The sequence below is a fragment of the Chiloscyllium punctatum genome, chromosome 2, assembly GCF_047496795.1.
Source record: "Chiloscyllium punctatum isolate Juve2018m chromosome 2, sChiPun1.3, whole genome shotgun sequence".
NCBI lineage: Eukaryota > Metazoa > Chordata > Chondrichthyes > Orectolobiformes > Hemiscylliidae > Chiloscyllium > Chiloscyllium punctatum.
The window spans coordinates 72,630,374-72,918,731 of NC_092740.1; the positions used below are offsets into that span (position 1 = coordinate 72,630,374).

At 40.5% G+C, this 288,358-nt stretch overlaps 1 protein-coding gene across 2 annotated transcripts; it reads left to right on the top strand.

Moving 5' to 3' along the window:
• The first annotated feature begins 1,552 nt into the window (after positions 1 to 1,552).
• On the top strand, positions 1,553 to 235,206 carry kcnn2 (potassium calcium-activated channel subfamily N member 2). 2 transcript variants are annotated; one of them, XM_072583977.1, is made up of 9 exons: positions 1,553 to 1,774; positions 83,864 to 85,158; positions 85,442 to 85,537; positions 113,577 to 113,995; positions 171,645 to 171,786; positions 185,124 to 185,234; positions 186,362 to 186,489; positions 217,565 to 217,634; positions 233,943 to 235,206. In XM_072583977.1, exons 2-9 carry the CDS (start codon positions 84,277 to 84,279, stop codon positions 234,228 to 234,230), a joined length of 2,136 nt encoding a protein of 711 aa, XP_072440078.1. In that variant the 5' UTR covers positions 1,553 to 1,774; positions 83,864 to 84,276; the 3' UTR covers positions 234,231 to 235,206. The 2 variants fall into 2 exon arrangements, with proteins under 2 accessions (XP_072440078.1, XP_072440087.1); XM_072583986.1 differs by lacking the exon at positions 233,943 to 235,206 and having other exon boundaries at positions 217,511 to 217,613.
• The last annotated feature ends 53,152 nt before the right edge of the window (positions 235,207 to 288,358 follow it).

Sequence of the window (288,358 nt, forward strand, 5' to 3'; positions counted from 1 at the left end):
CAATTGATGCCAGTAAATTATCTTCAATCCCATGTGCTTCAGTATTGTCCACGAGCCTATTTTGTGGGACCTTACGAAAAGCCCTTTTGAAAATCAAGTACATCCACTGGTTTTCCCATATCTATTCCGATAGTTACACCCTCAAAACCTCCAGCAGATTAGTTCAGCATGATTTCCCTTTCATATGCTGATTTTGTCCAGTCCTGTTAATGCTTTTCAAATGTTCAGTTATCATGTCCCATATAACAGACTCTTGTATTTCCACAATACTGATGTTAGGTTAATTGATCTATCATTTCCACCCCTTCCCCTCCTAAGTAGTGAGGTTGCACTTGTCATTCTCCAGTTTGTAAAAACTGCTCCAGTCTATAGAATTTTAGAAGATGATTACAATGGATCCAATATTTCCAGGCCACTTCCTTTAGCACTGTGGATGTAGATTATTCAATGATATCAGGCCCCTGTGATTTGTCAATCTCTATCCCCATTAATTTCTCCAGCACCACTTGTTTTTGAACTAATACTGATTTCCTTCAATTCCTCCCATTATCATTTCCTCATCTATCTTTAATAAACGTCTCTTCACATGTTTATACAAACTCTTACAATCAGGTTTATATTCTCCCTTTGTTTACTCACATACTTTATTTTCCCCCTTGATCATTCATTTGAATGTTTTGCCAAATTCTAAGATGCTCCCAATCCTTCGGCTTGTTGCTTGTTCTGGCAATATGATACATCTCCACTTTGGATTTACTACTAAGTATTTTCTTTTGTAAGCCATAGTTTAGCGAACTTTTGTTTTTTACTTTTACGTCAGACAGGAATAAATAATTGTTGTAATTCATGCATATGTTCCTTCAGCATTTGACTTGCATATTCACTGCCAACCCCTTTAGTAAGGTTCCCCAAACTATCATTGCCAACTCATACCTCATAGTTCCTTTTATTTATATTCAGGGCCCTAGTTTGAAACATGTTTTCACGGAGACGAAGGTTTCTAACGATGAACTTCTCCGTTTACTGTTTGATGTTTATGTTTTGTAAAGCAGCACTCGGTAAGCTAACTAACAGCTGATACTTTGGAAGCACAGGGGCTGAGGAATATTTCTCTGGATGAGAGAAACCTTGTCAAACACAGCGCTTCCACACGGATCTCCCATGGGAAATGCATGCAGTTTTCCCTCCTATCTGCGGTCTACAATTCACTCAAACGCGTTTGTATTTCCTTAACATTCGAGATGAAACTCAGATCTTTAAATATTATAACGGCAGGGTTTATTTTGGTGATTTAAGTCGAGGTTAATGTTGATGAAGTTTCGAGCTTTCCCTATTTGTGCTGTGGAAGCTGCAGACCTCCTGTATCTGAGGGGGTGCGGGGGGCAAGGTGTGAGAGACAGATGGAGAGTTCGAGTTCCCGGGCAGTGACTGCGGCAGCTCCCTGAGGTGTGCCCTCTCTCACTCTCAGTGCTTGAAGCCAATCGCTAGTGCCTGGGCAGTTACCTCCGAGCGGCACATCCTTCAGAAGCTGTGATCTCTCTGGGACGTCTCTGAGCTGACTCACCGTCCTCTAATTGAACGCGAACTTTGGGTGGAATCGGATCATCCCTATGGGTTAGTGTGCAGGCAACAGCTGTGGAATAGACAGCCACGGACTCACAGTGTGTGTGTTCGCGGCTACAGAGCGGAGTTCCTGGTGCTCGCTGCAGCAGGAGCTGGGAGAGACTTCACTCCGGAGTCTGGGCTAACATTAACCTGGGGACACCCACTGCAGGTAAGACCATGTCACCAACACTTTGCCATAACTTCCAGCCTCCACTTCTTGAGGAGCACTCTGACAGACATGATCCTGGCGCAGAATTCCCATCAAATTATCTCTCTCTCTCACGTACACATCCCGGCAGGAAAGGGGTTTTTTTAAAAATCAAGAACCATTTATAGACTTTAGAAGCGACCCATTAACAGTGGAGTGTCTGACAATGGTAAAGAAGTTCCCAGTCGATAGTGGGGTCTTTATTTTTCTTAATTGTGTGAATTAGCAGCTGGAAGATGGAGCCTCCAGTTCCTCCTAACCCTGACTGGAGTGACTGCTCCATGGAGAGGGGTTTGTACCGAAACCATCTGGACACCGCCGGTTTCAGGCAGTTCCCAAGCACACGTTCGCCTGAGATAACATTTCGTCAGTTTATGGACCGTTTGTACAATACATAGCAACACCTTGCCCAATGTCATCAGCTTCAAGCCTATGCCTCAGTTTTCCCATCACTCCGTCTCTTTCTCCGCAAAGTGTGAAGTGAATTCAGGTCGGAAGGCACCATGAGTTCGCATTTCTGTAGAACGGAAAGCCCCACACATGTGGCCATTGTGAAAATGCATGCAGTAGGATATTTTCAACTATTTAAAATTAGAACTTTGTGCTATTGACATGGCAAACGTTAATACATTCTGAATGTATTAATCGATAAGATATACAATAGTTGACAGGATGGGTTGTGTCTTGTCAATTGTCCGGAGGCCTCAGACTTTTTACATTTATTATTTTGGTCACTCTATTTTAATGCTTGTTTTAGTATCTTCAGTGAAGGCTCTTGTCTGCATTTACTGGGTATATGTATAGCCTTGGATAGACATAGCAATGATCCATTTTCAGTTTTTTGGGTTTATCTGGAGTAGATTTAACTTCAAACTTTATAACTTTGTTATTCACTACCCATCTGACAGGTACCTAATAATCCAATGCAGTCTGCTGTGTGCATGATTGATCAATCCTTGTCAGAAGTCTATCAACAGTTAACGGTGGGCAGGCAAGGAAGTGGAGTTGAATCCACAGTCAGATCAGCCATGACGGTATTGAATGAAAGAACAGGCTCAATGGGCCGATTGGCCTAATGCTGCATCTAATTCATTATAAACTTATATTTATTCAGGCTCCGGTCTAGGTGCCAAGGCAAATGCAGAATAAATATTGAAGAAAATTATCATTAAAGTATTCTGAGGATTTGAAACTTAGATGTGACTGATTAAAGTTTAAAGAGTACAGATGCTTCTGTCGGGATTCTCTAAGCATGAATCTCTTGAAGGCTAGAAATGGATATATGAGCTTGTACACACAGAGGTTTCACAGGGGAGAATATTTCAACAGGAATGCCAAACAAGATAAACAAGAACACTGATTCAAATTAGAATTGTTTGGAGAGGAATTGAGTGCAACTGAGTTTGAGAGATGCAGGTACAGTGGTAATGTTACTGGATGAGTAATCCAGAATGGTCAACTAATATTCTGGGATTGTAGGTTCAATCCCAACAATGCAGGTGGTGAAATTTGAATTCGCTGAAAATCTGGAAGAAGGAAAAAGCTAGCCTAATGGTGACCAGTAACCATTGCTTAAAAAGTCTTCTAGTTCACTAATTCGCTTTAGGAAAGGAAATCCTAAAGTGAATTAGTAATTCTTGTGTGATCTAGTTGTGACTCCAGACCTGTAGCAATGTGATTGATTTAGGGTAATGAAGGATAGACAATAAATGCCAACCAAGCTAATGATATCCACATCCCATGAATGAATGCAAAAAAAAAACACCCGTTGTTATCCAGTCAGATAATGCAATGCAATCAACTCTTTGGGCATTTCCAAATTGTTGCATGATACTTAAAAAAGCAATGTGCCCCTTTTCCAAGATTTAATAATCCTTCCTGGCCTTTTCAAATAAACAGTGTTGTTATTTATCCAAAGGTGTTTCACTGCAATTGTTCACAATTATACACATGGCTCTGTTTGCATGGATTTTGCATTTATAAGTTTGTCAGCTATTATTCTGTTGCCTCTTTGGATGTTGTCTGCGGCTCATTTAGGTGCACTTTTCTTTTTGAGTCTCAAGGATGTGCGATTCTGGGTCCCTTCCAGAGACTAACAGTACAAAAGTCCAGTTTTTTATTCACTCATGGGATGTAGGCACTGCTGGTTGAGCCAGCATATCTTATTCGTTATCCAATGTCCTTCAGAAGTTGGTGCTGAACTGCCTTCCTGAACTGCTGCAGTCCATTTGGAGTAGGCAGGCCCACAATGCCACTGAGGAGGAACTTTCAGGAGTTTGTCCCAGTGACACTGAGGAACAGTTATAGATATTTCCAAGTCAGGATGGTGAGTGGCTTGGTGGGGAACTTGCAGGTGGTAGTGTTCCTGTGCATCTGCTGTCCTTGTCCTTCAACCTAATAGTGGTCATGGGTTTGAAAGTAACAAAGGAGCCTTGGTGAATTTCTTCTATGCATCATGTAGATGGTACACAATGCTGCTTTTGAACATCAGTGGTGGAGTGACTGAATGTTTGTGGATGTGATGCCAATCAAGCAGGCTGCTTTGTACTGAATAGTGTCAAGCTTTTCAAGTGTTGTTAGAACTTCCCCCATCCAGGCAAGTATGGAGCATTCCATCACACTCCTGACATGTATCCTGTAGATGGTGGACAGGTTTTGGGAGTCAGAAGGTGAGTTAGTCACTGCTGGATTCCTAGCCTCTGACTTGCTCTTATCGTAACGCCACTTATGTGACTAGACCGGTTCTGGTCAGGGTTTGAAACTGTAAATTTCAAAAATTTAATAATTGTTCAGGGATTGAAAGAACGCGGAATCAGTGGAGCCCCAGCATAGAGTGTACTCTCAGAGGTTCCGTTTTTCTGGATGAGATGTCAATGTTAGGCACCATCTGCCTTCGTATGCAGCCATAAAAGATCCAATTATATGGTTTCAAAGAAGAGAACGAGTCATAGTCATACTGCATGGAAACAGACCCTTCAGCCCAACTCATCCATGCCATCCAGATATCCTAAACTGATCCAGTCCCATAAGCCAGCATTTGGTCCATATCCTTTTTAACCCTTCCTATTCATGTACCCATCCAGATGCCTTTCAAATGATATTATACACAGCTGTATTACCTCCTCTGGCAGCTCATTCCTTACATGCATCACCGTCAGGTCCCTTTCCCCTCTCACCCTAAACCTGTGCCATCCAGTTTTGGACACCCTTATCCCGGGGAAAAGACTGTGGATATTCATTTTATCGATGCCCCTCATGATTTTTTCAACTTCTATAAGGTCACACTCAGCCTCCTAAGCTACACATAAAAACACCGAGCCTATCAAATCTCTCCTTAAAACTAATCCTTCAAGTCTGGATTATATCATTATAAGTCTTTTTTTGTACCTTTTCCAGTTTAATACCACCCATATAGTAGGGTGACCAGAATTGTACACTATTTCAAATGTGTCTTGTTCAGCTGTAACATGACAATTCAACTCCAGTACTTAATACTCTGACCAATGAAGACAAGCATGCCAAATGCCTCCTTGATGATCTGGCAGGACTTATTCCTTAATGCAACACAAGCAGACTATCTGGCTGTTATTGCATTCCAATTTTGTAATATTTCAGTGTTCAAATTTGCAGCTACTTTACCTGTGTTGCAACAGTTACTTCAACAGTACTTCATTATAAAACACTTTGGGGATATGCTGTAGTCATGAAAGGTGTTATAAAAGTGCAGGTCTTGCATCTTTGAACAGATGTTTTAAAGAAAGAAACTGTATGATAGCAGTGGCTAATATTCTGGATGATAATATTCTGGATAGACCTTCAAGGCATTTGCTTGTAAATCAGAACAGCTTCTTTTAATATTCAGTTTACAGTAGACAAGCTTTCTTCTGTAAGCCAGTGGCATGAATTTAGGATTAGTTCCTTCCTGTTTTAATGTGTTTTTACCTATTTGCATCATTTTCCCAGTTTCTATTAGCAAAAGCATTCACAAATGAAACCAACTCAATTCATTAAAAGTTTGGTCCAAACTTCTTGTGAGCTCTAAAATTGGCAGTGAGCATCGCAAGGACAATTAAAGAAAAAATATTTGCAATAATCAGAAAGTGCTGGAAAAACTCAGCAGGTCAGGCAGCATCTGTGGACAGAGAAACAGAGTTACCTTTCGAATCTGATACGACTCTTCTTCAACATTTCATAAGGGTTTTGAGAAAGAGTCATATCAGACTCAAAATATTAACTGTTTCTCTCTACACACATGCTGTCAGGCCTGCTGAGTTTCTCCAGCATTTTTGGTGTTTACTTCTGTTCTCCATCACCTGCATTAATTTGTTTAAAAAAAATAAATTATTTGGAACTCTTTTTGAATTCAAGTGCGGTGATGCTATGTTAAGTTTTGCAAGGAATTAAATTTCAATAAATAAAAATGAATAAAAGGAAGTGGATGATAAAACACAATGAACTATGGATGTTGGAGATCTGAAATAAACAAAAAGTGAAATTGCTGGAGAAAATTAGCAGGTCTGGCTGCATCTATGGAGAGAAAACAGAGTCCATTGTGTCCACAACAATCAGCAATTACTATCTAATCCCATCTTCCTGCTTTTGGCTCGTAGACCTTGGGGTAATGGCAACATACTGCTTAAATGTTGCAAGAGTTTCAGGCAATGAGTTTCAGATTCCTGCCACCCTCTGTGAGAAAAGGAATCTCTTTGATTCTCCTCTTAGCCTCCTACCTGCTTATTGACTCTCGACTAATAGAGAAAGTGCTTTCCCATCCACACTGCTATGCTGTTCCTAAGTGTTTTCATCTCTATTAGGTTTCCGCTCAACTGTAAGTGTTTTGAGCAAAACAATTCCAGCTTATTCAAACTTTCCTCAATTCCTGACACTCTCCAGTCGAGGCAGCATCCTGGTAAATCTCCTGTGTACCTTCTTAGTACAATCACATCTTTCCTATGATGTGTTGACCAGAGCTGCATGCAGGGCTCTAGTTGTAGCCTAAACAGCATTTTATGTAATTCCACCAAACCTTCTTGCCTTGTATATCCCATGTGCCTTGTTGACGACCTCATCTATTTACTCTGCTATCTTTATCTGTCTGCAGATATACATGTCTGCCATGAGGAACCTGACAAAAAGCCTTGCTGAAGTCCATGTAAATCACATCACATTTGTCAAAAACAATCTTTCATGAATAAATCCACGCTGACTACCCTGATTAATCTGTGTTTTTCCAAGTGCAGATCTATTCTGTGTCTCAGAATTCCTTCCAGTGACTTCACCACCACTGAGATCAGACTGAATGGCTACGAATTTACTGGTCAATCCCTTCCTCCCATATTTAAAATTGGACAATGTCAACAGCCTTCCAGTTGTTTGGCACTTAGCCTGAAAATTATTCTCAGACCTTTGATATCTCCTCCCTTGCCTCTTCAATAGTCTGTGATGCACTTCATCTGGGCCTATGGCTGTATCCACTTTTGAGGCTACCAACCTGTTAAAGCCTCTTCTTGCTCTATATTAATTTCATGTAATATTTCACAGTCCTACCCTGATATCTTTATTGTGTTGTCCTTTTCCACCGTGAAAATTGATGCAAAGTATTCCTTGAGAATTGTGCCCATATTTTCCAAGTCTACACGCACAACCTCAACGTTCCCTAATGGGCTCTACTCTTTTTCTAGTTATTCTCTTGTCCTTTATATATTTTTTAAAAATCCTTTGGGCTTGCTCACCTTTAAGCTCATTATCTCCAACAGCAGATGTTTGCACCCAATGTTTCCTTTTCAGCAGTCTAACAAAAAATGACTTTATCTTCCATTGCTACAGCTAAACTTGGAATGTCTCTTTAACTTAAATGAAAATTCTAAGAAGTTTCACAAAATATGGGATCACTCATGTGAAACTTTGAGGATGTGAAATTTGTCTTCAATGATTACCCAAAATGAGTTGAATCAATCTTTGGAAATTGTGATCGAGTTTAAAATTGGCTGTCAATCTGTTAGTCTCCAATTTAGCTAACTGCTGAAGAAAACCCTTCTCCCAAGGATATGCAGAATAAATTCCTGTTAAAGATTACCACTTAGTTCCTTTCTAAATTAATTAATTAGATTCCAGCATGTTAAAAAATAGCAATGAAAAGAAGAAGTATGATTATAAGTATATTCCTCTGAAGTCATGAGAATATCAACAATTAGTATCAGACCATTCAAATTTAGTGTTAATTGGACATAAATGATTTTGATAAATTAATTTCGGAATCAGGTAGAAATTTCACAACTTTCTCTAATTTGCTTTCTTTGAAGTTCCAAATGCATTCGCGTGAGCCCACAAGAGACAACTGAACATGAACTATTGTCATCTTAAAAGGCAGAATGACACTTACACATCCTACATTTTCCAATTAGGTATGAAAACTAAATTAGTGACTTAATAAATTTGCCAAAATATTTATTGCCTCCATTTGTATTTCAACATGGTTTCAACAAAACAAGGAACTATGTCGTGAAACAAATAACTAGATTTTATGTGCTATTAAAGGGCTTCATGTCATACATAAACTAGGTGGATAAAATATTCTGAATTTTAACAATTCAAACCAAATTGAGGAAACATTAATTACATCTAAATTGGTAGAAATGATTAGTCCTCTGCCAATTCACTGGAAATGGAAGATTTACATTTACACAGAACCTTATGATGGCTCTTAAAAATGTTTCCAAGTGCTTCTTAAATAATGGATATCCTGCAACTGGGGAGCTGCAGAAAGACTAAGATCAGCAGCAGGGATAAAAAACAGCACAGAGAAAATGAGTTCAGCTTGAGAAGCAGTGGGAAAGAATAAGAGCAGTAGCAGGGATAAAAACAATGCAGAGGCAGTAAGATCATGGCAAGCAGGACTAAGATAAGGGTGTGTGATTAAGGGCAACAACACGTTAGTTAATGTGTTAGCTCATGGTCTCTGTAAGACTGCTTGGTCATGAATTATTTCAGTTGTTACTGTCATTGGACAAAAACAATGCTTCCCAGGACCATGTGGTCATCAGTGCGCAGTGGCTACTTCACATTTATATAAAATATACACAGCCCTCTTCAACCCCCTCAAAATGAAATTCAGGACCTGGTACATCAACACCGTCATAAACACCCCAGCAGAGACAGAGTTAACATAACATGGGAACTCCAGCATCATGATATTGGCATTGTTATCCTGAGTGAGTCATGGTGGGCAGGAAAATGTCAACTCAAAGATCCACGTAGCAGTTAAACCTTCTTCTAGTTGGCTAAATCTGAGGAAAATCGTTGACTCAATGGGAATGACTTCACCATAAAAAACTAATTAGCTCATGGTATTGGCCCCCATTGATTATGTCAACACTCAAGGAGGGTCCACAAGAATGTTTGTATCACCCACACCATGACCGAAGTTGACAACTCCTGGCCTGACCATGACCTCATCTCATTGACTATCTCCATCAGCCTGGCCCTGATAGGCCAGCAGCAGAAATGCCGCTGCAGAAGAGTCAATGGACTTAGGAACCCTGCAGAGAAAGATCGACTCAGTCATGCCTTCACTCCCTTTGGTATAAATTTTAAGAAGTTGAGGTTCCAGCAGAGACCCCTGTGGGAGCCCACTTGTTACATTGTGCCAATCAGACAAAGGCCTATTTTTCTATCCATTGCTAGTATGTTACCTGCTACGCCATGTGCTTCTACTTGGTATAATAAACTTATGCAGCACCTTGCCAAGTGCCTTCTAGAAATCCAAGTACAAGTTGTGGCTTGACAAACCTGCTGGAATTAAAGGGGAGCTAGTGGATGTGATTTCCTTCAAATTTCAGAAGGTTATTGATAATTTCCCACATAAGAGCACACAAAATAAGTTGGAAGCCATGTTCTGAGATGGATTGAAGGCTGGCTGCCAAAGGAAACAAAGAGAAGGAATAAATGTGTCTTTTTCTGAGTGGCAGGCAGTGACCAGTGGAGTACCACAGAGATCAAGGTTTGGATCCCAGCTATTCACAACATACATTCGTGGTTCCGATGAGAAAACTATGTGTCATATCACTAATGTAGGGGACACAAAACTGGTTGGGACAGTAAATTGTACGGAGTATACAGAGAAGCTTCAGCACAATATTAACAAGTTACATAAGTGGGCAAATACATGGCAGAGGCAGTATAATCTGGATAAATGTGAGTTTATCCACTTTGGTAGCAAAATCCAGCAGGCAGATTATTATCTGAACAGTGATAGATTGGGAAAGTGTGATGAGGCCTGTGCGTCCTTATACACCAGACACTGAACGTAAGCATGTAGGAGTAGTAAGAGTTAAGAAAGCTATGGAATGATGACCTAAATAGTAAGCAGGGATTGATGAGGGCATTAGAGTATTGTGGGCAGTTTAGTCTCCTTTCCTGAGGAAGGATGTTCGATTGACTGGTTCCTGGGATGGAGAGACTGATATATGAAGTGGATCAATTATGATTATATTCACGGAGTTTAGAAGAATGGGGAGTGAGAAAGTTCTTAGAGCCTACAAAATACTAACAAGATTAGACACATGAAGGATGTTCTCAATAACTGGGGAGCCCAGAACCAGGGGTCTCTGTCTTAGGATAAGAGGTAGGCTTTTTAGTGAGGAGGAATGTCTTCACCTGGAGAATGGTAAAGCTGTGGAATTCTCAGCAACAGGAAAATGTTGAGGCCATAACATTGAAGACTTCCAAGAAAGAAGTAAACTTCGTTCTTAGGACTAAGGGAATCAGTTGGTTTTGGGGAGACAATGGGAACAGAGTACTGAGTTAGATGATTATCCATGATCATGTTAAATAGTGGAACAGGCTGAAAGGCCTGAATGGTCTACTTCTGCTCCGATATTCTATGTTTCTACAAAATATCAACCGGCTCCCCTTTTTTCCACAGCATATGTTATACTTTCAAAAAAACTTCAATAAATTGATTAAGCTGATCGCACTTTCAAAACACAATGGTGACTCTTCTATAATTACCATGAATTATTTTGAAGTATCCTGCCAAAAATGCCTTAATAATCAATTCTAATACTTCATTGATATTTCCTCATTCAGGACAAATCAACAAGCATCCTATCCATTACCTAGAACATTTATTCCCTTCATTACAGACACATAATTGCAACAGTGTGTGCCATATAGAAGACTCAATGCTGCAGCTCACCGAGTCTCCCTTAACAACACACCATTGATCCCACAAACTCCACAATACCAAGGTGGATAAGAGCAGTAACTGCATGAGGACACTGCCACCTGCAACATTCCAACCAATTCAACACACTACAGTAACATTTACTACTGTTGAGTCAAAAACCAAGAGCTCATTTTCTATGAGGGTGCATTCACCATCTTGACTCCAGTGGCTCAAGAAGGTCTTCTCACATCCCACTTCCCACCAACACCTTCAGAAAAGATATTAGGGATAGGCAACATGCTAGTCTTCCAGTGAGAATCAAACTATGAAAAAATAAAATCCCTGTTTATGAGCTGTCTTGAATTTTTGTTGATTCTGTTACATTTTCCTTTTTGTAGACAAGAGGTTAGGTAGCATACCAGACACCAAATCCCCATGCTAAATTTAGCATCTGCTTGGGGAATGTTCAGACTAACTCAATGTTTCATTGTAACAGCTGCTTGTTACTTTGTACCTATGTGCAGGGACAGGGAGCATGGAGTTTGAAATGACTTTAACCTGTGGTCATCTCAGTTTTAATGTCTGCTGGGTTCTCAGTTCTGGTTGAGCACATGTCTTCACAAATTTTGAAATGAAATGCCTAAGTTTCAGTTTGCCTGGCTTTAGGTTTGGAATTGTGGTCCAATCTTGAGCTCAGATTTAAATATATATATGGTTTATGTTTTGATTTAATGCTACAGCATTTATTGAGGCTCTCAGTTGAACGACATTTACTAATCACTCCTAAGCATTATTTTCTAAATCTCTATATTAATAGTTAGGAATTATGTCCTATCTATTTTGTCAGAACTTGTATTTTTACCTGTTTGCTATTGTGTTTTCTTGTATAACATTGGGCAAACTGTAGCTTTGCTTTCAAACAGCGCTCAAATAATAAACACCATGAAATCATTTGAAATGTTATCTTTTACCAGTCGAGTTGCTTTTGACAGAGATGGTGATTTATGTTTATTATGGAAGTCTTTTCCATCAGCATTTCAAAAAGCATTCACATGATGCATAATGATTTCCCTCTAATCTCTTTTTGCTGGCTGATTGTCTTGTATCAAGAATTTTACATTTCAAAGGCCTGATAATAATTCTGCAATGCAATTTTAACTGGTGCTGCTCCATTTTAGCTGGGAAACATGCTAAAAGTATTTATTTTTAATATTTCAGACAAAGCAGTCTGATCACTACATATTCTTCATGCATATGGAGTAGTTATTGCATAAAGGCATATAGAGGGATACAGTAAAAACAATCACTGAACTAAGTAATTGCCCTTCATAGCCTTTTCAGTTATGCAGTTCTTGTTTTGTTTTAAAACTAACTGTTCAAAGTCAGCGTTTCCTTGATCTGTATCTTCAGTTCACTTTATACGTTAACTCCATACTCAAGCAGATATACTTCCATTCTTTCTTAACATCTCACATTTTTGGAAATATTTCACATGTCAAGTGTTCAATATCATAATTTGGAAGCAATAAATTTCAACTTTTAATTGTAACACGTGAATCAAATTACTCCATAAAAAACAGATGTATCTTTCAGCATGTGCTGGAGTGTACTTGCTCTTTGACTAGTTTGAGCGTGTGTAATAGATTAGGGAGGAAAAGCATCAACTTGATTGAAAATTTTTCACTGAGCCTGTATATAGAGTTACGCCTGGGGGATGGTGAGATAACTTAAAGACTTGATCTGCTCCTGGTCCTCTACCAAGAAGAACTATAGGAATAAAGCCTTCAATGGATTGAAATGTACTGGGTAGAGAGAAATTATCATTATTGTTGGAATGAAGGATATTCCGTGGGCTTCGCACAGAACCCTGTATTTATTCAGCACAGCCTGTGGAGTTCATAGCCAAGATTGTTGTTGTTGGCTATCCTTTGATTCAAAGATGATAACTACTCAGAGTTGTGAGTTTCTACCATGAGTTTTAATGTGACTGAACAGTCGTATTCCCAATTTCATAAGCATTTGGGGCAGCATCTCCCATATGTCAGTAGGGCCCAGAGTGCAGGATTTTCTTCTTTATCTTTCCTTTCCTGTCACTGCTGTGCATCATCATTAAAACATTGTGACTTAAGGAGTGATGTAGCTTGATAGACAAATTGTAGCCATTTTGAATAATTGGTCACTGTGCATCACAGAGAGCTTAGAGTGTCTATGAAGCATATTGTTTGGCTTATCTTAGAATACTTAAGAGTTGAGAGAAGAAGACGTGGTGGGTGGAGACCTTTTACAGCTGTCCAAATATTGTGACCAATTTATAGAAGTAGGTTTTGCTAGAACTTGGCTTGAATACTTGCAGAGCTGGTCTCAAGTAAGACACATAGCATTTACTAAGATATTCTTCCCATTGAATCTAGAGAATGCGATGGAGACATCATTTATGCAATTTCTCTAAATCGCTTATAGATCACGGCAACATAGACCAGCTCACACTGTCGTACAGCAATGTGGTGATGATAATTTCTCTTTGCTGAACTTTGAACTTTGTGTGAACAGTTTTGAAGGTGATGGCATGGTAGTAATGTCACTAGAGCAGAACACCAGAGACCCAGGCTAATAATCCCCCATGGCAGCTGATGGAATTTAGATTCAATTATGAAATTTGGAATTGATACATCTGGAAACTAGTCTAATGCTGATAATGATATCATTCTCAATTGTTGCTAAAAGTCCATCTGATTCATCAATGCCATTTATGGGAGGAAATCTGCCATCCGTACCTGGCCTATTCATGACTCCAGCCCAGCATCAATGTGGTTGAATTTTAAGTTAATGGCCAAGCTAGAGACTCAGTCACTTTAAACCAATGGAAAGTCCTATGAAAGTTATGGCCACTTGGCATCAACATAGGTGCCAGAAACAACAATGACTAACCATGACCTGAATACCTTTGGTTGGTATGGTGTGTGCAGAATTACTAACGTTTGGGGGTTTGTCTAAAAGTGGGAGACTAGTGACATACTAATACTCATAACCTTACAAAGAATATCCCAGATACCACCATCACCATCTGAGTATGTCCTGCCTCACTGGCAAGGCAGAATCACCAGAAATGGTGGCACAGTTGTCCTGGGGGAATCTCAACATAGACTCTGAACCTCATGAAGGCATATGGTATCAGGTTAAAGATGGGTGAGAAAACCTCCTGCTTATTACCATTCTTACTTCTCACCTAACCCCTCTTCAGCTGATGGATCAGAGTACCCATCCATGTTGAACACCAATTACCTGTGATGTGGAGGTACCGGTTTTGGACTGGGGTGGACAAAGTTAATAGTCACACAACATCAAGTTATAGTCCAACAGATTTATTCAGAAGAACTAGCTTTCAAAGCGCTGCTCCTTCATCAGGTAACTACCAATTACCTGAACTTTGGTAGAGTATCTATCTTGTGGAACCAAAGTCCTGTCCTCACAATGAAGATACTCTCCCTTGTGTTGTGTGATATTATACTCATGCTAAATAGGATAGATTTTAAACAGATCTAGCATTGAGTTTCCAGCCTTGGACACCTGTAACCATGTCTCTGTAATAATTATCAAATAACATTCATTTATTTCTCTTTATGTAGCTAAATCATTTATCTTGGTTGCATGTATTCAGATTAAGAGCCTTAAGTTTTGACTTTTGAACCATTATTAATCTCTCTCATTCTCGTTTCTGCTGCACTATTCTGCATATATTTCCTACCCTTCCTGTTTCACTTCAATAACTCTGCTCTCTTGTATCTTTTTGAATTTTAAACTTCCCTTCAATTGCTGATTAGTTTTAAACTCCATCTAAAGCCCAAATTATGTGATTTGCCAAGACACAGGTGCCAACATTGTTCAAATGAAGCTATCCCAATAGAAGAGCTCTCTATTTCCTTAGTGTAGGGCCAGTACTCTATAATGGGAACTTTTTTCTCCCACACCAACCTTTGAGCCATGTAATTACCTCTCCAATCCTATTTATCCTATACCAATTTGCACATGGTTCAGATAGCAATCCAGAAGTTATTACTTTTGTGGCTCTGCTTTTAGTTTAGCACCAAGCTGTTCACAATCACTCAGCAGAACTTATTTCTAAGTCTTATTTGTGTCATTGGTACCTATATGGACCGCAAGTGGATCCTTTCCCTCTTACTCCAAGTTCCTTTCCAGACCAGAAGAAATATCCTGAATGTTGGAATCAAGTAGACAACACAACCTTCAGGACTCTTTGAGTGATCAGTCTAAATTCCATGAACTCTGCTATCCCCTATTAGTGTTACATAGGATCATAGAATCCCTACAGTGTGGAAACAGGCTATTTGACCCAGCAAGTCCACACTGATCTTCTGGAGAGTAACCCACTCAGACGCATTCCCCTACCTAATTACTCTACATTTACCCCAACTAATGCACCTAACCACACATTCCTGAATGCAGTGGACAATTTAGCATGGCCAATTCACCTAATCTTTGGATTATGGAAGGAAGCCGGAGCACCGGAGGAAACCCACACAGACATGGGGAGTGTCGAAGAAATTAGCCCAATAAAGTAGAGACCACATAAACCAGATTGGGTGAAATTGACATGCGGTTTATTACAAGTGATATCGCTAGAAGAGAAATTGACTAGGCTGACACAGAACTGAGAGTCTATACAGATAGATCAAGGGTTCTCTTCCTCGAGCTGAGGATGAAGCCAGGTTTTAGAGGAATCATATACAATAAGGGTAATTAAAATGGGGAAAGATACAATGTATTTGGAAATGGAGTAATCTAGTTACAATGATGATAATTGAAAAACAGTTATCGGAAGAATGTCCTGATTGTCGGTACAATGTAGCATCCTGACAGTAACAATGAATTCTTGATGGGATTAGGAGATTCCAGCTCTCTTTGCAGATAGGTGAGAATGTCTCTTTTGAAGCTGTAAGGTGCTTCCATTGTTCCTGTCCTGGGAGCGAGGTCCTTTAGTGCCTCTCCTTTGTATGACCTGTCTGACCTGTCTGACCTGTCCTTTGTGTGGCTTTGGTACTGCTGTGTTATCAGACTGTCCTCTGGGGCAGCTGTGTTGACCGGGTCCAGGAAGCTTATTATTAGTACATTTTGGGAATTGTAATCCCTTGTCTGCGAATGACTATAGTTCTGTCTGGTTTCACTTGTCAGCCTGTTTGGTCAATGCTGAGACATTCTGGTATAGTTTGGTCGAGTTTGATTTCCTATGTTCTGTATAGGCATACTGTGGGTACGCAGGGTGGCAGATCTTTTCCCACAGGGAGAATGTACAAGTTTCACACAGACAGTCATCCGAGACTGGAATCGAACTTGGGTCCCTGGTGCTGTGAGGCAGCAGTGCTAACCCCTGACCCACCATGCTGCCCTGAGCCACCGTGCTCTATGTTACGCTTGTCTTTTCTTCGCCTACTTGAATGGTGCTGTGCTCCACAATGCTATCATTAGTTTGTTTGTCTGCTTGCAGTCTGTGCCCTTATTCACAGTGGGAGTGAGAACCATTTGGATAAGGACACTGGCTGAAACTCTCTAAACTTATATTCTGGATCCCTCTATCAGCGTCATGAGCAGTCACCTTTTTCTGGTCTGAACATAGACTAATTTGGTGTAATTAATCTAAGTGGTATGACTGTCTCCTGAAACACAGTGGTAAATTACCTCTCCCCACTGATGTATCACAGTAACTGCATTTCAGACTCCAATTCATCAACTCTGAGCCAAAGTTTCTCAAGCAGTTAATACTTACTGAAAGTATGATCATTGTAGATCGTACTGGCATCCACCAGCTCTTATATACTACAGCAGCAACAAATCACCTGCTCAGCCATCTCTATTCCATTCACCTTATTAATTTGGTTGTTAAATATTTAAATGGTGGATATTGTGACTGTATTCTTCAGCTGTAATATGTCTCCTAATTTAAAGCAATTTCCCAAACAATAGACATAAAATTAATACCCTCAGATCACCTGTTTTCCTGTGATGTTATGCTTTTGGCTTTTACTGGAACAAACAAGTTAAAGGGGGTCTCTCGCACCATCACTGCTTGACACACAGATCTAATCTTCTTGTTTTGAGGCCGTTGACCTGCTCACTGACACTTTTTAAGAAATTTGCTGAGTCTGCTTTCCCTCCTGCTCTTCATGAAACTGCTGCCACTGCACTCTCTTATATTATTCAAGGGTATAGGCTCCTCCTCTCTCCTGCTCAGTCTGCTTCACAGCAATACTGACTATCTGAACATTGTTCCCAGTCATTAAGGATGGACAATAAGTGATGGCTTAATTAACAACATCCATGAATGAATTAAAAACCTCATGCAGGTGATCCAGTGTTGGCTCTCTTTGTTAACAATGACCTATTGAGAGAGATGGCTGCCAGGTTATGGGGAATACTCAACATATTTAGGAGGGAGATTACTTTTCTGACCATGTATAGGTTGATAGACTATTAGGTAATCCGAGGTTATTTTGCGATACAGGTGGATTGAGAAATTCAGGTTGGTCTTGGCCTCCAAGCAGGAGTCAGGATGTGGGGAAGAAAATCAATCAGGATATAGAAAAAGCATGTAAGGAATGCACTCTTACAGTAATAGGTTGATAGACTCAGATTCTTGTTTACAGAATTGAAGAGGTACCAATGGCTTCCAAATCTAATGTACAATGAGCAATAACATTGCAGTCAACCACAAACGATAGATCTTGGAAATTAAAGAATCTTCCATTGATAAGATATTTAATTCTGATACCACAGGGCAGTACATGGTGTACATTCTCTGAACCACTTACTTACAGTAGCTGAGGAAATCCTTCCAGAGATACACTGTGGCTTTAGAACCTTCCAGAATCATTGACAAGTTAAGTAACCACTTTTAGGGGATTGGAAATTGTAGAGGTTGATCACAAAGCTATGATTGACCTCAGTAAGAATTTGGAAAGTGTCTGTTTCGGATCTCCTTTCCAAGAAAGTTGCCATAATCAAGAAGCAGTTATAGGATTGTGATAAAGCTTCATGGATATACAAATCATTGAAGCACACTTTGTGATTTACTGAGTCAAAGGCTTGATTCAGGTGAATGAATGCAATGGAGAGTCTGTGGTGCCATTCCCAACATTTTTGTTTAGAATTTGTCTGGCAACAAAGGCCATGTTGGAAGTTCTTCTGGAAGGTTCTGGAGGGATATCTCTGGAGGGATTTCCTCAGTGACCTCCAGTAAGAGGTTCAGAGACTGTGGACCAGGTACTACCCTGTGATGGACAAGAAAGACAAGCTTCAGTAGCTTCTGCAGCAGAAGTGGTCTGCTTTCCCATAGATAGTTACAGAACTTAAGTGTTGCTGAAAGCAAGAGTCCTGCTATTGCAGCTTTTTTGTCTTGCACTTTTCAGGACAGTATCCCCAATATTCCCAAATATCAAATGGAACAACTTATACTGTTTGAGAAGAGAATGATGACTGGTTGACAAGCGATCAACAGTTTGATTGGTTGAGGCATTGCCATGGAGAAATCATCAGGAAAAAGAGTCCCAGTTAGGACCTACTGGAATAGCGTTTCATAAATTGAGCCCTGCCATTCCCAGCATCATACCGGATGTTAAATTTTTAAGATACACGCAATACTCCAATTTAACTGACTTTCAGATCAAGGTTGATATAAAATACGGACCACGTTTTATTGTAAGTCATTAAACTATAGCTACAAGTAAACAAATGGAAACCATTGGCATAAGTCACGATTAACTAAGACTCTGATCAACTCTTAAATTCCCCCATTAACTTACACAATTTAGGGAAATAAATTACTGGCAGAGGTAGAAAAAAAATTGGAAAATCAGTTCAGTTTCCCTAATCCAATTTTGAGACATTCCTACTTTGATGAGTTAGGCCCTTGGTGTTCGGTTGTCTTTGTTTGGATGCTTTCATTGGTTTGTAAGAAACACAATAGCTGAGAAGATAAGCGATGAGAATGATGCAGAAACTGCAGAGGTATGTGGATGTGTTAAATGAGTGGGCAGAAAGTTGGCAGATGAAATATAATGTGGGAAAATGAGAGATTATGCACTTTGGAAGGAAAAATAGAGATGAATGTTACTTAAATGGAGAGAGACTGCAGAAGGTTACAGAACAAAGAGATGGGGGAGTCTTCATCAATAAATCCCAACAGCCTAGGATCCTAGTTGATAAGGAAGACAAATGGAATGTTTTTTTTTCTTCCCCCACAGGAAATGGTATATAAAATGAAAAGATGTTGTTTAAAAAAACTATAGAAAACACTGATAAAACTGTAAATGGTTTTTGGCCTCTTAACCTTGGAAAGATATACTGGCATTGGAGGCAGTCCTGAGAATGCTAACGAGGCTGAAACCAGGTGTAGAGGAACTGTTTTATGAGGACAGTTTGAGTCGGTTGGGTCTGCACTCATTGAAATTTAGAAGAATGAGAGGTGATTTTACTGAAACATCTGAGATTCTTAGAGTCAGTACTTACATTGTCTCCCCTTGTGGAAGGGTCTGAGACCAGAGGGATTTCTTAAGGGATCACTCATTTAATATAGAAATAAGAAGAAATTTCTTCTCTGAGAACATAGTGAATTTGTAGAATTCTTTACCACAGAGATCTGTTGAGGTTGGGTCATTAAGTACATTCATGGCTGAGATAGATAGATTTTTAATCACTCTGGGAATGAAGGGTTATAAGGAAAAGGCAGAAAAGTGTTGAGAATTGTCCAATCAGCCATGACCTCATTGACTAGTGAAGCAGACTTGATAGGTTGAAAAACTTACTCCTCCTCCTACATCTTATGATCTTATTATAGGTTTACCGAGTGACTGATTCACCTAGAAAATGTGTTTTATTTATCAATCAGGGAAGTCACAACTCAGAATTAGAAAAGTAACCAGTTTTCTTCAAATCTTAACAGAAGTTTTTTTAACTGCAGAAAACAAGCAGCTTCTGCTAGAGAGAACAACAGCACACACTTCTGTATCTTTCTCTCTCTTCTAGTTCCAATATGTTCAGTTAGCTGAGAACCAATCAGTTTGACTGGTAAACAAGTCCTTGGCTCCTGATTGCACATTTGTAAGACCCATAGCCACTAAAACAGAGTTCACAATAGGTACCAAATTTGTTGCTGTGAAATTATGCAGCCATCTTGTTAAATCCCTGCTTTTAAAAATAGATCTTTCTCCTAGGAGTTCAGTTTTTAACGACACAAAAATTAAGAAGACATAGTTCTTACATTCCATAAACTTTGTTTAATAGAACATTTGCAAAGCCTGTAAATTTGCTTTTATCTGGATCCCTTCCCTAATCTGGATGGGGAGAAGGGTGTATTAAATCTGACAAAAATGTGAGTGCTTCAATGAGCCAGGTTCAGCCCCTGATTTCTGTGCTTCATTGAAATGTATTATATTGTGTAAGTACATTCCCTTTCGGAGAGCCATTTTGTCAATCAAAATTTGGTAATTGCTCAATTAGAGCAACATTTGAAATTGCTTTTAAATTTCCCCTGCTTCCTGAAACTTGCCAGGCAAAACACAAACACAATGGCAACAGAGGGAACTGAATCAAATTTATGGATATATACATATTCAGTTTTCGTAACTACTTTCTTACCTGATTGGACAAGGATCAGCATGACAAATTCCAGCAGCAGCACTCTTAAAAGTCTTGGGAGACCTGCAGCTGGGCAGTAGGATAATTAGCAGCAGAAAGGGGGAGCAGCAATGGGATAGAGTTTGCATGTGTCACCATCTGTATCACAGGGTAGGGACAGAGGGTGAGTTTCCTTGGCATATCTGACTAGCACTGTTTCAGGAAACTCAGGCTGTCCTGACAGATTTATGCAGCCTCCTTGAGATAACCTACTCTCTTTTGGACATAGGGTCATGAGTTAATCAGAGCTACCAAAGTGACTTCAACTTTCTAGCCTCTGGACGTTTTCAACATTCTGTCGGAGACAGATCCAGGATCTCCCAGTCAGTAGCCCACAAGTGCATTAGACAGATGATGGGTAAGTTGTTTGCCAGGGTTAACAAAAATGTGAGTTTTGCCTGCAATTATACCAATCAGAATGATTAGTTGAAACAGATGTTTTTGCATTTACTTGCATTTCTCAAAAGTTAGAATGTCATGAACTGTATATGTTGCAATCTGGGCATCTCCAGATCAACTAGAAATACTTATCAAAGGGGCTTTGATTCGATTATTACACAGATGGCATGGAACTGATAAGATTTTAATTTCAGTCGTGGGATGTGGGCATCTCTGGCTAGCCCAGCATTTAGTGCCCAAACCCTGTTGCCCTTGAGAAATTGGTGGTGAGCTGCCTGCTTGAACCATTGAAGGTAGGCCCATAATGAGAATTCATCTGTGATGGAAATACCATTGAATGTCAAGGGGCAGTGGTTAGATTGTCTCTTATTGGTGATGGTCATAGCCCGGCATTTGTGTGGCATGAATGTTACTTGCCACTTGTCAACCCAAGCCTGGATATTGTCTAGAAATTGCTGCATTTGGTCACAAAGTGCTTCAGTTTCTGAGGAGTTGTGTAACTGTACTGAAAGAATGTGGCTAGGAGAACGACAAATTCGGCAGCGTGTCTTCAGTACTATTGCTAGAATGTTGTCAAGTCAGATAGATTTTGCAGTATCCAGTGTCTCCAGCTGTTTCTTGATATTACACGGAGTCAATCAAGTTGGCTGAACACTGGTAACTATGATGCTGGGGACCATCAGAGGTGGCCAAGATGGATCACCCAGTCAGCACTTTGGGCTGAAGATTACTGTGAATGCTTCAGCCTTATCTTTTGCACTGATTTGTTGCGGAAAGGGCTGTTTATATGGTGAGTCCAATTTCTGGTTAAGGGTGACACCTAAGATGTTAGTAAGTGGGGGGATTCAGTGATGGTAATGCTATTGAATGTCAAGGGATCGTGGTTAGATTGTCACTTATTGAAAGTAGTGATTGTCTGGATTTGTGTAGCAGAAATGTTATTTGCCAGTTGTCAGCCCAAGCTTAATATTGTCTAAATCTTGTTATATTTGAATATGACATCGTCAGTATCTGAGGAGTCTTGAACATTGCGAACATCTCCACTTCTGACCTAATGATGAGCAGCTGCAGAAGGTTAGGCTGGACATTACTCTGAGGAGCTCTTGTAGAGATGTCCTGGAGCGCAGCTGAGACCTCCAACAACCACATTTTTCTTTTTGTTAAACATGACTCCATCTGGCAGAGAGATTTCTCCCTAATTCCCATTGACTCATCTTGCTAGGGCTCCTTACTGCCACATGCAAGGTCAAATGCAGCCTTCATGTCAATGGCAATCATTCTCACCACATCTCTGAATTTCAGCACTTTTGTCTCTGTTTGAATGGTCTGTAATGAGGTCAGGAGTTGAGTGGCCCTGGCAGAACCCAAATTTAGTGTCACTGAGCAGGTTATTGCTGAGCAGGTGCTGCACTGTTGAGTTTTTAAAATTAAATTAGATTACCTACAAGTATGGAAACAGGCCTTTTGGCCCAACAACGACACCTTCCATTCTTTGCCGATGATCGAGAGTAGACTGATGGGTAATTGGTCGGACTGAATTTGTCATGCTTTTTGTGTATAAGATATACTTGGACAATATTCCACATTGTTGGGTAGATGACAGTGTTGTAGCTGTCCTGGGACAGATTGAGTAGAGGTGTGTGTGAGTTGCCAAGCACAAGTCTTCAGTCCTATTATCAGAATGCTGTCATGTTCCAAAGAATCTCTGTATGTCTGTGGATGTATACAAGACCCTCAGGGATAAGTCATAATGCTTTTGGAGTTCCAAGTTCACTGACAGTCAGTTTTGAAACGTGGATGCTGGGAAATAAGTGATACCAACTTCAAAGTTGGCTGGTGGCACCCTCAGAAAAACAACCAATGAATTCTAACAACAATATAATGAATGCCATTTGATACGTTGATTAACAAGCCATCAATAGCTGGAGGTGTACTGCAGGTGTCTGAGCAAGTACCTTCAGAACTCACCAGCCAGAATGATTGAGATGTGTTGCATTCTACCATGTGTTGGACAGCAGTAAGTTTTAGATCTACAGAAGGAACAAGGATCAGAGCTCAAGTCTTCTTTGGATAATCCCAAGACTGTTACATATCCTGAGACTGCCCATGTACTTGAAGCACATCTTCAGTATGCTCATTGCTTGTTGAATGAAACATTCATAATATCACTTCTGGGCCCCTTTTTAGGGTTTCTGATAGGTCTCATCATCCATGTTTTAAGTTCCAAGAGTTGTACGCAGTTCAGAGAAGGTTCACTAGAAAGATCCCCAGTACAGAATAATTGTCTTAAAAGCAAAGATTAAACAGCTTGGGACTTTACTCTTTGCAGTTTATAACAATGAGAGGTGATCTCATTGAAACATATAGGATTCTTAAGGGGCTTGAAAGGATTAATGCGTCTTTCCCTGTCTTGTCTTCAGCACTCTCAGTTGTGGTCGCATTTTTGCCATTCTTTCAAATGCAAATTCCAGGAAATCTCGGAAACTCAGGTATCTAAATTTAAATTGCAAAGCCCAAATCAACATCATTCTAACTGCACAATAAGTTTATCACAATCAATAGTTTTCATCGCTTGAGGTAGTTGCTCACTTGTAACCTAATGCTGGAATGGCATGTAGAAGTCAGTAGGTTACACCTGACATTGAAATGCACTCAGCTTGTTCCATGATTTTACCCAAACCTTTATTAATACCTCCCCTCCAGTTTTGCCTTACATTTCTTCACTCACCTGCTAGGCTTTTCATTTAGATTGCTAGTAACCTCTGCGACTGCATTACCCCTTTAAGCAGAGGTTGAGTTTTTATTCTGCAGCTGAACCTGACCTCTTTCCTCTTTGCTCTCTACTCCAATTTTTTCCCCACCCCCAGACTTTGCTAGCTATTTGGAGTCCTTTCTGTGCCTATGTCATGTCTCCACAAGGATTTTCCAAACCTTGACCATATATGACATGTGTGCTGTACATATGGAACCTGGATGCCTCTGAATTAGTACTGCCGCACAATTCAACATCAGTTCAGGATCAGTTTATGCCTTGTCCAAACTCTGATGGTACTCTAGCAGCAACAGAAATTCTCTATAACTGGTTGTACTTTTCCAAAATTTATTAAGATGCTTATTTTGTTCCTTGCCTTTGATGGTTCTGAATTATTAATGAGGTAGGAACAATATGTGAAGTCAGAACAAACCCTTTGGGGGATTTTAACTGCATAATCTCTTGACTTCTTAGAGTTGAATGAAAAAATTATATTTCCAACTTTGGTTCATTGCTCAGTAGTAATTAATTTATAACAATGGATATGCTTTCATATAATTTCATTAACTGAAGTGAAGAATTGTTAGAGCTTTAATGTCATGACTAATTATGAAAAGAAGCCTTGAATATTATTTGGAAATCAGATCAAGAGGTAAAACAATTAGAGAGATACGAACATTATAGCTGATCATTATCCTCCTCTATGATTAAGACATACTGTAGGCCACTATGACATTTAGTGTGAATGCATACTAGCTACATATTTGTTTAATAATGCTATTTTTAGATCAAAGATATAGAATCCAGTTCTTTGAAGACTTTTCACAGCAAATATTAAATGAAATGAATATTATACAATGCAGATCAGAATCCTACTCAAAAGAATAAAACAAATTATGTGAGTACTATTATGTTTCAAACATATGGAGCCAGTTACTCCCACACTAACAGCAACACATTCAAACTATTAATACAACAGGTTGGATACCAATGGTGTCACTGTTGTAATTTAATTTTAGTGTTTTGATGATGGTTCTGAAATTTTTGAGTTGATTCTCAGATTTATAAAGTAATTTGAATTCCCTCTGCTCTCCGATTGTATTAGTGTCTCATTTAGCATTCAGAATATATCATTCCCCTTGTAGTATGTTCAAAATGAAATATTCAATATCAATAAAATGTACAAACTAAACTGAGAAACACAAGGTGCATTGAAACAATGCAAGTGGGAGCTTTTGAAATTGACGATTTTTGAATATTTGAGTACTGGCTATACTATCAACAGATAACTTTTTGAACATTTTTAAAAGTAGCATTTATGTTTTAAATCCGTTTGTAAAAGTACCTTTGTTTATTCCTTCCTAAGAATTCTTGATGTGTGTTTATTAGGTTACCAACAAAACTGAACAATTATTAAGACTAATGCTGGATAAACAATAAAGAGTTCATCACATCCATCATATTTAGTTTGTAGGATAAATCTTAACAATGTGGAGAAAAGTAAGATAAATTCTATGAATCCACTCTTCCATTAGTTTGGTTAAAGTTTGAACATGCCATCGATCTTCTCATAAGCACAAAACAAGTACTCGTTTTGCAAAATAACAAAGGGTTAATATCACCAAAGATGCTTAGAGTAGAATTTTAAACCCTCGGTCTGTTGGCTTTCGGGTTTGGTGAGTCTGTAATTTGAGGTTCAAAATTCCAACTAGTATACTTCAGTTTTAATGGAGATGGGTGAATCTTTGTGCACATAACTCACTCTGAAGAGGTAGACTACTGATTAGAATATTTAAATAAGATAGCTTAGAAAAGACTTTCACCGTATAGAGTCCAGAGATATACAGCACGGAAATAGGCCGTTTGGTCCAACTCATCCATAATGATCAGTTAACCTCAATAAATCAAGGCCCATTTGATAGCATTTGGCCCATTTCCCTCTAAATCCTTGTAGCAGGTCCACCACTTCCTCTGGAAGCTCATTCCACACAAGCACCCCCCTCTTAGTGAAAATCCTGCCACTCAGATCCCTTTTAATTTTTTCCCCTCTTACCTTAAATTACATTAGATTAGATTACTTACAGTGTGGAAACAGGCCCTTCAGCCCAACAAGTCCACACCGACCTGCCGAAGCGCAACCCACCCATACATTTACCCCTTCACCTAACACTACGGGCAATTTAGCATAGCCGATTCACCTGACCTGCACATCTTTGGACTGTGGGAGGAAACCCATGCAGACACGGGGAGAATGGGCAAGCTCCGCACAGGCAGCCGCCTGAGGTGGGAATTGAACCCGGGTGAGGTAGCAGTGCTAACCACTGTGCCACCATGCCGCCCACAAAATCTATGCTCTCTAGTTTTGGTCTCCCCTACCCTGGGGGAAAGACCTTGATTATTCACCCTATCCATTCCCCTCATGATTTTATAAACTTTTATAACTTCACCCCTTAGCCTCCGATATTCTAAGGAAAATAGCCCCAGCCTATTCAGTTTCTCCCTATAGCTCAAACCCTCCAATCCGGGCAATATCCTTGTAAATCTTTTCAAATACCTTTCAACATGTTTCCTATGGCAGGAAAACCAGATTTGAATGTAGTATTCCAAAAGCTGCAACATGACCTCTCAACTCCTACATTCAGTGCACTGACCAATGAAGGCAAGTATGCTAAACACCTTCTTTATTAGCCTGTCTTCCTGCAACTCCACTTTCAAGGAACTATGAATCTGCACTCCAAGGTCTCTTTGTTCAGCAAAACTACCCAGCGCCTCCCCATTAAGTGTATAAGTTCTGACCTGATTTGCCTTTCCAAAATGTAGCATCTCACATTTATCTAAATTAAATTCCATTTGCCACTCTTTGGCACATCGGCCCATCTAGTCAATGTCCCTTTGTACTCTGAGGTAACCTTCTTCATTGTTCACTATACCACCAATTTTCATGTCATCTGCAAATTTACTAACAATACCTCCGATATTCACATCCAAATTATTTCTATAACTGCAGTTTGAATTTAACAGCCTAGGTTTCTGGATGTTTAGGCAAGTTACCAATAAAATAAATGTGGGATTAATTTAGAAATCACATAAATGTTCATAAAAGTAAGCACATTTCACTTGTACAGAGCATAGGCAGGACCACATCTCAACTGTGTCTCCACACTTAAGGAAGGAGTTAAATGCATTGGAAAAAGTTCAGAGGGGGTTTAGAAGATTGATACCCAGTATGAGCAGGTTGTTTTATGAGGACTTCCACTGGAGTTTGGAAGAGTAAGGATAACATGATTAAACTATACAAGATGATTAACAGTCTTGAGACAATAGATAGGGAAAGGATGTTTCCTCTTATGGATGAGTCTAGAACTAAGATTCACCGTTTAAAAATTAGGGTTGAGACTGAGAAAATGTTACAATTCTAGTAGCAGGAGTACACTAGAATTCGAGCTGCACTAGTCCATGAGCTATACCAAAAGTGGAAATGTCTTATGTCATCACCAAGAACTTAATTTAGATAAATGTGAGATGCTACATTTTGGAAAGGCAAATCAGGTCAGAACTTACACATTTCATGATGAGGTGCTGGGGGTAGTATTGCTGAACAAAGAGACCTTGGAGTTTCTGTTTATTACTAATAACTAAGACAAGCGACTTTTACCAGATTTGTTCACTAAACTAAAAAAGTCATGTTTAAAGGCAAAATGCATTCTGACAATAAGTTGTGAAAATGGTTATCAACTAAATACTATACAGGATTAAACTGTATCCTCCTTTATTTCAAACATACACCCATCCAGGGAGGACAAAATGACAGATCTGTATAGATATTAATGGTGAGAGATAAGTGGGCAAAAAAGGAATAATGCATCCATAGGATGGGGATTTGATTGCAGAAGACAGACTTAACTGACTTCTCACAGTTTCTTTGATTTCTTTTCAATGATTGCTGTCAATAGCAAGGTGTTGGAGAATGATCAGACCAGATTTCAGGTTCAGCTAGGAACCCTTATATTTGAAATATTCAGGATTCACAAATGCATAATTGAGAAAGAGAGAGAGAGCTTCTTTCCTTACAAACCTTTCCAACAATTGCTAAATCTAGGCATATACTGAAAATAAGTCTCAGCCCAAAGCCTATTATTTGGTAATGAATTATACAGATATTTGGAGGTTTTTTTCCAAGTCTGCCCAACCATTAAAATAATAAAACCCATATTTTATCTCATTTAGATGTTATATTGAAAATTTTCATTATTTAAATATTCAGGTGATGGTTTGTCCATACAGACTAAATTATTGAGAAAATTAGCCCTTGAGCAAAACTTTCTTATTATTACTGGTTATGTAAAGAGACCAGAATGTGATGGGACCATTAAAGGGTTATGTAGGAAACATTCACATAGATTACTGTGGGGAGATGAAGGTTTGAAGTGTCTAAATTGATCAGTTTTAATTTCTATAGGTTTTGTTCAGCTTCTGTTATGCCAATTAGACACTAAAGTCATGAATGTTAAGCTAGGTATGGATAATATCCTGACTAAGATAGTAGAGGTCTCAAACCATATTGTGTTGCTGGCCGAAACAGAAGTTACCCAAGTAAAAGCAAAACCTTGTTGCTGGAGATCTGAAATACCAGCTGTAAGTGCTGGAGAGACAGCAGGTCTGGTAGCATCTGAGGGGAGAGAAACCCAGTTAAAGTTTTGAGTCTAATATGACTTCTTCAGAAGAAGGATCTCTTTTAAAAGAGAGTCACACTCAATTTGAAATGTTATCTTTGTTATTCTCTCCATTAATGCCGCCAGACCTGTTGCGCTTCTCCAGCACTTTCAAATTTTATTTTAGAATTTACCACAGTTGTTTAAAGAAAAAAAAGCTTGCTATTTGAGTCCATTGTTTGCATATTTAATAGCTTACTGAAATCTGACTGAGATTATTCCTGAAAGCTGGATAGATGTTGTATTAACATTCAAAAAGGACACCTAGTCACAGCAGGAAGTGATATGTTCATTTTTCTAATGTCGGTTATGAATAAATTGCTGGAAGGAGAAATAGAGGAGTTTTTATGTGTTTCAGAACATCTGAATTCTTGAGAAATACAACACGGAAATACCAGTCTACATGGGTCATTTTGAAAGATTCATCCCTATGGAATAATTACTGCACTAACTTTTAAATCTATGGATTTATTCAGCTGCAGCATTTAATGTGAAGAGTTAGCATTTTCCATCCCTAGATATATTTTCTAAATAGGCAATGCTCCTCATATCCATGTTTTGCTTCTATCCACGATCATCTTAGTGATGCTTTACCTGCACAAGAGGTAGATTATGATTATATTACAATTATTTGGACAAAGCTAATTTTTTTTTAAATTTTACCAAACCGAATGAGCAGCTTTCTGTTCTTGAGGAGCCTGTAATGTTCTGAAAATTTCCTGTGTTGATATTGTCTACCCACAGACTCAATAACTTACCCTTTTACGTCTAATAAATTGTCAACATGTATTGACAAAATGAATAAAACATCCACTTGTTCTGTTTTCCGTCTTCTCAATCCCTTCAGAAACCTCAGTAAATGATATGCAAATATTCAAATAGTGCTGCCTTCTCTTGTCATGCAAGATTGGCTGTGATGTCTTTTACATTTACTGCTCTACACAGTCAATGGCAGGACCCTGGGGAGTGTTGCTGAACCAAGAAATGTAGGGTGCAGGTGCATAGTTTTCTGAAAGTGGAATCACAGGTTGAAAGGGTGTTTGGCATGCTTTCCTTTATTGGTCAGTGCATTGAACATAGGAGTTGGGATGTCATGTTGCAGCTGTTGAGGACATTGGTGAGACCACTTGTTGGTTACAGCATTCAGTTCTGGTCTCCCTGCTACGGGAAAGATGTGGTTAAACTTGAAAGGGTTTGGAAAAGGCTTATAAGGATGTTGCAGGGATTGGAAGGTTTGGCATGGATTTAGAAGGTTTTATAATGAGAGGCTGAATACGCTGGGTTTTTTCCCTGGAGCACCGGAGGCTGAGGGATGACTTTATAAAGGTTTATAAAAATCACGAGGAACATGGATAGGGTGAATAGCCAAGGTCTTTTTCCCAGGGTAGGTGAGTCCAAAACTGGAGGGCATAGGTTCAGGGTGAGAGGGGAAAGATTTAAAAGGGATCTGAGTGGCAGCTTTTACATTCAGAGGGTGGTGCATGTATGGAATGAGCTGGCAGAGGGAGTGGTGGAGGCTGGTACAATTATGGTATTTGAAAAGCATCTGGGTATGTATATGAATATAAAACATTTACAGGATGCTAGCAATTGGAATTGGATCAGTTTAGGATATCTAAGCAGCACGGACGAGTTGGACTGAAGGACCTGTTTCCATGCTGTATAACTTTATGACTTTATGACAAAAGTCACTTATTTTAAAACAAAAATATTTATTTCAGGACACAAATAAAGCTTGTGAACTGGAGTACTGTGCCAGATATTTTACCATTAATATTCTTGTGAAATGTCAGGAGGTATTATGCAGAAGAACATAGGTATTAAAAGGCAGGACAGAAGATTAAATGCAAGAAGCTTAAGTTAGGTAACATTAAGTTCGGATTTTAAAAATCGATTGTTGAAGCAAGATGCTTTGAGGGAGGTAGGTAATTCCAAAATTTTGAAGTCTTCGAACATAATGAAATAGAATATGAATGTTGCAGCTGTACAAACCTCTGGTGCGGCTACACTCGAGAGTTCTGGTCGCCATTTTATAGGAAGCGTGTGGAAGTATTGGAAAGGGTGCAGAGGAGATTTACCAGGATGTTGCCTGGTAGGGAGGGAAGGTCTTATGAGGAAATGCTGAGGGACTTCAGGCTTTTTCGTTAGAAAGAAGAAGGTTGAGAGGTGACTTAATAGAGACATATAAGATGATCAGAGGATTAGATAGGGTGGACGATGAGAGCCTTTTTGTCGGATGGTGATGGCTAGCATGAGGGGGCATCATTTTAAATTGAGGGTGATAAATATAGGACAGTGGTCAGAGATAGTTTCTTTATTCAGAGAGTAGTAATGGTGTGGAACACCCTGCTGCAACGGTAGTAGACTTGCCAACTTTAAGGACATTTAAATGATTACATGATAAACATGTGGATGACAATGGAATAGTGTAGGTTAGATGGGCTTCAGATTGGTTTCACAAGTCAGTGCAACATTGAAGGCCAAAGAGCCTGTACTGCACTGTAATGTTCTGTCTTCTAATTAATGGTAAATAGAGGTTAAAAATGTTCCAAATTTGCTTGATGTTTCAGGTACTATTGAGACCATTCTCAGCTATACATTCAGCTGCCCAGACATCTTACTCAGAAAATTTCATCTTAAACGCCTTCACTTATCATCATCTTAGAATTATTATGCTACAGAAGAAAGCCATGCAACCCATTGTGTCTGCACTGGCATTGTGCCTCCATGTTAAAACCTGTCCATTTGATCAAGCCTTTGGTTATCCCTTCTAATATTCTCTCCTTTACCGTGGTGTCTGTTTTCTGGCTGTTTGAAGGACCATAGGATATACATATAGATTAAACATGCCAGATAAATGTAAGATCTCAAAATTAATGCAAAGATGGTCAAAGCAAGGTATTGCAATTTACCTTTAAACTTGATCTAACAACCATCAGCATTTAACAAAGTAGGGCGGCACGGTGGCACAGTGGTTAGCACTGCTGCCTCACAGCGCCAGAGACCTGGGTTCAATTCCCAACTCAGGCGACTGACTGTGTGGAGTTTGCACATTCTCCCCGTGTCTGCGTGGGTTTCCTCCGGGTGCTCCGGTTTCCTCCCACAGACCCAAGATGTGCAGGTCAGGTGAATTGGCCATGCTAAATTGCCCGTAGTGTTAGGTAAGGGGTAGATGTAGGGGTATGGGTGGGTTATGCTTCAGCGGGTCGGTGTGGACTTGTTGGGCCGAAGGGCCTGTTTCCACACTGTAAGTAAACTAAACTAAAGTACAGCATAAACATGTAATATAATTGCCAAGTTAGTGTTTTGTAATTAGATAACTTATAATTGTTTATAATAATTAATTGTTATTTCTTATATAATAATGTATAATTTCTTATAATTGCTTTTGGTGGAACTTTTTGGCAAAGGGGAGGTAATGGCCTAAAGGTATTATCACTTGACAATTAACTGTGAGACCCAGGTATGTTCTGGGGGCCTGGGTTCCACGGCTGGTGGAATTTGAATTCAATAAAATTCTTGAATTAGAAGTTTAATAATAACCACAAATCCATTGTGAATTGATGGAAAAGTACCCATCTGGTTCACTAATGTCCTTTAGGAAGGAAACTGCCATCCTTACCCGGTCTGGCCTACATATGACTCCAGATCCACAGCAATGGGGTTGACTCTTACCTGCCCCCATGAGCATTTAGTGATGATCAATAAATGGCTGGCCTAGCCAGCATTGCCCCCATCCTATAGATAAATATATATTTGAAGATAACAATAATGTTTCACTTACAAATAAAATGTGAAATAGCAAATGTGAATGCAATAGCATTCAGGAATTACACATGTGATTTTTCAAACACAGAGCAAACAGATTCCTGGATAAAAAATGGTAACATGAGATTTCTTTCCTGTGCTTACGTTAAATTGCTGCTTTTTATTCAGCTATTTATGGATCAAATTGTGGACTGTTGAGTCACACATGGAAACATGTCTAAAATTCAATTGCCATTTCTGGTCCAGGGGTCATGATCTGCAACCTGCCTTCATCTGCCTAATACTGGAGATAGGTGGCACTTAAAATGTTGTCCTGCCATTTCCTAAGGGTTACATCTCTGCTGCATTGCTAGCTACCTCTACACTCAGTGGGAAGCTGTGCAACATTGGCAAAGATCGTGTTGTGTAGCTAGATTTATAACAGTAAAGGCAATCTGTCAGAAAACTGTGCTTGAATTGCTGGATGCTGTTGCTAAGAATTGTTGCTCAAGCTGTAAACCAAGAAAATAGAACAGGACAAAGAGGGAGCACAATGATCAAAAATATTAGTGGTGGAGGTGAACAGGAATGAGACACTATGTTTCCTTCAGGAAGAGGTGAGGCATGTCAGGATCACAATCAGGAGGAGTTGGGAATGGACGGCATTGGTGATTAATGTCTGGGTTTTGGAATGCAGTACAAGGGTGGGGGTCATTACAGGAGAAAGTGAGGATTGCAGATGCTGGAGATCAGAGCTGAAAATGTGTTGCTGGAAAAGCGCAGCAGGTCAGGCAGCATCCAAGGAACAGGAAAATCGATGTTTCGGGCATAAGCCCTTCTTCCGGAAGCCCTTCTTCCTGAAGAAGGGCTTCCTGAAGAAGGGCTTATGCCCGAAACATCGATTTTCCTGTTCCTTGGATGCTGCCTGACCTGCTGTGCTTTTCCAGCAACACATTTTCAGTTGGGGTCATTACAAGTGATTTCAAAATTGTAATGATCCACATAAGAGGAGCATACCCTTGGCCTGCATGCTGTAAGGTGGTGAGTCGAAAAGTGTGATGTTGGAACAAACACAGCAGGTTAGGCAGCAACTGAGGAGTAGGAGAGTCAACATTTCAGGCATAGGCCCTTCAGATGTCCAGAGGTGAGGTTATTTGCTGTAGAATTCTGAGCCTCCAACCTGCTTTTATAGTCATAGTACTTACATGATTAGTTCAATTTTTATTTTTGCTCAACAATAATCCCAAGATGGTTGATGGTGGGTACATTAAAGATTAGATTAGATTCCCTAGAGTGTGGAAACAGGCCCTTCAGCCTAACAAGTCCACACCGACCCTCCAAAGAGTAACCCACCCAGACCCATTTCCCTCTGACTAAAGCTCCTAACACTATGTGCAATTTAGAGTAGCCAATTCAGCTAACTGATGCATCTTTGGACTGTGGGAGGAAACCAGAGCACCCAGAAAAACCCACGCAGACACGCGGAGAATGTGCAAGCTCCATACAGACAGTCACCCAAGGCTGGAATCGAACCTGGGTCCCTGGTGCTGTGAGGCAGCAGTGCTAGCCACTGAGCCACTGTGCCGCCCGAAAGATGATAATATTGTTGAATGTGAAAAGCTAATAGTTAGATTCTCCTTTATTGGAGTTGGCCATTCCCTGACACTTGTGTGGTATGAATGCTACACCTCAATTAACGGTCCCAGAATTAATGTTCTCCAGATCTTAGTGGATTGTCCAATTTTTGATGAGTTGTATCAGGGAAATATTTCAAGCATTAGTGAATATCCCAGTTCTGAACTTATGATGGAAAAAAATTCATTAAAGAAGGACTTGAAGATGGTTGGGCCTGGAGCACAACTATAACAAACTCTCTTCAGCATGCCTTGGGGCTGAAATGATTGGCTTCCAACAATCACAAGTACTTTCTTTAGTGTTAAGTATGACTTGACCAACAGAGTTTTCTCGTATCCTCATTGATTTAAGTTTTGCCAGGGCTCTTTGATGCACAATCAATCAAATGCTCCTTTGATGTTGAGGAAAGTCATATCTCCTCACCCTTGTGTTTAGCTCTTTTGCCCATGTTTGAACCAAAAACTCTGTGGCCCAAATAAAGAGACCGATACAGAGTATTAGTTGTTGCGTAAACGCTGTTTGATAACATTCGTAACAATGCCTTACTTTACTTCGCTGAAGATCAACAATACAGTTCACTGCTTTTCTCTACTTATCTCATGAAATATGTACTTGCCATAGAGGGACCACAGTAAACCAGACTAATCACTGGGATGCCAGAATTGACTTCGGAGAAGACATCGAAGAAACTGAGTCTGTATTCTCTAGAATTTTAAAAAATGAAAGTTGAGCTCATTAAAATTTACAAAATTCTCACAGGGACATGGATAGGATGTTTTCCCTGGCTTATGAGTTTAGAATCAGGGAGCACAGTTTTAGAATGAGGGACAAACCATTTAAGCCTGTGTTGAGGAATTTCTTGGCATTTCAGGTATTTAAGATCCGGGGGGAGGCTGAGGTAGATAATTGACTCAGCTCTTCTGGCTGAGGATTGTTAGAAACACTTCAGCCTTTGTTTTCCTGCTGGTTTCCCCAGGATTAAAGATGATGATATTTGTGGAATCTCATCCTGTTAGTTGTTTTATTGCCCACCATCATTTATGATTGGATGTGATGTAGTGGAGAGCTTTGATCTGATATGTCGATTATGTTATATAATTAAATTAGGGTTAATTGGAGGGCTAATATTTATGTAATGGCCCGAGTGATCTCCTTATGCAATTCCTCCTGATTCCAGAAATGGTGAGCAGGCATTGTTATAGAATTTGCAAAATTTTCTGCCCTAAAACTAAGCATCAATACTTAAATCTTCACCTTTTAGTTCTCAGTGTGAGTAGGAGAAAATGAGCAAATGTACAACCTACCAAGGTAAAGATTTATACAGTCTCAGGTCCCAACTTCAATCAGTTTGAATACAGATCGTGATGTTAGAAGTCTTCCCAGTGTAGTGAGTATACATTGCTGCAACTAATCTATGCTTGGCTGCATGGAATAAGGAGAAAGTGAGGACTGCAGATGCTGGAGATCAGAGCTGAAAATGTGTTGCTGGAAAAGCGCAGCAGGTCAGGCAGCATCGAAGGAGCAGGAGAATCGACGTTTCGGGCATGAGCCCTTCTTCATGGAATAAGGGTCTGATTTACCTGTGATGTACTCCCACACATTGGAAGCTACTGCCCTGACATGTAGCGGAGACTTTTAATCTGCAAAGTGCAGTTGGGGTGGGAGTTGGGCGGGGGCAAGGATTTAAACTTCAAAAATGCCACTGAGTAGGGGGGTCACTGGCAGATCTCTGTGAACTTTAATATTTAACTTGGGCTCATTTCTAAACATGTGGAAAATATCTTTGAAGTAAGTAGACACAACGTAAATATGTTTCACTATAATTGACAGAAGATCAAACCCTAAATTTAATTGTCAACACCGGCTTAGCAAAGGAGGACACATGAAAGTCCAGTGACCAGGACCCATAGTCCAGGGTTCTAGAGCACCCTCTGTGCTCAGCTCAGGGACTAGGTATGTGTCAGGGTTTCAGACCCTCTTCCTGACTGTCAGCATGCGGTTCCTGCTCTGTGTGAAACATACCTGAGTCAATATGTTGAAAGTACAGCAAGGCGTGATGGAACTATAATGTTCAACAGATTGGAAAGCTTTTAAAAGCTGAATCATAAACTTATTTCCATCAAACTGTTGATCACTCAATTTCCCTTGCAGGTTCTCATTCTAGTTGATATTGTTCACAATTTTGTTTCTTTAGGTGTCATCTCTCCTTCACAACTGCCATTATGACTCAAGAAACAATGCTGTGACTCTATTATCCTTGCAAACTCCTGCTCCATCTCTCACTCTCCTTTCTTTTCTCCAAAGTCCTTGAAAATGTTATTGCCTTTCATGGTTGATGTCAAATGTAGTTCCTGTAAACACTTCTTGACATTCATTACATTCAAAGTGCAATGTATGTTGGTTATTGTTTAGTATTCTTAGCCCCCTTCACATTTATTTTCTGAAGAGACAATTGAATTTGTCTAAAGTTTTAGCTTCCTCAGTAATAGCACACACATTAAAGTAAGCATGACAGCTGCTATTTAAGAGCAAGCTGATGCTACCACTCAATCCTACAAATTGTAGTACAGATTTTGTAAACAGTTCTCATAAATTAATTTGGCTTGCTTGTGAAAACAGAACAAGAGTTTTAGCTGCTGTTACCCTTTCTGTTTATAAAATTGCAATATACTTGTCCTGCATTTCAAAGCCATTTCAATTTGTTTCCTTAGAGTAGGAACACTACAAAATATTGAAGTTCCAATTATAAAATGACGATAACAATCTAATTAGAATGTGCCATGGTCAGCTGCTGGACTTAATAAATGTCTGTATAAATGAGTGTTTGCAATTCAGTCCATGCTGGATCTAAGCCTGGGAGATGTTTACATGAATCACACCCTGTGACAAAGTCTCCATGTTATTATATATAGCAAAGTGATTTTTTGTTTGTGCAGCTCTCCAATTAAAATAACTATGCGGGGTTATGTTGCTTAGCAATTGCAGAGGTTCCAATTAAGATCAAGATTTTTTAGTTTCTATAAATTGCTTCTCCAAGCAACTCAGCAAGGTCATCTTGAATTCACAGAAGAAAGAAGTACATTTATTGAGTTTGTATTGCTTTTGTCTGGTGATTTTCAATTTGATGTCAGGGAAACATTTGAAGATCTACTTAGAGGCCTTTAATGTGTCCTCTGAATTCTAATCCATTCATTTCCTAAGGTGTATATGAAAGGATTGTATTGTCCAGATCAGGCCTCATTGTGTTGTCTCTTTCTTCTCCCATGAATTAGCAATCATATATACAGTAGTAACAATAAAACCCTGGAGAAAGCTTTTCAAGGAGTCTAACTCTGAAATGAGAATAATAGCAAAAGTTGTATGGTATGTACAGCACAGCAATCACTTATGGTAGCAACATCATCAAAAAGGATATCAACAACTTTCAGGTTGTAAACCCTTTTATCCAGAGTGGAATCCTGTGGCCATAATGAACAGTGCCAAATATTTAGCCAAGTTGATAAGAAACACTGGTATAAACATAGAGAAGGTCACACAAGTTGCTCCAAGTAAAAGGTGTTTAAGCAATTTTTCAAGGATATAATTCCACTATGTTCACACGTATTTTCACAAGACCTGAATAAATCTGTACCTACAAAGTAAGCAAGTACTATTAACAGTTTCCTGTTCACATTTTGCACAAATTGGTGCCAAAGTTTCATTTATTGAATATGTACTATGCAGAAAAATACTGGACCACTTTGAGGAGAGAGGCATTCAAATCTAGACATAGCCTCACTTGCTGCCAATATATTTAAACCTCCAAAGATTTGAATCTGAAAGTGCAACAGCTTAGAAATTATGTTTTACTAATCCTATTCGTCACGAACTGGGAAGCAAATGTAATTGAATCATGTTTGCATTATCAATATTTTGTGCTTTGTGCACTTATTTTGTGCATCATAGCACATTCAAACTTCACTCTTGTATGGTGTGCTACTTAGTGAGTTTTAGCAAAGAACATTTCAGTGCAGGTTTATAATTTATGAATAATACATTATTTTAAACTCTGAATATTTCTTCGCTGAGGACTGATCGTTCATCCTCAGTGAGGGGGAGGTCTGGAGGGATGGTGAAAACTCGGCAGGGCTGGGAGCTGGGATCTGGTGTGGGTTTGGAGCTGGGAGTGGGAGTGGAACCTGTAACTGGAGTGGGTGTGATGGTGGGGGGAATGGGGGTGGAGCCATGAGCAGGGGTGGTGTTCCCCTCAGGGTTCTGCGGGGTGGGGATGATGACAGTGGGATCTGTGGGGGACGTGTCAGCAGAATGCAGGTGAGTGGCGTTGGTGGGGGTGGAAGCGGTGGCAAACACGGCAGTAGGGGCTGAGGTTAGACAGGTTAGTACGTTAAGTAGGCATCTACAAAGAAGGACTCAGTTCAGGAAGAGGATAAACAATCACTTATACCCCCAGCGAGGTTCCCATTGACCAGAAACTGAACTGGATCGGTCATATGTATAACTGTGTCTGGAAGGATAGGTCAGAAGCTGGAAATTTTATGCTAAGTAATGCACCTTCTTACTCACAAAAGTCTAACCTTCATCTACAAGGCACAGGTCCAGAGTGTGATGGAGTACTCACCTCTTACCTGAATGAATATAGTTTCATGAACTAGAAGCTCCCAATTGTACATGCCATCGAAGTGGATTGCAACCTCATTTATCACCTGAAACATTCACTGCCTCCATGGCTGGTACACAGTGACATCAGCAACATGATGCATTGCAGCAACTTGCCAATGGTCCTTTCAAATTCGTAACCATTCCTATCTAGAAGAGCAAAATCAGTGGACATATAAGGGCACTCTCTTCCGTAAGCTCCCCTCCAAGCCACACACTATCCCTTGTTCTTATGGCAAAATCCTGGGTCTCATTTTCTAATATCTAGACTGCATAGACTACATTGGTTCAAGAAGTTGACTATCACCTTCTCAAGGCAGTTATTGATGGTCAATAAATTCAGGCCTTACAAATGATGCTTGTATCCATGAACACATAAACTTTTCCCAATTATTATTCCGGTGAAACTGCTCTGCATAGGTCCCCCATTGAGTTCATGTTTTGACACCCAAAACTGAATCCAACACTCTGGAAGAAATCTAACCAGAGTTCTACATAGCTGTAACATAACCTCCACTCCATATTACTGCCATCTTGAGACTTGACTTTTTGTCATCCAATGTGCCCAATGTACATGCTGCATTCTATGATAGATTTACATTTCAAATCCTTTGAGACTGAATATATAACATTGAATGCAGAAACCATGATTTATCACATTTGAATTTCCCCATCTTGATTTGTGATGTTTTTCCTGCATTCTTATATGGGATATGGGTGTTGCTGACTGGGTCAACATTGATTGCCGATCTATGATGTTCGTAAGAAAGTTGTGGTGTGCTACCTTCTTAAACTACTGGAGTCCTGATATAGCAGAAGTAGTTCCAGGATTGGATCCCAGGACAGTGAAGGAACAATATAATTCCAAGTCAGGATGATATGTGGCTTGAAGGGGAATTTGTTATTGGACTGAGTTGCAATTAGATCATACAGTTTACCATTTTGTTAAATCCTTGATTCACTGTTGGCTATAGTTTTTTTTCTCTTTTTACCTTCCTGATTAATTCTTAAACCTCAGCAGTAAAATCAATCAATCGGTTATCAAACTGTTCTGTGTTTGTTTTCTGTTTCCATGGATATCTGTTTCCTGATAATGGCTGCTGCTTTGGCATGTAATTATTAGCCTATAGTTCTTGCCATTTATTGATTTGTCTTGTCTGTCTTCAGTGGACTCCATAACCATTTTTGTTCCATCAGAAGATTGATCCCTAACTGTATACCTACCTATTTTTTCATAATGGTGAGTGGCCTCAAAATTTGATCAGGGTATGGTACTGCACACTTAGCATTATGATAGTTGATATTCAAGGACCATCAACAAACTGAATTCCAGCACACAATTTTCATTTATAACCACAGTGTTTAACATTCGTCAGAATGGGACACTACAGCAGTGCATTGTAAGGGTTTGGTGGGTGTATTTCACAGTCAAATTAAGGCTTCAGGGTACGCATAAATCTGAGTTCATGGGTTTTCCGTTTTTGCTTTTACCTTGTTGCATGAGTTCTATGCTTAGATCTGCCCTGCATGCCAGCATTTATATGTGGTACATTATTGTTGTTGTGACTTGTTTTATAAAGGTTTAAAGGTCTGAAAGGGTTAACGCTGAGGAGTGCATTAAGCACTGTCAGATATGATGATGGCACATGGATTCTGATGAGAGGATAGATTTGAGGATAGATACTCCTTTTACTCAATGGAGTAAAATCCATCATTTGAGTTCTCCTTCATTGTCACTGTAACAATATCCCTTATACCAATGTCTCCTGTATCTTGCTGACATCATGCAATACACTACATCTTATTTAAGAGAGGAGCCTCTTCTCATTAGTTTACTTTTAGGGTAAGCAGATACTGGAGATACCTTCCAAGAAAGAGAGCAAAATGTGTGGTTGTAACAGATCTACCCGATGGATCTCGTGCTTTGATGAGCTGTGGTAAGGAAGAAAGCATATGTAAATTTAAACTTAGAGACATAAGGTAGAATATTATAGGGGTTTGGGCGACATGGGTTATGTGAGATATATGGCAGAATCAGGTAACAAGTGCGGTGAGGCTCATCATGATTTTGGGAACAACGTAAGCCTTCTTTTATCACAAGCAGCATGTAGTTAGTAGTGAGATGCCTACTGTCAGTCAATATTGCTTATTGTAGGCCTTGTGAATGACACAACTCTCATCCTTGAATATTCAGCTTCACTAAATACCAAATTTGCCAAACAAGCCCGGCATCAGGAAAACTCACCAAAGAAACCAAAATGAGCACTGTGGATTCAACTCGCTGTTCGGTCTGGTCAACCTCTATGTTGGAAACTGAGCACCAACGTCTGGGTAAGCTCCATGGGCACCAGTCATATGCACATCTCAACCATTGGCTGATGTGCCAACCTCCTCCAAGACTTCCGTTTCCCCTGCCTCAACGCCTCATCTTCACCATGGATATCCAATCCCTCTGCACCTCCATCCGCCATGACCAGGGCCTCCAAGACCTCGGTTTTTTCCTCTCCAGACGTCCCCAACAGTACCCTTCCACTGACACTCTCATTCGTTTGGCCGAACTGGTCCTCACCCTTAACAATTTCTCCTTTGAATCCTCCCACTTCCTCCAGACCAAAGGGGTAGCCATGGGCACACATATGGGCCCCAGCTATGCCTGTTTCTTTGTTGGCTATGTAGAGCAGTTGATCTTCCATAATTACACCGGCACCACTCCCCACCTCTTCCTCCGCTACATTGATGACTGCATTGGCGCCACCTCGTGCTCCCACAAGGAGGTTGAGCAATTCATCAACTTCACCAACACATTCCACCCTGACCTTAAATTTACCTGGATCATCTCTGACACCTCCCTCCCCTTCCTGGACCTCTCCACCTCCATTAATGATGACCGACTTGACACTGACACTTTGTACAAACCCACCGACTCCCACAGCTACCTGGATTGCACCTCTTCCCACCCTACCTCTTGCAAAAATGCCATCCCGTATTCCCAATTCCTCCGCCTCTGCCGGATCTGCTCCCAGGAGGACCAGTTCCACCACAGAACACACCAGATGGCCTCCTTCTTTAGAGACCGCAATTTCCCTTCCTACGTAGTTAAAGATGCCCTCCAACGCATCTCGTCTACATCCCACACCTCCGCCCTCAGACCGCACCCCTCCAACCGTAACAAGGACAGAACGCCCCTGGTGCTCACCTTCCACCCTACCAACCTTCGCTTAAACCAAATCATCTGCCGACATTACCGCCACCTCCAAACAGACCCCACCACCAGGAATATATTTCCCTCCCCACCCCTTTCCACCTTCTGCAAAGACCGTTCCCTCCGTGACTACCTGGTCAGGTCCATGCCCCCTACAACCCACCCTCCCATCCTGGCACTTTCCCCTGCCACCGCAGGAACTGTAAAACCTGTGCCCACACCTTCTCCCTCACCTCTATCCAAGGCCCTACAGGAGCCTTCCACATCCATCAAAGTTTTACTTGCACATCCACTAATATCATTTATTGTATCCGTTGCTCCCGATGCGGTCTCCTCTACATTGGGGAGACTGGGCGCCTCCTAGCAGAGCGCTTTAGGGAACATCTCCGGGACATCCGCACCAATCAACCACACCGCCCCGTGGCCCAACATTTCAACTTCCCCTCCCACTCTGCCGAGGACATGGAGGTCCTGGGCCTCCTTCACCGCCGCTCCCTCACCACCAGACGCCTGGAGGAAGAACGCCTCATCTTCCGCCTCAGAACACTTCAACCCCAGGGCATCAATGTGGACTTCAACAGTTTCCTCATTTCCCCTTCCCCCACCTCATCCTAGTTCCAAACTTCCAGCTCAGCACTGTCCCCATGACTTGTCTGGACTTGTCCTACCTGCCTAACTCCTTTTCCACCTATCCACTCCACCCTCTCTTCCCTGACCTATCACCTTCATCCCCTCCCCCACTCTCCCATTGTACTCTCTGCTACTTTCTCCCCACCCCCACCGTCCTCTAGCTTATCTCTCCACGCTTCATGCTCACTGCCTTTATTCCTGATGAAGGGCTTTTGCCCGAAACATTAATTTCAAAGCTCCTTGGATGCTGCCTGAACTGCTGTGCTCTTCCAGCACCACTAATCCAGAATCTGGTTTCCAGCATCTGCAGTCATTGTTTTTACCTTTTTATCCCTGTATCCAGTCTGTCTCGCCCTCTCAGAATGTAATACCTTTCAATGAGATGGCTTGTTGTTATTCTAAACTTCAATGAACGCCGGCCCAGTTGATCCCATTTCTCCTTATATAGCAAACTGCCATCCCCTGAATCAGTCTACTGAAGCTTTACTGCACTCCCACTAAAGTGATTGGTCAGTCAAGCAAGATTCTGTAAATGTACCTTTAATGTTGAGTCAGGACCAATGTGAATTCTTTTCCTGCTCCTCTGTTAATAATATAAACTTGCTGGCTTGTAATGTCTTCCATTCAATTTTCTTCTTCTTTCCCCAGACTTCCTTATGGCTAGTTCGGTGACATGGTAAGACAAAAATGAAATCATATATTCTAATGAGCTCTCAGAATGATTTTAAGAACATTCCCATGGGTCCTCCTGGACAATGACTTTACAACTATTATTGTCACCTTGGAATTTAAGCACCAAAATATGTAACTTATTTTCATCAAGTTCTACTGTGCAGATGCATCTTTCACCTTGACCATTCAGTGGGGTCGTTCGTTTTTATTGACACTAGTGCTAGTTTCTGGACATTGACCAACTTTGCCACTTGCTTATATTCCCAATGGAGGCTTAACCTTAAAAAGTTTTTGGCCCAAACCAAATATAGGACTCAGTTTTCCAAGCATAACATAGGCAATGACAAGACAATTGGGGAAATGTGGTGAGAATGTGAAACAGATTATCAATGGTAAGAAAAGTCCAATTTTCCACTTGTTTTTAAATGGCTAGAACCTTGCTAGTGAGCAGTGAGGAGACTTTGTATGAATTGACATTTCATTATTACCTACCTTATTTGTATGAGGGTGGCTGCTTTCCCAGGTAGCAGAGAGAAACTAGGTAGTGCCAATTTATGACTTGGAAGGCAGAGTGGTTTCCTGACAGTTAGTGTTTTTTCCGGGTTGGTAAGCATTCCGCAAAATCTCAAGACATGCTCCATGAGCAGCAACTACTTGCAACCTCTGTCCATAGAGGATGCCATTGGTAAAGTACCAGCCTCACCCCACTATCATGGCACATTCCAGGTTAACCTATGTATGAAACAACGGTTTCATGATAGGCAGAACTCAGAGTACTCAAACAACCCATGCTTCTGCAACTTAAAATATAATGGCTAACATTAAATGTGATTATGTGATTGGATAGCACTTGTGAGACAATTCTGGATGTGCTAAGAATTACACTAACAACTAATTTAAGCTTATGTTTGGTAGAAGCTACACACATCCATTCTTAGGTACATGCCCTCTTCAGGCAAAAAGGAAATGTATAACCATTGCATCTGTTTTGAACTAAACAGAACCACAGGGAAGAATCATAATCCCATACTTCTCCATGTTAATGCTGTATTCAGACCTTCCACCCCACCAACCTCTGCATAACTCATATCATCCACCGACATTTCTGCCACCTTCAAATGGACCCCACCACCAGAGATATATTTCCCACCCCACTCCTTTCCACCTTCCGCAAAGACTTTTCCCTCCGCGACTACCTGGTCAGGTCGTCCCCACCCTACAACCCAGCAACCCCTCTTGGCACCTTCCCCTGTCACTGCAGGAATTGCAAAACCTGCGCCCACACCTCCCCTCTCCCCTCTGTCCAAGGCCCCAGAGGAGCCTTCCACATCCATCAAAGTTTCAACTGCACTTCTACACGTCACTTATTGTATTCGTTGCTCCCAATGTGGTATCCTCTACATTGGGGAGAGTGGATGCCTTTTTGCAGAGCGCATCAGAGAACATCTCCAGGATACCTGCACCAATCAACCCCACCGCCTTGTGACAAAACACTTCAACTCCCCCTCCCACTCTGCCGAGGACATGCAAGTCCTGGGCCTCCTCCATCACCGCTCTCTCACCAACTGATGCCTGAAGGAAGAATGCCTCATCTTCCGCCTCGGCACCCTCCAACCCCAGGGCATCAACATGGACTTCACCAGTTTCCTCATTTCCCCTCCCCCCACCTTACCCCAGTTCCAACCTTCCAGCTCAGCACCGTCCTCATGACCTGTCCCACCTGTCAATCTTCATTCGCACCTATCTGTTCCACCCTCCTCTCCAACCTATCACCTTTAGCCCACCTCCATCTACCTCTTGCACTTTCAGCTACCCTCTCCCCAGCCCAACCCCCCCCCCCCCCCTCCCATTTATCTCTCCACTCCTGAGACTCCCAGCCTCATTCCTAATGAAGGGCTTTTGCTCTTGCTCCTCGGATGCTGTCTGATCTGTTGTGCTTTGCCAGCACCACTCCAATCTTGACTCTAATCTCCAACATCTGCAGTACCAACCTGCGCCTGGATCCAGATTTGACTTCCTAATCAATGATAATTTTTTCTCATACAAAATACATAGTTGCTCCCTTTATAAGGTGGTATTTAGCATCTGTCTGGGTAAGCAATGAGAAAAGGCTTTGACAGCATGTCACATTTTTCAACATTAAAGAAAAAGAAAATAACCAAAATAACAGAAACCAGTAGAAGCACAAATTTTATTGTCATTTAGTTTGGTGCAATGGTAAAAATGGGAACGAAATGTGTTGTATGTTAATAAGAGATTATTATTGAAAAGTCTGATCTTAATTTGCAATTTTGGGGCTAGTTCATTTTTACCATGGTTTAAACTTGCCAGAGACCTGAAGGTGCCTTCAAAGGCTGATCTTCACAGAGCAGTGTATAAACACTCCTTGCACCAGCCCATTGAAGGTGTGGATTGCTGTGTCTGATGCACTGCAGAAGGTTTCAGGATATTCAGGGTCTTGGATATGCACTGGTGAGTATGTAGTAATCCGTCTGAATAAGTATGACACTTGTTCATGGTAAGGAGTTACGTGTGGAGTCCTTTCACCTGATAGGAAGGGGCACTCTCACTCTTACCACCTGTCATAGATGTACTGGTAGGATACACAGATTGATAATCAACTTGTTTGGTCATGTCAAGGCACACCTTATCAAGCCATGAAGTTCTGAGGAGGGACTTAAATGGAGAGCTTCTGGCCTAGAGCTAAGGATGTTACCAGTATCCTCAAAACTTTCTAGGAGAAGTTCCAGAGAAAAGGGATGTCCTGCATCTTCTTAAGGGGCAGGATTGATGGTGAATGGAATCATCTCAGAGAATTTCTAGAATGAATATTGAATGAAATAACTGTTGACAAAGTCTTGATAAAATGTCCCAGAAAATCTCCTGATGTGGCTCAGAAAGCATCTGTGAAATTCCAGCAGGAAATGACATTGAAAATTGACCATAGATTTAATTGCAGCATAAGACACCAAAATGCTGGGCAGACTCCTTAATCAAAATTTGTGAGAAGATTTGTAGCTCGGGTGCTCGTTGTTATGGTTCTGTTCACCGAGCTGGGAATTTGTGTTGCAGACATTTCGTCCCCTGTCTAGGTGACATCCTCAGTGCTTGGGAGCCTCCTGTGAAGGGCTTCTGTGATGTTTCCTCCGGCATTTACCACTATAAACTCTCTTAACTCTCTTACCAAGATATCGTGTGCGAAACATGTGCTAAAATAGTGTTGCAATTAATTGGCCATCTTAGAGCTATTTCAAGCAATATGTTTTGAAACATAATTGCCACTACCCCACATCTCTGCCCCATCCCCAACGGCCCTGTGTCATTTGACACAAGTATTAATACCACTGATATTTTGGTTTAAAAGTATTTATGTTATGAAAGAACTATAACAGTGGTTATAGATTTATATAAGAGATACAGGAAGGTAAAATATTTAACTATGAATTCACTGATGTTTATGAAGGAACCTAACGGAAATGTGAACCTTTCCCAATGAAGTTGGAAAGATTGCAAAGTCTTATAAAAGCTTGTTATCGGTGAAAATAGAATTTAATAAACGAAGGATCCCCATGAAAAATTGTTCCCTTGTCAACATGAAATTATTAAGTAGCAAATGTCATATATTCATTATTTTTATAGCAACTTTTTAATTTCCTATGAAAAAATTGTCCTTATAATTTTAAAGTATAGGTTGTTCAGCTTTAATGAGCATTTCATTCATGTGAATTTGCTATAACACGATTGACGATTTGGGGACACTGTTTCTAAAGTGTGAAGATTTAAAGCATATATTGGTTATATATTAGTTTAAACGATGCTGCGATTATCTGATTTTCTTTTAACATGGGATTGCACGAGAGTGAAACTACCGAGTTAGAGCAGAACTGACTGTAATTCTCATGATCAAATTCAACTCATATTATACCCATAGTCAGCATGGCTTTGTGCGTGTGAAATTATGTCTCATAAACTTGATTGAGTTTTTTGAAGAGGTAACAAAGAGAATTGATGAGGGCAGAGTGGTGGATGTGATATATATGGACTTTAGTAATGCATTCGACAAGGTTCCACATGGGAGACTGGTGATCAAGGTTAGATCTCATGGAATACAGGGAGAACTAGCCATTTAGATACAGAACTGGCTAGAAGGTAGAAGACAGAGGGTGGTGGAGGGTTGTTTTTCAGACTGGAGGCCTGTGACCACTGGAGTGCCACAAGGATCGGTGCTGGGTCCACTGCTTTTCATTATTTATATGAATGATTTGGATGTGAACATCGGAGGTATAATTAGTAAGTTTGCAAATGACACCAAAATTGGAGATGTAGTGGGCAGCGAAGAAGGTTACCTCAGATTACAATGGGATCTTGATCAGATGGGCCAATGGACTGAGATATGGCAAACGGAGTTTAACTCAGATAAATGCAAAGTGCTGCATGTTGGAAAAGCAAATCAAAGCAGGACGTATACACTAATTGGTAAGGTCTGGGAAGTGTTGCTGAATAAAGAGAGCATGGAGTGCAGGTTCATAGTTCATTGAAAGTAGAGTCATATGTCGATAAGATAGTGAAGAAGGCATTTCGTATGCTTTCCTTTATTGGTTAGAGCATTGAGTATAGGAGATGGGAGGTCATGTTGTGGCTGTACAGAACATTGGAATATTGTGTGCAATTCTCGTCTCTTTCCTATCGGAAGGATGTTGTGAAACTTGAAATGGTTCAGAAAAGCGAGGATTTACAAGGATGTTGCCAGGGTTGGAAGATTTGAGCTATAGGGAGAGGCTGAATAGGCTGTTTTCCCTGGAGCGTCAGAGATTGAGGGATGACCTTATAGAGGTTTATAAAATCATGAGGGGCATCGATAGGATAAATAGACAAGGTCACTTCCCTCGGGTGGGGCAGTCTAGAACTAGAGGGTTTAGGGTGAGAGGGGAAAGATATAAAAGGGACCTAAGGGCGACCTTTTCATGCAGAAGGTGGTGCATGTATGGGATGAGCTGCCAGAGGAAGTGGTGGAGGTTGGTAAAATTACAGCATTTAAAAGGCATCTGGATGAGTACATGAATAAGAAGATTTAGAGTGATAGGGGCCAAGTGCTGGCAAATGGGACTAGATTAGGTTACGATATCTGGTAAGCATGGATGAGTTGGACCGAAAGGTCTGTTTCCGTGCTGTACATCTGTAAGACTTTATGACTCTGTTGCTGGGAGTGTTTGGATTTTTCACATTTTATACATAATACTTTTATAATCTACAACATTTGCATAAACACATAAACTGCAAACATTGGTTCAAATCAGTACAAGCTGAGGGAGTTCAGAAAAACATGTTAAAGATCTAATGTTAAAAACATGCAGCCATTAGGTACTGTATTTATTTATGATATTTAATGAATTCATATTATAATAAATGTACATGGGTGGATATCACATACAGATACCCACAGTATCTCTCATCCCTGGGAGAATTAGCTGCACTAACTTCTCCAAAACCTGTGTGAAGAGAATTGAGACATATTGGCTCATATTGATGCTACCATATAGGAAGTACATTTTTATTTATTTAGCTGTTAAAATATATCACTATCCAAAACAAATTTAAATGCTCCAATAAATATAAATCTTGTGCATTAAATCTGCACACTAAATAGTCTTGCTGACTTGCAAGAGTTATATTTACCCTGCAAAATTAGTGAACTCTTCAATTAACTACCCCAATGATACCTTAGAATACATAGACATTGACAAGTCTTAAGCAGTTATGCAGCTATTTGGAGAAGCATGTATGTATGATTCCCATTGCCTTTAAAAACTCTGCTTTTGCAATAAAAATAAAAACAATGTAAATTTGACTTGCTCTTATAAGAAATGCCCATGAAAAATTACCTGTTCTGATCAATAAAATAATGTAACAATAAAAACTAGTTAGTATTAAAATCTCTTTGAAATTTAACAGAAAAGCAACTGAGAGGCAGCTATTCATTTAAGTGCAGTACTACAGCATGAAAATTTGCAGTGATGGTGACTTAAAGAAAATCTAGGAGGTTATTGATTCTTGGGCTATCAGATAAATTGGCTTACACAGAGGATGAAACCTCGCACTTTATTTGTTTTGTTTAGTTCAACTTAACATTGGATAAACATGTTGTCTTACTGGTGAGTTCATCCTTAAATGTTGAATAAGACTACATACGCATATCTATTCCAATATCATGGTTCATTTATCCAGTGAGTAGATTAGGTGTGGAGATCAATAAAATTCCAGTTTTAATCCTTGAATTGTGAGCTGGCTAAATTCAACTGGCATGTAAGCATTACCTGTATAATAGTCATTCTTTGTTTTTGCATTAGGGAGGGAAAATTACAATTCAGTGACTTCTGCTGAAAGTGTGTGGAAATTGGATGAGAACCACCTTGGCTGTTATGTTGTCACTAATCTGTTGCCATTGATTTTGTATACGGTTTACACAAGGAAACGACAATTTAGACAAGTTAAAGATATAAAAGAGACCTAAGGAGCAACTTTTTCACGCAGAGGGTGGTACGTGTATGGAATGAACTGCCAGAGGAAGTGGTGGAGGCTGGTACAATGGGAACATTTGAAAGGCATTTGAATGGGTATATGAATAGGAAGGGTTTGGAGGGATATGGACCGGGTGCTGGCAGGTGGGACCAGATTGGGATTGGGATATCTGGTCGGCATTGACGAGTTGGACTGAAGGGTCTGTTTCCATGCTGTACATCTCTATGACTCTATAATAGTAGAACTGTACTGAAAACAAAAGTTGCTGGAGATCACAGCAAGTCAGGCAGCATTCATGGAGAGAAAGCAAACTAACATTTTGAGTTTAGATGATGGAGAGTCATGCTGCCTTACTGCTGTGATCTCTAGCATTTTTATTTCAGAACAGATTTCAGAATCTGCAGTAATTTGCTCCTACAGTAGTAGAACTGTGCTTCAATAAAGGAATATGCAGTTTCATGAGAATAAAAGAGACAATTGTCTTGAGAAACTAATGCAATTTGTGAAATTTGAATATTATATTTGATTAAAGGGAAATACACCAAGTGTAAAGGTTCTGCTTGGGTAAGTAGCTAACATACTGTACTTCTTCTGAATATTATAATATTCAAATTGTGCTTCCACAAATAATTGTCTGCTCTAATTAATCTTTATTTAATTTCATTAATTTGATTTCATTAATTTGTTTATAACAATTTTATTAATGATTACTTAAACTAGATAATGGAAAATGTGATTTCATGCTATTTCAATTTACCAGATTTAGCATGACATTACTTAATGAGTGGGATATTAGTTTATTTAAAACAAGTTAATATTTCTATTCAAAGTATATATCAATTTCAAACTTTAAATCCTAGCCATGATTTTTAAAATTTCCTTGCGAGACCTGGATGCCACTTGCTGGTTTCACATTTATTGTCTGTCCGCAGTTGCTCTGGACAAGATGTAATGAATAGCTTTCTTGAGGCACTGCAGTCCATGTGCTTTAGGATAGGGCCATAATACCTTTGGAATGAGGATTCTGGGATCTTGATCCAATGACACCGAAGGAACAGAGTTATATTTACACATCACAGTGGTGAGTAATTTGAAAGGGAACTTTTAGGTGGCAATATTCTAATGTGACTGCCACTCTTGTCCTTTTAGATGGAAGTGGCCATGCATTTGGTGCTGCTTAAGAACATGGATTTTCGTGAGTTTTTTGATGAATTTCTGCAGTGCATCTTTTACATAACACACAAAGGAGTAGATGCTTGTGGATGTGGTACCAATCAAGTGGGCAGCTTTGTTCTCGGTGGTTTCAAGTTTCTTGAGTGTTGTTGGAGCTGCACCCATCCATGTAACTGGGGAGCATTCCATCACACTCCTGACTTGTGCCTTGACAATGGTGAACAGGCTTGGGAAGTCAGGAGATGAGTTACTTGTTGCAATACTCTTGGCCTCTGACCAACTGTTTTAACTACTGTAATGTTTGGTTAGACAGTTCAGATTCTGGTCAATGGTGACCCCCAAGATGTTAATAGTGGGGGTTTCAGTGATAGTAACACTACTGAATGTCAAGGGGCAGCGGTTAAATTGTCTTTTTGGAGATGACCATTGCTGTTCCTCGCATTGCTCTCCTGCACTCTTCACAGAACTTGATGACAATGGCAAAGTGGAAGATATGCCAGACCATGAAGTTGCAGACTGTGTTGGTATACAGTTCGGCTGCTTCTGATGGCCCAGAGACCCTCATGGAAAACCAGTCTTAAGTTGCTAAATCTGTTCATAGTCTGCCTCATTTAGCATAATGATTGTACCACATGTTATCAGTGCGAATATGGGACTTTGTCTCCACGAAGACTGTGATGTGTTCACTCCTACCGATACTGTCATGGGCCAGATGCATTTGCAGCTGGCAGATTGGTAAGGATGTGGTCAAGTGTTCTTTTCCCTCTTGTCAGTTCCCTCACAATCTATTGCAGACCCAGTCTAGCAGGCATGTCCTTTAGGACCTAACCAGCTCAATCAATTGTGCTGCTGCCGAACCACTCTTGACACGGACATTGAAATATCCCACTCAGAGTACATTCCATGCCCTTGCCATCCTCAATGCTTCCTGTAAGTGTTGTTCAACATTGAGGAGCACGGATTCTTCAGTCAAGGGAGAATGCTATATTTTAATTAGCTGGAGATTTCCTTGCCCCTGTTTGACCTGATGCCTTGATACTTCATGGGTTCTGGAGTCAATATTGAGGATTCTAAGTACATTTCCTTCCAGATTTTATATTATTATGTTGGCACATCTTTTGGGTCTATCCTGCTGTTGGAATGGAACATTGCCAGGGATGGTGATGGTGATGGTGGTGATGCCTGGGACATTGTCTGTAAGAAATAATTCTGTGTTAAAAAAAATGAAGAGTCAATTGTATTTAGTGGATTGCTGTGTGGAACTCAGTGTATGTCTGTGCTTTATTGAAAAGACTACAGCAGATGTGTCTGACCTTGTGTAACTGTTTCTTGGTAGCCTAGGAGATTGATGAGATTAGCCTTATTGCATTTCAGCAAATGTTAGCCACAGATTGAATCATCTCCTTCCAACCGTCAGTAAGCCTGTGTGGTGATTGATTTCACTGACATCGGTGTTGCCATATAGACAAGTTGTAAGGGGATTTCTTTGGCTGGCTTCATTGAACATTAACTCATTTTATTTTTTTTTCAGAACACGATAGATGAATACAGGTCTCCACTGAGTCATCCCATAAGCACAAATTTACAAATTTTAGCAGGGCACATCATTGAATTCTGTTCATTACTTGTGAAAAGATCAGACCCAATATGTAAAATTTTTCATAACTGCTATATTATAATAGGATCGCTTCACTTCACCAGTGTGAAAATTTGTCAATTATCCAATAAAGGAGAGGCCAATTCTACTTTATATAAAGTGCATAAATTCTAATTTTGCAAGCTTCTACATCACCAGCTGAGCCTTGCAAGAACTCAATGAACTTTGTGTAACCGGCCTTGCAGACACCTTCACAGTGGGCCACATTTCCAATGAAGTAAAGTGGCTTCAGAGAAGTTGCAATTCCATCAATTGACCCACCCATAAACTGCAGTATTCATAATCAAGGGAAGATTAAGAATAAGCTGGACAATATTATAATATTATCCGCTGCATACATTTTCACACAGATATGCTAAAGAAAGATGGCACAACCAGAGTGTGTTTGGACTGAAGACATCTAAATCTTACCATAAAAAAAAAGATGCCCACAGAAATCCAATATTCGAAGAACTGTTTCCCAAATTCATGGGATCTAAATTCTTTTATAAGCTATGTGCCAAGCACAGGCATTAGTCATTTCACTTTGCAAAGAAATCTCAAAAATTTATCCTTACAGAGACTATCTTTTGTCTATTTCTCAGTCAGGAACTGTTCCGGCACATGTGGATAAACTTACTGAAAGTATTCCTAGATATAGATGCATTGATATTGTTACTGCAGTAAGGTAAAAACAATGACTGCAGATGCTGAAAACCAAATACTGGATTAGTGGTGCTGGTAGAGCACAGCAGTTCAGGCAGCATCCAACGAGCAGCGAAATCGACGTTTCGGGCAAAAGCCCTTCATCAGGAATAAAGGCAGTGAGCCTGAAGTGTGGAGAGATAAGCTAGAGGAGGGTGGGGGTGGGGAGAAAGTAGCATAGAGTACAATGGGTGAGTGGGGGAGGAGATGAAGGTGATAAGTCAGGGAGGAGAGGGTGGAGTGGATAGGTGGAAAAGAAGATAGGCAGGTCGGACAAGTCCGGACAAGTCAAGGAGACAGTTACTGAGCTGGAAGTTTGAAACTAGGATGAGGTGGGGGAAGGGGAAATGAGGAAGCTGTTGAAGTCCACATTGATGCCCTGGGGTTGAAGTGTTCTGAGGCGGAAGATGAGGCGTTCTTCCTCCAGGCGTCTGGTGGTGAGGGAGCGGCGGTGAAGGAGGCCCAGGACCTCCATGTCCTTGGCAGAGTGGGAGGGGGAGTTGAAATGTTGGGCCACGGGGCGGTTTGGTTGATTGGTGCGGGTGTCTCAGAGATGTTCCCTAAAGCGCTCTGCTAGGAGGCGCCCAGTCTCCCCAATGTAGAGGAGACCGCATCGGGAGCAACGGATACAGTAAATGATATTAGTGGATGTGCAGGTGAAACATTGATGGATGTGGAAGGCTCCTGTAGGGTCTTGGATAGAGGTGAGGGAGGAGGTGTGGGCACAGGTTTTACAGTTCCTGCGGTGGCAGGGGAAAGTGCCAGAATGGGAGGGTGGGTTGTAGGGGGGTGTGGACCTGACCAGGTAGTCACGGAGGGAACGGTCTTTGCGGAAGGCGGAAAGGGGTGGGAGGGAAATATATCCCTGGTGGTGGGGTCTTTTTGGAGGTGGCGGAAATGTCGGCGGATGATTTGGTTGATGCGAAGGTTTGTAGGGTGGAAGGTGAGCACCAGGGGCGTTCTGTCCTTGTTACGGTTGGAGGGGTGGGGTCTGAGGGCGGAGGTGCGGGATGTGGACGAGATGCATTGGAGGGCATCTTTAACCACGTGGGAAGGGAAATTGCGGTCTCTAAAGAAGGAGGCCATCTGGTGTGTTCTATGGTGGAACTGGTCCTCCTGGGAGCAGATACGGCGGAGGCGGAGAAATTGGGAATACGGGATGGCATTTTTGCAAGAGATAGGGTGGGAAGTGGTGTAATCCAGGTAGCTATGGGAGTCGGTGGGTTTGTAAAAAATGTCAGTGTCAAGTCGGTCGTCACTAATGGAGATGGAGAGGTCCAGGAAGGGGAGCGAGGTGTCAGAGATGGTCCAGGTAAATTTAAGGTCAGGGTGGAATGTGTTGGTGAAGTTGATGAATTGCTCAACCTCCTCGCGGGAGCATGAGGTGGCGCCAATGCAGTCATCAATGTAGCGGAGGAAGAGGTGGGGAGTGGTGCCGGTGTAATTACGGAAGATCAACTGTTCTACATAGCCAACAAAGAGACAGGCATAGCTGGGGCCCATATGTGTGCCCATGGCTACGCCTTTGGTCTGGAGGAAGTGGGAGGATTCAAAGGAGAAATTGTTAAGGGTGAGGACCAGTTCGGCCAAACGAATGAGAGTGTCAGTGGAAGGGTACTGTTGGGGATGTCTGGAGAGGAAAAAACGGAGTGCTTGGAGGCCCTGGTCATGGCGAATGGAGGTGTAGAGGGATTGGATATCCATGGTGAAGATAAGGCGTTGGGGGCCGGGGAAACGGAAGTGTTGGAGGAGGTGGAGGGCGTGGGTGGTGTCTCGAACGTATGTGGGGAGTTCCTGGACTAGAGGGGATAGGACAGTGTCAAGGTAGGTAGAGATGAGTTCAGTGGGGCAGGAGCATGCTGAGACAATGGGTCGGCCAGGGTGGTCAGGCTTGTGAATCTTGGGAAGGAGGTAGAACCAGCCAGTGTGGGGTTCCCGGACTATGGGGTTGGAAGCTGTGGGTGGGTGATCTCCTGAGGTGATGAGGTTCTGTATGGTCTGGGAGATGATGGTTTGGTGATGGAGGGTGGGGTCATAGTCGAGGGAGCAGTAGGAAGAGGTGTCCTCGAGTTGGCGTTTGGCTTCAGCGGTGTAGAGGTTAGTGCGCCAGACTACCACTGCGCCCCCTTTAGCCGCTGGCTTGCAGTGACAGGCAAAGCCAATGAAGAGCTAAATTGAAATTTTTACTTGCTGATCGGAGGCAGCTCAACATGAAGGATTTGCCTTTAACAGGAAGAAGTTCCAGGTGGGTCAGATCAATCATTTTCAAATCTACCTATTCAGATTAGATTTGATTCCCTACAGTATGGAAACAGGCCCTTCAGCCCAAGTCCACACTGAACCTCTGAAGAGTAACCCACCCAGACTCATTCCCCTACCCTATAATTACCCCTGACTAATGCACCTAATACTATGGGCAATTTAGCATGGCCAGTTCACCTGACCCGCACATTTTTGGATTGTGGGAAGAAACTGGAGCACCTGGAGAAAACCCACACAGACATGAGAATGTGCAAACTCCACACAGACAATCACCTGAGGTGGGAATCAAACCCGGGTTCATGGTGCTGTGAGGCAGCAGTGCTAACCACTGAGCCATTGTGCTGCCCAAGGTTATAGGATTCAGGTGGGTGCAGGACTGGCAACACTCACTGCATACCTCTGGGTGCTGCCATTCAATAGAGCTGGAAGCTTCTAATTAGCTAGAACATTTTGCTTGGCAGTATGACCTAATGCTGATCTATTAAGTGCTTCCACTATGAAGTAGACAAAGACTTCCACACAATCCGTTGTCTCCACAAAAGTTCCACTCAGTGACTGAGTCTGTGTGGATGAACCTTGACCTCTGATACCTTTCTCAGTATCAGACTTGGGAGCTTTATTTAGAATAGATTATACACAACTGCAACCCACACTGCTTAACTTCATTCTAACATGCAGCTTTCATCAACTGGTAAGGTCATGCTGCATTTTTTTTGTCTGAAAATAACAAATTATGGGCAAGGTTTTCCAACAAGAACAGATTGCTATTCCATCTCTTCTTTTTCCAAAAGAATGCCACTCTGCATTTCTAACAGGAGAATGCGACCATTTCTCCTTCAGAAATGTGAACTGTACGTCCATTTTGACATAGTACAGCACTACTGGGGTAAGGCACACCATGTTCCCTTCACACAGCAGCAAGCTGAAATTTAAAAGTTGAGACAGCCCCTTTTGTTAGCTGCTGTCAAATGTTAAGCACAAAGTTAAGGTGCCAGATGGGTGGGATGCCAGGTAGAGGATTGCAGCCAGTTTGGATCTGGAGTGCAAAAAAGAGGTGCTAGACCCCAGGGCAGGTGAAGGCAGATTGAGTCCAGAGTGAGGTAAGTGAAGAACAGTAAACGGGTCTGGGCAGGTGTAATTGCCACTGTACAAAGTAAATTTGGGTCAGTTTGATAGTTTGACTTCTAAGTAACTGTATTTATTTTTTATTCATTCATGGGATGTGGATGTCACTGGCTAGGCCAGCATTTATTGCCCGTCCCTAATTGCCAAGAGGGCTGTCAACAGTGAACTATATTGCTGTGGGTCTGCAGTCATGTGGAGGCCAGATCAGGTACAGCTGGCAGTTTGCTTCCATTAGTGAACCAGGTGGGTTTTTCCAGCAATTGACAACAATTTCATGGTCATTATTAGATTCTTAATTCCAGATTTTTGTTTTTTTATTGAACTCAAATTCCACCATCTGCCATGATAAGATTCGAACCCATGTCTCCAGAATATTACCTGGGTCTCTGGTTTAACAGTCCAGCAATAACGCCACTAGACCATTGCCTCCCCAGCAATGTAACTTTTCCTGCATATTTACTAAGTATTTACTCAATTTCATCTGGACACTCCAAATTCTCAAATTTAGTGGGAGATTTTTGGATGGTTCCAGGCATAGAGGAATTGCCCAGAGAATTTTCAATTTGGAGATAGTGAGAACAGCTAAATCTTCAATTTCCCAGGCAATTCCTTTGGAGTCTGCTATGATGAGGATTTGTAGGGCTCCTACGTGCAACTGCCCTCAGTACTAGATGAACGACTATCTGGCCATCAGAAAGTCTGGATTTGTATACTCTGCTTGATATATTGCTGTTGGGAGTCTTTTACATGCAGAATTTCTGCCAATTGCAATGGCAAAAAAGTGCATCAGAATCTTTTAAATTAAAGACAGTGTGGTCAGAAAATCCAGTTTGCAGCAATATTAGTGCAATTATTCACACTGAGTTTAATGGTATTCTTTTCTTCCTAATCAGCAAATCTAGCATGATGCCACAAACAGTCGTCCTACTGCATTTCAGTAAAGATATTATTGACCATTATTACTGTATGTTGTTCAAATTCAATCATGGATAGGCCATAATTGCAGCTTTGAACATTTTTGTTGTCTTTGACATTAATACTTTCTTCTCTGTCAGTTTTCTCATCCTCACTTCAGTGGATTGAGCAATAAAATTTCATTAGATTGGTCCATGCTTTTGGGCAAACTAATATAATGGTTCAGCGGCTCTTCTGTAGAATGGCTGACCAGCAAACTCTCTTATTCTTAACACCTACAATGGGGTATGAAAAATAAAGAAAATTAACCAAAGGAGAACAAAGTGATGAGAGAGGCCCTTAGGGGCATTGTAATTCCAATCAAAGTTTTAAAGAAAACTTAGAAAATCTTAAATCAAAATGTCATTTGTGGGAGAAATAAGGCACATTTACACAATGTTTTTGTAAAAAAAAATTCAAGTTCATTAAGCAAAAAATAAACCAGCCCATTAGAGGTTGGAAAGCACACAGTAGATTCAATGAACTTGTTATTGATGGGGGAAAGATTGTACCCTAGCCCCCACCTAGTGCCATTCTGTCATGAAAGCCAATAGACACTAGCCATGGAAACCTGGGCACAGACATTGCCACAACAGAGGAGCAGGCAATTGGGAATTATAACTCCCATCCCATCAGGTATATCAGAAGGATTTACATGATGTGACTATCAATAGATCTGTTTGGCTACTGTTGGTCAGCAACGAGTGCTAACATGGGGATCAAACTCAGAGCTTCTGTTCCAGAGGTAGAGATGTTATCAGTGCCCCTAATCTTACACTAAAGTTCTCCTAAGTAAATGCAGCTTGAATCCAATGTCAAGGCCTGGCTGAGAGAAGTGAGTCTGACTGTCCTTTGTTTCAGTCAGTTTTAGCCATCATACTGGATTTACACTTCACATTTAGCATTAATGCAAAGTAATTTTGATGTTATATTGATAAACATGTCTGGCATTTTTTAGTTACATTGTGTTGTTTCATTATTGCTGGAGTTGGAATGCTTCTTAATCAGGTTTTCCTGAAGGCTGGAAACAGACTGGCTTTGGTTGTTCTGTGCAGCCATATCAATGTTCTGGCACAATCATATCAAATAACCACTGAAAATTCATTAAGAATGGAACCTTTATTAACTGAATGTGAAATAGTATACCGTGCAAGTGAATACCGATTTGACTGTAAACTTTCCTTTGAAAAATGCATTGAAAAGTTGAATTCCATGGCATTAAAATAGTGGATATTGTTGAAACACTGCCTTACTAAAGAGGAGTAAATAATTGAAATATTTGGACCGAGACTAGTCTGGGTCTGGAGCTTTGAGCAGAAATAAGTAGGAATCTTATGGGTATATGTTATCCAGGTCAAGTGAAGGATTATAACATGACTTTTTTTTTGCTTTTCGAATTGCTTTCCTCTTCTGCTCCTACCCACTAAACCTGGATGGCTGAAGACATCAATAAGTATTTTTAGTGTACATTAAAAAGAAAGACAAAAACAAGTATGGCATCTACTAAAGTGCAGCCTCTTGGAGTTTTACAGGCTTCCAGATTGAATTTTCCAGCTGTTGCTGGTGCTGCAAAAATCTCACATGATGCTGAAACAGCTTAATTTTTTCACGCTCAGTCCTGCTAGTGTTTCCCTCCAAGGTGTTGCCACAGGCTCTTTAAAATCTACTTCCTCAGCAGCAGCAGGGAGCTTGACTGGCACTGCTGCTCTCTGAATTAAAGTCAATGTAGTTTAACAACAGAACCAGGCAAGGTCAAAATCTCACCTCCACTAAAAGAAAGTAAATTTGCCTGCAGCAAAATAATATTCCGGAAAGTGTTACAACTGACATTTCTAAAGGCGCATGTTTTGGGGGCAAAATTGCTTAGTCTCTGAAAATAAGGATGATATAATAACATTTGTGTAAATCATGATAAAACCACAAAATGTCAGAAATAATCCATTTGGCCCATCAATTCTGCTCCACCATTCAATAACATCATGATTGATCTGATAATCTGCACGTGCACTTTTCTAATTTATCCCCATAACCATTGATACCTCTATAATTAAAAATCTATCTCAGCCTTCAATATACTTAACCACCCAGTTTCAACAGTTCTCTGCTGTAAAGAATTTCACAAATTCACTGTCCTCTTAGAGAAGAAAATTCCTCATCTTTGCCTTAAATGGGCGAGCCCTTGCTCTGAGATTAGGGGGTGTTTTAGTTTAGATTAGGTTCCCTACAGTGTGGAAACAGGCCCTTCGGCCCAACAAGTCTACACCGACTCTAATTGCTCTCAAAGCAAAACAACATCTCAGCACCTGCCTTGTCAAGCCTCCTAACAATCTTAAATGTTTCAATAAAATGGCCCCTCATTTTTGTAAAGTCCAATGAGTACAAGCCTAACCTATTCAACCTCTCCTCCAAAGAAAATCCCTTCACACCCAGAATCAAGCTAGTCAACCTGCTCTGAACTGCCTTCAATATCAATATATATTTTCTTAGATAAGGGGACTGAAACTATTCACAGTATTCTAGTGACCTGGTTAGTGTCTTGTATAATTTTAGCGAGACCTCCCTAATTTTTTCTTCTATCCCTTTGAAATAAAGGTGACATTCCATTTACTGTCACTATTATCCACTGAGCTTGGCCGCCAGCTCTTTGTGATTCATGCACAAAGACCTTCAAATCTGTTTGTTCTGTAGCTCCCTGCAGTCATTCTCCATTTAAATAATATTCACCTTTTTTTTGCTGAAGTGCGTAACTTCCATATTTTCCCATAGTATATTCTATCTAGTATAATTAATCTGTCTCTGTTCCTCTGTACATGTTTGTGTCATCCTCACCACTTGTCTTCTCACCTATTTTTATGTCATCTGCAAACTTGGCTATCATACATTATTTCCATCAACCAAATCATGAATATGTATTGTAAATAGTTGTGGCCTAAGAACCAACCCCTGTAGCACTTCATTAGTTACAATTTTCCATCCTGAAGATACCTCCTATTCCAACTCTTCTTAAAAATTAGTTAGCCAATCCTCTATCCATGCTAATATACTACTTCTGATATTGGATTCTTTACTTATTAACTATCTGTACGTGTGATACCTCATCAAAAGCCTTTTGGAAATCCAAATACATCACATCTACTGGTTCATCTTTATCTATTCTGCTTGTTACTTTCTCAAAGAACTTCCGTAGATCTGTCCAACATGATTTTCCCTTCATGAAACCATGCTCACTCTGGTCATAGTATGTATTTCTCAATGTATTTGACTATGTTTAGGCTGTGGAAGATGTGGCTCCAAACAAAATTACACATGCAACGATGTCCAACAGTGGGAAATTAATTCTATAAATGTGGCTAATTCTATAAGTGGGACACTTCAGAAAACATAAATAAGTTAACAGCGCCTCCATCAGCTCAGAAACAAAGAAAGGGTACAAAGAGAAGAAAGATTTCTCTGGATAGAAATAATATAATAAGGAAAAGTTCAAGATGTTAATGATGCCAACATCTTTCAGGGAAAGACAACATTGCTAGCAACCAGCATAGAGAGGCAAAACATATTTTGGACCGTCAACTTGAAAGTATAATATTTGAAACAGAATTGAAACTCATCACAGGAATGGCTGTTTTAATACTGACAGGCAGCTTGCTACAGTTGAAGTCTGAAAGTCTTCCGAAAAAGAAAGCTTCACCCTCCAAGATGCACACTTATTCAGGTGTGTGGGAAAATCACCAGGAAGGTTAGTCACAGAAGAAATGTCAGTGAAACAATACACAGATCGAGGAATCAGAATGCCTACAGTTGGGCAAAAATACCATATTATTTCCTAGTTTGGTTATAATACTTAAGAATAGAGATGGGAGAAAAACTTTGAAAAACCTTCCAAAATTTCAAAGGATTAAGCAACTTCAAGTGGGACTACCATACCACTCTTCAAAACATTGCTAAACCAATGTTTGGCAATCTGTACACTGCTAAGAAAAATTACATATCCTTTTATGAGAACAGTAAAATCTCAGTAAGATAGCATGATTAAAGGCAAGGTCTTATCACAGTAGCAGAATTGACACACTGGCTTTCAGGGCTGGTAACTATCCTCAACTATTCTCTCTCAGTTTGACAAAAGACAAAGCAGGGTTTTCAGAAAACCGGCTACCAACTGTGGTTTCTGGTAAATATTTTTAATATTGATAGTTACACTTATTACACGATTCGAAGGTATCGCCTCAATTATATACCATTTGGGATTTGGAATCCAGAGATCTCCCAAAACGTAATATCTTGATTCCTGGAATGGAAACATGGAAAGGAAACTTGGAACAGTTTAATGCCTAGACAAGAACCAATAGTATTCTAGAGAGGAGAAGCCATCTGTTCTATGATAACATAGGGCATGATAAATCAAAGAAAGAACATGATCAATAATCAGGGACATAGAATCATAGAGTTATAGAGTCAGATAGCACCAAAACAGACCCTTTGGTTTGACCAGTCCATGCTGACCATAATCCCAAACTAAACTAGTCCCATGTGCCTGAGCTTGGCCCATATCCCTCTAAACATTTCTTATTCATATACTTATCCAAATGTCTTTTAAATATTGTTACTGTACCCACATTCATCACTTCCTCTGGAAGTTCATTCCATAAAAGAACCAGTCTCTGTGCAAAAGCGTTGTCCCTCATTTTTTAAAAAGCTTTTTCCCCTCACTTTAAAAATATGCCCTCTGAAACTCCCCCACTCTGAGAAAAAGACGTCTGCCATTCACCTTATCTATACCCCTCATGATTTTATAAACCTCTATAAGGTCATCCCTCAACCCCTTAAACTCCAGTGAAAGAAGTTCCAGCCTATTCAACCTGTAGAATTCAAATCTTACATTAAATGAGAAATGCTAAATCTGCAAAGTGATGATTACATTTCTAGGACATATTTTCCGAACAAGACATCACAGTGAACAAAGAATGACAAGAGTCAGTGAATTTCTAATACCAGAGTGAGAAAATGGTGTACAGAACTTCCTGGGCATGGAGAAGCAAGTTAGAAAGTTTATCCCAACTTAGCCCCTAAGTGAGCTTTTGTCCAAAAAACAAGCCATGACATTGGAGTCAGGAGCAGAGTGCAGCCTATGAAAGAATCAACCAGGTGTTACTTTCTATTGCTGTTTTAGTACAATTCAGTCCATGCTTATTCATTGGAATGCTTACAGGTTCATCAACTACATGACAAGGAGTAGTCTGTTTTCAAATGCAAACTGAAAAAATGCAAAAAGATCTTTTTTATATTTTGTGTTTTCACAGACCCTGAAAAGAGGTTCACAATCATAGAGAGTTAAGCATTAACAATTAAATAGGAAATGAAAGGTTCAGAGACTGTCTCATGGGACTGAAATTTCACTTCAAAATAGATGACAAATTTTAGAAATGTTATTAAGTTCAAAAGACATCTTAAAAATCCATCAGTATGTGAAAAGATTCAGGCTTAAACTGATGTGATAGGACTGTGGTAGAGTTTACATTCCAGACAGGGTACATGTAATGACAGATACATTCTTGAGAGCAGTAGCGGATCAGGAGCAAATAGATCTTATTCTTGAAGTAGAAATAAAGTCATATCATCTGGCAATAACCAGTACTTTACTGGCAATTGAAGTTGTGCTCAGACAAATTCACACAGCTTAATGATTTGACAAGATATGTGCAAAGGTAGAGACAAAAAAAAACGTGGAGAGGCTGGAATCCAACAAAGAGACCTTGGAGTGCAGGTTCATAGCTCCTTGAAAGTGGAGTCGCAGGTAGGTAGGATAGTGAAGAAGGCGTTTGGTATACTTTCCTTTATTGGTCAGAGTATTGAGTACAAGAGTCGGGAGGTCATGTTGCGACTGTACAGGACATTGGTTAGGCCACTGTTGGAATATTGCGTGCAATTCTGGTCTCCTTCCTATCGGAAAGATGTTGTGAAACTTGAAAGGGTTCAGAAAAGATTTAAAGGATGTTACCAGGGTTGGAGGATTTGAGCTGTAGGGAGAGGCTGAACAGGCTGGGGCTGTTCTCCCTGGAGCGTCGGAGGCTGAGGGGTGACCTTATAGAGGTTTACAAAATTATGAGGGGCATGGATAGGGTAAATAGACAAAGTCTTTTCCCTGGGGTCGGGGAGTCCAGAACTAGAGGGCATAGGTTTAGGGTGAGAGGGGAAAGATATAAAAGAGACCTAAGGGGCAATGTTTTCAAACAGAGGGTGGTACGTGTTTGGAATGAGCTGCCAGAGGAAGTGGTGGAGGCTGGTACAATTGCAATATTTAAGAGGCATTTGGATGGGTGTATGAATAGGAAGGGTTTGGAGGGATATGGGCCAGTTGCTGGAAGGTGGGACTGGGTTGGGATATCTGGTCTACATGGATGGGTTGGACTGAAGGGTCTGTTTCCATGCTGTACATCTCTATGACTCTATAGCCATCAGGTGATGGAGAAGTTACTGTTTTGGGTGTAACTATTCTCCAGGACTGAGGGTGAGTGTAAGGACAGCTGCAGATAATAGGAAGGGGGATGCTGCTGGGGAAGGGTTATGGCTGGGGAGAGGGGTGAGATAAAGATAGGTGAACACAGTTCGAGGGTACAGCCTGGTTGGTCGTTGGGATGATTGAATCTGGTTGGTAGCTGAAAGGAAGGGTTGGTCAGAGGAATGGAAGGGAGGGGGAGGGAATAGGAAGGGAGGTTATTTGAAATTGGAGAACTCAATGTTTGGTCCTTGGGCTGTAGGCTGCTCATGCAGAAGAAGAGATGTTGTTATACCGGGCTGTGGTAAGGCCACACCTGGAATAGTGCATGCAGTTTAGGTCTCCTTTTCTGAGGAAGGATGTTCTTGCTCTCGAGGGGGTGCAGCGAAGGTTTGCCAGGCTGATTCTGGCGATGGTGGGACTGACCTATGAGGAGAGATTGACTAGGCTGGGAGTGTTTTCGCTGGAATTCAGACGAGTGAGGAGGGATCTCATATAGACTTATAAAATTCGAACAGGAATAGATAAAGTAGATTCAGGAAGGATGTTACCAATGGTGGGTGCATCCAGAACCAGGGGTCACAGTCTGAGGATTCGGGGTGGACAATTTAGGATGGAGATGAGGAGACATTTTTTCACCCAAGGAGTGGTGGGCCTGTGGAATTCATTACCAAGGGAAGCTGTTGATGCCAAAACATTGAATGTATTCAAGAGGTGGATAGATAAAGCACTTGGGGTGAATGGGTTCAAAGGTTAAGGGGAGAAAGCAGGATTAGGCTATTGACTTGGATGATCAGCTATGATCGTGATGAATGGTGGAGCAGGCTCGAAGGGCTGAATGGCCTCCTCCTGCTCCTATCTTCTGTGTTTCTATGTATGGCAGGAACGTAAAGGGAAAATAAAATCACCCAGAGGGTTATGGTTATCTGGAAATCACTGCCAAAAAGGGTGGTCGAGATAAGATCAATCACAGCATTTGTATTATACATCAGGTGAACATATAAAATGCCATAGTATACAAGGCTACAAGCCAAAGCTGGGAAATGGAATTAGAGTTGATGGATGTTTGATGTTTGGCATTGATGCAATGTCTTGAAAAGCCTCTTTCTGTGCTGCAAAAACTCTATGACTCTGGGAACTGTTGTCAATGATAAACACTAAAGTTATTTTACAAATCATTGAAAAGTTTTACAAAATTACCAAGGTTGGAAGAGCAATAGAGACAAGTAATTAATTTAGTGACATGACAGAAGGATATTTTTAACTGTTGATGATAGGAACCAGGTGAATTAAATAAGTCAAGGTGACAGACCGGGATGACTAAACAAATATGCACCTATTTTGGATTGAAAGGAAAAAGTGTGATAATGAAATTGAAAGGAGAAAGTGTTAGAAAATGAGTAGAAGTTAGGTATCTGTGAAAAAACAAAAAAGGTCCTGTGAGGCAATAGTGCTGGTCACTGAGCAACCATGCAGCTCAGATGCTTGCCTGTTGCTATAACTTTGGCTGAATGCAATTATTTGCCATTTGTGCTGGATTCTGTCAAAGTTCAAGACCTCTCATACAAATGAAAGTTGCTGTGGTAATAGCTGATTCTATGTAGCTTACCTGCAGGCCGATTCTATAAGCTTATAAAAAGGAAGAGGGTTGTGAAAGTAAACATGGGCCACCTTGAAGCTGAGCTGGTAAAAACGAAATGGGAATAAAGAAATGACAGAGATGGCAAACAAGTATTTTGTTTTTTTATTTCTTTCTGAGCTCACATCAGAAGACACAAAAGACATGCCAGAAGTAGTGGAATGAAAGTGAGGAAATTAAATGAATTATTATCAGTGATGAAAATGTACTGGAGAAATTAATGGTGTTCAAACATTAACAAATTCCTTGGATCTGATGGCCTACATTCGAGAGCTCCAGCTGCAGACATAATAGATGCACTGAGAATGATCTGCCAGAATTTCATAAAGTCTGGAATAATCCCTGTGGATTGGAAGACAGAACATATGACAGTGCTATTTACAAAAAGAGGAAAGAGAGGTCGGAGAGTGACGGATTGGTTGGCATGAAATCAATCATTCAAAAACGATGAACTTTGTCATTGAAGAAGTAGTAATATAGTGTTTAGAAAATTGTAATATGCTTAGGCAGAGTCAATATAGCTATTAGTTTTTTTTCCAGTTGTAACTGATAGGGTAGATGAAATGAAATAAATCTGTGTAGTGTTTTAAAATATTCAATTGTTGCACAAAAAAGGTTATTTGTAATATATTAGCACAGGTAAGGAATTGGTGAAAGGACAGAAAACAGAATAAACAGGTCATTTTCAGATTGGCTGGATGTTAGCATGCTGAAAGGCTCGGTGTTAGTCCTTCAGTCTGTCTACACAATTTGTATTAATCAGTTAGATGAAGGGGCCAAGTGTAATGTATCCAGTTAAATGATGATACCAAGTTAACTGACAACCATCTCAGTGAAAAGGTTTCTCCTCATCTCCCTTCTGTTATGATTTTTGAATCTATGACATACAGTTATTGACCTATTTGCCAGAGGGAGCAATAATGTACTTTTGATTTCCTCTGTATACTCTCAGTATCTCAATAAACTTAATGAGGTCACCTTCTAGCTTTATATGTTCCAAGAAAACTGTCCTACATTTTCCAATCTCTGCTCATAATTGAAGACTTTCAACTTGCTAACATCCTGGTAAAACTCTCTTGCATCATTTCTAATGCCTTTACATCTCTCATGAAATGTAATGCCAGAACTGTTTGCAATATCAGTGATTTGTAAATGCTCAATATGACCTTCTTGTTTATATATTCTATTCCTCTACTTATAACAACCTTAACATTGCCATGCTGGCTTTAATTATTTGTATATGGACACAAGGTGGTCTCTCGTCTACACTTTTCAAAACCTTGTCATTTATAGTATACTGTCTTTCTACCTCGGTCTTCCAAAATGCCACACTTCACATTTTTCTGAACTGAATTCCATTTATCATGTTCCTGGTCATTTGGCCATCCTATCTTTATCACCTTGAATCCTTTTAATTTTAAAAAAAAATCTGTTCCTTTTTTATTACCTATAAACATTAGAATGCTGCTCCCAAGACACAACTCTATAAAATAATAGAACCAAATGACCCTTGGGGAACAATATCCAGTTAACTCAACCTTTGCAATTTCAACCTGTGCTTCTTTGAACAACTTCAGATGTATTATCACTGGATCAGGTAACTTATCAATCTTCATGACTCTTAATTTATTTCATTATATCTGCATTATCTGTTATTACCTTATCCATAGCTTACCTCTTCTCTTTTAGTATTACCTTCACATTACCTGCTCCACTTGTGAAGATAGAAACAAAGATGGTCCTTAAATACTTCTGTAAAGTCCCCCACCTCCGAATGAAAATTTCCCTTTAACTCCTTCTTTTCCCCTGGTAAATTTTTATATGTTCATAAAGTGTTTTAGGGCTGGATTCAATGTTGTTTGTTACTCTTTTCTCATAATCTCTTCCAGTTTCCTGTATTCACTTTTCCCCCCCAATTTTCTTATGCATTCCATTAACCTCCTGGTTATTAATTGAATCTAATGAAAACCACAATTGGCATTGGTTGTGACTGGCATATGTAAACCATGTCTTCTTCATTTCTCAACCAATTGCAGCCTTTATGTGAGTGTGCACAGCATTTTCTTTCCAATGCCACTGATGATCATCTGGCTGGTCGGCACTGCATTCATTTGGTTTCATTCTTCTGTACTTCATTGGAGAACATTACCAGCAAAGGTCTCTCTTGCCCCTGGTGTCTCCCATTGATTTAAACTTGATATCTCAAATTTTTCATCTACATGCTGCATTTTGACAAGATAAACACTTTCTTATCTAATAATTTCCAGAATATGTCTAAATAACGAAACCAATAATCACTTGAACATTTCATTGTGGTCACATTTAAAAGGTTATTTAATGAAAGTGTTTAAATTATCCAAGTTTTATCCCATGTCCCTTAATACTCTTTTATATCAATATATTTTAAAATTATCAAAGTTCATTTGGTAATATCTCTAGGGAAAGATCCAGCAGCATTGGTGGCCTTACAGCGACGCAGCCCTGCTACTGGAAATAATAGGTGACTATGCCATTCCTGACTTCAGTTCCTTCTAGGCTTAGTTAAGGTATAAAGTAAAGTCATCATTGTCCCACTTCCTTATTAGAAAGAAACTATTGATTGTGGTTTAATCTGAGGGTCACTATGCCTCAGGTAAGGCTTAGAAAGCGAAACCTTCATGATGAACTCAGCCAATGTGGAAATTGTCCCTACTAATAAAGCTCAGGATAATGTACACTTCATTAATTGCTCTCTCTTCTTGTCCTGCCATGTGCACACATGCCTCTCTGTTCATGAACCCCTTCAGAATGGAACCCTGATTTTGTGTTGTCTTCTCATGCCCTTTCTGCCAAAATGCATCACCCCACACTTCTCTGCATTGAATTTCAGCCCTCATCCATTTGCCTGCTTGTCATAGAGTCATAGAGATGTACAGCATGGAAACAGACCCTTCAGTCCAAACCATTCACGCCGTCCAGATATCCCAACCCAATCTACTCCCACCTGCCAGCACCCGGCCCATATCCCCCCAAACCCTTCCTATGCACATACCCATCCAAATGCCTCTTAAATGTTGCAATTATACCAGCCTCCACCACTTCCACTGGCAGCTCATTCCATACACGTAGCACCCTCTGTGTGAAAAAGTTGCCCCTTAGGTCTCTTTTATATCTTTCCCTTCTCACCCTAAACATTTGCCCTTTAGTTCTAGACTACCTGACCCCAGGGAAAATACTTTGTCTATTTACCCTATCCGTGCTCCTCATCATTTTGTAAACCTCTATAAGGTCACCCCTCAGTCTCCGACACTCCAGGGAAAACAGCCCCAGCCTGTTCAGCTTCTCCCTGTAGCTCAAATCCTCCAACCCTGGCAACATCCTTGTAAATCTTTTCTGAACCCTTTTAAGTTTCACAACATCTTTCCGACAGGAATGAGACTAGAATTGATTGCAATATTCCAACAGTGGCCTAACCAATGTCCTGTACAGCCGCAACATTACTCCCAACTCCTGTACTCAATACTCTGACCAATAAAGGAAAGCATACCAAACGCCTTCTTCACAATCCTATCTACCCGTGACTCTACTTTCAAGGAGCTAGGAACCTGCACTCCAAGGTCTCTTTGTTCAGCAACACTCCCTAGGACCTTACCATTAATTGTATAAGTTCTGCTAAGATTTGCTTTCCCAAAATGCAGCACGTTTTGGAGTTCTCCACTGTCATCTTCACAATTCCAATGCTTTAAAGTTTTGTATTATTCGCAAACATTGAAATTGTTACCTGTGCAACAAGATCTAAATCATTAACGTATATTTCAAGAAAAGCAAATGTCTCAGTACTGACGCTTGGGGCATAACTACAAATCTTTCTTCAGACTGAAAAATATCCATTGATCATGACTCTGTGTTTCTATCACTCAACCTATTTAGTCTCCATGTTTCTACTGTCCCTTTTATTCCATGACCTATAACTTTTCTCATGAAACTGTGGCATGGCACCGCAAACAATTTCTGAAAGTCCACATATACCACATCAGCAGACACTGAACAACCCTTCTGTTACCGTTCCAGAAAACTTCTACAAGTGAAATAAACGTGATTTTTACTTTAGAAATCCTTGCTGACTCATCCTAATTAATCTACTTTTTTCCATATGTCTACAAATTCTAATCTGCATAATTGTTTCTAGGAGTTTCCACATTTTCTTTTGTACCAATGCAGATTAGCTCTGTTACGCACAAGGAGAGCTTCTTCCAGCTCAATGTCCTCACCCCTCTCTTTGGAAGACAGCTCCTGTTCCTCTGGCTCCTCAGCATCTATCATTGAATCCCTACATACAATCCCTACCTCCAGTCAACGCCGACCCTCCGAAGAGCATCCCACCCAGACCCAATGCCCTACCGATAACCCTGCATTTCCAATGGCTAATCTATCTATCATGCATATCCCTGAACACACGGCAATTTAATGTGGGCAATCCACCTAACCTGCACATCTTTGGACTGCTGAGAGAAAACAGGAGCATCCAATGGAAACCCGTGCAAACCTGGTGAGAATGTGCAAACTCCACGTAGACAGTCACCTGAGGACAGACCAGAACCCAGGACACTGGCGCTGTGAGGCAGCAGTGCTAACTACAGAGCCACCGTGTCGCCTCATTTCCTGCACCAATTGTGCTGAGCACATTACACCAGAATTGTGTGGCACATTCTGTATGAACTATATTTGAAGGCCACCCTCCAGACCTCTCTAAGTTGTGGAACTATATCTTCAGCAGCCCTATTGTCGGCTTCGACATGGTCCGATGCAGCATGTGCACCAATGTGAAAGTGTCGTGCCAACTGAGTAACCAACATATTACAACAAACAAGGCTATGCCAATCCCCTTCCCGTCCAAGGTCTGCATCAACCATAAAACTCATCATTGAATTGAGTACACTCCACCAACATACATATAAGAGAAATGATGAAACAATAATGTCCTCTTCTCATTAGTTACACGTGTGATGGGATGATTTTGGTCAGCATTCATCTCTTTTTAAGGCACAGCCACTAGCTCATGCATCACTGAGATGGCAACAATATATTTGTAAACACCAGTGGCCTGGTGCGATTTGCATTTCACCAGATTTGTCACATAATAATGTTCACTCTGCAGCAATGCAAATGGGCGAAGAAACGATTGCAAATGAAATATAGCTACAGTGTACAAATACATGCCCCAAGTATTTGCTTCTTCACCTTCCTGTGATGGAGTACACTTCATGTAGCTGGATTAGTGAAACTCAATTTGACACAATTCAGGAGAAAACAGCTGATAGGCACCACATTCACCATCTTGAACATTCACTCTGTCTGATGTCAATGCAGAGTGATGGCAGCACAATCTACACGATACACTGTAGCAACTTGGTAAAGTATCTGTGTAACCTCTAACTTTTAACAAGTAGGTGAAGAAGGACAGAAATCACATGTGAATACATCACCTGCCAGTTTCCTTCCAATTCAAATACTATCCCGACTTGTAAAGTCTTTGAATGGTTTCAGCAGATACCATCTTGCTGATTGTAACTGAGCTGACTCTCTGCAATACCAACCCTGCTTGTCCCATTCCTTCATGTTTCCCCATAGCTCCATATTGTTTTCTCTTTAGATAAATTTTTAATGCTCTTTTGAAAGCTATAATTCAATATGTCTCCACAACATCCTTAGGTAGTGCTTTCTAGATTCTAACCATTGACTTCTGACAAAGGGGGCACTTCCTCCTGATGCACTCTATTGAAACTTATGATCCTGAACGGTTCTAATAAATTACCTTGAAACCTGTTCTTTACAATGGAGATGATGCAGCTATTCTCTTCTCTACATGTGTGACTGAAATTCCTCATCCCTGGAGTGATTTTTGTAACTTTTCTACACCTACTCTAAAGCCATGCATCCTTCCTGATGTCTGGTGACCAGAATCAAATTTGGAACTGTGTCACTATTGTTTCACTGTCACTCGGTCACCCCATGCCTCTTTTCCAAATGTTAAAAGTGACACAATACTGGCTTATAGTCCAATAGGTTTATTTGGAAGCACCAGCTTTCGAAGCACTGCTCCTTCATCAAGTAGCTGTGGAACAGATTGATAAGACTCAAAATTTATAGCAAATGATAACAGTGTCATGCAATTGAAATGATATATTGAACAGATCTAGATTGCCGTTAAGTCTTTCAGCTTTTAGAATGGGTTGCAGGTTTCAGTTCATTAATGTGTAAACTTCAGAACTTCTTTTAAGTCACATTCTCGAGATAATCTAAGGTTTTATAAAAAAAAGGTGACAACTCAGCTCAGACAATGCAGTAACGGTGTGAGGTTAGTCTGTATTCCAATCTTGAGCCAGACTGGTTCTATTTCCAAAGTTGGAATTTATAAAATGTCACATGGCTTGACTGCCTGAATTGACTGCCTGCAGATTGTATGCATTTTGGGAAAAATAGAATGTGTCTTAAACGCAATTGTGTGAATGCAAATTCACCCCATAGACTAATGTGTGTGTGTGTGTGTGTGCATGAGAGAGAGACTGTGTGTGTGTGCGTGTGCGTGTGAGTGCACACGAGAGTGTATGTTTGCATGTGTGTGTGCTTGGTAGGGTGTGTCCATGTGTGTGATGGAGTATAAGCCTGTGAGAGGGTGTGTGCGTGGATGTGACTGTGGTGTGTGTGTGTGTTTGAAAGCATGTGTATGAGAGAGGGTCTGTGTAGTGTATGAGTATGTAAGAGTGTGTGTGCATGTGTGTGTGCAGGTATAATGTAGTGGGGTCACCTGTAGTGTGACATTGGTGAAATCAAGCATACGTTACGACAATGGATGAATGGACACCACGCAACAATCAGGGATGTTTCCTCCCAGTCAGGGAATACTTCAGCAGTCTGGGACTTTCGCCTTCAAATCTTTGGGTGACCATCCTCCAAGGTGAACTTCAGGATACGCAACAATGCAGAGTGGCCGAGCAGAGGCTAAAAGCCAAGTTTGGTACCCAAGAGCATGGCCTCAACTGGGACCTTGTGTTCATGTCAGACTACAGGTGACCCATTACATTATACCCTCACATACACACACATACACACTCTTACATACCCACACACTCACACATACCCTCATAAAAACGCTCTCTCTCATACACACATACACCCCCTATGCTCATACCCATGTACACACCCTCTCACAGGCTTATACTTCATCACACTCATGCACACACTCTACCAAGCACGCACACATGTAAACACACACTCTCTCAAATGCACTCATACTCACATGCACACGCTCACACACTCTCTCTCTCATGCATGGACACACACACATATTAGTCTATGGAGTGAATTTGTATTTGCAGAATTGTATTTGCAGACACATTCTATTTTCTCAAAAAACATACAATCTGTGGGCAGTCAATGCGGGTAGTCAATCCATGTAACATTTTATGAATTCCTACTTTGGAAATAGAACCAGTCTGACTCAAGATTGGGTTACAGACAGATTCAAACCTCACACCGTTAATGCATTGTTTGCACTGAGATGTCACCTTTTTTTTATGAAAACCTTAAGTTATCTCAAGAATGCAACTTAAAAGGAGTTCTGAGGTTTATATATTAATGAACCAAAACCTGCAACCCATTCTAAAAGATGAAAGACTTAACAGCAATCTAGGTTTGTTCAATGTATCATTTCAGTTGCATGACATTGTAATGCTTTGCTATTAATTCTGTGTCTGATGATCACGTCCTACAGCTACCTGATGAAGGAGCAGTGCTCTAAAAGGTAGTGCTTCCAAATAAACCTATTGGACTATAATCTGGTGTTGTGGGATTTTTAACTTTGTCCACCTCAGTCCAACACTGGCACCTCCACATCACATCTTTTCCCAATAGCAGTGTGCTTGTACCTACAGTACATGGACTGCAGTAGTTCAAGAAGGCAGCTCCCCACAACCTTCTCAAATAAGTGGGGATGGGCAATTGATGCTCACTCTGTAGCAATACACACATCACGAGTGATTCTTGTTAAAAGTTCTTTGGAAGGAGATGGTCTGAAACTATTTGTTTATTTCCTAATGCCCCTTCTCACAACTCCCATTCCCTTCATCCCACACTGTCAAGATGCAAATAGTGTAAGCATGTACCTTATGCTTCTGATCCCCTAACCTTCCTTAACCAAGACCCCACCCTTTACATTTCTCCTACAGATCAAAAGGAAATGCAATAGGCAGCAGCAACTGGAGGAGGGGGAAACAACTTCCAGTAAAGAAACATTGCCAGTGGATTCTCACACACAATGATTAGTTCAGAGCCTGACACTGAAAGAACTTTACAGTATAGCTTAGAGGTGGGATGTACAGAAGATGAGTCACTGGGCCTAAGTGGTGTGCAGCCAGGAAAGGAGCGAAGGTCGGTGCCAGCTTGGCAGAGGGCAATGCCACACTTGAATTCTGCTGCAGCAGACTCAGATGAAGACTGTATGAATAGCCTACAGGTAAAAGCTGATATACACACAGTTGCTTGATGTAATAACAAGCCTGCTATAAGGTCTGCATGGCATTGCCGGGGAGCCATGTGGGAATCAACACCAATCTGGCACATAGCTATGTGTAGACTTTGTACTCATCCATTCCAGCTTTAAAGTGATAGCCATTTTTAGCAGTAAGCATGCAGAGACCTGTGGTGGAGTTTCTGCTCATCTATGTCTGAGCTTCCATTGCAGTAACCATCCTAACACCCAAGTGCTGTTCAACAACCTCAGACAGCTGCTGTCTCAGTTACAGTTATGAGTTCTTAAAGAGTTTATAGAATTTCCCTCCAGCGGACTTCGACACAATAATAAGATACCTGAGGCATCTCCTCGAGAGAAGTATCTGTATAATGCATGAACCCCTATCTCTCAGTATGACAGCATCTATCCACCCATTATTTCCACTCCTGCAATTCACTTGCAGTTGCCTCTCAGCCAGTCACCGCAGACTGCTTCCCCCTTTATAGAAATGATGCAGTCATAATCCTGACTTTTGAGGGTCAGAATTACTTGAAAATCTGAGCAGTATCCACCAGTCATGCTCGAACCTTTGGGATACCATTACATAGGTGAGCTAGGACAGGGAAGTAGAAGACAGGATCTGAAGGAATGCACAAGTTGACCATTAGCAAGGGCTAATGGATGGTTGAATTGATAATGTTGGTACAGAATGTGATGGGTGCTTCAGAATTTATTTCAGAATTTTTATCCAGGTGACATTATGAAAGAAACAGAGGTGAAACATGGGTTGGTCAGTGAATGGAGAGTTGTGGTTGCATTCATGTACCACAATCACTTGAGCCAGTTACAATCAACCTGATCAGAAAGAGGTTCTGCTGTGCTGTCTACTACCCATTCCCCACATCCCAGGATCTGTCATGACAGAGGTTGCTTTCAGCACAGTCAATCTACTTTCACCAGCTCATAACCCTCATCAGCAGCTGCTATAAGTTCTGAAGCAGAGTCAGTGGCCTCAAAATATTAACTCTGTTTTATGTCCACAGAGACTACCAGACCTGATGAGTTTCTCCAGCAATTTATACTTTTGTGCATTTCAGATGTTCAGCATCCATAGTTCTTTGATTTATTTTGCTGTTTCCATCCTGCCTATGAAGCATAAAAAATTCTTACAGCACTCAACAAGGTAGATGAAAGATGGGAAACAGAGGATTCAGCTATTGAGGACTGAGATAGGGAACAAACGTCTTCACTCAGGAGGTGATGAATCTTTCAAATTCTATGCTCCAGGGACATGTAGATGTTCTGTCATTCAGTAAATTTCAGACAAAGCTTGTTAGATTTCCAGATATTAACAATATCAAGGGGCAAAGAGGGAGTGTGGGAAAATGGTGCGGAGCCAGAAGGTTCACTATGATCTTGTTGAAAGGCAGACCAGGCTCAAGGAACCAAATGGTCTATTCCTGCTTCTCTATGCTGTGTTCCTCCTTGTCTTCCTCTTCATTCCCACCTGGTTACCATATTCTTTGTGGCAAGGGCTCTGTCCTCAGGTGAGACTAAGATTAATTTTGAGATGCACTCTGCAGAGTACAGCATCTTCTTCTGATTAATCCAGACAGTAACATTTCTTTAAGCAGGACAGTTGTGTACTTGAACACATTTTATGTGGTTGTTCAATTTCCACTTCAGTAAAATTGTATTGAGCATTGAAGCAGAATCCACATGGTGTTATGAGTTGACTCGGCAATTTTTTTGGGTGGTTAACTTTCTTGCCTTACCATTTGGTGGAGAATGTTTCCCCACTGATTACAGCTGTGCAGCCAAAAATGTTCCATTAAATCTGACTGGCTGGCAACATTGTTGTCCCAGCAGCTCCTGTGTCAGCAATCGAGAATGCAGACAGTCCCTAGATTCTTAGTCCCAGCATCCAGAGCCAGGTAAATATGAGGGTAGTTGCTCCCATGGAGGGAAGGGAGATAAGGCCCAGAGCATCGGATATCTTCATGATGAGATAGGTGCAGAAGTTACTTCCAATGAGGGTATCTGTTGGTTGGGGCACTAATGTATAAGGACCGTCCTTATACATTAGTGGGATAAATGTCCCAAATCTTTGCCCAGGCTCAAATAGGTTCCATCTTCTTCACCCTTAAACTCCTCCTGCTAGCCTCAGAATTGAGTGGGAAGTAGCCCTTAAGTGGACTACTTAGTGGACTATTTAATGGGCTACTTAAGGACCTGAACTGAGTCAAGGGCAAGCAGACTGCACTGGATCTTGCCTGGCTAATGTAAAATTATAGTGAAATAAGAGGTGAGTGGGAAGTGATGGAAATGTCACTCAGGAAATATTATAGGCCTCCCTCAGGTACAATCCCACTGATGGGAAGCAGTAAGACTTTGCCCTGTGTTTTACTGGTGAGATAAATCCATTTTAAGGAAAACATTTTTCTGATTGAGATATTCTGTTTGTCAGGTCAGCCTTGGAAATGGAGCAGTTTCCAATTTCAGGCACCCAGTGTCACTCCAAGCATAGCTCCATCAGGTATAAATTTTAGGGTAGATTTTGCAAATTTTTATCAGTGGCCAAGGTTTTCAGTGTTGGAGACTTGGGCATAAATCAGATACAGAACTTGATTGATTCACTCTACTCCCTTTTCCATGATACACAACCAAAGCGGTTAGTGGCAAAATGATGTTGGTTAGAATTTCATTAAGTTTGAAAGTATTCATGATCACAGTATGTATATTACTCGTGTAAAATATCCATTAGGAATCCTAATAATTCACCAATTCAGATAGACTCATTAAATGGAAATCATTACTTGTTTATATTAAAATGTGCATGTGCCTCAAATGACATTGTAACTGGCTCATAAGCCATAGGACAAAAATATTTGTTTCCTCACATACTGGTTCCTCTCAAATTTGAGGAAAGAGCAATGTTCCAAATCGAGTTTCAGTTGAGTAACCTTCTTGCACAATATTTTGTTAATAAGAGTGCAGACAAGCGTGAGGTGCTGTCCAAGGTGCTGAACCTACCAATATCAAGAAAGCAATTTCATTAAATAAAATTGTTCATTACTCTAAATTTAGACTTGTTGAGGGAAAAGTAGTACGATTTGTTTCTTTATTTCCTTGTAACAGGTGAGTGTCACCAGCAAGGGCAGAATTCTTTCCAATCCTAATTGTCCTTAAGAAGGACAGCCACCTTCTTGATGTTATTTAGATGTAGTCTCGATGCAACATTATTCTTTGGGTGATACAAGATGTGGTTTGAAAGATATCTTTGACAAGTTGCTGGAGTAAATCTCATCTGGCCCAACATGGAAGCTCAAAGATTTATTTGATGGCAGCAGTTATATAAATGTTAAACATTTCAACAACAATTTATTATGGGTGTAAGTCCTTTGCATCATTATGTTGTAGGTTTTCTTACTGGATTGTGCTACTCTAACTTACCTGCATCATATTTAATCAAATAAATCATTCATGGAAATTACTGTTCAAATGTTAACAGTGAAATGCTGCAGTGCAATTACTTACGTACAAGTCTTGACATCAGGCTAATTATGGCATTATAGATTCCATGAGAATTTGTGAGAACTCTCCACTGGTTGGAGTCATAGCTAGCAAAAGAAGCAGTTTAACGTCAGCCTTTTCAGCTTCAGGACATCTTTGTAGGAGCTCCTCAGGGAGTGTCTTCAGCTGCTTCATCAATGACCTTTCCCCTATCACAAGGTCAGAAGTGGCAATGTTCACTGATGATTGCACAATACTTAGCTTTATGGATGGAAGGCTCATTTTCAGATATTTCATCACCATACTAGGTAACATCATCAATGAGTCTTTGATGAAGCACTGGTGTTAGTGACCCATTTTCTATTTATGGGTTTAGGTACCCTTGGGTTGGCGATGTCAGTTCCTGTGGTGATGCCATTTCCTGTTATTTTTCTCAGAGGGTGTAGATGGGATCCAAGTTGACATGTTTGTTGATAGAGATCTGGTTGGAATGCCATGCTTCTAGGAATTCCTGTGTGTTTCTGTTTGGCTTGTCCGAGGATGGATGTGTTGTTCCAGTCAAAGTGGTGTCCTTCCTCATCTGTATGTAAGGGGTCCCCAATATCAGGGTTCTTAGCAGAGGTAGTAATACAGAGACTCAAATAAACAGCTCTGCCAACCATCCAACCTAAACTTTGGGTCCACTATGTGGATGACACCTTTGTCATTACTAACTGAAACAAATTAGCAGAAACCTTCAAGACCATCAATAATACCCTTCACAAAAGAGGAGGAAAACAACAACAAACTGCCATTCCAAGATGTCACGGTACAGCAAACAGCCAATGGGGAACTTTAAAACAGTGACAACATGAAAACAACACATATGGACCAAATACTGAACTACAGAAGCAATAATCCCAAAATCCACAAACAAAGCTGCATTAGAACATTCCTTCAACAAGTGACCACACACTGCAGCACAGAGGAACTACGAAGAGTGGAGAAAAATCACCTATACAGTATTCAAAAAGAACAGGTACCCAATGAACACAGTCCGCCAATTTTTCAGCAACAAACCCAAACAAGCAGACAAAATGTGTCCAGAAAGCCTAGCCACTCTCCCCTACATCAAAGACATCTCAGAAATGACTGTCAGACTACTCAGACCTCTTGGTATCATGGTAGCCCATGAACCCACTAACACACTAAACAGCAACTAATGAACTTGAAAGACCCCATACAGACAACAAGCAAAACTAATGTCATTTACAAAAAACCTTGCAAGAACTGTAACAAACACTACACTGGACAAACAGCAGAAAACTAGCAGCCAGGATACATGAACATCAACTAGCCACAAAAAGACATGACCCATTCTTACTAATATCTTTACATACAGATGAGGAAGGACACCACTTTGACTGGGAAAACACACCCATTCTAGGACAAACTAAACAGAGACATGCATGTGAATGCCTAGAAGCATGGCATTTCAACTGTAACTCTATCAACAAGCACATCTACCACCCTCTGAGAAAAACAACAGGAAATGACATCACCACAGGAACTGACATCACCACAGGAAATGACATTGCCAACGCAAGTGTACCTAAACACATAAATTGAAAGCAGGTCACTAACACCAGTGCTTCACCAGAGGCTCACTGATGATGTTACCTAGTATGGTGACGAAATGACTGAATATGAACCGTCCAGCTCAGTGAGCAAACCTACATTCAGGACCTCGACCTGAGTTATAACTTTTCAAAACTCACTTAGCACTATTTGCAACTCCTCTGATACTGATGCAATCCATATTCATATGCAGTAAGACCTTGACAACCGAACTGGTTCTGAAGAAAAGCCGTACTCGACTCAAAACTTTAACTCTGTTTCTCTCTTCACAGATACTGCCAGACCTGAGTTTCTCCAGCATTCTGTGCTTGTTTCAGAATTCCAGCATCCACAGCATTTTGCTTTTATATAAATGCTCAGTTTCCACGATAAAAGGTTAAAGTAAAAAGAAATGTTGCCATTTTAAATTAACCCACAAAACATTTTGAATCTTGATCAGAAATAGTGCCATGCATAAAATTAATTTCCCTCTTTGAGTTAGCAGCTCATTTGTTCTCTCTGCATTTTTTCCTAACATATGCCATTTTCACATTTCAATCTTGTGAACACATTTTGGCATTTACATGGCACTCCCAAAACGCCTTGTTTTTTTTTCAATTGCATATGCCATCTGAATGCTTGGATGTGTAATTCATCCCTGCTATGATGGGTTGTTTAACTGTTAGGGCATAAAATGGGCATTCTGTGTGCTTCATTTATCATTTCCCCCCAATTCTTTCCTCCCATTAAAACTCATTTGATCATGCTTTTGTTGATCTGAATTGTCAACTCCAATGTATACTGTGATATACAAATGAATTGAAGCTACCAAAATTATGTGTAGTAGAATTACATCTTGCTACTCAAAGAAAATCTTGATGTTGAATATATTTGCATGTGTGAAGCTATATTAGTTAAAATTGTACCATTAGCAGTAAATAAATGTCACTCACCATTCATTACAATCATGGCTGCCTGCAGATTGTTAAATGTACTAACTATTGTAATTAGAAAGCCACTTCAATGCAATACCCCCTGTAACAGATATCCGATCTCTGTTAATTAGGCAAGCAAAGTGTGCTTCATCAACTGATCAGATTGAAACCTTATTGAGGCAAGCTGAATTTAAGCTAGGAATTTGTAATTAGAACACATAATTAAATGTAAAGTATTGTACAGAATGTAAACTAAAAACAAAGAGGTTAAAGAAATGAATATTAAACTAAAATAGCAAATACAAAGACAAAAAAAGTTAAAATGGAATATTTTAAAGATTGAGACTTCACCTTGCAAATTCTCACTTCCAGGGATGTTGTTTGATAATAATTAAGATTCATCAGACATTACAAATTACATATCACCTCAATAGATAACCCTTAACCTTTTCTCCAAAAGTAAAACATTGAAGATGTTGAGAAAAACTGAAATAAAACAGAGATCAAGCAGCACCAGTGGAGGGAGAGCAAAAACGTTCTAACGTTTAAAATAAAGAGATTTCAATGGATAGAAAACATTATGTCAACTGGCACAAAAGGAGCCATTGGGGACTGGTGGGCACCACAGGGCTGCTTGTGTCCTCACCCCAGTCGCGACCTCTTGGTTACAGTGTCCCACCAGGAGCTTTATAACATGAAACAATTATTGATGAACTAGATATTGTGAATACGGAAGGAAGGAGAGGAAGGGATAGTAAACGGAGAAGGTCCGTAATAGAATGGAAAACAGGAACGTTTTAACCCATCTCCCCAGCCCTTGTCCCAAACGCCGCCGGAGTCGGCAGAAATATTTGGGCACAGTTGTAGCCTTCGGATTTGACTCTTTCGGAATCTACAAAGGCCTTTCTCTTTCTCCTTCCTACAATGGCTCACATCCACATCTGGCGGTGAGGCTGTTAATGTTTTAGTGCTGGGGGAACTCCTATTCCAGATGGTCACCTACCTTCCTGAGTTAGACGGAAAAGCCATCTGACCACTAATCCACAACCTCCTTGAAAATTGGGTCGGTAGGCGGTCATGTGCGGGGTGGAGAGCCAAACATGAGGGAGTCCTAACTCCAAAATGTAAATTCAATTTTTGTGGGATTAATTTATTCATAGTGAATGACCCAGATTTCCCTCTCATCTGTTCTCAGGAATGAAACATTGTTATTCATCACAAGTGTTTAGAATATTTGAGTAAATCAGCATGTATAACATCCTGTAAATATTTCCCATACCATAAATTAGATAGGAAACAACCTGGGCTATGTTACACACAACTTAGGTTATGTTTATATGATGACCTGCCACTGTTTATCAAAATACTCAATGGTTGTGTCCTGCATGATGTACAACGTTTTTGCCTTTTCCACGTTCAGTTTGGCGTTTCCCTTGTTTCATTTTATCAACAAGAGATCATGAAGGACCGAAACAGGCAAGTGCCTGCTGCTTGGTAAACGCTTTTGGCTAAAAGTGAAATACAACTTCTAGCACAGTGAGGGTCTTCTGCTACTCTCTCTCCCCTTGGGGCTTTGTTTGTCCTATTCCATCATAAAAAAAACATAATTGTTTTCATCTGTTCCCAATAGAAGGGAATACTATAGTTTTCTACAATATCGTAAAGTGTACATATACTGTTCATAGCTATTTTCCAATTCTTACTTTCAATTCATGATTGCACTCTCTAGATATATTGGATTTTTAAAAATCCTGTCAATAATTCTGGTAGGAATAATAAGACCAAAAATGAGATTGTCCACGCGAAAATTTAAGTAGGGAGGATTCGCTTTGAAACAAAAACCAAAATGATTGATTAGAGGCTGATGCCTCTGCTGAACCACACTTCATAGACCTGTAGCGCCACTCATTCACACCCTGATACCTTACCCGAGGTGAAAACAAAAATCCCAAACTCATTAGGATTTGCTGCACTGACTCGCCCTATGTCTTTGCCCCATTTTCCAGAGAACACTCCTTTCAAATGACATTTCCGCATTGTTTTTTTTTCCCGGAATTTAGCGCCTACGTTTCTTAAAACGAACCTCCAGTTGCAATGTTGAAAATAAAACATTGTCCGTCATGTTGAGGCACAGGGTTTCTTATCATACAAAGAAAATCCTTGTTTACTTTTTGGTTTTAAAACTTGAAACTATCGCCGATGGCTCAGTCCATAGAATGTTCTTGTGGAGTCTGACGCCATCTAGTGCTCAAAGTAAGCCATTTGACCCAGTAATGCTCAGTGATCCGGACGTTACGGTAGAAGCCACCAGCCACAATGTAGATACTTGACACCATTAGCAGGTATTGCACTCTTTAAACATTTAGTGGCAGTAACAAAAAAGGGGCGCGAGAAAGAGCTTGTGCTAATCACTTGATCTGTTCACGGAAACCGATTCATAAGGTTTTTGGACATATGAACACTTACATAAGTAGTTTGCACCTTTACGCGACGCGCAGAACAGATCGTGTTATTTCAAAACACAGAAATAGGAGCACATATAAACCAACTAAAATTGTGAATGATGCTAAAACCAGAAAGACCTTTGAAAGTAACAACACATCTCATCAATGGTGCTCCATCACAACACAAAACAATTCACAAATAAATTAACTTCTTGCACCTCACTTCAACATCCATTTGAAAGGTTGGTTAAGAATGAACACTTATGCTAATTTATAAACTCATCACATAGATCAGATTGTCTCCCTTAAATAATTAAACAGAAAATAATGTTTAGTCGACTTCTAATGAGTACAATATAATTTATTTTACAAGGCTGCGATGTTTTAGGTCAATCTGAGATCCATTACCGCATCTGCGGATCCGGCATATCACCGTGTTTCCTGCTGAAATTCAATGTCACTCACTACAAAGCCTGAGAAAAACTAACAGCTACATCCTCACTGGAAACACTTTCTTAGCAATCTGTTCAGACATATGATCTCCTAGCTCAGAGACAGGGACAATGTCACTGCACCACAAACTCCCCTGGAGCAGTTCAAGAAATCGGATACAGTTGGAGAATCCAATTAGCAGTTGAAACTTATCAGGTCTCAGGATTTTTATTTTTTGCTAAGTCTCTTCCAAAACCCTGTTGTCGGCGATAAAACTGCACATCTTTCCTGTCATTATTCGTTCAGCGTGGAGACCAGACACGGTGAACCCAGTATAAGATGGGAATTGGCAATTATCTTTCCATTGTGAAACCAATCAATCTGCAAAGCGTGTTATGGTGCAGTACATCTTATTTTTATCTTTTAGATATTTCATACAAAACCCAAACAGATTTCGAACCATCAGAAGTAATGTCAAAATAGGAATTTTGTTTGGTGCGGTGCATGGACATTAACTTATACAGTCCATGATTTCCCATTAGCTTCCAGTTAGACATCAAACTCTACATTAAATGTGCGGAGGGCAAATAATCCACTGATAGTGTTTGACTTAGATCTGTGTTTGCAAACAAAAACGTAGCTATTGTGCTACTTTTTAATGCTTAAAACAGCTGACATACAACATTGATACAATTCAAAGAAACCCCAGTCGAAGCACTCATTCATAGTCTGGCGCCTCGCCCAATTTTAAAGTGAGACCTTTTCAGCGCAAGGGAACTTTACTCATTTCATGCGATAGACCGGAATAATTTGTAGTTTTTATGTAGCATTTTTATTGCCCCGGTTATTTCATCCAGATCCGTTGTTCTCTGCAGGAATCAGCAATATTGCCCGCAGGAGAAAGGGCAGGGTGTTGGATACAGTTGTTCAACAGACTCTCCTCTCCTGTGGACCATCACGCATGAGCTGTTGAGGATGATGCATTTTCCCGACCTGGCCCGACCACCAGCCCGCACCGTGACAATTTTGCAGAGAAGACTTCCCTGGATCCCCTCGCAAGCGAGACCGAGTCATTTTCTGTTCTGAAAGACTATAAAGAGATTTTTGCTGATTGCTTAGATTGAACTTTGATGATGTTATTTATTGAGGTTCAGCCCATCACCCAGGAGTTGCACTCAATAGCTGAATGAATGAATGAATGAATGAATGAAGTGACTCCCGGGCCCACAGTGTGAGACTGACCAGCCTCCTCCCGCCGGCGCGCTCCTTTTCTCCTGCACATTACGTCATGCCCATTGTTGTGGTCCGCCCGACCAATCGGACGCGCCGCCTGGATTCGACGGGAGCCGGCCGGGGCCACTCTTGGCGCCAGGATTTCCCGTGCGCAGGCGGCCCAGCCCGTTCCTGCGGCTTTAACAGCTCGGACATGGAAACCCCACTGCAGTTGCACGGTGTGATCCAGGAGCAGCAGCACCACCACCACGACTGGATCAGATGTAACTGTCCGCATGTTCCTGTTCCCCCTCCTCCACCTTCTGCTGCTGCTGCCACCGCCGCTGGCGAGAACCTGTTCCTCCGGAATTCCTCCCCTCTCACTTTCAGGACCAGTTCTCCCCTCTCCTCCTCCTCTTCCAGACAAGGCAGTCAGCTGAACGGCAGTGAGTCCTCCGCCAGTCATGCCAGCTCTTCGAGGCAGGCTCCCCTCCACCAGCACTGTCGGCAGCCCAGTCCCAGCAGCAATCGCAGGGAGAGCAATCCCTTCACCGAAATAGCCATGAGCAGCTGCAGGTACAACGGCGGGGTCATGCGGCCGCTCAGCAACCTGAGTTCGTCCAGGAGGAACCTGCGCGAACTGGACTCGGAGTCGCAACCTCTTCAGCCCATCTTCACCACAGTAGCCCCGGAGATCGTGGTGTCCAAGCCGGAACAGAACAATTCCACAACGGTCGTTTCCTACGGGGGGAGCGGCAGTGGTGGGGCAGGAGGAAACGGTGGGAATAACAGCAAATCGAGCAAAAAGAAAAACAATAATATCGGTTACAAACTGGGACATAGACGAGCTTTGTTTGAGAAAAGAAAGCGATTGAGCGACTATGCCTTGATCTTTGGTATGTTTGGGATAGTAGTGATGGTCATTGAGACTGAACTTGCGTGGGGGGCTTATCAGAAGGTAAGCAAATCTACACCAAGTCGCATGTACACTGGCGATTTCGAGAGTCTTTTTGATTTCCGAATGTGTATCAGGCAGTTGCAACTTGTATTTGGCCATCTGCCTCACTTCTTTGGTAGTAATGAACGATTTGACTCTACCCAGTTAAAAGTTAATGTGATGTTTTTAAAACTTGACGTAGTGGTATGTACACTTCTGTTATGCATATAAATCGCATCTTTGCTTCAAGTTCACTTTTCCCACAAAATTTCATCCAAACTCAAGAAATGTCTCTCTATTTCAGGGCTCGCTGTACTCATTAGCTCTGAAATGCCTTATTAGCCTTTCGACGATTATATTGCTTGGTTTGATCATTGTATACCACGCGCGGGAAATTCAGGTAATTATATTTTATTTATCTTTCACCTAGTTATTTTTAAGTGTCGTGGATTGTTGTGTGGGACAGCCACTTGGGTAAAAAAAAGTCAAATTGCGTAGCAGTACACTCCAATACATAACTGAGCGCAACTTAAAACAATGCACTCGGCAGGAACATTATCGAAAATCGAGAAATGTGGGAATTTTTACAAAATACAGGCACGCTTCCTTTTGTTAAATAGCAGTATTGAAAACGCATGCAACTTTTGCTGTTGTTTAGTGAACATTTTATAAGTTTCCTTTGGCTGACAATGTTTTCTGTATTTGTTCGTGGTATATGGGTGGCTCGGCAGCATTTATTGCTTATCCCCTGGGCTAGGTGGTAAGCAGCCGCCGCCTTGAACCACTGCAGTCCATGAATGCTGTTAGGGAGAGAGTTCCAGGATTTTGACTCAGCGACAGTGGTGATGAGGTTCTAAGTCAGGATGGTGTGTGACTTGGAGAGAAACTTGCGAGTGGTGGTCTTCACAAGCGACGGCTGCAACTCCTGCCCTTCTAGGTTTTATATACATCTATTTACGAGAATTAAAACCATCTTTAAAAGTTAAGAAACGGAAAGCTGATCATTTTGGATTGTGATCGGTGTTTCTCAAAGCCTCTAACAGTTCTAGCACTAAAACAATTCCATGAGAACAGAAACCAACTAGAATTGAAGCTGGGCAGTTGTAATGATAATTACAAAAGTAACAATATCATAGGTACATAACGAGCTGTTTAGGTATAACCAGTGTCTAGTGTTAGAAGGAATTGTGCCAAGAATACACATCATACTTCCCGTTTTCTAAAATAACAGCACTCATGCATTTCGCTTATTTTGGGGAGTTATTGGGGTGTTTTTTTCATTCTTCTTGTTGAAGTGCCTTATCATTTAAATAATTGGCAATAGTCTAACGGTACCTGGGCTCATTTAATTAAACAAAGGAACGCGGCCGACTGATCAAATGTTCTGTTTACATGATGCTTTAATTCACGGAAGACTTTTTGTTGAAAGTATTTCAGAATTATTTATCTAAACTTTTCAGAGGTGTGTGTGTGAATGTTGAAGGCGTTGCCTTGTCTCCAACTGGCGATGTTTTCTGTCGAGAGTAAATTTTGTACGAAGTGTAACGAAGCAGTTTAGCTGAGCAATACTTTCTTCAAAGTGGGGCTTTGCATCTGAACCTTCCCAGCTTGCTGTTGTATTTAATGCATTGGCTGCTAAAGTATCGTGCAAAATACATGATCACCTGGCTCGTGCTTCAGTACAAAGAGGAAGTCATACCTGACTAGAAACGGAAACTCTGCTGCTCTCCCTACAGGTGCTGCCAGACCTGTGGAGTTTCTCTAGCAATTTCTGTTTTTAATTAATGACATCCCTTTGAACACGCAACCATTTCCAAACGAAAACCTCCAAGTGTTTTTTTTAGCGTGTATATAAAATGGAACGCGTTGTAAGCAGGTTTTACAAGGCAAACTGGGACCATGTGGATTTCTGCATTAATAACTTGCACAGTTGAGATTTTGAATAACATTGCAACAGCTATGCTGTCGCATTGAGAATGTAGAGGTAAGGAGAGAAAATGTAAGAGGTACCAATGACTTTGGGCAATAAGGCGAACATGAAAGAGAATATCGAACAGTGAAACTAGCCCAGGCACGGATAAGGTTATCATAGGATAGACCGATGTTAGTTATGGGTATGGATTCAAAGTTCGTGTTCAGCTGGAGATTGCTTTGAGTGGAGCTAGTTAAATAACGTTGCCTTTTGTTTGGAATTGGGGTGGAGGCTGTTAGAAACATCTAAAAGTGTAAGAAATGATAAGTTGAATGAAGCTGAATGGGATAATGAGGTGGAGCGCAGCTCTCGACCTTGGCATCGACTTCAACCAAACTGTTTAGTGGTGGAATGATGCACATTTCTCATGGGCTCCTTTGAGTTCTTGAAAAGGAAGTGGATGAAGACCGGCTGGTTACTGTGCTTGTGGAGTGTTAAGGTGCACTAGTTGCCTTAATAAACCAGGGGCCACTGAAGCTGTTGTTGCTGTGTGCTCTCATGGTTCACATGATTCACTTACCATCCAGTGTATTTCTCCCGGGATTAGTGTCACTGAGACAAGCGGCCGCACACAGCGCAGCCAGTGCCCAGGGAGAGGGGAGCCGGGCGCCCAGCGACGCACCAGCAGCAGTGTTTCTGCCGAGAAGCGCTAGCAATATATATCGCTGCAAGCAAGCGGCACTGTGGAGACATTTATAGGAGTGGTGGGGAAAATAAAATCCAAAATATTGAGGCTTGAAATCTGAAATAAAAAGGAAAGTATTTGATAGCGTCTCTGGAGATAGAAACGGTGAACGTTTTAGGAGTCTGATCTTGCATTCGAACTAATAGAGGTTGGGAGCTTGATGAACGCTTGCCGAGCTGAAACGTTAATTTCCACTTCCCTATCTGCTGCCTGGCTTATCAACCACGAACATAGAGAGGACTTGTCTAACTAGATATCAACGTAGACCAAATCGCTCTTCCTGTTGGTGTCCAACTGTAATGTTACTTCCAGCAAACCTTACCCACTTTTGGCGAGGGTTTGGTGGCACAGTGGTAATATTCCTATTTTAGGACCCGGAGGTCGGGGTTCACGTCCTACCTGCCCCAGATATGAGCGGTAACGTGTACGGTCAGTGATGAACTGAGTAGGAGACCTGTTATTAAGTTGGTAACACACGGATACCAATTCTAAGTCCAACAACTTGGTGTAGAAACAGACAAAAGCAGAAATTGCTGGAGAAAACCAACAGGTCTGGCAGCATCTGTGGAGTGAGAAACAGAGTAAATGTTTCCAGCCAGGTGAACCCATTAGATAAATAACTTCTATGAAGTCTTGATAGGACTTTGAGATTGAAATGTTTCTTGCTGGTTCCATGCAGATTCCAAAAACGTTCAGATATCAGGTTGGATCATGTCCAAGTCTCCTCTCTCACTAACCTCAGTCTTCTGTATTCATAAAGAAGTTTAAATAACTGAAGAGCTTTAATTGTGATCCAGACCCCCTTGAAACATTCAAACCTGATCAGGATAAATGTTAATGCTTGGCAATTTAGTTCTTCATTCTGTTTAGAACATTAATATTTGAACACCAAGCTTTGCTCAGATTTTGAGGGATTGGTTTGACATTATTATTTGCAAATGAAACAAAACTGAGTTAATTAGAAATTTGCTTTTCACTTTTTTTATGTTCACTCAGCCCCAGCATCCACTGGAGCTTGATCGTTCCTTGATCTTACTCCTTGTGATACTTTATAAGGTAGCCTTCTTTATAAATGTCATTTTATTACAAGTGTCACACAAAGGAAATTTTCTGGATCAGTTGCTTCCACTGTTAAATTATTTAGATGAAATCTATAGGATGACAGAGATAAGTAAAAGTGGTTCAGAACTAATCATTGATTATAAAAGTGACATGCTGTTTAATGTAATTTTATGTTGGAGGACCTTACAGTATGAACATTTAAATATCAAATTGCTAGCTGACCTAATTTTAAGCTGCTTTGACAGTTTTAAAAAAAAGTTGCTGAAGCATTTGTTTATAGTCCAGATTCATTCAACACTTTGAGCTATATATATAAGATTGGATTTTGTTTTGAGAACTGGGGCGAATGATCAACCAGATTCATTTGAAAGGGAAATCTGGTCAATACTAACTGATGATGTGGAAGTGCACATGTTGGACTGGCAATACTCACAGAGACATTCACAGGCTAAAGAATAGTGGATTGAAAATGAAAACTTCATCCTCTCTTCTTCTCAAAAGCTCCATCCCCTACATTAATTGCTTTAATTAACCTTTCCATTCAATGATACCTGACTTACTCAGATATAGAACACATGCTGCATGGACATAATTTAATGTGTGTTTAAAAAAAACCTTAGGTTCCCATTATGTCCATAGTAGTTCTATTGTAGTATATTGCTTGACTATCTATGTTACAAGAATGATGGCACTTCAAATTACTTAATTGACTACTTGAATATATCCTCAAATTGTAAAAGGAGTTACAAGTTTCTTCTTTAACTGCCTTCATAATACATTAATTGGATAACTAAGCCATACAGACCATAACATTCTTAGGTTCAATACCTGATCTGCACTGGATGAGCTAATCGCAGAACAGGAAGAATGTTGCATGGAGCCTTGGACTCTGGGTTAAGGACAGGGACTTGGATTTATCTGATCTCTGCATGTAGAGGCCTGAGGCTAAAAGCATGATTATGGGCATCTGTTTCTATTTCCTGTTTTAAGCAGCTTGTTGTCACTTACTGTCATTGCTCACAACTCAATAATAATTGTTTGGCTGTTGTTCCAATGGGCATGAGGACTCTCTATCTGAACAAGGAACTGGCAGCTATGGCAGTTAAGATGATGAGACTACGCCTGAATGGAGGTCTGCAGAAAATAGAACCAGTGTATTCATGCCATTCACAACCAGAGCATTGAATCAGTGTGGTGGCATTGAATGTCAAATGTTGTATAATTCCAAAGTGTCAGAGCCAACTAGATTTTGCAGCAATGTTTAGATTTTTCTTTCAGTTGGTAGTAATGAACTTCAAATTATTTGAGAATGCTGCTTAGATTTCAGAAAATCAGGCCGAGATTTGCAGGTTAGGTACATACTTGGCCAGATTTTCCTAATATAATTTGAGATGTGTCAATTTTTAAAGGAGCCAGAGGTTGTACTGTACAGTTAGCAGCTCACAACTTATTGAATGATTACAATAACACTGACAGCGTAGAGTCAGTCATTGTCTGTGATGCTTCGAGTGCTCTGCTGTGCTTTCAAATAGGTTTCATGTAGTGCCCTTTTACAACAGCACCAACAAATTGGTTTTCAAGTCAGAATTATATATTAGAATGGGCGATTGCGCTCGACCACAGAGCAAGTGATACCGATTGCTCACGTTCCTTACAGCAATAATTGCTGTTTCCCGCTTTCAAATTTGAGAGGAAGGCTTGTTAGACATCTTTCAGCAAGATGTGGAGGTGTCGGTGTTGGACTGGGGTGGACAAAGTTAAAAATCACACAACACCTGGTTATAGTCCCACAGGTTTAATCGGAAGCACAGGCGTTGGGAGCGCTGCTCTCCCAAAGCTAGTGTTTCCAAATAAACCTGTTGGTGTTGTGTGATTTCTAACCTTTCAGCATGTCCTTTCTGATGGAATTCTGATTATCCAGGACATTTAACTTTATCATTGGGGCAATTGACAATACGCCAACGATGATAAGTCCATCCAAAGATAATGACGTATATTTCCACATGACCTTGACTGTGAAAGGGCTATTTGATCGAAAAGGAACGGTGACATCATGCGCCAGAGTTTCTTGTTTCCCCTCCCTCGAATAAATCCATTTCAAGATTTGCACCTACCTCCAGTTTTCAGTCAGCCAGTGTAAGGCTAGGCGTTGGGAACGGTCCACGTTCAATAGATACCACCCATTTCAGCTGGGGTTGGAGAAAAGTAGCCGGGCAGGACAGGGAGCGGCAGGGAGAGCTGCTGGTCATTGCTGAAACAAACCGCAATTCATAAGGCTCCCCATTGACAGGACACCTCCCTTTCTTATTCAAGTGTGTAAAGTCAATGGAAGAAATCTACAAGAAAGCACTTTGGATGACCTTGCCGTGTGGTAGACAGGTCATCGTTTAAAAAAAGGAAAAGGATTACAACTACCACGACACAAAGCTGAAGAAATAAGAAAAATCTCATTCTTCAACTGAACCAAATTGTTGATGTTTAGTTCTTAGCATAGGAGCGTGTCAATGAGCTCTCACATTCTATCCATGCTCAATATGAAAAGGTGAAGTGATACTCTTTAATATTTTGGATGTTTAACAAGCTCCATCCGGAATCTTTGTCAGCGTGAGGGTAGTTTGTTGACAGACATGTTAATAAATTCTCTCCGCTCAGTGTGTTGAATTTGGAGCATGTTTGAAGTTGACTGGGCGCATGCTTTATTCCGCAGTGTGTGGGCGGAGGGAGTTGGCGGCTGAAGACTTGTTTTTGTTCTGTTGCCAAAGGAAAGGGGGAAAAAGAAATCGTTTTGCCTCCAGAGAATGGTATCTAGGCGCATTGATAATTACCTTGCAATATAAATACTTTAATCTCATTGTGAAATACTGGGGAGCACTGTGCAGTGGTGAGCGCAAGCGCTTCTCTGGTTGCAGTTTTAATTTTATAAATTTGGTTTGAAAGCGGTAGCTGCAGAATCACGTCTTAGTTACCGACACCAAGCTTCGAGTGTCTAGCAAGAAACGGAAGTTGCCCACCAGGGGCGAAAGTCTTCACCAGCAGGCACAGAGAACTCCAATCTTCTCCTCACAGCACTGCAGTTTGCAAAGCGCACTGATCGAGTTTCGGAAGTTTTTTCAGGAAATTTAAAAAGATTTCTGCGTTTTTGCATCTGATTTAACACCGGAAACTCCAACGCTTCAATCCCCATATCCCGCTTTGTGCAGGATGGCTTAACCGTGGGATCTCAGCTACAGGATCTAACTGTAAAGTTGCAGTTTAATATCCAAGTGGGAGCCTAATTTGCAATGACAACATCTACAACTGTACCCTTTTTAACGGTTATTGATTTTCTGAAGGGAACTTCAACATTTTACCTCAGAAATCATGGCTCCTTCCTTGTGGTCAAGCATTGCATCGTCATGATTGCATTTAATCCCATTTGGAGATGTACTGAACAAAATTGCTCCAAGTGCTTAATATGATAAACGTACTCTAAAGCTGTTTCAGAGTCCAACATGTTTATTTGGTATTTTGTCACATCTCTTTTCACGTAATGCTATACTTCAGGAAGTAATTTTACAATAATCTTTGGGTTTAATCAGTCATCTTATCAGATCAGGTTACAAGTAATTGTGTTTGTGCTCTATTATTTCAGCAGCTCAGATTGGGTACCCATCAGATTGTGGTTATGATTTTAATGGAATTCCTTGTCTTTGTTTCTCCTTCCTTTAAAATCATAAATCTAGTTGTAGAATGTATCAAATTTCTTCATTTTGAATCAGAATATAAATAAAGATTTGCTTCAGTGCATAACTGATAATGTATTTTCGAGGTTGTAATATATAACTGAAAAATGGGAAATGTTGCCAAATCTTTTCATCTTCCACTCATCAGGACAAATATGCAAGAATGCCAAATTCTAAGTGAAGTGCATGTCCCCGCCTCCAGAATGACCTATAGTCAACAATGCTTGTCTGACACACACGCTCAAATGACTTCTGCAATATCAAGTTGAATTTTTACAGCACTAGGAATTGCACCATTTTAGGCAACAGATCTTCACGCATACTCATCTGTCTATATTCATTTGCTTAGAATTTGCACAGTTATGGGGCTTAACAATCCACGTATGTGCAGGATGGCTTAACTGTAGAAATGTCCACCTGTCACCTTTTCTTTTACTGCATCATCCAAAATACACACGTGACACAGATTTATTACTATCTTGTCCATTGCTAGATGTTTACAGACATCTATTTGATTGCAATCAGACATTTTAAAGTACAAGAAGGAAGACATCTGGTTGCTGTTATAAATTATAACCTAAATCAAAGTGCCAGAGAGCAGATTCAGAGTATTAGTAATATATTGGTGCCATAAGGTTTAGACTTTATTACATCTTACTCAAACAGTTTTATGATAAAACCAACATTTCAATGCAATGTTCCCAGTGTGTGCTAAATTTTCAATCTGAGCACACCATGAATACGAGTGAGATCACTGTGAATGTTCTAGATGAGCTACTGCCTGCAGCAACTTCCTGTATCAGCGACAGACATACTACAGTGTGTCATAGAGGTGTACAGCAACAAAACAGGCTCTTCATCCCAACTCATCCATGCCAATCAAGTTCCTAAACGAGTGCCATTTGCCTGTGTTCAGCACCTATCCCTCTAAACTGCTCCTCTCCATGTACCTGTTCAAATTTCTTTTAAATATTGTAATTGTATCCACCTTTACCACTTCCTCTGGCAGCTAGTTCCATATATACCACTCTGTGTGAAAAAGTTGCCCCTCAGGTCTCTTTTAAATACTTTCCTTCTCACCATAAAACTATGCCCTCTAGTTTTGGACTCCCCAACCCTGGTCAAAAGACATTGGCTATTCATCTTATGTGTGTCTCTTGTGATTTTTATAAACCTCTATAAGGTCACCCCTCACTCTTCTGAGTCAGAGCCCTTTTAAAAAGGAAATCAGATTCCATTTTTGCAATTCCCAGCCCCAGCTTTAGAACAACTCATGGTCTCATACTTCAGAGTTGTCATAAACTATAGTCCGCATGGAGAACCCTTTGAAAAACAAGTTCAAAAGGTACTCCTCATGCCAACCCCTTTCCATGGCCACTCAGGCCCTCATGTCAGGCTTTGTGTGTCCGCATATTCCACCATGGTTATTCATTTAGCCGATGCTATTACTGTGCCCCTCCATCCATGCTTCCTCCCCATTTTCATGCTTCCCATGCCATACTGAGACCCTTTATTCACCTCCCCATGGCTTCTTATTCTTTTCCATGCCAGACTGTCACTAAACATGGCTTTCATTGATAATATAATGTACACAGCAATTAACAATATTGTAACATGTAGGATGTGCATATGATGGTGCTCTAAGTTGGTTCACTTATATTTGTTTTAGTCTGGTGGAAACTTTTAACCACAGCCCAGTAAAAGTGTCAATCATCCAGACATATTAAACTATTAATAGGGGAACTAGTAGCACATGAAAGCTCTAAACCTGTGTAAATAAATATTGTGACATTAGTAGCAGTGATCAGGGAGTGAGAACTGTCATCAAGGAAGATCTCAGGTGTTTCAACTGAGTAACATATGTCTAGGCTCTCCACCAAATGGTTTGCTTTATTATAGCTGGAACAAAGTCCAGCAGCATGGAAGTGAGCCTTAAAAGGCCTGCCTCCTCACCCAGCAGCCTCTGTGGCCCTCAGACATTTTCCCAGATTGGCTGGCTGGACTGCAGTCCACACACAATATCCCAGCCCGCCCGCCACAACAATTAAAATCCCAACCTTGCAGGACCTTACTTCCAAGATGGGTGGATCATACCAGTAATTTTACCAATTCTTAGCCTTCCTTGGGGATGAAAATGCCTTTCAACCTGCAGGTGATAGGAAGCCTGGGAGGCAGTGGGGATAATGTGATTTTTCACTCACATGTGTGGTGCTCCACCTAGCAATGGCTTTGGCCACAAATGAGCCAGTTTGGGACACAGCCATTTTATTCTTGAGGAGAAAAGAGTGCTAGATGACTGAGGTGCTGCCAGGGAGAAAACTTGCCAACCAGTCTGCATCTTCTTGTAGCATAATTTGTTATGATCATTCAGAAATTGATATTCTTGCATTTGTCCTGATGAGTAGAAGAGAATAAGCTTCAGGAACACCTCTCTTCCAGCAATATTCACATTCAAGTGACTTTTTATAATGCCTAAGAAGAGTCTGTTTTTAAAATTTATATATAAAGTATTCAAAAATCACATGGTGGGCAGATTAATTCATTTCTACCAGTGTTAGCTGAAAACTATTTTCAAGATAACATACCACACTGTAGTACAGCACTGTATATCTGCACAGACCACATGTTTAAATACTGGTGAAGGGCTTTGAAATCACAAGCTGTAGACTCAGACTGTTACTATTTAGCCAAGGCTGCTATGATTGTACTAGAGCAAATCCAATAGTTGGCTAGGTACTCCAATGTTAATGTACACTCTCAGGCCAACATATCCCACAAGCAAGATGCAGACGCCAATCAATTGTACTGGGCAGGTCACATCACCTGCATGCTTGACACAAAGCTTCCAAATCAAGCTCTTTACTTGTATCATCATAGCAAGCGGTTACCAGGTGTGTAGGGAAAGCACTTCATGAATGCCCTCCAAGTCTCCCTGAAAATATATAATATTCCTACTAACTCTTGCCCAAGACCACCCATACTGGAGAAGAAGCATCTGTAAAGTTGCCAATCATCTAAGGCATCACTGACAGCCCTGGTTGGAAGCCTAGAGTGAACAGTGGAAAGAACATGCAAAAACCTGAGCATTCTGCCCATCCTTTTCAAACACCACCTGTGTCAGATGTTAAGATCCAACATTGGATTGACTCTTTAGGGAAATAGGAGAAAGTGAGGACTGCAGATGCTGGAGAGTCAGAGTCGAAAAGTGTGGAACTCCTGATGAACGATCAGGTTTCATCCCAGGAGCAGGACAGTCTATGTTTTGGGCATAAGGAGTTCATCAGGAGTTCCACACTTTTTGACTCTGACTCTCCATCATCTGCAGTCCTCACTTTCTCCTATTTCCCTAACGAGTCAATCCAATTTCCTTTTGAACCATTTCATAGGGTGGCATGGTGGGCTCAGTGGTTAGCTCTGCTGCCTCACAACACCAGAGACCCGAGTTCAATTCCTCCCTCGGGCAACTGTCCATGTGAAGTTTGCACATTCTCCCAAGTCTGCGTGGGTTTGCTCCGGTTTCCTCCCACAGTCCAAAGATGTGCAGGTCAGGTGAATTGGCCATGCTAAATTGCCCGTAGTGTTAGGTGCATTAGTCGGGGGGAATGGGTCTGGGTGGGTTGTTCTCCGGAGGGTTGGTGTGGTCTTGTTGAGCCGAAGGGCTTATTTCCACACTGTAGGGAATCTAATCTAATCTATTTTCTACCCAACTTAAAGAAGGCAAGCATGTTCTATGTAATTATCACTCACCAATTAAAAACATATTTATCTCCTTAACACCTTTCCCCAACTCCCTTTATTCCTATAGCTCTTGCTCAAAAACTGAAATCTGTGTCTTCTAGTTCTTGTACCGTTGGATAATGGCAACAGGCTCGCTTTGTCTATCCTATATCTTGTATATCTCCAATAAAGCTCCTCTTAAATCATCTTCGCTCTAAGCATTACATCCGTTTGAATTTCTGTTAGAGCTGAAATCTCCCATTCCTGGGAGAAATCTGGTAAATCTCTTTGTGCTGTTAATCAGGTTTCTTCTGTTTCATGAAATTGTTCAGAAAAGATCTAATAACTGTTCACAATTTTGAAAAATATGTGAAGATTAATGGTGTACAATGACTTTTTGTGGGTCATTTGGATATTAGGAAAGAAAAGACTAAGATATGAAAGCATTTTTATTGGCAAGGATTACGTAAAAATATTTTCAAAATGTATCCAATATGCCATATATGTCAGAAAATGCAAAATACCAATTCTCAATTAAACCTATACCTTTAATTCCAATACCAGCTTTTGAAGAATCATTGAGGAGGATTTTAATAGATTGTGTAGGACTTCTGCCTAAAACCAGGAGTTGGAGCCAGTAACATCTAACAATAATAGATGTTCCTACAAGAATATTGCCAGGGTTGGAGGATTTGATTAGATTAGATTGCTTACAGTATAGAAACAGGCCCTTTGGCCCAACAAGTCCACACCGACCCTCTGAAGAGCAACCCATCCCCCTACATTTACCCCTTCACATAACACTGCAGGCAATTTAGCCTGGCCAATTCACCTAACCTGCACATTTTTGGACTGTGGGAGGAAACCGGAGGAAACCCACACAGACAAAGGGGGAATGTGCAAACTCCACACAGGCAGTTGCCTGAAGCAGGAATTGAACCCGAGTCTCTGGTGCTGTGAGGCAGCAGTGCTAACCACTGTGCCACCGTGCCGCCCATGAGCTATAGGGTGTGATTGAACAGGCTGGGGCTGTTTTCCCTGGAGCGTCAGAGGCTGAGGAGTGATCTTATAGAGGTTTACAAAATTATGAGGGGCATGGATAGGGTAAATAGACAAAGTATTTTCCCTGCGGTTGGGGCATCCAGAACTAGAGGGCATAGGTTTAGGGTAAGAGGGGAAAGATATAAAAAAGACCTAAGGGGCAACGTTTTCACATAGAGGGTGGTATGGGTATGGACTGAGCTGCCAGAGGAAGTGGTGGAGGCTGGTACAATTGCAACATTTAAGAGGCATTTGGATGGGTATATGAATAGGAAGGGTTTGGAGGGATATGGGCCGGGTGCTGGCAGGTGGGACTAGATTGGGTTGGGATATTTGGTCGGCATGGACGGGTTGGACCGAAGGGTCTGTTTCCATGCTGTCCACCTCTCTGACTCTATGACTCTAAGTGCCTTTAGGTAAGGTTACTGGAAAAGTTAGTTCTTTTTTTTAAAGATGTGAATTACTCAAAGAAATATCACTAAATTAATGCTCAAAGTTTATGTCACAAATATTTAATGAAATGAAGACTAGTTTAGAGGAATTAAACAATTCCTGTCTCCTGTGTTTCACCCATTATCTCAAAGTGCAATATAAATAAAACATTCAGTTGTGAAAATTGTGATTAGGGCTCATTGTCAAGAATGTTCCAGTAATTGGGATAAGGGACTTAGTATAGACAGAGGTGAAGGTCTGAGTGGTCTGGCAGATTTAGAAGTAGATAAATATCTAGGGCCAGATGAAATGTATCCTTGGTTGTTGACTGAGGGAAGGGAAGAAACAGGCGCACTTACAAAAATTTACAGGTTTTCTCTGGCCACAGAAGAGGAATGGAAAGACCAGGGCACAGCCAGTGTGGTCCCATTATTCAAGAAGGGATAAACCAGGAAACTAGGCCAGACTGTCTAATCTCAGGAGTGGAGAAACTATTGGAAATAGTTCTGTGGGATAGAACTAATCTGCATTTGGAGAGGCAGGGATTAATCAAGACCAATCAACATGGATTTGTTAAGGGGATGTCATGTTTGATGGACCTGATTGAATTTTTCAAAGAGGTGACTAGGAGTATTGTTGAGGACAATTATTTTAATGTAGTCTACTTTGACTTCATCAAGGCTTTTGATAAGGTTCCACATGGAGCTAATAGCAAAGGTAAGAGACCATGGGATCTAAGGACATTTGGCAAATTTGATACAGTGTTGGCTAAGTGGCATCACTCTCTGCTCCTGCCAAGGTTGTGTTTGTGTGACTGGAGGTCTGTGTTCAGTGAGGTTCCATGGGGGGTCAGTGTTGGGGTCCTTGCTGCTTGTTCTTAATATAAATGACTTAGACTTGAATGTGAGAAGGTTGATCAGTAAATTTGCAGATATTGCAGTAATTTGTGGGGCAGTAAATAGTAAGGAGAAGATTATAGGAGCTTATAGACAGGCTGGTCAGATGGACTGATCAGTGGCAACTGAAATTCAATCTGGATAAGAATGACATGGAGCACTTTTATGGGACAAATAGGGAAAGGGAATGCAAGCTGAACAGTAGAACCCTGGGAAGCGGAGAAGATCAGAGAGTCCTTGTTGTCCATATACACTATTTCTTTTAAATTATCACGACAAGCGGATAAAGTGGTTAAGAAAACATATGGTATTTTTGCACTTATTAGCTGAAACATAGAGTTTAAGGACAGGGAAGTTATGCAAGAACTGTACAAAATATTGGTTAGGCTGCAGCTCGAGTATCCTGGAATCTACAATATTGGAGGAATATAACAGCACTGGAGAGGATACAGAGGAGATTTCCCAGGATATTGCCGTGGCTGGAGAGTTTCTGTTATTAAGAGAGGTTGGATAAACTGGGGAAGGATCACTCGACCCAAAACGTTAACTTAGATTTCTCAGATACTGCCAGACTTGCTGAGGTTTTCCAGCAATTTCTACTTTTGGATAAACTGGGGTTGTTTTCCTTGGAGTTGAGAGTGTGTTGCTGGAAAAGCACACCAGGTCAGGCAGCATCTGAGGAGCAGGAGAGTTGACGTTTTGGGCCAGAGCCCTTCATCAAGAGCTGATTCCTAATGAAGGGCTCTGGCCCGAAATGTCGATTTCCTGCTCCTCAGATGCTGCCTGACCTGCTGTGCTTTTGCAGCAACACATTCACAACTTTGATCTCCAGCAACTGCAGACCTCAGTGTCTCCTTGTTTTCCTTGGAGTACGGGGTACTGAGAGGGGAACATGGTTGAAATGTATAATATTATGAGGGGTGCAAATATACGATGCAGGAAGAGATTTTTCCCCTTGATGGAGGAACCAATGACCAGGAGGCAGAGATTTAAGGTTGGGGTGGGGGGGGGGGGGGAGGGGGGGAGGGGGGGGAGAGGGGTGGGGGGGGGGGCGTTGGCAGAAAGATGAGAAGAGATGTGAGGAAAAGCATTTTCACTCAGCAGATGGTGGCAATCCTCAACTCGGGGCCTCTAAGGGTAGTAGAGGCAGAAACCCATATAACATTTAAGTATTTAGTGATGCCGGGGGATACAAGACTATGGCCAAGGGCTGGAAAATGTGATTAAAATAGTTAAGGGAGTTGTTTGTAACCTGTGCAGATTGGATGGGCTGAAGTGTCTTTCTCTGTAGCTCTCTATGACTCTGTCATCGATGTACTAAAGAAAGAATTGTGAGGACAGACCAGAGTATGATCAAAATGACAAATGTTCCACATACCCTACATAAAGACACAGGCATAACTGGAACCCACGGGGGTCCCCGTGGCCACATCTTTGACCAGAAGGAAGTGACAGACCTTAAAGGAGAAGTTGCACAAAATGAGCACAAGCTCACTCAGGCGGGGGAGGGTGCTTGGTGGAAGGGGATGGTTCCGTCTGTCTTTTGATGAAGAAGCAGACAGTCAACAGATCATCCTGATGGGGATGGACATGTAAAGGGATGGCATGTCCCCGGTGAAGCAAAAGCAGCACCTGGAAATTTTGAAACTGACGTAAAATGCCAGAAGAATGTAAGTGGGAAGGGACTGGACAAGATAAGGAAAAAATGTTGAGCCAGGGTAGGAAGAAATACGATAGGAACAGACAGAAACAAAGCGTCTGCCTGGGCAGTCCTGTTTGTGAATTTTGGGAAGCAAGTAAAAGTAGGCTATGCAGGATTGTGGGACTCGAAGCTGGGAAGCTGTGGGAGGGAGCTCTCCAGGACAGATGAGGTTAGTGACAGTTGTGGACACAATTGCTTGGTGTACAATGGTGGGGTCATGGTTCAGGGGTGGTAAGAGGAGGTGTCTGAGACTTAATGTAGAGGTTATCACACCAGACAACAGCACCACCCTTGCTGGCAGGTTAATTGCAAAGTCAGGGTTGGGCACTAAACAAAACATAACAAAGAACTGCTGGAAATATGAAATGCAAATAGAAATTGCTGGAGAAAATCAGCAGGTCTGAGTTCTGTTCTGAAGAAAGGTGACTGGATCAGAAACATTAACTCTGCTTTCTCTCCACAGATGCTGCCACACCTGCTGAGTGTTTCCAGCAATTTCTGTTTGTGTTTCAGGGTTGGATCTGAGAACACTGAGTGCAGTCAGTTCAAAGGGAGGTAGGTTAGAATGGGTGAGGGGAACAGAGAAATTCAGGCAACCAATGTCATGTTGATAGTTTCCAAGGTTAGATACTTTTTGGAGGAATCAAAGATTATTGGAGTGAATGGCAGTGTGGAATTTGAAATAAAATCACACCATCCCTGATCTTATTGCATGATGAAGCAGGCTGGAAGGGCTGACAGAAGCATATTTGCTTGTATTTGATTTATATGTGAAATGTCTTTGCTACTTCAGCAAAAATGCTAACATGGATTAATATCTTTATTAAATCAGACAAAATAATTTCATATCAATATGTTTACAAGTTAGTTGTAAAATAATACTGCATTTTACATCCATTAGCTCTTTAAATGTAAGCTAGATTCATACACATTCAAGATCATTATGCAATTAGTTCTTCAATATGGATTGCTTATCAAATATTCTGTTTCATTTTATGTAAGCAGAAGCTAATTTTTGTTCCACTGTCCATTTCTTTGGTATTTGCTTTTGGTATTTGCATCTGTGTGAGACATTGACAGTCACTGTAATTGAATCATTCAATGTTTACAATGAGCTGTCGGATGGAAACAGATTAACTGAATACTGACTTTCAAATGGAATGACACATTGTTACAGAGCAGAAGGGGGCCAGTTGGCCCATCATGTTTGTACTGACTCTCAATTGCTTTCAGCCTGTGTCATTATCCTTGTTCTTTTCACAAGGGTGAATTCTAACATTCCATAGGTTCTTGAATGATTCCTGCAGATTGGAAGATAGCAAATGCATTCCACTATTCAAGAAGGGAGCAATGTGAAAGCAAAGGTTTCTTTACCTCTGATCAGTAGTTGGGGAAGATGCTGGAATATGTTATAAGGGATCAGATAAATAGGTTCTTGGATGATAGTAATAATTCTGAGAAAGTACCCACTGAAAGCTGGTTAGAAAATTAAAGCACATGGAATAGAAGATATGAAAGCTTCTGGTATTGATTAATGATTGACAAACAGACAAAAAAAAGGGTGGGTCATTCTTGCATTGGCAAACTGTAATTGATGAGGTATTGCAAGGTTCAGTATATGCTTACAGTATGTATAAATGTTTTGGAGATGGGGACCAATGCAGTATTTCTAAATTTTCACAAGTCACAAAGGTACGTAGGCTTGCATGTTGTGATAAAGATGTAAAGCAACTTCAGGAGGATTGGATCAGACTTAGTGAATGGGCAAGTGAAAAATGTGAGGTTATCCAACTTAGAAGAAACAGTTTTCAGGTAATTTTTTTAATGGAAAGAGTTTGGAACATGTAGATGCACAAAGAGACCAAGGTGTTTGTGTTGATAAATCACTGAAGGCTGACATGCAGATGTAGCAAACTGTTGGAATGTTCCCCTTTACTGCGAGAGGATGGTCAGGAGTAATGAAACTTTTGTCCAATTGAATTAGTTAGACCGCACATGGAGTACTGTGCATCTTTGGTCTCTTTGTCTCAGAAAAGATGTTGCCACAGTCGGAGTGTAATAAATGTTCACCCGACCTGTTCCTGGATGGCAGGACTGTTCTATGAAGAAAGATTGGGGAAACTGGATGAGTGTTCTCTTGAGTTTTGAAGAATGAAAAGTGATCTGATTGAAACTTGTAACATACTTAAAGCAAAAACAGAAGTTGCTAGAGAAACTCAGCAGGTCTGGCAGCATCTGTGGAGAGAAAGCAGAGTTAACATTTTGGATCCAGTAACCCTTCCATGGAACATTCTGTAGAAGGGTCACTGGATCCAAAATGTTAACTGCTTTCTCTCCACTGATGTTGCCAGACCTGCTGAGACTGTCCAGAAAGTCTTGATTTTGTTTCCGCTTTCTCACCTCCGCAGTTCTTTGCTTTAAAATACTTAAAGGGATAAGCAGGTAAGCTGTTTCCCTGGTTGGATGGTCTGAAATCAGAGTGCAAAATTTAACAAAAGGAAGATGTCACTTAGGTCTGAGATGCAGATCAGATTTTCTTGAGAACTGACACAGTTATCAATTTTCAATTTCTTTTGATAAAAGGGCAGATAGTTTCACTTTTTCAATATTGATGTCCTGGACTTCCCTCAATCTGTAGTCAGATAATCATGGCAGCTTTTTAGGCCAATATTTGTTTTTTTTTGAAACCATTTTAGCCTGTGAAATGTCTGGTATCGTAATCAAATGATGGACAGTAAAATCTGATAGCCTTTATTTACCACTATCATAACAAATATCTTTAAAGTTTTTATTAATTTCTCCTTTTATATGACACAATCTTCATTTTAATAATTAGAAAATGAAAGGTGATTAGAACATTTTATTTTCTAGCTTGCTTTTTCTGAGAATTTTTTTCCCCTGGATGAGGGAGTCCAGAACTAGAGGGCATAGGTTTATGGTGAGAGGGGAAAGATTTGACAGGGACCTAAGAGGCAACGTTTTCATGCAGAGGGTGGTGCATGTGTGGAATGTGCTGTCAGCGTAAGTGATAGAGGCTGGTGCAATTACAACATTTATTTGGCATCTGAGTGGGCATATGAATAGGAAGGATTTAGAGGGATACGGGCCAAATGCTGGCAGATGGGAAATCTGGGGCACGGATGAGTTGGACCGAGTTTCCATGCTGTACATCTCTATGACTCTGTGCTTGGTTTCTTGATGACATAATTGTTTTTGGATGGCCAGAGATCCCTATACCTTGTGACAGAATCGGGCTTTATTTGGAACGATTCAACCCATGCCACAGAAATTGCCAAATGTTTGTGGGCTGCTTTTTGAGGTCAGCAGCAAATGTTGGCTGTTACTATTAATCCAGGACATGTAGCCAATTAAATGCTGCCATTGTAAATGCAAGTTATCAAATTACAGACTTCCTACTTTAAAAAAAATCAAACAATATGTATGATTAGTGTTTTTCAATATAACAATCTCGTTTTTTTGTGAATTATTCTTTTCTCTTTAATGAGGTAGAGAACATATTGATTGCAGACTCATTTGTCCATGCCAGTTTTATTTGGTGTTAAAAACTGCAATAATGGCCAAAAATGATCTCCTGTGTCATTCATTTTGAGACAACACTCACAAAAATTCTCAAAATAACTACAAGAGCAGAAATACCTGGATTAGACTCTTACATTTTGGCAGTATGCAAAATCCAAGTGGCGATCTTTCTGTTGTGTCATATGCTGCAACGGTCTGTAGAATAAGGGCAAAGTTAGGTAAATTGTTTCAGAGCATGTTTAGTCACTGTTTATAGAAAATAAATTTGATGAAAATAGAGTGTACCATTCTTGAAGTTGATAGCATTTGTGTTTTAATTAAGCAGAGTTTGTTGTTAATTTTGTTAAGCAATTCTGTAATCAATCAACCAGGAGGTTTGCTGCTAGTCTGGCAGGTGTGTCGATTTGAATCAGTTCCGGACAGAAGATACCATGGTAGTAGCGTCTTGTGGCACCTTATTATTATCCCTGCTTCTGGACCAGAAGGTCTGGATTTGCGTCTCATCTGCCTCAGAGCTGAGTAATAGCATGTGAGAGTAAGTTACTTAAAACAAGACAGAACATAATAGTTATAGAGGAAAAAGGCAATATGACCATGACAAGTGGTGAATACAGTCAGAGGATAGATGGCATGAATGACCAGTCTTTTATCTTTTTTTCTCTCAATTTCTTGATGCCATGCTCCTTCTCAAAATCTTCTGAACTACTGGGGTGCATTAGATAAATGCCAGCAAGTTAATCTGTTTTTCATTATTTACTGCCCTATAGCATTAAAAAGATCCCTTTGTCCTTTATTTTTTAAAGCAGGGATGGAGCTGTTATGTTGATAGGAGTTAATTTTCCTGTAAATGTTCCCTTTTTAATGCAAGGTATCCAATAGTATATTGTGTTCTTTGTTTCAACAATGTAGTTAAAGCCTGCTCTTACATTATTTTCCACCTTCCATGGATCTCTCAATCCATTGAATGCTATGATGTGGAGGTGTCGGTGGTGGACTGGGGTGGACAAAGTTAAAAATTACATAACACCTGGTTTTAGCCCAACAAGTTTATTTTGAAGCATAAGCCTTAGGAATTTTTAACTTAATCCTTTGTACCCAATCTTTCTTAAGAAACCATTGTGTTACATTCCCTGGACTCTTTCCTTATATTGTTCTGTAGTATTTCTGACTATCAATATCCTAAATTCCTTCAGCACCATCCTTGACCACATTTGTGCTTATTTCCCTGTTAAGATCTCCTCCAGCCTATGGTGGAGGATAGCCATTACGAATAGTTTAACTATACTAATTTGCTGTAAGATCATTGAATCACAGGGTGATTCATTAATTAACTTCTATTCCAGTTCCACACACTAATTGACTTTCTAATTCCAGCAAATATCTTAATTACAGGATGTTGACTGAAAATCCGAGCACAGCTTCGCTGTAAGGTTCTTTATTCATACATTTACCCAGCCATGACCCCTTTTGTCAATAGTAAGATAATCATTCCAGCAGTTTAGTGCTGGAGAAGTTAAAATTAAGCTATTTTCAGTGTAGTGAAACTAATAGCACTAACCTAATCCTTAACCTATTCCAAGCTTTAATATAATCATCTAGTTACAGGCATTTTTCACAATTCTGACAATAGTTTTGGCATATTTGATATACCCCTTGAACTAAACTTTGCAATGATATATTGCTATTCTTGGGATTACAGGAGGAGCAGAAATGCTTACTACTTTGGGTTAATATGTATCTACAACTGAAAATAAGCTGGCATTGTTCCATAATATGTGATGTGGAAGATTAAGCATGCTTTCATGTAGATATTCTACTGTCACTTCAATAACTTTACATTTACACGTGCAGATAGTATCTAGAGCTTAATACATTCTTGAGGGAATATTGAAAAATTCGATCAGACTAAAAGGGACAAAATCCAAAGCAGAGTCGTGATGGCATAGCAAAACAAGAGACATGTGGTATCTGCTTAGCAGCTGTATTGAGGATTGATTTTTGAGAACTTCATTTGTTAGGATTCCCAACAAACAACACAGACCAGGAACTATCAGTTATTAATATTGTTTCTATGATGGATCATAGTTGTGTTGAGATTACAACAGGATCATATGTTATACAGTAAAAAAAATCTTCAACATATTTCTGCATCACAATACATGATTGAAACAATAATTCATTCTTAAAGTGCACATTTGTCTGTTTTAAGTGACCATAAATTTACTTTTTATTGTTTATTATTTTACGACGTTATCAAGAGAAATTAATACAAATTTTAAAATACCATCTCTTTTTATGGTTCTGACTAGCTTTCTTTGTGGGTAAAGATTCAAGAACTGTCTGCCTGTTGCACAATGTATTTTCAGCTAAATCAACAAATTCAAGTTCTTTGTGCACCAACAGCCACTCCATCAGTTAATATATGGTCCAGAGAGATTCAAGCTCATTGATCTTAATGTGTGCATTTTAATTGATGTTGATAACTCTTTGAAATTAATCTGATTTTGTTACCTAGCTGTCCAGACTACCAGTAAGTGAAATTCCTTTGTTTGTGGATGTACATATTTTGATTTGATTTCTTCCAATATGTGATATAAATCAATTTTGTTTAAAGCCATTACACATGTTTGGGAGAACAGAATCATGTTGAAACACTCCAGTTGTTTCTCCTCAATGATACATTTGATTTTAGTTTAGAAAGTACCAAATTCAGTGAAGCATAATCTGTCAGTAGTATACTCTGTCAGTATTTGTAAAGGCAAGTGAAAGGTTTGCATATGATCCTTGGTCAGAATAATCTGACTGATTAATGTTATGGTTACAAATCTTTTGCCTCCTTTGCCAATCTGCAGGATAAAGCAACACCCCCCTCTCCACCATCCTGCACCTCCAGCTTCCTGTTGGCAAAGTGGACAGCTAACTTACCTTTTTTGGGCCATAATGTGGTAGAGTACCATATTATAAAGGCCAATTCCTGGCTTGCGGCATTTGAAATGGGTACAGCTGTGTTTAAATATGGTGCTGGTGGCATGAACATGACAAATTCCTGTCACGCTATTCCATGACACTGCTGTTGTGGAAATGCATAATTAGTCAGATGAAGAGCAGAAGACATTATGTGAAAAGTCGCTATGAGCCATTGTGGCTCAAGCATCATAAATCTTGCTCATAAAAGTGTTAACTCAAAATGGAAAAATCCAGTCCACGTTTTCTTGTCACTGAATTGAGCTGATGGAGATTTGTGTCTTTCTTCAGTTTAGTTCTTCTAAGAACTGTGTCGTGTGTAATCTATAGACAACTTGAGATACTCTTGATAATATAGTCAATGTGTTGTTGCAAAATATCTGTTTGATGGACCATCCTAATGGTAATGTGAGGAAACAATATCTATTGATAGTTGTCTGCTCTCAGAATTCAAGGGAAAGAAGTGGGAATCTATATTTTACTTGGCATTGGTCTTTGGGGAAAGATGCTTGGCATCTGAGGACGTCGAATTAAGCTAAACGTAGAGTAGGAAAACTATGTGGACATCATTTATCACATTGATCAGTCTCCTCGGATCTAAACATACACACTGTCATCTTTCTTCAAAACACTCAAATCAATATTTTGCTTGACTTTGTGGATGATGTAGTTTCGTGCCATTCAATCCAATTTCAGTCTGAGCTTCTTACAAATATGAATTCAGCACGTAAGAAGAGGGTTGACTCTGGGTTGGGTATCCTCTTTCAGATTTAACACTGCATCGCCTTTTAATGTTGTGAGTAGTATTGAACCACATGGGATAAAGGTTAGCCAGGTGATGGATAGGTGGTCTGGAATCTTAGATGTTATCATTGACAGGTTTATTACCTCATGGATCTTCTAATATTTAAGTCTGAACGTACTGATGGAGCAATGATAGAAGGTTCATTTGTTTCAACAGTGTTAAAGGATTCAGTGTCCATCCCAAGAATACTTATTGATTTTTAAGATAATAACAACACCTGGGATGTCAGACCCATTGTAAGCAGTGAGCTAAGTTCATGCAGACTGCCCCATACTCTGCTAATTCTGAGTGCATCCTGTTTAAGATGCATGAAGGGATGAAATTTGCATAAGCACCCATGTCAATCTTGTCACACAGTTCATATTACCCATTCCTTTTAGGAAACATTACTTGAATGGAGGTAAAGACTTCAGCTTTTCAGAGGATGTCCCTGTGGTGTGTCAGGTTGACCACATGTGCTGTTTAATTGGAGACTTCAACATTGTGGCTACCTCTTTAATGTTATGGTTATCTTTTCATGCCTTGGGTGGGATTTTGGAAACATCGGTAATGCTGGGTAACTTTCTGCAGGAGGCAAAGAGTAGGAACGTAGAGTAGGAAAACTATGTGGACATCATTTATCACATTGATCAGTGAGTTGGCTGAATATTTGCTTCGGCCTTTTCATTTGTAAATGTCAGTAACATCAGTATAGTTTGGAGTGCGAACTGATCTATTAATGAAAATTAGTAAATAGTTAATGAGCATTGGGATTTAGTTGCTGAGATCACGATTCCAATTAATTGCTCAGCCAATTTACTTAGGAGATTACATTGCATAACTAATCAATTTCCTACTCCTGAGATATTGCCATAGTTCTCTAATGTTTAGTTGTTATTAAACATTGCGAACCACTTCTAAGACTTTTAAAAATATTATTTGTTTTCTGATGTATTATTATTGATCATGAAACAATTTCCTTTTCCTGTATGATCCTGTTGCTTTACTGCTAATAGTAAATCGTTTGTCCAGTCTAAGAATTTACAGTGATTTCCTTCGTCATGTGATTTTAAGTTGATGAAATGGTGCTTGGATTAAGGAAAGGAGCCATACTCCATGAAGGATTGCAGTCACCTTCCTGTATTAGAGAGAGTCAATTGATTGTGTATAGTTTCAAGGTTAACCAGTCCAAAAATATAAGGTGAAAGTAAGAACACAGGCATCCATGAACGACCACAGTGGTATGAGGATTGAAACTGTGTTGTTGGCTTTACTTCAGTACAGGGACAGAAATAAACCAGACTCCTGGATGTGGAAGTACAGTAGTGAACATATTAAAGTTTAGTCCAGGATCAAAGTCTGAAGAAATGATATTGTGTCTTTAATTAATAAGTTCTATTAAGTATATAGCATTTCTAATTTGTTTAAAGCCTTGTGAAAGGGTATACCTATCATAGAGTAAGTACAACAAAGGTTCACGAGAGTTTTCCCTAGTGTAGTGGCAGGGTGGATTTTCTTATGAGGTGTAATTCAGGAGACTTGGCCAATATTCTGTGCAGTGGGCAGTGATTTCATTTAAGTGTACAGAATGATAGTGCTCAACAGTGTAGATACAGGAGAAATATTTCTCCGAGCTGGGGTGTTTAGGACTGGGAACACAGTCTCAGAAAGGGGACTGAATGAAGAGGAATTTCTTCATTTATGGTGGTGAACATTTGAAATTATTGACTCAGAGGACTATGGAGTCTCTGCAATTGAGAATGTTCATGATGGAGACTGAGTGATTTCTACATATTGAACATATCAACAGATATGAGGCTAGTGCAGGAAAATGACACGGGAGTAGATCAGCTGTGATTTAGTTTAATAACAGAGGAGGCTTGAAGATCCTATTTCCGATGTTCCTAATGGCTGCCAGGGGATGGATATTTCTTTTGTCAAGGTGATAATTCAAAATGATAATAAAACATTGGCATTTTAAATCCTCGATAAAATAATTGTAACCAAACCCTTGCTAGACTTGAAGGTATTTATTTGAACAGGAGTGATCAGAAACAGAAAGAGAACAGAAAGTACATTTTACAACTTCCAGAGCCCCTTTTCAGTGTGGCCTGATTTTAACTCGGTGATGTGCATTTAAGTGACGTTTTGTGACACAGTCTAATGCCAGAAAGTGCTGGGAGCTCTGGTGTTCAAGTTTTTTCAAATGACAGAATACAATGGAATTTCTTTGTTATCACCACAGCCCCAGTCCCTGCTCCCCCCAGAACTATCAACAGTGCATTGCCGTCACATTCACTAGGAAGTGTTCTTCGCACTGTTACAAATGAGAAGAAAACCTTTTATTTGGTCTTTATTAGGAATCAATCAGAACTATTCTGAATTTCCAATTGTTTGTCTTCATTTTAGTTGATACTGAATCCCTAGCTCTGAATTTTGTTTGGGGAATTTATCCTTTCTTCTAGACAGAGCCTTCATTTCAACTGATGGGGCCTTTTGTTTTGCAATTCGTTGTCTTCAAGGGGTTGAAGGATGTGGAAGAGGTCCACAGGTATGATCAGATACTAGTGCTCCCATATTGGAGGAGGGCTTAATAAATTCGCCCTCATCCAATGTATAGCCAACATCAGTGGGCTGGACATTTCTGAGGAGTTTTGTCTTTGTCAAATATGATCTATCAGGGAGACAGGATTGAAATCATGTCGATTGACTCCACGTATGCCAACGGATTGGGATGATTATTTAATCTGGCCAAGTGTGTCTGGCATCACTCTGGGTCAATCCGAAGGCCAGATGCATGGTAAAATTTCTCCAGAAATACCTGACCAATGGCAAGGTGAGTGGAGGCTCCCTCATCATTGAAAGGTTATTGTTATGTTAATGTCATATGCAACTGACCATGGTGTTTCCAATGTGCTTCCATCCAGGCTCTGAAGGAAATCCATTGGAATGCCATGTATATGAGGGCATTTCTTAAAGCCCCCATGTTAAGTCTCATCCTTACCTTATAGTCTGGTGAATTTTTGATTTGAAATTGTGATCACAGAGATGTGAATCCTCATAGCATCGCATTGACAGAATGTTTACAAACTTCAGTTATTATTTGTTATTGGTATATGGACACCACTGACAAGGTCAGCATTTATTGCCCTTCGCAAATTGCCCTTGAACTGCAAAGGCCATTGCAGAGGGGTAATTCAGAGTCAACTACATTTCTGAGAGTTTGGAGACATATGTAGGTCAGATTGGGCGAGGAATGCGATTTCTTTCTCTCAAGGGTGTAACTGGATCAGGTGGGTATTCATAATAATCATTACATGTTTGCCATGAGGTTAACATGTTTTAGATCCTGATTTTTTAAAATCAAATTCCTCTTTCTCTATTTGCCATGGTATGATTCGAACCCACGATCCCAGAACATTAACAAAGGCCACCTGGATGGCTGTTGCCACTGCACCATCACCTCCCAGACTTCCATTAACCTGCATCTTAATGGCCTGCATTTTCATCCCCAAAGAAGGGTGAGAAATGGTAAAATTACTAGTTTGATCCATCCACCTTGGAAAAAGGTTCCTGCAAGGTTGAGATTTTAATTGTTGTGGAGGGTGGGATGGCATATCTTGTGTGGACTGCAGTCCACCAGCCAACCTGGGAAAATGTCTGAGGGCCACAGGGGGTGCTGGGTGAGGAGACAGGCCTTTTTAAAGGCCCACTCCATGCTGTCAGACTTTGCTGCAGCTGCAATAAGGCAAAACATTTAGTGGAGAGCCTAGACACCTATTGCACTATTGCAGCACCTGAGATTATCCTTAATGGCTGTTCTTGCTCCTTGATCACTGCTGTTAATGTCACAATGTTTATTTACACAGATTCAGAGCTTTCATGTGCTAGTAGTTTCCACCAAAGATGGTTTATTGTATCTGGATGATTGACCTGAACCACTCCACAGCCTTAAAAGGCACTCCCAAATATCAGAAATCCGAGAAATAAGGTTGGGGGAATTGGAACCTGAATGCCATTTCTAAAGGGGCCCTGACTCAGGAGGCTGAAGGGTGACCTTTATAAAATCACAAGTGGCATAGATAAGATGAATAGCCACAGTCTCTTCCCCTGGGTAGCGGAGTACAGGTTTAAGGTGAGAAAGGGGAAAGGCTTAAAAGAGACCTGAGAGGCCACCTTTTCACACAGAGAGTGGTGCCTATACGGAATGAGCTGCTAGAGGCAGGTGCAGTTTCAGCATTTAAAAGACATCGGACAGGTATCTGGATAGGAAAGGTTTGGAAGGATATGGGCCAAGCGTAGACAAATGGGACTAGTTTAGAAACCTGGTCAGCATGGATGAGTTGGACTGAAGGGCCTGTTTCCATTCTGTTATACCTCTATGAATCTATGACTCAGTGAAAATCCAGGCTGAAAAGCAAAACAAGACAATGAAAATGATACCACTTCTTCTGTATGCTTCTCACTACCTTAATTGCCTCATCCAAGCCATCAAATCTTAAGCAAAGAGCACAGTCATTTCACCCGTCTCTTTGGTCTGGCTCTTTCAATCAAGCAGCCAATTAAGGAGAGCAGAGGAGCAAACTTTGTCACAGTGTTAATTCAGGTAAACCAGAAGAATTATGAAACATTGAATTTAGGATGCATACTGTCTTAAAGTTTGATTAGATTACTTACAGTGTGGCAACAGGCCCTTTGGCCCAACAAGTCCACACTGACCCTCCAAAGAGCAACCCACCCAGACCCATTCCCCTACCACTACGGGCAATTTAGCATGGCCAATTCACCTAATCTGCACATCTTTGGATTGTGGGAGGAAACCCATGCAGACACGGGGAAAATGTGCAAACTCCACACAGACAGTTGCACAAGGCAGGAACTGAACCTGGGTCTCTGGCACTGTGAGGCAGCAGTGCTAACCACTGTGCCACCCTTTTTACAGCATAAAGTTTATGTTTGAACTTTGCCCAATTGTTGAACTATACACTTGACAAAAGTACTAAATATTGTGTATGTGAAAATGCTTTGTTTTAATTTACTTTATATTAGCAATATCAGAATTACTGAGATTGGAAACTCAGCAAGATAAATAATTGCTGGAAAAGCTCAGCAGGTCTGGCAACATCTGTGGAGACAAACTAGAGTTAATGTTTCGGGTTGTGTAACCCTTCCTTAGACCTTATGGTAGCTAGGAAAATGTGGTTTATGTGCAGGAGATGGAGTGAGGAGGGGGTAAGGAGTAAATGTTAGGTGGCGATAGAGCCCAAAGAGAGAGAAGAACAATTGCAGAGTTGATAAAAACAACTTCTGCTCTCTTAATAAAAATCAAAAGAATTTTGGATGCTGTAAATCAAAATAATTTCTGTCCACAGTTCTTTCAGTTTTTAAGATAAATAATTTACCATTCTTAATAGAAAATGAGACGCCAAGTGTCCTCAACTCCAAAGTTACAACCATTAAAGAAAGTTCATTTAAATGCTGTCTTTACCTTAAACATTAAACTTGCAGAGAATTTAAGTTTTGAAAAACAGTTTATTCAGGAGTTCTACAGATGAGAGGACTAGTTAATTGTCTGTCTGTTGATTGTTCTGGAATAATAATTTCGTAGTTGAGAATTAGTAACATCTCATTTATAAATGATTGCCTTTTGATTTGTCCCAAATTTAAAAATGAAAACACAGTGAAGGTCTTTCATGATTGTGTATAAAAGGCAGCATTGAATACATATGTAACCCCATGTTTCTTTCCGTTATGGTCTTATCTGACAAAAAAAGCAGACAAATGAAATAATGTTTCAAAGATATTTGAGTATCTCAAGGTACAGTATTGTCTATACTGTTCTTTAATGATGTTTTACTTGGCAGTTTCTGCTCTTGAAGTGAATATTTGCCAGTTTAATAAAACTATACTATTTCCTTACAGTTATTCATGGTAGACAATGGCGCAGATGACTGGAGAATAGCCATGACTTATGAGCGGATTTTTTTCATCTGTTTGGAAATACTGGTATGTGCTATTCACCCAATACCTGGAAACTATACATTCACATGGACAGCACGCCTTGCCTTTTCATATACAACATCTACAGCAATAGCAGATGTGGATATAATCTTATCAATACCAATGTTTCTTAGACTTTACCTAATTGCCAGAGTAATGCTGTTGCATAGCAAACTTTTTACGGATGCTTCTTCAAGAAGTATTGGAGCACTGAATAAAATAAACTTCAATACCCGTTTCGTAATGAAGACTTTAATGACAATATGTCCAGGAACAGTATTGCTGGTTTTCAGTATTTCGTTGTGGATAATTGCAGCATGGACTGTCCGAGCTTGTGAAAGGTAAGCTGTTACTGTTAATCAGTTTATTCAATGGTTAAACATGAGAGAATTATAGTTTTGTTCCAAATATTGTAATATTTTAGCAATCAAACTTTTTGGATGGATTTTTGCTACCAAAGTAGGTAGCTCAACACATGATCTATACTGACTCAGCAGACCTGTCATCATATGAATTGTTCTCTTGGACTCCATTTTCGCTCTTTGGAAATGGTGGTGGTAAAGAGAGGGGGTTGATTAACTTTGCTGGAAAATAGACAGCCTTCTATTCAGACCCCACATCAAAAACACCTTCTCCTTTAAACATGTTCTTTAGTTGTCAGTCAAATTGTGAACTTAGAACTGCATTATGCCTTTTGAAACTCAGCCTAATATTCATAATGATAACTCTTTGGAAATATTAACACAGACCTCTATTGTAACAGCATAAACAGATTTTTTTTGTCTAAACTTTACATAATAGCCTATTAGCAACTCAGCAGAATTTTTTCAATCCTCACTAACAGTTTTAATTTTTACTTTTTAAGGTTGATGTAATTAAAAAACAGCTTCAGATTGTGACAGTTAAACAGACATTGCCCACCTTTATGTGCACTTACATTACAGCATCAATTTATGACTCCTGTTTGAATTGAACTCCAAGTTTAAATATCCCTGCTGAATTTGGGTTTCCTGAGAGTTTGAATAATGTCCATGCTCTTCACCCACTTTGGGCATGTTGAGAGTGAGGGTGGAATGTTTGAGACCTGTTCCACTAGTGGCTTTTGGGATCCATGGTGTCTTTCTGACCCTACAACACTCTAATCCTTTGCATGCTTGTAGTGTATATTACAACCTCTTAATAGATTTATTTATTATTGTTGTGGCCTTATTTATTTTGTTTTGTGAATTAGTTTTGTTAATTTTCTCTATTTGTTAAAGATTCAAGACAAATATTAACAGAATAAGCAGATACATTTGTGCCATAGTTTTGTGCAAAAGGTTTACTGATCAGAAGTGTACATGTTTAATTCATCTGATATATCATTCATCCTGCAATGCTTAAGTAGATTCTGTGTAATTGCACCTTACCTGTGATACTAAACAGAACAAACAATTTACATTTCAACAACACTCCCCAGCCACAAAAATGGATACCAAACAGGAATGAAAGAGTAGAGAATTTAATGATGAAGAAAACAAGATAAACAGCAAGGTTTTTGGAGACTTCTTGGGATGAACATGGCATTAATGTTTGGGAAGGAGTGTTTCGAAGAGCATTGTGACTCAAAATGGGTCATGGGGACAGAGGAAATGAGGAGTAATCTTTTCCCTGAAGGGTAATGTGCACACAATAAAACAAGATTGAAGGTGAGCTTTATGGAAAGAGCCGAAAGGTCATGAAAGGGTATAAAAGATGTTAAAGTCAATTTGCTGGCACAGAGATTGCCAATGGGAGCTGGTCATATTGTGAAATGAAAATAATTGGGGATGCCGGCTGCAGCAATTTGAATGCATTCCAGTTCATTCAGAATGGCAAGGAGACTGAAGAAATTGGGCATGGAGATGGACAGTGGAAAACAGGTTGGTTCATAGCCGGAGAAGGTCAAAGGAGACAACAGTTTAACTGGAATGATTGAAACAGTTCCAACCAGTATGTGAAATCAGTTTGGAAAGAGGTGATGCAGATTGCTGAGCAGTTGTGACTTCTGCTGGTTGGAGATTGGTCAACACTGGTCATGACCAAGAGGCCATTGTCAATTCGAAATGGTCAGCACCAGCTGAACCTTCCCACCAAAACAAACATTGTCACTGTTTCTTTCTTTCTCCAGATTGAATACAAGTTATATAAAAGAGAATCAGAAAATCGGCACCTAATGAATTAAGGCCTTGTGTATCAGCGGTATGGGGGCAACCCTGACAATCTAAATTTGAAACCAAAATATACACAAATTGCCAGTGGAGATTTCAAACTTGATTAGGAAATTGCAACATAATTTAATTTAAAATAATTAAATGGAATTCGATTAATAAATCTAAAATGAAAAGTTAGTCTAATGGTGACTGAAACAATTTTGACTGGTATAAAAAAATGGCTCATTTAAAAATAACCTTTTAGCGAAGGTAAATCTATTGTCCCCACTTAGTCTGGTTTACATCTGAATCCAGACCCACGACAATGACTTTAACTCTTGAAAGTCCTTTAAAGTATGGCTAGCAAGCCCCTCAAATAATTTCTACTTTCAACAAAGTCTGACGAAAGGAATGGAATCCAATGGACCACCTGGCATTGATCGAGGCACTGGAAATTACGTTGTCACCCATAGCTTTATTGACCCTGCAAAATCCTGTTTACTAGCATTTGGGAGCTTGAAATTGGGGGCATTCTCCCATGGACTAGTCAATCAACAGGCTCACATTATATGCAAGGTATGATTCTAGGGAACGACTATGTCCCATGGACCACCATCACCATCCCAGGATATTTTCTGTCCCATTAGTCAGGCAGATCCAGTAGTGGCGGTGTTATATAGCAGTGGTACACAGTTGGGAGATATTCCTCTTTCATGTTGAAGACAACATGGAGTTAGCTTAGCGGGTGACAAGAGCATGGAATGCACTCTGGGTGGGGGACAACAACGTTTATTCATAAGTGGCTTGCAACAACATTACTGACCAAGGTGGCCAAGTCTGAAAGGATATAGCTGCTGGACTGGATCTCTGACAGGAGGCACAAGAAAATATATACTTGACCTCGACCAATGATACAGTTGCCCATGAGTGTATGGATACCAGACAGTCCTTCTACAGATGAAGTCCCACATCTACATTGAAGATATCCTCCATCATGTTGTGTGGCACTATCACAATAACGAATGAATACATTTTGAATTGATGTAACAACTCAAGACTGGCCATCCATAATGTTCTGCAAGCCACTTGTTTTGCAGCCTATCTAACATATTTTCAGCATGCACTCCCTCCATCACAGATGCATTGGGAGCAACAGTGCATACATATCATCGACAAAATGTTTTGCAACAGCTCACCAAGGCTCCTTGAGATAACATCTTCCAACCTTGTGACCTCTGCCATCCAGACGGACATGGGGAGCAGATACATGGGAACTCCGCTACCTGCAAGATCCCCTCAAAGCTGTAAACCATGCTGACTTGTAATCTATCACTGTCAGTGTGTCAAAATCCTGGAACTGCCTCCCCAACAGCATTATGGCTGTACTTACAGCACACAGACTGCATTACTTGAGGAGAAAGCTTACCACAACCATCTTCTCATGGGCATTTAGGGATGCGTGATAAATGCCGGTCTAGTAACTGAATAATAAATAGTGATCTAAATCATATAAGTAAACACCTCCACCACAAAATTTGCATGCAGCCCAGTTCAACTGCAGGTCATGTTGGTTCTTGTTGGGAACTTCTTTTTTATTATTGGATACACAGACTTTTCTTTATCTCCTTCTGTCATATTCTCTGCACTTAGACCATGAGTTCAGAGATGCTGGCTGAAGCATGCTGGTGCATCGAGAGAAGGAAATGTTCCACTGAATTTGTCCCGCAAAGCAATGCAGATGCTTAAACAAAAATACAGAACAATCTCAATCACGAGTAATTCAGTAAAGCAGAAGCAAAGCCTTCTCCTCAGTTGCCTGTACCTCACCTGAAATTTCTCCATCTATTTCTGCAAAGAAATTACAATAAAAATAAATAAAGTTTCTTACTGCACCCAGCAATGACATGCCTGCAGAGCTTTGTGGACTTTTGATTGTAGGCTGAAATCTCTTTGCCCAGCTGCAGGAGCACTCACACTGGATTCAGCTGGTTTCTTGCAGGACTGGATTCAAACTGTGTTGAGTGCGATTTGCAGCTCTCACATTCAGCACACAGGAGAGTTCAGTCCTCTAATTTCTAGATATAGTGGAGGGGTCATGAATAGTCACCACAACAACAGCCTGCCATAATGTTCCTGGTATAGGAACTGAGAGTCTCAACAGCCATCTTTGTTGCCCGCAGCAGTCAGTGTCTGAAACAAAGGTTAAGAGTAAAAACCTTTTAATTGGGCCCAGTGCTGTCACTGCTTGCCCAAATCCTGCTTTCACCCCCCCACTCCCCACCTCTCTGTTTGCCCTACCCCTCAGGTCTGTGCCTGCACCTTGCTCTTGGTCTCTCCAGCTCCAGCCTGGGAAATGGTATTTAATTTTTGTTTTGAAACTCAGCTTGCTTTCAAACAACACATCAATGATTCACATCTCATAGTCTGTGGGGACACACAAAAAAAATCTTGCACTGCACTTTTCAATAGGTTGATAGCATATGCAAAGAGCCCTCAGTTGTTTATTGATGTGCAATTAGTTTATTCAAGACTAGTTTAAAAATAATTGAAACACTGTTTTCTCATTGCAATAATAAGTTGTCAGTTCCTGTTTCTTATGGGAAAATCCCATTAGGTTTATTTATTACAGACAGATCTTTTTCAGCAATTCCAAGCAATTGCTGATAAACCAAGTAATCCTTATCTCTTATACCACCCTCCAAGTCCCACTTGTTCTTCAGTTTGCTGCCTGAGGGCAGGTCCAATCCAGAGCACCTTGACCCCTACCATAGCAAGGAGGCAGGTTCTGAGTGGACCTCCACTGGAACAAGTATCAAACCCTGTGTTGTTCGCAACAACTTGATCCACTGGCGGTCTGGAGAATTACTTCCCCATCCCAATTCTCCAGGTTGCTGTGGCAATGTATATTTGCCCATAGGGCTATGGATAATTTTAGATGAGACTCCAATTTCTTTCTATTGTATGGCAAACTAGAAATCTCTCTCAATTCTTCCCTACTCCAATGGTTGGCAAAGTAGGGTTTAGGAATTGATTCTCAATTAGATTAGATTACTTACAGTGTGGAAACAGGCCCTTCAGCCCATCAAGTCCACACCGTGCCACCCAAATCTGTTTGGCTACATTATTAATCCATCTTCTTTGGCCATAAAATCTTGGAGTGGGACCTCAGAGCTTTTGGCTCTGAGGTGAAGCTGCACCACAGGATCAGAATCTAAAGTAGTAAGCTATGATAAAAAGCTATGATAAAAAACCTGTTCATTGTGTTAAGTTTTTTTGAATGAGGTCAAAAACACGTTTTCAACTTTAGAAAGTTTTCTTATCATAGCAATGTGGTACTTTCCTGGATGATCATTGGTACTTTATAAGGTTTTTCACCTATACTGTGTGTTGCTCTGGGTAAGGGTTGTTTAAGGTAGTTCTCTGGCACCAATCCTCCTTTGTCTTTGCTTTATCTAGGGCCTATCTAATGATTGGTGGCTGAGGGTACATCACGGTAAAGTGTCTGTATAAGAGGCATTGTACTGTGAAGAATTATTACATGATAGGTGTTCATAAACTACCTTTGGTCAGGCATAATTGCAAGGAATTTACAAATTTACAAATGTGGTTATTCTAAAATCTGGAGTAGAGCACTTTCTCCACCCACAGCCTGCGTGTGGCACCAATGAAATATGGAGATATAGTGGAGATCAAAGTATGACCTTGACACAGTCTGTTAGAGCAAACACAGCAAGTTTATTGCATTCTAATCAGTCCCTGCTGAGCTTCCAGCCTCATTCTACCTGATTTAGAAGTTTGTACAGCTTCTTTACTGTTACTCAGTCCAACTCGTCTGGACATTTCATCCACTGCACACATGACATAACCTATCATACTGATCACACTCACCCATAGCCACACCCCCAGATCCCATGCAAACCGTGATCAGACCATGCTCTTCTAGATGCTGAGCACCAGGATTTCTAGCAGCAGTATTGCAATGTTCCATTGAGATTGGACCTGCCAATGTTCATTCTAACTTTACCTTGAAAATGTAACCTTTACTGTTTAACCCAAACAAATGATCAGTCAAACAATGCTTTTTTCACACCTGCACACAAAGCTATCTTGCAACCCTTATGTTTCCAGTGTCTGGTGTGGCACGCCTGCCCATGTTAGAGCTAATGTAACCTGAACCTTTATCCTTTCAGTGTCATTACCTTCTACAATGACCTATATTTTAACAGCAGGATGACATGTGTTCCATATTTTAATCAATCAGTCTTTACGAAGCAAAATATTCTCTAAATTAGAAAAACAACTTGAATTTATATCATGTCTTTACCAGAGTGTTCTGATGTGCTTCACAGAAGCAAAAGCGAGCTGGTACTGAGCTGCATAATGAGATATTGGACAGAAACCTGAGGTTTTTGTGGGCAAATTCAGATTAGGAAGGTTGGCAAGATTGTTTCGCAAGTCGAAGTGGAAAGACTGTTTTAGATCTCCCTGCCACCGTGCCATGTTGCTAGCAGATAGAAAGGTGGCAGATACCCACCTATCTGCTTGGAAACCCACTGAACCACTAATTAAGGCCTTTTTCCAATCTCCATTAGCATTTTGGCAGTGGTGAGGAGGAGCCTTTCACTCTATGTACAGAGATGGCTGGTTAAACACTGGTGGCTGGGCTCTGAACAGGGGTATTTCTTTTTGGACTCTCTCTGGTACATAAAAGATACCTTAGTGCAATGGTTGTCCCATGACTTTAATGTCACTTCCATCAGTGATTAACCATGACACATAGGAACAGAATTAGGCCATTCAGCCCATTGAGTTTGCTCCATTATTCCACCATGGCTGATACGTTTCTCAACCCCATTCTCCTACCTTCTTCCGCTGATCCCTTTACCAATCAAGAACCTGTCTATCTCTGTATTAAATACACTCAATGACTTGGCCTCTACAGCCTTATGTGGCAATGGATTCCACAGATTCACCACCCTCTGGCTGAAGAAATTCCTTCTCATTTTGTTTCTAAAGAGTTGTGCCTTCACTCTGAGGCTGTCCCCTCCATCTTTACCAACTCCTCACCATGGCCTATTTCCCTGAATAAGCCAGAACCTATTTTACTTGGCTTTGAGAGTGGATTAGGAGAAAGTGAGGACTGCCGATGCTGGAGGTCAGAGTTGAAAAGGATGGCACTGGAAAAGGACAGCAGGTCAGGCAGCAGCCGAGGAGCAGGAGAATCGATGTTTCGGGCAAAAGCCCTTCATCAGGAATGGGATGAAGGGCTTATGCCCGAAACATCAATTCTTCTGCTCTTTGGATGCTGCCTGATTTGATCTGCTTTTCTAGCACAACACCTTTTGACTTTCAAATTGCACGTCATGCTCGTTCTTCGGATGCTGTTCCAACAATAGCGACTTCTCGTGCTGCCATGGAGGTTGCTGAGTCACTGAATGTTTCCTTTTCAGGGAGATCTGACATCTCTAATGAGATGTGACTTTTCTGCACCTAATTGGCTGTTGCCCATAAAATGCAGCCCAATATCCTGGCCTTTGCCGAATCTATTGGCCCTGATGGCAAAACCCCTGCCACCTCCAGAAAAGTTCTGGAAATTAGATCCATCCATCTGATGCTTGTTCAAAAGGTTTGGAATTTCTTAAAGGAGGGTGGAGAGTAGGAGAAGGGACAGAGAGGGAAATCCAGAACTTGAACCTGCACTGTCAAATGTGTAATTTTTTCAAATGAGACATTATGGGCAGCATGGAGTCTCAGTGGTTAGCACTGCTGCCTCACAGCGCCAGGGACCTGGGTTCGATTCCAAACTTGGATGACTGTGTGTGGAGTTTGCAAATTCTCCCAGTGTCTGTGTAGGTTTCCTCCCACAGTCCAAAGATGTGCAGGTTAGGTGAATTGGTTATGCTAAACTGCCCGAAGTGTTCAGGGATGTGTAGGTTAGGTGCATTAGTCAGGGGTAAATATAGGATAATAGGGTAGGGGAATGGTTCTGGATGGGTTACTCTTTGGAGGGTCGGTGTGGACTTGTTGGACTAAAGGGCCTGTTTCCACACTATAGGGATTCCATGAAAACCTTAGTACATTCAATCAAAGCTTCATCTGCCAATCTGGCTGGCTGGAGCAGATGCCTCTTATTGTGAAGTAAATTTGAGAAGTTCTCCCCAGTGTCCCAGCTAATACTTATTCCCTCAATCAATATCACAAAAACAACTGACCTGGTTATTGTCAAATTGCTGTTTGTGGGACATGTTATGTACAAATCGGTTGCTGCACTTCATACATCTCAATATTGGCTGCACTGCATAAATATTTCGCTAGCTGTAAAACTGTTTGAAACAGGTTGGTTCTGAAAAGCAGAAATGCAAGTCTTTGTTTTTTTTTAAATAAAAACAGACCTTGACCAAACATCCTTCTCATTTACATATATTTGAAAGAAAAATATTTGTGTGGTTATTCACTTGTCACTTTTTTCTCTCCTGAATCCTTCTCATTTAGATTAAATAGTTGAATACTGCCATTGCTGGTATTTCAATACTATTAGCAAATAACTATAATCTAGTAAAAGACTATCTGGCTACAAACGAGTTACAGGAGACTATAAAATGGTACTTAATTTGCAATAAATATGTCTTTGAGTTTCCAAGTAGACATGAATAATAACTTTGAAAAGAAATGCTGTTCTTCAAAATGAAAAGAGAACTTGTGTTTTATAAATGGTTGTTTACTTTCTGTAAAATACTCCACATGAGTGATTTCTTTCCACTGAATCGAATGCCAAATTTAGAAGTACCTTTCCATCATAATAAATAACATGCAGCCATAACTGATGCACAATTAAACTTGTCTCCCAGCAGTACAGCTTCTGCAACAGAATCATTCAATCTTGAAGTTAAACGGTTGTTGGTGCACCCATTTTCTTAATATTAATCCCACTCATATTACTGTTTAGGTATATGTCTGTGCAGTTGGCTTTCAGTATGATCCTTATTATTCATGCAGCATATTAATAAAGACCTTCAGCAATCTGTGATCTATTGAATAGGTGGTAACCCTGTATTAAATGTAATTTGCTTGAATTTCAAATTTATTAGAATGGAGCTGAAGGATTGTTGAAGTATTTTTGTTTTTAGTTTAGTTTGCGATTACTGTGATTTTAGATATAATTCTTTGTGTTTCAATTGTTTTTGACCTAATGTTTGACATACCTTTGACTTGTATTAGTTTGAAAATTGTCAACTTGCTGAGAATATTAACTACCTTGATGTTCTCAGTATTAGAGAAGCTAACTCTATAGTGTAAAGACTAAACTCTATAGTGTAACTCTATAGTGTCTTTTTGTATATTTGATTGTGGACTTAAAAGACAATGAACTGGTTTAAAAACATAAGAATTATTGGAAGGATTGCAGCACTTCTTAAAAGTAAATAATCTGACTCTCATTGTAAGTGCTGTTTTCATAGCTGCTGTTGAAGTGGTAATGGAAGCTTAATTTTCAGACACTCTGGAGTCAAGGGTGTGTATGAATGGTGGTCTGGCTGGCAACAATTAGCTGACTGGTCTGTGGACTACTGGCCAGTTATCAATGACAATGCCGACTGCCTGCCAACAAGTATATGATTGGCTTCTAGGTAGCTGAACAGCTTGGGGGTGTGAATGGGATCATCAGAAGCAAGGGAATCCATGAAACAGTAGGAGCTGTCTGTTTTCTCTGTCGTAAAGATCTTCTCAAGCCTGAAGATAGCCCCGTTTACTTCCTCTTTTAAAATTGCTGTAAGCTGTAACTTTGAATTGATAAATCAAATAACTTTCGAAATGTGAGCCAATCCCTCAGTCCCTCCTGCAAACAAGTGAAACTACCTGGAGAAGGAAGATTGAGGAGCAGTATTCTGATCAGCACAATCATCATCTTGGCAAACTTTGTGAACAGCGACCACTGAACTGCTGTACCAGTCTTCCCCTGCACCCATAACACCCATGTTTTGTTTTTCTGTCTATCTGCACATATGTAGAGAGGGATATGTGGAGAGGGAGTTTATGAAGGGACTAGAGTTTTAGGTTGGATGGTTACTAATTGTTTACCTGTAGCTCAAATCTATTCATTTATAATAAATAGTATTGCTTATTAAATACAGAGATGTATTCCATGCTTTCTGTTAGCCTGGGTCTAAAAGTTAAGCAAATTGGGGAAGTTTGTATGCTTTCATAAAATCATTGATTTTTGTAGTGACCTGGTGAATAGTGAGGCTTGATTTACAGCATGCTACCCTAGTGAGACTTGACAATAAATAATAAATAATTGCAAACATTCTGCAAGAATGTTGCCAGGACTGGAGGGGTTGCTGAATCGGCTGGGGATTTTTTTCTCAGGGGCTGAGGCTGAGGGGGTGACCTTAAAGAGGCTTCTAAAATCATGAAGGGCATGGAGAGGATGAGTAGCCTAGGGTGGGTGAGTTCAAAACTAGAGGGCATAGGTTTAAGGTGAGGGGAGAAAGATTTAAGTAGGACCTGTGAGGTAACTTTATTATGCAGTGGGTGGTGCATTTATGGAACGAGCTGCCAGAGGAAGGAGAGGAGGTAGGTACAGTTACAACTTTTAAAGGGCATCTGGGTAGGGTATATGAGTAGGAAGGGTTTAGAGGGATATGGGCCAAGTGCTGGCAAATGGGACTAAGTCAGATTGGGAATGTTTGATTGGCATGGACGAGTTGGGCCAACAAGTCTGTTTCCATGCTGTATGGCTGTATGACTTTATAAGGTATAAAGCTCACTAATACAGGACCTGCCTCTCCCCATAGCAACATTTACCAAAATACAATTATTTCATCAAAACCTTAATAATATTCCTGAGTTTCTAACATTTATTTTCCATGTCTCTGAGTGGGAAGTGTCTTTGTCAAACAGTAGTGGACTTTATGGACGAGTAGGAATTTCCTGTTCATCATTTTCATTGTTTGTCTGAATCAATTAGGGCACATCAGGATGGGTTTCATGAAGTTCAGGGTTGTCAGAATTTTAACTTTCATTATGTGATTCTAAGTAGTAGTCCAGACTTGCAAAGTAAAAATAAATGTTGGAAATATACAGTGGTTCTGGCAACACCGTTGGAGAGAGAAACTGAGTTAATTTTTCAGGTCTGTAATCTTTGATCAAAACTGGGCAAAAAGTCAGAAATGTGGCGTGTTTTGGGCAAATAAGGGAGAGGGAATCTTGGTCAAAAGACCTAAACGGAATGTCTGTGATGGGATCGAAAGTAAGAATAAATAATAAAGGATTCACTTTGTACGGCCAAAGTGAGCGGTCGGGGACTCCTCAGTCACTCCCAAAAATCCCTCCCTTTAACATAATACCTTTTTCTGCAAGTACAGCTGATGTATGATCATTTTTTTTACCTTTCCCTCTTGTCACCAACCAAGGCCTGAGTGAGACAGCAATGACTACATTCTTCCTTCAGTTTAGTGCACTGTGTGCAACACTCTACATGGAGGAGATCAAAGGTGATGGGTGATGGTTTTTTAGAACTTCTCCATTCAGTCTGTAAGCGTGATCCCAAGCTTCCTATTATCTGCCATGTTAATTCTCCACCTTGCTTCCATACTGACATTTCTGTAATATTTTGATGAAATTAAACCCTTGCTTAAATGACAGCATCTAGTAGTTGAAGGGAGTTTCTCAAAATGGAGAAAGGTGACCAGTGGTGTTCCACAGGGGTCAGGATTGGGGCCACTGTTGTTTGTAATATACATAAATGATCTAGAAGAGGGCACTGTTGGTATGATCAGCAAGTTTGCAGATGACGCAAAGATTGGTGGAGCAGCAGAAAGCATAAGGGACTGTCAGAGAATACAGGAGGATATAGATATACTGGAGAGTTGGGTGGAAAAGTGGCAGATGGCTTTCAATCCAGGCAAATGTGAGGTGATGCCTTTAGGCAAGTCTAATTCTAGAGCGAATTATACAATGAATGGAAGAGCCTTAGGAAAAGTTGATGGGCAGAGAGATCTGGGAGTGCAGGTCCATTGTACCCTGAAGGTTGCTGCACAGGTGGATAGAGTGGTCAAGGAGGCATATAGTATGCTTGCCTTCATTGGACAGGGCATTGAGTATAAGAGCTGGCAGGTCTTGTTAAAATTGTACCAGACATTGGTTCGGCTGCATTTAGAATATTGTGTACAGTTCTGGTCGCCACATTACCAAAAGGATATGGACGCTTTGGAGAGGGTGCAGATAAGGTTTACGAGGATGTTGCCTGGTATGGAAGGTGCTAGCTATGAAGAGAGGTTGAGTAGGTTAGGCTTATTTTCATTAGACAAAAGGAGATTATGAGGGGACCTGATTGAGGTTTACAAAATCATGAAGGGTATAGACAGAGTGGATAAAGACAAGCTTTTTCCCAGGGTGAAGGATTCAATAACGAGAGGTCACGCTTTCAAGGTGAGAGATGGAAAGTTTAAGGGGGATACACGTGACAAGTACTTCACATAGAGGGTGGTGGGTGTTTGGAACGCATTGCCAGCAGAGGTGGTAGAGGCAGGCACAGTAGATTCATTTAAGATCCATCTGGACAGATGCATGAGTAGGTGGGGAGCAGAGGGATGCAAACGCTTAGGAATTGACCGACAAGTTTAGACAATACATTTGGATCGGCTCAGGCTTGGAGGGCCAAAGGGCCTGTTCCTGGGCTGTAAATTTTCTTTGTTCTTTATCTTATCTCCCATTTGACATCTATCGCTTTCCAGACTCCACACATGGAGTTCACTAATTTCAGGTGCAATCTTTGCTCCTTTTGCTTTCCTTTCCAAAGTTGTTATTTGGGTTTTCCCTGCTATTTCTAGCTTCCTTTTTTGCTTTTGGATGATAGCAACTCCTGGTTCTGCTGTTCCCAATTATCGAGTCACTTCCTTTGTTTCTTGTTGCATTCTCACTCCCATCAGCCTTGCTCAATCACCCTTTTCTCATTTGACCAGCTCTACCTTCCTGCCCATAGGCCTTTTCTTTTGTTCTTCTTAACCCTTTCCAATTAACTGAGTTAAACTTGTGAAATTCCTGTATTTTCCCAGTTCTGTTAAAATGTTTTATACAGATTCTGCCAGACCTCCTGAACAATTTCTAACTATTCCTATTTTGACTTCACATTTATGGAATCTGCATTATTTTCCTTTTGGGTGAGTCACATTTTTACATAATGAGCCTTGATTTCAAAATTTACTTAAATTTAGTTGGTATTATCTTATAAAATTTGATAAGCTAGAAGCAAAATACTGGGAATGTTGAGGATCTGAAATAAAAACAGTGCTGCAGACACTGAAGAATTTGAACTGTTAGGTTTCAACAACACAGTGATGGGTTTGAACAGAGGACATGTCACATTCTAAACAATGATATGCTCCAGGCAAAAGAAAGATATGCCTAAACCAACAAATCACTACTGAAATTACTATAAAACAAATGTTTGTGTAATAAAATTATCACATGGCCTCAAACTTGCTATTGATTGCATCAAGAGTATGATTGCTGTTTGTAAAGTTTATTTAAGTAAAAAACATGGATTCATGTCAAAATTAATGAGTTGTGAGTTTCATGTTGAGATTTTGATCATACAATGACCCTTATCTTTAATTAATATTGTTTTCATCTTTGTTACAGTGTGTATATGATTTGATGAACTAGAAAACAAGGAATCTGCCTGTCCTTTTTATAGATTTTTACTGTCCTTTCTACTGTCATCTATTGTTAGCAGTGATAAACATGAGCAATGTAGGTTGACTCAGTTTCCAGTTTTCTCCTTTTCCCTCTTTGGAAATGTCTGACTGTCACCGAGTGTTCCTCCAGCAATGAGTGGTTTACATTAGTAACAAGCTAATGGGGAATAGTGTCTCTCATAATGCTTTAATGTATAAACATCCTGCTCAGTTCAGCCATCTCCATTCTTGATATGACGGATTACTTCATATCTGTTGTGTGTGTGCCAAAGCTTTGCAGCTGTGGTTGACAGGATGATTAAAGCATCACAAGGAAGAGTATCAAATCACAGCTGATGAAGACAGACAAAAGGAACTTGCATTTGGTAGTGCCTTTCATATCATTTATGATGTTCCAAACACTTCCAGCTGTTTATTTTCATTGTGGTCATGGCTACCTTGTGGTAAATGTTGAAAGCACTTTACACAGAGGAAGTGAAGTAAGACAAAAGTCTCCGATAACAACAGAATAAGTGGACAGAATCTTATTGATAATGTTGGTTGAATCGTAAATATTAGCTAGGACACTTTGAAAGTTCCTCTGTTCTTTTCGTGTCAGCATGAGAAGAAGAAAAGTTGGTCACAGTGAGGGAGAAACAAATTCAGACAGGGAAAGAAATCAATGCTCAACAGAGACTATCATATTAGAACAGCAATTCTTGAAGTGCAATTTATTTCTCAAGAAAATGTTATATTAAAAGCCTTTAGCCTTTATGAAGATTTTAGGTTGGATCTTTTTGAAAGAACTTGGAAGCATGAGTAAGGAAATGTTCTGACTTTACAAACCCATCTCCTTTTAAGGAGAATGAAACCATTTGTCACGCACTTCCAAATTACACTGCAATCTCACTCATAATAACGGACTCTGAAATCTCACCAATGACCAAGGACAGGCTAACCGACCTATAATTTCCTCACTCCTGCCTCCCTCCCTCCCTCCCTCCCTTTTTAACTGGGGCTGTTACATCTGCCATTTTCCAATCCTGTAGGATCTCCCCTGACTCCAGTGATCCCTGAAATATCATCACCAATGGTTCCATAATTTCCTCAGATATCCCCTTCAGAACCATAGGATGTGGTCCATCTGGTCTGTGTGATGTATTCACCTTCAGACCTTTGAATTTGTTGATCTTTTAATCCCATCAATTTCTCCCATGCCATTCCCCTACTAATACTAAAGTTACTCTATTTCTATCTCTCTCTCTCTCTCTCTCTCTCTCTCTCTCGGTCTTTCTGTCTCTCTCTCTCAATAGACCCTGTGTTCACCAAACTTTCTGGGACATTATTTCTATCCTCCTTTGTGAAGACTGAACGAAAATATGGATTTAATTGAACTGTCATTATCAAAGATAGAGAGACAGAGTTGATTCTGAAACTAGCAACTTGAATCTAATAGAGGCAACTACAAGGGTATGAGACAAGAGCTGACTATGATAAATTGGGGAGAATTACTTAAAGGGATGACAGTGGATTCACGATGAAAAACACTTAAAGAATGCATGAAGGAACTGCAACTATTGTTCATTCCTATCAAATGGTAAAGTAAAATCGGAAAGATTGCCTGGCCGTAGCCCACAGGGGAAATTAAGGATAGTATTAGATCTGAGGAAGAGGCCTACAAATTGGTCAAAAAGAGCAGCAAAACTGAGGATTGGGTGCAGTTTAAATTTCAGGAAGAGCTGGAATAGGTCTAATTAAGAGTGGAAAATAGATGATGAGAATAAACTTACAGGGAACATTACCAACTAATTGTTTGTAAAAGGTATGTGAAGAGTAAAAATTAGTGAAGGCAAATGTAGATCCTTTACAATCAGAGACAGGGGAAGATATAATAGGGAACAAGAAGATGGTAGACCAATTAAATAGATGTTTTAGTACTGTCTTCACAAAGGAAGAAACAAATAATGTCCTATAACTGTTGGGGAATACATGATTTAGTGGAGTGGGAGGAATTGAAAGAAGTCAGTATTGATAGGGAAATAGTGTTGGAGGCATTGATGGGAGTAAAAGGCTGTCAAATTCCCAGAGCCCAATTAATTTACATCCCAGAATACTTAAGAAAGTTCTGTTCGAAATGCTGGAAACATTGCTGGTTATCTTTCAAGATTCTCTAGAGTCTAGAACATTTCCTGCAGATTGTAGAATAACTAATGTAACACCATTATTTTAAAAGAGGAGGTAGAGAGAAAACTGAATTATAGACCAGTTAGCCTGACACCAGTAGTCGAGAAAATACTAGATTTCATTACAAAGGATTTAAGAGCAAAGCACTTAGAAAACATCGAGAGGATTGGACAAAGTTAGCGTGGATTTATGAAAGGAATATCATGCTTGACAATTCTATTGGAATCTTTATGGCTATAATGAGTAGATAAGGGGGAGCCTGTGGATGTGATTTACTTGGACTTTCAGAAGCTATTTGATAAGATCGTAAATAAAGAATAGGATGCACTATTAAAGCATGTGGTATGTACTAGTATGTTGGAAGTATGTACTGATGTCAATAAAGGACTAACTGGCAGATGGGAAATGGAGTGGGAATGAATGGGTCACTTTGAGTGGCAGCCAGTGACATATGAGTTCCCTTAGGGATCAGTGCTTGCACCCTAGCTATTCACAATATATATTAAAGATTTAGATGAGGTTTGTAGACAATACAAAGCTAGTTGGGAGGGTGAACTATGAGGAGGATGCAGAGGTGTTTCTGTGTGAATGGGACAAGTTTAGTGAGTGGGCAAAAACATGCCACAGGAAGTATAATGTGATTAAATGTAAAGTTATCAACTTTGGGAGCAGAAATAGGAAGTCATATTATTACCTGAGTGGTGATAGATTGGGAAAGGGGGATGTGCAACAACTGCTAGTGCCCTTCAATCCAGTCACTGAAAATAAACATGCAAGTACGGCAAGCAGTGAAGAAGGCAAATGGTTTCTGGACATTCATTGTGAGAGAATTGAAGTATAGAAGCAAGGATGTCTGGCTGAAGTTTGACGGTGCTTTGATGAGTCCATAACTGGAATATTGTGTGCAGTTTTGATCTCTTTATCTGAGGAAGGGTGTTTTGACTCTTGAGAGAATTCAAAAAAGGATTACCAGACTGAGAGCTGAGATAGGGCTGATGTATGAAGAAAGTGGGGCAGTGGCACTTGGTAAATTGTTCCTTGAGGGGTGGGGGCTTTCTGGTATTCCATGCTGCAAAGATTCTGTACAATAAATCTGAACAATAAAAAGGCGATAAAGAAATGGCTCTGAAGAAAAAAATAATCTTTACAGTTTATTTGCAATTTCTGTTAGAAATATGATATTTAATAGTATTAATGGCTATTGCTTTGTACATTAAAATAAATGGGTTTAAGCTAGACAGAACACTGTTCATCATATTCATTCCAGATGATTTTAGATGGAGATATTGATGTAATGCATGTTCTGTAATTCCTCTGAAATTGTGTCTTCATAGGTTTTAGTTTGAAAAGATAAAAAAAAAAGCATAAAAAGAATTAATTTGAACATCCCTCAGCACTTAACTGTGGTTTACAATAAAGCAAAACTGATGCTCGGTATCTGAGGTCTCTATCTAATTCATTAACGTTAGATACTCCCATGACATGGACACACTGCATTATTTATCTTCTCACCAGGATAAACACTTTTATCTTTTTACCTCACTTTGAAACAGGAACGCTATCTGTGACTGAAATCATGGGATTGCTTTCACTTATCTGTCTCTAACTGGCTTTCCTAACTTTCCATATTTGACTTGTAATTTGTCACTTCCGCACAACTCAGAATTTGCTAATTTTCTTAACTACAAAATTGAGACTTTAACAGGAAACTTGATGGAAATTCCTTCTGGATTGTGCATGTCGGCAGAAGACTCAAGAGCAAACTTAAATTAGGGCTTGTGGGATTTCATTAACACTATTTGGGTAAGCAGTTGGAGCCAATTGCATTTATAAAGGCAAGTCCCCCCACCCCCCTATTTTATTGAGATGAATGGCTGCTTGTCTTGTCAGCAGTGCATCTGCAAGGGGCTTAATGCCTTTTTGTGTGGTCACTCTGGATGCTGGAGAAATGGCTTATCACACATTAAATCAAATGTCTTTCAAATGCCCTTGGAATGAATAGCTGTAGGAGAAAGTGAGGACTGCAGATGCTGGAGATCAGAGCTGAAAAATGTGTTGCTGGAAAAGCGCAGCAGGTCAGGCAGCATCCAAGGAGCAGGAGAATCGACGTTTCGGGCGTAAGCCCTTCTTCAGGAATGAGGAGGGTGTGCCAAGCAGGCTAAGATAAAAGGTAGGGAGGAGGGACTTGGGGGAGGGACGTTGGGAATACGATAGGTGGAAGGAGGTTAAGGGGAGAGTGATAGGCCGGAGGTGGGGTGGGGGCGGAGAGGTCGGAAAGAAGATTGCAGGTCAAGAAGGTGGTGCTGAGTCCGAGAGTTGGGACTGAGATAAGGTGGGGGGAGGGGAAATGGGAAAGCTGGAGAAATCTGCATTCATCCCTTGTGGTTGGAGGGTTCCTAGGCGGAAAATGAGGCGCTCTTCCTCCAGGCGTCATGTTGCCATGGTCTGGCGATGGAGGAGGCCAAGGACCTGCATGTTCTTGGCGGAGTGGGAGGGGGAGTTAAAGTGTTCAGCCACGGGGTGGTTGGGATGGTTGGTGCGAGTGTCCCAGAGATGTTCTCTGAAACGTTCCGCAAGTAGGTGGCCTGTCTCTCCAAAGTAGAGGAATGAATAGATGTAGTCTATAAAATTAACCCTTGCTATTCTCATTTAACACAAATAAATGTGACTCAAATAAATTCAATTTCTATATCAATATTGTTCTTTTTCAGAGTAAATGATACTTTAAAGTTCTTGAATGGCTGATGCTAACACAACTATGCACATTGACACATTTATAATCAATAGCTTTATTTTTCCTTGTAGAATTGGTTGCATGTGGTGTTATTCTTGTCCTAAATAATTCAAAAGCCTGCTACCTACTACCTATTATGAAATCATAAATCTCATATGTAGTTGGGCTCCCTTTAAACTAGCCACTGTTGAAGAGTTGAAAGGAAAACCGGAGATCTGAAAGATCAAGGAAATGCTGCAAATGCACAGCACATCTGAAGAAAAAAATAAACCAACATTTTAGTCATAGGACAATCCAGAAAAAGAACCTAACATTCTCAAGCATAGACAGATTTCTATGGTCACTAATTTCCTAAAGCATTGTATGTTTGTTGCTTGTTTTCAGTGATTCCAGAAATTGGTTCTTTTGGAATGATTATGAATTTTTGACGAAGTATGGTAAACCTATCTGAAGTCCGGTATTGACATATCCTTCCTTCCTCCAGAGTTGGAGTTCCAGCTGTAGCCACCATTCTCTTCTAGCGCTTTGTGACTACAGAGCTGTCAGTGAATCAGATTGGCCAGAAGCTGTAAAGACCAAAACATCTTGGCTCTGAAGGGTAGTAGTCCCCCTCAGAGTCAATTAAAACCAGTCCCAATGTATTAGTATGGCCAGGCAGCCAGACTTCACATGAGCATGGCGCTGATTGAATTGTAGCTCAGGGTTATCCATTCTGCCTACAACATCTATTCTTTTGCTTTTTAAAGAATTTCGCAATTGGGCATTATATAGTATAACTTCTCTGGACCATTTGGCTTCAAGCTCTTAAGAGATAATTGTCTCTATGCCATTTATTTATACAGCTGTTTGGGTTTTGTATCAAATTTTTGAACGTATATATTACTTTTTAATTAACCTGTTCAGAAATGTTATTATATACCTCTGGTGTAGATGAGACTTGAACCCAGGCCTCCTGGTCAAGCTGTAGGGATACAACTACTACATGACATGAGGCCATAGATATATCTAGTTAACCTTCTCAGATTATTGGTCAGAACTTTGACTATAGGAGTTGGGAGGTTATGTAGCAGCTGTGCAGGACATTGGTTCGGTCACTTTTGGAATATTGCATGCAACTCTGGTCTTCCTATCAAAAGGATGTTGTGAAACTTTAAAGAGTTCTGAAAAGATTTACAAGGATCTTGCCAGGAATGGAGGATTTGAACTATAGGGAGAGGCTGAATAGGCTGGGGCTGATTTCTCTAGAGCATCGGAGGCTGAGAGGTGACCTCATACAGGTTTATAAAATCACGAGGGCATAGATAGGGTAAATAGACAAGGTATTTTCCCTGTGGTGGGTGAGTCCAGAACTAGATGCCATAGGATTAGGGTGAGGGGGAAAGACTTAAAAAGGGACCTAAGTGGCATATTTTTCACACAAAGAATGATGCGTTATTGGAATAAGCTGCCAGAGGAAGTGGTGGAGGCTGGTACAATTACAACATTTAAAAGGCATCTGGATGGATATGAATAGGAGGGGCTTAGAGGGATATGGGTCAAGTGCTAGCAAATGGGGTTAGATTAGGTTGGGATATCTGGTTGGCATGGATAGGTTGAACCAAAGGATCTGTTTCCTAGCTGTATAGCTCTATGTCTCTATGTTATTACACACCTCTGGAAGAGATAGGACTTGAACCCAGGCCTTCTGTCTCAGAGCTAGGGGCACTACCAGTGCAACAGAAGAGCCCCTATGACCACTTGGTTCATGTTTCCCCCAATCAGGTTTATTTCAGATGTTTCCAGCTGTTCTATATGTTGAGACTACTAGGAAGACCGGCAGCTTGAGGAAAGAACGTCCTGTCTTTCATATTAGGTTCCATTTATATATTAAATGTATTACAATCAGGAATTTTGTTTATCCTTTTAAAATGCTGCAGAAATATCTGAATGCAGTTCCAAATTTCCCCAAAGCTATAATACAAGAGTGTGCGCTTAGAAGGGTAACCCAAAAGAAGTGGCATTCAACTCCCTTTTCTGACCCCCAGTAGCGCATTCAGAATTTTTGAACCATTATATTCTATTCTTGTGAATCATGGTGAGTGCTACTTAAAACAGAATAATTCAGCAGCTTCAAGGAAATAAAATATACATAATGCATAAAAGTTGTGGAATTGAATAAAGGCACAGAACATCAGGTTAACAAAACTGAAGAATTCGGTTTTATAAGGAAAGACATTATATAAGCAGCTATAATACAAATGCAGGTAGTTTTGGGATAACTTATTTCAGCAGCACGATTTGCCTAAAATGTCACAGAAGAATTAGGGAGCAGTATTTTGGAGAATACTTACCTCCGTTAGCAACAGCGTGATTTCAGCGGGAATTGGTTTAGGTGCTTTGGTCTGTGTATGTGCCGATGTCTCCATTGTCAGAGCAGCTTTGTTACATTTTATAAATGTACTGTGTTAAATTTACTTTTGTTTCATTAATAAGTATGATTTCATTCAGACTGTGCTGTACTTTGCTTTAGACGTTTTGGTGATTTTTGAGTGATCGTGTAATAGTTTTTGCTGGTCAGTCCCAATCACACTTTTCCCATAGGCCCATTATTTCTATAAAGCGATTTTCTATTAAGCAAGGTTTTGTTGGATTGCAACTACAGCATTATCTGTACTCTAAATTATGTTTGACTTTTAAGAAAATGCAGTTGAACAGATAAAAACTCATGATATGATTTAGAGGCATCTTTATGAATCACCAAATGGCCTCCATTACAGATGAAACTAGTATCAAGTTGCAATTAAAAAGCACTGGAAAAGATTGTTGTCAACATCAGTGAAATGAAAAATAATTGTTCAAGAGTAAGGCTTGCAGAGTATACATTGTCAGAATGCAGTATTGACAACTTGCAATGAACCATTCGCAAAAACCAGTGTTTCTGTATCACTTTTAAACAGCTAACCATAATTCATTCAAAGTTCAATAATCTTGCTTTTGAGTTTTTGAAGCAGAATATTCCAAGTTTCCTGGAGGCCTTGAGGTCTGCATGGGCAAATGTAGTTTGTGAGTGGAAAGGGGGTTACGGTAATGCCACATCTCTGCTTCAAAGGGAAGGTTTTGCATGCGGCAAGTGGATGGTAGTTGGTATTTTGCAGTCTGAAGGAACAAAAGCAGTGGGTCAAACAGGATTGTGATATTTTCCAGGATTCCCATTGTTCCTACTTCCTCTGTCCAAGTTCCTGGCACTTAATAGAGATGGGTGACTAAGTGAAACTCAAAGAAGTATTTCTGGCAAAGCCATAGCCTAGAACGATAAGGACAAAAATAGAAGAAACTGAATTCAAATTTATCCCCTTGCAATCCACTGATTTAATCTTCAAGTGTTTGGAAAATGACTTATTTTGCTGAGCAGTTGATGGAAAATAGCTAATGTCAAGGATAACTAGTCACAGGGAAAGGATATTGAAGTAAGGTACTGAAATTTGAAATTTGATTATAACGATTGCATTATACTTTATAATGCTGGACTGAACATTCTGAAGAATTAAGTATCAGCGTTCCAAATGACTCTTTATTTCTCACCTTTTGCTATGCTTAAGTACTAAACAAGTACATAATTATATTGGCCTGAATTGATACTCTTGACTTGGTAATTACTCTAAACTCCCAGCTCCACAAACGTGACTTGGGAAGAAGCATACTAGCCATTTGGTTTGGCTTTCTGGGTGAAAGCTGGGGTAAAGGCTACTGATCCTTGAAATACCCTGGAAGGAGCCACAGGGGCTGCTGGGTGTGGACCTGGGTTTGTGAAAGGTCTACCTGTGTGATCAAGGAGTTTGTCATAGCTGTTAGAGCAAGAAAACGTAAATTACTAAGAGCTGTCCCAGACACTTCCCATGCCTGACCTTTGCTAACCTATGATGCTGCCTCTGGTACCTCACCCCCCCTGCTCATGGTCCCTTAGCTCATCATTCCAACCTGCGTCTCTCTATCTAATTCTTCATAACTCTTTGTAACTTATCCACTAAGGTTAGACTGCTGAGATTAAATAAAATTAAGTTTTGAAGTGTCTGTGGATGAATTCAGTATTTCAAACTAAATGCCCTCATCGATTTAAAATTATCATTCATCATGTTTAATTTCCTCCAACTAAATATTTTACAAAAGCAAAATAAGAATTTATTCCTAGCCCATTTTCACGTACATTACAGACATTTCTGATTCTGATCTGCCCCCACTCATCTGATGCTGAAATACTGAAGCACACTTTTATTACCTTTAGTATTAGAACAGTTCTGACTAATGCTAACTGTGTTTCTCTACACAGATGCCATCTGACCTGTTGAGTTTCTCCAGCTTTTTCTTATTTAAGATTTACAGTATCTGCTGTATTTTGCTATTGTTTTGTTGTGACCTTCAGTCCTTACTACTCAAATACACTCCAGATCAGCCCCCCACATTCTACCTTCTTTAACCTTGGTGTCATTCAAAACCTGATGCAAATATGGACATGTGCAGTGGCACTCACTCATCATCTCTTGGTGCATTAACCTGCGTTTGCTCCAAATTATGCAATCTCTTGATTTTAAATTTCTGATCCTTGTATGTAAGTCCTTCCCTGACCTCACCCCTCCCTGTTTCTCTCATGTCCTTCAACTTTCCAAAACATTGGTATTCCTTCAACTCACTTGAGCAGACTAACTTTAATCATTCCATGACTGATGGCTGTACCTTCAGCTGTCTGGTCTCAAAGATCTGACATTCCTTTCCTACCTCTCTGCCTCACTTTTCAATTTTAAGACACTCTCTTCAAAAGCTTCTTTTTTTCACCAAGATTTAGGTCACCTACACTGATGCCCCCTTTATACAACTTTGTGTCTATTTTGTTTTATATTACTTTTGTGAAATACCTTGGACCTTTTATAATATTTTTGATGCCATGGGAGTAGTTTCTGTAATAATTGTTGATGTGTTGTGTGAAATCTAGTATTTACATCCTATTTAGATGCAAACCCAGATATGATAGTTGACAATACCGGGTGAATATCTTATAGCATTTTCTGTTTACTACTTGGTTGGAGGCAAAAGCATTAGAACAACAAGCAAAGGACTGCAGAACATGTTCATCCATTGAAGATGCCAGCAGCCATGCCTAGCCTAACATATTTCAATGTTGATATAAGTCTGTTGTGCAACCTGTCTTTCAATTGGGTTTCATTTCTAAGATCTTGCCTCAAATTACCTCTGAGTATGGAAACTGTTATTTGAAGATCACAAACATTATTTTCCCTATTTTACCATGAAAAAGCCTGCCATACAGTTTGTCATTTGTTCTTTTCTTTTGCTTAAAATAAGCTACAAATCATCCAGTAATCAATTCAAATGAACATATTGTTCAAATTGCATTCTGTGTGCTCTTCCCTAAGGCAGGTCCTTGGCTCATTGTCTGTCAATAATACACACTGAGCCTTTTCAGTTTTATTTCTCAGTGGTGGTTTCAAGTTGCGTTTCACTTTCAGGGGCTGTACAAAAGGGAAAACCTAAGTCTTTGTCAACCAATACAGGACTCAATGCTGTGTTGCCAGCGTTGTTCTGAGATGTCTGTTAGCCATCGAGTTAGTTGAGCTACTAAACTTCCATATCATTCAAATTAATTAGGTTCAATTAAGGGAGTCATAGAGTCATAGATATGTACAGCATGGAAACAGACCCTTCAGTCCAACTCGTCCATGCCAACCAGATATCCCAACCCAATCTAGTCCCACCTGCCCAGCATCCGGCCCATATCCCACCAAACTCTTCCTATTCATATACTCATCCAGATGCCTTTTAAATGTTGCAATTGTACTAGCCTCCACCACTTCCTCTGGCAGCTCCATACACATACTACCTCTGCATGGAAAAGTTGCCTCTTTGGTCTCTTTTATATACTTTCCCCTGTCACCATAAACCCATTCCCTGTAGTTCTGGATTCCCCCCACCCCAGGGAAAAAAATTTGTCTATTTACCCTATCCATGCCCCTCATAATTTTGTAAACCTCTATAAGGTCACCCCTCAGCCTCTGACGCTCCAGGGAAAATAGCCCTAGCCTATTCAACCTCTCCCTATTGCTCAAATCCTCCAACCCTGGCAACATCCTTGTAAACTTTTTCTGAACCCTTTCAAGTTTCACAACATCTTTCCGATAGGAAGGAGACCAGAATTGCACGCAATATTCCAACAGTGGCCTAACCAATGTCCTGTACAGCCACAACATAACCTCCCAACTCCTGTACTCAATACTCTGACCAATAACAGAAAGCATACCAAACGCCTTCTTCACTATCCTATCTACCTGCAACTCCAGTTTCAAGGAGCTATGAACCTGCATTCTAAGATGTATTTGTTCAGCAACACTCCTGAGGACCTTACCATTAAGTGTACAAGTCCTGCTAAGACTTGCTTTCCCAAAATGCAGCACCTTACATTTATCTGAATTAACGTCCATCTGCCACTTCTAAGCCCATTGGCCCATCTGATCAAGATCCAGTTGTAATCTGAGATAACCCTCTTCACTGTCCACTACACCTCCCATTTTGGTGTCATCTGCAAGCATACTAACTGTACCTCTTATGCTCACATCCAAATCATTTTATGTACATGACGAAAAGTAGAGGACCCAGCGCTGATCCTTGTGGCATTCCACTGGTCACAGGCCTCCAGTCTGAAAAACAACCCTCCACCACCACACCTTGTCTTCTACCTTCGAGCCAGATCTGTATCCAAATGGCTAGCTCTCCTGTATTCCATGAGATCTAACCTGGCTCACCAGTCTCCCATGGGGAACCTATTGAATGCCTTACTGAAGTCGATATAGATCACGTCCAACATTCTGCCCTCATCAATCTTCTTTGTCACTGCTTCAAAAAACTCAATCAAGTTTGTGAGACATGATTTCCCATGCACAAAGCCATGTTGACGATCCCTAATCAGTCCTTGCCTTTCCAAATACATGTACATCCTGTCTCTCAGGATTCAACAGTTTGCCCACCACCGAGGTCAGGCTCACTGTTCTATAGTTCCCTGGCTTGTCCTTACCGCCCTTCTTAAACCGTGGCACCACACTAGCCAACCTCCAGTCTTCCGGCACCTCACCTGTGACTATCGATGATACAAATATCTCAGTAAGAGGTCCAGTAAACACTTCCCTAGCTTCTCACAGAGTTCTCGGGTACACCTGATCAGGTCCTGGGGATTTATCCACTATTATGCATTTCAAAACATCCAGCACTTCCTCCTCTGTAATATGGACATTTTGCAAGATGTCACCATTTATTTCCCTACATTCTATATTTTCCATATCATTTTCCACAGTAAATACTGATGCAAAATACTCATTTAGTATCTCCACCATTTTCTGTGGCTCCACATAAAGGCCGCCTTGCTGATCTTTGAGGGGCCCTTTACTCTCCCTAGTTACACTTTTGTCCTTAATGTATTTGTAGCTAGCAGTTAAAGTTTTTAAAATTCCTATTCAACTCCAAAGCACTTCATGACATGCCATACAAAAGTATTAGTGAAACAGCTCTAGATGAAAAGTGTTTTGTTCTTTTATGTATGAAGGTTCTATAAAACATCATTGTGCTCCACGTTTACTTTCCTGAACTTTTAGAAAGATGCATTGACTGTTATTCAGTACTGAGGCCATTCTTCCTTTTGTACAATTGACATTGACCCCAGCTGCCTTCTCTGGTGTAAGAATGTCACTGGGGAATCATTCAGGTCTCTTGTAATCATCCCAGCACAAATCCACTTTGATAAGATAATCATAGCCACAGGGTTTCCCCTCACACTGAGACCCTGGCCCTGACTGATTTGTAAATAAGCAAGATGCTGTGGACAATATCTCCATTTGGGAGCATTCAGCAATCCCATCCATTCTTCAGCAGCACCCAACTCTCGCTCAATGGGGCTGCCATTTACATGGAGTCTCGGGCCCTCTGATTATGCCTCCCACCTCTGGAACCTGCCTGTTGTGGTTAATTGAGCAGAGAAGACACTTTTCCATTGGTTCTTTCCCATTAGATTGTGATGCCATGTGGACAGCCCTTGGGGTTGGAAATCACACTTGTTGTAAACCATAAGTTAAGAACATAAGAACTAGGAACAGGAATAGGCTATCTGGCCCCTCTGGTCTGCTCTGCCATTCAATAAGATCAATAAGATCATGGCTGATCTTTTTAGTGGATTCAGCTCCATTTATCCATAACTCTTTACTGTTCAAATAGCTATTTTTGTCTTAAAAACATTCAATGAGGTAGCCTCAACTGCTTCACTGCGCAGGAAATTCCGTAGATTCAGAACCCTTTGGAAGAAGAAGTTCCTCCTCAACTCAGTCCTAAATCTGTGCCTCCTTATTTTGAGGCTGTGTCCCCTCATTCTAGTTTCACCCACCTGTGGAAACAACCTCCGTGCTTCTATCTTATCTGTTCCCGTCATAATTTTACGTGTTTCCCTTAGGTTCCCCCCCCATTCTTCTAAAGTCCAATGAGTATAGTTCCAGCCAACTCAATCTCTCCTCATGAGCCAACCCTCTCAACTCTCTGTACCACTCCAGAGCCAGTACATCTTTCTCCAGTAACGAGATCAAAATTGTACACAGTACTCCAGGTGTGGCCTCACCAGCACCCTATACAGCTGCAACAAAACCTCCCTATTTTTAAACTCCACCCCTCTCGCAATGAAAGATAATATTCTGTTTGCCTTCTCAATTACCTGCTGCACCTGCAAACCAATTTTTTGATTTATGTACGAGGATACCCAGGTCTAGTGGCATGCTGCAATTTTTCACCATTTAAATAATAGTCTATTTTGCTGCTATTCCTAACAAAGTGGATGACCTCACATTTACCAACATTTGCCAAACACTTGCCCATTCACTTAACCTATCTGTATCCCTCTGCAGACTTGCAGTGTTCACTGCACACTTTGCTATACCACTCATTTTAGTGTCATCTGCAAACTTTGACACACTACACTTGTTCCCAACTCTAAACTATCCATGTAAATTGTAAACAATTGCAGTCCTAATACTGATCCCTGAGGCACACCACTTGCAACTGATCACTAACTAGAAAAACACCTGTAATGCCGTGTACTTTTATCTAACGCAGCAGTCTTTTTTTGTGGCACCTTGTTGAATGCCTTTTGGAAATTCAAATACACCACATCCACTGGTTCCCTGTTGTCCATAGTGCTCACAATGTCCTCAAAGAATTGTAGTAAATTAGTTAAACATGATCTGTCTTTCATGAGCCCATGCTGAATCTACCCAATGGGACAATTCTATCCAAATGGCTGGCTATTTCTTCCTTGATCATGGATTTAAGTATTATTCCCTCTGCAGAAGTTAAGCTAATGGGCCTATAACTACTCATTTGTCTGCCTCCTTTTTTAAACAGTGACATCACAATTGCTGTTTCCAATCTGCCAGAACCGCCCCAGAGTCCCATAAATTTTGGTAAATTACCATAAGCACTTTTGCTATTTCCCCTGCCATCTCTTTTTGGTACCCTGGGATGCATTCCATCAGGAACAGGTGACTTGTCTACCTTCTGCCCATTAGTTTTCCAATACTATCTCTTTAGTGATAAAGATTGTTTCTAGGTTCTCACTTGCCAGACCCTTATTGTCATCAATTATTGGCATGTTATTTGTGTCTTCCATTGTGAAAACCAACACAAAATACCTGTTCAATGCCTTGGTCATTTCCTCATTTCCCGATATTCAATCTCCCTTCTCATTCTCTAAAGAACCAATGTTAACTGAGCTATTCTTTTACACTTTACATATTTGTAGAAACCTTTGCTGTCTGTTTTTTATATTCTGAGCCAGTTTACTCTCATAATCTATCATACCATTCTTTATAGCTTTTTTCATGGCTTTCTATTGACTTTAAAGATTTCCCATTCCTCCAGTTTTCCACTAATCTTTGTCATTTTGTATGCATTAGTGTTCAATTTGATACCCTACTTTATTTCCTTAGTTCCTACAGTCCCTCCTTTTCACTTGTATATACTTTTGCCGAGCACTTTGAAAAATCTATTTGAAAGTCTTGACTGTTCCTCAATTGTCCCATCATATAGTGTTTGCTCCCATCTACCTTATCCCATTGTAGTCACGTTTATTTAAGCACAAGACAGGGTTATTGAATTCTACCTTTTCACCCTCCATTTGTATTTTAAATTCAACCATATTGTGACTGCTCCTTCTGAGAGGATCCATAACTATGAGACCATCAATTATTCCTGTCTCATTACACAGAACCAGCTCTAAGATAGCTTGCTCCTTCCTAGATTCAATTACATTCTGTTCAAAGAAACTATCATGGATACGTTCAATGAACTCCTCCACAAGGCTGCCTTGACCAACTTGGTTTGACTATTCATTATGTAGATTAAATCCCCCATGATAATGCTGTACCATATTGACATGTGTCAGTTATTTGCATGGTTAATGTCTGCCCCTCCAGGATGTTATTATTTGGTGACCTATAGACTATGCCTGTCAGCATCTTTTCCCCCTTACCTTTTCTAATTTCCACCCACATTGATCAATCTTTTTCTCCATAGAACCTATATCATCTCTCACTGATGCCCTGAGGTCATCCTTAAATGTCAAGGCTACACCACCTCCCTAACCTTCCTGTCTATCTTTCCAAAGAGTCTGATACTCCTGGATATTTAACTCCCAATCATGACCACCCTGCAACCATGTCTCTGTAATTGCCACGAAATCAAACTCATTCACTATGATTTGTGCAGTTACCTCATTTCCCTTGTTTCGAATGCTACAAGTGCCCTTATGCTAGTTTTCATACCTTATTTTTTAATCTTAACACTTCCACCAGAAAATCCTTTATTTTTAAGCATTCTCTCTTTTTCTGTCAAAAAAAAGGACTCTGGGTAATCCAAGATGAAAGATGGGAAAAATTTTTGGCTGTCAAGAGCTGCTCCTTTTTTTGAGGTATTTTAGGTGCTGGAGGTGATTTCCTTAAATTCCAGGAGCAGCAATGACTGTTTTATATGCTGTTTTTGAATTCATGTGTAATTAACAAACAGTGAAATTCACAACTAATCTTGGAGGAACCGGTTTGGGCGAAGTTCACAGCACAGAATCAGATAAGTTAATTGTTCTTTTAAGTCTGTTCAAGAGAAAGGCTGTATTAGTGAGTACAGTGGATTCTTTCTTGATTATGTGTTTCTGGAGATAAGTCTCTTGATTAGACTTAAAATATAAGCCATAGCTCTTAATTTAACCTAGTGCAGTGTTTTGTAGAGTAATAAGACGGTGTTATTTTCTCGGTCTGTAGATTGTGAAGGAGCAAAAATGGCCTTTGCAATAATATGTACTTCTTGTCAGATGTGGGAGTTTAAAGAGAGTTTAAGGGTTACTGTGGATTACATCTGTCATAAATGCTGTTGGATGCGAATCTCATCAGATCGAGTGGATCGGTTGGAGAGACAAATAGAAGCGATGAGGAATTTGCAACAGCAACAGTATGTGATGGATGGCAGTTATAGGAAGTGGGGGAAGTCTCAGATACAGACACATAGATGGGTTAACTCCAGGAAGGGTAAGAGAGGTCAGCACCTAGGGCAGGAGTCATTTGTGGATATACCCATTTCAAACAGGTATGCTGTTTTGGAAAATGTAGGGGGTGATGGAGTCTCAGGGGAACGTAGCTCGAACAGCCAAGTTTCTGGTATTGAGACTGGCTCTAATGCAACGAGGGGTACATCGGCTTCCAAGAGATCAATTGTGTTAGGGGATTCTGTAGTCCGAGGTACAGACAGATGTTTCTGCGGCCAGCAGAGAAAAAGCAGAATGGTGTATTGTTTCCTTGGTGACAGGATCAAGGATGTCTCAGAGAGGGTGCAGAATGTTCTCACGGGGGAGAGGGACCGGCAAAAGGTCATTGTCCACATTGGAACCAAGGATATAGGAAGGGAGAAGGTTGAGATTCTGAAGGGAGATTACAGAGAGTTAGGCAGAAATTTTAAAAAGAGGTCCTCAAGGGGAGTAATATCTAGATTACTCCCAGTGCTACGAGCTAGTGAGGGCAGGAATAGGAGGATAGAGCAGATGAATGCATGGCTCAGGAGCTGGTGTATGGGAAAAGGATTCACATTTTTGGATCATTAGAACCTCTTATGGGGTAGAAGTGACCTGTACAAGACGGATAGATTGCACCTAAATTGGAAGGGGACTAATATACTAGCAAGAAGATTTGCTAGAAGTGCTTGGGAGTATTTAAACTTGTAAGGTTGGGGTGGATGGGACCCAGGGAGATAGTGAGGAAAGAGATCAATCTGAGACTGGTGCAGTTGAGAACAGAAGTGAGTCAAACAGTCAGGGCAGGCAGGGACAAGGTAGGACTAATAAATTAAACTGCATTTATTTCAATGCAAGGGGCCTATCAGGGAAGGCAGATAAACTCAGGGCTTGGTTAGGAACATGGGACTGGGATATCATAGCAATTACGGAAACATGGCTCAGGGATGGGCAGGACTGGCAGCTTAATGTTCCAGGATACAAATGCGACAGGAAGGACAGAAAGGAAGGCAAGAGAGAAGGGGGAGTGGCACTTTTGATAAGGGATAGCATTACAGCTGTGCTGAGGGAGGAAATTCCTGGAAATACATCCAGGGAAGCTATTTGGGTGGAACTGAGAAATAAGAAAGGGATTGTATTATAGACTCCCTAATAGTCAGAGGGAAATTGAGAAACAAACTTGTAAGGAGATCTCAGCTATCTGTAAGAATAATAGGGTGGTTATAGTAGGGGATTTTAACTTTCCAAACATCGAATGGGACTGCCATTGTGTTAAAGGTTTAGATGGAGAGGAATTTCTTAAGTGCGTACAAGACAATTTTCTGATTCAGTATGTGGATGTACCTACTAGAGAAGGTGCAAAACTTGACCTACTCTTAGGAAATAAGGCAGGGCAGGTGACTGAGGTGTCAGTGGGGGAGCACTTTGGGGCCAGCAACTATAATTCTATTTGTTTTAAAATCGTGATGGAAAAGGATAGACCAGATCTAAAAGTTGAAGTTCTAAATTGGATAAAGGCCAATTTTGACGGTATTAGGAAAGAACTTTCAAAAGCTGATTGGAGGCAGATGTTTGCAGGTAAAGGGATGGCTGGAAAATGGGAAGCCAGAGAAAGTATATTCCTGACAGGGTGAAAGAGAAGGCTGGTAGGTATAGGGAATGCTGGATGACTAAAGAAATTGACAAAAAGAAGGAAGCATATGTCAGGTATAGACAGGATAGATCGAGTGAATCCTTAGAAGGGTATAAAGGAAGTAGGAATATACTTAAGAGGGAAATCAGGAGGGCAAAAAGGGGACATGAGATAACGTTGGCAAATAGAATTAAGGAGAATCCAAAGGATTTTTACAAATATATTAAGGAGAAAAGGGTAACTAGGGAGAGAATAGGGCTCCTCAAAGATCAGCAAGGTGGCCTTTGTGTGGAGCCACAGAAATGGGGGGATATTAAATGAATATTTTGCATCAGTATTTACAGTGGAAAAGGAAATGGAAGATGTAGACTATAGGGAAATAGATGGTGACATCTTGCAAAATGTCCAGATTACAGAGAAGGAAGTGCTGGATGTCTTGAAATGGTTAAAGGTGGATAAATCCCCAGGACCTGATCAGGTGTACCCGAGAACTCTGTGGGAAGCTAGAGGAGTTATTGCTGGGCCTCTTGCTGGGATAGTTGTATCATCGATAGTCACGGTGAGGTGCTGGAAGACTGGAGGTTGGCAAACGTGGTGCCACTGTTTAAGAAGGGCGGTAAAGACAAGCCAGAGAACTATAGACTGGTGAACCTGACCTCAGTGGTGGGCAAGTTGTTGGAGGGAATCCTGAGGGACAGGATGTACATGAATTTGGAAAGGCAAGGACTGATTAGGGATAGTCAATGTGGCTTTGTGCGTGGGAAATCATGTCTCACAAACTTGATTGAGTTTTTTGAAGAGGTAACAAAGAGGATTGATGAGAGCAGAGCAGTAGATGTGATCTATATGGACTTCAGTAAGGCATTCAACAAGGTTTCCCATGGGACACTGATTAGCAAGGCTAGATCTCATGGAATAAAGGGAAAACTAGCCATTTGGATACAGAACTGGCTCAAAGGTAGAAGACAGAGGGTGGTGGTGGAGGATTGTTTTTTAGACTAGAGACCTGTGACCAGTGGAGTACCACAAGGATCGGTGCTGGGTCCTCAACTTTTCATCATTTACATAAATGATTTGGAGGCGAGCATAATGGGTACAGTTAGTAAGTTTGCAGATGACAAATTGGAGGTGTAGTGGACAGCGAAGAGGGTTACCTCAGAATACAACAGGATCTTGACCAGATGGTTGAGAAGTGGCAGATAGAGTTTAATTCAGATAAATGCGAGGTGCTGCATTTTGGGAAAGCAAATCTTAGCAGGACTTATACACTTAATGGTAAGGTCCGAGGGGGTGTTGCTGAACAAAGAGACCTTGGAGTGCAGGTTCATAGCTCCTTGAAAGTGGAGTCGCAGGTAGATAGGATAGTGAAGAAGGCGTTTGGTGTGCTTTCCTTTATTGGTCAGATTATTGAGTACAGGAGTTGGGAGGTCATGTTGCAGCTGTACAGGACATTGGTTAGGCCACTGTTAGAATATTGCGTGCAATTCTGGTCTCCTTCCTATCGGAAAGATGATTTGAAACTTGAAAGGGTTCAGAAAAGATTTGCAAAGATGTTGCCAGGGTTAGAGGATTTGCGCTATAGGGAGAGGCTGAACAGGCTAGGGCTGTTTTCCCTGGAGCGTCAGAGGCTGAGGGGTGACCTTATAGAGGTTTACAAAATTATGAGGAGCATGGCTAGGACAAATAGACAAAGCCTTTTCCCTGAGGTTGGGGAGTCCAGAACTAGAGGCCATAGGTTTAGGGTGAGAGGGAACGCTATAAAAGAGATCTAAGGGGCAACTTTTTCACGCAGAGGGTGATACGTGTATGGAATGAGCTGCCAGAGGATGTGGTGGAGGCTGGTACTATTGCAACATTTAAGAGGCATTTGGATGGGTATATGAATAGGAAGAATTTGGAGGGATATGGGCCAGGTGCTGGCAGGAGGGACTAGATTGGGTTGGGATATCTGGTCGGTGTGAACAGGTTGGACCGAAGGTTCTGTTTCCATGCTGTATATCTCTCTGACTCTATGGCCTAGTTTCTACTCATCTTAGTGCTACCCTGCTCAGCTGATTTTTGCTTTTTATTTACTGTCTTGATTCTCTTTTTCCTTAAGCCCTCACTCACCCTAGCTAACTCAGAGCCTCCCTTAGCCTCCTGTCCCCCTGCCAAACTAGTTTAAAGTCCATCCAACAGTACTACCCATAAGAATATTGGTCCCACCACTGTTTGGGTGAAGACCAGACAAATTGTTCAAAGATGGTAAATTCTGCTCTTTAATGGAAAGTAAACATATACAAATGAAGTGCGAAAGGTATTTGCTATCCAAAATGGTGGAATATTATGACAAATCTGCACAATCTAGGCAAACAAATGCATGAACGGACTAAATTGCAGAAATACTGCAGTCCTTGTAGAACTACAGATCAGCATGTGTTTGACTTTGGAATAAAGAGGAACATATTCAAAGGCACGGACGATATTGGAATGGATTAGGGATAATCTGCAGTTTCTACACAGTATTGCGTGCATTGTCATCAGAAGGAGTTGCTCTCACTGGCAATTGTCACAGACGCAATAGGCTGTATGACCTCATCCTCTGTGGTCATTCTATGATTGTATCAAATATTAAAATTCAGCAATTCAATGAATTCAATGAATACTTGAAAACAGGATCTTTGAGAAATATACTCTTTGCAAAGTACTGATCACCTTAATTAGAAAGTGAGTGTTTGTGTAAAAATGTATTAGTGATTTCAAAATCATCCTTTTAACAGTTAGTTACTTTGGGCACAAAATTGACGATCTTGCAGTATAGTGTTATTTTCTACCATTGAAGCATGCAGTGCATGACTGAATACATTGTTGAATAATTATATATTTCAGCAGGGACCTAAGTTTGTATGACTATTTAAAGCTAAGCAGCAATGTCTAAAACCATTCTGCACCTTTCACAGTGGAAATGCGTTCTAGGTGCAGCAGATACTCAAGGTTATGTAGGAAGTGGCTGAACTCACTGCCTGAAAGGGTGGTTGATGTAGAAACATTCACATATTTAAACAGTATTTAGCTATCCATTTGGATTATTATAGCTTCCAGGACTATGTACTAAGAGCTGGAAAATAGCACTAATGTTGTCAGATCTTTGACTATCTTTGCACTGCGAATGCCTATACACCTAACTCGGAGCCTTTGATTGAATTCTGAACAAGGACTTCACAAGCCACATAGGACCCTTAGCGGATCACATCTATGGGCTGACTGTTGGACAACTCTGAGTGAAAAAAATTTACAACTTTTAAGATATTAACAAAATTTGAAAATCTTTATTAGGATAATATTACAATTGTACAGGAATTTAGTTTTAAAAATACAAATCCTTTGCGAAGAAAAGGATTTGGAAGCAATAAATCACAACAGAAAAACAAGCGAATCTAATTTAAAGTTTTATTAAAATTTGTTACAGCTCAGCAATGATATTGAATTGAATGGCAAATGAAGAAAAAAGCTGAGGACACTTTCAAGCCTTACAGTAATTTAAAATCAAAATATATTCCTGAATACACGAGATAAGCTGATGGCTTTAAAATGCAATTGAAACTATATATACTTAATAATCTTTCACAATAATTGAAAAATGGAAAAAGACATAATGCTACCTTGAAGATTCCACATCAGCGATGGTTATAATGACGCACAACACTGGATTTTTATGGTGAACACAGTTGCTAAATTTCAGAATTGCTTCTAAACTGGAACCAATCAGAATTAGGAGAGATTAATACACTATTTTATAAGTAAGCTCTTCAGCGGATGGTGTTTTAAAAGAAAATCAATGATGTAGATACTTTTGACAATGTTATAAAATTCTATTGATAATAACTTTAACTTAAGAGCAAATACAATCCTTAATTGAGTAAGATTTATCTGAAGAGTTCAACTTCCTGGGGATTCTGTTGACAATATAACTAATGAGCTGTACAGATTCAAACATGTGTGGATGGAGCCTTGCAATCAGAATTCATAAGAGACAGAATTATAGTTGGAATTTTTAGCCAGTCGTTATCAGATCTTTTATAACCCAAGTAAGAATTAACTTTGGAAAAAGCTATCGAATTTATCTTTGAATCAGAGTCTGGGAAAAATCAAGGACAAATCCTGACAGGAGAGAGGAACAACTTTTACCACGGAAGAGCAACAGTACAAACACCCTCAACAGACACATGACAACACAACACAAAAAGTAGACAAAATATCAAATATTAAGAAAAATAATCCAAAAGATTACAAATGCAGGAAATCAGAGATAAAAACAGAAGTTGCTGGAAACACTCAGCAGGTCGAGCAGTATCTGTGGAGAGGAAGAAAGAATCAGATACTAAGAGTCCATGTCAACACTGTGGTACAAAATATGTAGTGTTTGGCTATGACAAAGGTATGTTATATGTGGAAAGAAAAGGTCTTTTCCAAAGGATGTGCAGTAATCAAAAACAGTTCCAGAACAGCAGAAAAGCTAATGGGTATTAAAAGCTCCACACAGTAGATCCCCCAATTCCTTTGGAAGAAATTATCATACTTGAAGATGTACCTCCACAGGAGGAGATACCCAAGGCATTCCTCAGGCAGTTAGAAGATTCATCACAACATTGTCTCTGTTTTCTTCTAATAGGTGCTGCTAGATCTACTGAGTCTTGCCTGTCATTCCTGTTTTTGTTACACAGGCACATTTCATTGCTTGTTATTCTTTCCATAAGTAGTTAAATGACAACTGGTATTTCATTTCTATCATTCAGTTTTTGATATCCTTCTGTATGTACTGGTGATTTAACTTAGAATGAAAAATAACATAATTGCTTTCTTCTGTGAGGAGTTAACACCACAGGAAGCTGCTGTGCACGCTATGATAATAAGTAGAAAAAAGTAATCCATATGCACATCCATAAAAAAAATGAGCTAAACCAACAATCATATAGTATAACAAATGTTTTCTGACTTAAAATATGCAATTGTGGGATAATCTTCCAACACTGCTAGTATGGTTTACACAGCCTGCCAAAGCCAAACATATTCAAAAACACAAATTTAACCTTCAATTGTTACAGCTACAATCTTCAAGGCAGATTATAGCGCACTGTTTTCAAAGAGCTGGATCATGATTCTTCATATATATATTTTCAAGCAATGAGATTACCAGCTGGCTACTGTTACTTCAAAAAGTTCCAGGCCCTTTGTGTGCAGTCCAGTTAGAATTTGAGTGCACTGGAAGGACCCTGGATCTAATTATGTTACAATTGCAGTCATGTCCAGTTATTGGGTAGAACTATAATTTACTCTAAACAATGCCTGTGTAAGAGGGAGCATGGCAGTTCTGATACTGAACATTTCCACTTCCCCATTAGCAGGATATGCCAGTTTAAGTTGTGAATATTGAAAGTTGTAGTCAGTATCTCAGACAGAATTCTATTATTTCAAAATCAGACATTTAAAAACACAACCTTGAAATTACCTTTTTACAAATGGAGTTGTAATTCATCCATATGACTTCATTGCAGGGAAAAATTGACTACCCTGCTGCTCTCCCCATTTCATTGTGAAGAGCTTGCAGGTTTGGAGGTCCCAGACTAGTACATATTGACACGAGTGCTGTTATGTGCACTCCATTATAAATTCCCTTCCTGTATCATGTAACTAGTTGCACAAATATTTATTATTTCCAATTCAAATCACCGTGCCTTATAATTTACCAGCATATATCTATAATCTGTATGGTATTCAATTTAAATGCAGGCATTGTATTCTGATCTTAATTTGTTTCTGAACCTACAAAACTGCTGTCATCAATATTAGCTGTTGTTGAATTCTGTGTCCTGCATGCATAATAATGTTCAAAGACTATGAAAGAGATGTAGAGACCACAGTGGATCAAAGACAGAGAGTGTGGCGAGATTGTTGGAAAAATAAATATAGTTTTAGGATAAATTGTTTGAATAATACAAATTAAACTGAAAATACAATGCTTAGGGTGGTATCAATGCATTCAGAACATTTTAGTCAGTTTGGTTTGCACGCATTCAAGTAATTGTAAAGACCCTTGACAAGCAAAACAGTAGGACAAATAAAATAATATTCAATTCTAGGACTTTGAATTGGAAGAAAACAACTTTAGTAGTTGAGGATATTTCTCTCAGAACACTAAAAAGCTTTGGAGGGATGTTACAAATACAGATCTGCTGTAAATATCTGTGGCTTCTGTGGAATCAGCTGTACTCATTTGATATTTTCATCTGAACATAATATTGAATAGCAGCTCCTACATGGAGGCAAGGATATGGAATCAAGCCTGTTCCCTGCTGGTCAGGTATTACTGTCTCCAGTTATGAAACACATGTTCGGATGAAAATGGGTGTTAAGGTTGGTAAGTGCAGTATAATACTTTGGGGTGATTTGGCTGTCATGGTTGAATAGTTGGCAGTGTGCACAAGCTATGACGTGTGGTGCACAGTTTGGAACAATGCCCATTTGGACAAAGTTGAGTAAAACCATGAACATGAGTCATGCCACATAGAGACTGTTGATGGGTGAGTGAAGGAAGATGATGAACCATGACCACCTATGTGAGAAAATTACGTTTCTTGGATAACTGCATCCTGGTCTTGAGGCTACTTTGATGTCATTGACCGTCATGGTTACCTAGCCCTTTACCTTCTCAGGGTTTGTCTGGTTGGCTTCTTGTGGATAGACATCATCTCTGCACTTCTCCAATTTTTACATTAATAACTATTATTAAGGGTTCTTCCCGCTCAGACTTTCTCCCCTTTCTCTGTTGCAGCCTGCAGGCAGTTTCACATGAAGATGTTCAAGGTGAGCTTTAAGTTGTGTGAGTGTCATTATTGCTTGAGCCTCTGTTGTGGCATTAATCACAACAAGTGCCCAGCAGTGGGATGCAGAAAGCACAATTGTGCTTCCTGTCCAAGGGAATTAGCATTGGTAAATTGTGTATTGCAATCTCTGCATCTACTTTGGGATTTTGAATTTTGCCCCATCTTTTTCAGCTCAGGTCAAGCCACTTGCTGATGGGCAAAGTATAACCTGTTCTTTGATTGTCTTGGAAGTTTTTTTGATTGAACAAACAAGTCTAATTATGCTGCACATCTCACTTACTGTGAAGCAAAACATGTTATCAATTTATTCCAAGCCTCAGCTTTATCTTCATGGAGTTTGAACCACATTAGATGATGGAAACAAATATTGGAGTGGTATGACTGGTGTGAGATGAAGCTATTAATAGTGATGGTATTGTCACACTTGTATCTCCTCACATCTCATTCTCCACCCCCTCACTTCATAATCCATTTTGACATGCAAACTGCACTTGGTGTAAGCATGTAGCATTTGCTTTTCTTGTTTCAGATGCTATCTGACTAGGAATGGGTAGAACAACAAGAGATGAAAAAGCAGAAAGACAGCAATGAAGAACAACCATCACTCTTTCCATCACTCCAAATTGCCACCTCAGATATTGACACTATAATTTAAAGGGCAGTTTATATGCGATGAGTCATCATGTGCAAGTGGGCTGCATCTACGGCAGAGGACATGAACGCCAACTTAATGGAGGGTGGGGTCATATTACAGGTAGATACAGAACTGGCTCAAAGGTAGAAGACAGAGGGTGGTGGTGGAAGGTTGTTTTTCAGAATGGAGGCCTGTGACCAGTGGAGTGCCACAAGGATCGGTGCCGGGTCCACTACTTTTTGTCATTTATGTAAATAATTTGGATGTGAGCATAAGAGGTATAGTTCGTAAGTTTGCAGATGATACCAAAATTGGAGGTGTAGTGGACAGTGAAGAAGGTTACCTCAGCTTACAATGGGATCTTGATTAGATGGGCCAATGGGCTGAGAAGTGGCAGATGGAGTTTAATTTAGATAAATGTGAGGTGCTGCATTTTGAGAAAGCAAATCTGAGCAGGACTTATATAATTATTGGTAAGGTCCTGGGAATGTTGCTGAACAAAGAGACCTTGGAGGGCAGGTTCATAGCCCCTTGAAAGTGGAGTCACAGGTAGATGGAATAGTGAAGAAGGCGTTTGGTGTGCTTTCCTTTATTGGTCAGAGTATTGAGTACAAGAGTTGAGAGGTCATGTTGCAGCTGTAGAGGACATTGGTTAGGCCACTTTTGGAATATTGTGTGCAATTCTGGTCTTCTTCCTTCACAAGGATGTTATGAAACTTGAAAGAGTTCAGAAAAGATTTACAAGGTTGTTATCAGGGTGGGAGGATTTGAGCTATAGGGAGAGGTTCAATAGATTAGATTACTTACAGTGTGGAAATAGGCACTTCGGCCCAACAAGTCCACATCGATCCTCCGAAGAGCATCCCACCCAGACCTACATTTACCCCTTCACATATCACTATGGGCAATTTAGCATGGCCAATTCACCTAACCTGCACATTTTTGGGACTATGGGAGGAAACTGGAGCACCGGAGTAAACCCATGCAGACACGAGGAGAATATGCAAACTCCACATAGACAGTTGCCTGAGGTGGAAATTGAACCCGGGTCCTGGCGTTGTGAGGCAGCAGTGCTAACCACTGTGCCACCGTGCCACCCACAATAGGCTGGGCCTGTTTTCCGTGGAGCATGGGAGGCTGAGGAGTGACCTTATGGAGGTTTATAAAATCACGAGGGGCATGGATAGGATAAATAAATGAGGTGGGGAAATCCAGAACTAGAAGGCATAGGTTTAGGGTGAGTGGAGAAAGATATAAAAGAGACCAAAGTGGCAACTTGTTCACACAGAGGGTGGTGCATGAGTGGAATGGTCTGACAGAGGAAGTGGTGGAGGGTAATACAATTGCAACATTTAAAAGGCATCTAGATGGGTATATGAAGAGGAAGGGATTGGAGGGATATGGGCCGGGTGCTGGCAGGTGGGACTAGATTGGGTTGGGATATCTGGTTAGCATTGTTGCTCAGTTCAGTAGACTCTATAGATTTTCTTTGGCTACACAAGGAAACCAAGAATATGATAACAACAAATGCTGACAATATTAAAACTTACAAGCTTAGCCTGTGACCATTATGACTGTAGATGCCAGTGTGTAAAGCGATTGCAGGGTCTCATAGCCATCCAACAATCTGACCCCAATACAATGCTGCAATGGAACATAAATCTGTTCTCCTCTCTCAGGATGTCAGTGTTCATTGTCCTGGAAATGCAACCTGGATAGTGCCCTCATCATTACCTGTCAGCCATGCAAAGGTGATGCAGTTAAAGCCTGACTTTCCATGGCCCAGAATGCTCAAGGTCATCCTGAAATCTCATCTGTATCACCCCCACCAACGTGCAGCAGCTACTGGCATAACACTGTTTCAGAGCATGAGGACAGGACAGGCAGAGGCCCCCAGGGGATTGGCATTAAGGAAATACACAAGGCTGATCAGATGACTTTTTATGGAATATTGAGTGATTTTGTTCCGAATTTCATTTAGAATATTTGTTTTGATTTTTATTAACTTACATACTATCAAAGAGTGTCCCATATTGCCCAGAAAAAGAGAAGGTAAAGTGTGTGACCTTCAATGAATGGGGAATTAGGATTGCCCTCACTGATATTGTAGTCAGATGGGTTGATCAAAAACGTCTCAGTCAGAGACTTTACTCTTCCCTTTCCTTTCTTTGCTGCTCACTACATACTGCTCACTATATACTGCTTTCTATATATCACTCACTATATACACAGTTGCAGCAGGTATGTCCTCACGATGGCAAATCAATCACATTCCATCTGGTAGCATGGCCCTTGTTTATCCAGTGAGCATTAGTGACTCACCACAGTAGGCATCAGGTGGTGAACAGAGAGCAGTTGTTTTAAATGCAGATGGCACAACAGACTGGTACAGAATAAAGATATCATGACTGCTGCCAACCTCATGGGCATTGACCTGCAAGATAGTTGTTCACAGCTCATCATTGAAGAAACGGGGCTCTTTTGATTATGGTTTTGCACAGAATTGATGGCCAATTGCTGCAAAGATAGATGGGTGCAATCATTACACAAAAGGGAAGCCTCTACACTGGGTGAAGTGCATGTTCATTCTGTCTGCTACTACACAAATAAAACATATTCATCTCTGTTTGTGTACTGAGATTCAGTGATTTTCCTCATTCAGTTGATGACAAACTGGGAGATATTATAACTTAGCCTGTTGCAGTCTTGAAAGAATATGACCTACAAACGAATGGACATGGTTGCCTTCACCGTCCCTGGCAGTGCTATCCTTTCACTGTTCTGAAGCTGCAGTTCTGGCTGCAACCAGCAGCAGCTTACACCCACATCCATTTTGTGAAAGGGTTTCCTTGAATGCACTTTTTCTCACTGAGGCTGTGGTAGCAGAATTGCTGTTTCAAGATCCTGGGCAAATATACCAACAAGTGAGACCCTTTCTCCTCCACATTCTTCCTTTATTAAATATCCAAAGGCAATTTCACCCACCTTTTCATCTTGAAAAATCCATCATAATCAGGCAGGCTGCTTAGGAAGCAGAGACTTGCATTTCTGGGCTTACTGGCAACTAGCATTGGAAAGGTGTTCAGGGTTACTGTGTGCAGAAGGACAGATACCCAGCTCTTGGATTAGACCAGGTTAAATCTCAGAGCGGCTTGCTTGCTCTTTTGACGCTCGTTCACTTAATGCGTACCTGCACATATGCAGCATCCATGCCATACTCTGCCTGTTAGCGTGTTGACAATTCAGCGATAGCCAAAGGCTATCAGTGTAGCTGTACTGATGTGCTGTTTCAAACAGAGACACCGGCAGATTGTTTGCCAGTAGGTGTCTGTCTGGGAAGGGGGCCTACAACTAGTTGTTTGGCACACCAAGACACCAGTTTAACACCTAACAAACTGCATATTTATTCAGTCAAATGGCCATGTGGGTGCAGGCTAGTCATGGTGTTGATAGGGGATGGGGTGGGTGGGGTGGGGGCACTACCAGTCAGGGGGTCCTGGTACAATCAGTTATGGCTACACTCTGCACACAATCTGGTGGTCTGGTCATGGTCAATTGTCAGATTGGGATGTTCCCCTATGAGGAGATGTATTTGCCTGCAGTTTGGAGAGTAGGCAATGGTCCATCCTGGAGGGACAACAGTAGCACTCAGGAGCATCATGTGTCATCAGTTGGTGAGCTGCAGGAACAGCAGTCAACCATCTGGTCAGTCATGGTCAGTCATGTCTCAAGACTGATCATCGCAGGTCAGTCACATGTCTGGGTTTAATATAGTCCTTGGGCACACCGTTGATCATTAAAGAAGGTACAAAAGAGTCTTGTAGGGGCATCACTGACAAAAGGAGGTGGGAGCAAGGATGATAATGGAAGGAAGCTCAGGATTTGCAGGGGCATGTGGAACAACATCCCAGATGGGCATGTGACTGCGTGAGATGGTGATGTTATTGACAGTGACCGCCACCATGGCCCCCTCAGAGACTGTAGAAGACCAGGGTGGACATCATTAAAAGTGGAAAGTCAGGGGGAAGGAAGGACAGTTGGAGGTAAAGTTTGATGTGATGGGTCTCCATATGGGGGTTGTTGGGTGCAAATGGACTGTGGGAGTAGTACAAGTTAAAAGAGAATAGGTACACTCTGGGAGTACCTGGCAACCAGGCGGAGCCTATATTGATGGTATCTGCATTCCCTGCCATCACTTTGCTGTGCTCTAGTTATAAAATGGGAACTGGATGAGACAATGCTGGTTAAAGTAAATTTCATTTTATTGGGCGAAAGCATAGGATCCATGTTTGTTGGACATTTGATCACAGAAGGAGTAAATACATTGACCATGGTTTGCAAACCTACACTACATTTTATTTCCAATCATTTCTTTGCACGTGGGTGATGCATATTGAATGTGAACATGTTCATTTGTCACATGTTGGTCAAAGACAGACTTTACCATGCCATTGGTGAACTAACATTCTCATTTCAGTGATGCAGACATTAGTGGTAATCATGTAAAGGAAGAGTCATATCATTCATGAGACAAATCCTTATCTCAAGAGTTCAGTGGGATGATGGGAATATTGCTGCACCGTGAATCTATTGGAAAATGGAATTGTTGAGGTGGTTTTGGAATGGGAAGGGTGTCAAAATGCAGCAGATACTCCTTTTGATACAATGTGTTGGTCACACAGCCAGCACAGCATCTTCAACAAGTTGGTCCTCACGTAATGAGGGGTGCCACTTTAGAGCAGATGATAGGGCTGCTAAAGGTGCAGTTCTGCAGCTTGGAGAGGTCTAGTGGTGCCCCTTGGCATTGTCTGGATGGAGTGTGCCAAATCATCCTGGCATACTGCATTCTGCACAATTGGAATTGGCAACTAGATGACATAATAGAGGCTGAGGAACTGGAGAAATGGGAGCTGGCATCTGAGGAGGAGAATGAGGATGTTGAGCTGGAGGAGGCTCTCCTTTTCTCATGACAGGGCTCAGCTTCATCAGGCGATACAAGGTCGTCATGACCTGATTGACACCCAGATCCAATCGATGCGAGGTGGGTATGGAAGACCATCATGCACTGTCACAGGCACAATGCCGACATTGATTCTCATTGTCGGGACAAACTGCAGCCTTCACTTGTTTCTTAGTATTCTGTTTTGGTGGCTGTCAATGAAAGCTCATGTTCAGACCTGACTGAATGCTTCCCCTACTGAACAATAACAAGATGTGGCTGGGCTAGTGAGCAATGGAAAAATAATAGTGGTGACTCAGAGAGGATCTTCAGGCAGGATTGGTAAAGGATGGGTAAAGTTTATGGCCATTGTGATTAAGCAGCACAAAGGCTGAGAGGATGGAGTTGCATGTATGGTGGAGTGGCAACTACACTGTGTTGTGGACAGCATTGCTTTGTGGTTCCTTTAGCATTACATTGTTGATGGGGGGGTCAGGGGGGCAACATCAGATTGCCAATGCTTGTCTGGGTGCACAACAGCCCCTATACAAAGAATACTAGTCTTTTGGCAGTTATTGAGTGAGGAGTGAGTTGTTCCAGGAAAGGCACATGACAGAATGGAGTTACAATCAATTGTAAGAGATGCTATAGGGGCAGGGTAGGTAGTTAATGAGGTGCATTTTGAAAGATACAATGAGAAACCTCATTCAGCCCTGCAGTGAGAATCCCTTCATAAAACCTGATGCAATTCACACTTAGTGAAAGAAAAAAGTAAAATTCACCCCCAAGTTCCAAAAGTGCAAGATGGTGTTATTGTCTGATATTATTTCTAATTATTGGTTTTACTTAATTAGAATAGCTCATTTCACTGATATGAATTGATCATACTTATCAGATTCCCAAAGTAACGTCATCTAGTTTATGATGGTTACTTATTTGCACGAATATAAATGCATTATAACTTTTAGAATGCAAGACAGTATTGCAACAAAATTAAATTACTTTCAATTTAATTCAACTTTAGCTTGAATCATAATGGAAAATGTAATTTCAAAACAAAGCATTAGGCAATTCCAACAATTACGTTCATCATCATTTGTAGAACTTTGTAAAATCCTTTGGATCATTATTTAAGACAGTACTTTATCAATAATTTATAAGTAATTGCTAAACCTGTTTGGAGAATAAAAAGGGAATATAAATTTTATCCTTGACAAAGAAGTTAAAGTATTCTTCCTATATTTATTCCTGTGATTTCTTTGGGGTTCATGAAGAAAAGTTTTCAACTTTTCAAACTCTGAGCAGCATTGCTGTGTAATGCAATAATCAACATTTTGAGAAACATTCACCTGGTCATTCAAAAAGAATCATTTTAGTTATTCACCAAAGCAATTAGTGTAACACTAAAATTTCTAAAACAAGAATTGAAATTGCAAGAGAAACTCGCAGGTCTAGCAGCATGTATGGAGAGAAAACACAGTTAATGTTTCAAATCCATTGACTCTTCTTCAGAAATTTCTGAGTTGGGGCATGGAGTGTGTCTGTAATTGTTTGTGCCTTGTGGGGCAAGAAACTTATATAAATGATGAAAAGTATCGACCCAGCACCGATCTTTGTGGCACTCCACTGGTCACAGGCCTCCAGTCTGAAAAACAACCCTCCACCGCAACCCTCTGTCTTCTACCTTTGAGCCAGTTCTGTATCCAAATGGTGAGTTCTCCCTGTATTCCATGAGATGTAACCTTGCAAATCAGTCTCCCATGGGGAACCTTGTCAAATGCCTGACTGAAGTCCATATAGATCACATCAACCGCTCTGCGTTCATCAATCCTCTTTGCTACTGCTTCAAAAAACTCAATCAAGTTTGTGAGACATGATGTCCCAAGCGTAAAGTCATGTTGACTATTCCTAATCAGTCCTTGCCTTTCCAATTACATGTACAGGAGTGCATACGTTCCACTAATTTTCATGACACACTGAAGAGGTGTCACTGTTCCAGAGACAACTACGTATGAACAACATTTAGTATGGCCTGACTCACACCTTTGCATCCATCTTTGAGAATGTCTACCTCAATGTAAAAGGTGCAACAATGCCAGGACCTGTTCAGTAAGGCAAAAGACCTTGAATAAAGATAAACTTGGGCAGTTGGCACCTCAAGGACAATGTGATAGGTGATTACCAGGTCCCCATTACTTGTTGATTTATCTTTCATCATTTCTCCCTGTTATGTGTACACATTAAAAGCGATATTTAAAAATTTTGGAAATGTCTACAATTACAAAAATATAACACAATATCGTCATGTCCCTTCTGAATAAAGAAAACTAAATAAATGTTATTGCATGTACTATTTCTGTAGTTTTATTCCATCCTGCTGGTGTAATTTTGCCTTCAATAGAGGGGTTTTACCTGATGTGGCAAAGCTCATGTTATCTCCCATATCTGGCTTGACCATTGAAGTATTCAGGAATTCAACAGATATTTATTACAGCAACAGTTATGTACAAGCATTACGTTAACAGGGCTATATGCATCTTAGCCAACATTCAGCCATTAGATTAGTATAGTTTGCTTTCAATAGCATGTCTTACTTCAAGTGATACATGAAAAAGGACATGGAAGATATAGAATGTAGGGAAATAGATGGTAATACCTTGAAAAATGTCCATATTGTAGATGTCTTGAAACACACAAGAGTGGATAAATCCCCAGGACCTGATCAGGTTTACCCTAGAACTCTGTGGGAAGCTAGGGAAGTGATTGCTGAGCCTCTTACTGAGATATTTGTATCATCGATAGTCAAAGGTGAGGTGCAGGAAAACTGGATTGGCTAACGTGGTGCCACTGTTTAGGAAGGGCACTAAGGGCAGGCCAGGGAACTATAGACCAGTGAACCTGACCTCAGTGGTGGGCAAGTTGTTGGAGGGAATCCTGAGGAACAGGATGTACATGTATTTGGAAAGGCAAAGACTGATTAGGGATAGTCAACATGGCTTTATGCGTGGGAAATCATGTTTCACAAACTTGATTGAATTTTTTGAAGAAGTAACAAAGAGCATTGATGTGGGCAAAGCAGTGGATGTGATCTATGTGGACTTCACTAAGGCATTTAAGAAGGTTCCCCATGGGAGACTGATGAGCAAGGTTAGATCCTATGGAATACAGGGAGAACTCACCATTTGGACACAGGACTGGCTCAAAGATAGAAGACAGAGGGTTGCAGTGGAGGGTTGTTTTTTAGACTGTAGGCCTATGATCAGTGGAGTGCCACAAAGATCGGTGCTGGGTCCACTACTTTTCATCATTTATGTAAATGATTTGGATGTGAGCATAAGAGGTTTGGATAGTAAGTTTGCAGATGACACCAAAATTGGAGGTGTAGTGGACAGCAAAGAAGGTTACCTCATATTACAACGGGATCTTGATCAGATGGGCCATCTGATCTAGGATAGCGAAGAAGGCATTTGGTATGCTTTCCTTTATTGGTCAGAGTATTGAGTACAGGAGTTGGGAGGTCATGTTGCGGCTGTACAGGACATTGGTTAGGCCACTGTTGGGATTATGCATGAAATTCTGGTCTCCTTCCTATCGAAAAGATGTTGTGAAACTTGAAAGGGTTCAGAAAAGATTTACAAGAATGTTGCCAGAGTTGGAAGATTTGAGTGATAGGGGGAGGTTGAATATGCTAGGGCTGTTTTCCCTGGAGCATCGGAGTCTGAGGGGTGACCTTATAGAGGTTTATAAAATCATGAAGTGCATGGATAGGATAAAGAGTCAAAGTCTTTTCTCTGGGGTGGGGGAGTCCAGAACTGGAGGGCATAGGTTTAGGGTGAGAGGGCAAAGATATAAACGAGACTTAAGAGGCAACGTTTTCACTCAGAGGGTGGTACGCATATGGAATGAGCTGCCGGTGGAAGTGGTGGAGGCTGGTACAATTGCAACATTTAAAAGGCATCTGGATGGGTATATGAATAGGAAGGGTTTGGAGGGATATGGGCCGGGTGCTGGCAGGTGGGACTAGATTGGGTTGGGATATCTGGTCGGCATGGATGAGTTGGACTGAAGGGTCTGTTTCTGTGCTGTACATCTTTATGACTCTATGGCTCTATGATACAGAGTATTTTGCAGGGTGAAATCTTTATAACCTCAGGTGACATGTTATGGCGTAGTAATGATGTGATGAGCAATGGAGATATTTGCATTGTTCTCTGCTGCAGTTGTTTGACAACTTTTTTGTTACTGTCACTCAATATCACCACATACCCTTCATCATCGAAGCCTCCTTCCTCCCTCTGTGCAAGATTATTGTACTGTACATTGGTCTGTGCTTAGGTTCTATTCTTTCTCAATATAGCTTTGTGATCAGCAATGACTTATTATGATCTGACCTGGTTTCATATTCTAGAAGCCTTTGCTGATATCCAAATTGTTCTGTTTCTAGCTCACATTTCCTGTCCATTGTGTAGTTTTTGTGATGTTTTACCTGCTTGCATTGTGTATCTCTTTCATTCTCCTTTATCTGTGAAAAAGAAGGTCCTGTGTGTCAGAATGTTTAGACAATTAGTTGCTGGGTGAAGCCAATTGCACTTGGCTTCTGAGCACAAGTTGTTCCAGGCGTGGTAATTCCTTCACTATTGGTGCTGCACAAAACTGTAATGATGCAATGTGAAAGATTTGCTTTGTTGTTTGATGCATAATCCTCCTGGATTTACTTAGATGTATCATATGTTCTGCTGGACTGTTTTGGACACTGTTAGTGGGTGACAATGTGATATGGTTCACTCCCCATTTGGAATGGTTTGCCAGTGAACAGTGGTCCATTATCAGGCTCTGGGATATTAGATTAACCATTCATTGTTTTTGATTAGATTACTTACAGTGTGGAAAAAGGCCCTTTGGCCCAACAAGTCCACACCGACCCTCTGAAGAGCAACCCACCCAGACCCATTCCCCTAGATTTACCCCTTCACCTAACACTACGGGCAATTTAGCTTGGCTAATTCATCTGACCCGCACATTTTTGGACTGTGGGAGGAAACCAGAGCACCTGGAGGAAACCCATGCAGACACGAGGAAAATGTGCAAACTCCACACAGTCAGTTACCTGAAGCGGGAATTGAACCCTGGTCTCTGGCACTGTGAGGCAGCAGTGCTAACCACTGTACCACCATGCCACCCACTTCTCACCATGCTGTTTGTTTCACCAGCTTTAGAGGATTACAGGCTTGCTCGAAAGGAGCTCAGAATTGGACTGAGGAGAGCCAGGAGGGGGCACGCAAAAGGCTTGGCAGGAAGGATTAGGGAGAACCCAAAGACATTTTACTCGTATGTGAGGAATAAGAGAATGATCAGGGAGAAGGTAGGGTCAATCAGGGATAGCGGAGGGAACTTGTGTGTGGAATCTGAGCAGATAAGGGAAGCCCTGAGTTTTTTGCTATGGTTTTCACCAAGGAAAGGGAACTTGTTGTAAATGAAAACTTAGAGGAGCTGGGATACAGTCTTGACCAGATCAAGATTGATGAAGTTGATGTGCTAGAAATTTTGGAAAACATTAAGATTGATAAGTCTCCAGGGCCAGACCAGATTTATCCCAGGCTGCTCCGGGAAGCGAGAAAGGAGGTTGCTAAGTTGCTGGTGAGTTGTACCGGAGAATTGGAAGGAGGCAAATGTTGTTCCTCTTTTCAAGAATGGTAATAGGGAAATCCCTGGTAATTATAGACCAGTCAGTATTAAGTCTGTGGTCAGCAAAGTTTTGGAAAGAATTCGGAGGGATAGGATTTATGACTATTTGGCTAAGCACAGTGTGATTAAATGCAGTCAGCATGGCTTTGTGAGGGGCAGGTCATGCCTCACAAATCTTGTTGAGTTCTTTGAGGAGGTGTCAAGACAGGTCGACGACAGTGGATGTGGTGTATATGGACTTCAGCAAGGCATTTGATAGGGTTCCCCATGGTAGGCTCATTCATAAAGTCAGGAAGTATGGGATACAGGGAGATTTGGCTATCTGGATTCAGAATTGGCTGGCTGACACAAGGCAGAGCGTGGTTGTAGATGGAAAGTATTCTGCTTGGAGGTCAGCATTGAGTGGGGTCCAACGGGGCTCTGTTCTTTGTAGTTTTTATAAATGACTTGGATGAGGATGTTGTGGGATGGGTTAGTAAATTTGCAGTTGACATAAAGGTTGGAGGTGTTGTCGATAGTAAAGAGGGCTATTGCAGGTTGCAGCATGATATAGACAGGATGCAGAGCTGGGCTGAGAAATGGCAGATGGAGTTCAACCTGGATAAGTGCGAAGTGATGCATTTTGGAAGGTTGAACTCGAATGCTGAATATGGGATTAAAGACAGGATTCTTGGCAGTGTGGAGGAACAGAGGGATTTGGGTGTGGAAGTACATAGATCCCCCAAAGTTGCCACCCAAGTGGACAGGGTTGTTAAGAAAGCATATGCTGTTTTGGCTTTCATTAACAGGGGATTGAGTTTAAGAGCTGTGAAGTTTTGCTGCAGCTCTACAAGTCCTTGGTAAGGCCACACTTGGAATATTGTGTCTAGTTCTGGTCGCCCTACTATAGGAAAGATACAGAGGCGTTGGAGAGGGTGCAAAGAAGGTTTACCAGGATGCTGCCTGGACTGGAGGGCTTGCCTTATGAAGAAAGATTGAAAAAGCTCAGACTTTTCTCTCTGGAGAGAAGGAGGAAGAGAGGAGACCTGATCGAGGTGTACAAAATAATGAGAGGAATAGATAGAGTCAATAGCCAGAGACTTTTCCTCAGGGCAGGATTGACTGGTACGAAGAGTCATAGTTTGAAGATATTAGGAGGAAGGTATAAAGGAGACGTCAGAGGTAGGTTCTTTACACAGAGAGTTGTGAATGTATAGAATATGTTGCCAGCGGTGGTGGTGGAAGCAGAGTCATTAGGGACATTTAAGCAACTGCTGGACATGCACATGGATAGCAGTGAGTTGAGGGGTGCGTGGGTTAAGTTACTCTATTTTACATTAGGATTAAACCTCGGCACAACATCGTGGGCCAAAGGGCCTGTTCTGTGCTGTACTTTTCTATGTTCTATGTTCTAAAGATCCTTAGACAGCACCTTCCAAACTTGTGACCACTTCCCTCTCGAAAGATGAGGTTCAGCAGATAGATGGGAACACCACCACTGACAAATTCTCCTCCAAGCCACTCACCATTCTAACCTGGAAATATATTACCATTCTTTTACTGTCGCTGGGTCAAAGTTCTGGAATTTCCTTCCCAATGGCCTTGTGGGTCTACCTACAGCACATGGGCTGTAGTAGTTCAAGAAGGCAGCTCACTACCACCTTCTCAAGGGCAACTAGGGACAGGAAATAAAATGCTGGACAGTCAGCAATGCCCATATCCCATGAGCGATTAGAAAAAACAAATCAGTTGTTAAGCAATAGGAAATTTAGAGAAGTAATCCATCTCAAAGATGTGATCTTCCCGATACTCTGCATTTAGGTCTATTAATAGTCTTGTCCAGGGAGTGAATAGAACATAATGTGTTTGTAGAGGCTCCTTCTAAAGTTGGAGTTGATAAACTTAGCATAACTTACATGGGTTCATTGAATATCCTGATTCATCTCTGGCCAGAGACAGGCATATTGCTTTTGGAATTGGGACATTTTGCCCTTGGAAATGACTATTGCGGGAACCAAATTGCTCTTTGTATGGACAAAGTGATTGAACTTTCTTAATTTAATGCACTTAATGGCCTATCCCCTACATAATAACCTTCTGCAACTCTTATTGTTGCCCCTTTTTAGTAGTTGCTAACTATTCAGAGGCAGAGTGAACAGTTGCAAAGTACAGCATATCAGTTTTGAGAGTGTCTTTGACTTCATTGTTTAGACCATTGACATGTAGATCAAGAGAAATCTCTCAGTCTGTGTGTGGTTGAATAATCAGCTCAAGTCCGTCAGGCATAACTATCCTGGTACCTGCTTTATATCTCATTTCAAAGTTGTATCCTTACACCTTGTCAACTAGGAGAAAGTGAGGACTGCAGATGCTGGAGATCAGAGCTGAAAATGTGTTGCTGGAAAAGCGCAGCTGGTCAGGCAGCATCCAAGGAGCAGGAGAATCGACATTTTGGGCATAAGCCCTTCAGGAATCCTGAAGAAGGGTTTATGCCCGAAATGTCGATTCTCCTGCTCCTTGGATGCTGCCTGACCTGCTGCGCTTTTCCAGCAACACATTTTTCAACCTTGTCAAGTAGATGCTACAAGCATGATCGCGTATTTATTAGTCATCTACTGTAGATCATTTTGAATGGCTTATGTTCTGTTTCAAAGGTGCATTTCTTCCCATACAGGAATGTTTGAAACTGCATGATGCCAAATACCAGAAATAATGTCTCTCACACTGTATGTTGGAATAGTCGGCTTGAGCAGATTACATGACCCATGAATAAAAAGCAATAGGTGTTTTTGGTTTGGCAGAAGATGTGCCTCAGCCTTTATGTGATGCATTCACTTCATGGATCATGTCCTTCTTGGGGTCACAGCATAGTAAGCAAAGATTTTACTGACCGAATTTAGAGAATTTAAAACAAATTGGTGGCATTCTTGCAATAAGTAAAGGACTTCCTTGTTGAGTATGTCTCTCAGAAGAGATCCATTAGGTTGTCTGAAAAATTGGAAACATGTAATGAAAGTTAAAAGTCCAAGGCAACATGGCAAAGCCTCTTCATCCTTTGTAGTTAACTTTTGTTTAATATCCTTGATCAGGACTGACCCAGTGGGTGGAGAAAATGAACCAATAGGTTTTTATTTGGCTGATGTTGACTTGGCACTTTGTGTTACCACACTGCGGTCATCAGTAAATGAAAGTTGTGATCAAGCTTGGCCTTGGTTTTAACCCATGAATATGATATCATTAGCAATGCAAACATAACCAGGTACGCGATCTGTGTGCTGCTGGAATGTGTCCTGGCTAAATGAGAACCCAAATGGTTACAGTCAGAACCAGCACTACCCTGAATATTGTGAACTCTTGGGTTTCATCTGCTAAATGCACATACAGTGTCTATTTTTCGCACCAGCTTGAAAAAGATTCTTGCTTCATAAAATTTAAGAGTTAATTTTTCCAATGTCGATATTTTGTGTGGATCCCTTTTAACGGAAGCATTGACAAAGGATGTACTCTTATGGCACCATCATTCTTCAAAACACATGATGGACTAACGTTGCTCCTGTGGTGGTCAACCTTCTGAATTATACCATTTTGTTCCATCTTGTTCAACTCCCCTCTATGCACCTCCTGAATCTTTCCATTGCACTTTCTTGGAGGAATAAATGGTGTTTACTTTTCCTTAAGATGTGATACTACATCACTTCCTGGACTTGCCTATCAACAGACCTAATTGCAGTACATCGGAAGATCACATCTTTGAGATGGATTACCTCTCTAAATTTCCCATTGCTTAATGACTGATTTGTTTTTTCTAATCACTCATGGGACATGGGCATCGCTGGCTGTCCAGCATTTTATTTCCTGTCCCTAGTTGCACTTGAGAAGGTGGTAGTGAGCTGCCTTCTTGAACTACTACAGCCCATGTGCTGTAGGTAGACTCACAAGGCCATTGGGAAGGAAATTCCAGAATTTTGACCCAGCGACAGTAAAGGAATACAGGGGAACCTCGATTATCCGAAACCAATTATCCAAAAATCGGATTATATGAAGGAGATCTCGAGGTCCTGATTGAAACATTACAGCAAAGACATGTTTCCAATAGTGATCATATCTTTTGTTTACAGTGATTAAACAGGTACCATCTCAAAATGACTGCCTGCCACCCTCTCTCTTCAGTCCCCACACTTTCCCTGGAGTTCTACAGAGGGGTGTACCCTAACAATCCCCCCCACCCACCCACTTCCCAGGAATAATCTCTCCAACATTGTCCTGTGGAGGGCAAACGTGGAACCTGTCCAAAATTTGCAGTAAGAAAGTTGTGTGTGTGGCTGTGGCTGCGTGTGTGCGCTATTTGGAGACTTACCCCACAGAAGCAGCTGCAGCAGTGGTAGTCTTATTGTTGGTGTGCAGTCCGGATGCCCTGGAGAGGGGCCGGAGGTGGATGGGATGGGGTGGGGAGGTAGTGGCAGGGGATCGTGCGCTTTGTGCTGGGGACGGGGTGCGGGTTTGGACCAGCTTTGGGGCAGTGGGGAGGGGTTGGACCTGGTTGGGGGCGGGTGCCGGATTGGATCCATTTGGCCAGGGGCAGGTTTGGACTGGGTTGGAGGCGGGGTTGGACCTGTTTGGGGGCAGGGGCGGGTTTGGACTGGGTTGGGGGTGGGGAGGGCAGGGTTGGCCAGGGGTAGTGTTGGGTGCGGGGTCATGCTCGCTGTGTGCTGCTGTAGTCTCCTGAATAGAGAGAAGACTTTAAAAACGAGCCGCAGTGGAAAGGCATTTAATCGATTTTCCGAATAATCGATTATCCAAATGAAATACTGACTGTCCATCACATTAGGATAATCAAGTTTCTACTGTAGTGATACGTTTCTTGCCAATTGCAATAAATCAATCTGGGTATAAATGTTTCCGATGACTGACTGATTCAATTACATTTGTTTTGTCTTCTGCCAAAGTAGGTGCAGGCCTCATGACTGCACCAAGATCTGTTTATACTGGTCGTCCTGCCGTAGCTAGTCCATTGGTATCTACCAGGTTGAATATTTTGGAAAACCAAGCTGAATTTGTGTATCAGCATTGCAGTGTGATCTTATCAATGTACAGGATTGGTGAGCCATTGTATGTTGCGAGACTGTTGTAAGCGTAACATTGGAAAGCTGCTTGCTGAGGCACACATCTTTCAGGATGCATTGTGATAATAACTCACTCCTATGTTGATTTTAGGTTTTAGTATGAGTAGTCTTTCCTTTTCAGGACATATGATATGAAAGGCTGTAAAAATTTTTGATCACATTGTACCATCAACATGGTGTGTGAAATTAACAGTGTGGAATGCTTGGCCATCATTTAAAATTTGCTGTTCACTGCAAAACTCACAGATGTGTTTGTTTTGTCCACCTTCTTAACACTTATCTTGGTGACAGTGTTGTGATTTGTACAGACTTGTTGGTCATGTGTACTGTGTTCTAGGGTCTGGCATGACCTTTGGAACCTGATTTGAGGTTGATAGTGAGGTTGTTTTCCTATCCTTGATAGAACTTAAACGAGTGTAAGTTAACAAAAAAATGTTCCTTCACTTTGTGTTAGTAAAACTAAAAGTGCTCCTTCTTTCAGAACCAAACTCTGAAGCTGTTGTGAGAGAATGTTATATTTGTTATCAACTTTCAGAAACAACACATCCTAGCTCTTCAGATTCTGTTTTATATTGCAGCAGAAAAGTGAACTGCAGCCTTTGTATTTTTAGTTGAGGCAATCTTTAAAACTTATGTTATCTTGAAAAAAAACTTGTGCTTCAATCAAAACCAAGTTTGTCCTGTCCTCTTGTTGGCCAATTCCCTTTCTACAAATCTGTATGCTGTCTGTAATCACAGAAGCAGCTTGTGCTTAAGAATTCTCTGTTGCCTAAAGTTGTTATCTAGTTGGTTTTCAATAGTTTTCCAAATATCTTCCACCCAGATGTTGGATTCTTTCACCAATGGCTACTGCTCTAACATGGGATGATTTTACATTCAACAAGGTGCTTTTACCTGATGCAGCAAAGCTTGTTATTTTCCACAACATAAGAAACTGCGCGGTGCAAATTGAAGTATTGAAGAATCCAACAAATGTCCATTAGAGTTAACTATTATACACAAATATGATATTCATGGGTACTAAGTATCTGGGCTAACATGAAACTATTAGATTGCTACAAATTGTCATGCTTCAGATGTTCCAAGGTAAGGTGGAACTCTTTATACATTCAAGTCACATACAGTGATGATGTCAAGAGCAAGTTTATTAGAGGTATATTGACATACGGACCATGAGACATGACACAAAACCTGGCATCATAATTATAGACTCCACACAAGGTGAATCTATTTTATTTTCTATTGATAGGATCGTAAATATTTTTTAAAAATCATAGAGCTACAAGTTAAAAGTCAAGAGAATGAGCTATTAAAGTCAAAAACATAAAAGGTGACCATAGAAGACTATAGATTTAAGAGCGTCCTTATCCCCCCCCACAGGATTTATACACTGAGGTACAATGCTGATATCTGTAAGTCTCAGAATTTGGCAGACTTTAGTTCTTAAGACTTAGTGAGTCAAGAAATCCAAGTCTCTTGATTTGCTAAAGAAAATGTTTTTGTCATAATAAGAAATATGAAAGCAAAGAATTCTCACTTGTCATGTTATAATATCCAAATATCCTTTTATTATGTTTGTGATTTTCTCTGGGTAATTCAGTTGTATAAATGTTTACAGTTTCATTTTGATGTCTTGCTTATTTGATTTTATGTCATCATAGGTTTGAAATTTACCTTCAGTAATCCATAAATAACTGGAAATAAAAACTTATGATTCTATATATCCTTCCTATGAAACCTCTAGATTCATAACAGTGAATGTTGTTAATGTTTCCTGTATTTTCAGTCTCTGAGCTAGTTTGTCAGATTCAGTACCCACTAATCATAAATCCGAGTCTTGGTTTGTGTACATTCACTTTATCATCAGTCAGAGACCAAGACCAGGGTTTGATGGGTCTGCAGAGAGTGTGCAGGAAGGTGGGGTGGAATAAAAGCAGGAGAGATAATGAAAGATGACAATGCCAGTTACCTTCCTGGCACTGCTGACATTTTAGTAGCAGCACAAAAGCTGATGGATAGCTACCTGCCCGTGGGCCAATTGACCACTTCGGACCAGTTCATACAGTGACTGGTATTTTGCCAGTGATGGATGAATGCATCACAATACAGTGTGTGTGCCAGGTATATCCTAGTGTCCATCTTGTGGACTCACAGGAAGACTCTTCTGATTGGGTATATTTGTAATACACTGAGCCCCCTGTAACACCTTCGCTGTATGGAATACCCCCAGTGAAAGAACCACCCTGTCCTCATGGCTGAACTCATCCCCCCACAAAAAGATCCCTCCTTGTCGGGATCTCCCTGACTGGTTTGTCAAGCTGCACAAAACCACTTTAATTCTAGCACCTTCTCCATGACCCAGACCTGCTGCAGTCTTAGCACTGCCTTTAACGGTACTGCTGGGACTGAAGGTGGTTGCCAGATTGACCAGGAGCTCATGACAATTGGACCTCATCCCTTAAAGAGGGCCACAGTCCTGACTGAAGACAATTAATTGGCTGAGGGCTGTTATATCCCAAAAGCTAAAGCAGGGTTGTCCCTCACTTACCAGTCAGTCGAAAGAACCCTCAATGTCCTGAAAAATTCCAGCCCAAATTATTACTATATTTCTCTAGTGCCAAATGGGTAGCATAGCCAAAGTATAGTAGAAATCAATGATATTCAAATAATATTTTCTAAAACATGTGGAGAAAAGAATTCTGTACTTTATAAACAATGGCAAAGATTCCATTTAATAGTAATTATTATAACAACCGAAATGTGCCACGCCCTGTAATGATATTCTAATTGGTTTACAGATATCATGATAACCAAGATGTCACAAGCAATTTTCTTGGAGCAATGTGGCTTATTTCTATCACCTTTCTCTCTATTGGCTATGGTGACATGGTACCGAATACATATTGTGGGAAAGGAGTTTGTCTACTCACAGGGATTATGGTAAGTCATGTGCTTCAGTAGTTAGCAGCAACGTATGATAGACTTGCACTTATATAATGCCTTTCATGATCACCAGGTAGTTCAAAGCACTTTCAAGCCAATAAAATCATTTGAAGTGTAACTTCAGTTGCAATGAAGTAGTTAAATTGAACAAACTACATGTAGCAAGCTTCCACAACAAACAATGTGAGAAATAATTATTCTCTTTTCTGTAATGTTGCCTAAAAGATAAGTATTGGCCAATTCATCTTTTACATTCACCAGGTCTTCAAATTAATATTCCATCCAAAAGGCAGCATCTCCTAAGTTTTGCAGTGTTAGTCTAGATGTTTGTGCTTAACCTCAGGAGTAGGACTTGAACCAATAAACATCTGACTCAGAGGGGCAGGTACAACAAACTGATCCACAGTTGACTCTGAATAGTTGGTATCTAATGTAGTACTGTGTTAGAAAATTGTGTTCAGGTGTTATGACATGGCGGTAAACCCTTCTGCTGATTAAACGAAACACACAGAAAAGGTCACCTCACCTCGTAATCTGTTAAAATATGAGTGACAGAGAACTACTCAAATTCTACTACTTAACAAAAAATATCAATTTTTTTCTTTAACCCTAAAGTGAACATTAACTAACAACTATTTGCAACTCTAAGCCTCCTTTCTCTTAAAGGTTTGTTATCTACCTCCCATTCTATAACAATATACTGATCCAATAAAGCCCTTGTTAAATTTAAGGATATTCAATTTTCAAAACCAGACAGCGGCTATCATCTCCATTGTCAAACTTCCTGTTTGTATATCTCTCTGAGTCATCTTCAGTCTTCTGCAGTACAGATTTTTCATATGAAAAAGGGACCTTAATAGAGATTGTTTTCGAGTAATGCGTGTAGCAATGGCAGATGTTTCTGGTTAACTGTCCAAAATGCCTATTTTTTATGCACCATACATCAGATTGTCTCATCCTTTCGATGTTATCAAAACAGTAAAATTCAAATTTGATTGGGTTTTAGTATCTTGGAGCATAATTTAAACTGATTGGTTACATTCGAACTGCTGTGAAAATAACTCCGGTATCCAGGTTACAGCCAAAATGTTACATCTTTCAATTTTCCAGCATATTCTGTGACTGTGAGTCAGTAACATGACAGGTGCTTGCCAGCTTTTCAGCTTTCACTCTGTCTTAAAGATACAGTACACACCTTCAACTTCATAACAAAGGGCAGTTATGATCCTGAGAAAGATAGTCAGAGAACCCATATGCTTCAGGCAGAAGACCATTTATAATGTGCATTTCAGGATCCTATCTTGTATATAGAATGGCAAGGACTGATTAAGGAGAGACAACATGGCTTTGTGTGTAGGAAATCATATTTCACTAACATAATTGAGTTTTCTGAAGAAGTAACAAAGAGGATTGATTAGGGCAGAGTGGTAGATGTAATCTATATGAACTCCAGTAAGGCATTCAACAACATGGTGGACTGATTAGGTCTCATGGAATATAGGGAGAACTAGCTATTTGGATACAGAACTGGCCTGAAGGTAGAAGACAGAGGGTGAAGATGGAAGGTTGCTTTTCGAGACTGGAGGCCTGTGATGAACGTTGTGCCACAAGAATCGGTGCTGATTCTTTTCATCATTTATATAATTGATTTGGATGTGAAATATGGTTTTAAATTTGCAGATGATACCAAAATTGGAGGTGTAGTAGACTGTGAAGAAGCATACAACAGGATACAACAGGATCTTGATCAGATCAGTCAGTGGGCCAAGGAGTGGCAGATAGAGTTTAATTTAGATAAATGTGAGGTGCTGCATTTTGAAAAGGTAAATCAGGACTGGATTTCTACACTCCATGGTAAGGTCCTGAGGAGTGTCACTGAACAAAGAGACCTTGAAGCGCAGGTTCTTAATTCCTTGAAAGTGGAGTCAAGATAGATAAGATAGTGAAGAAGGCTTTTAGTATACTTTCCTTTATTGGTTAGAGCATTGAATATAGGAGTTCAGAGGTTATGTTGCAGCTGTACAGGACATTGGTTAGGCCACTTTTGGAATATTATGTGCAGTTCTGGTCTCCCTGCTATAGGAATGATATTGTGAAACTTGAAAGGGTTCAGAAAATATTTACAAGGATGTTGCCAGGGTTGGAGGGTTTAAGGTATATGGAGAGGCTGAATAGGCTGGGGCTGTTTTCCCTGGAGCGTTGGAGGCTGTGGGATGATCTTATAGAGATTTATGAAATCATAAGGGGCATGGAGAGGGTGATTAGCCAAGGTCTTTTCTCCAGAGTAGGGGTATCCAACATGAGTGGGCATAGGTTTAGGGTGAGAGGGGAAGGATTTAAAAGGGACCTAAAGGGCAACATTTCCATGAAGAGGGTGGTGCATATATGGAATGAGCTGTCAGAGGAAGTGGTGGAGGCTGGTACGACTACAAAATTGAAAAGACGTCTGGTTGGGTATGTGAAGAGAAAGGGTTTAGATGGATATGGGCCAAGTGCTGGCAAATTGGGACAAGATTTATTTGGGATATCTAGTCGGCATGGACAGATTAGACCCGAAGGGTCTGTTCTGTGCTGTACGTATCTGTGATTGTATCGGAAGGTAGGAAACTGAGTAGATTATTCAGGCTCATGAGCCTTTTCCATTTTTCATGGAATCACAGATTCATTACAGCACAGAAGAAAAGAACAGGGAGCAGGAGTAAGCGATTGAGCCTGCTCTGCCATTTGATATGGTCATGGCTGATTTCATCTCGGCGTCAACTCCACTTTCCTGCCCATTCTCCATAACCCGTCAACCCATTCCTAATTAAAAATCTCTCTCCGCCTTAAATATACTCAATGCCGCAGCATCCATTGCTCTCTGGGGTAGTGAATTCCACAGTTTCACAACCATTTGAGAGAAGTACTTTTTCTTCATCTCCATTTCAAATCTGCTACTCTTTATCCTAAAACTATGACCTGTTGTTCTAGATTGCCCCACCAGAGGAAACATCCTTTCAACATCAACTTTGTCAACCCCCTTTAATACCTTACATACTATAATTAGATTTCCTATCATTCTTGTAAACTCCAGAGAGTTAGGCATAAACTGCATAATCGCTGTTCATAAAACAAACCCCTCAACTCTGAAATGAAAATGGTGAACTCCTCTGAACTGCCTCCAATATAATTACATCTCTCCTCCAGTAAGGGGAACAAAGTTCTACCCAATACTCAAGGTTGGATCTCAATGCTTTGTATAGTTGCACAACACCCCCCAACCTTTGCACTCTATTTCTTTAGCAATAAGTATCAAAAATCCTTTTGCCTTCTTTATTACCTGCTGTACCTGTGGACTAGCTTTTTGAGATTCATATATAAAGACACTTAGATTCCTCTGCATCGAATCACTCTGAAGTTTCTTTCCTTTGAGATAATAAGCTGCTTTTCTACTGTTCCGACCAAAATGGAGAATCTCACAATTATCCACGTTAAACTTCATATGCAATATTTTAACCCATTTCCTAAAGTATCCATATCCATTTGTAAATTGGGTCATTGAATGCAGGGCGTCCACTCCAGCTCAATAAATGGGGTTTTTGACGAAGTGTCATTCTCATGTTTTCTCATATAACTTTGCACATTCCTTTTCAAATAATCATCCATTGTATATGGTAATGGTTCTGAATATGGGTTAATATTGGAGACTACATTAAGCTTCACTCAATCTGACTGGTGTACTGGATTGGATTGGGTTAAGGCACAACACCTTAGGGATATCATGGAGTGAAGACCTATTTCCATAGATCTCCCGTAGTCTTAGTAACAATATCTATTTGACTAACGTAACTTGTACCCAATTGCTTACGTGCAACAAACTACGTCGTGTTTAGGGAAACAGTGTCAGCTGTTAACAGTCACTTGGTGACAGCAAACCACCCAATCACAATCTGATCACTGTTGCCATCCCACACCACATATCATGGTGATCATTGCTGCGGATTGAAGTTCAATTTACCTGTACCAGACAATAAGGTAAATAATGGTGAGAATTTCAGTGGATCAAGATTTGAGATTTCTTGGACGCATGAGCAGTATTAGATATTTACTGCTTTAAGAGCTATTCATAGGAAGCAAGAAAGCAAAAGGTCTTTGGAGCTCCATAAGTAAAGGCAAAGAGAAGTCTTCGAATTAATTATTCAGAGCAGGTTGAGAAGTCTACAAGTTAAAAAGAAATACTTACAACTCACAGCAAATATTCTCACAGTAGTAAGCAGACAACATGGGGCATGGGAGAAAGTGAGGACTGCAAATACTGCAGAATCAGAATTGAAAAGTGTGGCATTGGAAAAGGCACAGTAGGTCAGGCAGCATCCGAGAAGAATGAGTCAATGTTTCTGGCATAAGCCTCTGCATGAGGCATGGTTACAGTTGGGATATCTAAATCCAAATAAGTAATTTAAATCATGGCTGCAACATAGTTAATGTTACCAAGTCAGAAGTAAGGCAACAAAGGATAATATAAATGCCTAAACAGGCAATGTCTAGCAGGAAAATAGGATAAGAAGCCATTGATAACAGTAGGTTATCCATAATTTAGATGATGATTTAGGCAGAAATAGATTATTAGGAACGAATGATCCAGGCTTTGTTTCAGACAGCTGTGGAAAAGTATGAGGACTGTTTAGTCAGCTGTGAAAGGCCACAATATCATCTTATTTCCTCTATGAGAAAGTGAAAAACCTCCACTTTGTTCACAGAGGTGGGAACCCTTAATTTGGACCACAAAATTGCAAGAAATCCCAAGTAAGCAGTACCAAGACACCACATTGCTATGTTACAAAATGTAAAGTTTTAAAAGAAGGACATTAAAATAGTATTATCAGCAAAGAGATAAAGCAGCATGGGTATACTGCACTACTGAAAGCCTTTGAAGAGAATAAAGGTAGCTGAATAAATAATCGCATTAGGAAAGAACGGCAAGAAAAATAATGCTGACATTTTAGAGATGGACCAACTAGAACATATTTGAATATCTTGGAGAAAACAGTTCCAAAGATACACAGTTGCTTCCAAGCTACACACTAAATCACAAGCTGAACACAATAACACACTATTATTTTCCATAGAAACAGCAATTTAAACCTCATAAGATCATAAAAGAAAGTGCAGATACCTTTGAAGTTCTAACAGCATTGTACAGTTTAATCTGAGAGGAATTCAAATCCTGGAAGGAGACAAGATTTAGCAGAAAAGTTCAACAACTATGTATAATTCTTATGATCTCAACAGATTAGTGAAAACTGTGGCAATGGAATTTTAAGATCCGAATTCATTATGGACATATGGTTTTACTGGAATTATTAAAGAGTTTCTATTAAATTTATTCCAGTCCAAGCATGACTTACAGAAAGCATTCCCTTTTTGTTCCCTGCTCAGCCCCATTCTTACTTTTATCATCCCTTCACTACTGACATGTCCACATAAGATTTTTGGGATTTCCTTTTAGGTTAGCCAGCAGTCTCTTTTCATGTTCCTTCTTTGCTTTTCTTATTTGTTTCTGCACTACCTTCTCTGAACAAGCTATTTGAAGGGTCTTTCTCAAATGTATTTTTTGTGATATTTGTCATTGAGTCGTAGAGATATACCACACGGAAAAAGACACTTGTCCACGCTGACCAGATATCCTGACCTAATCTGGTCCCATTTTTCATCACTTGGCCTATATCCCTCCAAACCCTTCCTATTCATATACCTATCCAGATGCCTTTTAAATGTTGCAATTGTACCAGCCTCTGCCACTTCCTCTGGCAGCTCATTCCATACATGCACCACCCTCTGCTTGAAGAAGTTGCCCTTAGGTCCCTTTTATGTCTTCCCTTCTCACCCTAAACCTATGCCCTCTAGTTCTGGACTCCCCCACTCCAGGGAAAAGAGCTTGCCTATTTATCGATTTCATAAACCTCTATAAGGTCACCCCTCAGCCTCTGACGCTCCAGGGAAAGCAGCCCCAGCCTGTTCAGCCTCTCCCTATAGCTCAAATCCTCCAATCCTGGCAACATCCTTGTAAATCTTTTCTGAACTCTTCTGTCATAAGCACCCTCTAGCTTTGTTATTTACCTTTACTTCTTCTGTTATCCAGGGAGCTGTGGATTTGTTTGTCTACTTTGCCCTATTGATGGAAAATACATTGACTGTGCTCAATATAACCTTTCCTTGAATGTAACCATTTATTTCCACTTTATGTAGTTAGACGAATTCTTGACAAAAATGTACCATGTAGAAGGAGGCCATTTGGCCCATTGTGTCTGCAATATCTGCAATAGCTCTTCAAATGCGCATCATGATCTCCTGCCAATCTCTTGCTTTTTCCCATTGTCTACGAACTTATTTCTATTCAAATAATTATCTAATGCTCTTTTGAATTTTGCAAATAAACCTGAATCCATATACTTTTGGGCAGTGTATTTCATGCCCTAATTACTCAAGGTGAAAAAAATATTTTTCTTACATAACATTTGCAAATCACTTTAAACCTATGCCCTCTATTGCTTGTTTTGTTTACAAGCTGGGGACAGTTTCTCTCTATCTATCCCACTCAGGATTGTGAAAATCTCTATCAGATCTCCTCTTATGTTTCTTCACTCAAAGGAGAACTGTCTCAGTTTTGTCAATCCAGTCTCATATTGAAGTTCATCATCCCTGTAAACTTTCCTGTAAATTAATTCTGCATTTCTTATGTATAATGTGGCCTGAATAATATCCAATGACCATTACTCTATATTTCCTACCACTCAGCCAATTCTTGTATGCACATTGCTACTGACTCTTGTATTCCATAACTAGTAACATTTAACACAACTGTTGTGTGGAACTATCTCAAATGCCTACTGGAAGTTCAGGTCCACCATATCAATATTGTTGTCCTCATCGAACTTTTCTGTTACCTCCTATAAGTTTCTCAAGCACAACTCCCACTTCATAAATCTAAGCTACCTCTTCCTAATCAACCCACTTTTTCTTGTGTGGCTCTAACTCAATCTTAAATAATTGTTGCTAGAAGCTTCCCCAGCACTGAAGTTAAACTGATTGGTTTGTAATTACTGGACTTATCCTTACAACCTTTCTTGAACAAAGCTGTAATATTTGCAATTCTCCAGTCTCTTGGCACCTTCCCTGAGTCTAAAACGACTGAAAGGTGATGGCTAGTGCCACTGCCCCTTTCCACTCTCACTTCCTTCAATATCTTTGGATGCATCTCATCCGATCCTAGTGCTTTTTCAATTTGAAGTACCAACTGCCTATCTAACACTACTTCCTGAGCAATTTTGAACCCTTCTAGTGACAGTTTCCTCCTCTGTCACACTTCTACCACATTAAAATTGACACTCCCACAATTAATTATTCTTACTTTTGATTGTTCTTTCTCCTTTCCGATAACAGCCCTAAACCTTTCAATGCAACGCTCACTGTTGCTTGATCTAATTTGTCCACCTTATTTCCAAGAACCTAATCTACCAGTACTTCCTTTCTCATTGCACTGGAAACATACTGCTGTAGAAAATTCTCCTGAACACATTGTAGGAACTCCTGCCCCTCTCTGCCACCGCTACCAAAGTCGGTATAGAACAATAAATAAAGAGGGAAAGAAACATTTAGACACAGAAAGAGAGAAAGGCAAAGTGGAAAAACAAAATTTAATTTTGCTACTTTCAAATCTCCAAAATAATTAAAACCTGGACAAAGAGACTTCACACTTAACAACAGTTAATTTTCCGTGCCAGAGAGGTTAATTTTCAATACTGAACACTTAACAGATCAGGAAAATAGTACTTCAACTGAAATATGCAAGGCTTAACCTTTTGTGGCAAACTTAGTTTACAGTCACCACCCAAATCTAACAGTTGCACATCAGTCAGCCTGTATATTTCTATCCTGAGCTAGACAGTGTGATACTGTTCCTGTGAAGCTGCTCATCTCGCAGAGAAACGTTTATTTTAGCTGTGCATCTACCTTTATCTGAAGTTGTTATTTCACTTCAGAGTGAATGACGGTGAGTGTCATTCACCTCGCTGTTGTTTTGCCTGCAAATTATAAACCACTTCTTTATTTGTCCAGCGCAAATACAACAAACAGGTTGTGATTCAAATTTTTCACATTTTGATCTCCTGCTAGATTTCAAATCAATAACTATTTACAGATTGTGGCAATAGATGACTCTCCTTTCCCACTCACGCTGGTCTTTAAACATATTACATTTGATGACTTCTCTGCTGTAGTAATTACTTTTATGTACTTTGAGTCATTCTGCATTGATGCACAGCAAAGAGCATCAAGAGTTCATGAATGCTTCTGGGTTGCAGGCAAGCAACGTGAGAGCACTTTATTTTTATCGACAACGTGAAGAGCCCCAGGTGTCTTTCTTCTATTCATTTCATTCTTTAATAAAAAATGCATTGTGCTAGAATTTTTACAGTACTTTTTCAATCAGTCCTACATCTAGGTATTACAGGTAAGAGAGAATTCTGTCACAGTCAGTTCTTACACCAGTGCTGACAGAGGTGCAGGGTTGGAGTTTTGTCTTTACTGTCTGGATGGTAGATTCTACATAGGTCAAGTGCAGAGTCTAAAGTCAGATGAACTCCATTGCAAATGTGCAATCCCTCAGCCTGGGCCAGCTGAGGAATGCTGAATGACCAGAAAGGTCTCGTTGAAGTTTCGGATCCATTTAGATTCAGTCTAAGAAATTTGCCTTGCTAGACTTGGTGAGAACAAATGTTTCAACATGTTTTCTGAACTGTTGCTGCCTTTCCTCTGTGCTGTCTCCAGGCAATTAATGGCCAGGCATTGAGATGAATTTGTATTTGTTGCTTCATATCATGTAAAAATAGGTACACATTCTATCAAAATATCCTTTGATAGATCTTTTCTGTAATTATCAAGGGGAAGGCCATGGGAAGTAAAATATTTTTCTAATTCGTGTAACATGCACTCTCAAGGCAGGTATCTTGTGAACTAAATACTCCCTATGCTCAGCCTCATCAATCACCACTTCAAGAGAACACTTTTTTTTTCAATTTCTTGCATTCATTTCAATTTGAATTGCTTGGGTGAGCTGAGTAAGATTGCTGTTGCTATGCCAATCCTACCAAATTGTGGATAGTTTTGTTTTGTGAGCTCAGAAGGTGGAATTCATTGCCTGTACCCATGGTATGTTTGGTGACTGGGTGCATTGAATCAGGAGGTGGGTGATAGCCAGCACCTTCCCACCTCTGCCCCGAATTGCTAGTGGTGGGCGCATGGATTGGTCTTTCCACCTACCTCATACTGAGGCTCTCAAGTGAGCCTGGGGCTTCAGCCTACCACTGCTGGACGTCAGCCCAGAGTCAGGCTGCAAGGCTCACTAAAATAACACCACAGAGGCTAGTATCCCATCACTAAGTCACCCTTTATTTACATGTAGAGTGTTCTTGACGCTGATCCAACTCCCTCAGAGCCAGCTCTCAGAGTGAACAGGATGTTTGACACTCCTGTTCTTATCAGTCAGCCAGAGCTCCCTGATTGGATCGGATAACAGCCCCAATCAGGGAACTCATACTCTGAGGTCCACCTGGCTGACTTCATTATAGTCACTACAGCCCTCTACCTCTCAGTCCACGGACATAGGCTGATCCTTTTTGTTTTGTAGTTCCTCCCAGAGTGTTTTAGCACCGGGTCAGGTTCCTCTAACTCTGCCTCTGATATGTCACTCTCGCTTAGCGGAGCCTTGTGTCTGGCATTGGTGTTCTTGTTGCCATTTCACCACAACCCTGATCCAGAAAGATAAGATTTAACCTGGTCTGGAGTCTTCTCCCCATTCGCAACTCTGCTGGAGCTATCCCTGTCGTTGTGTGAGGGGTAGTCCTATAATCAAACAGAAACTGTGACCGTTTGGTATCTCGTGAAACTGTAGGCTGTTTCTCTAAGCCTGCCTTCAACTGCTCTTTCTGGATGATGGATAATATGGAGCTGTCTTGATATGATGATGCCATTCAACTTTAGGAAATACTCAAATTGGTACAACCTATATTACCCATTCTGCAAACTGGACAGGTTTGATGATTCCTTCACTTTCCAGCTTGCTAATCTCAGCCTCTACTTTTGCCCGCAAAGCAAATGGCACTAGGCAGCCCTTGCAGAATTGTGGACAACATGCAAGGTGGTCTTTGCTCCTTTGATAATGCTTGGACCTTCCTGAAAAATGTCTGGTATTTAATGAGGATTTCACTCAGGCAGCCATTTTCTAATCAAAAAATGTTCAGCCAATCTAGGTGAATTTAGAGCGGCATGGTGGCTCAGTGGTTAGCACTGCTGCCTCACAGCACCAGGGTCCCAGGTTCAATTGCAGCCTCGGGTGACTGTCTTTGTGGAGTTTGCACATTCTCCCTTTGTCTGTGTGGGTTTCTCCCAGGTGCTCCAGTTTCCTCCCATAGTCCAAAGATGTGCAGGTCAGGTGAAGTGGCCATGCTAAATTGCCCACAGTGTTAGGTGCATTAGTCAGAGGGAGATGGGTCTCGGTGTGGATTGGTTGGGCCGAAGGGCCTGTTTCCACACTGTAGGCAACCAAATCTGTCTCAACCAATTTCACCCCATAAAGCTTGGGCTTTTAGTACAATCACTGACAACTGAACCAGCTGCTTCTCTAAGAGACTGGAACCAAAGTAATACCCTTAATCTGTAAAGGTTCCCTAGTATAGGTTCTCAGGGTAGCCGAGGTCTTGTGCAAACTTCAGGATTGGAATCAAGAGGGAATTTTGTTAAAGACTGGTTCTGCAATCATTGAAATGGCCGCACTGGTATTGATCCCCATTAGAACCCTGTGGCCATTTAACCAGATGTTTATTTTGATTAGTTCTGATTTGAATGGTACTAAACAATTTAACTGTTCCAAACACAATGTGAATGAGTTTTCCAGCACTCTCCTGGATACCGACCTATGAGTTCTCTTACTCCATTTAGGTCAAGTGGGACTCTTTTGCTGTCTCAAGTCTACATTTCCACATTAAGTACAATGGCTTGCTGGCCTGAATCCTGAAGAAAATTTTAATCCTTTGGCTGAGGCTTGGCTTTGTGTTGGGGTTTTGCTGTGGGCTGACCCAGAGTCCTTCTGTTCAAGATATGTCCTGACTGCGGCTGTGCAATTGCCTTCATTGAAGTGGTCTTCCCCTCGCTCAGTCAGACTGGCGAATGTGTCCATTTTCATTGGAATATCCCTGTAACTCATATTCTCCGCATGCCATATATTCCAATGATAAAGCCAGTGGTGGTGCCTGGTTGAAGTCCTGTTGGGCTTCAGCTAGTAGGCACTTTTGCATGGCTACATCATTAATCCACATACCAAACAATCTCTCAGAATCTCATTAAGAATCAAATCAAAATCACATTCTTTTGCCAATCATCTTAACCTAGTATTTAAAAAGTCCCGATCTGGATTCCTCAGTTCTTGAATTTCCAAGTTCAAAATGGAAAGCTTCTCAGTATTAGAGGAGGATAATATTCCTTAACTAAATCTGTCCACTCTTGAAAGATTTTAGTATCTGTTGCATCAGGAAAAGTAATAACCGACAAAGCTGTAGGTCCTTAAGCTGTCAGGGGACAGCACTCATTGGTGTTCATCTGCTCCAATGTTATTTGCACAGAGAACACAACGTTCTCTTTCCACACACTGGGCCCTGTCTTCAACGGCAGGATTGAACAAGTTAAGCTTCCCAAATAACAGCAATAAGCCAGAAAGGCTTACCCCAACTCAAAGATGATTGTTGTGACTGAATTTCTTCAGTGGTTATATGTTTCTCTCATTGCCACTGGAATAGCTCCACAGCGGCTGGTATCCCATCACCAAAACACCCTTCTTTTACTCATTGGAAGTGTAGATGGACGCTGATTCTTCAGAAACAGCTCTCAGAGTGAACAGAACTTATGACATTCCTGTTTATATCTGTCAGCCAGGGCTCTCTGATTGGACCAGATTAACAGCCCCAATCAGGGAACTCATATTCAGTGAGGTCCAATTGGTTGCCCTCACCAGGCAGTGAACATGGCTAGCAAATCGATGTGAGGTTTCTTGCCGGTATTTTGTCATTCAAAGACCCTCAGTGCCTGATCAAGAGCCCCAGCATCAAGAAGTGAGAAGGTCAGCAATGAGACACCTCCCTCCTTCACTGCCAACCCCACCTATCTCCCTGTGATTCTGCAAACTCCAATGCCATCATTCCCCCATGGCTGAGATCCAGCAATGATATTAGACCTTGACTGATTGTCATGCCGATAACAGGCTCCACCTCCACAATAGTACTAATTGGATCGGATGCCTCTGCCAGTATAGCTGGAGGGCCAGGAGCCTTATGCATGTTGAAGTTTGGGATCTCTACTGGATGGGGTTTGCAAGTGGGGTGTAGGGGAGATGACTTTGTATTTTGGGTGAAGAGGAGGGTAGATACAGGGAGGACCACCTAAGTTAGTGGGTGCCAGGAGGGATGGAAATAATGAAATACCCATTTCACTGACCAGCAACTCCCAGGGTTACAGACTCCACAATGGTTCAGGCCTGTCCTGCTGCCTGTTAAAATCAGAGCAATGACAGGACAAGGCCCTTCACTGAGCTTTAATTAAGCGGCCCAAACTAAACCTTCCCCAGTGCCCATAACATTGTGAGTGGAATGGGCCAGCTTGTTGCTGATGGAATGCTACTGTATTTATAAATGTAACCAACTTTCTTTTCCCTCCTATGATGAGCCCGTAAAATTCAGCCCGTAGTCTCTAGAAACAAGACCGGAGATCCCTAATCTCATTTACTCTGTTTTCAACTGCTGGACGAAAAAGATGCACATCATCCCAGTCAGAATTCAATCCCCTCTGTGACAGAGCAAAGTCAATAGAAGTCTTTTTCCTTGGGTAGGGAAGTTCAAAACTAGAAGGCATAGGTTTAGGGTGAGAGGGGAAATATTTAAAAGGGACCTGAGGGGTAACTTTTTCACGCACAGGATGGTGCATGTGTGAAACAAGCTGCCAAAGGAGGTGGTGAAAGCTGGTACAATTACAACATTTAAAAGGCATCTGGATAGGTGTCTGAATCAGAATGAAATAGAGGCATATGGGCAAAATGATGGCAAATGGGACTAGGTCAGATTGAGAGGTCCGGTTGGCATGGACAAGTTAGACTGAAAGGTCTGATACTGTGCTGTATGACTTTATAATTCTGTAACTCTATGACTGCTCCAACCCACCATGACCACCCTAACCATGCAAATATTGAAGTTTTCAACCAACATGGTGTTGCAAAATATTAATATTTCTTCTATTCTTTTCATATTCAGGGAGCTGGCTGCACTGCTCTGGTAGTGGCTGTGGTTGCTAGGAAGCTGGAACTTACCAAAGCAGAAAAACATGTGCATAATTTTATGATGGACACACAATTGTCTAAACGAGTGAGTATGTCTTCTTCAAATGAAAATAAAAGTAGGACAGGGAGATGGTATTTCCTTTAATAGAATATTTCACGGATATTCAAGAAAGTCTCTTAAATGGCGAAAAAATAAATTTGAAAGCATCATGTTTTAGGCTTCAATAGTGTTTTTATTTTGACAGTAACTACATTAGAATTCCACTAATACATTATGGAACCAATTTCTGTCATGCTACAAATCTTTGCTCAATTTAAATGGAATTGGGTAGTCTGGCAGGCAAGGACAAATATTCGAGGAAGATGATGATGTGCCATGTGTCAGAAATTCTTTTTGTAGAGATGAAAAATAAATTCTCGTCCATTTGAAGCAAAGCTAAGTTTTACAGCATTTACTGAGGATCTTTTAAAATTCCAGGCAATAAATTTAAAATAGCAGGATTGCATCTTTAGAATTGCAGTGTAAAATTATGCTTAAAAAGTGCTGAAGAGAATATTATCTTGATGCTAGACTGCAATAATTTTTGCCTTCCATATTTTTTACTTGCTATTGCTCTGCACAATTGATTGTTGTACTCACAATTCAAACAGCAGCTGCCCTGAACTTCCTCCACTGACCACCTCACCATCATTAGCCATCACCCCAACACCTCCCATGATCCCCTATAAGCCTTTCAATCCCATGCTTCCATCAAAATTTCTGCCCATTCAGCCCCAACTTCTGGGCCTCAAATCTTTTTGTAACCAGTAACACCTCTATCATGCTGTCCTCATCCTAGAATCAGGACACTCCCAAACCTCACCTGCTCCTGTCACCTCTTCTCAAAAATTGTATTGCTCACCAGAAGCCAAGCCTGTCTGTCCTGGGAGGGGAATCTGTCATTAATGCTATATGTGCGCTGAGGAGTTAAACCACCACATCATGAGGGAACCCAAGCTCCCGATTCCCCATGAGCCACCAATGAATCAGAAAATTCCTTCTCCTTCTTAATGTTGGATCTCGTCGTAAACCATAGATTCAAATGCATTTTGAACTAAAGTAATATTTGTTTAAAGAATGTTTGACCACTTTCCTTTCTAGCCTTGTTCTGTATTTTAAATTCGTGTTGTGTCAAATTGGCTTGAAAATTGACAATAGTTGTTTTTGCACAGGTAAAAAATGCAGCTGCCAATGTTCTCAGGGAAACGTGGTTAATATATAAAAACACAAAATTAGTTAAAAAGATAGACCATGCAAAAGTGAGGAAACATCAACGCAAATTCTTACAAGCCATCCATCAGTGAGTACGGCTCCTAATTTTGTTAAGTTTTTGGCTAGTAGAACAGCAGGATAAAATTCCTATTATAATTAACTTTAGTAACAATGAAGCAAGAGTATTAAATGGCCTTAGATCACATTATACTTTTGTCAAGGTTTTGGAAATATTGACAATTTTTAATGTCACAAATCTTTAGAATGTGTATTCTTTTTGAAATAGGTTTTTATCATCAGATAATTGTTACTGATATGTTTGAGTTCTAAAAATCTAATTGACGTGCTAGGGCTACCTCCTGTATTTTTAGTGTTTGATATTTCTTCATATGTGGACATTTGATAATTCAGAATTTAATGTTGGGGTAATTCTCTGATTGTACACTCCCAGTGGGGAGCCATGCCAATGATGAACACAAGTCAGAACTGGGTATTATAGCTTTGACTTCAGCTGTGTTTTTCCCCACAACCCCAACAAGATCTACACCTACAGTATTAAAAAAAAGTTTCAAAATCTTTCTATCCAGTCCCTTTTTGTGCAACACTGTAGTAACTAATACTGTTCAATATTCCTGCTAGCTTGTCAAAAAAATTATACTCTGTTTTTTAGTTTATTGTGTTGGGTTGATTTATTTCAGTCTGCTGGTTTGACTCTTCGAATTACATGGTTACATTTTGACAGAGTTTCTAAAGATAACACAAAATTATAACTTTTGGTCATTTTACTACTGTACCAATCACAGTAGAATGTTAATCTTACTATTAGAACTGTGATCCAAATGGAAAAACTTCTTTATTTCATCAAATTACTTTAGAGGGGAATTGTGTGATGAAACAGAATTGTTTCACTAAAACCTTTTTCTTCGAAGGGTTAAATTAAATGAAAGGTGTTTGTTTGTATCCCAGTCTGTTCCAATATGAAACTACTGTGTTAAATTGATATTATTTTATGCTTTGTTTTCTGGTGTGTCTTATTTTACATTTACTTTCTTTTTGTTTGTCTTTTTTATTTCTACAAAATGAAACTAGAGCTCGAAAGTAAGTTGTGTATGTTGTATTCCAAAGATTTTTCAAATCTCTATGCATGCGTGAAAGAGGTTTTATCATTGTGAATCCAATGGTTTCGCCACTCCCATGGCAACCTGATCAGAAATCATGATCTAATCTGTGATAAGTGAAATTCAGTTGGAATGAAGAAGCAGTAAAATGGCTATAATAAAAAGCTGGAAGAAATACAGCTTTGTGCTAATACTGTTGCTGTTTCATTTATTTTGCTCTTGTAGCTAAAAATATTGCCTGTGAAAAATATTTTGTACAAAATAAATAAACTTGCAAAAAGATAAAATAATATGTTAGCATTATTGAATAAATTACACTAACAGCTACAGAACAATGAATCATCATTTAATACTGTTTGTTAGCATTATCTGATACAATTTGAATTATTGCATTCAAAAAGACCTGGATTTTCCTGTGAAACAACTGATTTAAAATTTTTAACAGAAAAATAACAACAGTGTTAAAAGCATCGAGTTTAGAAAATTTGAGGAGTTTCCTTTTGTGACTTGCAGAAAGAATAAACTAGATACCAAATAATTTTCTTTTTGCAATAGGGACTTTGCTGAATTCTTGCACAATAGGTGCATATTTCCATATTCAAGTATAAATTCTCCTAAAAATTAATGAACAGTTCCAATCTTCTGACAACACATCTGTTCTACTTACTCCATTCAAAACTGAATATTTTGCAAAGAATTTCATTTGGCTATTCTTTTATATTATTGTCCTTGATCTTCAAAATGACATTGTATCAGAACTCTTGCATTGTCATGTCATGTTAAAGAATAATCTAAAATAGAATTTAAAACAAAATTTAGCAATGCTTGTCAAAAAGGCAAGAAAATGCAGTTTTGGGGGTCATGTGACTGGTCACTGCTAAGAGCAGCTGCATGTTCCAAGTTGAATGGGTAACATGCTGTTGTACAATAATTTGATACTCAAAAGGGTCAAATTTCTTCTGGTTTCTATATGAGGTACTATCTGAGCATGAAAAACTTGGGAATGTGTCTGGACACCTACAAATCATGTTCATTTTTACTTCCAGGATTGGAATCTGGAAAATTATGCACTTGGTAATAAGGCAGGACCGAGTTCTTTGTGAATCTGGGCAATTGTACACTGGATAATAAGGCAGGACTGAGGTCTCTGTGCCTCCCATCATATCTTTCCAGCTCTTTACTCAACAGAAACCCAAATATGATGGCATTCTCAAAGACCTGTGCTTTGTGATGACAATAAACATTTCTCACAACTCCTGTGGAGTCTTCCTGTGCTGGGATGTTGTCAGGGCAGTTAAGATAAAAACTGAATTTGCCGGCTTACGTTAAGTTCATGTTCGGTTGAAGTGGGTGCATGTTGCTTTTTTGCATTTGGTGAAGAGAGGATTGATCTGAGAGTCCTGAGCAGCAAGGTTATACTCATTATTTGAACATCCCCATGGCAGAATTATCGCTTAGTTAGTGGGTTTCTGTTATCACTAATGTTTCTGAAACATGAGAGTGAGTCACCTGTTATGAGCAATGAAAGCATTTCCTCAGTGTGAGAAATTGTGTTGCTCTGAAAGAATGAATAATGCTGCTATTGTAGTGAGCTAGCCAGTTCTCTTGTTGTATCTTACCAAGGTCATCTATTAGCTATCTATATGCCCCCAAGTTGTCTCACATCCAATTTCTACTCTGTCTTATGACACGCTATTCCCAGAACAGTTCACCACTCAGTGGATGTCAACCTTTTCAAGACTTTGGTCACGTGTTTTAATTGGACAAACTCACCAAAAGATCAGTAATGTGACTTTTGTTTCTTCAGGTATATGAAAACAAAGGTGTGATAATTACATAAGGATGCCTCCTTACCCATCCATAAAGCAGCCTTGCACACCATTCATGCACCTCCATGTCAAACTGTTTCTGATGGAGACAAAACTCAAATAGAATAATACAGTACATGAGGAAAATTCTGAGGGAGGAATCTCTTTGTGGTCTGAATGATGTGGGCAGTGGCGAGATGTATGGTGGAATTGGGTGTCAAACACCCCAAGGCCCATTTCAACACTGAGAACCATTCATACCACCTTTTATATTTTCCACAAGAGAAGTGGTGAGATTCTCAGTCAGCACCACGGAGATGTCAATTAACAGCCCAACTCACCTCAATAATTCTCCTATTTTACCAAAGTCGCCAAACAAACTCAACCGCCAGAAAAGCTCGATAACGAAACCAAAGCCAGCAACTAGTGGCTTTACCTTGCCACATTAGAAATTGACATCAACATCTCAGGGCATTCTCCATGGGCACAAACCACAAGCACCCTTTATCCACGACATGTACCAGCCTCTAACAGCCCTCATGGCACATCTCTGATTACTTCGAGTTTCAGAGATATACATGCTGACCAAATATCCAGAATAAATCTCGTCATTTGGCCCACACCCTCTAAGCCGTTCCTATTCATGTACCATCCAGATGCCCTTTAAATGTAATTGTACAAGTTTCCATCACTTGCTCTGGCAGCTTATTATATACAAGCAGCACTCTCTGTGTGAAAAAGTTGTCCCTTAGGTCCCTTTTAAATCTTTCATATCTCACCTTAAACCTATGCCCTCTAGTTTTGGACTCCCCCACCTGAGGGAAGAGACCTTGTCTATTTACCCCGTCCACGCCCTTCATGATTTTATAAACCTCTACAAGGTAACTTCCAATGCTCCAGGGAAAACAGCCACAGCCTATTCAGCTCTCCCCTTAGCTCAAATCCTCCAACTCTGGCAACATCCTTGTAAATCTTTTCTGACCCTTTTCAAGTTTCACAACATCCTTCCTGTAGCAGGGAGACCAGAATTGAATGCAGTATTCCAAAAGTGGCCTAACCCACATCCTGTACAGCCACAACTTCCCAACTCCTGTACTCAATGCACTAACTAGTAAAGGCAAACATACCCAATGTTCATCATTATCCTATCTACCTGCAATTCCACTTTCAAGGAACTATGAACCTGCACTCCAAGGTCTTTTTGTTCAGCGACATTCCCTAGGAATTTGCCATTAAGTGTATATTTCCTGTCCTGATTTGCCTTTCCAAAATGCAGCACCTCATAGTATCTAAATTAAACTCCATCTGATACTCCTCAGCCCATTGGCCATCTGATGAAGATCTGAGGTAATCTTCCTTGCTATCCACAATACCTCCAACTTTGGTGTCATCTACAAACTTACTAACCATACCTCCTAGGTTGACATCCAAATCATTTATATAAATTATGAAAAGCAATGGACTCAGCACCAATCCTTGTAGCACACCACTGGTCACAGGCCTCCAACCTGAAAAACAACCTCTACCACCACCTTTGAGAAAGTTATTTATCTAAATAGATAGTTCCCTCCCTCTATTTTGCGTGGTCTAACCTTGCTAACCAGTCTCCCATAAGGAACCTTGTTGAACACCTTACTGAAGGCCATTTAAATCACAACAACTGCTTGCCCTCATCAATCCTCTTTGTTACACCTTCAAAAATCTCAATCAAGTTCATGAGACATGATTTTCCACGCACAAAGCCATGTTGACCATCCCTAATTAGTCCTTGCCTTTCCAAGTACATGTTGATCCTATCCCTCATGATTCCCTCCAACAACTTGCCCACCAACATTGTCAGGCTCACCTGTCTGTAGTTCTGTGACTTATCCTTACCACTTTTCCTAAATAGTGGCACCATATAAGCCAACCTCCAGTCTTCTGGTACCTCACCTGTGGCTATCAAATATATAAATATCTCAGCAGGGGGCCCAACATTCACTTCCGAATTGCAGGACTCTTTCACCTCAACACTGCACCTTGAACTGTAGCAGCAACTATCATTGTAATCCAGCAGCATGCACTCCGACGCACAAACACCCAGATCAAGGATTGGACCAGGCTGCAACTCTGGGCTGTTTGTACTCACTCACACTGAGCCTATCCTGGATGCTCACAGCCTCCCTACCTTGCTTGGCATGTCTTTTGTACATTATCCTGTCAACCAGAGATACCAGGCTCATATTAGCACAAACACAAAGCTTGTTATCATTGTCAGCAGGCCTCAGTCAAATCTGGGGGTGGATAGCTTTCACTGAGGGGGTCCCAGCACTGAGTGAAGGGCAGCCACTGATATCTGTCCAGATGCTGCTCAGTGCAGGCAGACTCCTCTCCTCATAAGAAGTAAGAATCTGAATGAGGGGTACACATCATTGATTGCCTTGACTTTTTTGTCCTGCTTTAGACTGTTTTTTCCCTGAAATGAGACATACAGGTATTAAGGCAGATAAAAGTGCATGTGGTACACCTGCAGTGTTTGGTGGGCAGTTGTCCTGAGTGAGTAAGCAGTACCGAGGGCGTGCAGGATTAGTGATGTCAGGGGTTGAGGTATGTGACAGCAAGTGGGAAAGGTATGGCAGGCAGTAGCGAGAATGGTAGAGCATGAGCCTCAGTGGGAGGTGGGTACCGAAACAGAAATAGAGTGAGTGTGAGGTATTGGAAAGAAGATGATGACACTTACCCTGGCAGAGTGGAGAAGGTCATTGAAGTTCTTCTTACAGTGATGGACATTCCTGCAGATAGCTGAGACCAAGTGGCTGTGGTCTGGTGTCATGACCTCCAAGGCTAGTCCTGGGAAAGAGGAAGTCTTCTCTCTGCACCATTCCATCGAGCTGGACTTCCTTGTATATGCCTGCAATGTGTGGCACTGATTTTGTCCTATTTGTTATTTCTGGAACATATGTCAGGAACCATGCAGGGCAATGCTTATCCAGGTGTACAATGATATTTTAAAGATGGAGTTGTTGGCAGGGATGCTGGTGAATTCTGGGATACCACTGACTGATGAGTTGTGTTGGGGATAGTGATTGGTAAAATGGGTTGGAAATCAGATGTGAGAGACAACATAAGGAGGGTGGTAAGTAATTAAGAGGTTATTTTGGTAATAAAGTGAGAAAACTCATCAGACCACATGGTAACACACCCTCCAGTAAACTGGATGCAACTCAGATTTAGGTTAAAAAAGTAAGATTCAGTACAAATCATCCCACATTTTGGCTAAGTCTCAGTTTCTCTCCACGAGGTCTATTGAATTGTCTTGCATGGTTGTCCCAAACTAGTCCTATCAACCACCCACCGTATTTTTGTGGCATCCATCTAATCTAATGTTAGCCCAGTTCTCCAAATGGCCACAGCCTGAAGTACTTGCCACTGTCGCAATATCCTGGGACCCCCTGTGCCGGCTTTTTAAAAAAGCCATTGTGCACCCAGTTAAACATTGTCAGTCCAGATCTACCTGGACAGTTAAAGACCATAAGACCATTATCTTAAGACAAAGGAGCAGAAGCAGGCCATTCAGCCCATTGAGTCTTCTGCACCATTCAATAAAGTCATAGCTAATTTGATAATCCTCTTTCCTGCTTTTTCTTATCACCCTTGACACCCTTACTGAATACACATCGCTCTTGTCTCAGCCTTGAATATACTGAACGACCCAGCTTCTGTGAGTAAAGAATTATCTTTGGTAAAGAATTCCACACATTCACTTCCCTCTGGTTGAAGAAATTCCTCCTCATCTCTGTCTTAAATGTGTGACCCCTCATTCTGAGATTATGCCCTCTGGTCATTGAGTTGCCTTCAGGAGGAATCAACCTTTCTGCATCCATACTGTCAAGTTTCCAAAGAACCTCGTATATTTCAATAAGGTCTGTCATTCTTCTAAATTTCAATGAGTACAGGCCCCAACTTACTCAACCTCTCCTCATAAGAATGTCCATATCCAGTTAAAAATCACACAACACCGGTTATAGCCCACCAAGTGTATTTGGAGGTGCTAGCTGGTACAGAGGACCCTCAATTATCTGAATGACATGGGAGAGGAGAACTTTGGATAATCGAACTTTCGGTTAATCAAATGCCGGATAACACAGTTTAGCCAAGCATCCAGGATCTTCTGATCTTGCCGGATAATCTGAAATTTGGATAATCAAATGCCAGATATTTGAGGTTCGTCTGTACTTCGAAATAAACCTGTTGGACTATAACCTGGTGTTGTATGATTTTTAACTTTGTCCACCCCAGTCCAACACCAGCACCTCCATATCATGTCCATATCCAGATCAGCCTAATGAAATGTCTCTAGACTGCCTCCAACACCAGTCTACCTTTCTTTAGATAAAGGGTCCAAAACTGTTCATAGTATTGCAATAGTGTTCTAATTAGTGACTTGCAGAATTATAGCAAAACGTTCCTATTTTTGTATTTTGAAATAGAGTCCAACATTCCATTTGCTTTCCCTATTACCCACTGAACGTAGATGCTAGCCTTTTGTGATTCATTGACAAACACCCCCAGTTCCTTGGTTCTTTAGCTTTCTGCAGTCTTTATTTCAATAATGTTCATCTCCTCTATTCATCCCCTACCAAAGTGCGTAACCTTACATTTTCCCACATTATATTCCATCTGCTAAGTTTATACTTACTTGTTTAAATGTCTATACTCCTCTGCAGACTCTTTATGCCATCCTCATCGTTTGCCTTCCCATTTATTTTTGTATTGTTCTCCAACTTAGCTGTAGTACATTCACTTTCCTCATCCAAGTCATTAATATACATGGTAAATAATTCTCACCCAAGCACTGATCCCTATGGCACTCCTCTAGTTAGAGTTGCCATCCTGAAAATGCCTCCCTTATCCCAAAAGATTCTGTCAGCTGGTCCATCCTGCATGGCATGTGGGTAGGACCGTTAGCCACAGTGGTTGGTGCTGTCTGGGGGCTAGCAACAAGAGCTACAGTGACTTCATGGAGACACTTTCAGCAAAAAGCCAGTGACTGATTATAGTGAGAAGTACATTTGAATTATGCAAATATATGTGAAGTTGTTACAATGTCATCCTTCTGCTTGCAAAGTCCTGTGCACTGAGATTTAATGCTGGCAACATAATAACAGGCCTCATGGTTCATAGTTCAGTCCTTACTCTGTAAAACTACCTTTACTCATATAGTTAGGCTTTTGACACAAAAGTAGGCGCACATGAACTTATGAGCAATGGCAATATCATTTGATCTATCTACCAGTATGTGACAGTTGTGTATTGCCCCCAATCCTACTTTGTCTTTGCTTTGTCTTGGGCCTTTCTAGTGATTGGTGGCTGAGGATATATCGCCGTGGAGTACAGAAAGTGTATTGTCCTTAGGAAACATGTAGGGTTATTGTATGATGGCAATAAGTACAACCATAATTGGTCAGGCATAAATTGTAGAGCTTAGGGAGCTGCTACGGATATCTCTTGTTGAAAGCTCGAAGATAACTACCTCTCTCCACACATGAGTAGATGAACGTTAACCCACCAAAACCATTACCTTTGATAATAGTACAATCATAAAAATTATGATCTAATTCTGTATGGATTTCATTAAATGTTCTTAGTGGCTCCCCATTACTGTTGACCAGCTGCTGGGATGCCATTTATGGGAAATGAGCACAGTGGCGGGAACATGTCACAAAGCCAATGAGATATGGGTTGATTGTATTTGTATCATCCCTTCACATTCAAACCTGCCTACTTGGGGCTTGTGTTATTCAGTCGATTCAGTCCATATGGTCTTGATGCACCGATCAAGTGTCCAAAGACAGTTCAATCAATCAGTTTAGAGAAATAAGTGTTTCGGTTCATTCTTTTCTTGGAATTCTAGTTTATCAATTATCTATTCATTTCACCAATGCTCATACTCCAGCATTGTTGGTATTTGTAAAGTTGGCCCCTTACATCTGAAACTTTTGCTGCTTTTGGAGATGATAAATTTTATGTCATGAACTATAACAGTTTTTCAACAAAAATTCCAGCTTATTTCTGAATGTGACGAGGATTGATGTGTAAATCAAGAGATGCCTGTAACTTTCTTGGGTGCTGTGGCATCTCGTAAAATGTAGAAATTGGTGAAGATAGAATGTTTATTTGATAATGATTTTCTGTCAGGACCCGAGAATCATCCAACTGATTTTAACTTATTGGTTTCAGTGAACTCCTGAGAACATGTGTACTACAGACTGAAACTTTGTACAAAGACAGTTAAATATTTCATTGTCCTGATCAATTAGGATGTAGATTATTGGGGCTCCCCCACAGCCAATACCTTCATTGAATCATTTGTTGCTAATTGCTGGAATGACTACTGATCTCTCAGGATATTTCAATGAGGCTGGATAGCAATGAGTCTTTTTCTGCTTAGAACTTTGCATGTCATGATAATTTCGACTGCTGTCAGCTGTGAATGAAGTAGGGTTGTCTGTTTGGGAGGCAGAATTTTTGTTTGCATCTCAACTCTGAAATATGAAATTATAGACCACTTTTTATCCTGTATGAATACTGAGGACATTTTGGGTCAAGGTTCATTTTTGGATTGGGAACTCCGATTTCAAAATTGTTTATGGTGGTTTTTATTGGCATCTCTTGGGCTTTGAGAAATGCACGTTCCCCAGTGAAGCAGGGCCTAAGTGATGAAGTCATAGTCTGATGGTTTTATTTGGACATGCACAGAATTTTAGAGGTAAGAAAGGCTCATACCCAATAGCTTTGTGACCTGAAGATGAACCCTTAAATTTCAATAAAATAAATTACATTTCCTTCTGGTCAAAGAGGAGCCGGAGCATTGCCCCTGGTCCAAAAAAGATGCCTAGGATTCTTCTCTATTCCAGTTGACCCTGGTTGTTGTTGCTGTCCTACCCTGTCTTACAATGCTGAAGATCATTTCCCTGGCCTTTGGTTGCAATCTGCCATTGGTGATTTATTACGCCAACCATTACTGTCAACCTGGAATAACAAATGCAAATATGGCTGCTGAAACAGAGAGTGAGTCCTATGGTTGTATGAAATCTACTATTCCTTGTTTATAATTAGTATTAGTATTTAACTTAAATTTATTGTTTGAAATTTTAACCGTCTTCCTGGCTTGAGATGGTTTAAACAAGCTCACTCTTGGGAGTTCCACAATTTTAACTCAGTGGCACTGCAGGAATGGCAATATGTTTCCAAGGTAGCATAGTGAGTGGCTTGAAGAGGAACTTGCAGTTGGTGGACCCTTGTCCTTATAGAGTTGGTGAGTTTAAAAGATGCTAAAGAGTGAATTTCAGCAATTTAGAAATGATAGGATGTGACATGTAATATCTTGAAGGGATTTGTGTTAGTGCATCATCTGTTTGCTGTATTCATTAACAACTTATATGATGGAATAGAATGTCATTGCATCTAATTCAATGGCGTTCCAAACATAGGCAGTATTGAAAACAATGTAGATGGATGCATAAAATTACAAAGAGATATTGGTCAATGAAATGAATGGGAAAAATCTTTGCAAATGGATTTCAGTATTGGCGAATATGAGGTTATCCACTTTGGTCTCAAAAAGGTTAGACGAGGGTGCTTTTCAACCGTGAAAACCTAGAAATAGTTTAGTTTCAACTAGACTTTGGAACCAAGTACAGCTATATACAAAAAACCCAAAAGGTCTGTTGGAATTAATTTTTATTCTCTCAGGTGTGTGAACATCACACTCTGGGCCAACATTATTGCCCGTTCAGAGTTGCCCTTACAAAGGTGGAAGTGAGTTGTCTTTTTAAACGACTGCAATCTACTTGGTATAGGTAGACCCACAATGCCACGAGGAAGGAAGGTACAGCAAAAGAATGGTGATATATTTCAAAGTTATGTTGTTGAGTGACTTTGAGGTGAACTTGGCCCTTATAACTAGAGATATTGAGCACAAAGGAGTAGAAGTCATGCTTCATCTATACAAAGCTCTGGTAAAGCCACAACTAGAGTTGTGCAAGAGTGGAGTAAAGAGTTAGCAGCATGAGTCCAAAAGATGATGTTGCAATGATGATGTGAGATCACATGACTAAAAGAGAGTCTTAAGATGGAGGAAATATTTTGAGCTTGTGTCAATTAATGACTGTGCAAGTAGATAGTCAATAAATGAAATGTTCTTGTTAAAATGTGCATAGACTACTACAGAATGTTTTGGGATGTGGAACAACCAACCAGAAGAGAAAACAAGGCGTAGCACTGAAAACTAAGGTTAGTGAAGAAGAAGCCAAAAGCAGCAAGTATTAAAGGAAACATTCTAAAAGTAGAAATCAACAGAAATATTTCAGTCGCAGATCAAAAGGAAATAATTTTCAACTCACCAGAAAGTAATCGTGCAAGCTAGGGAGCAAGACCTGAGTTCAAAACAGCAGCAATGCTGGGGAGGTGATAGCCTAATTGCGCCATCATTGGGCTGTTAATCCAGAGACCCAAGTACCCAGGTTGAAATCCTACTATGGTAGATGATGGACTTTAAATTCAGTAGAAACAAAATCTGGACCTAAAGGGTCTAATGATGTCCTTAAAGCCATTGTTGATTGTTGGGAAAGTCAATTCTATATGTGATGCCACACCCACAGCAATGTGGTTGACTCTTAACTACCCTCTGAACAGTAAATGCTCATCTCAGCCAGTTACACCCACATCCCATGAATAATTTTTTTAAAAAGTCAGGGTCCATGGTACCATGGAATTCTCACTACCATTTCAGAGCTCTTTCTGAATGCCAGTGGTTAACTGCAAGACCAGTCGGGGATGTTTGTCCAGGTATCAACCAGTTTTAGGGTCGAACTAAAATATTAGCACAATCAAGTGAGTACACTGCTCGATGTAATCGGGGCCATCACTGATGATGTATTGACCAGACAAGGGGGGGATCCTAACACATAGGAGTAGAAGCAGGCCATTCAGCCCATTGGCTAATCTGATAATCTTCAACTCCATTTTCCTGCCTTTTCCCCATAACCCTTGATTCTCTGACTGCTTAAAATCTCTCTCTCCCTCAGCCTTGAATACATTTAACGATCCAACCTCTACAGGCTTCTGTGGTCGTGAATTCCACCAATTTACTACAATCTGAGAGAAAAGAATCCTTTTTTCTGACTCAAATGACTAACCCCTTATTCTGAGATTGCGCCCTCTGGTCCTAGACTCTCCCAGAAAGGGAAACAGCATCCTTGTGTCTACTGTCAAGTCCCCTAAGAAGCTTACATTTTTCAATAAGAACACCTCGCACTATTCTAAACTTCAGTGAGTACAGACTCCACTTACTCAACCTCTCCTCATAAGGAAATCCCTCTAAACCTGGAACCAATCCAATGATCCTTCTCTGAATTATTTCCCAATGCCAGATTATCTCTCTGTAGTTAAGGGAACCAAAACTATTCACAGTGTGTTTTGACAAGTGCCTTCTATGGTTTTAGCAAGACATCCTATTATTATACTCCATTTCCTTTAACTAAAGGCCGACAATCAATATGCGTTGCTATGATTTTTGAACTTGATGCTAGCTTTTTATAATTCATGCATGATGACCCCAAATTCATCTGTGCTGATCTTTCTGTAGTCTTCTTTCATTTAAATATTGACTTCATCTGTATTTTCTGCCAAAGTCCATAAGCTCACATTTTCCTCACATTATAGTCCATATGGCAAAATATTTGCTCAGTAGCTTAACCTGTCAATATTCCTATATTTGTCATTAGTTGCCTTCCAGCCTATTTTTGTGTGATACTTGTAGTATATTCACTTTCCTCATCCTAGTCATTAATATATATTGCAAATAAGTAATGGGTAACAGTCATCTGATCCCTGTGGTACTCCATTAGTAATAGGTTGCCATCCTGAAAATGTCCCCCTAAACCAAACACTCATCGCCTATTAGTTAGCCAATTCTTTTTCAATGCTAATGTACACCCACAAAATGGATCTTCTTCATATGATGAATCTCTAAAGTCTTCAATACATACTTTAATGTCCAAAATGCCTGATTAATGAACAGGCTAAATTTAACAAATGAAGGCAGAGACGAAGGGGAATCCATCAATTTCTTTATCAATAATTTTTATAGATTATCTGTAAATTGGTATGGTTGCCTAAAAGATAAACTGACATAGGACTGCATTGTTGTCATGGTAATAGATGTGGCATTGACTGTTTTGTTTTTGCAATAAGGGAATTTAATGCTTGTAATAGCAATATAGTTTGCAAAATAACCTGAGGTCCATAGGATAATTGGGGAACAATTCATGGAGAGTCCACTGCTGTGTAAAATAGCCAGGTAGGTTTTCTGCAGTTTGTAGGCCGGTAAGTAGAAAATGTGCTGAATCAAAAGCTCAACAAAAAGAGTAAAAGTGAACTAACCACCCTTTGAAACGCTTTAGATTTAGTGTGAACATGACATGTAAGCACAGTGACTGGTCAGTGGGGAATCAAATGCACAATGCAATAAACCTGATCATTTAAAACACCTACTACCATTCTAAAACTGGAAGTATGAGGAATTACACTGACAGCCAATTTAGGATTCTTAGTTAAGGGTTCGGAGTATGGGGCAATCTGTGAACAAAGGAGCCTCAATTATCCGAACTTTCGATTATCTGAACAAGACACTCCCTGCCTGTGTCGTTCCTCTGTATTGAAAGCTATATCTATTAATATACTGCACCCTATTCTTTGCAGACAGAAAGAACATGTACATGCACAGTGCCTGTTTCAACTCAATAAAATAGATGGTGGTCATTTGCCCGTAGGCTTTGCTGGGCAATGCCTTGACCAGTTGGAGTCAACCTGCCTGGTTTAAAATTTAAACAGTGCCTGGCTGCTAAATGTCAATCATAGAACATAGAATAATACAGCACAGTAAAGACCCTTCAGCCCTTGATGTGGTGCCGACCTTTTATCCTATTCTAAGATCAAACTAACCTACATACCCTTCATTGTACTATTTTCCATGTACCAATCCAAGAGTCACTTAAATGCCCCTAATGTATCTGACTTTACTACCACTGCTGGCAGAGGAACCCACACACCCACCACTCTCTGTATAAAGAACCTACCCCTGACATCTCCCCTAAAACTTCCTTCAATCACCTTAAAATAATGCCCCCTTATGGTAGCCATTTCCACCCTGGGAAAAAGTCTCTGGCTATCCACTCTATCTATGCTTCTCATCATCTTTTACACCTCTATCAAATCACCTCTCATTCTTCTTTGCGCCAATGAGAAAAGCCCTAGCTCCCTCAATCTCCAGACATGCCCTCCAGTCCAGGCAGCACCTTGGTAAATATCCTCTGCACCCTCTCTAAAACTTCCACATCCTTCCTATAATGAGGCAACCAGAACTGAACACAATATTCCAAGTGTGATCTAACCAGGGCTCTATAGAGCTGCAACATAACATCCATAACATCCTCTACCAACTAGAGTCAATCAACACCCTCCTCTCATGTAGTGTGAATGTTAGTTTTCATCTTGAATTTGTATTCTTGAATACTGTCATGATGAGTACAAAATGAAAAAGTTCAACAAAATGTGTTTTGTTTTCGCTATAAACAAATTTTGAGATTGTGTAATGCAAATCACAAGAATAAAGGTTGATTCTTAAAAAATGGAGGTGATCAGAGCAATTCCACAATATAAGAACGTAGCAGAACATTGATGATTTCTCGGACTGGTTAACCAAGTAACAAACTTCATATCATGTATTAATACAAAGGAAATTGCAAAGATGATCTCTTGCATTCAATGCTTTCGACCATGTATTTGATGAGATTATGACTCAATCATGGAGAATGTACAAGGGAATATCAAACAATGGCAGATGCCTTATCCAGAATAATGTCTGATGAGATTGAGAAACAAGATCTTCGAGTGTTTACCAGCATGAGAGAGAAAAAAAGAGAAATGAGAACTCAAAGCAGAGATGAAGAATGTCTCCGATTTAGAAACTATTATCAGGATGGATGGACAGTGTATATTCCCAACAATTCTGAATTGAGACAATATTTTGAGCAATGCAAACATCTCATAATTATGGATGTTTATGTAATCTTTAACAAAAAGCATTAACAATGCATAAAACAATCTGAGTTGATATTCTCCAATAAGGTAATCTCAGAATAATTAAATGTCATTCAAGTGCCAAACAGTGTGTTTGGTGACTAGGGATTACTTGTTTGATTGAGGGAATGATATTTAACTGTCAAATCTACACTATCCATGAACAGGCACAAAAATAGCTTCTACTAATGTCACCATTGCTATTAAGACTTTGGAAAGGTTAGGAATGGACATATTTGAATTCAAGGGGAAAATTTCCATCCTTATTATCAACTCTTCTTCAGAGTGGACTTATTTAGTCATCTCTACAATTTCATGGTGGACACGGTGTCAGAGACATTAAAATGAATCTATTTAGCTTTATATTTGATAATGGACCATAATTTGCAAATGGACAGTTTTCATAAATGAAGGAATATGTGTTCACTCTTGTAACAAATTAACCTCAGTACCTGCAAGCAAGTAGTGAAGCAGAAAGTGGATTCAGAACTATTAAAACAAAACTTCTGAAGAAAAATAAATCTTCAACACAGTTTATTGAATCATAAATCATCACCATTGCAAAATGGATGATTTCTAGTGGAATTATTAATGGGATGAAGACTGAAAATATAGCTTCCATCATTGTCTGGCAATGTTGAGTAATGGTTTCACTGCCTGAGTCTAAGAGAGGCTAATCTACTTATTACGAGTCCTAGGCTTAACCATTTTCAGCAGCTTCATCAATGATCTGCCCTCTATCACTAAGTCAGAAGAGGGATGCTTGCCAATGATTCCACAATGTTCAGCAACATTCATGTCTCCTCAAATATTGAAGCAGTCCATGATCAAATACAACAAGACCTGGATAATATCCAGATTTGGGCTGGCAAGCACAAGTAACATTTGTGCCAAACAGGTAGACCAGTCCTGAAGAAGGATTACACGCGAAACGTCGACTTCTCCACCTCCTGATGCTGTCTGGTTTGCTGTGTTCTTCCAGCCTCCTGCTTGTCTAAACAGGTAGACCAAACAATGATCATCTCCAACAAGAGAGAAACTAACTATTGCTCTTTGAAATTCAATAGCATTACCACCACTGAATCTCCACTGTCAACATTCTGAGGGTTACTACTAACCAGAACCTGAACTGGACTTGCTATATAAATGAAGTGCAACAGTAGGTCAGAGGCTAGGAATCAACAGTGAGTAACTCACCTCCTGTCTCCCATCTACAGGGCATAAGTCAGAAGTGAGATGGAATACCTTCCACTTTCCTAGATGGCAACACTCCAGCAACACTCAAGAAGCTTGAAACAGTCCAGGATAAAGCAGCCGTTTGGTTAGCTCCACATCACTCCTTCCACCACCGATGCTCAGTAGCCGCAATGTTTATCACTTACCAGATGCACTTCAGCAATACACCAAAGCTCCCTACACGGCATCTTGCAAGCCAAAAACCACTATGATCTGGAAGGATAAGAGCAACAGATACATAGGTAAAAACAATGACTGCAGATGCTGGAAACCAGATTCTGGATTAGTGGTGCTGGAAAAGCACAACAGTTCAGGCAGCATCCGAGGAGCAGTAAAGTCGATGTTTCGGGCAAAAGCCCTTCATCAGGAATATAGGGTACGTAGGAACACTACCATCTATATGTTCCCTTTCAAACACAAACTTCGGCATCCTAGAACAATTCTAACAAATTTATACTGCATTCCTTCAAAGAACAAGATATTCCTCCTAACTTGCAGTTCCCAGAACTGCTTGTCGGTTTATCCTCTATTTAGGTTGGATTACCTCACAAATCTCACTCATCAACAATCTTTTCTGTATCGACTATTTACACAGCTATGGATCCACACAAACCCAGAATGTCTCCTCCATGAACCTCTCTCCAAACTCTCTTCCACTCATGATTTTGTATTCATTCATGGGATGTGGACATTGCCTTTATTGTCCATCTCTAGTTGCCGTTGAAAACTCATCGGTATTAAACTGTCTTTTTAAACAGTAACATTTTGTATAGGCACATTTGCAATGCTATTAGGATGGGAGTTCTAGGATTTTGACCAAGCCATAGTGAAAGGTCGGCAATGAAGACAGATTAAGACCGGGTTTGTATTTCCTGAAATTCAGATGGTTGAAGTGATTTGATCAAAAAGGTTTCAAGAGAATAAATCAATTTAATAAGTTTGATTTGGAGAAATAATTTCCATTAGTTGAAGAGTTTAGGACCTAGGCAACCTTTTACTTCCCTTCTAGTTGTATCTAGTAGGAGTGTCATTAGTAAGATCGTCCTCACGAAATGTCAAGGAATTTAGAAAGAAATCATGAGAAAATAACATAGAGGCAGAGGTTATGTTTTAAAATTGACTAACTCAATGTTGAACCCAGAAAGCTGCAAAATGCGCAGTCAAAAGATAAGCTGTTGTTTCTTAAAGCTCCGTTGAACATCACTGAAACACTGTAAGAAGTCAAGAACTGAAAGGATAATGTGTCAGGGATAAGGTGGAGAATCGTAATGACAGTCAACTGTAAGGCTGGGGTAGGACTCATGGTTGGAATGGAAATGTTCCACCAAGCAGTTACCTATTCTGCATTGGGTGTTCCTACTGTAAAAGAAGTAAGGTTACATGGGCAGGGGCTGAGATGGGAGAGGAGCAGTGTAGGTTTTTTAATTTGTTATTTATATAACAGAATCTAAATAAAGTTGGTATTGCAGGTAATGCTCAGTGAGAGTGATCTTGTAGATCAAGTTCCTGATAGCCCGGCTCACTTGTGTCAGTTTATTGTCAACATGTATGAGGTACTCAGCTGTTGGTGCTGTCTCATCATACCTATCCAATTACTGCATTCCAGCAGTCAGCACATCTTCTTGTGAAACTGCTTTGCCAGATATCTTGAGAACAAATGAACGTGCTGTCAAAACAATTTTTTTTTAGGATTTACTGTCACATTTAACTGCATTTGTTTAAGTGCTAAAAGTACACATTAGGCCACAATGACAACATTCACGCAACAATGCAGAAAATTGTCCAGCCAAAAACCAGAACAAAACTATTCCAGCCAATGAGCATCCACAGTTTCAATCATCAACAAAGTGATGGAAAGCATCATCCATAGTAATACCAAGTAGCAGGTACATACTGATAACTTTCTCAATGATGTTCAGTTGGATTCTGCCAGGACTATCAGTCAGCCAGGTCTTCCTGATAGGACCAGTTTAACACTCCAAGCAGGAAATTCATATTCTATGAGGTCCAACTGGTTGACCTTGTTACAATCACTACAGTCTCCATCTTCAATGGTGAAAAGAGCCCAATGCATCAGTGCAAACATTAATGCTGAAGCTTTGGCTGTGATCTTCAGCCAGAAATGCCAAGTGGAAGACCCATTCTGGCCTCCTCCAGTGGTTCTGAGCATTACAGGTACCAGTCTTCAGCCAAATCGATTCATTCCACGCGATATCAAGAAACAGTTGGAGACACTGCATAATGCAAAGTCGATGGGCCCTGATAACATTCCGGCAATAGTACTGAAGATTTGTGCTCCAGAACTTGCCGACCTCCTAGCCAAGCTCTTCCAGTACAGTGACACACTGGCATTGACCAACAATGTGGAAATTTGCCCAGGTATGTCCTGTACTTAAAAAGCAGGACAAGTGACAGACGTTTCATGGACTTTGTAAAGCCTTTGATAAGGTTCCGCATGGTACACTAATTAGTAAAGTTAGATCACATGAGATTCAGGGTGGGCTTGCAACTTGGATACAAAATTGTCTTGATAGTCAAGACTGAGGGTGATAGTGAAGGGTTGTTTTTCAGTCTGGAGGCTTGTGACCAGTGGTGTTCCACAGGGAATGGTATTGGGTCCACTTTCATTTGTCACATACATAAACAATTTGGATGAGGAGACATGGTTAGTAAGTTTGCGGGTGGCACCAATATTGATGGTTTAGTGGACAGTGAAGATGGATTTCTAAGATTACAAAGAGATCTTGATCAGTAATTGGGTGAATGTGCTGAGGAGTGGCAGATGGAGTTTAATTTGGATAAATGCGAGGTATTGGATTTTGGTTAAAAAAAACAAGGACTGGACTTATTCAGTTCACAGTAGGGCCTTGGATAGTGTTACAGAACAGAGAGACCTAGGGTTTCAGGTATATAATTCCTTGAAATTTACATTTCATGTAGACGGGGTGGTTGAGAAGGTGTTTGGCAAACTTGCCTTCATTGCTCAGGACATTTTGAGTTTAGGAGTTGGGACGTCGTGTTGAGGTTGTACGGAATGTTAGTGAGGTCCCAGTACAGTACCCAGTTCTGGTCACTCTGCTATAGGAAAGGTATGATTAAATTGGAGAGGGTTCAGAAAAGATTTACCAGGGTATTGCTGGGAATGAACACTTTGAGTTATAAAAATGGGCTGGATAGGCTGGGACATCTTACACTGAGCTTTATAAAATCATGAGGGGCATAGATAAGGTGAGAAGCAAGTGTCTTTTCTCTGGGATTGTGAGTTCAAAACTGGTGGGGGATATTTTTTCCGGGGAGAGGAGAAACATTTAAAAAGGATATTTAGGGACCAAAGCTTTTACACAGAGTATGGTTCATGTGTGGAATGAACTGTCAGAGGAAGTGATGGATGCAGGTACAGTTACATTTAAAAGATATTTGGATAAGTGTGTGAACAGGAAGTGTTTGGAGAGATAGGAACCAAAAGCAGGCAAATGGGGACATGGTCAGTGTGGACTGGTTGCCCTGAAGGGTCTGTTTCCATGCTGTGTGGCTCTATGACACTATGACTACTTGGCTCCAAACATCAGAACAGCCTTGAACCAAACATAGATAACAACAGAGCTGAATTCCAGAGGTGAGTTGCGTGTCACTGCCCACGATGTCAAGGCACCATTTGAGCGGGTGTGGCATCTGGGAACCTGGAAAAACTGAAGTCATTGGGATTCAGGGAAAACTCTCCACTGATTGAACTTACACCATGCTCAAAAGAAGATGGTTCTGCTTTTTGAAAATTAATCGTTTAAGTCCTCAGACATCACTGCATGAGTTCCTAAAGACTATGCCCAACACCTAAGTAAATTTGGAAGTTTTATCAGTGACCTTGCCTCCAACGCAGGGTCAGAATTGAAGATGTTCACTGATGATTGAACAGCATTGAGTAATATGCATATGGTATCAGATATTGAAACAGCTTGCAGAAGGACCTTGGGTCCTTCAGGCTTAGGAAACAACAGTAGCACTGTATCAAGTGCCAAGCAGTGACCACTCCCAGCAAAAGAAGCTCTAACTATCACCCTTGACATTCATCAACATTACTGTTGCTGAATACCTCACCAATAACAGCAAACAACACATTTTTTTTACCAGAAACTTAAGTGGATCAGCCACATAAATACTGAGTGTGATGAAATCATCACCATCGCCTATCTGTCATTTCAAGGATGGCAGCTGCTCGGGGTTACAAGTTTTTGCAATAGATCTTAATGTTACTGAACAGACTGACTCTCAGCCTGCACACCTTTGAAAACATGGAGCCCATCTTGTCTGGTTGCTTGCAGCTTAACAACAGTCAGGCGCTTCTACACTATTCACATGTGAGCTGTCCACTTGATCAACATCCCACCGGTCGCCTTAAATATTCCCTCCCTCCACTACCAGTGCACAATAGCAGCAGTATTTACCATCTAACAAATGCACTGCACAGCTCCTTTGACACATCTTTAAAACCAGTGATCTTAGATCTCTTTTCCACAGCGTAGAAATTGCAATTAGTAGGGGACATAATAAAGGCATAGAGATGTACAGCATGGGAACAGACCCTTCAATCCAACCCGTCCATGCTGACCAGATATACCAACCCAATCTAGTCCCACCTGCCAGTACCCGGCCCATATCCCTCCAAACCCTTCCTATTCATGTACCCATCCAAATGCCCTTTTACTATTGCAGTTATACCAGCCTCCACCACTTCTTCTGGCAGCTCATTCCATACACGTACCACCCTCTGTGTGAAAACGTTGCCCATTAGGTCTGTTTTATATCTTTCCCTTCTCACCCTAAACCTATGCCCTCTAGTTCTGGACCTCCCGACTCCAGAGAAAATACTTTGTCTATTTATCCTATCCATGCCCCTCATAATTGTGTAAACATCTATAAGGTCACCCCTCAGCCTCCGACATCCTTGTAAATCTTTTCTGAACCCTTTCAAGTTTCACAAAATCTTTCTGATAGGAAGGAGACCAGAATTGCACGCAATCTTCCAACAGTGGCCTAACCAATGTCCTGTGCAGCCACAACATGACCTTCCAACTCCTGTACTCAATATTCGGACCAATAAAAGAAAGCATACTAAATGGCTTCTTCACTATCCTATCTACCTGCGACTCCACTTTCAAGGTATTATGAACCTGCACTCCAAGGTGTCTTTGTTCAGCAACTCTCCCTAGGACCTTGCCATTAAGTGTATAAGTCCTGCTAAGATTTGCTTTCCCAAAATGCAGCACCTTACGTTTATCTGAGTTAACATCCATCTGCCATTTCTCAACCCATTGGCCCATCTGATCAAGATCCTGTTGTAATCTGAGGTAACCTGCTTTGCTGTCCACTACACCTCCAATTTTGTTGTCATCTGCAAACTTACTAACTGTATATCTTATGCTGGCATCCAAATCATTTATGTAAATGATGAAAAGTAGAGGACCCAGCAGAAATTCTTGTGGCACTCCACTGGTCACAGGCCTCCAGTCGGAAAAACAACCCTCCCTCTGTCTTCTACCTTTGAGCTAGTACTGTACCCGAATGGCTAGTTCTCCCTGTATTCTGTGAGCTCTAACCTTGCTAACCAGTCTCCCATGGGGAACCTTGTCGAACGCCTTACTGAAGTCCATATAGATCACATCTACTGCTCTGCTCTCATCAATCGTCTTTGTTACTTCTCAATCAAGTTTGTGAGACATGATTTCCCATGCACAAAGCCCTGTTGACTTCCCTAATCAGTCTTTGCCTCTCCAAACACATGTACATCCTGTCCCTCAGGATTCCCTCCAACAACTTGCCCACCACCGACGTCAGGCTCACTGGTCTATAGTTCCCTGGCTTGTCCTTACCACCCTTCTTAAACAGTGGCACCACGTTAGCCAACCTCCAGCCTTCCAGCACCTCACCTGCGACTATCGATGATACAAAAATCTCATCAAGAGGCCTAGCAATCACTTTTCTAGCTTCCCACAGAGTTCTCGGGTACACCCGATCAGGTCCTGGGGATTTATCCACCTTTATGCGTTTCAAGACATCCAGCACTTACTCCGCTGTAATCTAGACATTTTTCAAGATGTCACCATCTATTTCCCTACAGTCTATATCTTCCATATCCTTTTCCACAGTAAATACTAATGCAAAATACTCATTTAGTATCTCTCCCATTTTCTGCAGCTCCACACAAAGGCCGCCTTTTTGATCGTTGAGGTGCCCTATTCTCTCCCTAGTTACCCTTTTGTCCTTAATGTATTTGTAAAAACCCTTTGGATTCTCCTTAACTGTATTTGCCAATGCTATTTCATGTCCCCTTTTTGCCCTCCTGATTTCCCTCTTAAGTATACTCCTACTGCCTTTATACTCTTCTAAGGATTCACTCAATCTATCCTGTCTATACCTGACATATGCTTCCTTCTTTTTCTTCACCAAACCCTCAATTTCTTTAGTCATCCAGCATTCCCTATACCTACCAAGTTTTGCACCTTCTCTAGTAGGTACATTCACATACTGAATCAGAAAATTGTCTTGTACGCACTTAAGAAATTCCTCTCCATCTAAACCTTTAACACTATGGCAGTCCCAGTGTATGTTTGGAAAGTTAAAATCCCCTACCATAACCACCTTTTTATTCTTGCAGATAGCAGAGATCTCCTTACAAGTTTGTTTCTCAATTTCCCTCTGACTATTAGAGGGTCTATAATACAATCCCAATAAGGTGATCATCCCTTTTTTATTTCTCAGTTCCACCCAAATAACTTCCCTGGATGTATTTCCAGGAATATCCTCCCTCAGTACAGCTGTAATGCTATCCCTTATCAAAAATGCCATGCCCCCTCCCCCCCCACCACCACCTTACTGGTTTAAATCCTCCCAAGCAGCTCTAGCAAATCTCCCCACCAGTATATTCGTCCCCTTCCAATTTAGGTGCAAACCATCCTTCTTGTACAGGTCACTTCTCCCCCAAAAGAGATTCCAATGGTCCAAAAATGTGAACCCTTCTCCCATACACCAGCTTCTCAGCCATGTATTCATCTGCTCTATCCTCCTATTTCTGCCCTCACTAGCTCACAGCAGCGGGCATAATCCAGATGTTACTACTCTTGAGGACTTCCTTTGTAATTTACTGCCTAACTCTCTGTAATCTCCCTTCAGAATCTCAAGCTTTTCCCATCCTATGTCGTTGGTTCCAGTGTGGACAATGACCTCTTCCTTGCTCCTCTCCCCCTTGAGAGCATTCTGCACCCTCTCTGAGACATCCTGGAGCCTGCCACCAAGGAAGCAACACACCATTCTACTTTTTCGCTGCTGACAACAGAAACGTCTGTCTGTACCTCGGACTAGAGAGTCCCCTAACACAATTGATCTCTTGGAACCTCACATACCCCTCATTGCATTAGACCCAGTCTCAATACAATAAACTTGGCTGTTCGTGCTACGTTCCCCTGAGAATCCATCACCCCCTACATTTTCCAAAACAGCATAATTGCTTGAAATGGGTATAGCCACAGAAGGCTCCTGCACTAGCTGCCTACCTCTCTTATCTTTCCTGGAGTTAGCCCATCTATGTGGCTCCCCCCTTTCCATAACAGCCATCCATCACATACTGTTGCTGTTACAAATTCTTCATTGCTTCTAACTGTCTCTCTAACCGATCCATTTTATCTGATAAGATTTGCAACCAACAGCATTTATTGCCGATATAATCTGCAGTAACCCGTAAACTCTCTTTAAGCTCCCACATCTGACAAGAAGTGCATATCACTCTACTAAGGGCCATTTTTGCGCCTTCACGATCTACAGACCCAGAAAATAATAGTGTCTTATTCCTCTACAAAACATTGCCCCAGGTTAAATTAATAGTTATGGCTTCTATTTAAAGTTTAATCAAGAGACAAATCTCATAAAGCATATAATCAAGAAAGAACCCACTCTACTCACTACTGCAGACTTTCTGCAGGTCCCACTTAAAAACAATACACTTACCTGATTCTGTGCTGTGAACCTCACCCAAACAGTTCCTCCAAGATCAGTTGTGAATTTCACTGTTTGTTAATTTTCCCAAGACGCACTCTGATGTCCAGCGATACACGAATTCAAACAGCAAAGGTAATAACTAGGCTGGTTCACTGTTCAGTTTCTTTCTCTCTCTCTCCTGCACTGACTGACCATGTGATGCCTTTGTTTGTTCTTCTCCCTTTTATAACTGCTGTTGTTTTGACTTTTTTTCCCAAATTTGCAAAACAATGTAACTGGGTATAAAACAGTAATTGCTGCTCCTGGAATTCAAGGAAATCATCTCCAACATCTAAGATACTTCAATAAAGGAGCATCCGTTGCAGCCAGAAATTCTTTCTGTCCTCCATGTTGGATTACCCAGAATCCTACATTTAAGGTAAAGGGGAGAAAGTTTAAATGAGATGTGAGAGGCACTTTTTTTACACATAGACTGGTAAGTGCCCGGAATGCACTGCCAGAAGAGGTGGTGGAGGCAGATACAACAGCAATGTTTAAGAGGCATCTTGATAGATCCATGAATAGGTAGCAATAGAGGGATACAGACCATGTATAGGCAAAAGGCTTTTAGTTTAGATTAGATTACTTACAGTGTGGAAACAGGCCGTTTGGCCCAACAGGTCCACACCAACCCGCAACCAACCCAGACCCATTCCCCTACATTTACTCATTCATCTAACACTACAGGCAATTTAGCATGGTCAATTCACCTAACCTGCACATTTTTGGACTGTGGTAGAAAACCAGAGCACCCAGAGGAAACCCATGCAGACACGGGGAAAATGTGCAAACTCCACACAGTCAGTCGCCTGAGGCAGGAACTGAGCCCAGGTCTCTGGCGCTGTGAGGCAGCAGTGCTAACCACTGTGCCACCATGCCACCCTATTCATTTAGGAAATCTGCCACGCTCTAAGTGTCCATTAAAGTTTCACCTATCTTAACGCAGTCATTAAAATTTTTGTTTTAATATCCAATACTGTTACTTTCCTTTTTTGCAATTCTTCTTGCTTTCTTGGAATCACTTTTCCACTATCTACAAGTTTCTCTTGATTTCCAATGCATGCACAAGCACAAGATTTGTATTAAATCCAATTTCTTTTGTTACTTTTTGCCTATCGTTAAATTTAGTCTGGTTTGTTCCCCATTCCGATTCCAAAAGTGAAGGACCCAGATGTCCCTGTACCTGAAAAACTAAGATGCAGGTACAACAAGCATCCAGGAAGGCAAATAGCATGTTAGTTTCCACTGCAAGAGTTCTTTTTTAAATTTTGTCAATAGATGATGGCATCACTGGCTTGGCCAACAATTATTGCCCCTCTCTAATTGCCCTTGAGTAGCTGGTGGTGAGCTATCTTTTCGAACTGCTCCAGTTCATTTGCTGTAGCTACAACCATGTTGCTATAAAGGACTGACCTCCAGGACTCTAACCCAGCAGTATTAAACGAATGGCAAAACATTTCCAAGTCATGACGGTGAGTAGCTTGGAGGAGAATACTGCAGGTGATCGTGTTCCCATGTATTTGCCCATCTCCTTCTAGATGGAATGATTGTGGTTTGGAAAGTCCTGTCAAAGGAGACTTGAATTTCTGTAGTGCATCTTGTAGATGGTACGCATGACTGCTATTGAGCGTGGATGGTTTGGATGTATGCTACTCTAGTGCACTGCTTTAACCGGGATGACGTCAAACTCCTTTTGTGCTGTTAAAGCACAAAAGGATGTCATTCAGCTTATCATCCCTGCAACAATAATTTTACTTCGTGCCAATTTCCTGCTTTTCCCCCCACATCCCTAGGAACCATTTCTAACCAAATCATCATCCATATTTCTCTTGGAATGCCTTAGGTGAACCTTTCTCAACCACATTTCCAGGCAGTGCATTCCATACCTTAACTACTCAATATAGTTTTCTTTTCCCCCACTAATCCAGGCAAGTAGCAAATATTCTGTTACACTCCTGAATTGTGCCTTCTCAATGATGGACACGTTTTGGGGAAGGAGGGAATTTATTTATAGCAGGATTCCTAACCTCTGACCTATTCTTGTTGCCATTATATTTTTTCGGTGAGTCCAATTCAGTTTATGGCCAATGGTAACCCCCAAGGTATGGATGGTGGGGTTTCAGTGATGGTAATGCAATTCAATTTCAAGGGATGATGGTTAGTTTCTCCCTTGTTGAAGATGGTCATTACCTGGATGTTGTGTGGAATCAATGCTGTATCTCATTTGTGAGTGCAAGCCTGATTATTGTTTAGGTCTTATCACATTTGGGCTGCTTCATTATCTAAGAAGCATTGTGCAACCATCAGCAAACGTTTTCACTTCTGAGCTTATGAATAAGTGAAGGCCATTGATGAAGCAACCAAAAATGATTGAACTGAGGACACTAACTTGAGAAACTCCTGCAGTGTTATGTCCTGGAGCCGAGATGATCTTCAACAACTACAACCATTTTCTTTTGCATCAGGTATAACCGAAACTAACAAAGACTTTAATGTCTGATTCCTATTGACACCGGTTTTGCTGGGGGTCCTTGGTGCCACACTCAGTCAAATGTGGCATTGATATCTTCCACTCTTCCAGTGGAAACTAACATGCCATTCGCCGTCCTAAATGCTTGTTGCACCTGCATCTTTACTAAGTTTTTCAAGTACAAGAACATCCAAATCCCTCACCCCCAGAACCGGAATGGGGAACAAACCAGACTAAATTTAACTGCAGAACACAGCTCTTAAAACAAAGTTTGAACTAAGGCTTTAATGAAACCTGGAGTTGAGAGACCCTGACAAAACCTAAACTGAGTGCCAGACATCAGGTTGGCGCTAAGCACTTGCTGCTTGATAGCACAATCGATGACACTTTCCATAATTTTACTGATGATTGAGAGTAAACAGAGGAGGTCTTAATTGGCTAGGTTGGATTTGTCCTGATTTTCATGTAAAGGAAATACCTGGGCGATATTCCACATTGTTGGGTGGATGCCAGTGTTCTGGCTGTACTGGAGCAGCAATATTCGGTGCTTCCAGTTGTTTGTGATACCATGTGGAGTGAAGTGAGTTAGTGGAAGACTCACACCTACGATTGAACTCTGGAGTACGCAGAGCTGGATTATCCATTTGGCACTTCTGGTTGAAGATTACTGCGAATACTTCGATCTTATCTTTTACACTGATGTGCTGAGCTACCCTTTTATGAAGGATGAGCATTATTTGTTCAGTATCTTTTTCAGTGAGTTGTTTAATTGCCAATGATCATTCATGACTGGATGTTGTAGGACTGCAAAGCTTAGACTTGTTGGTTATGGAGTAACTTACCTTTGCCTACTATTTGCTGATATTCTGTTTGTCATGCAACTAAGTCTTGTTTCTTGTAGCTTGCCACCTCATTTTAATGTATGCCTTGTGCTGCTGCACTCTTCACTAGCTTGATGGTAATGATAGAATATGGGGGAATATGCCAGGCTATGAGGTTGTGGATTGTATTGTAGTAAAGGCATCACATGTCAGCACAGGCTGAGTGGGCTGAAGGGCATGTTCCTGTGCTGTACTGTTCTTTGTTCTTTGTCTAGAAGGACAAGGACAATAGAGGCTGGTGAGTACCAGCATGTGCAAATTCCTCTCCGAGTTACATACTGGCCTGAGAGATAATGCTGGCTATTCTTCATCACTGGGCTAAGGTCCTGCGTGTACCTGCACTACATGTACATCAGCATTTCAGTAATCTATTACAAGAGCACCTTTTCTTCCTTTTATATCCAAAAGTCTTTTGATGCACAACTGAACAACTCTTTTTCCCCTTCAACAAGTCACCCATGGAATTTTTTTCATCTATTAACAGCAAATCACTCATGTTTGCACTTGAATAATTTGTGTGTAAAACCCATTAAGGGAAAAGAAAACCATCAAAGATGAGGGCCAGGTAGAGAAAGAGGGAGGGGGCTAAATCAAAATGGAGTTGGAAGGGGAGATAAGCACTATACCCCCCGCGCTGTGGTGCCCACCTCTCTCTAAAGGCATTGAAAGCTTTGATGGATACGGTGTGCTTCTTCTCCAAGCAACCTGGGCATGAATGTAGCTGCAGGAGAGGGACAGACAATCGCCATAAATGGCCCCTCCTCAGCCCGATATGTTTCTCGCCAGCCTGGCTAGGCCCAGGAGCAGACCCATACAAAGCCTCTCCAATCTGCCCATAATTAGAAACCTCAATTATTATTACTCCAATTATTTCAAGGGCTATGAATCTGTAAAGAAAATGGAGACAAAGCAAAAGTTTTGATCTTAATTTGAAGAATGAATACATTTTGAGGAGATACTTAGCACAAAATTTTACCAATGGGCTTCTGAAAAGCAACCATCAAGATGAATAAGAGAGAGAATGCTTGAAAATGGAGGCACCCTCTCTCCAATGTTTTATTTAAAATAACCACGTAACTTTTGCAGTGTGACTCTGGTTGGGAATGGAGTGGTGGAACATGAGTGAGGGGAGCCCTTCTGTATGAGAGCCTGGAACACCCAGACAGGCAGGGGAAGCCCCTGGGCTCCCACCTGTGGGGACTAGGAGGCCAACTGGAAAATCCTATTTGCTGCATTTAATTGGCCTTAAGAAGCTGTTAACAATTTCAATTGTCTACCTTACAAGTACAGAAAGGTAGTGCTGCCACACCTCCATTCCTGCCTCATTCCCAATGACTCAAAGGTGGGATGGAACCAGGGAACAAGCACATTGTCAACAGCGCTATTTTTATCTCTCATTCAGCTCTGATCCCAGTCCCATCAAGGCTTAAATGCCAACCCCTAATTCTTTAAGGTAAAGGGCTTATGGCTTGATTATTTCTTGTCTCTTAAAACAAATTAAATTTACTGTCAGAAGTGTGGTATGACACTCAAAAACATGAGAAAATATATAACTTGGCAAACAATTATCAGAGCACATTAATTGAAATAATTGTAAAATTTCAGATATGAGATTATAACTTATTTCGAAGCTAAAATAATTCAGTTGTAATCTAGTTTCCTGCAATTACTGTCTTAATGTATAAAAATAGTGTTAAAGATGATTAAACACCTTGTGTTCCAAAACAATACAGTAATTAATAAACACTTTCTAATTATGATTCCAAGAAATATTCAACAGAAGAAATGTGTTCAGCATTTTGCTACATTGGCAAAACTAATATCATAAGTTGCATTGGATCACATTAATCCAATTATAAATGTTTAGAAGTAGACTGATGTGTGTGTTGCACGTAATTAATTTAAGTGAAGATGTTGCTGTTCTGAATCAAGTTATTGAGGGCTTTTGTGAAACAAAGAAGGTGTCATTAAGTCTGCTTTTATATTTTGGGTCTGAGTCCCACCTACCGAGAGATGTATCATAACATGGTTCGACAGGTTAATGAAAAATAATTTCAAAACATTATCACTCTCTTTAGCTGCAAGAAGTTTAAAATATTTCCTTTTTAATAGGAATTTCACTTATCACTGAGTAACATTGGATATAAGTTTCCCTTAATCAAATCCATTTCAAACTTTTACAGGACTAGTATCAGGCCACATAGACATAGGAATACTTCATATGTCCACTTAAAGGGGTTCTCAAATGGATGTATAAGAAATTACTGCATCTGGATTTGATTTGGCCAACTGCTGGGTTAAGTCACTATGTTCTGGCAGAAGGGAAAATTTAATTCAATAAACTTCTATTAAGAATTCAAACAACTAATAGAAATAAAATTATTGTTGTAAAGGACTTCTGATCAGGGCTACGCAATTCAATAAATGTTATATTTCTTTGTTCTATTCCCTGATTTCCACTGGCAATTTCTTATGTCAAACATTAAGCCTTGAATTCCACCTGGTCATTTAATAAAATAATTTAAATGGGAAGAAGCAACAAACTTTTGACATAGAATTCGAATGTGTAGATTCATGATCCTGAGGTTCATAGCAGCGAATTTAATCATGAGTTTTATCAATCATCAAAATCATCAAAAGAAATGTTAGTCTTGGAAATATAAGTTAATTTAATTATATATTAATTACAAGCATCAGTTTGAACTCCTCAATGAAGGGAGTTCGGGTATTGCGAACCCAATTTTCAGAGTTCAGATTGGCAACTCATTACCAGTGTCTAGAGGGAAAATGTGAAAAGTAACTAATCGTGTTAGAATTACATAATGGGCATCTTCGGAATCTGAGTTAGGGTAGATATAGTGAAGTAGTTGTTCATGGATAAATGGGCTGAGTTCAGAATACATGGTTTAAAGTAAGAAATCTTTTTTTTCCTTGTACAGTCGTTCTTCAGCTTTTTAAAGCACATTGCAAAAGTATTATTAATCCAAATTTATTCTATGCATGCACATATCCTTCTAAAATATTCTATGATATAACAAATAATGGTTTGGATATCCCTGGGATTCCAGTTAAATGCACTGTTTCAAGAAATGGGCACTGGGCTCCGATGGAAAACCTGCAGAGGTTTGGGGATAGTCTGAGATCGATCTTCTTCCATCCTATGTCTTTTGGTCATGATACTTAGGCTTTTAACAAATGCCTAAGCTTTGGTATAACATTTGTAAAGTTGTTTTTATTGTTACTTTATTTCATCTTTAACTGTAGCTAATATAATGTAAAATGCATACATTTCTCTCTGCTGCCAATGTTCTTTTTTTCCATGTTGAGGAAGCATGCTTCTCATTTCGCAGACAAATGAGTGGTTTTGACGTGTTAAAAGTAAGAAATTCATTTTTCATGAAGGTTGTTTGCTCTGGTGAATTTTACTGCATGTTCTTTTTTGAAGATAACATTGAAAGATGAAATGAAACTGACCAACTAAAATGAATGTTGCACCCAGGTTACGAAGTGTAAAAATGGAACAAAGAAAATTAAATGATCAGGCAAATACTTTGGTGGACCTTGCTAAGGTTAGTCGGATCTGATGGCAATTTGCTGAAGTTGCTTAAAATGTTGCACTTCTGATTTTGTTTTAATTGTTAAACTACTGCTCCGATACTGTTCTGCTTGTTTTCCTAACCATCTCAAAGAGTTATCTCTGTAATTCTAACATTTTGATTATTTACTTTATGCAGATATCACAAAGTACATTTGTTTATTTCAGATAAACAAGTAAATGGATGAAATTTGTAACAATTTGTACTTTGCTATGATTTATCCCATTCCCCTCATACTTCACCAGTGTCAATCATATTGCTCATTCTTTTTTCTCCAATTGTGGGAACTGATCTTTCACACAAATAGGTACAGTTCAGTATGGATACTTGAGTAAAGAAAATACTGTCAAAAAATGCTCAATTACAAAAATACCTGTTTCCATTGAGGAATATTGGTGTAACATTAATTTGTTAGGCTTTGCTGGAGCAGGTCAAGCTAATTAACATGCTCTAGGCATTGGGGAATTCCACAAGATATTTGTTTTGTCCTTAATAATGGATGACTCATAAAAACATGTGCTATTTATCTTAAAAAAGAATTCAAACAGATCTCTGCTTAAAACCTTTTAGGTAATATGGTAAGGTCCTACCGAGAAATTCAACGATCTAAAGACACATATTTTACATCTTAATCAGAGGTCAAACAGAATCCAAGAAGAACTGGATCTGGGTATTGGGTACATATTTTGACACATAAAAAACATAGAAGTAAACACAAATTAGCTAATTCTAACTGCTGGGAAACTAGGTAGGGGTATATTTTAGAATTTTCACCAAATGGGAGCACTCATCAGGCAGGAATTTGAATTTGGATTTCTGTGAATTCCAAATTTGTAAAATTTGTGGGTTTGAATTTCACCATGGCACATTGAATTCAATAAAAATCTGGAATTAAAACTACAGCCTAACTCTGACCATTTAACAACAGTTGATTCAATCCAATGAAGACTGAGTAATTCTGATCTGGAAGAGTATTGACACCAAAAAGGAGGTTTGAGGAGTGTCTCATTTTGAAGTTGATTTGCTTACAACCATTCAGTTTTCTCTGTTCTGATTAGGGTGAAGAATTGAAAAGTAAGCAAGAAAAACAGTACTGAATTATGTGTCTTGTCAAGTGATCCATGGTATCCTTAATAGAACAGAGTTGTTTGGTTATTAGGAAGCCAAGCTAAAGTCCAATGAAATTTTACAGGTAATCTTGCAATCCCACAGCAGAAAGCTGTAGTCCCATGAGATGGTAGTTAAAAGCTAGAATGTTCTAGCTTTAAGCCTGGTGAAAAGTGGAAATATGGGATTTTGGAAATTTATATTCTTCTTTATTAATCAAGGCACTGGATGTAAGAGCAGAGATGTAATGCTGGAACTATCTAAAACACGAGAAGGATAAGTGGATGGTGGAGATCTAAAGTTAAAACAGCAAGTGGTGGAGAAACTCAGCAGATCTGGCAGCATCTGTTGCGACAGAAACAGAATTGATGATTCAATGATTCTTCACATTGACTCTCCAGCACTTTCTGCACTTATGCCAGAGTACTGTGTACATATGACAGGTTGAACCTAATTACACTAACAAGTATACAGTGAAGATATACAGTGCTGTTGCCAGGTATGAAAGATTTTAGTTATGAGGATTCGATCGGCTAGGATTATTTTCTTTGGAATAAGGGGGTTGAGAAATATTTAATTGATGTGTGTAAAATCATGATGAGTCTATAGAGAGTGGGAATGAAGGAGATATTCCATTAGCAGAAAGGTGAGCAAGCACAAATTTAAAATAATTAGTATAAAGCTTAGAGGATAGCTGAGATCTTTTTCACTTCGTGAGTGATGATGTCTGGAACTCAGTGCCTGAAACGGGAGTAGAGGCAGCAATCCATATCACATTGAAAACAAATGTGACCTACAAGGTTAAGGAGCAAAACTAAGTGAAGGCTCGATAGCTTTTTCACTTCTGGCAAAGATACAGTAAAGGTTGTTAAAACTTATCAAAATTTTAAGCACAAATGTATGAATTTGATTTCAGTAATGGTTACCTATGTTACAAAATGATCAGAGTTTAACAGTCCCGTGTTACAGGAGCATCTGAAACTCAGAGTCACTGTACAAGAATCACTCAGAGATTACCCTTTGAAAACAAAAAATGCAAAACATTTTCTGAGTGTCACAAGGCCTTGGAACACTGTTCCTGAAAAGGGAAGCAGAGTCCTTGAATATTTTTAAGGTGGAGGTGGATAGATTCTTATTAAGCAAGAGGGTGAAAAGTTATCTGGCATATGCAAAAATATGGATTTGAGGTTATAATCGGTTCAGCCATTATTTTATTGAATGGCAGAACAGCCTTGAGGGGCTGAATGGTATCATCCTGCTCCTAATTACAATACCTTTATATCCTTGAGTAGTGGGTTGGGAGGTGGGACATTGTAAAATCAACAGGGATGGCAGGTGCACTGTTCTTAATATTTACGTAATCCAGCAGTGGTGGGAGAGGTGCTGGTGAGTCCATGCCCCCTTGGGCCAATTGAGGCCCAATGTTGCTCATTAATAGCAAATTAATGATTACTCCCTCCCATTGCTGGTACTTTACCGGTAGTGGGGAATGGGCCTTACCTTTTGGTGAGGCTGACAGGTGTACACTGGAGGCCAGTCTCTCAGGTCAATAAGGCAAAGGGTTACATTCTGCATGAGCACCTTGTATCCACTTTGTTTATTTAAAAAAATATATACTTTATTCATAATTTATTTGTACAGTATACATACATAGTCACTAAAGCAGTTCAGTTCTGTACGGTAGCATATAAAGAAACAAACAAACACTGGAGTTTGACTCTATTCATCAACCAAACTGAAGGCATTTCTTATTTGTACCCAACTTTATTTACATATATTTTAAGCGGGGGGAATCCAATAACTGAAGGGACCCCATGTAACTTTGGCAGAAAGACCTTAGAGGGTGGTCTTTCCCCACAGTGCCTTAGACGCAGTGGCCCCAAGCTCTAGTGCATTTCTTAGCACATAATCCCCCACCTTGGAATGTGCTAGTCTGCTACATTCAGTCAGGATCAACTCCTTGTTCTAGAAGACCAACAAGCTTTAGGAAGACTAAAGAACACCTTTCACTGACTTAATGGTCCTCCAGGCACCAGTGATGTTTGTCTCGGTGTGTATCCTGGGGAACAGACCATATAGCACAGAATCCTGCATCATGGAGCTACACTCGATGAACCTAGACTAAAACCACTGCATCTTTCTCCAGACTTTCTTTGTAAAGGCACATTCCGGAGGGAGATGTATGACAGTCTGTAACCCCTCCCCCACTCCCTGCCCACTACAAGGGCAGTGTGTAGTGGCACAGAGAGTCCAGCCATGCATGAAGGATCTCACAGCTAGTGCACTTCTCACCATGAGCCAAGCGATGCCTTGGTGATTGTTGGAAAGTTCTGTGATGATGCGTTCTGCCAAATGCTTTTGACAGTTCTGCTCAGGGAACAACTCGATAGGATCTACCTTCTCCTTTTCCTACAGTCTTGAGGACACTATGTGCTGATCACTGTCTGATGGACTTGTGGTCAAAGTGTTTTTCTTTGCAAGTTTCTCCATGATGTGGAACAATCCAACAACTTGGAGCATTCTGCAGCAACAAGGCCAGTCCCATCCTTCACAATACCGGAGACAGATAGAATCTCAGTACATATAAGTAAGGAAGACATGTTGGGTAGGCTAGATGTTATTAAGGTGGTCACATCCCCAGGACCAGATTGGATCTATCCCAGGTTGCTGAGAGAGGCGAGAGAGGAAATAGCTGGGGCCCTGACAGATATCAATGTAGAATTCTTAAACATGGGTGAAGTGCCGGAGGACTGGAGGTTGCTCATGTTGTCCCCATGTACAAGAAGGGTAGTAAGGATATTCCGGGTAACTACAGAGCAGTGAGCCTGACATCAGTTGTGGAAAAGTTGCTGGGAAAAGTGCTGAGGGATAAAATCTATTTATATTTGGATAAGATTGGGCTTATCAGTGATAGGCAACATGGTTTTGTGCGGGGGAGATTATGCCTTACCAACTTAATAGAGTTCTTTGAGGAAGTGACCAAGTTGATAGATGAAGTAAGGGCTATAGATATCATATACATTGACTTTAGTAAGGTGTTTGGTAAGGTTCCCCATGGTAAACTAATGGAGAAAGTGCAGGGTGTTCTAGCTAGGTGGATAAAGAACTGGTTGAGCAACAGGAGACAGAGAGTAGTAGTTGAAGGGAGTTTCTCGAAATGGAGAAAGGTGACCAGTGGTGTTCCACAAGGATCAGTGCTGGGGCCATTGTTGTTTGTGATATACATAAATGATCTGGAGGAGGACATTGTTGGTATGATCAGCAAGTTTACAGATGACACAAAGATTGGTGGAGTAGCAGAAGGCATAGGGGACTGTCAAAGAATAGAAGAACATAGATAGACTGGAGAGTTGGGCGGAGAAGTGGCAGATGGCAGAGGCAGGCATGGTAGATTCATTTAAGATGCGTCTGGACAGATACATGAGTAGGTGGGGTGAAGAGAGATACAGATGCTTAGGAATTGAGAGACAGGTTTAAACAGTAGATTTGGATCGGCTTAGGCTTGGAGGGCCAAAGGGCCTGTTCCTAGGCTGTAACTTTTCTTTGTTCTTTGTTCTTTGTACGTAGTGACTCTTAGGGTTTGTGCACCTATGGTCTATACACAGTGTAATGCAGCAACACACAAAGGTGACCATCAGGATGAGGGTGACACTGGGGACATTCCTTCCCCCATGTATCCAGAGCTTTGTACGTGGAGTTTGGTGGACACGGTCCACCTTAGACATCTAAATGAAATGGAAGACAGCTCCAGTGACTACAATGGCGTAGATTCTAGGAATGGGCCAGCACTGCGCCATGTACAACAGAGAGAGTACCTCACACCTGATGGCCAGGTTTTTACGTGCAGTGGAGAAGGACAGGTGATCCCAAAAGCCCAGTATCTGCCTCACCTTAGCGATAAGCTCCTCCCAAGTTTTTGCACATACCCCAGCCCCTCCGAACCTAATTCCCAGCACCTTCAGGTAATCTGTCCTGACAGTGAAGGGGATAAAGTATCAGCCGGCCCACCTCCCAAAGAACATGACCTCACTCTTGCCTCGATTTCCCTTGGCTCCTGAGGCCAGTTTAAATTAGTCACAGATGCTCATGAGTCTCTGCAGTGACAACGAATCTGAGCAGAAAACTGGGACATCAGCCGTGTGCTGGGAGGCTTTGATCTGCCGGCCTGGAATAGTCACCCCACTCTATACAAAACCCAAACAAGGCACGTCCCAAAGGGACCTTCTCACCCTTACCACCCCAACAGCAGCCTGTCAATCACTGCTCCCTCCCTCTTTGTTGAGGCCTTCCTGTTGCGTTCCTGGTAAGATTGCCCCCTTCATTGGATTTAATTCCTATTCATTGTTGCAGCCTTTGTATTCACAACAGTGGACATCCATCCTGATATCTTTATATTATGCATATCATTTTCTTCAAATATGCATTATTTTCAAATTATTATTCATGCATAATATACAAAACATTTCTGTCATTTGCAAACTCTTTGATTGTCCTATATTTGATAGTCTTAGATGGGTTGTACAGCCCAGGACACAGACCGGATGTGGTCATATGCTCCGTCAGCTACAGTGCTGACTCAAGCCCAGTGACCCTTTAGTTTAGCGCAAGGTTTATGCATTCCTTTAGGATACACAAACCCAGCAAGGGAAGTGGATAACAGAATAAACTAAGAAGAGTAAACTAAGAAATAATATAAAAGAAATAATATAAAAATAGTCCATTACAAGCAGTCAAGAAATAAATAATACTGGACAATAAGGAAATAGCAGAGAAACTAAACAAGAGCTTAGTGTTCGTCTTCATTGTGGAAAATGCTAAGTATCTCCCAGAAATAATGGCAATTCTAGGGACTAATTCTAAATGAGGAGCAGCAAGGTATTAATAATAGTTTTGGAAGTGCCAGCGTAATTCATGGGTGGGGGCACAGTGGTTAGTATTGCTGCCTCACAGCGCCAGGGACCCGGGTTCAATTCCTACCTCAGGCAACTGTCTGTGTGGAGTTTGCACATTCTCCCCGTGTCTGCATGGGTTTCCTCCGGGTGCTCCAGTTTCCTTCCACAGTCCAAAAAAATGTGCAGGTTAGGTGAATTGGCTGTGCCAAATTGCCCATAGTATTAGGTGAAAGAGTAAATGTAGGGGAATGGGTCTGGGTGGGTTGCTCTTTGGAGGGTCGGTATGGACTTATTGGGCCGAAGGGCCTGTTTCCACACTGTAAATAATCTAATCTAATCAATCGGATTCAATGTGAGTAAATCCCCTTGAACTGATGATCTATAGACTTCTGAAAGAGATGGTTGTAGTGATAGTAGATACATTGGAGATCATCATTCAAAATTCTACAAACTCTGAAATGTCTTTGAAGATTGGAAGATGGCAATATTACTCCACCATTTAAGAAAGATGTGGGAAAAGAAACTACAGACCTAATAGCCTAATATTAGTAATCAGGAAAATGTTGGAATTTGTAATAAAGGACTCAATAACAGAACAATTTGAAAATAGCAGTAAGGTTGGGCAGAGCCAGCATGGATTTATGAAAGTGGCATCTACTGCCCCCTCGACCATGACCCCCCCCCCACCCCCCATCACCAAACCATCATCTTCCAGACCATACAGAATCTCATCACCTCAGGAAACCTCCCACCAACAGCTTCCAACCTCATAGTCCAGGAACCCTGCACTGCCCGGTTCTACCTCCTTCCCAAGATCCACAAGCCTGACCTCCCTGGCCGACCCATTGTCTCAGCATGCTCCTGCCCCACTGAACTCATCTCTACCTACCTCGACACTGTCCTATCCCCCCTAGTCCAGGAACTCCCACATACGTTCAAGACACCACCCACGCCCTCCACCTCCTCCAAGACTTCCGTTTCCCCGGCCCCCAATGCCTCATCTTCACCATGGATATCCAATCCCTCTACACCTCCATCCACCATGACCAGGGCCTCCAAGCCCTCCATTTTTTCCTCTCCAGATGTCCCCAACATTACCCTTCCACTGACACTCTCATTCATTTGGCCGAACTGGCCCTCAACAATTTCTCCTTTGAATCCTCCCACTTCCTCCAGACCAAAGGGGTAGCCATGGGCACACGTATGGGCCCCAGCTATGCCTGTCTCTTTGTTGGCTACGTAGAGCAGTTGATCTTCCGTAATTACACCGGCACCACTCCCCACCTCTTCCTCCGCTACATTGATGACTGCATTGGCGCCACCTCGTGCTCCCGCGAGGAGGTTGAGCAATTCATCAACTTCACCAACACATTCCACCATGACCTTAAATTTACCTGGACCATCTCTGACACCTTCCTCCCCTTCCTGGACCTCTCCATCTCCATTAATGACGACCGACTTGACACTGACATTTTTTACAAATCCACCGACTCCCACAGCTACCTGGATTACACCTCTTCCCACCCTACCTCTTGCAAAAATGCCATCCCATATTCCCAATTCCTCTGCCTCCGCCGTATCTGCTCCCAGGAGGACCAGTTCCACCACAGAACACACCAGATGGCCTCCTTCTTTAGAGACCGCAATTTCCCTTCCCACGTGGTCAAAGATGCCCTCCAACGCATCTCGTCCATATCCTGCACCTCCACCCTCAGACCCCACCCCTCCAACCATAACAAGGACAGAACGCCCCTGGTGCTCACCTTCCACCCTACCAACCTTCGCTTAAACCAAATCATCCGCCGACATTTCCGCCACCTCCAAACAGACCCCACCACCAGGGATATATTTCCCTCCCCACCCCTTTCCACCTTCCACAAAGACCGTTCCCTCCGTGACTACCTGATCAGGTCCACGCCCCTCTACAACCCACCCTCCCATCCTGGCACTTTCTCCTGCCACCGCAGGAACTGCAAAACCTGCGCCCACACCTTCTCCCTCACCTCTATCCAAGGCCCCAAAGGAGCCTTCCACATCCATCAAAGTTTTACTTGCACATCCTCTACATTGGGGAGACTGGGCGCCTCCTAGCAGAGCGCTTTAGGGAACATCTCCGGGACACCCGCACCAATCAACCACACCGCCCCGTGGCCCAACATTTCAACTCCCCCTCCCACTCTGCCGAGGACATGGAGGTCCTGGGCCTCCTTCACCGCCGCTCCCTCACCACCAGACGCCTGGAGGAAGAACACCTCATCTTCCGCCTTGGAACACTTCAACCCCAGGGCGTCAATGTGGACTTCAACAGTTTCCTCATTTCCCCTTCCCCCACCTCACCATAGTTCCAAACTTCCAGCTCAGCACTGTCCCCATGACTTGTCCTACCTGCCTATCTCCTTTTCCACCTATCCACTCCACCCTCTCCTCCCTGACCTATCACATTCATCCCCTCCCCCACTCACTCATTGTACTCTATGCTACTTTCTCCCCAACCTCACCCTCCTCTAGCTTATCTCTCCACGCTTCAGGCTCACTGCCTTTATTCCTGATGAAGAGCTTTTGCCTGAAACGTCGATTTCGCTGCTCCTTGGATGCTGCCTGAACTGCTGTGCTCTTCCAGCACCACTAATCCAGAATCATGTTTGACAATCTTGTTGGAGTTCTTTTAAAAAGATTAAACCATCCGAATTGGTAAAGAGGTATGATATAGTGGATGTGATCTTTTCAAATTTTCAGGAAGCTTTTAAAGTCAGAGAGTCATAGAGATGTACAGCATGGAAACAGACCCTCCGGTCCAACTCGTCCATGCCGACCAGATATCCTAAATTAGTCTAGTCCTATTTGCAAGCACTTGACCCATATCCCTCCAAACCCTTCCTATCCATATACCCATCTAGATGCCTTTTAAATGTTGTAATGTTACCAGCATCCACCACTTCTTCTGGCAGCTCATTCCATACATGCACCATCCACTGTGTGAAAAAGTTGCCCTTAGGTCCCTTTTATATCTTACCCCTCTCACCCTAAACCTATGCCCTCTAGGAAAACAGCCTCTCCCTGTAGCTCAAATCCTCTAACCCTGGCATTGAAAGAATCCTATACAAGAAGAACAAAACTGAATTACATGGGATTATAGAATATGTTGGCATGGATAGAGAACTCATTAGTGGACAGAAAATGGAGAGAAGAGACAGATAGGTCTTTTTAAATTGGCAAGCTCCGACTGGTAGGGTATCATCAGGGTCAGTGCTTGAGCACCAGTTATCAATCATTTGAATGTGGGGTTTAAATGTAGTATTTCCAAGTTTGCAGAAAGACGAGATGGGAGTGGGAACTATGAGGGAGGTGCACAGTTGCTTCAAAGTGATATGATGAGGATAAGTGAGTGAACAGAAGGGTGGCAGCTGGAACAGAATGTGGAGGAATATCCACTTTGATTGGAAAAATAGGAATACAGAGTATTTCTTAAATGGTGAGGGGTAGTGTTGAAATTTTGGATGTCCTTATTCCTGGATTAACATGCAGTAATATCAAGGAGATTAAAAGTCACATAGCATATTGGCCTTTAAGGGGTTCATTAGCCATGATCATAATAAATAGCGGAGCAGGCTATTGACATACTCCTGATCCTATCTTTATTCTTGTTCCTGGTGAGATCACATTGTGTATTTTGTGCTGTTTTGGTCTCCTTACCTCAGGAAAGCAGTGTAACAAATTCCTGAGTTGGAGACATTTTCATTTGTGGAAAGATTAAATAGACTGGGCTGATGGTTCCTGGAGTTTAGAAGAATTAGAGGTGATCTCATTCAAACATACCCATTCTTACAGGGGTCACCACAGCAGTTTAGAAAGGGTTTTTTCCCCTTAGAAGTGGATTTTGATCTAGAAGACACAATCTTAGAATGAATGACAGGCCATTAGGAATTTCCTCTTCAGTGGATGGTGGGATTCTTTCCTACAGAGGGCCGTAAAGGCTTAGTTGTTGAGTATGTTTAAAACTGAGCTTGAAGATTTCTATATATTAAAAAAAATCAAGGGCTGTAAGGATAGTGCAGTTGAAATAGAGATCAGCCATTATTTCATTGAAAGCTGGAGAAAGCACAAAAGGTTGAATATCCCATTCCTGTCACTTCCACAACTAATTGACTATATTTTGTCCACAGCCATCCGATAAGAATTTCATTCCATTTTCCCAGATCTTCCATTACATCTACTTTGATAATGCCACTTCCTAGTTCCCCAATTGAGGATTCTCACCCCAATCTGCATCACTCATCTACTCAATAAGTGAATGCTCAGAAAATGCAACAGCTACCTTTTTATACTGGATTAGTGGTGCTGGAAGAGCACAGCAGTTCAGGTGCTGCCTTTTTATGACCTTCTTAGCCACAGTTCAAAGCATCAAATTCCATTTCCAGATCTGTGATTTACTTATACTCCTTTCAGCTGAGTATAAATATATATGCTGCTTTCAGCTGAGTATAAATATATATGTTGCTTTCAGCTGAGTATAAACATATATGCTGCTTCCCTGCACTGGGGAGAATAAATGCAAATTGTGTGACATTCACTCAATTCACAATGTGACCCCAGAGCTTTCATTTCCCCAGAACCTGTCATTTCAATTCCCCATCCCACTCTGACCTTTCCGTCCTCTACCTCCCACATTGTTACAGTAAATTTCACTGTAAGCATCTTAATTTTTAATTTGGAACTTGACAGCCTTCTGAACTCAATATTTAAGTTCAACAATCCCAAATCATAAACTAGCCCTCATTTGGTGAATGACAGTTGTTCCTGATGATTCTGCTATTCCTGCTTTATCGTTCTATATGTATTGATCTATATTTTGTTCTTTTGCCTGTTCCATTAGCATCTCCTTTTGCCTTGCAACATCATCCCTTTTGCCACTTAATATCTTCTGCCTTACTACAGACATTTCCTTTCGTTCTTTTCCCACTTCCAACTTATCCCTGCTGGTACTTGTTTAAAGTTTGTAACATCACTAACCTTTTCAGGTTCTGTTACAAAGCAATTGACGGGAAATGTTAATTCTATTTCTCTCTCCACAGATGCTGCCTGACCTGCTGAGTATTTTCAACATCCTCTGATCTTATTTCAGATTTCCAGTTTCCTTTTGAATATGCTTTTATTATTTTGAAAGTGATATTTATCAGGAGGTGATTTGGTAAGGAATGGCAGCAGATTAAGAGTAACCAGAAGCCTTATATTGCAGCTGGTACCTGACATTGAAGTGCTGATCTCCCACCCTGTCCAAGAAACTGTAACCATCATATTTACAGCAGGACCACATGCAGATAAAGACTGGAAGTTAAAATAACCTTAGCATCGAATTTAGTCCAATAATTACTCAAGGCAAGACTGAAGTGTTTGCAGCTACTCTCAGTCAGAAGTGTTTGGTTGATAGTCTACCTTGGCCTCCACCTGAGATGCCAGCCATCAGAGATGTCCCTCTTCAGCTGATTTAATTCATTCCAAGAAATAGCTGAGCACACCAATACCATAAAACCTACAGATCCTGCCAGCATCCCAGCTGTAATGGTGAACATGGCTCCAGAGATAGCCACACCCCTAACCAAGCCATCCTAGTACAGCTGCAGCACTGACATCTAGCTGACTGGATATGTTCTGTCCATGAAATGCAAGATGAATCCAATTCAGTTAAATATCACCCTACCAGTCAGTTCTCAATCAGTAGCAAAGTGATGGAAAGTGTCATCAACAATGCTATCAAGTAGAATTTACTCAGTAATAACCTGCTCACTGATGCTCAGTTTGCATTCCACCAAATCATCTTATCTCTCATGTCCAGACAACATTATCACCTTGGTCCCAATATGTATGAAATAGCTGAATTCCATGTAGGAAATGAGAGTGACCAATCTTGGTACCAAGACAATACTTGACCAGGGTGAGCCATCCAACTCTAACCAAACCTGAAGTCAATGGTAATCTGGGGAAATCACTTCATTGACTCAAATATTACCAAGCACAAAAGACGTTCATGATCTCTGGAAGCTAATCTTCTCTACAGTAGCTCATTGTTGCAACAATTCCTGAGGGCAGTGTTCTGGACCGATCCATCTTCAACTGCTTCATTTATTTTATCAGTGATCTGCCCTTGATCATAAGGTCCCTTCCAATCTAGGTACCATCCAAAATGGAAATATATCTCTGTTCCTTCACAGTCACAATCCTGAAACTGCCTTCCAGTGCCAGAACACTATTGCCACGTGGATCATAGTTGTTCAAGTATGTTATTCTCGACAGAATGAGAGGTGCATTAAACCCTGGATTTACTGTGAATGAAGAAAACATTTTTAAAAATGCAATTTATTCACATAAAACTGCAATAGAGTTAGAATTGGTTGTGAAGAGTTATTATTAAAAATTTCCCACAACACCAATTTCCATTTCTCTCGGAAGCACGGTTTGGTTGCATCATGTTGTTGGCTAGGACTTTTTGCATAGCTGCAGCATATATCCAGCGCCACCCCAATGGATTGTCAAGACTCCACTAATTTGAATGATGGTGGACAGGAGGAGTTCTGCCATCCGTCAGACCTTTCTTTATTCCAGGATATGAGCATCGTTGTTTAGACCAACATGTATTATCCATCCTTAATTGTACTTGAGAAGGGGTTGGTGGATCACCTTCTTCAACTGCTGCAGTCTATTTGATGTAGGTACACTTCAAAGATATTACAGAGTGAGTTCCAGATTTTGTCCCAACAACATTGAAGGAGCCCTGCCATATTTCCAAGTCAAGACGGTGAATGGCTTTTAGAGGACGTTGCAGGTGTGGTGTTCTCATCTATCTGCTGGCCTTGTTTTTCTAGGTGATAGTATTTGTGGGTTTGGGATGTGCTGTCTAAAGAGACTTGGTGAATTTCTATAGTGCATCTTGAGGATGGTACACACTGCTGCTTCTGTGTATCAGTAATGGAGGGAATGAATTTGTGTAGCTGTGCTGCTAATCAAGGATGCTACTTTGTCCTGTTTCTTGAATGTTGTCAGAGCTGCACTCATCCAGGCAAGTGAAATATATTCCAACACATTCTTTACCTGTGCCTTGTAAATGATGGAAAGGCTTAAAAAAGTTGGAGGTGAGTTCCTCACCACAGGATTCGAAGCCTCTGACATGACCTTGTAACCACTATATTTATATAGTTAATCCAGCTCAGTTTCTGGTCCATGGTAACCCCCAGGATGTTTATAATGGGAGATTTAGCAACAGTGATGCAATTGGATGTCAAGTGACAGTGGTTAGATTCTCTATTTTTGAAGATGGTCATTGTCTGGCACTTGCGGGCTGTGAATATTACTTAGGCGAAAGTGAGGACTGCAGATGCTGGAGATTCCTGATGAAGGGCTTTTGCCCCAAACATCGATTTTCCTGCTCCTCGCATGCTGCCTGACCTGCTGTGCTTATCCAGCACCACACCCTCGACTGTGAATATTACTTGTCAGCACAAGCATGAATATTGGCCACATCTTGTTGCATTTGACATTAAAGTGCTTCAGTATATGAAGAGCCACAAATGGTGCTGAACAATATGCAATCATCAGTAACATCCCCATTTCTGACCTGATGATGGGGGAAAGTTCATTGATGAAGCAGTTGAAGACAGTTGGGCCAAGGACACTACCCTGAGGAACACCTGCGGAGATGTCATGGAGCTGAGGTGACTGACCTCCAACAACCACACCTATCTCCCTTTGTGCCAGGAATGACCCCAACCAGCAGAGAGTTTGCCCCCGATTGACTGCTATTTTGATGGGGTTCTTTGATGCCACAGTCAGTCAAATACAGCCTTGATGTCAAGGGCAGTCACTTCTATTTGAATGAGATAGGGAGATTGAAAAACAAAAAAGTGTTACAGAAAATAATATGCTACTTTAAAGTGAAGGGCTGAGCAACAAATTGCAGATTACTATGTAATTGCTTTTTGAAACAAAGCTTATTGTGCAGCTGTACCTTACGACAACAGGTCAATTATAAGCTCCAGGCAGTCCTTCAGAAATCAATACATGTGACAGAAAGGCAGCAAAGGCAAATGTCCCAACATCCATGTAGTTACAGTAGAACTGCAGCCTGAAGTAGGTCCATCTGAGAATTTTAGTATAAGTAGCGAAATGAAACAATCATCCCAAAAGTTTTATATCAGAATTAGAGGTTAAATATTTCACATGTATCTGAACTTCACGTAAAGCAAAGGAAAGCATCAGAACATGCATAAAATCTGTAGGAACAACCCTGGGTAAATGGAGTTGAGATGCAAATCAGCTCTTAGCTAACTGAATGACAGAACAGGCTCAAGGGATTGAATGACCTGTCTTGACAAAGAGAATCGAGATGGTGACAATCTGCATGTGTTTCCAGTTAAAGTGTACCTTTGGTGGAGTTCACATGGTTGATGTTTTCTGTTACAGTTTGTATAAATGTAGTATGTAACAAATTGAATGCATGTTTTGCTTGAACTATCAGCTTTCTGGCAATGGGCAAGGGGATATTGTTGAACAAAGAGTTCATGCTTTGATGTGATTCCTAAAGAATGGTATCTCAAATCATTGCTTTGACTTTTTTCCCACTGGCTTCTCTTGGTTGCCTCTTCCAGCTCCATTGGCTGCTTTCAGCCTCAAGTGTTTTGGCACTTTCCTTCTATTTTTATTCATAGAATGCCTATAGTGTGGAAGCAGACTATTCATCCTATTAAGTCCACACCAACCCTCCAAAGAGAATCCTATCCAGACCACCCCCTCCATCCCACCATTTCCTATTGACAATCCATCTAACCTGCACATCTTTGGACTGTGGGTGGAAACCAGAGCACCCAATTGAAACCCACGCAGACACAGGGACAATGTGCAAACTCCACACTGATAGTTGCCCAAGGCTGGAATCAAACCTGGGTCCCTGGTGCTGGGAAGCAGCAGTGCTAACCACTGAGCCATTGTGCCACCCCAACATCTCTCTGGCTTTAAGAAGAGATCTCTTTGAATAATGTTTGGGCAGAAGTGCCCCACCACTGGTTTTAAGACACAAGGCAAACTGTTTTGTACCCGAAAACAATCTATATATTTGTTTTTAATCAAATTCTAACATTTTATACCACTGATGCTAGTGAGAACTACTGTTATGCTTCTGGGAGGCACAGAGGAGTCGTTAGCCAAAGCACAGGATGCAGCCAACCTTTACGCTTGACACCATAATTTGCCTTAATTTCTAAGTACTGTGGCAGCTATCAGGAAAACAAGCGCTGATATACACATTGCCTCATTGGGAATTGGTTGAACATTGCAAGAATTTTTTTCTACTCACCTAAGGAAACAAAGAAAGTCCTATTAAGATTTCACTTTCATTTCAGCAATGGCAAAGTTGATGAACAAGTTGGTCAAATTAAAGATTTTTGAAGAGGCTTGCTGAATGTATATATACATTAATTGGAGAACCACTGGAGATGTCCCCAGAATTGCTTTGGAACAGAATGACAGTGCATTTATAATAGTTGTTAGAAGTTGACTTCTTACTTAGATTGATCAAAGAAGGGCATGCTGAAGAGAATTGGGATTAAAAGATTTTGGAAGATATTAACATTACAATTTCATTTTGTTTAGAAGTTGCTGATAAGATGAGTTGTCCATTCATACTTCTTACTTATTTGTGCCCAATCAATAAAATCTGTCAATTCATTTTATTATATTCTTCATTCCTTTGGACCATTGTATGGACGAATAATAAATATGACTTACGTGAAGTTAGATCTGATATCTTTGAATTATATTTGCTATATTTTTTAAGTATTGCTTGAAGATTTATCAAATCATTATAGTTACACATTTCCTTCCAAACTGGGATATTGCCTTTAAAAGAAAGACTATGTCAGTGGTTGTAATTAATATGTGAAAGGTCAATGTTAAGAATTGGAATTAGAACTTGTGAGAATTTTCTTCGTGCTGAATTTACAATATGGATACCTGACAGGTGAAGAAACCTTAACAAGGTATTTTTGTCAGCGTGATATTTATTAATTACATTGTGACCAATTCTGTTGACCTTCTGAAAAGTAATTTGTACTACGATTTACTGTTAAACAGACATTGTTTATTTTTTGTACATCATTCACTACATTTTTGAAATAGCAGATCATTTAGAATAGAGATGACTTAATGATGCCTATTAATTTGGGAAAAAAATTGTCTTGAGAAAATGCAAAACATATGTTAAAGCTTCTAACTCCGTTCTCTCCCTTCATTTTAGACGCAAAACATTATGTACGACATGATCTCAGACCTAAACGAAAGGAGCGAAGACCTTGAGAAAAGGATTGTAACATTGGAAAATAAGTTAGAGACATTAATAGGGAGTATCCAAACTCTGCCTGGTCTGATTAGCCAGTCAATCAGCCAACAGCAGAGGGAGTTCTTTGAAACTCAGATGCAACAGTATGTCCACCAAACTGCCTGCAGTGCTGAGCGGTCACGCTCATCGACCAGAAGGAGAAGGTCCTCTTCGACAGCCCCACCAACTTCATCGGAAAGTAGCTAGAAGTGAACATTTTAACCACAAGAACGAACTTTTTTTTTGCCATCATATGGTTGATATTTTAGCTTTTATTGTAAAGCCCTAACGATACTAAACAGTGTCATCTGGGTTCTGATATCAGAATCCAGGGAACCTGACAAAAATATTTTAGGCCAAAAGGAGTGAATTTTCTCCTTCAGTTGCACAGTGAATGCACCGATCCTGCTATCTAGATTGTTTCTTCTGTACAATTTACTTGACTTTTTACTCACGCACTTCAACTGACTTTACTAATATATAATATAATAAAAAGAACTTTCTGGATATTTCTGGTCGGTCAGTTTAAGCCCTTCACTTCATGGGCACAACTGTAACAGAACTCAGGTGCTCAACCAATAATGAACAAGGAAATGTACTTTGTTCCAAATGCGAATATTACATAAATAATGCTTTTTAAAATACAAATGAGGAACACCGTTTATTAAATTGTTAAACATAAACAATGTTCACCTTATCCCAGAATTTAAAAGAAATGAAACGTTTTATACATATTTATTGAGAAGACTGTTAAGACCAGACTGTTACAGTGGAGTTTATTAGTTATCATGCACACTTTATCTACTAGCTTGTGATTTATCTTAAATCCATAAATAAAGAGAAGTAAGAAAAATTCAAGAAGGGAGTGTTCATAGAAAGCACAGAGAGATCCACGTAGTAATGCTGTAACTATACAATGTATGCTGCAGAAGTACATTCAATAACTGTCAGCATCACAATGTTGTCAGGATAAGTACCTGCAACATAGAAAGCGTTTTGCTGGAATTAGATGCCCCAGGGCAGAAGTGATCATCTGCAGAGTTGGAACAGCAAAAACATTGCCCTATCTGAGGATTGGAAAATTGAGGATAAGAACCAGAGCAAGAAAAGGAAAACAGAAATACTTAATGAGAGAGAATTGAGATTGGTAGTGGGAAAGAGCTTTGCTCATATTCTGCATTGTATCCTGTAATTAGTTTTCTTTATTCCAGGAAGAAGACATTGTAGCATCTGTTGCTGAACAACACATGAAACTCTGATCGATGCCAACAGTACATATTTGGTTTGGTTAACCCATAAAGACAACTAATATGTTTTTATTTTTGGGTCAATTTAGGAAGTGTTGTAAATTATTTGTTAAGATGGTAATGCATTATAATATTTCACTAAAATTTAACAATGTTAGTACTGCCTATGGTCATCAGGTTGTAAACCTTACTTGAGAATGTCATCTAAAATAGTCCATTATGCTCCTCAATGTTAAGATTACAAGTTAGGTTGCACTGGAATTCTTATTTTTAAATAACATTTGTGTTGAATACAAACAGATTTTAAATTCCAACAAAGGATTCTATGAAGGGCAACACCTGAAACATTGACTTCTCCACCTCCTGATGCTGCCTGGCTTGCTGTGTTCTTCCAGCCTCCTATTCATCAACCATGAAAATATGAGGGGCAAGTTGGCTACAATGGATTGAGGAGCATGTTAATACATTATTACAGAAGACGTATTTAATATGGTTTCCACTAAACCTGCATTCCTTTAAATCTTAAAAAAAACAAGCTTTTTGAGTCAAGCGTGATTGGCAAAGGAAAACAAAGATTGTATTAGAGAATTCTAATAATGGTCTCAAGATTAAGTCTGAGGACTGGGAACATTTTAGACCTCAACAAAGAAGGACTAAGAAACTGGAAAAGAAAGGACAAATAGAATATGAATGTAAACTAGTAAAAAAAACAACAGACCACAAAAACTTCTACTGGCATGTAAAAAGGAAAAGATCAGCAAAGACCAATGTAATCTTTTACAGGAAAAGACAAGAGAATTTATAATGATAAATAGGGAAATGGCAAAGGGGTCAAATAATTATGTTGTGTGTGTCTTCACAGTGGAAGGTGGGAGAAATCTCTTCCAAAAATAAAAGATCTGTAGAACTAGTAAGAATGAGAAACTGAAATAAATTACTCTTAATAAAGAGGGATATTGGAGAAATTCACAGAAAGTTAACAAATTCCTGAGACATAATGATCAAAATTCCAGAGTTGAAGGACGTGGTTGCATGGAAGGTGGGTGCATTGGTGGTCATCTTTCAAAATTCTATAGATTCTGGAATAGTGCATGCTGATTGGTTGGTTGTGAATGTAACCCCAACATTTAAGAAAGGCAGGAGGGAAAAAGCAGGGAACTACAGATCTGTTAGCCTGTTGTGGTAGGGAAAGTCCTAGTATATATTCTAAAGCAAACAATAACCTGTCACTTGGAATGTTATGATCTGATTAAGTGGAATCAATATGAAGGGTAAATCATGTTTGACAATCCAGTTAGAGTTTAATGAGGATGTAACTAGAAATAGATACAGAAATAGACATAACTTCCAGGTGAAGCACTGATTTACCTGCACTTCACTCAATGTAGTCTACTCTACTTGCTGTTCACAATGTGATCTCCTCTACACTGAGGAGATGAAACATGGACTGGGTTACTGCTTTGCAGAACACTTACACTCTATGCATAAAAGTGACCCTGAGCTTCCAGCCGCCTGCCATTTCAACACATCACCATGTTTACATGCCAACATCTCTGTCTTGGGCCTGCTACCATGCTCCAGCAGGCCTCAGCACATGCTCAAAGAACAGTATCTCATTTTCTACTTGGGGACCCTGCAACCTATAGGACTCAGCATTGAGTTCAATAACTTTTCAGCCTGATTCCATCCTTCCATGTTTTTTACACCTGGTCCTGTTACGACATGGGTTACCATTAGCACAATCACCCATCCCCATGTACTCTTAGGCTTATTATCACATTAGATGAGTTGTGTTCAGCACAGCTAACCCATTTTCTTACTTTTAGCTCTTAATATCTCTTATTCAATTTTTCTTCTGCCCTGACCTACGATCCATAATCTCCTTGTTTACCTAGCCCTTTCATATCTCTCTCCCTCTGTCTCCCTCTCTCTGGGCTCCATCCACATCTATCCATTCACCTCTCCTCCAAAAATAACCCACTCCAGCTTCAACATATGTACAGATTTTCCTCGCTGCTAACAGTTCTAATGAAAAGTCAGTAGACTCGCAGCATTAACTGTGCTTTTCTCCCACAGGTGCTGCCAGACATTCTGAGTTTTTCCAGCAATTTCTGGTTTTGGTTAAAGGAAGGATGTTTTCCCAGCTGGGAGGGAGGGGTCCAGAACCAGGGTCACAGTCTCAGGATAAGGGGCAAACCACTTACTTCTGAGATGAAATGGAAGTTCTTCACTCAGAAGGGAGAAGGGAGGGCTGCAGAACTTCAGTCATGATGGAGTTTCAATACAGTAACTGTCAGATTAGTAGATGATAACAACATCAGGTAAAGGGAGAAAGTGTGAGGAAGTGTCTTTGAGGGAGATGATCTGCTATAATCTGGAATGGCAGAACAGACTCAAGGGACTGAGTGACCTATTCCTAATCCTCTGTCCTTACATTCACCCTTTCCCATTGCATTTAATAGCTCATAGAAAGGGGAAGGGTCTTAGTTTCCTCCTGCTTTGCATCTGATACTGCCCGAACTTTTCATTTGAACAATATCCCTTCCTTTCACAGTCATTAATGTTATGACTTTGGGGAAATTGAGGTAGCTATAGGACACAGCCATTATTGAAATATAAATGCCAGATTTAAAATGATGCCCATCATTTTGCAAAGAAATTATAGGACATCGGATGCAGTGTCTCATGTGGAGAAAGCATTTGCCATTAGTATGCCTTTATTAGCTAATCACAGAGTAATGCTGGTTAGAGGCAAATCTGCCTTTTATTCTCTGAAGAATGCTTTCTAAAAGATGTAACTTAGTATAAAAACTGACATTAAAATTATAGTAAAGACATGAACCATTAACACAGCTTTCAAATTCTGAAAAACAATTGCTTTCTTCATTTATTCTGCATCTCTAGTCCCAGTGGAGTATTTCACTTAAGCTGCTCCGAGCTGCATCTTAGTCATGCTTCTTGCATTATCTGTTCATTCAGTGAAATACTATGATATAAAGAGTGAACAACATATTTTTGGCACCAGCATTTGAAGAATATCAATGCAGCTTAGTTAAAATGAAATCCCTATTTGCTATCTACCTAATATCTTTCTACGTTCCTGCCAATTGCCACAATTAATCTGCCTTCCAGATCACCGAATCCCATGGGGTATGAGCTGAAGTTCCCCTACTGACCATCTGTTCTGTTGTCTTAAAATAATACATTGCAGGCTAACACTTGTTTGCAAAGCAAGTGGGAGCACTCATTTTACCAGCTGGACCTATCAATCTTTCTTGTGCTGGGAAACTAGTCTATTGTCTGCAACAGTAACAGAACCATTTCATGGCGTAAGCTACCCTAAGATAGTTTGGCAGTTTATTAGAGCATCTTGAGTCTTTTCTTTATTAAAGCAGAAAGGATCTGTATTGAAGCATACTGATCAGAAAGCAGACAATCTGGCCAAAAGAGATTCAGGATTAGGCTGTGAGTGCATTGGAAGGATAAAAAAAGCATTAATATGAAAGCTATTCATCATGGGGCATCAGAAATTTTATAAGAGGGCAGATACTGAGAAATACCTAGGACAGGTCAGAACCAGAAGAGCACAGAATGAATCAGATTTCTGGAGAACCAAAGAAGCCAAGACAACAATCCAAATTTGTTAAACGTCACAATTTATATGTTGCTTCTCGGGGTGTGCAATATGGTCATATAAATATCACAGTTTACAATAGGGACATATTCTCCACAAGCTCACACTTACACCCTTTCAAAGGAAACATGAAACACATCAGAGGCAATTGCATGTTATTAAGGTTTAATGGAAATATGCATGTGAAATATTGTTGCAACCTATACTTTATAAAAGAGCTAAAATGCGCTGTACCTAGAACTCTGATATCCTGGTACATTTTGCAAGAGCATTTGGAAACTTAACCAGTAGCCGAGATTTCACCTCTGCGCATTTGTTTGTTTATTGAAACTGTGTTAAACATTATACCACTCCAGTTAACAATTCATGGGCATTTACTTCTGGGCAGTTTGCAGAAGTATGTTAGGCTTCACCTATTTTGCACTCTGAAAGTGGTGGGTTGCAGGTGTGGTTGTGCTTTGATCACATCAGAGATTCAAAGGTTCTTTGCCTCTGGCCTGATTGGGATATCAGCAGACCCACTCACCAGGTGAAAGCATGTCAAAGCCACAGAGACACAGACCTTTCCCTTCACTATTCCCACAATATAGGAATCCAAGTCGAAATCTTTCAGGTGTGGATACCTGCCTATATACCGTTAATGAGGTAAGTACCAAGAGACCCTCTCCAAACTGTGTCAGGATCAATTCCTGATGCCCATGTGGAAGTAGGGTTTGGGGCAACATTACCTTTCTAACAAGATGGAAAATCTAGAAGTTTGCAGCTTCAAATCAATGATATAATTTGAGTTTTACATTTCCCAATAACCCAATGTTCTTGTTTGAATGGATGTATTTAAAACTTCCATACTTTTACATTTTATAGTGCACATGTACAGATGGTGCAATAGCTTCACGCATACATACTTAAGAGGGAAAATAGTCAGCTCTGACCGAATAAAAAAAAGCCAGTCTTCTCTATACTATTGGACCTTGAAAAAATATACCATCATTAATGAATCCAAAATTTAAAAATACACTTGCATATTGCTGGACTTTGAGTTTGATTTCAAGGCATCTGCTGAAATCTAACTTGAAGCAAATTAAATTCTTCCCCTGCTCAGGGTTAAGGGTAGGTTTTCTAGCATGTAATCTATCAGTTGACCAAAATAAAGTTTGAACGAAAGTCCACATTTAAAAAACATTTTTAAAACAGAGGAAGAAGTAGCACACTTTGACTAATTTAGCAAATACTATCCACTCTGCCCACCATACAAAATCCTAATGTGATATATGAATTTCAGTGATGCCAGCTATATGTCTCAAAGGTTAGTGATTCATATCAATAGCATGTCCCTTTAGCAGTTCACTACAGACAAAGTACTGACCATGTCTGGCCAGTACATGCTTGAAAAACTCTACCACCATGTCCAAACTTTGAATGTGATTCTGTAATTAGATTATTTGCTCAATAATTCTAATTTTGCAGACACAATTAACTGCTTTATTAAAACTACTGGTCTGCAGTCATTAAGGGAGAAAATTGCATTCTTGCGTTGGGTTTCAGCTGTAATCATAGTCTTTTAATGTATAGTGATAGCGAGGGTCCAGACATTATAAAATATTTGAACAGTAAATGAAGCTGATACTCAATGTATCTGACAAAACCAATGCCATAATAAGCCCAGTTATTTGAATATTGCATCATACTGGTATTCATGTAGTATTCATCATTTTAACAAAGAAAAATGAAGTAAAATGAAAATCTTGGCTGATATACTTGCATGATGTTGCAAAGGAATAACACTGTTGTTCATAGTGATTGGTATACTACCTGGCTGGAATATTGCATGTTAAAGGATCAGATCCAAGCTCTCAATTCTATCATACCCAGTTGTGAATAGCTGTTCAATTGTCCCCATCCTCAATTATGGGAGAGCCTAGCACACTGGTGCAAAAGATAAGATGGAAACATAAGCATTTGTAATATATTAAGCCAAACATGATGATTGGATAATTCATCGTGGCCTCCTCCAGAGGACCCCAGCATCACAGATGCCAGTTTTTAGCCAATATTATCCATTCCATGGGATATGAAAAAGCAACCAAAGGCATTAGATATTGCAAAGTCTATGTGCCCTGATAACATTCAGACAACAGTACTGAAGACTTGTGCTCCAGGATTAGACATATCCTAACTAAGCTGCTCCAGTACAGTTACAACACTGGCATTTACCCAACAATGGGGATAATTGCTTAGGTATGCCCTCTACACAACCCAACATGGTCAATCAGTCTACTCTCAATCACCAACTAAATGTTGGATGTGTCATTGACTGTGCTATGAGGTTGCACTTATTTAACAGTAACCTGCTTACTGGCTGTCAATTTTGGTTCCACCAGAGCCAATCAGTTCCTGATGTCATTGCAGCCTTGGTCCAAACATGGAGAAAAGATCTGCACTTGAGGGGAAGTGAAAGTGCCTCCTTTACATCAAGGCCGCATTTGATTTTGAATGTGGTATCAAGAAGCCTGAGCCAAACTGGACTCAGTGGGAATTGGCAGAAAGCTCTCTACTGGGTGGACCAATACCTAGCACAAAGGAAGATGGTTGTGATTATTGAGCACCAGTTATCTTAGCCCTGGGAGATCATGGATGAAACTCTTCAGGGTTGTGGCGTAGGTGTCAGAATCTTCAGCTGTTTCAGCAAGTAACTTTCCTTCCATCAAATGCTCAGAAATAGGAATGTTTGCAGATGATTGCACAGTATTTAACACCATTTATGATTCCTCAGATACTGATGCTGTCTGTGCCGACATGCAGGAAGACCTGGACACCATTTACAGTTAGGCTGAATACCAGAAGCAGCATTTGTACCATGCAAGTATCAGACGATGACCGTTTCCAACAAGCCAGAATCTAGCAATCTCCCCTTTATGAAAGGCTTTATGATTACTGGTTCCTGCACCTCCAACATCCCAGGGTTATCATTGACTAGAAACAGAACTGGACCAGCTTTAAAAATACTGTGGCTATGAGAGCAGGTCAAAGGATATAAAATCTGTGAGAAATAACTCGCATCCACTCCCCAAGGCCTGTCCATCATCCACAAGTCAGGAGTGTGAAAGAATATCAATTACCTGAATCAATGCAGCTTCAACAGCACTCAGAAAGCTTGACATTCTCCAGAATAAAATAGCTTGCTTGATTGGCACCCAATCCATCAGCATGAATATTCACTATTACCACCATGAGAATGAGTGGCAGCAGCATGTGGCATATGCAAGATACATGACAACAACTCACCAAGCATCCTTCAATAGCACCTTACAATCCTTTGGTCTTAAAGACCTTGAAGAATAAGGAGAGCAGAAACATGGGGCATTGCCACCTGCAAGCTCCCTGCGCGCCACACAGCATCCCAATTTGGAATGCAGTTGCTGTCCTTTCATTTTCACCGAATGAAAATCCTGAATCTCCCTTCCAGTCAACACCGTGGGTGTACCTCTACTACATGAATGGCAGTACTTTAAAAAGATGGCTTACACCATCTTCTCAAGGGGAATTCAGGATGGGCAGTAAATCCTGGCCTAGCCAGTGAGGCATACATTTTATGAATGTATTTAAGAAAGATGGTCAAGAAAATAAAAGAAAAATTGGGTAATTTTCTCTGGAAAAGAGAAAGCTAGGAGGGCATTTTACAGAGATCTTTAAATTAATATGATGAATGTGAAGAAAGTGAGCATGTGAGCATGCCCAGGACAGTCAACATATAAACTAATGGATCAAATAAAGAATTTGAGAACAAAACAGAAATTACTGGAAAAATTCAGCATGTCTGGCAGCATCAGCAGAGAGAAATCAGAGTTAATGTTTCAGATCCTTCTTCATGACATTCAGAAAAGAATTTGGGATGTATTTCTTTATCTTTAGAGAGGATGTTGAACTCAGTGCTATGTGGAGTGGTTGGAGGAAATAGCATGAACATATTTAAACAGATTTTGAAACCAAACATCAGGGAGAACAGTTATATGAGCACAATGGGAAAAGGTACCTAGAGTAAAATGGGCCTGGTGTACTATGAATACCTCCAGACATCAGTTAGTTTGAATGGTCTGCTTCTTTGCTGTAGATAACAAAAAAGAAAAGAAAGTCTTGTAGTTGCATTATCATTTTTATAACCATGCTAAATTGTTTAATAGCCAAATATGTACTTTTTCAAGTGCTTTAATATGGTGAAAGGAGTAGCCAGTTTGTGAAGGGAGAACTCCCACAAACAGCAATGTGATAATGATCTGATAATCTTTTTAATTGTGATAATGAGGGATAGATATTAGCCAGAAGACTGTGTGCAATTCACCTACTTGTATTTCAAAACACTGTTGTGGGATCTTCTGTCAATAACCTCAGTTTATAAATAGGGCCTCAGGTTAATTTCACATCCAGAAAACAGCACCACTACCAGAACAAAAGTGGAATTCCAGCTTTGACCTTTGTTTTCAAACCTTGAAATGGGATTTGAACCAAGAACATTGTCATAGGACGACAATCAACTGGAGGCACAGCTGACACTCCAATTGGATTCTGATTTAGTGGCAAAATAATTTGTTACTGTAATCAAGTCATTTATTTTTACATTGTAGCCTAAGTGCAGTAATGATAGGGAGCAGTCTGAAAAATATACTGAGAAATGATACCTTTTGTTTCTGATTTACAGCATCCACATTTCTTTCAGTTTTTTATAGAGAAATAATATCTTCTGACAATATACTTGCAAACATCGAAATAATTTGTGGTTCACCATTCCATACATTATCCTTGAAAATTGACTTGACTGCCTTTGTGCATACAATAAAGACTGAATAATTCTCCGCAGCACCAACATACTCCCATTTTCCGTTGACTACATGGTATCACATTTGCATCATGCCTCCTTTGTGAGGGCTGTTAAACCTCAACGTGATTCAACTTGTATTGAAAATTTTATTTATGTTTAAAATATATCAGCTTTAGAATCATCTGTACAAACCACACAAGTATAACAATTATTTGGTGTATTCTGCTGTTTACTATCATTATTAAAGTAGTTTAGGTATAAACCATACACAATGTAAACTGTATAATGATCCTTTGTCAACAACAGAATTCCTGATTCATGGAGAGAAAGTTATTTGATGTTTCTCAATTTAACAGTTTGAGAAAATGAAATGTCCTGCATTCATTCACTTACATTATTAGCCTTAGTGTTTGAGACTGAATTTCATAGTTTTATTAATACTAATAAATCCCAAAATCACTTATTTTATCCACATTCATTTTTTTAACATAAAGCTATCCTTACTGAAATAGGACCTCAGAAGTTTGGAACCCAATGTGATTCTCCTACTTCAATTCAAAGCAGGATGTACACCCAAAAGTGGGAGGCAATGAGTAAAATGGGTCTGTGAGTACTATGAATACTCCAGAATTCATATTCATATTCTGAATAAGGTGGACACACACATAATTGCACTCCACTGATGATATGACAGTTTTCAAGGACTTCCCACCCTGAGCCATTTTGCTGGAGGTCAGTTTTGGGGTGAGTGGCTACCCATCCACAAGGAGTGGATTGTTTTTTTAAGATAGTTGAAAGTCCAATTAAAGTCAAGTATAAGAAGCTGAGTAGAATTTTCCTATCAGAGTTCCTGCGGTGACATAGTGTTATTATCACTGGGGTAATTCAGGGAACACAGCATAAACTCAACCCAAAGAAGAAGAAAGACACTAGCAGGAGGATGAGGCAATGATGGCTGACATGGGAAGTCAGAGGTAGCATAAAAGCAAAACAAAAAGCATATGTTGTGATAAAAATTATTGAGAATCCAGAGGATTACAAAGCCTTTAATAGCCAGCATAGGATAATTGAAAAACTAATAAATGAGAGAAAATATAAGAGAATAAGTTAGTTAACAATATAAAAGAAGATTACAAGAATGTTTTTTCAGATACCTAAAAGGAAGAGGGAGACAAGAGGGAACATTGGACTGTTGGAAAATGAGACTGGAGAAGTAGTAAGAGATAACAAAAAAAAGTGGAGAAACTGAATAGATACTGTGTTGTTGTTGTGTTGTTGTTGTGTCGCCATAGTCTTACCTGACCATAGGGGCTGCTCTACTGTCTATCAGTTTTCACAATGGAAGGCGCCAACAGCATACCAGAACTGCAAGAGAGTCAGGCGGCAGAGGTGAGTGTGGTGGTCATCACTAATGATAATGTGGTGCGGAAGCTGAAAGGTCTGAACATGGATAACTCTCTCTGATCAGATGGACTGCACCCTAGAGTTCTGAAGGAGATAGCGAAGGAGATTGTAGAGGCATTGGTGGTGATCTTTTGGGAATCGCTGGAGTTGGGGTGGGTACGACAGCAGTGGAAAATGGCAACTGTAACACCACTGTTTAAAAAGGGAAGGGGGATAGAAGACAGCAAACTATATTGTGGTTAGTCTGACCTCAGACATTGCAAAGATTTTAAAGTCATTATGAAAGATGAGATTGCAGATTACTTGGAGGTGTACGGTAAAAAAGGACTGAGTCAGCATGGCTTCATCAAGAATGGGGTGATGAGTGACAAATCCAAAAGGGTTGTTTGAGGAAGCAATGAGGATGTTAGACAAGGGAGAGCCAGTGCATATGATCTATTTGGATTTATAGAAGGCCTTTGCTACACAGGAGCCTACTAAATAAGATAAGAGCCCATGGTATTAGGTACAAATTTCTGGAATGGATAGAGAATTGGCTGACTCACAGAAGGCAGAGAGTAGGGATTAACAGGTCCTTTTCAGGATGATATTTGATGACTAGTGGAGTTCTGCAGAAGTCAGTGCCAGGAACACAACTATTCACATTATCATGTTATACATTATTGATCTGGATGAAGGAACTGAGGGCATTGTTGTAAAGTATCTAGATGCAGTCTTACAGAAGCAAACCAGGGGTAGCAGTGGACTATGTGGGTGGATGTTGGTATTGGGAAAGTTGGGGAATCATTGATAGACATTGAGGGACTTTTTCATTTCAAATTCCAGTAAAGTCCCTTAAAGGATTCTCAAGGTGGAGGTGCTCTCTCTATCTTTCTCTCTTTGCCAGGAAAAGCTCTTGTGTCAGAAAGCATTTTACTAGAATTCCACTTCATTGGCCTGCTATTCATTGGCTAGTCAAGGTCACTGGTGAGTGATTGCACCTGACAGTGTAGAGCCAGAACTTGTGTTTAACCCTGATCTGAAAACCAAATCCTTCCATAATGAGTTTCTCTAGGAATTGAGTGTGGTTAGATTGGACAGGAAACAGATGTGAGGGACGACATAGGGATGGGGTGGGCTATTAATAAAGTTAGTTTAGTAAGATACAGCAAGAAATCTTGCTGAGCCTCATAACAGAAATCCCTCCAAAAAAACTCATTGCAACCTGAACTTAGCCAAAGATATATGATTCAGTCCTATGTGGTTTCTGACAAGTTAATATATTTGTAAAAGGAGCCAATCTCTTGTATTTTTCTGCAGGAGGAATTTCAGTCTTTATTCTTCTGTTATCAAGCTTCAGTGTATTTGTAATAACTGTAAAATACAGTTCATATGGCAACATTGTATCTTTTCTTAACTATCAGAATATTCGAGCTGCGATTTCAACTTGCACAGTGCTTGAAGACATTGTGACATGTATAGTTTAGTGAAAATACTGATTTTATCCAGATGTTTTAATGCTATGGAAATACAGTCACTTCCATTGTTTCATTGTAATCACTGTCAACTGCCCAGAATTTGATAGGTTGTTTTTATAATGAAGAGTTGTTGATGTTCACAGGAATTGGCTCGTTATAATTTAGACCTCAATTTAATTTAGGTGTTAGTGATGTTTCCTAATATCGAGGTCCCACCAAGGCTAGGAACTTCAGTGAAGTTTGAGGTGAAGGGCAGGGATGGACAGGAAGCAATAAAGCAAGTAGGATTGAGCTTATATTATTGTAGAAATGTTGGCACTTACTTGTCACAACCTTAAGTATATCAGCTGACATATGGCACAGTCACAAAGCATGATGGATAAACTCAACAGTTTGTTGCTAACATTCTGGGTGGGTCATGACATATCTCGAGGATAACCCCAGGGAACCAGTTCGCCTTTTAACCAGTAAAGGCCATCAACTTTCTCCATGAAGTTAATTTAAAAGCAGATAGGTGTGTAACAGTACTGCAGTGGTCACTGCTGATGCATAAACAGTAGGGTAACACCAGATCAAGGTACAACATTTAGTCTTGGGCTTTGGGAAGGAATTCATATGGTCAAAGAAACACAAATCTGAATCCCACCTCTTGCCCCCGCCCCAGAATAACAATGACCTAAACCAATCTCAAGGTAACATCAAAGAAGGACATGTATATAATTAACAAAGGGGTGATGCTTAATATGGCATAGAACCAAGCTGTGAAAGGTCTATAGACTGAGGATTTTTAAGACATTAAGTGGTCATCACCATCAAGTAGAAGAGAAAGTTTGAATTGAGAGAAATCACCACAGTCTTATCAGATGTTGAAGACTGGTGTTCCATTGTGAATGCAATTGCTGAACATTGCCCCTTGTTAAGCATCTTTGGGTGATCTTGGAGGGAACCTCCATAGACTGAATTATACTCTTATCTTACAGAGAGTGAATGATGTCCACATACCCTTTAAATATGGCGTCAAGACTTTCGACATGATGAGACAACAAGGAAAGGAATTCCTGCCTTACCCCACTGCACTATTTACTAAACTACTTGGGCATGAATAGATAATGAACTGAAGTATTGTGTAACTCTGTGAGAGAAAATAATCTGCCCCTGGAGGAACTGGCATTCACCTCCACTCCTGACACCAAACTAAGTTAGCATAATGGAAAATTCCACCCATTATTATTTTCACCCCTTTTGCTTTTGTTTCATTTGAAAGAAATCTCCTTCCACACTTACACTCTTCTTTTTCTGCAGAGAGTCACTGTGCATCAATAAATGTGGTGGGATGAATCTTCCCATAATTTGACTATGTGTCAATTTTGGGTTCTTTCATAAAAGGTTTCCCTCCATAGGCTGTGGGAAACCATGACATGCTGCTTGGCTTTCTATCTGCGCCGAAAGGCATGGTAAAACTGTGAGTGGGCAAGCAAGTGAAAAGTGAGTGAGTGTCCAAGCAAGCAAACCAAGATTCATGAGATATGTCCTGTGCAGATGCAGAAGATCCCTGAATCCAAAGTGGCCTGGTAGCAACATTGTAGATGGTCAGTGAACTCCAAAATGCAACATTGAAGAGCTGAACGACTGTAGATTAATCTGAGAGCTGCCATGGTAATGTGGTGAGGCTAGTGCTTTGTCAATATTGACTATTGTGGACGAGGGATAAGTAGCTGCTGGCAATGGAGGGTGCCATCAAATGTTGGGGAATGATGGTCAACATAGGTCCAGGGTGTGAGCTGCAGCTGTAAGGTAGCTCTCGACTTTTAAGTCAGGACTTAGCACTGTCTGAATTCTCAAAGATACCTGGGAGAATTATAACCTGTATATAAGTGTACAAGATTAGCTAATAATGTCTTGCTATTGCATGCAAATAGGATCCTTACCATTTAGTAGCAAGATTCTCAGTTAAATGTTAAACACTTCAGGGAAACATCAAACTTTTTTCCTCAACATCAAGAGTCTAATCTTTCTCAATCTTATCACACTCTCCCAATTTTCTCACCATTGCCAAGTTGCTCAAGTTCTGGGAAAAGCCCACTTTGTGAAATGAACTGATGACACTACAACACACAACTGATGTATCCTCTGTTTTGAGAGGTTTCTCCCAGGTTAGTGACAAGTTGGTAGTTTTACAACTATTTTGCTGCCTAATGAAAATCCAAATTATGTACCTGGTCTCAAAATGAGAAGAAGCCAAGCTTGCATTATGCCCATTACTTGTATTTCATTCATAATATTGTACACACAATCAGTCATAGAGTCCTACAGCACGGAAGCAGATCCTTTGATCTAACCAATCAATAGGAGAAAGTGAGGACTGCAGATGCTGGAGATCAGAGATGAGAGTCCGTTGCTGGGAGAAACACAAATCTGAATCCCAACTCTTGCTCCCACCCCAGAATAGCAATAACCTAAACTAATTTCAAGGTAGCATCAAAGAAGGACAAGTATATAATTGCTAACAAATCAGATGATTAACAAAGAGGTGTTGCTTAATATAGTATAGAACCAAGCTGTGATAGGTCTATAGATTGAGGATTTTTAAGACATTAAATGGGTATCATTATCAAGCAGAAGAGAAAGTTTGAACTGAGAGAAAACATTTTGGGCATAAGGCCTTCATCAGGAATCTGATGAAGGGCTTATGTCCGAAACATCAATTCTCCTGCTCCTCGGATGCTGTCTGACCTGCTGTCTTTCCCAGCAACACACTCTCAACTCTAACCCATCCATGCTGAGCATTATCCCAAACTAGACTAGTCCCAGCTGCCTGCACCTGGTCTGTATCCCTCCCAAACCTTTCCTATTCATGTACTTACCTAAATGTCTTTTAAACATTGTAGTTGTATCCACATCCGCTATTTTCTCAGGAAGTTCATTCCACAAGGGAACCACTCTCTGTGTAAAAAAAATTGCCCCTCGTGTCTTTTTAAATCTCTCTCCCTCACCTTAAAAATGTGTTCCCTAGTTATGAGAGCCCCCATTCTAGGGAAAAGACAGCTACCACTAGCCCTATCTATACCCCTCATTATTTCATAAATTTCTTTAAGGTTGACTCTCAACACTCCAGTAGGAAATGTCCCAGCCTACCTCACCTTTCTTTTTAACTCAAACCTTCCATACTTGGCAACATCCTGGTAAATCTCTTCAGCTTAATAATATCCTTTCTATAACTGGGCCATCCATGTGTTTTTTTTCCCCCAATCCCAACAGTGGGATGGTTTAGTGGACAAAGGTGTGACGTGATAGATCTCATAGGCCAGGAAAACTTCAAGTTTCAAGTTTCAATTTGTTCTGAATTAGAATCATAGAGTCATAGAGATGTACAGTACAGAAACAGACTCTTCGGTCCAACCCGTCCATGGCGACCAGATATCCCGACACAATGTAATTCCACCTGCCAGCGCCCGGCCCATATCCCTCCAAACCCTTCCTATTCGTGTACACATCCAAGTGCCTTTTAAATTTTGAAATTAGAGCAAACAAATGGACAGATATTGAATTATTGATTTAAGCTAATGTGATAAAAGGTTAGCTTGAGTTCCTTAGGAAGTCTGTGAATATGCCCATTAAATGCGAATAGTGATTTGATCAAATGGACTGCTAACTGAAACTGCCATTTGACAGCTTTTATATTGTACAAATCGATTGGCATCATGCACAGATGTGGTGGGCCAAAGAGCCTGCTGCTGTGCTGTAAAGTTCTAGATTCTACATTCTTAAAACCCATGCTCATGGACTGGCTCTCAAACTGTAAATCATCTGCAGCCAGTATCAAACCCAAAACTAAAGGCAGCAGATTCGCTAAGGCTGCCAGTATTACTCAGTTCATTATAGATTTCCACTTCTGCAGTTGAGAACAACCACTTGGATGAGTTAACAGAGGCCTGTCACTATCCATGCATTCATTGTGGGCAGAAATCAGTATCTGCAGAACCTGGAGCAGAGTTAGGAGTAGGGAAGAAAGTTATAAAAAAGACAAAATAATTGAAGATGAATCCAAATTCAATAGCAATTTTTAAAGAAAGATTAAAATGAATTTAACACTTGTAATCTCTGCAGTATATAAAGTGTGAAGTGACTACAGTAAGGATAATTTGTGTTGTGTCTTCATAAATAAATATGAGTCTGATTGAGAAAAGGTCATGGTTGCAATTGCACATGCTGAAGTAATGGCTCAATATGTCATGCCTAATTGAATGCATTTTAATGCTTCATCATGAATGTTTGATAGTAAATCGTAAGAAAGTTTGATGTATTCCTAATGAGGAATGCCAGCCCCCTTTTGACAGCCAGAAACCTTTAATAAACAAGTTACATTTATCACCAGATCTCTGTAATTTAACCGTACTAAGTTGGTTGTAGACTTTTCCACTCTAATAGCAACACAAATGTATGTAATGGCAACGGAAATAACACCTTTCAAAAGACTAAGTAGACAATGATTTTTGTTTTCTGTTGTCATTACATATCATCAGTGAACTCACCAAAGGAAACAGAAAACTCGATTTCATTGTTATCATTTCCAACAAAAGGATGGTTCTCTTCAATAAGGATGGCAAAGGCTTCACAATCATTGATCGTGAAGGTAAGAGAGTGTAGCAAAATCCCAAGACTTCTTCTTCCAAAAGATTATCTGACTTTGCGATTGTTTGATTCTCTTGCAAGCTGGAAGAACAAGCTGAGGCCTAAAATGTAATCTTGTAGTTGGTCACTGCCATTCTGAATACATCCTCATTCTGCTTCTTCTAGTCTTTCCTTAAAGAGAGATGACAGATCTGCAATGTCTTGCTGTGGTCCTAGTGGTGGAGATTCTGTACTGGAGACTAATTCATGGCATCAGCTTCAGTTTCTGCTGCAGCTGGTGACTAAATGAGATTAAAGACACACAAGGGTCTCTATTTAATAAAACTCAGTGCTGAAGAGAAATGACATGCAGTCTATAAATGGTCTCTTTTCCTTGTCCCTAATGGCACAAAGATAAGTAAAGTTAGTTTGAAGAGGGAATAGGTAGGCTACAAATAGATATAGAAAGGCGAAACAAGTGTGCAAAGATTTGACAAATGGAATGTAATGACAGAAAGGTGAAGTTGTTCTGGAAAAAAAGAAACATATCTCAATGGGGAGATTGCAGAGCTCTGAGATGCAGGTGGATCTGAATTTGCATAAATTGCAAAGTCTGGAATGCAATCATTTATTGCTAAAGGAATTGAGTACAAAAGTAGGGAGGCTATGATTTTCTTGCATCAGGCATTTATGAAGCTGCATCTGGAGTACTGTGTACAGTATTGGTCTCCTGATTAAATTTAAAAACCAAAGTAACTGTGGATGCTAGAAATCATAAACAAAATCAGAAATTGTTGGAAAAGCTCTGCAGGTCTGATAGCATCTGTGGAGAGAAATCAGAATTAACATTTTGGGTTCAGTGACCCTTCCAGAGAACTCTGAGGAAGGGTCATGGACCCAAATATTAACTCTGATTTTTTTTCTGCCAGCTCTGCTGAGCTTTTCCAAGGATATTAATGTGTTGGAAACAATTCAGAGAAGATTTATCAGACTAATACTTGAAAAGGGCAGTTGTTTCATGAGAAAATGTTGGAAAGGCTAAGCTTGTACCTACTTGAATTCAGAAGAATGTGAGGCAATATGACTCAACACTTAAATATAAAAAGTCTTGAGGGCTGTGGACAAGGTGGCTATGGAAGAATATTTCCACTTGGCAAAGAATCTAGAATGAAAAGTCTCACATAGATGGGTTAACTCCAGGAAAGGGAAGAGAGGAAAGCAGCTAGTGCAGGAGTCTTCTGTGGCTATCCCCATTTCAAACAAGTATGCTGTTTTGGAAAATGTAGGGGGTGATGGATTCTCAGGGGAACGTAGTACAAACAGCCAAGTTTCTCATATTGAGACTGGCTATAATGCAATGAGGGGTACATCGGGTTCCAAGAGATCAATTGTGTTAGGGGACTCTCTAGTCCGAGGTACAGACAGACACTTCTGTGGCCAGCAGCGAAAAATAAGAATGGTGTGTTGCTTCCCTGGTGCCAGGATCAAGGATGTCTCAGAGAGAGTGCAGAATGTTCTCAAGGGAGAGAGGGACCAGCAGGCAGTCATTGTACACATTGGAACCAACGACATGGGAAGGGAAAAGATTGAGATTCTGAAGGGAGATTGCAGAGAGTTAGGCAGGAATTTTAAAAGGAGGTCCTCGAGAGTAGTAATATCTGGATTACTCCCAGTGCTATGAGCTAGTGAAGGCAGGAATAGGATAGAGCAGATGAATGCATGGCTGAGGAGCTGGTGTATGGGAGAAGGATTCACATTTTTGGATCATTGGAATCTCTTTTGGGGGAGAAGTGACCTGTACAAGAAGGGCGGATTACACCTGAATCGGAAGGGGCCAAATGTACTGGCAGGGAAATTTGCTAGAGCTGCTCGGGAGGATTTAAACAATAAAGTGAGGGAGTGGGACCCAGGGAAATAATGAAGAAAGAGACAATCTAAGACTGGCACAGTTGAGAACAAGGGCGAGTCAAACAGTCAGGGCAGGCAGGGACAAAGCAGAGAGCAATGTAGGACTGATAGATAAAACTGCATTTACTCCAATGCAAGAGGCATGACAGGGAAGGCAGATAAACTCAGGCCATGGTTAGGAACATGGGACTGAGATATCATAGCAATTACAGAAACATGGCTCAGAGATGGGCAGGACTAGCAGCTTAATGTTCCAGGATACAAATGCCACAGGATGGACAGAAAGGGAGGCAAGAGAGGAGAGGGAGTGCCATTTTTGATAAGGGATAGCATTACAGCTGTGCTGAGGGAGGATATTCCTGGAAATACATCCAGGGAAATTATTTAGGTTGAACTGAGAAATAAGAAAGGGATGATCAACTTATTGGGAATGTATTGGACCCCCTAACAGTCAGCAGGAAATTGAGAAACAAATTTGTAAGGAGATCACAGTTACCTGTAAGAATAATAGGGTGGTTTTGGTAGGGGATTTTAACTTTCCAAACATAGACTGGGACTGCCATAGTGTTAAGGGTTTAGATGGAGAGGAATTTGTTAAGTGTGTACAAGACAATTTTCTGATTTAATATGTGGATGTACCTACTAGAGAAGGTGCAAAACTTGATCTACTCTAGGGAAATAAGGCAGGGAAGATGACTGAGGTGTCAGTGGAGGGAGCATTTTGGGGCCAGTGACCATAATTCTATTAGCTTTATAATAGTGATGAAAAGGGATAGACCAGATCTAAGAGTTGAAGTTCTAAATTGGAGAAAGGCCACTTTTGACAGTATTAGGCAAGAAGTTTCAAAAGCTGATTGGGGGCAAATATTTACAGGTAGAGGGACGGCTGGAAAATGGGAAGCCTTCAGAAATGAGATCATGAAAATCCAGAGAAGGTATATTCCTGTTAGGGTGAAAGGCTGGTAGGTATAGGGAATGCTGGATGACTAAAGAAATTGAGGGTTTGGTGAAGAAAAAGAAGGAAGCATATGTAAGGTATAGACAGGATAGATCAAGTGAATCCTTAGAAGAGTATAAAGGCAGTAGGAGTATACTTAAGAGGGAAATCAGGAGGGCAAAAAGGGGACATGAGATAGCTTTGGAAAATGGAGTTAAGGAGAATCCAAAGGGTTTTTACAAATACATTAAGGACAAAAGGGTAACTAGGGAGAGAATAAGGCCCCTCAAAGATCAGCAAGGCGGCCTTTGTGTGGAACCGCAGGAGATGGAGCAGATACTAAATGAGTATTTTGCATTAATGAGGTAAAAACAATGACTGCAGATGCTGGAAAGCAAATACTGGATTAGTGGTGCTGGAAGAGCACAGCAGTTATGTTTGCATTAATGTTTACTGTGGAAAAGGACATGGAACATAGAGAATGTAGGGAAATAGATGGTGACATCTTGAAAAATGTCCTCTAGTTCAGGACTCCCCCACTCCTGGATATGTTGAAATGCATAAAAGTGGATAAATCCCCAGGACCTGATCAGGTGTACCCTAGATCTCTGTGGGAAGCTAGGGAAGTGATTGCTGGGCCCCTTGCTGAGATATTTGTATCATCGATAGTCACAGGTGAGGTGCCAGAAGACTGGACGTTGGCTAACGTGTTGCCACTGTTTAAGAAAGGTGGTAAGGACAAGCCAGGGAACTATAAACCAGTGAGCCTGATGTCAGTGGTGGGCAAGTTGCTGGAGGGAATCCTGAGGGATTTGGAAATGCAAGGACGGATTAGGGATAGTCAACATGGCTTTGTGTGTGGGAGATCATGAAACCCAAACTTGATCGAGTTATTTTAAGAAGTAACAAAGAGGATTGATGAGGGCAGAAAAGTAGGTGTGATCTATATGGACTTCAGTAAGGCATTCAACAAGGTTCCCCATGGGACACTGATTAGCAAGGTTACATCTCATGGAATACAGGGAAAACTAGCCATTTGGATACAGAACTGGCTCAAAGGTAGAAGGCAGAGGGTGGTGGTGGAGGGTTGTTTTTCAGACTGGAGGCCTGTGACCAGCGGAACGCCACAAGGATCAATGCTGGGCCCACTACTTTTCATCATTTATATAAATGTTTTGGATGTGAGCATAAGAGGTATAGTTAGTAAGTTTGCAGATGACACCAAAATTGAAGCTGTAGTGGACAGCGAAGAAGATTACAATGGGATCTTGATCAGATGGGCCAATGAGCTGAGGAGTGGCTAATGGAGTTTAAGTTAAATGCGAGGTGCTGCATTTTGGGAAAGCAAATCAGAGCAGGACTTATATACTAAATGGTAGGGTCCTAGGGAGTGTTGCTGAACAAAAAGACTTTGGAGTGCAGGTTCATAGCTCCTTGAAAGTGGAGTCACAGGTAGATAGGATAGTGAAGAGGGTTTTGGTATGCTTTCCTTTATTGGCCAGAGCATTGAGTATAGGAGTTGGGAGGTCATGTTGCGGCTGTACAGGATATTGGTTAGGTCACTGTTGGAATATTGTGTGCATTTCTGGTCTCCTTCCTGTTGGAAGAATGTTGTGAAACTTGAATGGGTTCAGAAAAGATTTACAAGGATGTTGCCAGGGTTGGAGGATTTGATCTATAGGGAGAGGCTGAATAGGCTGGGGCTGTTTTTTCTGGAGCGTCGGAGGCTGAGGGGTGACCTTATGGAAGATTATAAAATCATGAGGGGCATGGATAGGATAAATAGGCAAAGTCTTTTCCCTGGGGTGGGGAAGTCCGGAACTAGAGGGCATTGGTTTAGGTTGAGAGGGGAAAGATATAAAAGGGACCTAAGGGGCAACCTTTTCACACAGAGGGTGGTACGTGTATGGAATGAGCTGCCAGATGAAGTGGTGGAGGCTGATACAATTGCAACATTTAAAAGGCATCTTGCTGGGTATATGAATAGGAAGCGTTTGGAGGGATATCGGCTGGGTGCTGGCAGGTGGGACTAGATTGAGTTGGGATATCTGGTCGGCATGGACGGGTTGGACCGAAGGGTCTGTTTCCGTGCTGTACATCTCTATCACTCTATTACTCCAAAAGTCACAATTTCATTGAAGATAAGGATAGAGAGATTTTCTTTACCCACAAAGGGTCATGAGTCTTTGAAATATTTTTCCTCTGAAAAATATGTTTGGGGCAGAACTAGATAGGTTCTTAATAAGCAAGAAGTTGAAATGTTATTGAGGGTGGGCTTGACTATGAAGTAATCAGATCAGGTATTATCATTATGAATGGCAGAGCAGGCTTGAGTGACTAAGTGGCCAATTTCTACTTGTAATTTGTACGTTAATATGACAGCCTGCGCTATCCCTCACTCTCTTATTGTGATCCCCCTGGCCTTTGAATTAATATAGAAAACAGTTGAAGAAATTGAGCTTCAACTATTGCATTGAATCTGAAAGCATGGATACAAATACACTTGTATACAATTTAAATTAAGTCTTCTTGCCATTAACCACAATATCTGCATAACATTAATGATCTCACGGGTTCCCAAGAAAAATGTATCTTGATCCTCAGTAGCATCTGGTTGGACAATTGTGAATTAGAGTGGAAACAGGAAGTGCTGGAGAACCGCAGCAGGTCTGCAAGCATCTGTGGAGGGGAAGCAAAGTTATGTGTCATTTCCAATACAAGCCAATATAGCTCTTCAGAACCAAAGGCAAGTCACGTTGAACTTAAAATGTTAACTCTGTTTCTGGCTCCATAGATACTGCTGCACCTGCTGAGTTTCTCAAGCACTTTGTGTTTCTATTTTGTTTTTCTCGCATCTGCAGTACCTTTCCCTTATACATTTTTGAGTGGACTGTTCTTACACTTATGTTTCACAGATGGAAACCTTCCACTGTTGTTTTGGCAAACCACTTTGAAATCACCTTTCCATGCCATATTTGGCACTCAACGTTGGTGGAATTGGTAATAATGTGAAGCTTTCCTTCCATAACATGGACCAGAAGCAATGATAAGAACCTTGCCCTTTTCCCTTTGCATCTGTTGCCATATTGTCACACTGGTCACTTGCTGATTAATGAATGGACCATGGGAGAGTCAGTGGTCTGAACCCAAAATTTCCCTGTCCCCACAGATAAGAAGCCTACTTGTAAACTTCAGACTGTTTGGCAAACTGTACAACTTTGCTATTGTAAATTCATCTTTAGTCTGTAAAAATTCTGATAGACTTCCATCTAGCATCCCACTAGTATGTGATTACTTATGTACTCATCTGCCATTATTCTGTGTTAGCAACTACCAGAGACATGGTACAGGTCAGTTATAAAAGTATCACCAGTCACCTGAGGGGTGACCCTATCGGAGTTTATAAAATCATGGATTGGGCCAATAGACACTGTCTTTTCCCTGGGTTGGGACAGTCCAGAACTAGAGGGCATACGGTTAGAATGAGAGGGGAAAGATTTAAAAGGGTAGTGCATGTACGGAATGAGTTACCAGAGGAAGAGGTGGAGACTAGTACAATTACAACATTTCAAAGGCATCTGGATGGGTATATGAATAGGAAAGGTTTAAGAGGAATATGGGCCAAGTACTGACAAATGGGACTAAATTAATTTAAGATACCTGGTTGGGAGGGAGAAGTTGGACCAAAGGGTCGGTTTCCATGCTGTACATCTCCACGACTCTCTGACCTCTGGCTCTTGATTGTGCCAATTTAACTTTACCTGATCTATGATAGAGTTGTGCCTAATCCAAAGTAAGAGTCAAGATTTTGATGCCTTTTTTGGTGATTTATTTTTCTATGCTCTGTTTAATAAAAATTGTGTCTGTGTTACTTCTGATTGTATGCAGCAATGCACTAACTGGGCCCTCAGCTTTATGATTCTTGATCAAGATCAGAGACAAACTGGGACTTGCTAATATGTTGACAACAGTTGCTCCAATACACATTCTGGTCAGGGCCCTGTGAGAAACAAAGCCCACTCACTTCAATAATTTCAGTCCGAGACAAGATCTGAATCAGTAGTGCCATTTATTTTACACTTGCAAGTGGGTGTGATGTCCACTGTCTACAAGGCAAGGGACATACACACACCAAATTCAATTCATACACAACATTTATATGATTTGATGTCTATTGTTTTACACTGCTCCCTCCCCTGTTTACATCATCCACTTCCCTAAGACTGGCCCCCATTACCCCTGTTTATCTCTTGCCTTATCCGGCCTTGTCTGTGACAAAATACTTATTCCTGGCCTCACAAGGCTGTTTGACCTCATCTTGCTGTAGGTTTTGTTAGGCATATTCTTTCTTCATCATTATCTACCCCCTTCATCTGTGCCTTTCCCGAGGCCGTTCTGATCCCTATGGCCCTTTTAATTGGGGTTTGTTCCTGTGTTTTTGTAAAAGTGGGAAGCACATGTTTATATCTACTGTTTGTACAGGCGTATCTAGCTTAACTTCATCCCCTCACAACATCTTATCTACTTGCCCATAATGTCTACCTTCTGACATACAGTTTTAGCTAATACAAAAACAATTATATATTTCCTCCACATCGTTTCCATTCTTGTTGACTCAGCTCTTGGCTAAAACAATTACACACTGGTGTGAGTTCATTTTACTTTGTAAGATGGAATTGCAGAATTGCAGAAGTAACACTAATTTACCTATATCCCACAATTTCCCCCTTTTCTTTAATTACCATTTGTTATCTTCTGCATTTTTCTTTTAGGGGCACCTGTTTCATCAAGGCTGTTTCAATCAGTCTTTGGGTGAGCCCTCGTATACAGGGTATGATCATTTTTATTAATTGTTACCCACCAAAAGAGAGCTGACACAAAGCCTGCTGCAATCTGGTTACGAGCCTTGAATTCATCAGGTACCCCCCGAGGAACTCCTACCGAATCGAGATAAATCCTGTCATCGAAAGAAGTGTCTAACAGTAATCTCTTACCCCTTCTCTTTTTCCCTCCTATCTTTTCCTTCTCAAATGCCAGGGTAAATGGAATTGCCAATTGTACAATTGCACATATCCCTCTCCAATCTGGAGGTAGCGTGGGTCTCAATATTTTGCCTCCACCACAGTCCCACCACAGATCCGCTCGGGGAACCTTCAGAGCTGAGTAGTTCCCTCCCTTCTCCATTTCGGTTACATTCTTAATTTCTGTACATAATTTCAGCTCCCCCAAATCTTTCGACTGACTTGTACCTCGTCTACGCACACACGATGTGTGATTTCCAACTGCGGCAGAAAACAGGGGGGGAACTTTTACATCTTTCTTCTCCAAGGGAGGGAACATCAGAGATAGGGAGGTACAATTCCTATCATTCCACGCAGTCTCATCCTGATACAGGGCTATCATACATTTCATGCCCTTCCTGTCTCGCTTCTACCCGAGCGGAAAGGGAACCACCTGGGCCACTGGCCGACCGGAGGCACATACATAGCAATTGCTTTTGTTCAGACTTTTCACAGTATACTTTACCCATTCAACCCAGGCATTTGCATCCCCGTACCCAGTTTCTATTTCAATGGTCTGTTTCAAGTCCTTTACCTCTATAAATTTTACTACTTTAGGATCTGCGGGAGGGGTGAAAGATTGTATCTTATTACCCAGTAGTTCTACCCGTTTTCCCTGTCCTACGCTAATTCAAAAACAATAGCCCAAGCAATCCTTCCCATTTGCTTTCATTTCTATCCCAAACATTTCATTTCATTGTATCTCATAGGTGCCCCCCCCCCCCCCCCCCACCAGGATTGTTTCGTGCCATGTGGTTTTCCTTATCGTTAGGTATATTGGGTTACACTTTTTATCGGGACATTCGCGAGCTGGTCGGAAGGGGGTCCGGTGCACTGTGACGAGACCATTATACTAAGTACCATCCCCAAGGCCATCCCCATAGGACTTAAGATGTATCTCAGAGCTGCGGTACTGTCTCTGATTATCTACATCCCCACAATTTACTAAGTTGCATACATCAGCGTCTATTACTTGTGGATTATCAGACTTGGGGACCGTTGATAATACATATGAAAATGATATTTGACAAAATCCCAATACTAAAAGGGCTAGCATCATATCTCTAGCAGCATTCCCAGTATTCTAAACATCATGCTGAATATACAATCTTACAGAAATAATCCCGCGCTCGCGTCGCCACTGTATAATCAGTTACTCAAAGTCTCTTTAGCCTGAGTTTCAGTGAATCTTGCGTTGATTCGGCTGTCCAGACTTCTTCCTCAACTGGAGGGTCCACTGACCCTTTGATCCGAGTGTAGTGAGTCCAGCCTTTCTCTGCTGTCCTTATCGCTGTTTCAGGGGTCAAAAGAGCCTGGTACGGCCCTTCCCAGTCCGGCTGCAATTTAGTCTCTGTCCATGATTTTACTAAGATTCAATCGCCCGGCTGGATGGGATGAATGGTGCATTCAAGGGGTGGAGTCTGTGCCAATAAACCCTGTTTCCTGAGGAAAAACAAAGAGGAGGACAAGCCCAGTATATACTTCTTTAAAAACAAATCTTTAGTTTCGGGACTTGGCAATTCTCCATTCGTTCCCAAGTAAGGTAATCCAAATAAGATTTCATAGGGGGATAGTCCCAAATCTTTCCTTGGGGCTGTTCGTACTCGCAAGAGAGCTATAGGTAAACATTTGATCCAAGGGAGTCTGGTTCCTATTATCAATTTAGACAGCTGTCATTTGAGTGTTTGGTTCATTCTCTCAACCCTTCCCGATGATGGCGGGTGCCATGGAGGATGGAACTCCCAGGAAATTCCCAACCCTTTCATTACCCCCCGTAACACTTTAGAGGTAAAGTGAGTTCCTTGGTCGGAATCAATATGGTTCACGAGCCCATATCGGGGAATTATGTGCTCCAATATTGTTTTAGACACTCCACTCGCAGTGGCGGTAGCTAGGGGGTATGCCTCAACCCAACCAGATAGATGATCTACTATGACCAGTGTATATTTTAGTCTCCCTACTCTGGGTAGTTCAGTATAATAGAACATAGAACATAGAAGAATACAGCGCAGTACAGGCCCTTCGGCCCTCGATGTTGTGCCGATCAAAGCTCACCTAACCTACACTAACCCACTATCCTCCATATACCTATCCAATGCCCGCTTAAATACCCATAAAGAGGGAGAGTCCACTACTGCTACTGGCAGGGCATTCCATGAACTTACGACTCGCTGAGTGAAGAACCTACCCCTAACATCAGTCCTATATCTACCCCCCCTTAATTTAAAGCTATGCCCCCTTGTATACTCTGGAAAGGTCTCAATCCTGGGTCTCTTCCTCCCGGGGTCTGTTTTCTCAAGACTTTCTTATTTACCTTTCTGCATATGATACATCCCTCACATATTTGTTTAGCAATTGTATATATTCCTTTACATCCATATTCCCTAAGAACCAAATCACACATTGCTTGTACTCCCCAATGGCTGCCTTGGTGTAGGACAGCCATAATCTCTCGCATCATCATTTTGTTCAACATTCTCCTTCCATTAGGTAACATCCAATGCCCGTCTGCTGTTTTTACAGCCCCTAAATCTCTCAATTCTTTTTCTTCGCTTTCAGTAAATATAGGAGCTTCCCTAGGACTTGGGACAGTAGGTATTAGGGAATGAATCACCACTTCTTGTGGGTTCAGGGCGGCTTCCGTCGCCACTTCATCAGCTAATCTATTTCCCTAACCTCTGGTTCATTTCCTTTCTGATGACCATTTACATGCACTACTGCTATTTCTCGGGGAAGTAATAGGGACTCCAAGACTCGTTTAATCAATTCTTCATGTACTAATTCCTTCCCCCACCTCTGGGTTAATACTCCCAAAGTCGCCCCCTTATCCACGGTAGCAAAGAGGTGGAAAGGTTTATCTAGGGAAGGTAAGGCTAACACGGGGGCATGGATCAGATCTCTTTTTCCTCATCATCCCAACTTAGACATTTTGGTTCCCCCTTTAATAGTTTGAGATATAATTTCTTAGTCTTCTGTGCATAGGAATCAATCCACAATCTGCAATAACCCGTGAGACCCAAAAATTTGTGTAACTCCCTTTTAGTGCTGGGCAGCGGCATTCCCACTATTCCCTCTATCCGTTCCGGGCTTATCTTTCGCTTTCCCTCACTAACTAAATGTCCCAAGTATTTCATTTCTTGCTCCACATATTGTGGTTTGTTTTTAGATACCCTCAGTCCCTGCTGACCCAGGAAATACAATAATTCGTTAGTGGCTTCTACTACTCTTTCTCTTCTTTTTCCTGTTACTAAGAGGTCGTCTACATACTGCAACAGGGTAGTCCCCTTGGGGTTGCTAAATTTCTCCAATATTTGTACTAACATCTGTCCAAATAAATTCGGGGATTCCGTAAAACCCTGGGGAAGCACAGTACACCGGTATTGCTGTTGCTGTCCTGTCTTAGGGTCTTCCCACTCAAAGGCAAACAAATTCCTACCGTCCTCTGCCAAGGGACAAGCCCAAAAGGCATCCTTTAAATCTATCACACTAAACCATTTGTGGTCATGAGGGATCTTACTTAATAACGTAGAGGGGTTTGGCACCACTGGGTGCCTGATCTGTACTATTCGATTTAATGTTCTCAAATCCTGCACCAATTGATAAGTTCCATCAGATTTCCGCACTGGTAGTATTGGGGTATTATAAGGAGACATACATGGCTCCAACAGTCCATCTCTAATCAGTCCTTCAATTACTGGCTGCAGTCCTCGTTTACCTTCTATGGAAATGGGATATTGTCACTCACAGACAACGTCCCCTTTCCTTCTTTTTTAAAATTTACTTCAAGGGGAGGGATCTGTAGTTTTCCACAATTCCCTTCCCTAGCCCATACAATAGGGTCTATCTCTCTCTCCACATCCTCTGTCAACATTGCCTTTTGTACAACTAATTCTTTTTCCTGAATTCCAATCCCCAGTCCTAAGAGGATAATTAAATCTCTCCCTAATAAGTTACTTCCTATATCAGGGATATACCACAGTTCCCCTGTGACCCTATCCTTAGGACCTTCTATCATCATAGGTTCAAATACGGGAACAGTAAATCCTTCCCCTTTTTACCCCCGAAACAGTAATTGACCGTGTTGACATACCTACTTTCTTTGGTTTAAAATTCAGCGATGACCGTGCTGCCCCCGTATCTACTAGGAAGACTACCTCTTCCCTACAGAGTCCCACCTTCAGGTTTATCAAGGGTTCCTGGTGGGTCCCTGGGGGCAGGAACCCCTGACACCCCTATACTTCATCAAAATTCATAAGCGGAATTGCCCTCTCTTCCCTTTTCAGAGCAGGACACTCCCGTTTAAAGTGCCCTATCTTTCCGCAATAATAGCATCCTGCCTGTGGAGACCTCCAGCTCTGCCCCTGTCGCTCGAACCCTCTATCAAACGCTCCCCCTTGTCCTCTCTGCCCTAAATGCTGCCACCCACCGCTCCGGTTGCTCACTATTGGTTCCATTCTTTTCTTTAACTACCTCATCAACCGCAGCTACCATCATTTTCACCTTCTGTTTCTGTCTCTCATCCTCTCTCTTTACAAACACTTTCTGTGCCTCTCTTAACAATTCATCTAATGGCTTTTCACTCCACCCTTCTATTTGCTGTATCTGTCTCTGTATGTCTGGCCATTCCTTTGTCACAAAAATGTACTTTCAAAAGACCCTGTGCCACTGGGTTCTCAGGGTTCATTCCAGAATATTTCCACATTGAGTCTCTTAATCTCTGCAAAAAAATAGCTGAAGGAGTCTCATCTTTCTCCTGTCTAACTTCAAAGACTTTAGTCAAATTCTGTGACTTCGGAACTGCCTCTCTTATACCTTTTAGAATCAGGTCTTTCAATTCCTTCATTTCTTCTCTATGCTCCGGATTTTGGTTTTCCCACTGGGGGTCTCTGAGGGGAAACTTCACCTCTCCCTGTCCAGCATCCCCATCTCCAATGGGGTGTTCTCTGTCCCATATTTTAATGGCTGCTCCCCATATAAGTCCCCTTTCTTCCCCAGTAAATAGTATATTCAAAATAGACATTAACTCAGCCAGGTATACAGACTGGGCCCCAAAAATTGATCAGTTTGTTCAGACAACCCTACCGGATCCTCAACCAGGACCTTCATTTCTTTTTTAAATGTTCTGACCTCCCCACTGCTGAGGGGGACACTTACAAACCCAATCTCTTTGTCCCCTATTGGTACCTCCCGAAGGGGATAAGTCATTACGTTCTTCCCCTTTTTCTTTTTTTAAAGAAATATTGCAATATTTCTAGCTCCCCATAACTTCAAACACCAATTCATCAATTCATGCTTGACTAACTTTAAAGCCTATTCCAAACTTGTAAATATATTTATATATTTATGTTCATTTATTCAGTATTTAATATTCAAAATGTAAAATGCATACAGTTCTCAATTTTGAAATCCACTGTAATCACCCAGTTTTCGTCCCTTAATTTAAATCCAAAATTAGTTTTCTTACGTAGTGCTGACCAATCATTGCTCAATTACAATACTATAGGTCTTGAAATAATCAGAGCTGCCTTAAAATTATTTGTCTATTCAAGTTTAAAAAAAAACTTCTAATGCATGAACAATGGCCGAATCCAAGGTCACAGATATTAACCATAGGATCTTGTTTTTACTACAATCTAATGTTGAACTGAAACTTCAACTGTCCTCCATAAATCGCTTTCATGTAAAGATAAAAGAGATTAGTTAGAAACTGATAGTAAGGCAGTCATGACCTGTAAGAAGAACAGGAGTTATCATTCTTTTTTTTTTCATAATCTCTATAGAATCCTTAACCTTAAAAGAAATCATGTTAAGTTTCCATAATAAAAATCAGATTCAAAACAGTCCCGGAACTCAAGCTCCAGGGAATAAAACGCAAACATTCAATCACCAACAAACAAATGTGCATTCAAACCAAATCACAAAGGGTTAAACTTTCTACCAGCTGTACAGCTCTCTTCATTCTCTCTCTCTCTCTCTCTCTCTCTCACTCATTGACAAATAAATTCAGATATTTACAAACCCAGTCTTTGTCCGACCTGAAATTTGGCCAAAAGAGGCGGGACGAAGAATGGATTCCTTAGTCCATATGAAGCAACAATATTTAATCATCTTTTTCCCCTGTACAAGTATTATTTTGCCAATTCCACAACATCCTCCCCAAAGGACTTTCTGGAGGTATGTTGTAAGGGACCCCGCCTCCAATTCCATTGCTTTTTCCTTCTTTTGTTTTCCCGGAGGCTTTTTCCTTACCCACGGCACAACCCATATTGAGTTCCTTCGTTAGTCCCTTATTAACTACTAAAACTCAATCCCGGCCACCAAGGCAATACTTAAAAGTCAGGTTTCTTACCTTGGTCTGTGCACAGAGTTGCCTGGCCCCTTTGTGCCGTATTGTCTATCGAGCTCCTATCACTGTCTGATTCAGATGTCTCTCTTGTGGGATTCGTACCAGTCGCCCAAGGGAGCAGACCAAACCTGGACACGAGACCGCTCCTCAATGGGGAACGGGACGCGTCTTCCCAGTGTCCAAGGCCAGCCACTCCCCCTGGTGATGGAAGAAAATCCCGGACAGCCCCCAATTGTGAGAAACAAAGCCCACTCACTTCAATAATTTCAGTCCGAGACAAGATCTGAATCAGTAGTGCCATTTATTTTACACTTGCAAGTGGGTGTGATGTCCACTGTCTACAAGGCAAGGGACATACACACACCAAATTCAATTCATACACAACATTTATATGATTTGATGTCTATTGTTTTACACTGCTCCCTCCCCTGTTTACATCGTCCACTTCCCTAAGACCGGCCCCCATTACCCCTGTTTATCTCTTGCCTTATCCGGCCTTGTCTGTGACAAAATACTTATTCCTGGCCTCACAAGGCTGTTTGACCTCATCTTGCTGTAGGTTTTGTTAGGCATATTCTTTCTTCATCATTATCTACCCCCTTCATCTGTGCCTTTCCCGAGGCCGTTCTGATCCCTATGGCCCTTTTAATTGGGGTTTGTTCCTGTGTTTTTGTAAAAGTGGGAAGCACATGTTTATATCTACTGTTTGTACAGGCGTATCTAGCTTAACTTCATCCCCTCACAACATCTTATCTACTTGCCCATAATGTCTACCTTCTGACATACAGTTTTAGCTAATACAAAAACAATTATATATTTCCTCCACATCGTTTCCATTCTTGTTGACTCAGCTCTTGGCTAAAACAATTACACACTGGTGTGAGTTCATTTTACTTTGTAAGATGGAATTGCAGAATTGCAGAAGTAACACTAATTTACCTATATCCCACAGCCCTCTGCATGGTTTTTGAAGAAGCCATGGGTTTCTCCATCATGGTGTATTTTTGCAGGTGAATTATGGTAGTCAAAGACACTTATTTGTGTATATTTAGTCAGCATTCTGTGAAGTTTGTTCTCTGTGAGTGGCCTCAAAGTCCTTCAGCGATCGCCTCTGTTGCTGTTGGCTTTCTCTTTCAGCTTTTCCTTCTTCTTTTAGATTTCTGTTAAAAATCACACAACACCAGGTTATAGTCCAACAGGTTTAATTGGAAACACACTAGCTTTCGGAGCAACGCTCCTTCATCAGGTGGTTGTCAACCCAGATTTCTGGGTTGACTTATTCTTCATCTCATGCTCCATGCTATAACCAATTTTAGGATGGCACAAAAATATGTGGAAAGGCAAGTGGTGAGTATGACAAAAGAATTTATGCAAGACAGGTTAAAATATTGGAGATGGAATATATTGTAGGGGAATGTGAGGTTAAATCATTTGGCAGGAAACCGAGAAAAGCTAAATGTTATTCGAATGGAGAAAGATTGCAGAAAGCTACAGAAACCAGAGATTTAGGTGTCCTCATTCATGAATCACAAAATATTGGCATACAAGTTCAATGCTTAATAGAGAAGTCAAATTAAATATTAGCTGTTATTTCAAAGGGAATGAAATAAACATGTGGGAAGATTTTGCAAAAAATTATACAAGGCACTAACCAGACCAGTGATGGAATACTGTGAACAAGTTTCAATGCATTATCTAAGGAAGCATATATCAATATTAGTGGGTAGTTCAATGAAGGTTCACTTGACTGATACCAGGAATGGCGGGATTGTTTTATCGGGAGAGGTTGAGTAGATTGGACCTGTGCACATTGAAAATGAGAAGAATGAGAGGCAAGCTTATTGAAACATACCAGATTCTTAGGGGGACTTGGTAGTGTAGATGTGGAATGGTTGTTTCCACTTGTGGGAGAGATTAGGACCAAAGGGCATAATCTCAGAATAAGGGATCACACATTTAAAACAGATTTTATGAGAAATGTCTTCTCTCAGAGTTATAAACCTATGGAATTTTTTACTGTAGAATCATCTCGTGTATTCTGACCCGCAAAATCGTTTGTACTTCAATTGGGAAGAAAATTCTCGATGCCGATGGCCTATGGATTCAAGCATTACACTTCAGAGTTATTCAATGTAACATTTCTAAGCTGTACAGAGAAGATCTTTATATAATTGAAGGCTTGGAATGGGGGTCAGTTTGTTCAGTTGGCTGGATGGCATGAGTGTAACGTAAAGGGACACCATCAGCATGAAGTCAGTTCTTGTACTGGCTGAGGTTGTGTTGAAGGTCCACCTTCTCAATCTTGCCTCTCGCCTGTGGTATGGTAATTCTCAGGTTAAACTCACCACCAAGCTTGAATGAGAGAGCAGCCTTCTGGGGCTATGGTTACCTTACCTTTACCTTGTGATGAAGCTGCTGCTTTAACAAGGTTATGTTGTCCTTGGCTTTTTGTTTCAGAGCGGTCATAAACGACACAGAGTCCAAAAAATCTGTTGTTGAAGAGTTTGGGGGCCAATTTGATAATAGCTAACAGATCCTGCCTCAGGCAGATGGCTTTCAGGCTTTAAAAGAGAACACTTGTAAGGGGAATGCCTGCTTTCCCAGCTCAGCTTTTCTCTGGTTTGGTTTGGCTTTTAGCAGTAGTGTGGAAAAAGCTGCTGGACCCACGGAAGCAGGTCCAGGTTGGTTAACTCTTTCAGACTTCTCTCCTATAAGAACCTGTGTATGATTTTACCTTTCGTGTCAAGGGGTATTTATGGTGATTGTTGCAAGTATTTGGAGCAGCAGCATTAGGTTGGGATGATCTATTGGGTTTTCGGAGAGGTTAAGTTATTCAGTATTCTGTTTTCTGCTGTTTCATTCAGTAATCTGGTAAATAAATTCTGTTTTGTTTGAACCTAAGTGGTTTGACCAACAGCAATTCTCCTGGAACATTCACATTGAGGGGGTCTGGCCTGGTCCATAACAACCCATCATTGAAGATTCAGGAAATACTTTTTAAGTAGGTAAATTTAAACAAATTACACATTGATTTTTCATGGAATATAACAAATGGGAGATAATCTCTGAATACTGAGGTATAATAAATGCCACAACATACAAATTGCAAAAACATTATTCTTGCTATAAAATGATGGATGATTCAAAAAACAAATGCTCATCTTCAAACTAGCATCATGAAAGGAATGCAGTTTTATCCTTTACTTTTGTCAAAGGGGGAAGGATTGTGTTTAGCATTTTCCAGTCCCGATGGTATCCTGAGTTCTGTATTGATGTATTGGAGATATGGAAGCAACACTTTCCCTGGAACATAAGAACCATCACAGCACTTTTCTTTCAGCTTCACCTAACCAGCAACAATCCCAGAAGATTCCAGCATCTGCAGTAACTTGCTGCAGCAATTTGCTGCAGTTGGTTAGACATGTGTTAGTCCATGAGCAAAAGTCTTTTCATGAAGGTTCTGCACCCCAAGTTACCAGCAAAGCTTTACAAATCTGTCTATGGGATATTTGGGACTTGCGTAAATAGTGTAAATAACCCTTTTTCTCTCCTGAACCAATCAGTTGGAAGAATCCTTAAATAAATAACAGAAAACCTGAAACAGGAATTGTCAATAATCATTTAATTCAATGTCAGGTCAGATACAGAAGAGAAAATAAAACAGAAACAAAATTTATATTAAGAGAGAAAGTGATACATGGGACAAAAAGACAAAGTAAAAGAAAATTTGCATTTTTAAAATTTTCAAAAAGATAATTAAAAATTGCAGATATGATAATGTACACAGTACCAGAGAGTTGATTCATTGAATGATCTATTGTCACTTGTACTGAAGTGCAGTGAAAAGCTTTGTTTAAGAGCAGTACAGGTAGACCATAGTAAGCAAGGATGTATAGATCAAAAAGACTTAGACAGAGGCATACAGATTACATTGCATAGAGCCAGTGCCCAGCGACATCAACATTAGCAAGATCAGTATTATTTGAGGCTAGAGAGTCTATTCATCAGTCTAATAATAGCTTGGAAGAAGCTGTTCCTGAATTTGGTGGTGCATGTGTTCAGGTTCCTATATCTTATGCCTGACAGAAGAAGTTATAGGAGAGCATTACCAGGGTGTGATGGGTCTATGATGATGTTGGCAGCCTTTCCGTAGCAGCGAGCTGTGTAAATAGAGTCCACGGATGGAAGGTTGACTTCAGTGGTGGTCTGGGCTGTGCACACCACCTTCTGTAATTTCTTGCAGTCCAGGGCAGAACAGTTGCCAGACCAGGCCATTATGCACCTGGACAGTATGCTTTCTATGGTGCATCTGTAAAAAGTTGATGAGGGCCCTTATGGACACGCCAAATTTCCTGAGGAAGAAGAAGTGTTGTTGTACCTTCTTGATTGTTGCATCTATATGGGAGATTCAAAACAGATTGTCAGTTATCATCACTCCTAAGAACTTGATGCTCTCCACCCTCTCAATCTCAGCCCAATGATGTAGATGGGAGCGTGTTCTCCTCCTTTCTTCCTGAAGTCAATGATCAGTTCTTTAGTTTTGCTGACATTGAGAGAGAGGCTGTTCTCATTGCACCATGTCAACAAAGCCTCGAGCTCCTTTCTGCATTCCGACTTGTCATTGTTGGGTATGCGTCCTATACGGTTCTGTCGCAGCAAACTTGTGGATGGCATTAGTTCAGAATTTGGCAACACAGTCATGGGTGTACAGGGAGTACAGTAGTGGGCTGAGGATGCGTCCTTTGAGGCTCCAGTGTTGTGTCATTGTGGAGGAAGTGCAGTTGTCTATCTTCACTGTGATCTGTGGGTCAGGAAGCTGAGGATCCAGTTGCAGAGGGCAGAGCCGAGACCAAGGTTACAGAGTTTTGAGGTCACTCTGGAGGGGATAATGGTGTTGAAAGTGGGAGCTGTAGTCAGCAGGAGTCTGATGTAGGTGTCCTTGTTGTCCAGATATTCCAGGGATGAGGGTAAGGCTAGGGATATGATGTCCGCTGTTATGTCGATCGGCAAACTGTAGAGGACCGAGGCAGGCTGGGAGTTAATGTGGGCTATGACCAGCCTCTAGAAGCACATCATGATTATGGAGGTCAGAGCCAATGAGCAGTTGTCATTAAGGCACATTGCACGTGCTTTCTTAGGTACCAGCATGATGGTGGTCTTCTTAAAGCAGGTGGGGACTACAGCTAGTAGGGAGGGAGAGGTTGACAATGTCGATGAATACCTCTGCCAATTGGTTCACACAGGATCTGAGTGCTAGGCCAGGGACACTGTCTGGGATGGTCACTTTCCTTGGGTTGACTCCCTGGAAGACCATTCTGACGTCTGCAGTGGTGACTAAGGGAACAGATGCATTCAGGGCTGTTGGGTCAGATAACACTGCGCCACAGGCATTCTACTCAAACTGAGCATAGAAAGCATTGAGCACGTCAAGGAGGGAAATGTCTTTGTCCGCTATCTTGCTTTGCTTCATTTTGTATCTCATGTTATTGTTTAGGCCTTGTGGGATGTCATTTCCATGCAGTTATGGAGAGCTATGGAACCTTCAGGAATGATTGATCCGGTTTCCTCCCACAATCCAAAGATGTGCAGGTTAGGTGAATTGGCCGTGCTAAATTGCCCATAGTGTTAGGTACATTAGTCAGGAGTAAATGTTGCTCTTCAGAGGGTCGGTGTGGACTTGTTGGGCTGAAGGGCCTGTTTCCACATTGTAGGGAATCTAATTTATTTGCATTTATCTGTGTGACTCTGCTCACTGGATGGTCATGATCTGATTTAGGTACAAATAACAGGGAGTTCCGCACTAAGTGTCACAATTGAACTTGAACAAGAAAAACATGCTGAGTTCAGTTTCCAGTCAATTTCAAGCAAGGTCTTTGGGAGTCAGGTACCTTGTCAGCGGGCTCACAATGTCAGAGACACAGCAACAAGTGGGTTCAATTTCCATACTAGCTGAGGCCACCATAAAGACCCTGCTTTCTCTACCTCACCTGAGGCGTGACAATACTCAAGTGAAACTCACCGCCAGTTATCTCCCTCCAGTGAGAGAGTAGCCTAAGAATAACAACGACTTTCACTTAGATTAAGCAAGGGCCAATGGCAGCTAAACGTTCCTGAATACATGGTTTGATTTCTAAAGTTAAATATAATTAATAGTACAACTATATAAATAGAAATTCAATTGCTTTTCAACAGTAAGCATTGTCTAAAAAAGTAATACTTGGGAATCTTTACTGTGTTTGGATGCAGATGCCATCTCATTCCTCAAAAAACTGAAATGCAATTTTCTGGGATTTTTCTGTGGAAGGTTTCTTTGTTGCATCTTTGATCATTTACTGCATCCATGGCAACTAATTAATATCAACTAGCTAGTGAGAGTACTTTTAACATGTCGAGGAAGTTTCCTAATTTATATTAAGTGGATTTTTGACCTCCTGGTGTGTTCACCAGCTATAAATATTTAATATTTTCTGTGCTAGCTATCAATTTAATCCCGATATTAATGAGCTAAGAGTGAAGCAGAACTTGTATTTGTAATTTAAATGTCGCTGAGTAGGCTAAGCTGACTAAGTAGAACAGCCACTCGTGTTTTGTATGCACATTTCATTAGTCAAAAGCAATTTAGTGTAATTAGTGCCTGAAGCAGGTTCCCTCATTTTGCCAAAATTTAAAAAGAAAACTACGTTATGAGAAATGTAACAATTCCCCTCACTATAAGCTACTTATCCCACATTATGTTCCAGATATTTTAAGTTGAAATCATTGATCATCAAAGGCATCCATGTGGAGTAGCTATTTTCTGATCTGACTAAAAGATTGTATCACCATTTTAATACATTTCTTTTTTTTAAACAATATTTTCCTTAAATATTGGGCTAAAAGCTCAAAGTGTTGGCAGCTATCCAACAACTCATAACATAAGTAATCTAAACAGTGAACTTGATTAACTGTGAACTGTGAACTGTAAACTTGACCACTCAACTGTGAATGACATCAGAGACAAGTCAGACCTCCCCATATGCATTCACAACTCAGAGGCCATAAGGCAGCAAGCAAAAGCAGCTACCAATGACTGATCACCTGCAAACTTCCAACTCTTCCCTAATATAAGGACAATTATACTAACTGCTTTAAACAATTTGGGTTTACAAAACATATCAAGTTCAAATCCCCAATTATTCCTGCAATGTATTCCTCTAGGAGGAGGCCACGATGTAGTGGCAATGCCACTGTGTTAGTAAGACGCCACCTGGATATGGTTTTAATTCCCAATATGGCAGGTGGTGAAATTTTAATTCAATAATACCTAGAATTAGAAGCAAACATAATAGCAATCATACAATCATTGTCAATTGTCATAAATACTCATCTCTTCACTAGCGTCCTTTAGGGAAGGAAATGTACCAAGTCATTTCAGATACACAGAAACGGGGTTGATTCATAACGACTCTCAGGGCAATTAGGGATGAGCAATAAATGTCTGTCTTACAGTGACTCCATGAGAGAGCTCCAGGGACACTATCCTCGCTGACATAACATTCACATAAATCACCATCAGCAAGCCACCAGCCTCTCTGCAGCATCATGCCTGTCTCAACCCAACTCATTCACCATTCAGTCCATCAGCATGTCACTTTGGAGTTTCAGAATATCTGGGACTTGCACACTTCTATGAGGTTGCTTAGTGCACAGGGACACACAGGGACACACAGTCACCTCCTGTAGCTTATGGCTCTTCACTTGTTTTCTTAGCCCTTACTCACTTTGTGCTTACTTGGAAGCTGCCAGCCTCAGGTATATTTCACACTGATTTCTGAGCACACATATACGCTAGCTTCAGCACAGACTGATCCGTGTGGCTCACATTACTTTGTCCAGTCTCTCCTTATAGCTAATACACTCCAATCCAGGCAACATTCTGGTAAACCTCCGTTACACCCTCACCAAAGCCTCCACATCCTTCCTATAATGTGGTTGCCAAAGCTACACAATATGTTTCAAATGTGGCCTAACTGGAATCTTATAAAACTGCAACATGACTTACTAACTTTTAAACTCAATGCTCTGACTGGTGAATGCAAGCGAGTATATGCTTTCTTTACCACCTTATCCACTCATGTTGTCAATTTCAGGGAGTTTTGGACTTGCACCCCAAGATCTCTTTACATAGCAATGTGCCCAAGAGGGCTACCATTTAATGTATACTTCCCTCTTGTATTTAACTGCCCAAAATGCATCATCTCACACTATTCCAGATTAAACACATTCTGCCGTTTGTCTGCCCAACGTTCCAACTTATTTATATCCTACTGTACCTTTTGACAACTTTCCTCACTAGTTTCAATCCACCAATATTCGTGTTGTCTGTCAACTTACTAATCAGACCTCCTATGTTTACAGCAAAATCACTTTTATATCTAACAAACAACAAAGGTCCCAGCACTGATCCTTGCAGAACACCACTAGTTTTAGACCCCCAATCAGCAAAACACCCCTCCACAACTTCCTTCTTTCTTTTGCAACCAAGGTAATTTTGATTCCAAGTTATCAAATCACAGAGGATCCCATGTGACTTAATTTTCTTGACCAGCTTACCATGATAACATTGTCAAATGCTTTAATAATGTCCATGTGGATCAATTCACTGCCCTGCTCTCATCAATGATTTTTGTCACTTCCTCAAAAAACTCAATCAAATTTGTGAGACAAGACCTTTCCCCATACAAGGCTATGCTGATGGTCCCTATTAAATTCATTCTTTTACAAATATGAATAAATCCTGAACCTTAATATCTTCTTCAATAATTTTCCTACCACTGATGTAAGGATCACCATCCTATAATTTCCTGGATTATTCCTGTTATTATTCTTAAACAAGGGAACAACATTGGCTATTGTCCAGTCTTTTGGGACCTTACCTGTGGCTAAAGAGAATTCGAAGATCTCTGTCAATGCCCAAGCCATCTCCTCCCTCAGTATCCTGGGATTGATCCCACCAGGCCCTGAGGACTTATCCACATTATTGTTTTCAAGATTTCCGACACAACCTCCTTCCTCAAATCAACATGCCCTAGAATACCACCATTTAATGCCATCAATGTGAGTAATTGTTCCCAGATTGGAGGCATTGGAGGCCTTTCCCAATCTGACAGGCTTCTTGACCTTTCTTTCTCAGTTGGGAAATAAGCCACTTTGTTTACCTTGCTGGAAAACAGTTAATCAGGCCGATGGTTCTTAAGTGACAATTATTGGCCTCTGGTGAGTCAAGAAGGCCTCCGATGAAACTTTTTGTCACGTGTTTAATTATTGAGGATGTGAGAAGGGGACCGATATTACTCCAGGACTAATTCACCATGAAATTTGCCCTTCTCACCATCTTTCTTACCACCTCCAGGGAGGGGAAAATTAATTTCACAAGGACTGCAGCAGTTCAAAGAGGTGGCCAACAATTACCTTTCTCAGAGCAACTAGAAAAATATACGATAAATTCAGTTTTGCAGGCATTAAAACCACGTCTTGAGTACCAATAAGAGAAACAAAAATCCAAACCAAAAATAAATTGGTACAAAGCCTGACTCCATATTCTCTCTGTGCCAGTTAGATATTCCTCACCAGTGCGCAGGAAAGTGTGATCGGTGTTATGGTGAGAGGCTGGGTTGGTGCAGTTAGTCTATGAAAATGGGATGATTCTCATGGGCAACATTTTCTTCCTGTTTCTTGAAATTCTTGTGCTCTTAAATACCATGAAGTATCTTCGATTTTGAAGCAAACCTTATATCTTCTTTGGAGGTACTCACTGAGTTAGTAACCTAAAGGGATTACTCCATTTCCCTGAACTTGAAAACTGCTTGTCTTTACATAAATGAAATGACGGTTGAATGATTTTCTCACTGAGGAACAAACTGCATCTGCAGCACAGAAGTATGTTGTGGTACAGTTTCCATGACATTGGAGTTTTAGGAAAAAAGGATTCTAGCAAAAAAAAATGTTATGTAACAGTGTTTTTGACAACATGTTAATGTAGAACTGATGAATAGATACGATACAAAGTGGCAGCTGTCAGAGCTGTATATGAGGCCATGCAGTATTCAGTGTTACAGATCAAGAAGCAAACAGATGGCATGTACAGTGGGAATTGCAATCACGCATTTTCATTCATTTCAGTAAGCAGCTAGTTGAATAATGTTGTGGGAAAGACACCCTGCAACAACATGCAGCCAATGACATTTGGGAACAAGCCAGGAATTCTATACATAGCACACTGGAATCATCCTTGCTTTCAGCCTTGCAGATCGTACAGCTGGCAACCTCTTATATAGAAGCCACTTAAGTGAAAATTAAACTGGGCAGGCACTTTATCTCACTGACCTGCTCTCAAATACAGCCTAGAATGGTAAAATGGAAGTTGCTGTAGCTGTTGTTGTGAAGATTTTGGCAATACAGATTCCACTTGGCTTGGCTTTGAAGAAATTTCGTTGAATGCTTCTACTACAGCACCTATCACTGTCACATCGCAGAGCATTACTCTAATAAATGTAAATAAAGAGGCTGATAGCAGGCTTTTGTGGTGCAGTGGTAGTGTCCCTACCCCTGAGCCAAGCAGCTCGAGTTTAAGTCTCACTTGATTCAGAGATGTGTTATAACATTTCTGTGCAGGGTGCTAAGGAAAATGTCTATACCTCAGCTAGAATAATGTCAGTGGCGTGCCAATCCTGATGGCAGAACCTGGAGTGCGGGTGTTTCCCACCCAATTATAAATAACATTGAAAATTGCAGCAAGGAGGCATTTGCAATTTAACAGGGAAATCCTGTGGTGGCTGATAATGCTGCAACCATGGCTGGGCTAGAAAAGAACCCACTGGACCAGCAGTGAGTCTCTATCACAGCCTAACTCCATTGCCAATAATATAAGATTTCAGAATGTAGAACTACACAGTGTCCTTTTTCCAAATTTAAGTTTTGCATATCAAGATTTCACATCACATTGGTTTCCCTTTCTTCAAATCCTCACTATTTGTTGAGACTAGTTAAGTTAAAAAGATCAATGTACTGGCGCACTACATGTTTGGCACACATTAGTGGTTATAGGACATTTTGGGACCTTTCTCTTCTTTGGAAGAAACAATGTGTGGAATCTGCTTAAGGCGTTAGGAACCTGGAGACCTGGCAAGAGACTTGTGCTGCCTCTTCCAAAGAGGTCTCACTGATTACATGCCAGTCAGCTGATGATAAGGGCACTGGCAGGTTCTCCTCAGAATTAAGATTTTGGTGGAGGGTGGGGGGAAGTTAGACCCAGCAGGAGCTCTGGCCAATCAAAGGCTGGCAGCTCCTGGGCTCTGCAGGCTCAAAGATGAAACATGGCTGCAACTGGAAGGGCATTCCTGTTGTTTCACGTTCACAGAGCACCTGGTTCACAGATAAGTGATGTTGGGTTCAGGGTTTGTTGCTTCTAGGTTGGGGGGAGAATCAGGGAAGGGATCTTGTAAGAAAGGGGAGGAGATTACCTCCCAGGGCTACCCTGCTCCCTTGATCAGGCACTTAGAGTTGACAAGGTGACTGCAGTGTAGCAGCTAACCCAAATAGTTGCCCTCATTCAGCCGGGTTAGTGCTACATGGCAGTAGCCTGAGGGCTTTGGCAGTCCCCACGTGATGGTGGGGTGGAAAGGTTGACAATGAACTTTCCTGTTAGAACTTAATTTTGGTGAAAGTGGTAAGGTTTGGTGAGCCACCAATTTACTAATTGAATACCCATTGTGTCTGGGAGTTGAAAATTCTGTCAATTTTGTGGTTTTTTATCCACTTTTTATTGACTGTTCAAGTAGGGTCAGTTTCGTACTATGTGGGACATGGTTTAACTTACCAACTCAGCTGTTGCACCCTTCTATTAAATGTGAAGGATGATGTCCAAGATTACATTCAGTAGTGATAGTTGAAATGTTTAGGTACAAACATATAAACATATTAACAACAAACAAGGAAAAAGAGTATGTCATTCAGCCATTTGAGCCTATTCCATCATTCATTAAGATCATAGTTGATCTGATTTTAACCACAATTCTATAGTCCTGCACATCTCTGACCTCATACTCAATGACACAAAGCTGACTGGTACACATTCTCATTAAATTAATGTCAAACTTGCTTTGTAAACTTCCTGTACGTTGCTGAATTTATCTTGAAGCTCAGAACATAATTCAGAAATGTTTTATACTACTGAATATTTCATGGCACGCAAATGTAATACAAGTATGAACCCATTACAGGCTTGCTTGAGGTTTGATAGGCCTCAGCCTTATGAATGAGTTTATCTCTGAGCTCAACCCTCCATCGGAAAAATGAAATTTCACATCTTGTTTAATTAAGTCACCTTACACACCATGTTTCCCATTTTTGTGGTTTCCATAACATTGCCCCAATGTGGGAATTGCCAAAACTATATTGTTGCAGCAGATATTGGAATTGAAGCACATTAGGACAAAGTCTTACTTTTCAATTATCTAACATACATCACTTGGTTAGCACCAAATGCTGGCACATGAATGAAGTTCTTAAATGGTTCTGTTTCCTAGACATAATATTTTGAGCAGATTTGTTCTGAATTCTAATGTTCTAACCAGTTTTCCCTTGCTGAATATCCATGACACATCCCTAAGTTACAGCCACAAGTTAGATGCTCTGTGTCTTTGATCATGATTAATTTTACCTGCAAATTGGTCCTTCACTTTTTTGTAACATTTGAGAATCTAGTGTCAGTATGTATTTTCTGTGTCCCAGTAATTAATGGACTAGATCAAACAGCAAGTCTAAAGTACTCAACTGTCAAAGAACTGACTGTACTCAGTCAGCTGCATTAACATGTCCAACATTAGATGTAATTTTACAATTAAGCAGCAATTGCTGAATGATGCCAAACTTACCATGAATGACATGAGTAACCAGTTTCAGATTATCAGTCAGACTCGCAGATTGGTTCACAAGTGCTTGCTAGCAGCTACATACATTGATATGTAGAATGTGCAGGGCTTAATCTTACCCAGGCAAAATTAATGATTGAGGTTTTGCATCTTTTCAATTTAGCCAAAGCTTTGGTGCAACAGTTTCCTGGTAAATTTCCTGCAATGCATTTTGGCCAATCAAATTCAACTTGCCTTTTTAAAAAATTAAACAGAAGTTTTAGGGTAATTATTCATTGGTGCATTCCTCCTGGCAATGTCTTGATCAATAAAGTCCATTTGCCAGCTATTTATCATTCTTTTCTCGTACAGCATAAATTGTAGTTTTTAATTTGTAATTTTATGTCCTGGCATCTGTCCTCATGAGTGCAAAATGAAAAACGTCAACAACATATTTCTTTCTTCAGCAGTACTCAAGTTCAATAGCCAAATAACTATAAAGTTGCTGTTTGTTAATAATCTATACAAATCCAAATTAGTTCATCTGCTCTTTGAACTACCAATGCTGTGCAGCCCTAATGACTGTTCCTCATCTTCTTCATTGCCCCAGTTCTTTCTAATCCACCCAATGTTTTACTTACTGCTTCAAACTATGCATTAGGTACTGTCCAAGTTTTGAAAAACGTAGGTTGTACTTTGTCCTTTATTTTGACTTTGACCCATGTGAAACTTAATTTTATCATTTTTCTTCCTTGTTCAAAGACCAATTTGTGTTCGCTTAGCACTTTCTGAATGCCCAGGAGTTTGACCCCAGCGGTAGTGAAGGAATGGCAATATATTTCCAAGTTAGGATGATGAGTTACACACACACACGACACAAAGCTGACTGGTACACTTTCTCATTAAATTAATGTCAAACTCGCTTTTTAAACTTCCTGTACGTTGCTGAATTTATCTTGAAGCTCAGAACATAATTCAGAAATGTTTTATACTACTGAATATTTCATGGCACGCAAATGTAATACAAGTATGAACCCATTACAGGCTCGCATGAAGTTTGATAGGCCTCAGCCTTATGAACACGCACACACACACACACACACACACGCGCGCAGAGTCACACCCACGCACAAACCCTCCCACGGGCTTGTGCTTCATCACAGTCACACACACACTTTACCAGGCTTGCACACACGTAAACACACACTCACTCATGTGCACTTATACTCACATGCACACACTCACTCTGTGTGAGAGAGAGAGAGAGTGAGAGAGAGAGAGAGAGAGAGAAAGAGTGTATTGTGTAGCGGGGTCATTTGTCATGTTGCTTGAATCCAAGCTCCTGGTTGAGGCCATCCCCATGGATACCGAACTTGGCTATCAGCCTCTGTTCGGTCACTTTGCATTGTGTCTGTCCCGAAGTCCACCTTAGAGGATGGTGTACACACTCACATGCACACACCCACTCTGTCCCTCTCTCCTGCATGTGTGCACACATGTAAGTTTATAGGGTGAATTTGTATTTGCAGATACATTCTATTTTGCTCAAAAAATGCAGAACCTGCAACAGGCAATGCAGGCAGTGAACCCATATAATATTCGTAAATTCCACATTGGAAATGGAATCGGTCTGACTCAAGATTGGTCTGATTCACACCTTTAAGGCATTGTCTGAGTTGAGATGTCACCTTTTGTTATAAAACCTTAAATTGTCTTGAGAACAGGACTTAAAAGAAGTTCTGGATTTACATATTAAAGAACTGAAGCCAGCAAATCTATTCTAAAAGATGAAACACTTTACAATCTAGGTTCAATGTATCATTGTATCACTGTGATCTTTTGCTATAAATTCTGTGACTTATGGTCCTGCTTCACAACCACCTGATAGAGCAGCAGTGCTCCGAAAGCAAGTGCTTCCAAATAAACCTGGACTATAACTTGGTGTTGTGCAATTTTTAACTTTGTCCATCCCAGTCCAAAACTGGCTTCTCCAAATCACATCAGCTTTAAAGGCATTGTAATAACCTGCTGAGTAGAGATATGCTCAATGTAATCTGCTAGTCACAAAATGGAGGTCTGTACAAATATGTAAAAATTATTTTCATGGAGACTGTAAGAGCAAGTGTGCCACTTCAGGTAAAACAAAGAACATTTTGATTGCCATCGGAGTGTCATTATGCCATATTTATGAAAATCCTTGACGACTTAAATGGCTGGGGTTTGGCTGGTCTCTCAATGTAGCTCTCATAGTGAGATTGGTTTATTAAAATGGAGCAAGCTTCTCCCTGCAGCATCTTGAGGACAGGGCCACTCTGAATCTTCAATAACCACCCAGGAGTTAATTAACTTGTTTTTGTTGACTTGTGATTGCTTTTGTTAATTTTATTTTTATTCATTTGCTTATTCAGCACTTTTTGGACATCCATAATTACCCTCCAGAAGTTGATGATGAGCTATCTTTCTGAAACATTATTGATTGTTGATCATTGTTGAACAGCAATCATTGTTGATTCCTGTAGTTACCCATTTAGTTTACTAATACCCTTAAGGGAAGGAAATTTGTGATACTTGCAGAGTCTGCTATCTCAGTGTACAGTGCCTGAAGCTAGTGGCTAGTGACGACATTGGTCATACAACTTTGCCCTCTGCTTCACCAATCCATCCGTCAGTACCCCAAGGTCCCTGCTTGTGAACTAAAGAACTAGCTTGGCCTTTTGGGCCATATCCTTGGGGAATACATGGAACAACACTGTATGGAAGGCTGTTTCTGGCTTCCAGTATCATTACTTTTGTGCAGTTGTGGTTTAAGGAGTTCTACCACCTCATTCCATGAGATAGGTACCACTGAGGCCAGTGGCATAATTAATGAGTGAAAGACGGGTGAATAATATGTAAAAACTCATCATGGACCATGGTGGACTTGGCACTGTGAATCTGTCTCCAAACATCACTTAGCTTAAAGTGGGAAAGTCCAGCTCAGTATCTGTGTATTCAGGGATTAAATCATCATAAAGTTATACTCTAATGCTACTGTCAAAATACTGATCCTATTCATATTGTTACTGGAGCATAGTTGGAGACTGACAATGCTTCCATGATATTTTTAATGTTCAGTTTAAAGATATAAAGCACAATGAAAGCTGTCAACATGGGGAGGTGATGGCCTACTGATTCTATCACTGGACTGTTAATCCATAGATCCTGGTAATGTTCTGGGGACCCAGATTCAAATCCCACCATGGCAGAAGGTGGAATTTGAGATCAATAAAAATCTGGAATTAAGAGTCTCACGATGACCATAAATTCATTGTCAATTGTAGGAAATACCCATCTGGTTCAATAATGCTCCTGAGGGAAGGAACCTGTTATCCTTACCTGGTCTGGCCTACATGTGACCCCAGACCCATAACAAGATGGTTGACACTTAGTTGCCCTCTGGGTAATTAGGAATGGGCAATATATGCTGGACTAGCCAGTGATGCCCACATCACCATGAATGAATGAATAAATAAAAGTGCAACTAAATTTGCACATTGAAATGAACTTTTGTGTAAAAGCTGAAAGAACTGCAGATGATATAAATCAGAGACAAAGACAGAACTTGCTGGAAAAGCTGATCAGGTCTGGCAGCGTCTGTGAAGAGAAATCAAAGTTAACCTTTCAGGTCTGGTGACACTAGCCTTTGTGTGCCTGTTCAAGTTGGTCATGAAAATTGCTGAAATCCTTTTCAAAAACATGCTCAGTCATCAAGTATTCAAATATATTATTGAGAAAAAAAATCACAGTTCTATATGGTAAAGTTTCTGAAAATTGCACAGGTTTTAATGGGAGTGTGTCTGTTTTGTGGAGTACAGAAATCGTTTGATTCAGAATATTCCTCCAGTAATGCATCTGGCAAGAAGTATTCAATTGTCAACATATAATGACACATGTGGCTTCCCCATGGATCAAAATAGTGAGTAGCTGAGTCATAGAAGTTAAAAGGTTCCTGATTTGATTCCCGACCTGAACTAAGTCTACTGATCTCAAAACAAAATATTTTATAGTGGTTCTATAATTTGCTGCAACACCCCCTTAAGTAAGGGAAAGAAGAAAATCAGGGACAACTCTAATGTCAGTGTGTGCATGTTGATGTGTTTAGTATCTTATTTACATTCACTGCCTGGAGTTACACAAGATTATTGGCACATGTCCAGTCACTGGACAGTTGAACAATACCCCACCCCAAGGAATGCCAACCATCCAAAGAGTGAGGAAACCAGCAATAAAAGCACTGAATATGCATGGCTCAGTGAAGATAGACATTAATAGTGCAACCCACAGTCATAGTACCCACATTGCCCATGTAATCTAGCATTTGGATTGGATGACAGAATTGACACATTGACAGTTCATGACATCCACACATTCAACTGATATACCATTTCTGTAAATTGCTACAGCACAGATTTTATCCTATAAATATAGATCCAATCTTAGTTTTATTTTAAGGAGTTTGCAAATAATAATTTCCAAATTTAATGTGGAAAATACTTAATGAAATATTTTAAAAGCAACTTCCAACAAATAAAATATCCACGCTGTGCCTAAGCTGAACATGCAAAACATTCTCAGCTTCTAAATAACTGACAAAATACTTACTGGGTGAACAATTTTTTTTTCAATAACACTTTGTCACTCTCTGTATAATGGTGTACAAATCAGTTTGGCATCTACTTTGGGCATGATGCATTTTGAACACACAATTGCCTATGTAATAACCAGAAAATTACACCAGTCCATGCTATATGTCAAACAAAATAAAAAGATTAAAAAACACAAACTAAGCACTAGAACTACAGTCGAGTGTCAGTTTGGAAAAACAAGTGCAACTTTGTATTCAAGGTCAGTTCAACAACCTCTTACCATCAAAAATAATTGAAACCAGAACTACAAATTCCATAATTTAACAGATACATAAGAGGCAAGAATATTGGATGGATACGGGAGCGAAGCAATCACCACTTCATAGCTGTGGGAGGTGCATAATAAGAAGGTGTTTTTAGAAAATTATTCTTTCACTGCTTTATTGCTGAGCTGGGGGAGAGTATGATGGAATATAATGTCTCTTACAGAGATATTGTTAGTGCTATACATGAATATACTTAGTAACAACCTCAAATGAACCAAGTGAATATATATTGCTTAAGTTTGTAGATAGCCTCTTACATACTAGATCTAGGTTTTATTTCCCCCTGCTTGCCTAAGTTATATGTTATCTGTAAACTGTAACTTTTAAATGGTGTAGGCCAGAATTAAAAGCAAAGACATGGCAATGTGTTAGGAACCAGTTAGAAACATTGGCCTTCATATAAAGAAGAAGATAACTTTTGGCTAAGGACAGGGTAGAGAATTGGGGGAGTAAGGAGAGGAGCGAGCCCAGAAGCCACCTGAGCATGTTAATTTCTATAATTCTAACTTAATTACAGCAGTTAATTTTAACTTTCATATTTTGCAACTTCAAACTGTGTGATATGCACCCTGTGATACCATCATTGTTGCATTGAAAAAGTCAATGCTCAGTTGGGAAGTGCAAGTGTTCAAGATGAATGGAGGACATAGAAGAAGTGAATCCCCCAGAGTTTATGACAGCTGGGTGCAGTGCGCAGCAGAAGGAATGTACTTTTTCCCAGCAGTGGGAGAAAGAAAGTTGTGGTCTTCACCAAGATGGTGGTGATCAGCAACAGACTTGTTGTACCAGGTTTTGGATACTATGTAAAAAATCTATTAAAGATCTAGACAGGTCATGAAAAGTGCAGACGACTACTTAATACAAAGGTGGGGTGGTCCTGGCAGTGTAAGGCCACTATAAAATGTGGGATCACAAAAGGCCAATAACTGATCTGATAATCCTCATCTCCGCTTTCCTGCCTTTCTCCATAACACTTCTTTCCCTGACTGATTAAAAATCTGCCTATCCCAGCCTTTAATGAACCAGCCTTGCCAGCCCTCTATAGGAAAGAATTTCACAGATTGATTACCGTATAAGAGTAAAAAAAAACCCTCATCATCTCTGTTCTGTAGGGGCCACCCTTTACTCTGAGATTATGTCCTCTGCTCCTAGACTGTCCCACAAAGGGAAACAACTTCCTGCATCTACCCTGTCAAAGCCACTAAAAATATTACATTTCAGTCAGGTCTCCTCGCATTCAAGTCCACTGAGTACAAGCTCAATCTACTCTAAAGAAAACCCGTCCATGCCCAGAACCTCATGAACCTTCTCTGGATTGCCTCAGTAGACCGCTGAATTTCATTTTTTATGTCATCCACTAAATGAACTTTACAGTATCAAAGCAGCAATGTCAATGCCTGGGCTGATGATGGATGCTCCATCTTTATCCTCCTTTTTTTTACCAGAAACCTCTCCTTTGTGTTCACCTGATCTGCAAATGATTGATGATCCTTTTGTGGTCGTCCACCTGGAATCCTCTCTGCTGTGCAATGATGTACAGGATCATTAATCAATCTGGATACTGTAGCCAGAGATACTAAAGGACACCTTCAAACTTATCTAGGATCTGGGCCAAGTTTGAAGTGGGAATCCCTCATCTCCCCTGAATCAGCCTTAAACTGCTTGCTGGAATAAGAAGATCTGGCACGTTGGACTGTCTCAGTATGAAGCCATCAGGCCAGATTATTAGAAATCTGCGGTAGATTTACATGAATCTCTCCTTGCGGTTGCCCACCAGGTGTACATTAATAAGCCCCAATCTCCTGCAGGTAATGGTAATGTTCTTCTTTATTTTCACTGATAATCCATAGCCATCAAGTTCATCAGGGTATGAATTTCCTGTTACCTCCCTGACCTGAAGACATCAGTCTGCAGTGGCTCAGTATTTCAGACAGACCAAACTTAGAACCTGTAACAAACAAAGTTATTGCCTCCTTCATCCTTGGCTTTTTACCTGTGTGTTGCTGCATGCCTCTCCTGTGCCCCTCTCCTCTGAGTATTGGGCTACATTGCAAGTGCTAATTCCTTCAGGTAGTGATGTTACTGGCATATGCTGTGCGTGCTGCTTTCCGTGTACCTTAAGCATTTGGGTTCTTTTGAGGTTTGTGTTGTCTAGTGTGTGTAAGGGTGGCTACATTTTGGTCTAATGAAAAAAGTCTTGTCAAATAAACAAGATGTAGTTTATTCCTTTTCTGCAACAATTTACATGTCATAAAAGCAGGTTCCACATTACAGTTCAGTTTGTCTCCCACAAGATTCCAAATCACTCTCCCACTAAGTCCTCATGACATTATCAATCAAGTATTAATCCTTTCAGACGAATATACATCATTTTCTCTAAAGCTTTCGTTTGATCATTGTGACACATTTGTTCATATAATTACATTTATATACTTTCTGATGCTCAGATCTCATTTCCCCTCTCTCCCCACCCCAAGTCACTTTATAAATTCAGAATGTCTGGAGGTTTCACTTTTCTTACAGAACGCATTCTTTTTGAACTTGGAAGAATAATGGGTATTTTTTCTTGGACAGTCTTCCTGATGGTCTGAGGCCAGAGGTTCAGCATACAATTCAGCTGAATCAAGAATCTGAGAATGGCTCATTGAGATGCCCATTAACATAAATATCATCTTATCAAATGTTTGTTTAGGCACTGATTTCCTTTGGGAAATCTTTGGGTTCATTTTCTACCTCTTCTTCCTCATTTATCTCTTTGAGTTGTTGGTATTTTTGATCTTTTGTTTATTTTCTGTGGCTGTGTACAGCTTTGGCAGTTTTCTGAAAGTGTCTTTTGCTTTAGGTAAATACTTTTCTTTTTAATAGTTAGGCACTGCTCACATTTGTGAGATTTCTTTGCTTCACTGCATTGACAAGGTATTTCAGTCTCTGGTCTCTGCCCGACTGCACTGCATCGACTTATAATGTGTGTCTATTAGGGTTCCATACCTTCAAGTTGAATGGATTTCAAACATCTCCAGTGCTAATTTTGATTTTCTCCCCCAAGGTCAGTGTTGCATTGAGGCTTCTGGTTCACCAATTAGCTGGATGACATTTTCTAGTGTCTTTGGGACATTAATAAAGCTGCCAAAACTCATCAACAATGCCTAGAACAATTTATTCTCTTATGAATTCTGGTTTTAAGTCACCATAGTCAAATTTCTCCACTAATCTTTAGAGGGCATTGATGAAATTATCTATGGCTTCTCCTGGATACTCCATTCCTCTATTAAGTCTTGCTCTTTCAGGAAGTTAGTTCAGTCTGAGGTTGCAAGAATTGTGAAAGGCTTTCAGTACCTCCCTTTCAATACCAACTTGTCTAGTGCTTGTCTTATCTATTGGGAAGCAATAATATCATCTGCTGTACTCCTATTTTAGTATAAAGTGTGGCAGTTCTCCTATGCTTTGCTGCTGTACTGGAGGATTTCTTAATGCTTTACTGGAGGGTTCCTATGCTTTTGCAGCTAATAGAGATTTTCCACCTCTTTTAATAGAATCCCTACAGTGTGGAAGCAGGCCACCCCTCTACCCTATCCTTGTAATTGTACACTTCCCATGGCTAATCCACCTAGCCTGCACATTCCTGGACACAATGGGCAATTTAGCATGGCAATCTATCTAACCTACATACCTTTGGACTGTGGGGGGAAACCGGGGCACCAGGAGGAAACTTGTGCTGTACTGAAGGCTCCCAACAAAATTTCCATGTTAGTCCAGATACTCTAATTTCTTTAAATTGTTATCACTTACATAATTTAAATGACTGGGCTTGCAATTCCCCTGGCTCCTTGCACCCAGATTATGCAAGTTTCTTTCTTGGCCCTGTTTGTTTCATTTTATTTCTACTTATGCCTCAGAATGGGCGTCACCACCATTGCACACGGAAATCTGGATGCTATGGTGATGACTCCTGAGCTGAGCTAAAATTTGTTTTAAAGTTTCAGGCTTTTAGTTTGAATAACTGTACCATTTAATGTTTTTCCTTTGTATCAAGGATTTTTAGTTTTGACTTGCACTATCTCTGATACCTGTTCAGCCATTGGCTGCACTCAGACTTGGGGCCGCTCCTGCAAACCACCAAGCTGTGATAGAGCGGGTACCTCGGCCTTGGAGCGGCAGATTTTCTCTGTTCCAGTGCATCTCTTATCAGATCTGAAATGCTTTCTGTGTCAGTCTTTGAAGTATTCTTCAATGTCAAGTTTTAACACAAGTTTTTATTTCAGGCATTTGCTGTCCTTAGCACACAGAAGTCTCCTCATTAACCAGCAAATTTGCTCACTGAAGCAGGGTTGGCAGATTAAATCCTCAGATCCAAAGCTGATCATCATGTTGTGCGCACTTCGATCCCGATCTTCTAACTGTGTGTATTCTTTATTTGCTTGTGTGGTCTAATATGCACAGGGATTTATGGATTTTAGGCTGTAAATTGGGAGAGGGGAGGGTACAGGGAGACCTGCATGGCCTTATGCACCAGTCGCTGAAGGTACACATGTAGGTGCAGCAGGTGGTAAAGAAGGCAAATAGTATGTCGGCCTTCATTGTGAGAGGTTTCAAGTACAGGTACAGGGATGGATTGTCGCAGTTATATAGGGCCGTGCTGAGGCCACACTGATAATATTGTGTGTAGTTTTTGTCTCCTTTTCTGAGGGAGGATGTTCTTGCTCTCAAGGGGGTGCAGCGAAGGTTTGCCAGGCTGATTCCAATGATGGTGGGACTGACCTATGAGGAGAGGTCGACTAGGCTAGGAGTATTTTCACTGGAGTTCAGACAAGTGAGAAGGGATCTCATAGAGACTTCTAAAATTCGAACAGGACTATACAGGTTAGATGCAGAGAGGATGTTACCGATGGTGGGTGCATCCAGAACCAGGGGTCACAGTCTGACGATTCTGGGTGGAGCATTTAGGATGGAAATGAGGAGACATTTCTTCACCCAAAGAGTGGTGGGCCTGTGGAATTCATTACCAAAGGAAGCAGTTGATGCCAAAACATTGAATGTATTCAAGAGGCAGCTAGATATAACACTTGGGGTGAAT

Coding starts and splice junctions, on each gene's coding strand:
- kcnn2 (XM_072583977.1), top strand. CDS start 84,277: ATGCCCATTGTTGTGGTCCGCCCGACCAATCGGACGCGCCGCCTGGAT. Junction 171,787..185,123: donor GTCTACTCACAGGGATTATG/GTAAGTCATGTG, acceptor TTTCATATTCAG/GGAGCTGGCTGCACTGCTCT. Junction 185,235..186,361: donor ACACACAATTGTCTAAACGA/GTGAGTATGTCT, acceptor GTTTTTGCACAG/GTAAAAAATGCAGCTGCCAA.